Genomic DNA, 268,359 nt, shown 5'->3' with positions numbered 1-268,359 from the left:
GCTGGCCTCGGGGCGCAGCCCCTCTCCTCTTCGAGGAGTGAGTTATGAATGATTTGGCCGAACAGAAACATTCCTTTGAAGCCCACAATTGAGTTTGCTCGCCGAAGACGCCGCGCTGGTTTTTACTCCTGATGGATGAGCGGGCTCCTCCGTGCCCTCAGAGGGAGCGCGGTGGGCACAGATCAGCTCTGCGGGCACAGGGGAGGGTCCCCTCGCCCAGCACCCGTCTCTGCTGGTGTCCTGTAGTGGGTAACCAAAACCTGTGAGAGGCCCTGAGTGCCTCTGTTGTGGTGTTGGTGCCATCGGGGTCATGGGTTCAGTGTGGAGTTTGCCCTCGTGGACAGGAGCTCGCTGGTCCCCTCGTGGCCCAGCACCGGGGGCTGGTGGCAGCCCTGGTGAGGGGCCAGCAGTGCAGCCAGGCTCTCCTTAAAAACCAACTGTCTCGGCTCCTGCAAATCGTTTTTATTTTTATTTTTTTGTACTTTGATTTTCTCCTCACTTGCTCTTCTGCCCCGGGGCGTTTTGCGATCGTGGGATTGCAGGCGGCTCCGAGCATGAGAGAGGAGAAGGACCAGATCCTTTCCTCGCCGCTTTTACACTGCAGGACGGTGCCAAGGTCACGTCTTCTCCTCTCGGACCCCACTCCTGGCTCAGGAGGGCAAAAAAGGAGCGAGAAAAGAGGGACTGGACCTGAGCCATGCCTGTAGGGCGAGCCTGTGGGGCACAGCGTGGGATGTGGTCTGACCCTACAGCATCTCCTGAGCTCTTTTAGGTGCTCAGGCTCTCGCTGCCAGCTCCTCAGCAGGAATTTATTGCCTGGCCAGGGACGGAGCATCCCTTCTGCTCCCCAAATCTCAGCCAGCAGCGCCGCGACCCCCAGCACCGCCCCGGCCCCATTTCACCCCTGGGTGTGAGGAAAACAAAACGTGAAACCCGGTGTGATCCACACGAAGCTCCTGGTGCGTTCGGTGTGCCCACAGCGGGATTCACACCCAAATTCACCCCCTCTTTCCAGCACCAAACCCTCACGGCGCCTTGAGGGGACCCTTGAGGGCGGGTAAAGATCCCCCCCACACACAAACACCCCCCGGGGGAGCCAGCTCGGGACCGCCACCTCCCAACTTTCCTCAGGGGGCCCTGCGGCTCCCCCCCCCCCGTGAGGAACGGAGCCGTGTGGAGGCGATGCCGGCTGGGCGGGCGGGCTCGGGGCCGGGCCGGGCCGGGCTCGGCGTCTCCCCGGCTTCCGTGCCCCAAGATGGCCGCCGAGGTGGGAGCCGGGTGCCGGGGCCGCTTCGCTGTCCGCCGGCTGCAGGTTGGTGGCGGCGGCGGCCCCCGAGCGCCTCAGCCCCGGCGTGCGGCGGGGAGAAGGGGCGGGCGGCCTCCCCCAGCCCTCCCCCCGCTGCTCCGCCGTCCCCTCCCTCCGCCCGCCCTTCCCCATCGATAGGTATCAGGAATTGATCCCCCGCCGCCGCCGCCGCCTCCACCTCCACCGGCTCCGGCTCCTTCTCCGCCGGCTCCTCCGCTCTTTGTTTCGGTGCCGCCGGGAGCACGGAGGAGGAGGAGGAGAAGCAGAAGCAGAAGAAGCAGCAGCGGGTGGCATGGAGCCACCCGGCCCCCGCCCCAAGGTGACAGAGCCGGCACCGGGGTCGGGAAGGGAGAGAAATATGGGGAGGGGGTTTGGGGGGGGGCGGCGGCTCCGTGCCCCGCCCCGGCGGGCGGCAAGTTGGGAGGGCGGCGGCTGAACTTTGGGGACAGACAGACGGACAGACAGACAGACAGACAGACGGACACCCTCCCCCAAAAAATAAAATAAAATAAAATAAAATAAAACCCTTCCAGGCAGCCCCGCTGCCAAGTTTTGCCCCCCCCCCCCCCAAAAAAAAAACCTCGACCCCGGAGCCGCAGGTGCCGCCCGGTGGAAGCGACCGGGCAGGGAACGAAGGAGGAAGGGGGGGGGGGCTCGGAGATTTGAGGGGGGGGGCTCGGTTCGCGATCGTAGCACAGGGGAAAGAGGAGGAGGAGGAGGAGGAGGAGGAGGAGGAGGAAGAGAGGAGGTGGAGACGTGCCCGGGGCCGGCCGGAGCCCCCCCCCCCCTGCTCTCCTATTGTTATTGGGGGCTGGAGGAGGCAGCGTGAGGAATCGGGCTGCTCCCCGGGGGCTTTTTTTTATCCCCCCCACCCCCCTCAGTGTCCCGGTTTGTCGGGAGCGGTGTCGGGGCTCCGAGGTACGGGGCTGGGGTGCGATGTGATCGCCGGGCGAGGCGGCCCCGGGATGGATCCAGCTATCTGGGCGCCGCCGGAGAGCTCCTTTGTGGTTCCGTGCAGGTCACGGTTGCTGGTATCCAGCTGTAGGCTGCCGGAGGGCCGGGAAATTCACGGTAAGTCCCTTTGTTAACGGGAGGGAGGGACGGGGAAACCGGGGAGGGACGAGGGGTTGCTCCCCAACCGGCCGCTTGCCACGGGCACCTACCTGGGTGGCGAGGAGCCCCGGCAATTAACACAATAGCTGCTGCTTGAACAGAGGTTGCCGCCGAAAAGGGGGCGAAACCCAACCCCAAAGGTTGGTTTGCACGGGTGTTCAAAGGGGTTTTTGGCCCCGCAGGGTGGCCCGGAGTTTAAAAACGCGAGGGGGGGGAGTAAACAAACCTCAAGGCGGTTTAAAGGCTCCGGTGGCGTATCGGCAGTTGGGGCATTTTAATGCGTTTTGGTTTTTAAGCGGCTTTCCGGGCTGCGTCTGCGATAGCCGACCCGAAAAGTAATGCAGGTAGCACGGAGAGCCGGCTCGCCACCGCTGCTGGCTTATGGCATTGTGGTGGGAAAGGGGTTAGGGCTGCGAGCGCCCCGGCTACAAAAGCATCCCTCGGTGCATCACGCCGCTGAGTTTTTGGGTGCAGAACCTGGGATTCAAGGCAAATATCGGCAGCCACTTTGCCATGGGGTCAGCGGAGCGGGGCGGGTGGCAGGGGGCAACTTTGCGTGGCGGGGAGGTGGGCGCTGAGCGGGGACGGCAGCGGTGCTGGTGGGGGACCTGTGTCCAGGCAGCGGTGCTGCCACCTCCCCGGGCTCCCGGTGGGAAAGGTGACCTTGTGCCAGCTTGGCCTGATGCCCTCTATTTAAAAAGAAAAAAAAAAAAAAAAAAGAAGGGAAACAATCCATTTATTCTTCTTCTGAGAGCTTTTCTTTTTTTTTTTTTTTTTTTTTTCTCCTTTCTCCTTTTTTCTTTCTCTTTAATGCATGTGTCTGAGCGGCTCTGCTGGCCTAGGGCTTGCTGGGAATGGCAGAGTTTGAGCAGCCCTGATGAATGGTGGGCATATGTAAAACATGTAGATAATGTGCTCCTCGGTAGCACTTTGATCGAAACGGCATCGAGCCTTTTTACAGCAAATAGTCTCGGAAATGAGAAGAGATAAAATTCTATCAAAGATAATACCAGACATATTTCACTGGGTTATGAGATTGTTTTATTGTGTACATTACTAATGCAGTATTTTTTTACAGCTTTCTTGTGTGTAATAGTCATAACGGGCTCCATACCTTGATTTTTTTTTTCCCGTGCTTTAATTTGCTCTTGTTTTATTATGTTCGGTTTAGCGCCGTACGGATTACGCACGCCGCATTCCGGATGCTAATCTAACCCACTCCGTGGTAAAACAGCAAAAAAAAAAAAAAAAAAAAAAAAAGGGAAGAGTTGCGAGCTGCTGATTTGGGATAATAAATACAACGGCAAGTGAGGGGAGAGAGACCTATTATAGCCATCTTTTATAAATGTCTCCACATCTCATTATGCAGATTAGCTCTGGCTACATGGCTCCGGCGTTGGCTTCGTCAAAGGAAACGCTGCTCGCTTTATTCCCTGCAATGCACCCGCTCGCTGCGTGCCCGCGTGGAGGAGCAGACTTGGCGGGGACTTTGGGCAGAAAACTTCGGCGCTGCCCCTGCCGGATCGCGGCGCGCCGGCAGCCTCGCCGCGCGCGCGCTGCGGTGGCTGGCGTCTTCTCCAAGTTTAGGGGGAGGAAAGGGAAAAAAAAAAAAAAAAAAAAGAAGAAAAAAAAAAAGATGTGGATGTGATTAAAATATTATAACCTTATGATATTCTGAAGTGCATAAATTTTACATATCAGCTACAGAGGGAGTTTAGACATCCATTAAATGATATGACAGCTTGACTTATCTAAATGTGCTATCATTTAACAATGTGTCAAAATTCTTCTTTATATAGATGACAGCAGTAAATAAGCTATCAGTCCTCTTGGCTGAAGCTTAATTCCTGAAGCTTGGACTGATAAACTTGGCGGCGCTGCTTTGGGCTCCGAGCAGGGGAGCTTCACTTCCTCGCCCCCCCCCCCCCAGTCCTGCGTGGTTTTGGGGCTATAAAGGAGGGAGCTGTGGGATCTCCTGGGTTCCTCCAGCCTCTCCAGAGCCCTGCCAGCAGCCCCAGGCTCTCTGTGCTGCCGAAACGGTTTCTTTTTGTGCTCCTAGCCCGTCGGAGGCCCGAGTCAAAATTCACCTGGGGTATGGCACATGGGTGCTGGTGGATCTGACCCAGCAATGGGCACCAGTTCCTTGTGGCATGGAGGCAAATCCGTGCTCACCCCGCTTGGCAGAGGTGTCCTCTGCAGCAAGGAGAGCAAGGAGTGGGTGTTGAAGGGTGGGCAGGTGCCAGGGGGCACCGTGCCCAAAGGGCAAAGGGCAAGGAGAGCCCAAAATGAGCTCGGGGATGGTGCTGGGGGCTGGGGAAGCCCCCGCTGTGTCTCTTCCCCACCACGCTGTGGTTGTGGTGGGTCTGTAGGGTGCTGAGCTATGTTGTCAAGGGATGGGAAGCTCCTCGGTGGGATAAGGGACGATGCTTCCCACCCCTCGTGAGCGTCGGTGTTCCTTCCCACGCGGAGATCTCAGGGTGGGTGAGCAAATCCTGTGCCCGTGCGGGGCTGGCTCGGGGCGCTGCTGGGTGGTTGAGACGTTTGGGGCTTCCCGGTGGCTCCAGCTTCTCCCCGTGCGCCAGGCAGGTGGGACGTGGGCTGGAGAATGACGGTGTTTGGAGAATTAATGCAAATTTAGCAGCAGTGGAAATAACGAAGCCTGGTTCTCTGCAGGCGTCCGTCTTGTGCCTGGGTTCCCTGGTGCCCGATAGCCGTGCGCTCCCCTGGAAGCCCTCCTGGTGCTTTCCCATGGGGTTTCTCTGCTGTCTGCTGTCAGTGCTGCGCCCTACAGCCTGTCTTTTGGCAGGGACATTTCTTTCCTTCGCCCAGAAGCCCTGTTTCCTTGTAGCTCAAGGTGTGCAGTAACCAGCAGTGCCTGTCCCTGTGGTGTGGCACCGCGCAGGGACATCGCAGCCACCCGTGGGCAGCTGATGCTCCTGCCTGCTCCTCTGAAACCTTGCTGGCCTCACACTGCTCCCACCTGCTGCTGGCCCTTGGCCTTGCCACGAGCAGAAAGTTCAAGTTCCTGAGGTGTAACGTGTTGTGTTTTTTTTTTTTTTCTTTTCTTTTTTTTTTACCTTGTGGCTGAATAATTGAGACGCTGCCAGACGAGCAGAGAACTGCAGAAAATGAGAGTTTATCTTTAGCTCTGCGGCTCTCGCTTTAGAAACCGGTGACCCCGATTCCAGCCCGAAGAGTGACTTCTTCCCTAATTAATAAATCCATTAATTAATTGTGTGCGTGCCGCAGCCCATTAGAGATATGTGCGCTGGCCTCCTGATCCAGTTTAGTGGATTGTCTCTGTGGCCTTGGGGGGGGGGGGGGGGGAGAGATTGTGACCACGAGGCGAACGGGGGACAGGGATGAAAATATCATTTGTTCCCGTGGGATTGCAGAGAAGGGTCACAGCCTTACTGGTCTGGTGGCTGTGGGGCTAAACTGGGAGCACTGGGCACCGACTGGGGTGAGCGGCGCGGGGTGGCAGGGCTCCCCGAGCCTGGTGCGGCACAGCAGGGCGGTTGCGTGCAGGTGGAGCTGAATGCTAAAACGTTTGGCGATCCGAATTATTATTTATGACCAGATTAAGCAAACAGCACACTCCCAGCCTGCGAGTCCTTTAGGAGGTACTTGCTTAACTAGATAACCTCAGCGGAGCATGGAGAACTAGCTATTCATCTCCCTCCATATGTTGGCACAGTAGCGGCTCCCTCCAGTTAATTTTTCTTGCTGTCTGCAGAGACTCCACATAAAAATGCAGGCATAATTGCGTGCTCCGGTCCCAGAGCTGCTGTTTTCTCCGCTGAACGTCAGGTTACCGGTTGGCAAACGAAACGCCATCTCTGAATGCACAAGTCCTGGCTTGGCTCGGCGGTGAGATTGTGGCTCTGGGGCTGGCAGTGCCCCTCAATTTCTCCCTCTTTCCCTCCTGCTTTTGCCACCCAGGGGAAAGCAGAGGTTGTGGGATCCTGGGGGCAGCCCCATATCCGTGGGCATCAGAGTTATGTTGCTGTATGGCCAAGTCCCTGGTCCTGAATTTCAGGGAATTTCCCTGGGAATTGCAGCTCCAACCCGACAAAAGGAAAACTGCAGGGCCGTTATCCACAATGGGGACCTGAAGCACCCTGGGGCCGAGCCTTACTCGGATTTAAATTAATTTAGGGTTCAAACACGGCTTTCCTCAAGGTGCAGAGCAATCAGTGGTGCAGCACGGGTGCTGACGGCCGGGAAGGCTCCCTCTGGGATGGTAACAGGCACGTCGAGGGCATCCATTTCCCCAGAAAGGCTCCGGGAAGTTTCTCAGAACATTTTGTACCCTCCTGCTCCTATTATAGAAAGATGTAATTCCCCAACTTGGGAGATAATAAGCAGGTATTGACTTCTGCTGGGGTCATTATCAAGATTTATTCAGTCAATATGGCTTCTCCGGTCAATAAATCTTGAGGTTGATAAAGGAGGAATATATACTTGCAGACTTTATTAAAAAGTTTTCCCCTTCCGTAACACTTTCTGGTGCGTGTTGCGTTAGCATCCATGATGGAGAGTTCTCTCATTACCTGCTTTTGTGGCTCCTGCTTTCCTGCGGTTTTCGGCACGCCTTGCAGTGGCAGCAAAACCTGGGTGGGAAGAACAAACCCTGCCAGCATCAGCACCACGCTCCCTTGCTGCCTCACGCCTCCGTGCCTCAGTTTCCCCACTCGTGGGCATGGAGGATTCCTGCAAACCACGGTTTTGGGGTGAGAAGCCCCCAAGGGGTGTATGCAGCCAGGCAGGAGGCTGTGCAGGCGTGGTGGAAATGGGGAATTTCTCCTCAGCCGAGCTTCCCGGTCCCACGCACGCAGGCGCTGGCACGGATACACGTACCGAGGCCTCGTTCCAGAGTGGTTTCAGTGCTTTTTAATATGGCCTCGCTGTGTAATTATTTTTTTGACTAGTTTGGTGTAACATTTAATGATTTCCCCGAAGCTGCAACAGGACCCCGGAGCATTGATTTAGCTGCAGTTTAAGCGACTTGCTGCTAATGCGCGGCTGTTTTAATATTAATTGCTCGGTGCGTGCGTGCTAGCTAGTTCTTCTGCAACACGGATTTCTAAAAAAGTAAATAACCAATTTGAACCCCGTGTAAATATTACTCTAGTGGGAACTGCGCCGTGCGTCAGCCGCTCCGAGCATGCTACGGTTGCCTTTGGTAACGCTCCTGCAGTTTTACACTGAAGTCAGGACCTCGGGCTCCCTTTGTTTTCCTCCGTCAGGATAACATCGTAAAGTATTACCTGGTGCTGGCAGCGGGTCTCGTAATGTGCAGCATAAGCACGGCCGCTCGTCTCCGCGGGATCTGGGGAGCGACCCGGCTGCTGCGTTATTGCTGAGGGCGTTCGGTCTTTATTCGTCGCTGTGGTCTTTATTAATGGTCTTGATTAATAATCGTGCCCCTCTGGTCTGGGGTAGACGGTGTTCGGCCGCGGCTCCCGGAGCATTTTGCAAACATTGCTTCATCGCCGGAGCTGGGTAATGATTACCCTGCTCTTCCCCCATCTTCTCGGCGAGGGATGGAGGGACACGGGTTGGAGGAGCAGCGTTGCCAAAATCCCCCCGTGGGGCACGTTGGCTTCCCCCTCCATGCCTTTGGTGCCGGGGCTGGGAGGGATGCTCATGGGGACCACCTGCCCTGCACCCCTGCGAGCCTCCTGCCTTGTTGTCCCCAACACCTTGGGTTTGCCAAAACACCGCTTTTTGGCCCCAAAAGGAGTGATTGGTGTGGCTGTCCGGGGACATGGTTTTGCCCTTGCAGTTCCCCACCATGTGAGCACGGCGCGCGCCGTGGAGGCAGCGGAGCCGGGGCCGCCGCGCCGCTCCTTCAAATAAAAGCAGCTAATTAACATTATTCTTTAATTATTGCCTTTATCAACAAGGGGTCTGGTTTATACCAGCAGGGTAGTCGCTTTGCCTTCCACTACCCAAGTGAATGCTTCAGTTCCTGTTGCTTTTGAAATGAATTTGATGTCATCTGCCCATTGTCACTTAATGGGGACACTTGGGTAATGATTGCGCGCTCCAGCCCTGTTAGCAGCACTGCGAGCGTGTAATTTAGCCCCTTAGGCAGCAGTACTTTTGAAATCTCTGGATAGTTTTGAACTCTCTGTTCTTAATTAAATATGCAATTTTTCACGGTAACCAGGTTAATTCTTTTGTGTTGTGTTGTAATACTGTTAGGAATTTTTCATAGTTCTTATTAAACATTATTCAGGCATTGTGAATTCCATAATTAAAAAAAATGAAAAGAACAAAGCTTGATTCACTTCTTTCTTTTCCCTGGTTAATTTATCAAATGAATTTTGCAAATTTTTCTTTTCGTCCCCAGACAGTGTGCCAAGTGTTTTAAAGGGGAAGGATTTAATTGCTCTGTAGGGATTGGTTGGTTATGAAGGATTTCGCTGTTTGATTAGTAAACCCTACTGGGAATGGTTTAATGCTCCATGATCTTAAAAATTGTCTGATTGTTAGGCTCTCCAAGGATGTTTTCTCTTTTCGTTATGTACGGCAACAGCTTCGCACAAGTGTGATTATTAGGTAGCGAGGAGGGAGCCCAGGGGCCGATCCCGCCTGCCCTTCCAGCAGCGATCGCGGGCGAGCCTTCCTCCCTGGCGGTGATGATGATGGTGCAGAGGACCTGTAGTGGTTCACACGTTGCTGCAGTGCCCATGCTGGAGGCCCTTGGCCACATCCTGCCCTGGGCTTTTCCCCCTGGCCCTGTTTCTTGATGCTGTGTGGAATATTGGGGGTCTCATCGGGGACCCCCCAGCCACGTTTCAGTGGATGTATCCCATAGCCAGGGGCTGCAGAGCTGCAGAATCACATCCAGAGCATCCCTCGGAGAGATGCAAAGCTTGGTGATGTCAAGCCAGAAGGCTTTAACCAGGGAAGCTTTAAAAAAAAAACCACACAAACCAAACAAAACAGCATGAAAATGCTTGTGTTTTTGCTGGCAGCGCTGGGAGCCACTTGCTGCTGCTGCTGCTCCCTGGGTTGGTTTTAGAGCACTGCTGGACTTGGATGGGAAAAAAAAAGTCAATAACTGGTGTTTCTCCTGCCCTGTTGAGAGCCGTGGTGCACTCCTTCCGTGCATCTGAGCTTCTGGATGGAGCCGGTCCTTTCCCCGAGCTCTTTCACTGCACCAGGACTGAAGAAAGCCCTACGGTTCTGGCTCTGTTGCTGCAGGCAGAATTGCATCCCCCAGGTTTTAGGTGGGGAAAGAAGGGCTCAGCAGGCACTGTTGGAGCCCAGATCGGGGATGCACGGGACCCTGGTGCCCCTCGTTTACCCAGGGGGCTGCCGAGGGCTTTTCCGTGGGGCAGGAGGGGCTTTTCCCTGGGGGGCGATGCTCGCCGCGAGCTGGCAGCCAGACGGGATCGATAGCGGCAGCTCTGAGGGGGCTCCCCGGGGGTTGTTTTGGCTTTAAGGGGAGGTCAGAGAGTCGTTGAACTTATAAATATATTAGTATTTAAGGGAAGAGTCGCCGGCTTCCAGCTCGGTTTATGCGGCGCCGACTTCTTCCCATTCTGGTCGAAGCCTCCTACGCCGGGTGAATGACGCAGCCGCCTGGCACCGGGGTTGGGACCTCGACGGGATGGAGATGGAAAATAAAAAACGTGCAGCGGTGCCGAGGGCAGGGGCTTTGCCCTGGAAAGCATCCCGAGCTGGAGGCAGGTAGGCGGCGGTGCCCGGGGCAAGGCATGGCAATGGAGAAGCATCACCGCCCCGGAGAGCAACAACTCCAAGCAGGGGTGGGAAGCATTTGCTCTTCGTCTCTCGTTTCTTCAGATTTTGCTCCAAAGCAAAGACTTGTGCCAAGATCTGGCCGCGTGGCACGTCCATGGGACTTTTGGGCTCCCAGCCCTGTAGCACTGCTGCACAGGACCCTTCCAGTGAGTGCCGCGGCCACTCCCTCCGGTGCCGTGCCGACCCCGAAAGTCGTTTTATATGGGAAAAAAAAGGAAAAGAAAAAAAAAAAAAAGAAAAGAAGTAGACATTTGAAAGGCGAAGCCGAGCAGACGCCGGTAATGTATTCACAGGCATGACACAGAATGGCAGCGTGTCATGAACCGCGTCCCCAGGGACCCGTGGGGCTGTGATATTGGCTTTAACCCACAAAGGCTCCAGTCGGTGCGTAAATTCATCAGGCTTACGGGATTGCTCTTGGACTACTGAATAATTTACGGTTCCAGAGCCCAGCCAGGTTCAGGTCATTGGGGTTCATGGGTTAATAACAGGTTTGGTTTTTGTTGTCAGCAGCTGCCTTGATAACATATGAAAGAATCCTATTCTGTTGATTAGATTTTGAAATGGATCAATTTTTAATCAGCAGAACATCTGACTCACTCAATAAGGGTAGCATTGTGGAGACAGGGCGGAGGTGCTCTTTATTTACAGGACTGTTTGCTCGCACTCGCACGCAGCTCGGCGCGGGGCTGTCCCCCCCTCCACGTCCCCTCTCCCCAAAAGAAGTCACCTGCGTTGCCCACCGCACGGCTTTGGGCTGCCAGCCAACTCACAAATCTGTGGTGCTCCTCAGGAGAGGAGAGGGTGAGCCAAAGGCTTGGTTTAGCTCTGTTATTGATGGAAAAAACACTTCCCAACCAGTGAGCAGATTTTGCCTACCGTAGCAGGGTCCCCAAAGGGACCGTGCCTCTACTTGGGGATGTCCCCAAGGGCTCAGGGGTCTCTCCGCCAGCCGAGGAGCCCCAGCCTGAAGGTCTCCAGCCCACACCCTGGGTGCAAGAAGCCTTCAAAGGGAGTCACTCGGCCGATTTCATCACCACCCTTCATTCTACAAGAGACGAATTCCCACTCGAAGTTAAATTTGGGGTGGGGATGCTATTTTTGCCCTTTTTTTTTTTTGGAGTGCTCGAGGTGCAAAAGGCACCCCAAGCTCGGTGTGCTGCGTTGCATCGTAATGCTCGCGTGCGTTTCTTTTTGCACAGGCGTGCATAAATTACATTTCCCCTTAAGTAGAAGCTGCTGTGTCAAAATTTCGGCCCGAAGCAAGCATTAACAACTGGCATAATGGGCCTGCTGGAAAATTAAACTCCCACCTCCCTCCCTCGCGCATTTCCAGTAACAGGAAAGGTAAAAGTCTCATAAATACAACTTGGCAAAGCAGTGCCACTGGATTAAGGGTTACTTTGGGGCTGTTTGGTGGGCGCTGAGGGATCATTGGGAAGCCCCGTTGCTGGCAGGTATTGATATGGAGAAGTTGGTCGTAGAGGCAATTTGCGTGGCTTTGCCCTGGGTGCTCTGCAATTTTGCTTTTAATTTTACTTTTGAAGCTTGTCCCTCCTGGCCGTCTCCTTCACCTAAACAAACATTTCCCCTCTCCCCGTGGATCAGTTAAGGTCACAGCTCTGTGGGGATGGGAGTAAGGCTGCGGGACCGTGCTACAATCGCGGTGGCAGCGGCCAGGGTGGGCGACGGATCGGTTTCTGCTAAAAACATGAGCAACGTCAGAAGGTTAAACACGCAGCTTATATCATCCCCGGCAGGTTTATTTTCGGGAGAGCAACGGGTGTCACGAGTTCCCGACTTTCAAATTCAGTTTATTTTGGTGACGGAGGATGCGCTTCTCTGTCGAGTGCCCGCTGGTTGTTTTCTGGGGCGGGTTGAAAGGAAAACGTTTTCATAAAGAGTAGGGGGGCAGCTGACCTGGCTTTTATTTTTAATAACCGCTCAGAAAGCACGGACAGCGATGATCCGTCGTGGGTGCCCTTTGGCAGGTAGCGGGGACGTGCCTGGTTTTTAGGCCTGAGAAAGGCAGCGGCTCCTCTGGTGACTTATTAACTCTCCTAATTGCCTTTGTGTTTAGCAACGAAGTAAGTAAATGAAGCGCGGATCAGAGCCTGGGCTTTGCTGTCCTTGCTTGGGCAGGAATGACCCCAAAAACATGTGGCGGGTGCCGGGGTCCCCCCCGCGAGGGGAGCGGGTGGCAGCGGCGAGGTGGGAAGTGTCGCCGTGCTCCTTAATTTGCAATTTAAGGGAACGAAGGAAGGTTGCTGCTTCGCAGCGCCGGGTTAATTTGGGTCTGCGAAGCCGTGCTGGTGGCAGTCCCAAGGCTGGCAGGTACAACCTCTTGTATCAGGAGCAGGCTGCACTAATTTGAGCAGGAGTCACCGAGACCAGCATGTCATCTTGTCCTCCTTCCCCTGGGAGGTTTAAGCCATTCTTCCAGGTATGAGGCTCCTACAGCTTGGGGTATTCGGGTGTGTTAGGCACAGCCTCGGGGGACACGCGGGTCGCATTTTGGCAGAAGGCATCTTTTCCTTACCCATCCCTTCCCACCAGCACGCCTTACCTCCGCCTGGAAGGGTTTCTGCATTCGTCCCTTATTTTTGGCTAATAATTACAGAATAACAGAGCCCAGCATCCCTTCCAACACCGAGCAGATGGAGCGTCCTGAGCCTTAGCACGCTCCTGGCTCCGACAGTGCCAGCAGGTCCCGGGGCTGCCACAAGGCATGTGTGGCACGGCCGCAGCTGCGGCACCGCCACGGGATACGGGATGGGATGTGGGATATGGGATGTGGGATGTGGGATATGGGATGTGGGGTGCCACGGCCCCCTCCTCTGTCCTCTACAAGGACGAGCTGCTTGGAAAGGCGCCAGGGGTCCCCGTTGGGCTGCACGTCCTCCCCGCTCGGCTGCAAGCCAAGGAGCCGCCGCTTTTACTGTTACAGCCGGCGTGGGGTTTTTTGGTGACAAATACTCCGTAATGGATAATCCCAGCCTGCTACTTGAAAAAGCCATAAAAGAAAATAGCGAGAGCGCTGGCTGCCGAGCCTGCCCGAAGCTGGTTGTTGGCAAGCCAGCCGGTAATGCCGCCCGCTGCACGGCCGCAGAGCCCTTCACCCAAAAGTTTTGGGCTGCTGAAGCCTTTGCAGAGGCAAAAAGACCCGATCAATTGCCAGCAAAATCGCTGTCTTTCCCCATTTTGTCTCTGAATGGCCACGCTGTCTACAAATGGTGTTGTCTCCTTCCCGTCCCCACGCTGGTTTCTCATTGCAATGCCCTATTTTATTTTTATTTTTTTTCTAAGCAGCTACAATTGATAATTTAGCTTTGGATAAAGCAACCTCAGAGCTTTTATTTCTCAGAGGCCAAACATTGATGTTGTGTGAAATGGGAGCTTTGAGAAGTCTTTGTATGGAACTTAGCTTCCTGAAAAATTTATTTACTGTGACTGTGATCTGCAGGAGCAAATTGATGTTTATCTATAGTAGTTCTTGCCAGAAAAAAAAAAAAAAAAAAATGCATAACTGCACTTTCTTCGGAAGCCTTGAAAGGCCTTTTAAATAAGTGTCTAATAGTAGGCTCTCAATAGCAAACAGCCAGCTTGATAGACAGTATACAGTATATTATTAACTATAAGCAGGCTTAATCTTTTTCTCATGTTTTAGAGAATGCTTTATAACCTTGTGGCCAAAGAATTCATGATCGCCAGGTATTTGAAGCCAAGCAAAATTATACTGGCTGCTACCGCGGGGAGATCGATGCTGCTGGGAAGCGCGCGGGGCCGGGGGCTGCGCTCTGCTGCCTGCTCCTCACCTTCACTGCTGCACCTTCCCACGGGGTGTCCTGTCCCCAGCAGATGAGGGAAGGTGTCTCTGAGACCCCCCTGTGATATTTTGGGGTGCTCGGATATCCTCGGCTCGGTGTTGGCTCAATCCCAGCCGGGCTGGGCTTGCTGCTGGTGCTTGAGCGCGTCCCGGTGGCTCCGTCACCTCTGCTGCGTGGCTGTCACCCAGGGGAAGAAGGAAGGGTCCTTTTCAAAAACCTTGTGACTTTCTTGGCTGCACGGCTTGGGGTTAGGCAGCGTGCCGGAGATGGGGTTGTTTTCCTGCAGAATGGGGCTCAGGTGATTTTGGTTTTTATTCTCTGTCGTGATCGTCCCTTGGGTGAGAACGTGTCTGGGGAGCAGCTCTAAAATCCAGGCAACAAATCTATCTTAAAAAGAAGAGCCGAGTGAATGATGTGCATATTGCTGGTTCGAAACCAATCTCCTGAGCTCCAGAGCTCAAGGTGGGCAGGACCCAACGCGGCCCAGGATTTTTTCCCTTGAGCTATCCAAACCCTTGTGTTTCCATCCGCAGAGGTCCCCACGGATAATCCTCCAGCTTCCTCCTTTTCCATTTTCCTGGCAAAAGCACAAATGGTTTCCTTTGGTTTTCCTGTTTTGTTTCCTGTGAAATTTGGGGTTGAGCAGCAGCCGGAGTGGCGCAGGGTGCCGTCGAATCGGGCCCGCACCCGCTCTGGCCGCCTGCCCGAGCTTCCCATCGATATATTGACCGGCTGCAGCCGCCTCAGAGGGCAGGATTTGGCCCAGGTGGCAGCGAGATGGGTTATCTGTGCCAGTCCTCACCCGCTCGTGTCCCCCAGCCCAGGCAGAGCTCCCCCAGGTGAGGGGCGGCTGGAGCGGAGCTGCCCAGAGCACTCCCTCGCAGCCGTGTTTTTCTGCCTTTCCTCTATCGGATCCTGGGAGCGCTGGCCGGGAGTCAAGGGATCGATAGATGGTTAAGGTGATAAGTGGCTTTGCTAAAAACCAATTTTGCAGGGGGAGTTTGCAGGGAGGAGAGCGCAGAGGCTCTGCGGCCGCACCCCAGAGACTGGGGCAGAAGCTGTCCCTGTCCCTGTCCCCGTCCCCATCCCACACGCAGCTCTCCTGCCCCAGCCAGACCCCACTGTGCCACCTTCCCCCTCCTTGTCCAAGTCCCAAATGGTGGAGCCTGAGGAATATGGTTCATTTTGGGTGCCAGCCAGTGAATTTAGGAAAATGAGTGGTGAATGTGCCGGAGGCAATATGCAATTAATTGGCTAAACGAGCAGTGCTTGCTCAGTGGATAACTCCCAGCCAGGATTGGAGCTGGTGGCCCTGGTGGCATTAGGGTGCCTCCAGGCATCCCTGGTCCCATGTCACCATCCCATGTCCCATGTCACCATCCCATCTTTGACCCCCAGCAGCCACTACATGGGTTTGTCAGGAGCTGATGACATTGGAGATCTTCCTTTTTAACTAAATTTTGCAAATCTTTTTGCTCCGTGGGGATGCCAGTGCCACCTCTCCTGGAAGTGGTGGTGATGGCAGGGCTGGGTCCGTGCATCCTCTCCCCAGTGGCTCTGCTGGGAGCCCTGGCTGCTGCCCTGGGTTCATACAGGTGGGATGTCTCAGCGCTTCCAAAAAATGGCACGTTTTTATTTTTTTTATTAAACTTTCAGGATTTTTGTTTCAAATTCTCTTTTCTCAGCTTTTGCATTTGCTTTTGTGCCATTCCTCGTTACTACACTGCTTCATTGCACATAAGCAGCAATAACACCCCGCAGCCACCTTGCAAACTCCAGCCAGAACCACCTGATTATTTTATTTTTATTTTTTTTTAATCATAGGGGGAGGCCATTTGTGGATGCTGATTGATTGAAACATCTTATCTCCCGTAGTCAAAGTGTCTCCGGTTGGCGCTGTAATGAAATAGTTTGACGCTTTGACACAAGTGTCAAACACTTTTCCGACAGCACAAACAGCAGAGGCTTTGATCGAGGTGTCAAACCGTTTCCATTACCACAAGCAGCCACCCCTTTGATCTGGGGAAGGAGATAAGGGGTTTCAATCAGGACTAAGTAGCAGCTGCTCTTAACGATTTTAAAAATAAGAAAATATGCAATAATTGAATAGTTAAGCTATTATGTCATGTTAGAAAGTAGTCCTCGTGCCGTGGAGCGAAATAATGTAGGCGTAGTACTAATGGCAGGAGCGATAAACGGGAGTGAATGCTCCTAAACTAAAAAAATAATGATAAAAAAAGGAATCTTTTATTTTGGGAGGTGTTCAGAATCGGTTTTCCCAGTATTTCAAGCGAGAACATCTTCAGAAATGCCTTTTTCTGGAGGAAATGAATCCTGTTTTTCACAGCCGTGGCATTCTTGGTGAAAGAAGACGCGCGGCATGGGGGGGCCGTGGGAGGTGCCGGGGCTGCGTGGGGCCATTTCTTTCCCAATTTTGAGTAAAAATGGATCAAATTCCTCCCTGGTGTAGCTACATTGGCACTAGGCAGGCTGGCAGCAGGTGAATTTGGGCCGAGTGTGTCCAACTAAAAGCCACAGCACCTGTCTGAGCGCCAGGCTCGTAAGCAAACGCCGCATGAGCAGCTGAAGAGAATTTACGTGACACGCTGAAATTAGCAGGTTACTGCAAATAATTAGGTTTCTGCACCTCCTCCTCTTCCCCCTCCTCTGCATGGATGTTGTCTCTCTATGTTGATCTTGTCGCTTTGGAAATTTTGCTGTTAGTGGCTGGTTTAGAAACGTTTTCCCTGCAGACATCTGCCCCCAGGTGTCCCAGCAGAGGGGTGTGGGATGTGCCGTGGGGAGCGCCGTGTCCCCTGTCCCTGTCCCTGTCCCCTTGCTGGGCTCAGGGGATGTGTGGCCCCATCCTCCCTGTGCTGGGACAGGGACAGGGGCTTGATCTCCGCCAGGACACGTGGTGCCCGGTCGAGGAAAGCAAAATCCGACCAACTCAAAAGGCAGCGCGTGGGAGATGCTATCTGTCAACGGAGCGAGTCGCCGAATTTAATGCAAGGAGGCTCTGAGAGCAGCACGGGCTGCATCAGAGCACGGCGAGCCTGCGCTGGAGATTAAACCTCACATTTCATTTTTACACACTGCGCTTAATCCAATAATGATCCCGCGTTACAAACGGCAATAATATCTTTCAGCATAGTTAATCAGAACAGACTTAATGCTGTCACTATTTATTAACCTTTGTTGAAAAGCAAGAAGTTTCCGTACTAATCTGTGATTGTTGCTCTTGTCAGGCTCCATCAAGTGCAAACCAGCTTTGGCATTCGTTGTGGCGGGGGGGACTCAGCGCCGAGTGAAACGTGAAGCCCTCGTCCCTGGGATGGTGGGGACATGGGGGGAGGCTCCCAAAAACCACACTCAGGGGTCTCTTCCCACGTCCCATCATCATGTCAGCAGGGCCAAGGGCACGCACGGAGAGGTTTTGCCATCCCATGTTCTCCCGCCTGCCTCCCGTCGCAGAGTCCAGCCTGTGCTGGAAGCGGCTCGTAGGAGCACCTGGAATTAATGAGGCAGCTTGGTGCTGGGCAGAAATCGATGCTTCCTGCATTAATTGCGCTGTGTTCCAGCTTTGTCTTCTTATTCTGAGTTATGTAGTTACAGCCAGAGATGTCTCTCTTCGGCAGCAGCCCTCGGTCCTGGGGGTCCTGCTCTCTGTGCCTGCCCTGCCTCAGTTCCAGTGGCACGATGTGGCAGAGGGGAGTGCATTTTGACCGTGTTTCTGCCCAATTTGCAACCGGTTTTTGCTGCCCTCATGGTGGGCGGGGTGCCTGCCCCTAAAGGTCCTGGCAATGAGAGCGGGGAGGACCCACAGGAGCTGTGGCCTCGTGGTGAGCACAGGGGGACACGGCTCCAATGGCTGGGTGGGACATCGCCCTCTTGTCCCTTCTCCCTCTTGTCCCTTCTCCCTTGTAGAACAGGGAACCGAAAAGCTCAACACAAACAAACCCCAAAATGCCCACTTTCTTCCCAGTTCCATCATCCCATATCCCCAGGAACCTGCTCACAAAGCATCCATGGGACGTGGTTGGCAGCTCACATTTTGGGGGCGTCAAGCTCTGTCCCCTGGACTGGTGACGGACTCGCCGTGGTGGCTTTGGGTCGCAGAGGCAGGGACTTGGGGTCCTTTTGGAAGTTTTATTCCAACAATCCCCTCATGAGGTCCTGGGGGTAGCGCCACCAGGCACAGAGCTGCTGGTCCCAGCTGTGGTTTGTAGCTGGAGGCGGGTGCGAGGACGGGGCTCGGCCTCCGATGGAGGCTGATACCTCCTTGCACATGGGTTTGGGTTTGCATTTTTGACTTTTTAGCAGGATGATTTGGGATTTCTGTAACAGCATTCACGTGGATCGAGAGCACCCCTCCCAGCCCCTCAAGGCTGTGGTCCCACTCCTTCTTGCCTCTTATTTTTAGGCTGGGCTGGCACCAAGTGTGTTTTGCTCTTTGCTTGGTCACTTGGACAGGTGCAGCTATTTCGCAGGCAGACACAAGAATCCCGCTTTGCTAACATCATTGAAGCCTAAACATGGTATTTATATTTTTAGCAAATTGTTCTTTATGGTATTGATTTACATGTAATGTAGTCCTTGCATGAATAACTACCATAAATCTGGGAGCATTTATCATCCAAAGGAGCTGCAAACTCAGTCAAATTCTTTATTTGTTAGACACGATTATGGAGCTTGAACTGCAAGGTAGAGAATAAAATGGGAACCATATTTTCTGTAAACAGCTCGGAGTTTCTTGCAGCGAGCTGATTGATGCGTGGTAAGAGGTAAGGGTTAAGATAATTTGGCGAAATGAAAAAGTATGGAATAAATTACAATAAATGGAATCTTTGATCTGGACTGTCGATATCAGCGATGGCGCATGAGTGGGTATTTTCTTCCTAGCCAGAGAAATTAACTTTTGAACTTAATGGCTACAATCTTTTTCTCCTGACTTTCATCCTTTGTGCTGACGGGCAGCGGGGACAGGCGGTTATTTGTTACCCTATTGATAGCCAAGCGCAGGAGAGCCAGGCTTTGTGTGCCCGGGGCTTACAGAAACTACTTCCAGTCTTGTTCAGGTTTTGTGAAGCAGTGGTCATAATAAATAGAAGGAAAAAAAAAAAAAAAATCCCAACCCCTTGTCCCCGTTGTGCCTGGGCTATGTGGAGGTCTGGAGCATTTCTGCTTCTAAACTTGGCCATTTAGGAGACTGTGGACTATTCACTTGGGACTTTTAAAAAGGCTTTCACAATAACTCTTGAGAGCCTGATGCCTTTGGTCCTTAACTTTAATTTAAAATAAAGAAATCTGCCCCCGTCCCCCTCCCCCTGCCCCATTATTCAGCCTGAGGCTCTTTGCAACTCGCTTGCGGAGCGAAGATGCGCTAAGCTCCTGTAATTTCTTAGGAAGATATTTATTTCTTTTTTTTTAATAGAAGGAAAATCAAGTCAACGCTCGAGAGCGTACGCAGCAGTTTACCGCCATAGGAGGAATTAATCAGTCTATAAAGTTCAAAACGTACAAAGAGGGAAAAAAAAAAAACACCCCGACTGATCAAACACGAGGCTCTTCTCTGAGATGCAAAGATAAAAGCCTTTTCCTCCGCACGCTTCCCCGCTATTGGCAGCCAGTGGGGTCAAGATATTTTTTTTTTTGTTATGGAAAGCCAGAGATAATTAATGTTGTTGAAAGAGGACTCTGGGTTCGGCGTCTGGCAGGCGAGCCCCCGAGTCTGGGATCTGGCAAAGCCGCGGCGAGCGGAGGGAAAGTTCCCCGCAGAGGGAGCTGCCGATGTAACGGAGCAATAAATAACACGGGGAGATAAAAAAAAAAAAAAAACCTTTGGAAAGTGCCGTGGAGCTGCTGGTGCTCCAGGACGGGGCTCAGACCGTGGGGTCCCACCTGTGCCACGTCTCCATGGGGTCCCGCGGGACCAAAGTCCTCCAAATCCTGGCACCAGGAGGTACCCGAGGGGGCTCCACGGCCCCGTTTGCCTCATGCGTGATCTCTCCCGGCTCCTGCAGCTCGTTTGGATGTGTCCTGTTAGGGCGCTCGTGCTAAACCTGCCCTGATAATCGATAGATGTATGGTCACCCGAGCCGTTTATGCATCTCTTCTATCAAAGCCGTGACAACGAGAGATCAAGACGTGAGCGGGGCAGGCTCATACATCGAACGCTATTTAAAAAGCAGGATGAATTAATTACCGCCATTAATGACCGGGGATAGACTTCAGGAGGCTGCAGCCAACGTCTGGGAGCCTCGAGCGGGGAGAAAACCACATTGGGGAGCCTCCGCTGAGCCCAATTCCCGAGCATCCCACGGGCACGCCGCCGAGACGTGCCCTCCACGCGGGGCTGGGTTTGCCCCATCCGGCCGCTTCCTCAGCTCCCGCTAATTAGCATTATTTTTTAATTGCTTGGGGGCGTTGCTGTCCTTTCCCAGCCCCTGTCGGAGGATGCAGCGGAGCTCACGGCCCCGTGTCCGTGCCGGTTATTTGTTATGCAGCAGCACCAGAGCTGCTCTCAGACAGGGCTTGTCAGCTGTAAAAGACACTGGCAGATTTTATTAGTTGACAGAAGGGTTGTTTTTTTTTTTTTTTCCTCGTGAAAATATTAAAAAGTCATTTTAGTTTAGAAACCTAATTTTAATTTAGTTAGGTTTTAATTTAATTTAGGTTTTAAATTCATTTTGCAGCAGAACTCAATTTTTCAAGCGTAATTTGATGCCGTCAGTGGCCATAATATTTAATGCCCTACCTATAAATTGCGGGGATGGCTCTGAGATGATTTACAGGGCTCAGGCTGATGGGGCCACTGGATGAGGCCGTGTCCCAGCCCCTCACATTGCCCAACATGGGAGAGGACAGGAGGAAGGGGATTTATCGCGGCGGCTGCTGCCGTTACCGCCAGGAAACGGGAGAATTATCGAAGGGATTGAATTATCAGGAAGCAGCACTTGTAGTTACCTGGATCACCTGCAGCCAGAGGGGATTTGTGTGTTGTTGTTTTTTTTTTTCCCTCATTTTTCAAATCAGGAGAGGCCCCCGTGAAAGGCAGCGGAGTCGCACGAAACGCCATCCCGGTTGAACCCATCCGTCTAAGCGTTCCGTCTAATTACGGTACGAGGGAAGTCTTCAGAGCATGTATCGAGCATTATAAATGGGGATAAGATGATTCTGGTAATGGCTTAATGAAACAGGTGAGGTAGTTTGGTCTGTCTGCCCGCGTCCCTGGGCCGCAGCCAGATTGATTTGGCAGGGAGCAGCCCCCCGGGTGCTCGTGTTGTTACACATCGGAGCGCGTGTCCATTAGGAGCCTTTGATTTTCCTCCTGCTTTTGGCTTCCGAGTAGCAGCCACTGGCTCATTTCATTAGCTGCAGGGTACGCCGCACCCCTGGAAGTTCTTGCAAGGTGGAATTTGTTTATTTTTTTGGGAAAGAAATGGCCACTTGCAACCTCGAACCCACGGCAGGCTGAGCCAGGTGGGGAAGGGCTGCGGAGAGCGATGGGCAGCAGGAAGATGGTGGGGACCTCAGCATCCCATAATGGCTGAGATGTGCAGGGATCTCCTGGTCCCTCTGGTCCCACATGGCCCCATCAGGGCCATACAGAGCAGGGTGCCCAGCACCACGTCCTGGTGGCACTTGGAGATCTCCAGGGAGGAGAACCCGCAACCTCTGAGCAGCTGGTCCCGATGCATCCACTTCCACCTCTGTCCTTGGGGGTCTCCAAACCCCAGTGGGATGTGGTCCAAAATGATCCAGCTTGGTGGGTGGCTTGGGCTGGTCCCTCCCGAGCTGCATTTTTCCCTAAATCTGTGTTTCTGTGCTCAGTATGCCTGCAGTGGCTCCAAGCAGCCTGGTGGCATTTGGAGCCTGGCTCCAATGGAGCTGAGGTGCCCAGCGTCCCTCTCCCTCCAAACCATTTGATGCTTTTGGTCAATTTTAACCCAATTACCGCAGACGTATGCATTGCAGAGATTAACTTCTGCAAACTTCCACCAACATCGGCCTCGGGCTGCCAGAGCAAGAGATCTGAGACTCTCATCCTCTAGGGAGAGCGAGGGGCGCGAGCACAGGCGTGCTACGAGACACCGGCGAATCCACAGCTGCCACTGCTATCTCCAGGCTGCCTTTGGGCTCCCGCGGGGTCTGGATGCCAAGAAGGCCCTGCTCAGAGAGGGGCGGCCGTGGCGGCGCCGAGGGCGAGGTCCCTGCGCCCCGCCGGGGTGCCCGTCCCCGCCGGCGAGATGCCACCGCGTCCCCCGGGTTGTCACGGCTACTGACGCATGGGACCCCGGGGAGTGGGCTGGGAATTAATGGCAGCCCCGGATAAAGGATTCCTGTCTCGGCCGGGTTGATGGATTACATTGATGTGCCATTTGTCATACTGTAATTGTTCTGGCAAATGTAATACCCACTAGTATAAACATTGTGCTGCTTTGCTAATAAAACCGAAAATAGGAAGAGAAAGGATGATGCAGTGCTGTGTGCGCTCCAAGAGACGCCGCCCCCTCGCCGCGCTGCCACGGCGCTCTTCCTCCCCTTCTGCCCTCCTCCACCTCCTCCTCCTCCTCCTCCTCATCCCATTGGGATGCTGGTGGGTGGTGGGAAGGGTCAGGGCCCCCTCCTGCCACTCCCAGGTCCCCCCCAGGCTCTGGATGCTCGGGTCCTCGTCCCCAAATGCACAGCTTGGGGTGCCGGCGGCCGTGCCCATGCATGGGATGAGGCTGATGGAGCAGAGCCCCAAAATCCCGACCCATCTGGGTCTTCTCCCATTTAGATCATAAGGAAAACCCAAAACCGAGGAAGGAGGAGGAACAGGAACCCCCTCAACACCTCTGTGAGGCCCCCACAAGCCTGGGCTGCTTCAGAGGCGTCGCAGTTCCTACGATTGTATCTCCAAATGTTTTTAAAGTTTATGCTTGACCTGATTCATAGAAAAAAAAAAAAAGATAAACACCCTTTCTGTGTTTGCAGTCATATGTAATTTTTATCTCTTGACCTTTAAACGTAAGCAGCAGTAAAATGAAGAACTATGGCAGTCATTTAACACCCTGCCTGTACTAACTGGTTTCTGCCTGTGAGCCGTGGTTTTAAATTGGCTAATGCAGAATACTTGCAGAGCTAATAATAATTCAGATTACTCCTGTCAGCTATTCCGGTTTCATGGGTAATTTAGTAGTTGAATAAATTTTTAAAAAAATTCATTCGTTCCCATGCACTGTTATGAATCAGTAGATGGTTTACCATTGGCAGCAGTAACTGTAAGAAGATTTAAATTGCTACTGAAAAGGATTTGAGTGAAGGTAATGTTTTATAATGTTCTAAGCCATATGCACTACTTTCAGGCCTCATCAGTTTTACATTGATTCCTAGTGAAGTGTTTAATTGCATCATGAATGCAATATAATTCAGTTCTTTTTGCTAATATGGTATATATCTCAAAGTGATATACAGCACTGACAGTGAAGACTCGGGATTTTCTTAGGGTTTTCGAGCACGCGGGGTGCGTGCGGCTGGGAGCTCTGTGCTCTGGGAAACTTCCCGGCTCCGGCATGGGTTCGTGTGCTGGAGTTCACCAGGATGCGTGCGTGGGCACCAGCAGGGAGGTGCTGCACACACACACACGTGTTCGACGTGCCCGTCACACACCAGGGCTGCTGACCGGCTCATAACAACCCGTGTGGTGCCACAACTCCTTTATTCGTGCCGGGTTTTCTTGCAGGGTTTCCTTTCTTGCAATCTTTGTGACTTTATCAGCAAATCGAGGGCTGCCCTGCCCGAATTCCTAGGCGATGCAGGGATTTTGCCACGTGGAAAATCCAGCTTCAGGTGAATTTCAGCCCGTGGATGCTGGGGGTGCTTTTCCCTTCACCCGGCGGTGCGTCTGCAGCCCTTTTGGGGTGTGCAGCTGGGACGTTGTCTCTCAGGGGAGCTGCTGCAAGCCACCTCCTCAATAATTCAGCCTTTTTTGGTGCTCCACACCCAGCTCAGTTCGACGCAAATGGGAAAAGCTCCCTGGAACCCACAGGGACCTCTGGGGTGCTTGGTGCAATCCAGCTGGCGTCCCCATCCCACGGCACGGTGCCAGCTCGGAGCTGGGGCAAGGGGCTGAGTGGTTTGTGGGGTGTCTGGGGGCAGTGGCTGGGTGGTGAGGACAGGATCTGGCCCCACACTCGGAGCCTTCCCACCAGCAGCTCCTCCTTCACCCCATTGCTCCCCTCCGAAAGCCACCGGGGCAGGGCTGCGCTCCCGTCGCGGACCCTAACGCGATGCCAAAGTCACCGACGCGATTACGCTTACATATATCATGTTAGAGGAAATGAATACTAATTCAATACAAACTACTAATTCAGTAGAACAGAAAATTGCCGAGAGAATAGAAAATTGCTGAGCGCGCCGAACCTCGGCATCGCTCGAAGGAAACGCTTTGGCTGCACCTCCCGTTTCGGGAGCTATTTTCGGTGCTGCCGGTGGCACACTTGGCTGGGGCGGCGCAGGGCGCACCGGTGCCAGGATGGGAGCAGCTCCAGCCCTGGAGTCCCCTCAGAGCCCCCCACCAAGTTTCCCACCTTGGGGAAAATTCTCTTGCCCTCTGCTTTCAAGGCCAGGGCTCGCAGCAAGGGGTAGGAGACTCGAGGTGGGACCTGCGCCCTCGGATGCGGCGCACGGGGTTGGTTTTGGGAATATCGGTCATGTGCCGTGTTCAGGGCAAGCTATAACTGGGACTCGTGTGGTTTCTGCACTGAAATGCTAGGGGAGTCTTATTGTATTAGCAATTTCCCATCAGATCCTGTCATATTAGTATTGTATTGTATTAGTATTTGTTTCCACTAATGTGATGTGAAAGTTGCTAATATGATAAGACTCCTGCATTGTATTAGCGAAAACAAATATTAATATGATAGGATGGAAAATAGCTAATAAGAAAGTAAGTTGCTAATCCGACGTGATGGATCTCCGGCACGAGCTGCCTGCTGCTCTCCTGTACTTTTCCAGGAGTGCCCTGAGCCCGGCTCAGAGGGAGCATGGAAGAAGCTCGAATTCGTGGGGACGGGGTTGCTCCCACAGGGTTGAGGGCTTGGCTGCAGCCAATATTGGGGCAAACACAAATTTATGGGACTGAGAGGCCACGGTGCACCCATACTGGCTCCTGCCAGGTTTTTAAGAGCGTGTCCGACTATGATGCTACGTAACAAACCCTTTCCCAATTTATTTTTTTTCCAGCCACCTGAGCACAATATCAATTTCCGACATCAAGAGGCAGGGTAGGTGAGCCAGAGCTAAACACAAATAAACATTAAACAATTATTGGAATTTGGGTTCATTTGAAAAAAACAGCAGGGCTGAGGGAACGAGCCACCTATTAGCTGGGAAAAGCGATGGGGCTTTTTAACAACATGCTGTTTCTTGGCGGAGGCTGGGATTTGGGCTGCACGCGCGGTGGCAGCCCTGGATGTTATTGATTAAAGATGATGGAGCAGCAGCACAATTATATCCCAGTTTGTGCTCGCTGCGGTGGCACCGCCGGCCTCCCGTTTGTCTGTTTGGTTGCTTGGCTGCCCCGGGTTTCTCCTCCTCCAGTCTCGTCCCGGTCAGGATGTTCGGGATGGGGACAGGGACTTGGCTCGGTCTCGGTGCCAGCCTTCAGATTCTGGGGGTGGAGATGTTTTTAATTGCTTTTTTTTTGTACATAATGGTGATTCCAGAAGTGCCTCTCCCTGGCGGCAGATAACGGGAATATTTTGGGAGGACGCGAGCAGCCCGTGCCGTGTCTCCACACCAAGACCACAACATTTCCCCCAGCTGGGGCAGATCCAGCCCCACGGTTCCCCAGGCAAAAACACGGGGAATTGGGGCTTTTAGAACATTTCCAGAAAATTCTGAGCAGGGACCAGGGGGATGGTGCAGAGGTAGCGGGGCCGGGCTGTGCCACGCGGCGCCGCGCGCAGGAGCGAGCGGATGGCTCGCGGGGAGCGTGCATCTCGGAATCAGTCTATAATGCAATCAATTCTGTATATCCCTAGTGAAACAGCAACATTTATTTAACGTCTTTTATAGAGCAGCTGAGTTTTATCACAAATCACATTCCATTTCTATTCATCAGGGACCCCTTGAAGGCTAAAATGCACTTACTTTCCTCCGAGGAAGTTTACCAATTCTTCAATAAAGACCCATTTGCCTCCGTATGTAAAATTGACACATTTATTGAATATTAAACATTTGTTGGGTTCTCGTGCGCTTCTTTCGACTTTATCTGCTGCCCTTAAAAGTCGTTAGGGGAAGGATACATCAAAGTTGCAATAAAGGCTTGTTTATGGACGGGAAGGAGAGATGCTCCACGTCGCCGCAGGGGCTGGTTTATCCCATTTGTGTGGAAATCACCAAGATTTGGGCGTTTTGGATGTCAGTGGTAACGCTGGGTGCTCGGAGCAGCCTGTCTGTCCTTGGCAGACACTTGGCATCGTTTGTCTCTGATTGCTCTAAAGGACTTTTTGTGTATAAAAGCTGTTTCTGGTGGTGTGAAGGTCGGGGTTGTGCCGCGGTGCAAGGCAGACCGCTCTCCACCGGAGTCAGTCCAGCTAATTAGCAGGAGGTCCAATAAAACAAGTTTTTCTTTTATCACTGTTACTAAGTGCCGTTGTAAATCAATTAAAATGTATTCTAGTAATTCTATTTTTTTTTCCCTGCCCACTCCGGGCTCTTGTTTAAGGAAATACGGAGCCATTAGCAGGATCCCGTGTACATCTGTGCGCGTGCTGGAGGCAGGAGGGGATCGACCCGTTGCGCTCTGGCACGGAGCACACAGTGGTGATATGCAGGAGCACATCGCTCCCCGTGGTCCTCCACGAAGCCACCGAGTCTGCTGGGGGAGCTGGGGGAAGGCACGTGGGTTTGGAAGGGTCTCCTCCTCCTGGAAACACCGAGGTTGCTGGCGATGGGGATCCCAATAGCCATGGTTTTGTATTGCTGAGGATGGCGCTGCATCCATCCAGCACAGTCCTGGAGGTGTTTTGGGGTAATATTGACCCAATATTACCTGGCTGGGGTCGTTTTGGCTGTATTGGGACCCAGTGAGCGATGTTGTGTCGGAGCAGCCTCTCTCAGCCATTTTATGAGAAATGAGCTCGTTAAATCATTGCGCAGGGACGCCAGCAGCAGCCTCACCCCCAGCTTGTGCCAGGATGGGGCCAAACTCTTGCCTCTTGCTGTTTTGCTAATATGGGAAATTGCAAATGGAAATAAGGAGCATTAAGGTTGAGATCTGGGGTTGCTGGCTTGTTGTTAAGGACTTAATGGTGTCTCTTGCTCGCCTCGGGTGCAGGTCTGCAGGACAGGTCCGATCCCTGCAATATGGGGTCCCTACTTTGCCACGATCACAGCTCAGTCTCCAGGTGCTGGGTTATAATGCCGGGCTGGGAAATTATGCTTTCAAAGCTGAGCCACCCCAAATTGCCCCCAAAGGAGGAACAAACGGGTTTGCAGAGGGGCCAGGTACCCCCAGCCTCCCCTCCAGCCCCTCCGTGCAGAGGACGGGTAGGTGACGCCGGCCAATTTTAGGGGCCCCTGTCCACGTTAATTTATAAAACAAGCTGGCCTAATAAATGTCACCTAAATAGAGCTCCAGGAATCGTAGCTCATCTTGAGTGCACAATAAACATAATATACGGCTGCCTCTCCGAGCAGGCACCCGGCACCGCGGCCGCTTGGCCGGGCGGCTCGGCTCTGCGACGATTTTCCACCTGCCTTTATTTTTCCTTCTCCATCCTTGTGAGAAGCACTTGGAAAATGCTGGCGTGATGGGAAAATGTTGGTGTGATGGGCTTCTCCTTCTCTGCCTGTGGGATGTTGCAAATGAAAGGCTTCGGTGGCAGAGGGGGCACCGGGGTGGTGGGAGAGGATTTTGCCCCACGTTGGGTGGATGTGGGCAGGGGATGGGTTTTGGGGCAGCGGGTGGGCACCGTGCCCCGACGAGTGCCTGGCACTTTGGGGTGCCCCTGGTGGGAGTGATCCGAGGAGAAAACGTCAGAAAATGGCTCTTTGTAAAAAAAATAACCTTCCCGGTGCACCGGGAGGCTCTGCTTTATGGGTGAGGGAAAGTGCTTAAAATGCTTAGAGGGAATAAACAGCTTTTAATGAAGTTACATTGCCACATAATGGGTATCATAAAATTGCCTTCATAGTACAGGGTCCCAGGATGGCTTTTATTATTGACTGAGCTGGAATCCTGTCTGTAAAGCTCCAGCAGCTGCGGAGAGGCGAATGCAAAGTCTTCTTAAATTACCTGATTGAAATAACTGGCAAATATTCTGCTTTGCTGCTTTGCGGAAGGCAAAGCTGCCTTTGGGGTGGTCTGTCAGACCTGGTTTGCAGATCCCGAAGAACACAGGAGTTTCATTGCAGCAAAACAGATGTTCATCTTGTTTCTCTATCGGCTGTTTGATGAGAAATTTATTGCTCTTCTGCTGGGCTGGAGCTCCTCTGCTGCGGAGTCTATTAGCCAGCCCGGGAGCTGGCGGGAAGCCAGGCAAGCAGTGTTTTGATGAAACCCATGAAAGCCCCGGTTCGAAGGCGCCAGTAATAATGCATCGGCTAGACTCTTCTGATTGGGCAATTGATTGCTCTGATTTGATTTATTGATCAATACCCTCAAATTTGGCGTCTGAGAAGCTGAACTAATCTTTAACTGCTGCGAACATCTCTGCCTGGTGGAGAATTAGAGCTGATAAGGAATGTATGAAAGGAATCTGAGCTTATCTTAATCACACAGTGCCCCGGCGCTGCCTGTGCTGAGAGGGAGTAGATGTGTGCAGAACACAATCACCAGGCAGAACAGAGCAGATCTATAAATTGATGGAATTCAAAGCCTCCAGCATCGATTACCATTATAACAAACAGTGGCGCACTGAATGTCTGATTATTTTTAGACAAAGATTCTGTGCTCTCAGCAGCAATTTTGCTGATGCTGTCACTGTGTCAGATGTCTGTTGTTGATTGCAATTAGATGCAATACAAAAAAAAAAAAAAAAAATTTAAAACTATCTCTGCCTATAGTTTTATTTCCACTTATTAAATCTCCTCCTTTGTTTGCCTCCTCCTAATGTCTGCAGCTGGATGAAATATTGCATTACCAGAAGAGATCTCTTATATTCAGTTGGGTATAATCACTTTACAGATCATTGGATTATATCTGATATGCTTCAGATAATCCTGGGGAAATGTGGGACATTTACTCTGCCTTGTTTAAATGCGCCCTGCTTTAGGCTTTTGACTACAAATCTGCATAACATTGGGGTGTTGCAAACAGCTCCACAAACCTCCGAATGATCTAATTCTATTAAAACGCCGATCGATTCCCCATGACGTCGTTCATCCTCCCAGGCGGTGCCGGAGGTCCAGTGTGGCTCCCCGGTGCTTGTCACATTTTGGAGCTGTTTGTGGGGGGCTCCTGGGCCAGAAAGGTGAGGCTGCCCATGGGGCACCCCACTGATGACCCGTGGCCACATTTTGGGACCTATCGGTGCAGATGCAGCTTGTAAGGGACGTCTTTGCCTCGTGCTGAGTCCCCTGGCTTTGTCCTGCAGGGAGCTCAGCTGTCCCCTGGGCTCTGCGCCTGCAGGGAGGCGGCGCAGGATTTTGGGGGGGTTTCGTGGCTTTATCTCATCCCATCAGGGCTCAGGGGACCCCGGCACGGAGCCTGGCCGTGGCCCTGGCCTGACCCCGGAGAGCTGGAGGTCTCCTCTTGAACCTGACCCCACCTCGCGCAGCCACGTGCGGCTCCCGGGCTCGATGGAGAAATGCAGCGCGGCGGAGGAGTTATGCGCTGCTGGCAGCTGGTGTTTTCTTTCTTTGGGAAATCTAATATATTGATTAGCTTTCTTCAGAACAGCATCAATAAAGCGTGTAATGGCATGGCTGGTGCCTGCGGCGTCTCCTCCCCTGGTCCGAGTCCCCTTGGAGCCGGGAAGCCTCCGGCGGCGGACCTTGGCCACTGCTCGCGCGGCTCCGCGGCCCCTTCCTGGCAGCGAAGCTCTGCCCGGCAGGCATGCACTGTTGGGCACCCTACTCCTTGGCCTTCCTCCTCCTCCTCCTCCTCTTCCTTCTCCTACTGTGCTGCTGGGGGTGCTCAGCCAAAGCCCGACCCAGAGCTGTGGACTCTGGCTGCGCCATGGGGCATGGTCCCGCTGCGCTCCTGCCATCCCCGTCCCCGGACAGCCCGTGTCACCGAGCTGCTGTTACACATGGTGGTGGCACTGGTGGTGGCAGATGTCACCGGGGGCTTGTCCCCCTTGGGGTACAGCCTCTGAGAGCAGATTGTCCCCAGGGGTTAGACTTGGATCCCCAAGTCACAGGGGCTGCTGCTCCAGGCCCTCTGTCACCGCCAGTAAGACGGACGGAGATCCATTTTCCATTAGTGTCTAAGAGAGTTTAAAGGGGTTTTTATTGTTGTTTTTGTGGTTTGGTTTCTTCTTTTTTTTTTTTTAAGCTGATTGATTGTGATAATGAATGGATCCCAGAAATAGTCCGGAGCGGCGGCGTGGGGCCGGTGGCTGGATTTAAAGTCCTCGTTGGCGCTGAACCCTCCTAACTATTTCTGTCAGGCTGGAGCAGCTTTCATCTGTAAAATATGCAGGGGGGAAAGCAGGATCTTATTTAGCACCCTCCTAAGCACCGGGCTGACCTCAGATGCCAGTGTCTTTAGGAACGGATGTCTTGCACTTGTCAGGAGCCGCGTTATATACTGCTGGTTTATTTATTTCTCCTTGGTTCACTGGACAGCGAATCCTTCCCAGGAACACGGCCCGAGCCACCACGCCGCGCTTGTCAAGATGCATCACGCTCCAAGACAGCCCGGTCCCAGCCCGATCAATCTTGCGGCTGCTTCTGCTTCGCTTTCCAGCTCCCTCAGTTTGCTTTTCCGGGCTTTTTTTGGGACCTCGGGTCTGGCTATTGGGGTATTTGGGGTGTGCTGGGGGAGCCCTGTAAGGATGGAGGTGGCCAGGCTGCGCTGCGCCGCTGCGCTCCCTCGCTATTGACTCGCTTCGGAGAGAGGTTTTGGGGGAAAATTGACAGCTGATGACTATGGGAAGATGTTTTCAAAAGGAGAAACAATTTACAATAATTAGAAATTTATAAAATGTCTTTAAACATGGTGGTAATAGGGATAAGAAAACACTTGCTGCAATGTAATCAGTTATTAGCAGCTGATCATTTATCTGGATGGATAGTTGCTGCTGGTACACGAGACACGTAATAAAAGGACTCTTGATTAACTAATTTGAATATCTTTTGAGAACAAATTCCGAGTTCTCTTTTTTCTCCATTGTAACGGATCCGTACATCTGCGAGATAAACACTGAATGAATATGGAAATGAATATGCTGCTGGAAGTGGAGCCCTCGAACGCCGCCGGCACGGCCGCCCCTGTCCGGCTGCGGCTGGGACAGAGGTGACAGCGGGGGCGCACGGGGACGCTGCAGGGACAGGGCAGGATCGGGCTCCCCACCAGCCCCCATCGCCATACATCCCACCCTGACATCCTTCCCTGTCTGCCAGGAGGGGAACGGGGTGGCAAAATACCCATCTGGGGGAGCTGCCCACCAGCAGCCACCAGTATAACCCGTTGGATAGCCGCCCTGGGTAGATGTCTTTATTATTTTTTTAGCACGGCCTTTTCGTGTCTTCCTGGGAATGGAAATCTACCGCGCGTCCCCAATCTCTGCCCTTTCCGAGATCCCATTGCAGCTGCTCTGATAACGCGCTGAGAAGCCCGATCCCATTTCAGGCGGCCACATCTGGCGGCTGGGCTCGCCCATTTCTCCTTTTCCCCAGCCCATTTCTCCTTCGGGCTCCATCCCTGCCCCTGCCCTGGGGACGTGGCTCTGGCTCTGGCCCCGCCAGGTGCCTGGCACAGCTCGGTGATGCTCGGAGCTGCCGGCACTGCTCCTCCTCGCCCTGTGCGCACCGCAGCGAGGAGCCGAGCCCGCCTGGCTCGAGCTGCAGTTTACAGGTGATTAAACCCAGCTCGGTGAGGATTCAAGCATTAATATTGATGCGAAAGTTTTTAATAAAATATAGGTAGATGGAGAAAGAGCTATCGATTCCTATAGGCCTTGTATTTCTGCCTTTCTCCCGCTTTATTGTCACGGGGAAGGGGTGAGGTAGCGGTGAACGTGAGACGAGGACGCGGGGAGAGGAGGCTGCGGGCACGGGATGCGCTGGGGCCGTGCGGAGCCGCAATCAAGCCGGCGTGGCCGCCCCGCGATGCTGGCCCCAATTGAGCCATGCTCGATGCAGATAATTAAGGCATGATTGGCGGCCCCTCCCCAGGCAGCGGGGATGCACGGGGAGGCTTTTTCGGCTCGCTCGGCTCCCACCGGCGCTCCCCGGCCCCCCGCGGCCCCCGACCCGCTCATAAAAGCTGGCTCTGCAGCCCGAGCTCCTGCGCCGCACCGAAAGGCCGTTAAAAAGATGCTGACGGCCGTTTTTCACTCCCTGCTTCTCTGTATACACACAGGACCCGGTTTTTATCTGCTTTCTCTCCAATATTTTTTTATATAACAGTGAAATATTTATATTGTCCAATAAAAGGCGGTAAGCTCGCAATCTCTCACGGATTCATTTGAGACCGGGAGCTTCATTGTATGAATTTTACACCCAGCAGTGACCCCTGATAATTGACTCCATACATCTTTAGCATCACGGATTTACATAATACGTAGGGGATGATGGATGGCTCGGGTAACCCCGCCTGCCTGGCAGCACGGCTCCTCCTGCCCGCATCGCATCGCACCGCGGCGCGGCCGGGTGGGATTTTGGTGATGCTGAGCAGCTTCAGCCCCTGCAGTGCTTTGGCTCCGTGCCCACCTTGGTGGGAGCACAGTCATTGTCCTCCCGGGATTTTGGTGGGGGATATGAGGCTGGAGGAAGCTTCGGGTGAAGCTTGAGCTTGATCTCGGAGCAAGCGAGCCCCGTGTCGGCTGTGGGTCCCGGTGGCTCCGGTTCCATCCTGCACCGTGCTGGGTTTTGGAGCGGGTTGGTCCCTGCCCTGTGAGGGCAGCCAGGAGGCTCTGCACTGTCTGAGCCTGATGCACCATTCTTTAATGAGCTGATGCACGTGGGAGAGTTGGCACGAGGAATGGGATTTATGGAATAACATCCTGCAAGGAAGGTGCTCTGGCCCCATGGAGATGGGCTGGGAGGGGGGTCCCCCGGTAACATCCCCCCTCTCCCCATAGCTTCTTATCCAGAAGGATCCAAACCTTGATCTGTGTACCTGGTGGCTGTGATCTCAAGCAAAACCATCACCCTTCTTATCCCAGCCCACGCATCCCTGTCTGCCTCTTCCCACCTTAGCAAGCCCAGTTTGCCCCAAAACGCTCCCTTTTTGGGTGCGTCCAGGCAGGGCTGCTGAGGGCAGGTGAGCCCGCAGTGGGCGCATGGCCCACATCACCCCCTGCCACCCGATTTATCAAAAAGCAATTAATGGCACCCCCCCCCCAGCTCCCATTTTCTGCTTTCCGTCTCTTCCCGCAGACTGCAGGGCAGTAATTAGAGTCTGGCTAATGAGGTTCTCGTGGCAGGGCCGTATGCTCTCACCAGATCTGCCCGTCAGACAAAGGCCCCTCTGCTCCCCTGTGCTTCGTGGCAGTGATGTTTTACGGGTGCTCTCGACACGAGCCGGGGGACAGCGGGGTGTCGGGACGAGGTGGGGACCCGGTGGCCTGGCGGTGGCTGTCCCGTGTCACCCTCGGTGGTGGCACCGCGCGGCGCCGGAGCCGGGGCCGTGATTTACGGCGACGGCACCGAGGGTCAGTTGACTTCATATCAGCCCCGTCATTTTGTTTCGAATCCTGCCGAAATTAAAAAGCCGTATATAGCCTGAAAATCTTATTTATGAACACTTAAGTGTAAGTAAGTCACAGTTGGACTGCTTCCCTCCCCGCTGATGTATGTAAGCTGGCAGCAGAGTGGACTCCGAATCAAATCTGGCAATACAATATGCTGTACTTGACTATTTTGACACTAGGAGTGTGATGTTTTTTTACAGTTACTGATGAGCTTATGTCACTGCTCCTTTTGGAAAAGAAAGGAGGAGGGTGGGCTGGGGGAGAGGAGAATATTGATTAACCAGCTCCTGATTATCTCAGCCACCCTCTCGCCTTTGCTTTGCTTTGGTGTCGCATACATAGTTTCTTCAATTATTCATATAAACCCCCCTGTCAATACTGCCAACATGCCTCGGCTCCACGGCAGAGAGCGAGATCATTCCGGGGGAATTACAGTTGTGCAATCTTAAAAACAAACGCTCCTAAACCACCTTTTTTTTTTTTTTAAACCTCCCCATTTCTTTTTTTTTTTTTTTTTTTCCCCTCTTTTGTTTTTGTTTTGTTCCAGAAGGAGCTTAATTCTGTTGCTTCCGAGCTGGCAGCGCAGCGGGAGGAAAGTGAACAGTCTCATAAACATTTAATTGAACTCAGCCGGGAATTTAAGAAAAATGTACCTGAGGTACAGTATATTTGCCGTTATAGAATTAACTCGGCAGGACGGCGTATTTCCCTCTGTTGAAACTAGATTTGGAAAAGCGGCGACGTAAGTGACTAACAAGAAAGGAAGCTAATTAGGCACAAAGACGAATCGCAGCCCCCGACCTGGGGCTCTTCTCGTTTCTCCCTCGCACGGGCGCTACCGGGGGGCTGTGGGGGCCCCGGCGCAGGAGGATGCTCGGGGTCTCGAGGTGCTTATAAAAAGCAAGCGCTGAGCGCTCGGCGCCGAGATGCTGGCGCTGGGATCGCAGCCCAGATGGGGGGAGATGTGGTTTTTTGTTGCCTTTTTTTTTTTTTTTTTTTCCTAAAATATGGGAAAAAATAGAAGACAAGAAAAAAAAAAAAAGAGTAATTCCAAAATAGATCTCGGCGGAGGCTGTTTGCTGAGCTTGGGGGGGTGGATTTTCTGCTTTGGACGTGGGATGGAGGAAAAGCAAAAGCATTGAAGGGGGTGCTCGCTGGAGAGGCGGGCAGGGTCCTGCACATCGTGCCTGGGGTTTCTCCACCCGGTGTGACCCCGGTGCTGGGATGCTCAGCGCCCACCCTACTGCTCCATGCTGGGAGCTTCCCCGGCAGCTCCGGCTGATTTCGGGTGTGGTGCCCGACCCCAAGAAGGACAAGGAGGGCGAGGGAGGTTTGGCACATCGGGGTGCCTCTCCTCCTCCTGGTGCTGTGGTGCTGTCTCGTCGGGGGCCGCTCGCTGCCTTCCTCTAATGTGCTTAGATGGAAACCCCCGGGGAGATGTCGGTACTCCGAGCTTGCCAGCAGCGACACATTAGGATCTGTCATCTGCTGAGCATTACCTTATTTTAAATCTGTCTCTTTGGAGCTACGTAACTGCATAAGAAAATATTAAAGTAAACAATAACTGGATTTACACAAATGCGGCTGATTTCCATATTTTTCATCACTTCATTTTATTACTCAGTTTACTGATATGCTCATTTATTTATAGGGCAATCCAGTATTGATTCATTCCAATGCACTATGCATAAACACATAAAAGAGAGTGATAACAATAGGAATACATTTCCAGTCTTTTAAATACTGCATTTTTTCCGATAGTCTTCATTAGATCCGCTACGCGAAGATGAGCTATGTCCTTCGGGGCGCCTCAGCCCGTCCCTCACCCAAGTGCCTTCGGATTTATGGTGGCAGAGGTGAGACCAGGGTGTGATTCCCAGCCTGGTCCGGCTGCTTTCCACCCCCAGGTGTTTTTCTGGGTGGGTTTTGGGGGAATTGATCCTAAAAGGTGGATTGTGCTCCCTTCGGTTCCATGTTTCTTTGCCAGGTAGGGCAGGATGGGCACCAAATTCTCCTTCACCTCCCTGCCCATCTCTTTGGCACCAGCCTGTCCTCGCGGAGGGCAGGAAGGATTATTTCCTTTCCTAGCCCATGGGGATGGATGTTGTCCCTTTGTCACACGGTGTGTTTGGGCCGATAACCCCAGATGGAGCCAGAGGCACCAGGAGGCCGATGCTCACTCATCACACGTGGTCCTTGCGTTGGCATCTCCATGCAGATGGAGGCACGAGCCCACCCCAGGAGCTCACATCCTGTGGCCGCGGGGCCCCGGGGGATTTTTTCCCCCTCTTTTTTTTTTTTTTTTTCCCTCTTTTTATTTATTTTATTTATTTATTTATTTTCAAACTGCACTTCTCGGCGCGCTCCCCATGAATATTTACCAGGGAGAGCGGAGCGCTCCATCATCTGAGTCATGGGAAGGAGCCCATAAAAACGCGGTGATGAATGGCAAGAGTTCCCCCTCTATTCCTTCTTGTAAATGGGAAGAAAAAAATCATCTTGAAATATTAACCTGCGTTGCGTTGGATGGGCTTTTTCTGCTGTTTCTCCCTGCCATTTCCAAACTCAGCTCATATACATTTAGGCTCCTGCACCCTTCCTGTATGATTTCTTTCTCAAGGAAGGAGAAGTGGGGGCCAGGAGGGAGAGTGAAAGAAGGCATAAATTGTACCCGCGGAGAATAAAACAGGCTTTTGTTTTTCGTCCTGATTAGATAAAGGCCAGTTTATTTCTCTGGCGGAGAATCACAAAAAGCTGCCCGTGATGGCAGTTTAATGGCAACAGCTTGAAACGGACCAAGTTTGAATATCCTTGCGACGGAGAAAAGAGCAAAGCGAAAGCCCTGCTAATTACAAAAGTTGCTTTATGAAAGATAATTCAAAGCAATAATTTAGCAAACATAATCAAGTAGCGCAGATGGGGATTTTGATGAATAGTTTGCAACATGCAATTAGCAGCTCTTGCAGTTACATATCATTAACCCTCAGAGCACAAAAATTATTTTCTCATTATTAGATGAAAAGGTAAAATTAAGCTGACTAGACAGTAAAGGAACAAACTACAATTAATTACCTTCATTTATTACAGTCATTATTTTAAACTTTTTTTTTCTTTTTTTTCTTTTTTTAAATTCTGATAGATAGATGAAAACATCTAAATTAAAAGTTTTGTTCTGCTAAATTGGAGGTGAAACTTCGCGGTGCCCGCACCAGGGCACGCTGCTCTCCCGTGGGACGGACGCTGCGTCCCCAGCCCAAGGTGGTTTGGGGTGAGTGGCACCAAAATCCATCTGGCTGTGAGCAGAAACCCTTGGATCACCTCATTTCTGCCCCAATCTTGTGCATCCTGCCTTGCCTGAATGCCTGATGATGCTATTTTAAGTCCCCTGGCCCCTCTCTTCCACCAACATGAACCGTGCAAGGGTGGTTTTTTTTTACACAGGCAGTTCCTCACCCCCACCATGAGCCGCCCTGCATGTTTTGCATATTTTTACGAGAAAATATCTCTTGTAAATACGGGAATAAACCCATCCGGCCACGTATTTCTTGCCCGAACTGCTTGGTATCAGCCCGCTCTCCGGAGCCGCCTTCGGTTTGCTCTGCAGCCCCTTGCTTCGGCGCGTGCGTTGGGAGCAGATGGTTTACAGTCGCCAACTGTCAGTAAACGCGCTGAAAAAATAAATTTGGGAAAAAAAAAAAAAATCTAAACTTGGCAGTGAAAAAAAAAAAAAAAAAACATATATAAAATTATGTCAGTGAAAATGCAAAACATTTCTGAAATGTTTTCGCCTCTCGCTCCATTGGGAATAGAGGTTGGGACTCAGCTGGAGATGGCTCGGGGGCTCCGAGCGGCCAATTTGGCATCCCAAGGGTGGTGATGGAGGTGCAGAAGTTGAAGACCATGGGCAAAGTCTCTCCACGAGGTTCCCCAGCCCTGCCAAACATCCATGAGGATGGTGGCACCGTCCAGTGCACCCACGGCCAGCAACAGCAAAGGCTGGCATGGGAAAAGGGGGGAAAATAATTCCATCGAGATTAACGTCCGCTGAGTCCGCTCTCAGGAACTTTGCCAAAGCATCATTGAACTCGTCAGGAAGTGTTACAACAAAATTAAGAACCAACAGCAATTTTCTTTCATTCGGTATCCCATGCTTTATAAAGTAAATTATTAATGCATTTTTTTTCTCAGTTAAGCAGTTATTTGCAGCAGTCTCGGTATATTTCTCATTAGAAATAACATCATCTGAAGAACTTATATTGATTCCTTTTTTTTTTTTTTTTTAATCTGCGAATCATGAACGTGAACAACATATTTATATGACGTTCCCTATAACTAGAATTCTCGGGCTTTATTTTTATATTATTGATCTTTTTTGACGTGAATTGCTTTTCGGCCTTGCGAAAATGTTGTAAGCTTTCTTCCCTTGGAGAAATGGGCTGGAGCAGAGGGAATGATGGCTTGGGTGGGCACGCAAGGGGTGCGCGAGCGATGGGATCGAGGAGCCCGTCCAACGCCAGCTCCTTACCACCTCTGCCCATCCTCCCACTCTTCCCATTTTCCCTTGACTTCTTTACCAATCAGCAAAAAAAAAAAAAAAAAAAAAAAAAAAAAAAGAGAGAGAAGAAAATAGCTTGAATGTATTTTTTCATCAGTTTTCTTCAATGTTTGGGGTCTCTGCCGCTGCTTTCTCCCCCGACAGCTGTTCCTCCTCGCTTAGAAAGAGCTCATTTGTGTTTTACTGCCACGAGTATTTAGATGGAAATAACCAACTACTTATCCCGCACTTGATCTCGGGGATGCGAGAATGAAGGCGCGCCGGTGCGCTGCGAGCCCCGCGCACGTGGGGAGGAGGCGCGCGGCCGGGCTGGGGAGTTTCGCCGTCGTGTCAGTCAATTATAATAATATTTCTGCTTCCAAATGTTTAAAAAGTTGGCTTCGTAAGGTATAATCATGGCACAGAGGCCAGCCTGACAATAGTAATTAATTAGGCTATTACGCATTCTCCAGTGATAATTGCTTTGCTGGAAAGTCACCAGCCATGAAAAAGAGCCGGCGCGGGAACGTCATCCATCAAGCGCCGCCGCTCCCGCGCCGCGCCTCACCTTGAGCCCGCGTGCTGCGGAGGGAAACGGGGGGAAAAGAGAGAAATTAATGAGAATCGATGCGTAATGCGGAGGCAGAGCTCTCTCAGCGTTGTGCAGGCTGCGGGGCTGAGCATCGCTCTCCTCGTCTCTTTTTTTGGAGGGTGCCCTCCACTTCTGGCAGGGGTTGACCTCAACGTCTGTCCTGCGGGAGCAGAGATTTGGGGGCTTTTCTGCAATACCCAGCAGCTTGATTTGGGGGCCGATGCCCCCAAGGATGCTTTTTGAGGGATTTATTCAGCTCCACATGATGATCACAGACAGCCTCAGGACTATGGTTAGCTGTCCCTGAGTGGGACCCAGCACGTTGAGCATCTCTGGAGAGGTTCGATCGTGCTGCTAAAATCCCCACTGCAGCCTGGTATTTGGGGGAATTATCCCTATTTGTGAAAGGCGAAAGTTTTACCAATCGTAGCTGACATTTCCTGAAGTTTAGTAGGACACTGAAAGAGCAGAGCCGATGCCTGGCTCAGAATCCATCAGCCGTGGTGGGCTTGTTGCTAGCGAATAACCCCGGTTATCTGAGCTGGAAGGTGCCAGCCTCATCCCAAACCCAGCCCATGGGATGGGTGGCCCCAGAAGGTGGTGTGGGTTTTGTGCCCAAATGTGTAATTTTGGGGCTGATGAAATGAATGCTGAGGTTATTGAGTGGCTGCAGCGCAAATTCAAGATTTCCCTGGAAACTGTCCAAACGATTCGCTTTGATGAAAGCGTTTTCAAGTGGTTTGGGCAGGTTTGGGGTCCCAAAACGATGTTTTGATTGGATGTTTGCCTCCGTGTGGTAGTTTTATGGAGGAAACCAAACCTGAAATGAAACAAAACGCTCCAATTCAGGATGAGCAAAATCTCCAGGAGCAGCTGGGCCTTTTTGAACTCCTCATTCCTGCAGCTCCGACTGAGCTGCTCGGCCCTCCGCAGAGAAGCTGAGGCAGTGGCAGCATGTCAGAGATCCCCCTTCGCCAACGCTTTGTGTCTATAAAGTGACTTCAGGAATAAAATCCCAATGGGAACAGCCCAAACTGACCCATCTCAGCCTCCTGGCAGACCCCTCCATCCAGCGAGGTGAGCGCAATGCTCTCCCCTTGCCCTGCTCGACGTCTTCCCCCTGCTCTCCGCAGCTTTGTTGTTACGATTTCAAGGCACCCGAAGCCAAGTTTTGGAGTGGAATGCTGAAGCGAGCCCCCAAATTCCTCCTCTGCATCGAGCACGGTGATGGGAAAGTCAGTTTGTGTGTGAGATGCTAAAAAAAAAGCCGGCCTTATACAATTTTAACAACAGAAAAATGATCTTTGTGCTCCAGTGCTCCGCGAGCTTGGAAGGAGAAGGCAGCTCTGCTCAGGTGGCTGGTGAATTACAAATGAGCGGCTTGCTTTTGTTTTGAGTGACAAGCAATTTAAATGCAGCCTGGTGTGGCACGCTGCAAGCTCTGCGAGCAAGAAGGGTGCAAAAAAAGCTGCCCTCGGCCTTGGTTGTGGTCGGGAGCCGCGTTTGGGCTTTGGGGACTTTTGGGGCTGGGAGCATCTCTGCTGGGGTCACCTCCACTGCTGGCTCTTGAGGGCAGCGGGGACGTTGTGGCCGTGATCTCCTTGTCCCATAGGGGCTGTGCCCTGTCCTCTGCTGGATGGGCACAGAGTGGGGTGGGGTGCCACAGCAGTGGCACCGTGGCCTTGGGGGTGGCAGAGACAGGGGGACGTGGGCGAGGAGATGTCCTGGTCCTGGTCCTGATGTGTGGGGACATCACGAGCATCGCCCTGGCCCCGCTGTGCCAGGGATGGCTGTGGGCCGGATCCGTCCCAGCAAGCACAATAACAGGCAGAAATCTTATTTCTTATTTAAGCGCCGGCATTAAATTATAATTTTCATTTACTCAGAGCGCATCAATGATTTAAAGTGGCGTGACATTACAACGGCGCGAAGAGTTTGGCCACAGGCAGCGAGCGGCTGCGCGGTGCAGAGCGGGCGCAGGGCGGGCGTCCCCGGTCCTGCAGCGTGTGCGGCCGTGCAGGATGTGACCCGGGCTCTGTCCTTGTCCCTCTCGCTCACAAAACTTGCCTCTGAGCACGCAGCCTCTTGCCCAGCAGAGCCGTTCCCTCCTCCAGCCCCATCTCTCACCACCCTTTTCCATCTCCCCGCAGGTGATTGCACTTAGTAAGAGGAGCAAGGAGGCTGAGACGGCTTTCCTGAGTGTGTACAAGCAATTAATCGAAGCTCCAGGTAAGGAACGCGGTGGCGACCTGGCTGCGTAGCGAGTAGCGTGCGACCCACCGGCAGCCTCGTGCCCGGAGAGGAGCCAGCACCGAGGACCGGGACACGGCACCCGTCCCCGTCCCCGTCCCCGTCCCCGTCCCCGGGGCGGCTGGCAGCGCAGACGTCCGCTTTTGCATGTTGCTCTGGAAATCCCAGCCGAAGAGACAAGTGGAAACATCTTTTGCCATCGCTGTGTTTCAGCCCCTGAGCCAAATGCATCTTGACATTAGAAAAGGAATACATTTGCTCAGCCCTTGTAATAACACTGCGGCTATCCCCAGTTGTCTTTTCGACGGTAAGTTCACCGAAACCGCGGAGCTCCGGCTCGCGGCGCAGCTCCTGGCACTGTCCGCGCCGCGCCTCCGGCTTTCGGGGGCTGGAGCCCCCCCAACAGCCTCGGGAGGGGGAAACTGAGGTGCAGGGCTTGTCTTGGAAGAGCCTGTGCTAGGGCTAGCTGGTGCCAGGAGCCCTCCCTGCTGCTGCCATGGCCTCTGCTGGCTCCCCGTGGGCAGCCCCGGGGTCTCGGCTGCGGTGAGCACCGAGTGTCCCCGGCACGGGGACCCCCGCACCAGCCCCAGCTCCGAGGATGGAGAGCTTCAAACCGCCGAAGATGTGCAGAAGGGCTCCTGCAGGGCCACTAATTCATTTCCCAGACATTTAGGAATAACAAAATGTTTTAATGATTTCTTAGGGGAATTAGGGAGACATATTTTTGTCCTCATTAAATTTTATCCTGTGCTACGAGAACCAAATGTCAGCTCGCTTTCCAGAACCCAGTAATCTTCCCTCCCCGTGCCCACCTCGTGCCCACACACCCGTGCACACCCCGACACTTCCCCCTGTGGTCTCGGCACCTCCATCTCCCCTGCACCCCCGAGGCTTCCAGCTGCCCCCTGCTCCCTTCTGCCCTTCCTGCACCTCCTGGGCCCCGAGGTCCCCCTCCTGTCATTTTGTCCCCGTCCGTCACACGTCCGCGTGTCTCTCGACAGGCGAACTCTTTGTGGAACACTTTACAAGCACCACATAAGTCCTGATTCGACATTTTTTGCTTTGAATGGCTGCTGTCAACACAAATCTCTGGCAGAGACTGTAACGGAGCCTGATTGCTCAGCAAGTATTTTGATAAGTGAGCTGGCTGTGTGTCTGTAATTACGGGAGAAAACCGTAAATCTTTGGGATATTGTTCACACAGATGTGGCGTGAAGGGAAGGGGGGGGAAGCAGTAAAATGTGTTAAAAGCATAATTAATGTCATTGTTGTTGGGGATGATTTGATTTAAGCCTGACTTTGACTCGGGGAGGGTTTCGTAGGGCTCTGCTGGAGCAGGTCGGGACGCGGTGGCACGAGAGGTGCCACCTTGTGCCGGCACCAGCGGTGCACCAGTGGCACACCGCGGGTGGGGAGGCACCAGGGATGCACCTGGACACACCGGGGCTGCACCACGGTTGCACGTGGATGCCTTGAGCTCTTCCCAGTGTCGTGGCAGCTGCGCAGGGCAGATGCCACCCTTTGTCCCCCCGTACGAGACCTCTGCCAGACGAGCAGCCAGGGCGCAGGGATGAGATGCAGGTCCCTGGGGACGCAGGGGCTGCTGCACCGTGGGGTTGTGGATGTGTAGGGGAAGGTGTCGAGCACCTCAGATCCCTCCCAGCACACCCGCCCTGTCCTCTGGGTGTCTTCAGCTGCTGTGGCAGTGGGGTGCTGTAGAGGGACAGGGTTGGGACCCCCCAGCAGCCCCCAAAGGCCCCCTTGGCGCCAGGGCTGGGCACACAGGAGAGTCCCCTGCCCACCGCCCCGAATCCCTGCTGCAGCACTGCTGCAGGTGCCAAACAGCATCCAATAACGCCAGCTAGTGGCAAGACTTATTACATATACATCAATTTATGTTAATATATATATGGGGAGAGCGCGTAGGGTGGCACCGCAAGCCAGCCCGGGCAGGGGGCTCAGCTTGGTGGCAGGGATTTTGTTGGAGCTGGGTGCCGCAGGGCTTGGCGAGATGGCTGTGCCAATTGTCACCCGCTGTGCCACCCGTAACCTTGCTGTGCCACCCGGGTGCCACGTCAGAGCAGGGTGTCTGGTGGCACGAGCATGGCACGAGCTTGGCCTCCGCTGCGGGCAGCCCCGTGCCGATCCCAAAACCTCACGTGGGGCTGTGGGGGACGGCGAGGGCGAGGGCAGCGCTTTCCCAAGGGCTGGGCAGCGGCGCATCAGCACGATTTAATTAATCCAGGCGGGCATTTTGCATCACGGAGGCCAGAGCTGATGAGGAAAGCGGAGGTGGAGCGCCGCTTGCTCTGCTCCAAGCCCCGCTCCCAGCGCGGTCCCGGGGTGGCAGCTCCGAGCGGGGCGCTGGCGGAGCGTGTGGCTTGGTCGTGGCAGGGAAAACGCTGACCCCAGCAAAATTCCCCGGTGCTTTATTGCTCGCCTGAGCTGCTCCGGGATTATTTCTCATTACGGAGGCGAGAGGAGTTGTCGGCGTGGATCGCGTCGGGGCCTGCCCCAGCGTTTATCGGCCGCTCGGTGTGCTGGCGCGCGGCCTCCTGCGGGTGCCCCGGCTCCGGGGGGAGCCCGGGGGAGGGCCCCCAGCCCCGCTGCTGTGGGTGTAATTACCCAGATCGTTAGCTCGTGTACTTACAGACGTTATTAATGGCTGTGAGAGCATCCAGCCCGGTTCGGGGCCGTGCTGCTCAGCCTCACCTGCCGTCCTCCGCAGCTCGCAGCGATGGAGGGGCCGTTCCCCAGAGCTCACGGGCAGGTTTTCCCCGGTGCTTGCGGTTCCTCGGATGTCAAAGCAGTTGGATGGGCACCGAGCCACGGCTCCTGCTCCCAGAAAGCATCCCAGGAGGGAGGATGCTGGGGGTGCTGGTCCCACACCCCACGGCAGTGATGGGTCGGGGGTCTCCAAGCCCCATCTCTATGAGGAGCACCCGTGGCACTTGCTGTCCTGCTGCCTGCATCCATACTGGGTGCTAAAAGGGATGATTGCAGGCCCAATCCCATATCTTTGGGGCAGCCTCACCCCAAAAACATCTGGTGCAACCCCAGAGCAGCCCAAATCCCATGGCAGGGGGCCTGGCCCCTCCGTCCAGCACCGCTGCCGTCTCAGCCAGGCAATCACTTGGCAGAGCCACCGTCTGTCCCCGCTCACAGCAGAGGCAGCTACACGTTGGGTTTTTTTCCCTCCCTGTTATTAAGTTTTACCCTTGGACGCCTGCCACGCGTGTGCGCCGTGCAGTAGCACACCCAGCTCCGTCCCACTTCCCTGTTTATCTAACTTTGTGACCCTGGAGAATTCCAATCTATTTCCTTTCCTCTCTTTTTCATAAAAAAAATAAAATAAAAGCACCCCAAACCTATATTAACCTGGCTCTATAGGAGGCATTTTCTTGAACTTATTAAAAAATCCAGACTTGTAAATTAATTTGTTCATGTTGTACAATGGCAGTGCAGATGGACTCATTAGCATGCACACAACAAATAATTATAGATGAATTTTTAGCTGGCCTGCTTAATGGGCTTGCTGGGTTAATTATGTCAATGTATAATTACATCAGCCCTGGGAGACATAATGGCACACCCTGCTGAGCAGACACTAGCTAATGATGGTGTAATGCTGACAGAGGGAAGACATACGGCTCTGAAAGCACCTGCTTACCTCGGCACAAACTGCCATTGTCTGCACCCAAACTGGGGGGGACCGGGGCCACTGGGGCCGTGGGTGCCACCGTGTTTGGGGACGAGATGCTGGGATGCGACCCCGGTGGCGCTCGGTCCTTTGGGGGCTTTGGGGTGGTGATGCGGAGCATGGGGTGACACACGGTGGCACGTGGTGGCACGTGGTGGCACATGGGGTGGCACCTGGGGTGGCATGCGAGGGCTCTGTCCCTGTTTGTAAGCATTCTGCAGACGGCTGCTGCCCTTGGGATTTGGGGACGAAGAGAGTGACACCCGCGTCCCCATGGCCACGAGGATGGGATGGGGACGGTGGTGGCCGTCCCCCGGCCCTGACCACCAGCCCTGTCGCCCGCAGACCCCGCTCCTGTGCTGGAGGCTGCGCGGAGCCTGGAGGACCGCCTGCAGCAGCTCCAGCGCCTCGAGCCCGAAAATCCACCCCTGAAGGAGCTCGGCCGCCCCTGGAAGAAGCACCTGGAGCTCCTCGGCACCAAAGGTACCCCCAGCACCAGCTTCCTCTGCCCCCCGTGCCCACCCCACAGCAGTCTGAAACGTGTCCCCACCCCGCAGAGCAGAGAGAGGGGACGTCGCCGGGGTCTGGGCTCCAGGCGGCCGAGACCACGCTCCCTGGTGTTGATAGCAAAACCCTTTTGGCAGAAGCCTTGCTGCAGAGAAATGAGGCAGAAAAACAAAAGTACGTGAGTATTGGCGACGGGGCCCCCCAGATGGCATTTAGGGGTACCGGGGGTGTCCGGCTGTCCTCACCTCTGCCTTTTTCCCCCCACACCTCCTTCGCTGCCTGGGTTGAACGAGGGCACTCATGGTGTCCGTCTGTCTGTCCGTCCCCTCTTCCAGGCGGTTGTGGTGCATGATATGTGGTTGTGCTTGGGCAAACCGCGTAAACCCTGGCCGGTGGGCGAACCTCATTAAAAGCCCTTTTAATTTTGAGGCTCCCGGCTTTCCCGGCAGCGCGTTTAGCGGCGCTTCATTGCTATTCCTTCACACGCCGCGCCCGTAACAAACGAGGAATCTTTAAACCCTAAATTGCCGAGCTCTCCGAGTAAGTTCCTGGCAAGTGCAGGCTATAAATAATGCAGAATAACTTTTCCCTGATTGCTTCCCCCCTCAAATTAATGACGGGAGGGGGTGGGTTTCGGCACAGGAGCGTTTCCACCTTCCTCCTGCCTCGGCTCCTCGTCAGGGGACACTGAGCGGGGTCAGCACGGTGCCAGCCCCCACGGGGCTGCACTCCAATATGCAGTTTTCCACCCAAAATGAGTTTTTATCACTTGTGTCCTTAAAATGAAAGGGCAAGGTGGGCTGGGGCAGGCGCTGACACCCTTCTCTCCGCAGGGGGCTGCAGGAAGCCCAGCTCACCCTGGCTGCGCGCCTGGGGGAAGCAGAGGAGAAGATCAAGGTGCTCCACTCAGGTAGGGAGGACGGGCTGGGGGGACCCGGCCGGCCACGGCATCCTGAAGCCCCCAGCCCGCTTCTCACCCCCCCCATCTCCTCTCTTTTTGCCTGCTGCCAGCGCTGAAGGCGACGCAGACGGAGCTGCTGGAGCTGCGGTGTAAATACGACGAGGAGGCTGCCTCCAAGTGAGTCGCTGGGTGCTGAGGGGCACCAAGTGACCGCAGGAGCACCCCAAGGGGTGGTCACTCCCTGAACCTGCCACGTGTCCGAGCCCGTATCGTGCAAGGGCTTTGGCTGGCCACGGATTTGATGTCCTTCACCTCTGGGCTGGCATCCACGTGCCAGCTGATGCCTCTTGCTTCTCCCTGCAGGGCAGACGAAGTAGCCATGATCATGACGAACCTTGAGAAAGCCAACCAGGTGAGCCGGGAGCCCTCCTGAATTTCCAACAAGTGCAGAGCAAATGCCCCGTTTCCCTCCTGCTGCGCCCACCCATGCACCCCAAAAATCCCAGTGACCTTTATGCTGGTGCCAGAAAGTGGCACAACGGTGGCCAGGCTCCAGTTGGGCTCCCCAAAACTGGGGGGGTCCCAGCAAAGAGGGGCTCTGCTTCCCTCTGCACAGCGGCTCCCCCAAAGCGGGCTGGACCCTCTGCCCCATTCTGGGGGGAATTGAGCTGTGGTTGAGCACCCAGCCAGGGGATGGGATGTGTGGACGTGGGTGCTGGGACTCCGTTCTGCCCCAGAGGAGGGATGAGGCGTGGAGCACCCACCCTGACGTGCTTTCTGCTCTCTTGCAGCGTGCGGAGGCGGCGCAGCGGGAGGTGGAGAGCCTGAGGGAGCAGCTGGCGGCCGTCAACAGCTCCCTGCGCCTGGCCTGCTGCTCCCCGCAGGGTGCTGCCGGGGTGAGGAGCACCCATCGTGGCCATGAGCACCCATCGTGGCCATGAGCACCCATCGTGGCCGGGAACACCCATCGTGGCCATGAGCACCCATCGTGGCCGGGAGCACCCATTGTGGCCGGGAGCACCCATTGTAGCCAGGAGCACCCCATGTAGCCAGGAGCATCCCATGCAGTCCCGAGTACCCCATACAGTCCTGAGCACCCCGTTGCCCCCAGGAGCACCGTTTTGGGCTCAGGAGCACCCACCATGTGTTGAATCAGCCCAGGAGCAAAGCGGGAGGGATCCGGGCATTTTTCCACCACTGGGGCTGTGGGGTCGTAGCGTTGGGAACGCCTTACCCGTGGGACCTGCGTCACAGGGAGGGGAATTTGCACCCCCGTAGCGTTGAGCAGAACATGGGCAACCTTTAAGGGCAGAGGAAGGGTTCATCCCACCCCACACCAGCCACAGACCTATGTCCCCGCATCGGGTGGCCGGGAGCTGACGGTGTCCCCTCTCCCGGCAGGACAAAGTGAACTATTCCATGTGCTCAGGGTCGAGGCTGGAGGCAGCTCTGGCCGCCAAGGACCGGGAGATCCTGCGGCTCCTGAAGGACGTCCAGCACCTCCAGAGCTCGCTGCAGGAGCTGGAGGAATCCTCCGCCAACCAGATCGCCGAGCTGGAGGGGCAGCTGGCCGCCAAGAACGAAGCCATCGAGGTGCGTGCGCGGACCCTTGGGTGGTCTTGAGGGTGGGCGCCAGCCATGGCCAGCCTTGCACCCACCGTGTCTCCTCCGCAGAAGCTGGAGGAGAAGCTGCAGGCGCAGGCGGACTACGAGGAGATCAAGACGGAGCTGAGGTAGGGCTGCTCCCGCGGCCGGGCGGCGCGAGGCCACGTCCTCCGCCTCACCGCCCCTCGTTTTTCTCCCCCAGCATCCTGAAGGCCATGAAGGTGGCGTCCGCCAGCTGCAGCCTTCCCCAGGCAAGTGCCGCGGGGCGGTGGCGTGTGCCAGGAGGCCGTGGGGCACCCGCCGGCCCCACCGCAGCCCCGCCGCCCCGGCCCACCGCCGCTTTGCTCCTTGCAGAGCATGTCGAAGCCGGAGGAGGCCGCCCTGCTGCTGGGGAAGGAGGCTTTCTACCCGCCGCAGAAGTACCTGCTGGAGAAACCCGGCCTGATGGCCAGCGCTGGTAGGGTAACGGCGGCCACGCGATGCCTTGGGCGCCGTAAGTCGTGGGATCGTGGAGGTTGGTTAGGTTGGGAAACACCCTGAAGCTCACCGAGCCCAAGCACCAACCTAATACCACCACGTCCACCACTAGGCCACGTCCCCTCGTGCCACAGCCCCTCATCGTTTTGGTTTTCTGTGTTGGGGTCCAGAGGTAGACCGTGGGCAGCTGCTTGTTGTGTGTCCTTGTGGACCCAGACGTGGCACGGGCAGGCTGCCATGGCCAAGTTTATGATGTTCACCACAGCTTGCCCACCACGGCACCCCCAGGAATGAGGATGGTGGGACCAGATCCTGCCCCGGTGACCAGAAAGAGCCTGGGGATGGGATAATACGGGGGCCATCTGGGGGCCAGCCGGCGGGACTATAGTGCGTGTCTGTCTCTCTCGTTCATCTCTAGAGGAGGATCCCTCTGAAGACGAGTCGGGGAAGGACCCGCTGGGCATGGAGCAGCCGTTCCCGTCCCCCCAGCAGCTCCCGCAGGCCCCGACGGATGAGCCAGCCTCCCCTGCTCCCCTCCCATCCCTTCCCGGCCCCGGCCTGGCCCCCGAGGGCCCCCGGACGTTCCCGCTGTCCCCCTTCCCGGGGGGCGAGCGGCTCCCGGGGGACACGCTGCTCCCCCCCAAGCCCCCCCCGCTGCAGCCACCCCCCTACAAAAGCGAGGGTGCCGGGGGGGGGCTGCCCTTCCCCACCGCTTTCTTTGGGGCCAAAAGCAGCGCCGTGCCCCCCGTCCCCGTGCCGCCCGCCGCCAGCCCCCCCGTTGAGCCCGCCGAGGGCGGCGGGGGCAGCTCGGCCGACGAGGAGCAGCTGGATACGGCCGACATCGCCTTCCAGGTGAAGGAGCAGCTGCTGAAGCACAACATCGGGCAGCGGGTCTTCGGGCACTACGTGCTGGGGTTGTCGCAGGGCTCCGTCAGCGAGATCCTGGCCCGGCCCAAGCCCTGGCGCAAGCTGACGGTGAAGGGCAAGGAGCCGTTCATCAAGATGAAGCAGTTCCTCTCCGACGAGCAGAACGTGCTGGCCCTGAGGACTATCCAGGTGCGCCAGAGAGGTGAGTGGTGGGGTGGCCCCGCACACCGGGTCCTGCCCCGCTTGTCCCAGCAGCACCCAAGGGTGCCCCGTGCCACTGTGGGATCACCCTGCCCAGTTCCCTGGTGAGACAGGAGGTGACACTGCATGGAGTCACCCCCAAAATGCAGGGTTTGTCCCCAGGGGTCCCCAGGAGCTGCTCGCTATGGGATGGGGACCTTTTGGGATTGCCCCGGCAAGCGGCAGCAATGCACAACGACCCATTGTGGAAGGTGCACCCCCAGACGTGCTTCACTCCTTTATTCTGACAAGTGCCATTTAATTATTCATTAGGCTGTTTCATGGCCTATGAATCGATGTGTGGTGGAATATTTTGTTAAAATAATGAAGTTTTAGCGCTGTGGGACTGCGGTGAAATAATGGCAGTGGCTCCTCACCCCGTCTCAGAGATGCTCCGGGTGGTGGCAGTGGCATCGGGTCCCTCGGGTCCCCAGCTGGGAGGTGTGAGCTGGTGGCAGGGGCTGGCAACTAATCGGGACCAGTGTTTTTTTCTTAAAACCAACATCCCTAAAAAAAACTGAACACGAGTAGCAGTAAATACTTCCTGACATACGAGCGGAGCTTGTAAAACCAGCGCCGGTGACAAATCTGTTGTCATGCCTCTTTGATCAGGTAGCATCACGCCGCGGATCAGAACGCCAGAAACAGGCTCCGACGATGCCATCAAAAACATCCTGGAGCAGGCGAAGAAGGAGATCGAGTCGCAGAAGGGAGGTGGGTTCTGTCTGCTCGAGGAGATGTCAGGAGTGTTCAGGGCACAAAACAGCTGGGCATCCTGCCCCAGACAGGGCTGGGATCCTGGAGTAGGTGCCCTGGGCTTGTGGATGCTTCCTGGCTCCTCCCGTCAGCACACTGGGTGCTGGCAGGGCCAAAAATGAGCTTTCTGGGGCATTTGTCCCAGTGCTATCCATAGAGAAGATTTGGGAGAGGGTGTAAAGAAATCCTGGTAAATATTGTCATGAGTGTGAGCTGCGTGTGCCCCCGGTGCCCTGAACGCAGTGGTTTTGGAAAAGGGCTTTCCGAAACTTTGGGCCTAACCTTTCCCTCCCCCTTCCCCGAAACAGATGATTAAATGAGAAAGCACAATCCATATGGCATGAGGAATCATTAAAGCAGCTGTGCTCACAGTCAATTACAAGAAATGAAATACATTAAAACAGGTAGTCTGCTGAGAAAGCAGAATCCCGGAGAATTAAATTAGACAGGAATGGTGGAAAAACAGGCAGGGAAAACAAACATGTTTGTCTATTGCCATCGTTGGTAATGGGATTTATTTTGCAATTGTCAAAATGGAATCCCACTTAGATACAGGAGTGTCACAGCATTCGCTTCGCTGGATGCCGCCGTCCAGGTTTATAATCTGTGCTTGTAAAATCCCTTTTCTCATGTATTTTGGATTCTGGCAGCCTTTTGATACAGAGTCCTACAAGAAAGAGAAGCTGTTGCCTTTAGCATCAAATCCAGGTTTGGGTGGGGTGGGGGACGTGGCTGGTGGCTGTCCCCAGTGGTCCCACAGCCATCCTGTCCCCTCCAGCAAGGTGTCATCTTCCCACCCAGCCTGACAATTTCCATGCTTGCCGTGCTCTGCGAAAGCCGTTCTGTTATTAAGCAAAGGCAGAGGAAGGAAATGCAATTAACAGCCCATCCTGCAAGAGTTTTAATGGGATTAAAAAAGCAGCAAGGAAAGAAATCCCACGTAGGCACAGCGCAGTGACAGTGGCCTGGGTGTCGCTGATGCTCTGGCTCAGTTTTCTGAAGCTGCTTTTGCTCGTGCTCTTGTCCAGCCCTGTGACAGCGAGCGGCCAAGCGCTCAGCTGATGGTGCTCCACCAGCATCTGGTGATGTCCCCATCCCCAGAGCTGCTCCCAGGAGAAGGGGAGGGCTCCATAAACCCAATTAAAGCAGGGGAGACCGAGGCAGGAGGGTTCTGGACAGAGCACAGCCAAGACCTTTTGCATTACAGGGAGCAACCCTTAAAATTTCAAACCCCTCCCTCCACTGGACCCTAGCCCAGCACCTCCATCTCCCCCACTGAGCGCTGCGCCTTGGGGCCCCGCTCACTCCCTTTCCTTGCAGGTGAGCCCAAAAACCCTTCGGCGTCTCAAGCGGTGGCCAACGGGGCGGGCGGCAGCAGCTCGGAGGATGCCATCAAGAGCATCCTGGAGCAGGCACGGCGGGAGATGCAGGCGCAGCAGCAGGCGCTGCTGGAGATGGAGGCGGGGGGCAGCGGGCGCCCCGGGGGCACGCCGCCCGCCGAGCGCTCCACGCTGGCCGCCGTCAGCCAGAACATCGTCCCGGCGTACGTCAAGCAGGAGGAGGGGAGCGGGGCCAGCCCCGGCCCCCCGCCGACGCCCCTGGCCGTCCTCTCGCCCGCCGCCTTCGTGCAGAGCATCATCCGCAAGGTGAAGTCGGAGATCGGCGACGCCGGCTCCTATTTCGACCAGCACTGGGCGTCGGAGCGCAGCCTGCTCAGCCGGCCCTACACCTCCGTCTCGCCTTCGCTCTCCTCCTCTTCCTCGAGCTACTCCGGCATGGCCAACGGCCGGGGTTGGCCGCGGGGAGAGCCCGGTGAGAGTGGAGCCAACGAGGACGAGGTGCCGCCGGCCGAGGATGAGCCCCACCGGCTGACGGAGATGAAGACGGAGGGCACGGGCACGGAGCCAGCAGCTGGTGGAAGGCTGTCCTACTACCCCGCCTACGTGCCACGCAACCTGAAGCCCACCGTGCCGCCGCTGACGCCGGAGCAGTACGAGATGTACATGTACAGGGAGGTGGACACGCTGGAGCTGACCCGGCAGGTCAAGGAGAAGTTGGCCAAGAACGGCATCTGCCAGAGGATCTTCGGAGAGAAGGTAGCAGCCCGGGGAATGGGGTCTGGTGTCCTCTCTTTGGGGTGGGGGGTCTCCCCTTTAGTGCCCGGGGGTGGTTGATGTCCTCCTGCCAGGGTCCCCGCTGTGCCCCAGTGGGTCCCCTTGGTGGATGCTGAGTCCTCAGTGCCCAGCCCAACCCCAAACAGTCTCCTGGTGGCCAGGGTGCCCTGTCCCGTTCGGTGGGGACGATGGCAGCAGCCCCTCGGGTAACCCTGTGCCGTGCCCAGGTGCTGGGCCTGTCCCAGGGCAGCGTGAGCGACATGCTGTCGCGGCCCAAACCGTGGAGCAAGCTGACGCAGAAGGGCCGGGAGCCTTTCATCCGCATGCAGCTCTGGCTGACGGACCAGCTGGGACAAGGCATCAGCCAGCAGCCGACCCCCTCCCAGGGTAAGTGCCACCGCCGCCACGTCCCTTGCTCCTCAAACACCCCTCTGACGTTGGCATCCCAATGCAGCAGGGTTTTGTTGAACCCCCAACCCCATTGCTGGCAGCTGCCCCGTGCCACCCACAGCCCCCCAGCACCCACAGCCCTCATCCCACCAGCATCGGGGGGTGGTGTTCATCTGTCTCTCCAAAGCCGCCCCCCCCGACTCACCCAACTCATTCCATTCCAAACCCCCTTAATTAGTATGTTAGGCAAGGTAGGGCTGCTGCTCAGATCCTTCAAATGTTATTTTGTCAGAAACGGGTTTTGAAAGTCATCAAAAAAAAAAAAAAACACAAAAAAAAAAAACACACAACAAAAATCCTTGGCTTTGTGCCTGGAATAAAGCAGTAGCTGGGTTTTTATTTTAATGTTGTGTTTTCTCTCTTTAATTATTCCACCGCCGCTTCCTACTTGGCCGTCGATGCTGGCGAGGCTCTGCTGGCTTTCCCCCTTTCAGGATTAATAAAGAATAATAATAAATGAATAATAAAGATAACCTTTACATTCCCACTGCCGTCCTCTCCCTTGACCCATGCCAATGCCCACTCCATCATCAGGGTGGGACGTGGGTTTGGGTAGCGGGTCCCACCGGTGCCACTAACCCGTCCTCTCCCGGTGCCTCGCAGCCAGCCCCGCCGAGCCCCAGCCGTCCCCCTCGCCGCCCCCCAGCCCCACCGAGCACGAGAAGGGCTCGCAGGAGCCCCTCACCCTCGCCCTGGAGAGCAGCAAGGAGAACCAGCAGCCCGAGAGCAGGGCGGCGCCGGGCAAGGCGCACCCCAACAGCCAGGGCCCCGTGGGCATCCAGGAGATCGTCGCCATGTCCCCCGAGCTGGACACCTACTCCATCACCAAGAAGGTCAAGGAGGTGCTGACGGACAACAATTTAGGTGCGGGAGGCGCCGGGTGCAGCGCTGTCATCCCCTTTTCTGGCTGTTTTTCTGGCGAGGCCGGGGCGTTCGGGTGCTCGGCAGGGGTGGCGGGGTCCGTCCCGCGCTAACCGCCTCTGCTTCTCCTCCGCCAGGCCAGCGGCTGTTTGGGGAGAGCATCCTGGGCCTGACGCAGGGCTCGGTGTCCGATCTCCTCTCCAGGCCCAAGCCGTGGCACAAGCTGAGCCTGAAGGGGAGGGAGCCCTTCGTCCGCATGCAGCTCTGGCTCAACGACCCCCACAACGTCGAAAAGCTGCGCGACATGAAGAAGCTGGAGAAGAAAGGTGAGCGCGGGGGCCGGGCGGCGGCGGCGGAGAGGGGCGGCCGGGGGCGAGCGGCGTGCAGCTCCTTCTCCTCTCCTGCAGCCTACCTGAAGCGTCGCTACGGGTTGATGAGTGCTGGCTCAGACAGCGAGTCCCCCAGTGCCCGCTCCGAGTGTGCCAGCCCCGGCTTGCAGCCCCAAGACCTCAGCCTCCTGCAGATCAAGAAGCCGCGGGTGGTGCTGGCCCCCGAGGAGAAGGAAGCCTTGAAGAAAGCCTACCAGCTGGAGCCCTACCCGTCCCAGCAGACCATCGAGCTGCTCTCCTTCCAGCTCAACCTCAAGACCAACACCGTCATCAACTGGTTCCACAACTACAGGTAGGGTGCCGAGGGGACGTGCCCGGTGGGACGTGGTGGCACGGTGGCCGCTCCTCTTCCAGGAGAAGAGATGGGGGGACGCAGACCCACGTGGGGTCCCGTGGGTGCAGGATTGCAGCCAAAACGCTGCGGGCACCAGGCTTCGGTCTTGTAATGCCAATGGGTGCAGGGATCCTGAATTTTCCTCCCTCAATCCCACACCGAGCTGTCGGTGGCCTGGGGGAGGTTTTAGTGCTGCGTGGAGGGGAGCAGCACAGTCCGAGGGGCTGTGCCCCCTGCCGCTGTATAACACAGCATTAAAAGGCATGTAAGCATTCACACTGAGTCCACTCAGCCTGCGTGTGTTGGTAAATATCTATAGGAGCTGGCTGAATTTTCTCACACAAAGCCACTGCTCATTGCGAAGACTCAGAGGAAAGCTTGGAAAATCAGGCTTTTTGGAGAAATACTGACTAACGTGGTTTTTTAAGCCCGTGACTTTTCCCCTCGTGTTGTTCCAGGGAAGTCACTCCTGCTCTCGGTGAACAAAAAAGCCCTGGAATAGGTCTTCAAAAAATGATACGTATTAAAAAAAAAAAAAAAAGGTAGTGGAAAATGCGTGCAAAAGTATGTCAGCATGGAAGGCTGCGAGTTGGAAAGAGCCCAAAGTGTTGCAAAATAGTTTCCGCTTTCACGCGGCAGCACCGCGCTGTCACCAGAAGGGGTTGACGCAGGCAGGCGGGCGACGCCGTTTTGGCTTTCGAGCCTTTCACACATCGAGTGATTTGATTGACTCCCCCCCCAAAAAATGTTTTAAAGGATGACAAGTCGGGGTTGTTATGTGTGCGGTGATGTTGTTGTGTTTTTCGAAGCGAAGCGTTCCTGGCTGGAGATGCTTTTTCCAAAGGGGATGGATACTGATGCTCCGTGATCGTGTCCCCGCAGGTCACGGATGCGCCGGGAGATGCTGGTGGAGGGCACGCAGGACAACGACACGGACCCGGAGCAGAGCAGTGGGGCAGCCAGCCTGGGGCGCAGGGCCCCGCACAGCCCCGACTCGGACACCGAGGACCGAAAACCCCTTTTCGAGGGGAGCGAGCACCCCTGCGCCGGCGAGGTGAAGGTGAAGGAGGAGCAAGGGGAGGCAGGCGGCTGGGGCCACCGGCGGGACTCGCGCAGCCCGGCCAGGGCAGCAGAAGGGACTGGGCCCCCGCAGGAAGAGCGAGGAGGAGCCCCCCGCGCCGCCGCCCCCAGCGCCGGCAGCCTCCCGCGGCGGGGAGGCCGTGCCGGGGCCTCCGGGGGTCCCCCACCGCCACCACCGCACCCCGACCCCGGTGGCTCCCAGTCGTCCACCAATTCATCCCGCTGCAGCCTGGAGGTGTCCCCCAGCTCACCTTCGGCAGCCTCCTCGCCCGGCCTCGCCGGCTCGGCCTCACCAGGACCGTCCTCAGCCGGGCCGGTCTCACCGGCGTTGCCTCCGGCCCCCGGCCCCCGGCTCAGCACCAGCGTCCAGCGGCGCCACGAGAAGATGGCCAACCTCAACAACATCATCCACCGCCTGGAGCGGGCCGCCAACCGCGAGGAGGCCCTCGAGTGGGAGTTCTGAGCCGCCCCGCTGCCTTGGATATATGTATAAACACACACACACATATATATATTTTGTTAAATTCAGCGCGCACCGAGAGGCGGACCCAGTGACGGAGGGGAGCGGCCGGTGGAAGGGGGACGCCCGCTACGAAGCTGCCCCCCGCTTTTGTTTTAAATGTGAAAAACTGGGAACAATTTTAGAAAAGAAAAGAAAAAAAAATATTTATAGACCTCTTTTAGATATTTTAATAAAAGGATACTTTGGAATTTATTAACAGCTTAAGCTGCTTTGATATTAAAGATAGCTATAAAATCAAGATGATGTAGCAGTCGTGTCATTAAATGTACACTGAAGTCTTGTAGTTTGCCACTGGATGAGATTAAAAAAACAAACAAAAAAATAATAAAACACAGAAAAGACTTATTGAGCAAAGCCATCAAGAAGCACTATGAGACTGACCAAATTTAATAAACTTTTGCATAGCGGTTTTCCACATCTGTCTGTAAGACACTGCATCGCTTCGGCCCCATCCAGAGACTGTGTTATAGTCCATGAAGACTCTAAATTGAAAACCTTGACGCCATCGAGTATGTATTTAGTTCTGGTGGTATGTTTTTGAAACCTTTGTAACCCAGAATGTCACGTGCAGTTGTATATGTTGTAGAAATGTCTGCAATAGCCTTCTTGAACAAGATGTAGCATGGTACGAACGCGGGCCCTCGCGCTTCCTCGAGTCAGCAGCCGGTGCCAGCCCCGAGCGAGGACAGCACCTGCCAGCCACTCCAAAAAAAAAAAGGCGGGGGGAATGCAAAAATGACCCAGACAAAGCAAGCTGTCTCTAATTTTGGTGGAGAGAGATGGGAAGAGGTACCTGGGGGTGACGCCCAGGGCAGCTCTGGCTGGCTGGGGTGGCACCCGGGTGCCTGCGCTCTGCTGTCCTCCTTTTGGAAAAGGAAATCAAGAGGAGCCTCCGAGCCCCGCAGCTCCAGTGCTTGGGGACAAGCACTGAAAAAAGCCAGGACACCCCCTGCTCGGGGGCTGTCCCTGCACAACATCCAGCTTTGGGGGCTGAAGCACTTTTTTGGTTCGGAGGCTTAGGGCTGCGGGCAGGAGGAGCGTCCCCTCGCTGTGGCCGTGTCCCCAAGCGGTGGCTTTTTACAGCATGGCTGGGATGAGCCCTGGGGTTTCGAGCTGTGCTCCTGCCCTGCGCTTTGCTCGGGGCTGACATGGTCAAAGCACGACGGTGCCTTGGCTTCCCAGCACTGACCCCGTGCAAAGCTGTAGGAGCGGCACGGTGGCACCCGCCAGCCACGCGCCACCAGATCGCTTCCCTGGGGCGCCCCCACCCCGCCGTCCCCGCTAACGAAATGCCTTTAAGAGAGGAGGGGTGGGTTGCGTTGGGTTGTTCTGTACTGTTTCCTGTCTGTTCAGTCTCTCGATGCATTTTGCAAGCGCCAAAACCCCGGCGTGCCACGCTCCGACCCCTCAGCCGGCACCCATCAGAGACACCGGCAAAGCCCCGCGCGCCGTCGGGTGGGAGAGCTCGGTGCCAGGCCCCGAGGCTATGCATTGAATAGTTTTCCACTGTAGACATTTTTATCAGAATAGAAGGTATTTTTATACTCTGGTGGTCGTCAGGGAGCGATTTTAAAAGTAAAACCCACTTGGCTCTCCAAAGGCAAGGCTCTGCAGGCACCGCAGCCCTGCCCGCACCGGCGCGAGCTTGCCCGAGGTGGCTCCTGCTGCTGCCACCGCGCTGCCGACGGTCGAGGCGTACCCATGGCCTAATGTTCTCCGTAGTGTGCTAGTGTTAGCTTTAGTGGAACGGGATTTGATGAAGCACTTAGGGATAGCCTTTCGAACACGGAAATCCTGTTGTACTAAATGCTAGTGGGACATACCGATCACATTTTGTTGGGCTCCTGTACTGTACTTCAAAAGTTTCTATGAGATCGACGAACTTTGTTAAACATTTTGGAAGGAACAAGTTCTGTAAAGAGCCACTAAATACAGAAGTTGGATAAGACTCTGGCGTCGGGGTGTGTTTGTTCGTGGGACTGAGATGTGCGGTGTCGGCTCCCTCCGGGTCGCATCCCTGCTTTGGGTCTTGTGGCCATCCGCACCTCCCAGTGCTCTGGGAAAAAAAAAAAAGGGGGGTGTTAAATGGGGTCAGCCCAGCTCAGGGTGCAATCCTGCCCTGTGGCAGGATATTCCTGGCAGGGTTTTGCCCCGGCACAGCTCTGTTCCGGACCAAGGCTGCTTTAGTTTCCATCAGGAGCCGCCTGACCCTACAGAGCTCAGCACCGCCTGGCGATTTTGTAGCTTCCGCCACGAGGCGGGGGTGTTTGCGTTTGACGAATTAATAAATCCATATGTTGCGTATCCATTTAAGCTTGTTTGTCGGCTAACACGTCGGGAAGGATTTATTTTTAATGAATATCTGAATGGCTCGAGAAGCTCGGCCGGCTGCCATGGAAACTGCAGCCCTGCTCTGCAGCCGCCTGACAGGGCCACGGTCCCCAGCTGGATGCTGCGGGGGGGGGATCATCGCCCTGGATGCCCTCACAGCACCACTCTGAGCACCAAAACATGCAGCAGGATGGCAATGCCCAACCGGGAGCAGGACTAGGTGAGATCTTGAGCCTGGCTGGCTTTCTGCCTCCGTTTCCCCAAAAGGACCCCTCCCAGGATTGCTGCAAGACCCGACGTGAGCAAGGAGCTGGGGATGTGCTTGCGGCTGGGGCAGGGGCACGGGGTTGTGTTGGCCCCTTGCACGGCAGCAGGTCCTGGTCCCTGCGTGACACCGCCACCAGCACAGCGAGGGGACAGGCAGGGTGTCCCTTCCCTGGCACAGTCATCTGGCTGGGGACATCCCACCAAGGGGACCCCCAAACCGGGTGGCATCACACAGTGCTGCGCACAAACTGGGGCTCGGAGGGGTTTTAGCACCAGCAGCACGCTCTGAGGCAGCCGGTGCCTAATGAAGCCAGGAGCTAATGGAGATATTTGACTGGGAGGGTTCGGATTATTGGAAAAAAAATAAATTCTGCGGCTTGTTTGCAGACAATCTGTCTTCCATCTGATGACTCTTCTGCTTCTGCCCAAGCTGGCAGCGCTGCAGTGATTTGTGTGTGAAGATAGCAGCGGGGACGGCTGGCTGGTTCATCCCCATCCTCGCTGGCACACCTGCCAAGCCACAGCCACGTGGATTTATGATCTTCTGGCCTCTGCCATGCAAGTCCTGTCCCTCCAAAGGCAATCGCTGCTGCAGCTTGGATGGGCGAGGTGATGTGCTTGCTACCAGCAGCTTCTGGGGGCGTCCCGTCCCATCCCATCCCATCCCATCCCATCCCATCCCATCCCATCCCATCCCATCCCATCCCATCCCATCCCATCCCATCCCATCCCATCCCATCCCATCCCATCCCCATCCCTGCAGGCAAGGACATTGGCCTCATCCTCCTGGGGTGACAGCACCCTGCCTGGCCCCGTGGACACAGCAGGGACAGGAGGGGGGTGTTAAACCCGCTGGTTAATTCCCACCTGAGCCAAACGTGCAAATGAGAATCAGAGTTCGGAAGGAAATTCTGAAACTGTTTATTGTAGGAAAAACACGAGCCAGTTCTGGGAAGGCAGAGGGAGAGCGAGACGGAGCCACCCAGCCAAACCCCAGGTGCTGCCGGTGCTTCTTCCCCCCAGAAAACCTGGAGAGGAGGGGATTCAGCAGAGGCAGCACAGGAGGAGCTGGTGAAACGCCCGGCTGCAGGGTGTCACCCTGCCCCTGTGCCCGTGGTGTCGGTGCTGGTACAGACCACAGGGGGAACAGCAGAGAAACGTCTGCAGGAGACCCCCAAACCGCCAGCGGTGGCCGCGCTCAGCTTTGGCACATGAATCACTCGGCACCCTCCACCGCTGACACATACGTTCCTGTTCAGTGCCGTGATGCTTCCCCTTTGTCAGCCAGCCCACGGATGATGCCCTGCCCTGAAATATCCGTCCTGAAGCCCTGAGGGACGTGGCCGGGAGCACGGTGAAGCTGAGCAGCAGGACCCCGGCTCCTGCGGGGCTGCCGGCAGCGCACGAGTCCCCGGGTGGCACCGGCTGCCTGGTGGCCGCTGCGAGCTGTGGTGTCACTGGGGAAGGCCTGCGTGCGCCCGTGTTTTCGTTCTTCAAACCACATCCTGCCAGAGCTTAGGGATGCAAGGGAGCTCATCTGAGATCAGGGAAGGCGGCACAGCCCTCCCCAGCAGCGAAACACCCATCCGAACCCTCCCCAAAATCCTCACGGGCGCATAACCCCCTGCCGGAGCACCGGGAGCTCCCAGCAGACCCAGTTTCCAAATGAAATCCGCAGGGGCTGCGCACCCCAGGTGGCACCGAGGGCACAGGGCGGGCTGCCAGGGCCCGACCACGTCTCAGGGCTGGTGGTCGCGCTGCCTCTCCAGCCAGTCCTGCCGCAGCCGGGCCACCTCCCGGCCGTACCGCTCGTGGAGCCGGCAGAAATTGGAAGAGCTCTCGGCTGTGGCAGCCCCGGCGCTGCCCGGCTCGCCGCTGGACGCCCGCCTGCGCGGTGGCAACGGCGGTGGCCGCGGGTTGGTGTCATCATCGCTGCCGTCACAGCTGGTGGCATCGGGCAGCCGGTCGGTGCCTGGAGTGTTGTTCCACACCGCGCAGCCGTTCTCCTTCGGCGGCACGGCGGGCAGAGCTGGAAGCCTCTCCGGGGATTGCTCCATCCCCGAGGGCTGCGGCTTCCAGGCAGCGGGAGCGTGCCGGCAGCACGGGTGGCCGGCGGCCAGTCCCCAGCGCATCTCCTCCAGCTGCTTCTCCAGCTCCCGCACCACCAGGCGCATGTAGTCGAAGCTGGCCCGCGACAGCGACTTCACCCACGACTCCATGGCCGCCTGGCTCTCGGCCGCCAGCACGTAGGTGCGGGATTTGGTGCCGCCGAAGCGGATGGCGAAGGCGAACTCCTCGGCCGAGTCGCAGAGCTCCACCGTGCAGCCCTCCAGCACGATGACGCCCACCGGCTCGCGGCTCTCGCGCTCCTCGAAGTAGAAGAGCATGTTGCCCTTCAGCACGAACCAGCGCCGGTGGTAGGCCGTGTGCCGCTCGCCCCGCTTGTAGAGGAAGCCGGCGTTGTCGGCGGGGGAGTCGCAGGTGGCGTAAAACGCCAGGCTCCGCTCGTTCAGCTTCATGGCTCCGCGCCCTGCGGGGAGGAGAGAGCCCGGGATTGCGCGTTCATAATCCGACGGCTTGTTTTGTTCCTGGTGGCCTTGGCACCCAGGAAATGGAGCCGGGATAATAACACCGCGGCCACGTTAACCCCCCGCTGCGGCCGGCGGGTGCTGCCGGCTGGGGGCTCCCCGGGGAGGGGTTCCCCCTACCTGAGCGTTTTCCCATGGAGGAGCCCCGGGCAGGGCTGGCCCCGCTGTCCCACGTCCCCTGGTGCAGGTGACCTTATCGCCGTGTTTGCCTTGCGTCGTGGCGCTCCTCCCTGCCGCACACGGGGAGGGTTTATGGCCCGCGCCCCAGATCCGGCTCACCGGGGACCGTGTCACCCAGGGCAAGGCCCCCCCTCCTCACGTCCCCCTCGCCAGCCACTTCTTTCCACCCACCTGGACCACACGGGCACGGCTCTGCCTCTAGCTCCGGGCTCCGGCTGCCACCAGCATCAGCGACACAGGAGCACTGGGTGTGGGGCCGGCCGCTGGCACGGGGCTGGCACCTCGCTGTCCCCCCAGCCTGGACACCCTCGGTGGCACCTCGCTGTCCCCCAGGGCTCGGCACCCTTGGAGCACCCCCAGTGGAGCACCCGGTGGATCCAGGCGAGGATCAGTGCTCGTTTCCACCCGGCTCCACCGTGGGGTTTGGGGAGCGAGCGGGTGCCCCTTCCCCGGCTGCTGGGGGCACCCCTGGGGACCCCAAAAATCCCAGGCACCTTTGGGGACCGGCGGGGGCGCTCCCCTCCTCGGCGGCACCGGCACCGGGACGGCCCCGGCCGAGCCCCACCACGGCTTCCCCAGCCCCGGGCGCTCCGGTTCCCGCTCCGGTTCCCGCTCCGGTTCTCGCTCCGGTTCCCGCTCCGGTTCCTGCTCCGGTTCCCGCTCCGGTTCGGTTCGGCGCCGCCCCCGCCTCCAGCCCCGTCCCGGCTCCGCCCGCTCCGGTCCCCCCCGGCCACCTTTTGTCCTCGGCTCCCCGGGCTCCGGCGCGGCTCGGGCCGGCCCCGCAGGCGGAGCGCTGCCTCCCGGCTCCTCCTCCTCCTCCTCCTTCTTCTTCTCCTCTTTCTCCTCCTCCTCCTCCACCGCCCCTCGCCACGGCCCTGGCTGGGGACCCGGGTTGGCCCCAGCCCTCGGGGGGTCCTGGCGAGGGGCACAAATGCAGACCTGGGAGGCGCACACGCAGGGGTGGATGCATGGATGGGTGCATGGATGGATGTGTGCGTGGGTGCAGGGATGCATTGGTGCACGGATGGATGGATGGATGGATGTGTGTGTGCACGGATGCACGCATGGATGTGTGGGTGGGTGGATGCAGGGGTGCACAGATGCACGGACGGATGCACAGGTGGAAAACCAGCAGCTCAGTGCTGACAGCGCTGAGTTTTTGAGCCAGCTTTTTGGTGTGTGCGCCCAGGAGCGCCTGGCGGAGGACGAGGGGTGGCTGGGTGCTACAAGCTCAGCGGGGAGGGCTGGGGGAAAAGGCGGCAGGGGAGAGGCTGGTCCTGCGTGGGTGGGTGAGCTGCTTGGTGCAGTGCCAAGCTGCAAGCCCTGGCTGCTCTCCTGTGTCCTTGGGAGAGGACAAAGCGGCCGGAGAGGGGGCTGTGTCCATGTGGGGGGAGAGGAGGCGTTGAGGAAGAAGCTGAGCGGTCTGGCCAGCCGTCTGGGGGCAGGCGATGACCAGTGTGAGGAGCTGGAAAGCAGCGGGCGATGAGCCATGAGCTGGGCTGGTGCAGGCACTGGAGGCACCGGGCGTTGTGCAACCGCGTGGGCAGGGATTGCGACCCCCTCGCTGCTTCCTGACGGCGGAAGCCGCGCGGCACTCGAGCCACTGATGCGCTCGGCCAGGCGGCCAGGGCTTGCTCCATCCAGGCCAAGGGTGAGCGGGTCCAGCTGAGCCATCCACGTCCTGGGACAGCCACAAACTTTTGCTGGGAGAAGCTTTCCGTGCTCAAAGCACCACCAGCCCAAGAGCCACCTTGGCAGCGTTCCCATCCTCACCGTGCCCAATAAATACCAGCTTCACGGAGTCACTCTCCCTGTCTCTGCCCATTTCCTGCAGTTCCTTCATTCCCCTGTTCTGCAATCTGTATGGTTCAGCAAAAACGGTGCTGGCATTTCTTTTGAAGGACACCAACAAAGATATCCTGCTACAGGCAGCAACCGTTGCCTGCAGGTTGTGCTCCAGGCTTTGCAACCTCTGCTCGGGGCAGAGGTTTTCAGTTCACCAAGGGGTTCCTCCATCACTTGCAGACTTTCTCTTTCGGTCTGTAAAAAGGGATTTAAAGCAGCACTAAAACCATCCGGCCTTTATCTTCCCTCCTGAGCGGAGTGGCTCTGTTCAAGGCCGCTGGTGTGAAGCCTTGGCTCTCTGCAGCGCTTATCTCCCCGCCTGGCTGCGAGGTGCCCTTTCACACACCCAGATTAGGAGGGAGAAGGCCCGTGGGGAGAAGCAAGATCTTTTTTAAACCAGCCTGGGAAACTGAAAAAAAGCAGCCACGGCCCTTTGCCAGGACTCCAAAACCCTGAATGCTTCATGCAGCCCCGTTTAGCAGAGGTTGTTCCCCGCTGGGTGCCTGGCCCCTTCCTGGGGAGCCCCTTGGCGGCTGCTTTGGAGAATCACCCAAATTCTTCCAGAAGCTCCAGCAAAATTCCCCGTGAGTTTTGCTTCCCGTTGGGTCTCCCCTGGGATGGCCACGTGTCTCTGCACGGCCTCCAGCACTTCCCCTTCCGAGCAGCCCCGTGATGTTTTCCCTGGTGTCCCCGCAGCGGCCTCCCAGCCGGGGGAGCGGAGCCCGTGCCTCGGTTTCCCCAGGCAGGGCGCACGGGATAACTGAACATCCACCTTGACCCCGCTTGGCAGTTAGGAAAGCAGATAAGAAGAGGGGCTGAGAGGAGAAAAGAGGCTGCTGAGCACCCTTTTTTTTGGACACTGCCTTCGGACTCCTCTTCCCACTGCTCCCACGAGCGGTGACGGATGGGCGAGCTGGCACCGCAGCGCGGAGAGGTGCCCGAGACAGCCTCTGATTCACGGGCAGCTCTGGCTCTGCGGGGCCAAACGAGGAACCGTGGGGTGCTGGGGTGCTCCCAGCCACATCGGGGGCGAGCTGGGACCCCCCCAGGGGTAGAGCGGGGGCCCCGGTGCCGTGCAGTGCCGTGGCCGCCCGGGAGGTGGCAGCTGGAGCCCGGCCGTGCGGCGGGGCTGGGGAGGCGCTGGGGGCACGGCTCGAGGTGGCAGCACCGGCAGCGGTATCAGCATCACCTCCTTCCCCCATCACCACCAGCAGCAGCACCTCCTTCCCCGTCCCCAACCCCGCCATCATCACCGTCACCGCCACCTCCGTCACCATCGCCACCACCATCGCCCTCACCACCATCACTCTCACCACCCTCGCCACCACCCTCGCCACCCTTCCCACCACCCGCCCCGCCCTCCGAAGGAGGAGGCAAAAACCAGCCTCGAGTTTTTTTTTGGGGGGCTCAGCCAGCGCACCCAGCAGCCCCCCATTTCCAGCTGTCACCCCCAAAATCGCCTCCAGGCAGAGGGGGGGACCTCATCTCAGCCCGGAGGGGCAGAGGTCACCGTCACACCTCACCCTGGGAAATGCAGATGTGCCTTCTTAAAGCATTGGGCACATCCCAAAAACGAAGTGGGTGAGAGCGAGGGAGTTAAAGAGAAGTGGGGAGGATGTTTGGACGCTGGCAAAGGCTTCTGCAGGAGGGGAAAGCTGCAATAGTTAAAAGCTGAGCCCAGTGCTCAGCAGAAGGGAAGCGGCGGCGTGTGCCTGCACCAGGGCATCTGCGCAGCTCGGCACAGACAAACAGAAAAAGCAGAAGTCAGTGGGAGTGAATTAGTAGTCGGGGACTGCAAAAAAATCCGTACAGGAAGCAAAACAAAAGAGAAATCGTGAGCCGTAGGGGCTGAGAACACCGAGAGGGTGCTTTTGAAAGAGCTGGAGATCACCGAGAAAACTGCAAAGCTCCGGGCTGGGGCTGGAGGGGCAGGAGGAAGGAGGGCAGGAGCCGGGCTCCGCTGCCCGCTCGTCTGTGCTCAAAAACCCAGCCAGAAGGTGCAAGCATGCACGAGGCATCGGCAGGAGGACTTAAAAAGCAGCTTTTAAGGTAAGATCTCTGCACTTCGGCCACTCCTGGACACTTGCAAGTGGAGTTTTTCTGGACCCCGCAGCGGGCGATGCCAAAGGGGACCGTGGGGTTGCAGCCCTGCAGCAGAGCTCTGCCCCATCTGGGGGTCCGGGGGGCTGGAGGGGGTCACGTTGCCAGCACAGGGCACAGCACCCACATCCTGCTGTCCCACCCCAGCACAGGGTGGGTTTCCCATTGAGGCTTTTTGCCCAGACTGGGCATGAAAGGGGCGAGCGAGTGTTTTAAAGCACTTCGGGGGACGGCCCCGCTGTGCCGGCACACCAACGCCCGCTCCCCAGCAGCCCCACATGCCTCGGCCCGCTCCGTGAGGGCGGCGGTGGTGCTGAGCTCCCTGCAGTCCCCGCCTTCCCGACACCCACATATCAACCCAGTGGCATCTATAAATCCCCGGCTGCCACGTCCTTGGGTTTCCCCGGTTTGTCATGCTGGGCGAGCCCCTGGGCTGCTCTGTGGCGGCTCTGGTGCGCCCTGCGCGGGGGTCCGGGGGTCCGGGAGGGCTCATCCAGCCCCATGCTGCTGCCCCTTGCGCGTGGCACGGGAGGACGAGGCCCCGGAGGAGCCCTCAGGACAGGCGGTGACACGGGTGGGAGATGTCGGTGGGCCAGACGTGACGGTACAGACCACACGCCAGCCTTTTCCTGGAAAAAGGTGCGGTGAAAGTTGATCGTCCTCCCGTTTCCCATGCCACGGGGTGGGCAGCCGCAGGCCCACCGTGCTGACCCTCTTCACCTGGGGCAGGGTGGCAGCGGGACAGCACCAGGACAGCCCTGGGGTGGCCAGAGCTGGCCCCATGGGCACCCACCCCAGTCCTCACCCCTGCTCGGGGCTGGGCACCCCCTGCTCAGGACCAGAGGGACAGAGCCATTTGTCACCCGTGGTGGGGCACAGCGGCTGGCCTTGCTCCTTCCTTTTTGCTCCGAGACAATTTCCTTGGCTAAAAGAAGAGGAAAATTATGAAAACCAGGCTTTGAGACCGCAGCTCACCCACCGCCACCCCACAGAGACCCTCATATCCCGGCTGCGGAACCGAGCCCTATTTCCCCTCACCACCCCAAGCCCCCAAACACCCCCCGGAGACTCTAAAAACTCCCTCAACCCCCCAAAAAACCCCAACCCCAACCCGTGGCGGCCCCTTGGAAACCAGAAGAGCTCAGCCTGCTGTTTGTCCCGGCTGCTCCGCGGGCGCGCAGGCGATAAGATAAAAGCTCCGGAGCGGGGCGCACCCGCGGAACGACCGGTGCGGGGCGCCGGGGACCCGACTCCGGCTCCGGCTCCGGTTGCGGCACCCGCTCCTCTCCTCTCCGCTCCCGCTCCCGCTCCGCCCCCGCGCAGCCTCCGCCCTCGGCCGCTCCGTTTACATAACGCCCGGGGCCGGGGTCCGCGCCCCGCGCCGCCGCGGCTCCGCACGGCGGAAATGCGGAGCCGCCTGCCCCGGTTTCCTGCCTGAGCCGAGCCGTGCCGAGCCGTGCCGTGCGCCCCGTCCAGCCCCGCTCTGTCCCCGGTCCGTCCCGTCCAGCTCAGCCCCGTGGTCCCCGTTCCCCGGTGCGCCCCGGGCCCGGCGCTCCGCTGCGCTCCGCCATGGGCGAGCGGCCCCCGGACGCCTTCTCCTGCAGGTAACGGCGGGGCCGGGGTTGGGAAGCGGCGGCTGCAAAGCGAAAGTGGCGGCGGGGAGGGGAGGGAAAGGAAGGGAGAGGGAGGGGGGAGCCCCGCCGTGCCCCCGGGTGCGGAGCTTCTGCCCCCGCTTCGCCCCCGCGGGGACGTGATCGCTCCGCGCCCCTTCCCCCTTTGCCCCTTTCCCCCTGCTCCCCAACCTCTGGCACCCCCTGGACCCGCTTTCTCCTCCCCACCCCCATAACCTGGGGGCCCCTTCCTCCCAGCACGCCTTTACTCCCTGGGTCCCCCTTTTTTTGGGGTTCCATGCAGCACTTTGGGGTCCCCATCCCGGCCCCCTACCCTGCCCCATGGGTGCAGCACGCACCCACCCACCCCTGCACCTCCCCAGAGCCCTGCAGCACCCCTGGGTGGCCCCTTGGAGAGGGCGCAGGACCCTGTGGGTGTTGCAGGAGGGCTGTACCCTACCTGCCCCCCCCGCTGCCCCCTCGTCCTCTGCCCCCTTGGCCGCTGCGGGTGCCGAGCGGAGTTGCCAGCCCCGAGCCTGCCAAGCTGCTCTGGCTTTCTGCTCCCCGTGGACTTTGTTGGCTCGTGGGCACTGCCTGGCTTGGCAGGCACAAGGGGGGCCATGAGCACGAGGCCAATGCCCCGGCAGGCAGCATCCTGCCGGCCTCCCCGTGCCCTGCCGGCGTGCCGAGCGCCGCTCGCGCCAAGCGGGGTCACCCACGGAGAGCCCTGACCCGCTGGGAGCAACGTGGTCGCCACTTCCCCGGGCTGGGATTTACTGTCAAGGAAACCGGGGCGAGTTGTCGAGCTGCGATTTCGACATTTGTTGTTGCAAATTGCTTCAAGATGTGCTGGAACCCTGTGGGCTGGCGGCCCCGGGGGACTTTTCGGGTTGCTGCGCTTTAGGTAGTGAAAGCAGCTGGAGGAAGAGGTGGTCGGTGCGGGGACCTCACGCCGCCCGCGTGTCCCGTGTGCCGTCGGGCTGTGCTGGCAGGCTGCGGGCCGGGGTTTTAAAGGCCTGTGAAATTACTGGCAGCTTTCGCTTTGACTTGTTTGGGACTAGATCAGCGCCTCTGATTTCTTTTTTTTTAACTCGTTTGTGGTGCAAGGAGGACTTTGTCTTTGTGTGTCCCCCCCCCTACCTTGAGTACTGTCTTTTTTTTTTTTTTTTTTTTTTTATCTCCTTTTCTTTTATATCTTTATTGTGCCTGTAAAGATCCCTTTTGGTTTCGCTGGAGCCCACGGGGTGGTGGCTCTGCCTCCACCACATATTGCCCCGGAGAGGCTTGTGAGGCTTTCGAGGGGCTTCGCTGCCTCTGCCGGGGGGGCAAACCTCTCGCCTCCCCCCTCCTTGGCTGCTTGGGGGGGGGCCCGTGGGGGCTCTCCGCTGAGGCACTGGGGCACGGCGAAGCCGTTTGGACAAATCCCAGCAAGTGAGACGAAGCGAAAGTGCAAGAGCTGCGCGCCGGCAGGGTTTGTGGTGCTGCCAGCGCCGCTGCGGCTCGGCGAGGAGGAAGGGCCTGATCCAGCCCCGGCACCGCCGCGGCACGGAGGGGGAGAGCCTGCAGCTGCGTCTCCCACGCCTCCGTGGCAGCGATGCATTTAACACAGCGACACGAAGCACATCGGGAGGGCAGCCCGCAGGGAGCAGCCGCAGCAGGGCCGGGTGGGAGCCGCCGCGGAGCGCCAGGCACCGCGGTGATGGGCGCACGGGTCCTGCCCGGTGTTTTCCTGAGGGCCAAGCGAGCCTGGAGCTTGTGTTTGGCCCCAGCTGGGTGGTAGCTGGGACGTCTCCATCCCGGCTGTCCATGGGGGTGATCGGGGAAGCCAAATCACTGGATTTCCCCCAGCTTTAAAGTGCTACAACGTGGTGGGGCAGTGCTGTGCCGCCCGGGCAGGACCACGCGTTAAGGCACAGCAGCGGGGGCACTCAGGGACAGCGTGGAGCTGCTCGGGGCTGTGGTGTTGCACCATCAGCCTCTGCCAGACCCTTGGGAATCCCCAACACCACGGGGCAATGATCCCAGTAGGGTTCTCATCCCTTCCCGAGCTACGTTTCCAGCCCCAGGGGGGGAATTGTCCTCTGGGGCTGTGCTCGCTGCCACCCCTGGGTGTCCGTGGCAGCAGCGTGGGTTCGGTGCTGGGACAGGCAGGGCACAGCCATGGGTGCTGCTGGGCAGAGGGGTGCGAGTGCCAGGCCTGGAGCTCTTTCTGCTGTGGTTGAGCTGTTCCAAGAGTCCTCGGCCACGTTAGGGTGACCCTGTGTGTGGGAGTGCCCGTTTTTGGGGAGTGGCTGGGGGCCCTGAAGTCCTCGTCTCTTCCCGTGGAGTCACTTGGGTCGTGCTGCTGGGACTTTCCGTCCCACGCCGGGGTAACTGGGCAGCGTTTAACCACTGCTGAAGCAGGTGGGAGGGAGCGGAGGCTCGGCTGAACTCGAGTTGAAAGGCAGCAATAAAACTGCATGGGGTGGATGTGAGCGTGGAGCCAGGGCTGCTTCCCATGGCTGCGCCTGGCCAAAGGACACGGTGTGTCATGACCCAGCTCGGAGGAGGCCCTAGGGGGGGACGTAGGGGTGCTCTCCTCCCTTATCTCCTCCGTCCCCCTCTTCCCACACCAGGGGGCTGCATCCAGGGCCCATCCCCACCTCTCCCCCTGCCCCAGCCCCGCTTCGTCCCGGGCTGCAAAGCGTCAGCGTTTCGGTGCCGTCCCCAAACAGCTGCGCCCGGCTGTGCTCTTCGCCTGGGGTCGCATCCAGCTGCCACCCAGTAACGGGACGCAGGGGTGGGACGGAGCCCAAGCCTTGCTGGAGAGATGCCCCGTGCCTCCTGGCCCTTGCAAGCCCAGGACCCGCACCCCCCGAGCCCCCCAGCCGGATGCAGCGGCACAGAAAAGTGCCGTTCATTGTAAGCCGGCCTTTTTACAGCCGCCCCGCGAGCGGGCTGCGGGGCCGTGCCAAGAAAAGGCTGCTGCCTGGCTCAGAATAGCTCTTTTCATGGAGGACATCCTGGGAAGGAACAATGTCCCCGCTCGCGGCATTGTGGGAACCGGGCATTTCGGGGACTCGGGAAGCGAGGAGCTGCGGGGCCGGCCGGGGCGTTACCCAGCCCCTCCGGAAAATCGCCCCTAGGGTGAGTTTGGAATAGGCTCCGAAAGGGAGGCTGCCCGGGCTAAAAATGCAGAGCTTTTCCTCTGGTCTGGGGACGGTTGTTTCGGGGTGAGCCCTGCACAAATCAAATTTCCTATTGAGGCTGCTGGCTCGCGTTCCCCTGGCTCGGACGCCGGCGGCGAGGGGCTGCTTTCATTTTCGGATTGCTGCGCTGCCCGGCACGGGGCAAGGCGGTGTGGGCTTCGCTCCGGAAAAACACTTTTCCTGCAGGCACCCAATTTGCCAAAACGCTGCCTGCTGCCCCGTGGCTTGGGGCTGGTTCACGATGGGGCCGGATTCTGCAGCTCTGCTGGGCTTGCCTGCTTTTGGTGAGGCCTCAAAACTGCCCCGTGCTGCTGCGTGGTGCCGTGGAGTAACGTGCACGCACTGATCCTTTTGGTACCGTGAAGGAATGAGCAGCCTTGTGCCGGATCCGGCCCTCCCGCTGCCTCGGGGGCCGGGACCCACCGCGACACTCTTCGGGTTGGGCAATGGGGCTGGTGGTGGAAGCGTTTTAATTAAAATCTCCCGGGAGCGCCAGCGGCGGCGCAGCTGCAGGGCCGGATCCCGGCGCAGGCTCGGGCTTGTTGCTGCAGCCTGCATCAAAGCGCGCCCGCGGCCGGTCTGCCCCGTCCCGTCACGCCTCGCCCCGTCCCATCCCATCCCATCCTGTCCCCCTGTTCCTCGAGAGATGGTGCTGGGTGCTCCTGTCCCTGCGCCCCAAAGCCACCCGAAATGGCGCCGAGCCCTTCCAGCAGCTCTGGGTGGGCGCCTTGGGTCACCGCATGCCGATATTGTGCAGGTTTCCCCGTCCAGTGCAAAGGAAAGCAGGTAGCTGTCGCAGCTTTGGCTCGGTGGTGACCCGCAGGGCACGAGTGTCAAAATGCCACGATGCCAAAAAAAAAAAAAAAAAAAATCCTTGGAGCTGGGTCGAAGCGGAGCATCCATCCTTGTCTGTCCCCCCTGGGTGGGGATGCAGGCGGTGTCACGAGCAGGAGGAAGCCGCCGGGGCTGCTTTTCCCATCGTGGTCCTGGCTGGAAAACACCCGTCACTGCTGGAAACGGCCTCGGGCTTCTTGCCACCACGTGGCGCGGGCGAAGCCCGGCGTTCCCGGAGCAAACCTCTCCCCAAATCGGAGCGTGAAAACTTCAGAGAGGTTTCCACCTTCCCGTAGCAGCATCCCGGCCGCCTGCAGGCGCTGTCCCCCGGGGGCTCCCCGGATTCCCTCGGTGCCTGGGCGCCGCGGCCGGCCGAGTGGTGCCGGCGATCCCCGGGGTGCCGGAGGAAGCAGGAGCGCAGGCGGAGGGTGCTGAGTCACGGGCAGGCTGGCGGTGCTGATAGACGGCCCCGCGCGGGGGCCCCGCCGGGGGGCTCGCCTCGGCTCGGCCGCGGGCAGGCGCACGCCCGGCAGCGCCGCCGGCCCCGCGTGGCTCTTCTGAGAAGCCAGGGCTGGCCGGGGGCTGATAACATCTCCCCTCGCCTAGAAACTTCTGAGGACGTACTAGGAAGCCCGGCGGGTCGGCAGAGATAGAGGCTCGCGTTCCCAGCGCAGCGCGGCGTTATCGCCTCCCCGTCTGCAAACCAGATCCGCTGCGCTGCTGCTGTCCAAATCTCCCCGCTCGCTTCCTCCCGGCCCCTTGTGTTTTGTATTTTTTTATTTTATTTTATTTTAATTTAATTTTTTTCCTCCCACCCCGCCCCGAGAAATGCAATCACTTTTCCTCCCCTTCTAGCAGCTCGGGCGCTGCTGCGTGGCAGGGAGGCCGCCGAGCCCGTCCTGCCCCGTCCCGGCAGGATGCGGGCGGGCTGGAGGATGTTTCCTGCCTGAGCAGAATGCACGGCCCCGATAAATGCTGCGTGCCAGCACAAGGTACGGGGGTAAACAGCGCCAGGGAGCTCCACTGAAGGGCTCGCCGGGGCAGCTTCATGACTCTTGGTGGCCCGAAACGGTCCCCGAAGCGGGCAGAGCGGTGCCACCGGGTTGACACGCACAGTATGATTCTGCTGGAGCCCTGCAGCCCCCCCAAGCAGTGCCATGGCCACAGGGCAGGGCCTTGGGGTGCCTACAGCATCTGGATGTGGCCGTGGAAGGAAAAGCCAAACGTCCCAAGCCACGTGGAGGGGGCTGTGTGCGTTTCAGGGTTCCTTGGCAAGCCCAGGGAGCTGCGCGGCGTTTCCAGCTGGGATCCCGGCTGATCCTAAAGGACGTTTCCACTTGCTGAAAGGGGTTAAGCACGGAGTGAAGAGCAGCTGTGTCGCTCTGTGCGGGACCGTGGGACGTGGCAGGGACACGGGGGGGGCACAGCTCACCCCTGGCACCTGCGGACAGACAGACAGACAGACAGACCCCTTCACCCCATCCGAGCGTCCCCCCGGGGAGGCATTCGCTCACCCCCTGCCGTGCCGGCAGCGCGGCCACGTCTCCAGGTGAACGCCAGGCGAGGCAGCTCCCTCCCTGGATGTCAGCAGCCATTTATTTCCTTTCCTCCCCCCCCCCCCTCCTACTCCCCCTACCTCCCCCCCTCCGGCATTTTTTTTTATCAGCTCAGCTGAAATAGGTCCCTGGAGGGAAACCCATCAGCGCTGTTAAGCCTTGGCAGAACCAGAGCGGATACGGCCGGGCCGCGCGTCCCGCGGGGAGCTGCAGGCAGCTGCGTGGGCAGGAAGCCGCGCAGACGCCCCGTGCCGGCCGGGTTGGGGAAACTGAGGCACGGCCACGCTCAGCGAGCCGGCTTTGGCACCGGCAGGCTGGGAGCTGTCACGGCGTCTCGCTTGGGCAGCCGCGCCGGTCACCGGGGCCGTGCTGCACGCGGCGAACCCCGGGGGGGGGGATAAACGGGGAGCGGTGACCACAGGGGAGGTGTCGGGGCTGGATCCGTTTGGGGACCGCCCTGATGGCCCTGCTGTGTGCTCTGTCTTGCAGCGCGGCCGCCTCGCTGGAGCCACGGCAATGAATGGGCACGCTCTGCCAGCCGGCACGCCAGCGCATCCCCGGGGCTGGCATGAGTTCTGCGAGCTGCACGCCATCAGCACCGCCAAGGAGCTGGCGCGCCACTACCTGCGCTTCGCCACCGAGCACCCCCACCATGACCTGCTGGCCGCCGAGAACTTCTCGGTGCACTTCACCGACCTCTTCCAGCAGTACTTCTGCAACGAGGTGAAGGAGGGCTTCGCCATGAGCCAGCTCCGCATCCTGCCCGCCGGCCCGGCGCGGGATTACCGGGAGACGCAGCGGCGGCACACGGACGCCTCCCTGGGCACGGTGGCCACCAAAACCGAAGCGGAGCTGGCCGCTCGCCCCGAGCAGCCCGTCCGAGCTCCCGAGGCGGCCCCCACGGGGCTGCGCAAGTCGTGGAGCTCGGAGGAGCTGGCGGGGCCGGCGCGGAGACCCTTCTCCCTCAGCCAGCTGCGCCGGAGCTGGCGCAGCCTCTTCCGACGCCGCTCCTCGGATGCCCTCCCGGCGGAGGCCGACGGGGAGGCAGCGGAGGCTGCTCTGAAGCCGGGACTGAGCAAGCGCATCCTGCCCTGGGGGCTGTCGCGGGAGCAGCCCCCCGAGGTGCGCAAGGAGGGGTTGCTGAAGTACGGGCTGCTGGACGAGAGCTCGCTGGACAGCGGGACGCGCTGGCAGCGCTGCCGCCTGGTGCTGCGCAGAGCGGGGACGCCCGACAGCGAGGAGTACGTCCTGGAGCTCTTCGACCCACCCAAGGTAAGGCTCCCTCGCCTCGTCCCCACTCAGGTGTTGGCTGTATCATCCTGCCTGGGGCTTCCCTCAGGGTGTTCAGAGGGCAGAAGATCCCCACGACCCCATGGCAAGGGCAACGCGAGCACAAATTACCGCCAGCGGTCACAAAACCTTTTGGGTTTTTCTCCTCCGGGGCCCCAAACCTCACTTTTCCAGCTGGAAGCAGAGCTGGGGAAGGGGGCTGCTGTCCTCGCCTGCAACCACCACTTGTCCCCATCCTCATGGACCCGTTCTCACAAGGTGGATGTCACCAGGGCTGGAACCGGGTCTCACGAACCCCAAATTCACGCGGTGCCTGTCCCCGCGGTGCTGCGGCTTCAGCACCCAGAGCCTCTGGGGAAAATTGGGAAAGGAAAAGAAAGGGAGCACAAAATGGGCTCTGAGCCCTCCTCGGTTCCTGTGGGATCCGCAGGGAGCTCGGTTTTATTTTTGTAAGCATTTCCGCAGCCAGAGCCTGGGATCCTGGGGGAGCTGCGGGGTGCTGAGCGCAGCGGGAGTGCCGGCGGTGCCGGATCTGCGTGACAGCCGCGCGGCGGCCGGGGGGGACAGCCGTGGCTTTTAATCTTTAAAAAGCCAGTTCCTCCACATGGCGGGTCTTACGTAGACGGAACGGGCTGGGCTTTTTCGTCTGTGGTTTGTTGGTTTTTCCTTTTTTTTCTTTTTTTTTTTTTTTTGTGCTCACTTGACTTTGAGCAATTTGTGCTCTGGAGCAAGGAAGCCTGGCACGGAGGAGCCGGCGCCCGGCGGCTCCCCGCAGCGGGCTGAATCCCTGCCCTTTCTGCCCAACAGCCCCAAAACACCTGCAGGGAGAGCAGCAGAGTTGAAAAACCTACGAATGTCTAGGTCTGAAAGTAAAAAGCAGCCCAGCTGGGAGCTGAGGAGCAAAGGTCCCTGTGCCAGCCCCGTGCTGCCACCGCCGCTTTCGCTTTTCACAGCTCGGCGTCACGTGCGGAGCGGCAACCGCTGCTTTCGGTCCCACGGGGAGGCTGTGCAGGAGCTCGGCTGGGGCTGAGGCTGAGCCCCAACACCCTGCTCGGTGCTGGAGGCAGGGGCAGCGCCTCTCCCTGCCTCCACCAGCCTGGTTTTGCTCCATGGGGGTTCAGGATTGTGTGTTTGTCCCCTTGGCAGCGCATGTCCCCGGCTGTAAGGGAGGTGTGGCTGTGGGTAGCATCGCTCCGGGGCTCTGCGAGGCCAGGCAGCACCCATGGGTGCCACCCTGGCACGCCCAACACAGGTGTTGGTGTTGGAGCTATTTGGGGAGCTGCTGCCAGCTTTGCTCCTCCTCATCCATGGTGACCCCTGCCCAGAGGTGCCCTGGGGGCTTGGGCGGATGAAAAGGGGCAGAGCCTGAAGAGATGAATACGAGGGCACGGGGAGGGGACCTGCCGTGCCCCCTGCCCCTGGAGGATGTGGTGATGCACTCGAAATCCCACCCGGTGGTGCAGCAGCCTCTGGCCACCTTTAATCTCGAACACCGCTTCTTGTTCCGCTCCCGATGCCCCGCAGGAGGAGGAGAGCAATGGGAGAGGAGACGGGGAGCAGCAGGGACGACCCCAGCCCACAAGAGGCGTTCACAGCTGGGCATTTCATGCGCCCTGCAGCCCTGTTCCTGGCAGTTCCCAACCAGCTGGTGGCTGCCTGTCCCAGGGGGATAGGGCCAGGTCCCCCCCCATGTGTAGGTTTCCCGTCCCGTTGCGCCGCCCCCACGCCAGGGCCGCTCCTCGCCCGGGTTTCACAAATCTCAGCAGTAAATGGGGTTCCTGTGAAAATATCCTCAGGGCGGGTCCTTCCTTTCTAATGAACTGGCCGGGGGCCAGCTCCTCGCCTCCTCTGCGGCTGGAGGGCTGCAGGCAGCTTCCCACCCCCCCTCCCGGCCCCGTTATTGCGCAGGCTGGAGCCAAGCCGGGCGTTGGGCAGGGCGAGACCCCAAGGTGCGGGTTGGGGAACCCCTGGGGAGAGCTCAGCACCATCACCCCAAGGAGGCAAAGCCCTGGCCAGGACAAACAGAGGAGCTTTGTGATGTTTTTTTTCCTTGGAAATAACCAAAAGTCCCCCGGGGGAGGGCTGGGGGCAGCCCCCTCGTTTCCCAGCTCTCGCTGCCGCCTTGGGCTCCCTCCAGCCCTGCGGGGCTTTGCCGCTGCCCTGCACGGGGCCAGCCCCCTCCTTCCCTGCCCCTTTACCCTTTAAACAACACGACACACGTTGAAATTCAGCTCAGCCTCCCGGCTTGGCAGCATCCAGCCGAGTTCCCACCTATTTGATCATTTTCCAGGTCCACGGGGCGAGGAGGCGAGGGTGGCCCCGCGCGTGTGCCCCCCGTGCCCGCCAAGCCCTCGGCTTCGTTTTCAGCTCTCCCAAGAAGCCCGTGAGCCTAATCCCATAACGTGCCCGGCATCAAACGGAGCAGGGCACTTTGAAGGGCCTTAATCTCCTTTTACTGCTTGGGAGAACCCGAGAGTCCCCGGGAATGGGCCTGGCACGATGCCCCTGTGGGCTCTCTGATGTCTAATATGAAGGTTGTGCTCGCCTTCCGTGGAGGCACTGAGGGCTTTCTGCTTTACCCCGCCGTGCGTACTCGTAATTGTAGGGGTTTGGTAGCTCTGGAAAGCTCAAAGGAAGCGTTTCTGCCCTGGGCTGTCCCACTGCAGGGTCAGAGCTCGCTGGGTTTGGGGCTGCCCCGCTCATCTGCCGAGCCCCGCGCACATGTTTTACGGCCGAGCCCTAAACCCCATGAAAATTGGGATTTGCAACGGAAATGTCCCGAGCCGTTTATGTTGACCAGATGTTCCTACAGGAAGGGGAAGGGAAATGGGATTTTCATTTGCGCCGGTCTCTTTATGGCGTTTTAATGAAATCCATCACATCCCGTAAGTGATTGCGCTGCGAGATGAGCTGGGAAGATTTTCAGGCGCAGGCTGCGGTGCCTGTGTCACGGCTCTTACGTCCTCGCCGTGGCCGCGGGAGGAGCAGTATTTTTATCTCTGCTCAGTGCGAGACTGCTCTGACTTCCTTTTTTTTTTTTTTTTTTTTTCTTCTTTTTCTTTTTTTTTTTTTTTTTTTGCCTTTTCCCCTTCCTTTCACCTGAAACTCGTTTCTGAGAACTGCGATCCCCTGAGCCAGCAGGTCCCGGTCCGGGTGGCTCCCGTCTGACACTGGCAGGGTTGGGGCCGATGTGGCACGCGTGGGGACAGCCCGGTGACACCGTTCCCTGTTCCCAAAGCAGGGGCTGGAGAGGTTGTGGGAAGCCCTGGCACGGCCACGCCGGCTGCGCTCACAGCTCTGCCCCGGGAGGGGACTGGAGCAAACCCCTTCCTTCACCACGCAGCGCGTTTCCAGCCATGGCTTCGGAGCCAAAATGAGGTTACTTTTAGAAGTGACCGCCGGAGCGATGACAAATCGTGCTTTCAAAGCCAAGTTGGAAGTGCGGATGGCCCCGTCACCTCGCGCAGAGCCCCGGCCACCCGCCTGCCAGCCGCGTCCCCGAGCTCCTCCACGCGAGGTGTTTCCCTCCCCAGTGTGAGCTCCCACGGGGCTGCGCACGAAAGAAGCAAAACCTGAGCAGGGTGGTGGGGATGGAGGCACCTCGGTGGGGATGGAGGAGCCCCCGTGGGGCTGGAGATGCCCCCATGGGGATGGAGATGTCCCCGTGGGGATGGAGGTGCCCCCGTGGGGATGGAGGCACCTCGGTGCCCGTCACCACCCTGGCCCGGGGAAAAGCACCCCGCAGCCCAGCAGGATCCCATTTGGTGACCTCCCAGGATCTCGTGCCTCATTTTTCTCCCTCTTTGCAACAAAACCCTCGAATAACTCCGTGCTGGCAGGGCTGCTCCCTTCCCCTCCCAGCCGGGAGCCGTGCGTCCCCCCCCCTTGCAGACTTTCCCCGGGAGCAGGGCGGCAGCAGCAGCGCGTCCCCTCGCCGCTGTTCTTCGAAGGCGCTCGGGGCTGGGCGTAGCTTGGGCTTCTTGAGATTTCGGCGGCGAGCTTTTGAGCTTTTGAGCTTTTTCTTTTCTTTTTTTTTTTTTTTTCTCTCTCGTATTTCAGGGTGAGGGCATGCGGCCGTGGAAGGGGGGGGGGGGGGAGGTGGGTGGGTGGGAGGGGGGGAGGGTGATGAGACAAAAGGTTATTTGTCATTTATTAACCACAACTTTTTCCATCCTTGGTCATGCACGGAAAAAACACTTTTAGCAACGTAACCACAGCCCCGGCGTTAATTGCTGAAGAGCAGAGTTTCTTATTTTGGAAACCGTGTTGCTGGGATGGAGCCTGCTGGGGCTCGGCTGCTGTGTGCCGGGAAGGACGCAGGATGGGGAGCCCCAACCTGCCTCTTCCCCCGGCTCTGGGGCTGGTTGGCCTGGCTCGGAGAGGAGATGGGAGGATTTCCTTTCTTTTTAACCCAATTCCTCGAAATCGAGATGGGTTTTGCCCCACCGCTGTGGTCCTTCTGCTTGCGGCAGCGATCTGCTGCTCGGGGATGGGGACGGGGACGTCTGCCTTGTGGGATGCTCTAAAGCTGCTTGGGTAGGAAAGCGCCACGTGCAAGCCAAGAAATGAGCAAAAAATTGAGATAAAAACAGAATTACAAGGAAAAGGACTGGGAAAGCGCCCAAACCTCGCTGCTTTTCCCTCGTGTGCAAGCTCGGGGTCCCGGCAGGCGTGGGACCCGCTCAGCCCTGGCAGCAGCTGTGAGATGCCCGTCGGTGTTTTTTTTGGGTGGCTGTATCTCTCTTTTTTTTTTTTTTTTTTCCTTTTTCTTTCTTTCTGCCTTTTTTTTTTTTTTTTTTTTCTGATGGTCCAGGATGTGGTTGTGTCGAGGCTGAGTGCTGCTTCTTTCAAAGGTAAATATTTATGAGAGGCTGCGCAGGCGGCGCAGGGGCTGGAAGGAGCCCTCGGGGCGGCAGGGGGGGCCGCAGCCCGCTCCCACCCGGCAGCTCCGGCACGGCGAGGAGATGGCCAAAAACGCAGCAGCACCGGGCAGGGGGAACCAAAATACCCTCGGGGGATTTACGCTCTCCCAACCGGGGCTCGGGATGCTCTTGCAGTCCTCCAGGGCACTGCCAAGCCCAGCTCGTGCTGCCGAAGGGCAGCGGGAGCGGATGAGGAGCAGGCACAGCAGCACCTGGGGACGTGCCGTCGGCTCTTGCGCACCCACGGGGCCACCTCCTGCCCTACCCGCACCCCCTCGTGCCCAATTTTGTACCCCTGGGGCTCTCCTCACAGCCTGGATGGGGGAGAGGTGGGAGCAGCCCAGCCAAGCTGCCAGACCCACGGGATCACGACCGCTGGGCGCATCCCTGGGGTCCCCAGCGCAAGGATAAGGGGTGACAGCAGGACACGGGGACACGCAGCGACCCCCCCAACGGGACCCTGGCCCCCCGGCCCTGGCGGCAGCTCCAGGGGTGACTCAGCCCCGGCTGCGGCCGGCTCCCGCCCGCGTGCGGCCACCTTGTTTACTTTCCGAGCTCTTTATTTATTCCAGGAAATTATTAAAGCAGCCCACGCTGGAAGCGAGTTTGGCTTAAAATAAAAAAAAAATCGAGCGGCTGGCAAGCGCCGTCTGTTTCAAGATCCTGTTTATAGCCCCGCTTCTCCAAAACGCTGCTCTGGAGGAGGAGGGCAGGGCGCTTGATGTGGCCGGGCTGGCTCGGAGCACGGCCGCTCGGCCCCCCCAATTCTCATGGTCGGGGGGGTCCGAGCTCCTCCAGCTGCTGGTGAAGGGCCCTGAGCATCTTTGTGCGCCCCGCATCAGCCCTGCTTTGCGCCGTCCCCACCGGCCGAGCATCCCTGGTCCACCTCCAGGGCTGCGTCGTGCACGGAGGTGCTGCCGTGGCTCTGGTTTTGGCCATCCCAGGGCTTTGGATTCGGCCATCCCAGGATTTTGGGTTTGGCCGGAGCCGAGCATCCCACCCCGGGCTCTTCCCCGATCCCCCCAAACGGTGCCGAGGCTGAATGGGCGACATTCAGCGCCGGCGGCAGCGAAAGCGCGTGCGGTTTTCAGGGCTTTCAGGAGGGAATATTTACTCGTTCATGCCCTGCCTGTGAAGCAGGCCAGCCTCTGCCTTATTTATTGACGTCCTTATCAATGCACAAAGGGCACCAGTCAGCCCCGAGGACAGGGCGGGGGGATCCAGCCGGCCCCCCGCGTCCCTCCCGGTGGGGTTGGACGCAGCGCTGGGCGTTTTGGGGGGGGTGTCTCACCTCACCCCATTTTCTTCTGGCTGTGAAATCGCCGTGCCGTGGGGTGCCATGGGGCTGTGTTTGCCGGGAGCACCTCGCACCAACGCTGCTTGTGATGGGAACAGAAGGGGCTTTGTGCCCCTGAGGCAGCCGGCACAACGGGGCCCCTTGTAGCCGCCCGGCCCCGTCCCCTCGGGGACAGCCCCGTCCCCACCGTGCCACCGCGGGCTGTGGGGACGCACGGAGCTGGGGTTTCTCCCTGGGAAATTTGTTTTCCCTGCTGGTCTTGCCAGATTGAGGACGCTGGCCGGGGGTTGGAGTTGGAGCTGTGGGGTCAGAGAGGGGTCTTTTGGGTGATGCCCGAGGAAGGCGATAGGGCATGGGGGGTCCCGAGGTCACCCATCACAGCAGTGATCACCTTGCTCTGTTCAATAAAAGCAGGAAAGCTCTTAGGTCCCGTGTAAAACCCCCCAGGAAGATGCCCGGTGCTGATGTCAGTAGGTTTCAGAGTGAACAACCTCCATGTGCCCGTATGCCAGCCCGCGCGCCCAACCCCAGTGCCCCCTGCAAGCTCTGAGCCTGGCAGAGGGCATGGGGGGTGCAGGAGACACGGGGAGGGGGGAATGTGCAGGAAAATGGCCCAAAAACGGGGTGAGGGAAGCGATGCCCTGTGTGGGAAATCCCTCTGTAAGTGGGGGAGGAAATGGGGCAGGAGAGGAAGAGGCTGCAGGAGAAGAAGAATTAAAGGAAGAGAGGAGGGTCGGAGGATCAGGGCTCAGCAAACTCAGGGAGAAGTTGTGGTCAGCGGGGGGAAAGGCTGCCGGGAAATGGCAGGGATGGATGGAAAGGCTGTGACCAGCTGCTGGAGGACCAACGCTGGGATTAGCGGTGCTGCCGGTCCCCCAGGATGAGCGCTGGGATTAACCAGGGTGGAAAACCCCGAGGCCACGTGCCGGGATTATCGATGGTGAAAAATCCCCGGGCACAAGCGCCGGGATTAACCCTGGTGCAGACTGCCAAGGACAAGAGCTGGGATTATCTGCGAGGCGAAATCCCCCAGGGTGTGTGCTGGGATTAGCCGTGGTGCAAAGTCCCCAGGATGAGCTCTGGGATTAACCATGGTGCAAAATCCCCTGGGATGAGCTGTGGGATTAACCATGGTGCAAACCCACAAGGATTGAGCCCGACAGACCCCCCGAGCCCACCAGCACGTCCCCTGTTGCCCCCTCCCCAGCTGGCTCTCTGCCCCGTGTGGGGACAACGGGGACGTCCCCCCAGTTTGGGGCTGGGGCCGTGGCAGCGTGCCACTGTGCCCCTGGGAAATTTAAGAAAACTCCCTCGGGGCTGCGAGCGCAGGAAGTGGTTTTGGGGCTGGCATAACCCAGCGCCCGCGCTGCTGCAAATCTCAGTGGCCCGTCCGTCTGTCTGTCCGTCCGTCTGTCCGTCCATCAGCCCTACAGGGACCCCGGTGGGGCCAAGGTGGGGCTGAGGTTTGTGTCCCTGCGTCAGGGGACACGCTGAGCTCCAGGGTTTCCCAGAAGGGCCAAATCTCACCGGTGCCCACCTTGTGGCACAGCCCCCTGAGGTTTCGCTGCCTTCCCCGCTGTCATCGCCGTGCCGCCACCGTCATCCCCCTGCCACCACTGTCAGCCCCCTGCCACCACTGCCTGGCACGCTGGGCTCTGGGTTCTGGCCAAATCCCTCATGGGAAGCACAGCTGACGATAAGGGCAGTGCTGGCTGCAGCTCCCCCTGCCCACTTTTTGCAAAAAAAGCCCCGCAAGCCACAGCAGCACCGGGTGGTGATGGCCACGTTTTGGGGACCCCACAGAAATCAGCCGAGCGGAGGCTGCCGGGGCACGGGGTGGCCGACGTGTGCCAGCACCCCGCTGCCGGTCGATAGCGGGTGCTGCGATTTCACTCTCGTTCTTGGAAAGCTCGAGCTGCCTTCCTCTTTCCCCGGGGCAGCCAAAGCTCGCCCGCTGCTCGCTGCAGCCCCCGCGCCCCCGCGAGCGGCTTTCGGCTGGTGGGGACGGCCAGGTTGTTGCAGGCATGGGCGCACGGGTGGAGAAGAAAGTCAGAGGAGAAGGAGCTGCGGGGATTGGCGAGGCGGAAGCGCAGCAGCTCCGCTCGGCGCCTGCAACGCCGGGGCGCAGCTGTGACCTTGGCCTGACCTTCAGCCGGCGCTGCTGGCACCGCCGCCGCCCCGCGCCGGCACCGCTTTCTCCCGGCCAGGTGCCCGGTGGCCGCGGGTGCCGCCCGTGGGAACCCTCCCCGTGCACCCCCCTCCCACCCTGGGCTGGAGAAGGGTGGAAACTCGGGGCTGGTTTTCTAAGAAATCCTCCAAAAAGGTCCCCGGCGCGGGGACGTGGGGCGCAGCGCAGCCCAGGGGCTCCGTGGGACGCCGGGAGCAGGGTTGCGCCCTCGGCGCCTTCCCCTTCGCCACGTTCCCCGGCCCAGCTGGATTCACTCAGCGTTTTTTAAACACTAGAAAATAATCAGCAGCGAGAGCAAACAGCAAAAATAAAACCGGGCAGGGCTCGGCAGACCACAGGTGGAAGGAAGCCGCTCTCCAGCACTAATTTTAATCAGGCGCTGAGTGCTGGCGCGGCTCCCTGTCCCCAGCCTGCGGGACGGGTGTCCCCATTGCCACCCCCTGGTCCCCAGCAGCGTGGCTCCCTATGGCCAGACACTGCTGGCAGTGGGGCTGGGAGCAGCAGGAGCAGTGGGATTGCTGAGGGGCGTCCCCCAAAAATCCCTGCTGCAGGCAGCGCGGGTGCCATGCCCACCTGGCTGCCCGAGGGTGCGGTGACGATGTTTTGGGGGGGAAAAATCCCACTTGTGGTAATATTTGCTCCTCCTGGGAGCCAGCCCTTGCAGGGAGAGGGGCATTTGGGGAGCCAGACCGGATTCTGCCCTACAAACTGGAGGTGGCAGCCCAGGATGGGTGGTTTGGGGTGCGGGGACCAGGGGACACCGCAGTGGTGGCACAGCAGGGGCCGTGCGCTTCGCGGGCACTGTGTCCCTCTGTGATTTCAGGGGGTGCTTAGCCAGGCGCCGGGGTTCACCCCACATCCATGGGAAGCTTTGGGGTGAATTCACCCTCCGTCCTGTCCCATCCACTGCTGTCATCCTGTCCCGTGCCATCCCGAGCTCCCCGAGCACCCACGGGGATGCTGCGGCACCTCTCTGCCGAGAAGGAGCCCGTGGGCGCCAGGCGGGCACGCGGAGTGTTGAGTGTGCAGTTTTGCTTACCGAGAAAAGGATTTCTCGGTAGGGCCGCCATCGAGCAGGGCATCTTGCGGTCAGGTGCGCCGTTTCGGGGGGCGGGGGCACCGTGCCTGCGGTAGGCACTTCTCCGAAGCCAGACTGCCTTTCGGGCACCGTATCTCACTGCTGCATCATTTCCTTCTCCCTTGTGCGCGCTCCCCGGCTGCGCTCGGCCCGGGGAGGGATGGAGCCGAGCCCAGGGCTTCGCCGAACTCCCTTTTCCTGGAATTCCCCCTCTGCTGCTCCCAAGAAAGCAGGAGCAGCGCGGTGCTGGTGGTGCCGGCCGGGCCCTGCGTGCCGATAACGCCCACGCCACGCTGGCACCGCGCGGCGAGCTCGGGGACATGCTGTCCGTCACAGCCCTGGCACCCACAGCTTGGGGAAGGGGGCACGGTGGGCACTGCAAGCCCTCAGCACCCCCCGTCTGTGCGGGACACTGCTCAGGACCCTCCAGGGGACCCTCAGGACGCGGTGTGGCACTGCCCCAGCCCGCAGCAGCGACACTGATTGCGGGCGGGCGCGTGCAGCTGCGGCAGCCCGGGCTCCTCGCAGGGCGCTGCGCCGCGGCGGGCGACTTCTAAGAACTTTCTTTCGGCGGAGCTTGGCGCTGATAAGGGTTGGCCCTTCTCGCGCTGCGTTTCCGGCCCCAAAGTACACCGAGTCCTTGGTCGAGAGTGAGACTGAGAGAGGGAGGAAGTGGGGGGCAAAAAAAAAAAAAAAAAGCATTGCCAAACCCAGCCGCCGGCAAGATTTCCAGTGCCCGCAGGCGCCGCGCTCGCTGCAGCCCCGCTCGGGGGAATGGCCTTGTAAAAGTGCTGTGGTGGGAGCAGGGCGAGCTCAGAGCAAAGGCCCGGACCCTTCCCCTGTGCAGCAGCATCGTGCACGGCCCCGGCTGCCACCCGCAGCCCGGCGTCATGCTCAGGGATGGGTCCCGTGTCAGTGGCCATGTGTGGGGTCAGCCGGGATCAGCCCGGAGCTGGGAACCGGAGGGGACGGCGGTGCCTGGCACGGGAGAGCGAAGACTCAGCCCGTGGGATGCTGAAGCTGTCGCATGAATCACGGCCAACCAAAATTTTTGTAACGCGGAGCTGGCAGCGAGCCCAGCCCAGGGGAACCAGAGCGCTGAGCTGCGCACCCCGGGCTGGCTGCACCCACAAGGGGTGGCACGAGGGGGACTCGGTGCTGTTCCCAGTGCCAGCCCCGCACACGGGGTGCGGAGGGCTTCTCTCCGTCCCCACCACGGGGGTCCCCACTTATGGGGGTCCCCGGCTGTGGGGGTCCCCGGTGCCGCAGCACGGAGACGGTCAGCAGCTCGCTCCTGGCGGCGGAGGAACCGAAAGCTGCCGGGAGGGGTATTATTAGAGTTTATGGAAGTGCCTGCTCAGCGTTTTGTCATGTGCCTGTGTCAGAGCGAAACTGGCCGGGCGGCAGCAGGGAGCTCTCGGCACGCCACCCCGGGGGGTGCGGGGCTGCCCGGGGCATCGCGCCCTCCGGCCGGCCCCGCACCACAGCGGGGACCACCGAAGACCCCCCCGCACCCACCCTGCTCGATACCCAGGCCATGTTTTCCTCGCTGGTGCACACAATTTCTCCAGCACGTGCTGGGAAACTCCTTCTCCGTCCCTTCCTCTCCTTCAGGGCACCGCTGGGCTGGGTCCCTGCTCTGGGAGCTGCTCAGCCCCCCGTGGGTGCCCTGCTCCGGCACAGCTCGCCCCAGCCTCGAAGCAGCAGCCGTGCCGGGTATTTCCTTGCCAGGTGGGGTATTTCCTTGCCCGTAGGGTGTTTCCCTGCAGAGAGGGGTATTTCCTAGCTGCTGCCATGACTCAGGGGACTCCCAGCAGGCTGGATCCCATTCCCTGGAGCAGCATTGCAGGGCACGGGGGCACAGCTCAGCCGCTCTCCTCTCCGCAGGGCTCCAAGCCGAAGCTGCACACCGCCTGCTCCGCCGTCCAGGAGGTGCGGAGGTGCACGCGCCTCGAGATGCCCGACAACCTCCACACCTTCGTCCTCAAGGTACGGCCCCCATCGAGGGGCCCCGCAGCTGGCCCCGACGCCTTCCCCACCCCTTCGGGGCGCACGTGCTGCTGGAAGCTCCCGTGCCAAATTTCGGTTCCTCTTCCATGCCGGGGATGGCAGGGACGCAGCGCGCGGGGTGGGGATGCTCTGCTCTGTCCGGTCCCCAAGCGTGGGTTGTGGGGGGGGGGGGGGTAGGATAGGGCTGCAGATCCCTCCCTAATGTCCCCGTGTCCCTCTCTGGTGTCCCCCAGGTGACCAACGCCACCGATGTGCTGTTCGAGGCGGGGGACGAGCAGCAGCTCAGCTCCTGGACGGCCGAGATCCGGGAATGCGCGCACAGAGGGTAGGCACCCGGCGGGGGTCCCTGAGCCCTGCTGACCCCGGGGATGGGGACAGCTGCTCCGTGTCCCCGAGCACTGTGCCAACCACCCGCCCCCAGCGCTCAGCCTGGCTTCTCCCATCCCTGACAGGTCGGACGCGGGCGACCCCGAGCTCCTGGCGGGCCGGCACCCCGACCCTGCGGCCACCAGCCCCACCACCAGCACCGACTCCCCCAACCAAGGTGAGGCCCGGGGGATGCCTGGGGACACCAGGGAGGGGTCCTGTGCCTTGTCAGGGCTGGCTGAGGTTAATCTTAGCCCCAAATCACTTGGTGAGGACGCAGCCACAGGGGAAGGGATGAGGGTGACGGAGCGGGGCCGGGCAGGGGTCCCCAGTTCCCGGGGTGCTCACCCCGCACCGGCCTCCCTGTCCGGGCAGGGGCGACGCCGGGGGGGTCGGCGGAGGCGGCAGGGCCGAAGATGGAGCAGTTCCTGTCCTCCTGCCCCTGGTTCCACGGGCCCATCTCCCGCATGAAGGCGGCTCAGCTGGTGCAGCTGGGGGGGCTGGAGGGCCACGGCGTCTTCCTGGTGCGGCAGAGCGAGACGCGCCGCGGCGAGTACGTGCTCACCTTCAACTTCCAGGGCAGAGCAAAGGTACAGGTGGGAGAGGGGCTGGGATGGGGAGGGAAAAAAAAAAAAATCACACCGGAGACCCCTCGGGAGCTGCACACACGTGGGTGGGCGCGAATCCTGTCCCATCGCTGGCTGGTGTCCCCATCCCCACTCCTAGGGGGGAAAAAACCCATCAGCGGGCCGGGCACCGCGGGCTGGGGATGCAGCACAGGATGCTAAGGCCGTTTGTCCCCCTCCCCTCCACCCCAAACACCCCTGTGTCCCCCATCATCTCCTCCAGCAAGGGAGCCGGTGGCAGGGTAACGGGTCCGTGCTCCTCCCCGCAGCACCTGCGGCTGTCGCTGACGGAGCGGGGCCAGTGCCGCGTCCAGCACCTGCGCTTCTCCTCCATCGTGGAGATGCTGCACCACTTCCACCGCTTCCCCATCCCGCTGGAGTGCGGGGCCACCTGCGACGTCCGGCTCTCCAGCTACGTCGTCGTCCTGCCCCAGCCGCCAGGTAGGGGCACGACAGGGCCAAAGGTTGGGGCACGGGGACGGGGAGGTCCCCACGGGGTGCGGGGACTCGGGAGGGTCCCCGAGGTGATGGGCGCAGCTGGGATCTTTTGGGGGAAGCGGAAACATCCGTGCAGTGCCCCGAAAGGTGACTCCTGAGCTCCCGGCTTCCCTTTCTGAGAAAGGAGAAGCTGCCCCAAACCGACGGCCACGGGACGCATCCTGGCGCGGGCTGCGGGCCGATGGGGCAGGAGCATCCCCCGAGCAGCCACCACCTCTCCTTCTATCCGCAGCTCCCGGCTCTGGCACCGCCGTCCCCGTCCCGCTGCCCATCCCCGGCTGGAGCCCCGAATTCAGCCTGACCCCCGCCACCACCACCTCCACCACCACCTCCTCCTCCTCCTCCTCCTGCCCCCGCGGCCCCGCCGAGCCCCCTCCGGAGCAGATTTTCCACCTGGTGCCACCGCCGGCGGAGCTGGCGCAGAGCCTGCGGCACAGCGGGGTGACCGCGACCCCCGGCGCCCGGCCCCGCGAGTCGGACTACGAGGTGGAAGCCCCGGGCCGGGGCCACGTGCGTGCCATCGACAACCAGTACACGCCGCTCTGACGGGCCCCGGGGACGCACTTTTTTGGGTGGAGAAGAAGGCCTGGAGCCCCTCCGGGAGTCCCAGCGAGAATGTAACTATTTTCTTCCTTCTGGTTAGGGATTGGTATTTTTTTTTTTTTTAATTCCGCAAGGAAGGGAGTCGTTTTTCACTCCAGTACGGGTGTGCTCCCTCTCTTCGGCCTGTTAAAGGGCCTTTTTTTTTTTTTTTTTTTTTTTATTATTTTGGATATTATTAGAGCTTTCTCGTTACTGTTTACACACACCGCTCCTGCCTGCATTCCCAGCTGCGTGGCCGGCACGGGGGGCACTGCACAGCCGGGCTCCGTCCCCTCCTCCCCTCGGCACCGCGGCGCCCAGAGAAGGAACCGGGGGTCTCGCGTCGCACCCGCGTCGTTGGAGCAAACAACAACAAAAAAAAAAAAAAAAAAAAAGGAAAAAAGAGGATTATAAATTCTTTGACACGTTGCTGCTTCGGGCTGCACACAGGCGACGAAGAGCCACTTCCTCCCGCCCCAGGATGTGCTGCCGCTGCACAAAGCTGCCAGCAAGCCCCGAGCTGCCGGAGCCGAGCTTCGGGTCGTGCAAAGCCGCTGGAGGAGTTTGTTCTTAATTTTAGATAAGGCAAAAACTGGCTTTTCTCGCTCCTTTTTTTTTTTTTTTTTTTTTTTTAAGGAAAAAAAAAAAAAAAAAAAAAAAAAAAAAGAAAGAACCTAGCCCAGCTGCAGTCACTCCCTGCACCGGCCGGAGAACTACTTACCCCGTTAGCTTTGTTAATTAAGACGTGAACACTAACACCGCTCCACCATTAACAACGCAAACAGCCGAGGACTAACGCGGAGACTGACAGGGAAAAAAAAAAAAAAAAAAAAAAAGAAATCCCCCCCCTTCCAGTGAGGGAAGCCTTTCCAGCACAAATCCCAGGGGAATTTCCCCACTTTTTCTTCTTTACCTCGCCTCCCCCCCTGCTCTCTTCTTTCCCCCATGCCCCTGGGGATGCCGCTGTGGCCACCTATGCAACAGGCCCCTCGCGGGCAGGGGGGGTCCAGGCTGAGCCCCCCCAGTCCCGCAGCAGGGGCCACGCACCCCAAAGTGCCTTACAGGAGGAGGATGAGGCTGGTTTGGCGCTCCTACAGCTGCAGTGACAAATACAGCCGGCACTTTACCCTCGCTGCCTTCGTGCATTTTTTCCCCCCCCCCCCCGGGGGTGCTCGCTGCCCCGGTGCCATTTTTACCTGCTGGAGAGGAACCACTTCTTCGAATCCGCCGCTATTTTCAGAATAAGGAAGGGGCCGGAGCCGTTGCGACACTCGCGAGGGGATGTTGGCAGCGCTCAACTTCCAGATTTCTCAGCGCCCGGCACTCCCCGGGATTTCTAACGCAGAGCTGGCCTTGAGATCACGTTACAGGAAAGCCCTTTTTTTTTTTTTTTTTTCCTTTTTTTTTGGGTTTGTTTCGGTCCCCCCCTCGCACACTTGAAGTCGCCTGAGAGGTGGGAGCCTCCGGGAGCATTAATTTGGAAGGAAACATCAAGAGAGCCTGGTGGGCACGAGGCAGGGAGGTGTTGCACAAAGCCGGCCCCGACGCCGCGATTTGAGGCTGAGCCAGCGCCTGCGGTGCCAGAGCCGAGGGGCCGGAGTCTGCCCAAGGCCAGGAGCCCGAGGGCGAGGGAATTGCTTTATTTTGCTGCCAGAGGGCAGGTGGAGCTGGGTGGGAGCCCGAGCCTCGGCTCCAAAACATCCCACGGCCAAACGGCTCCAGGCATGAGGGAAATCGGTCTCTGTAGGCAAGCGATGTGCGCAGGGAAAGGGAGACTGGAAACGGCGACTTGAGAGCATGTTTGGGATTTCTTGCCTCCCCTCTCCTCCATCTCTGCCCTCTCCTGTCTTCATTTCGTGCGCTCTGGGCACACGAAGCCTCTCCTGCTCCTGCCCCGGGGATGGTGCTGAGCAGGAGCCGCGCTCCTGCACCATCGCAGCCAGTCCCGAAACTGGAGCGTTTCAGAGAAAAAATCACCCTGGATGGTGTCGCCTCCGGGGCTGCCAAACCCGGAGAGGCTGCAGGGGAAACAAAGCAGCCCCTGTGCTCCGCTAGGGCTCCTCACCCGTATCCGCAGCTCTTTTTTCCCTCCCCGAAGCCGCACAAAGGCTGCAGGCGTTTGCAGGGTCCCTCTGCACCAAAACAGGGCGCGGGGACGGGGCCAGGCAAGCCAGGGCTCTTGGTGGCTCATGTGGGGCAGGGGAAAGGGGGGAAGCTGAGCACAAGTTCTAGCCCCGTTGGTGCATCGCTCCCAGATTGCTTTAATTCGGGGGGGGGGGAGGCTCCTCAGCAAAGCTCTGCACGGCTACAAAATCCTACAGCATCACCAGGCAGCCGCGTTAAAGGCGGCTTTAAACCCAAAAGATGAGGTAGCGGCGCCCGAATCGCCCCAAAATCGGAGCATCTGGAACAGAGGGATGGGAAAGGGATTGCCGTGCCCGGCTCGGGCGCTGTCGGGCCGGGTTGGCACGCGGAGCCGCCTTGCTGGAGGGTGCAGGCGGTGCTGGAAGCTGCCAATTAAACAATCGCAAGGGCTCTGGCCGTAGTTTACACGGAAATGGCTGCGCTTGGATGAGTAACGCGCACCTCGGGCTCGTGACCACCCGGCAGCCCCTTTCCCTCTGCAAACAAAACTCCGGTGGACGTGACCTGCAGCAGGAGGTGGCTCCGAGGGTTTCATGAGGTTGCTGCTGCTGCTGACACCCCCCCCCCCCCCCCCCCCGGGGGCACTTCCACCTCCCCGCTCCTTTCACACGGGCTCGGAGAGGGTTTCTGTCCTTCTAGTAACTTGAGGAAAGAGCTCAGGGCTTGGCAGGCTCCCTTCCCTGCCCCCCGCAGGCTTTTGGCACGTTTATGAAAGTCCTGAGGCTTGGCAGCTGCAGCAAGCCCCAGAAATCAGGAGAGGGCCGAGGGCAGGGAGGTGTTTTGGCCACTCAGGACACCATTTGGCCACAGGGGCAGGGCAGTGCCTTCGCTGTGTGACCAGCACGGCAGCAACCAGGGCTAGCACCTAACCCAACTCGCTAAATCTTAGGTCCTCAGCTCCGTTTTAGGCTTTGGAAACCACTCGGTGCTTGCTGACAGCCATCCCACGGGAGCTGCTGCGCGTCCTTGTGCTGGACAGGCTGGGAAGCTCCCCGTGATTTCAGCAGGATTTTATCTCCTCCTTCCCCCCTTTCTTGCCGCACCGTGCCAGCCCCGGGGCCCAGCAATGCAGGGCAGGTTACCAACCACTGACACCTCTGTTGCCTCTCGGATTGTTTTTGCATCAAAACCAGTTTTTGGAAAGCTTCCAGAGGAGCTCCAGGGCCAGGGGGAGGCCGAAGCCACCCCCAGGAGCAGCCACCAGCAGCCCAGCCCGTGCCAAAGCGCCACCGAGCTGCCTTCTCCTTCATCTTCTCCGGACCGCACGACACTGCCATCGTACGACCCACGCAGTTTTACTCTAACAAGCGTATAAAAACCTTGAAATCCTGACTAACAGGTTTGAGTACAGTATTCCCAATTTTAATTTAAGCTCGTTCGATCTGGACAAACCACAAACCTTCACCAGCACCGACCCCGGGCGGGGGGAGCCGACCGTGCACTCTCCACCTCAGCCTTCAGCAGGATGATTTAAAGCCAACAGGGTTGTTGGGCGCAAAGTGCATTGATTTGAAAGTTCTTCTCACCTGCACAGAAGAGTTCTTCTTGTATAGTAGATTTTCTATATATTGTTTCTGTATGTACTGTACAAGTAACTTATTCTTGAATAATGCAAATTTACCGTAATATAAAAAAAAAAAAAAAATCTGCTCCTAATAAACTGTTTTTAGAACTCGTTTCTCACTTTTGGTATTTCGTCTGATTCCCTGTAGGATCCCGGGTACTATTTGAATAGCTACTAAAAGACAGAAACCTCCCTTAGAAACTCACTCAAGGAGTCTTGCTCCAAGTCACCGCCGCTGCTTGTGATGTTCTTGTGCCCCCTGCTGCCCACCTGCATTTTTTACTTGCATGGATTCTCTCCATTTTACTGCACCGTTCATTTTAAGGGAATAGGACAGAAACTACTCAGTGTTAATCTCCCCCCGGGTGTTTTGTGCCAAGCCGCGGTGCGATGCGTTACCTGCCGTCCACGTAGGCTCACGCACACACCAGTTTCCTTGACCTGCCTCTGAAACGCAGCGATGTTATAATCCATTTAATCAGCATCATCTGGTGGTGGTTAGCCATTTTAGGACGTGTGCGCCCTACAAGAGTCGGGAAGACCACAGCATTTCCCAAGCCGTGATGGTTACCCTGCCTGTTGCCGAAGGATGTGGTAGTCAGCTGCTTTCTCCTATCACTCTCCCCATCTTTTTTTACACCATTTTGTGAAGTGATGCTTACCCCGATTTCTTCCTTTGGCTCCCAGCAGCACCACTGGCTTACACAGCTTTATTTTAAACACCAAGGCCCAGCCAGGACACCTTCTATACGCCAACCACAACAGTGTAAAGTGTAAAGCCGTTAGGGAATGGGTCCGAATGCAAGAAATTCTTAAAAACCTGTATCAAAGTCTGCTCCTGAAGCCTTCATTTTATTAGTAACAGCCCTACGAGTCTACCACGACTGACTTGGTTTCATAGCGGGAGGTGTGAGGGGGGCACACACACAACACAGCAGCAGCACACGACAGAAACACATGGCGAAGCTTACCTGATGCTAAATAAAAACAGCTTTTGATCCAAAGGGGAACGAATGGAGAAAACATTAAAGAGAGAGACTGGTAAAACAAGACACAAACGATAAGTAGGTCAGTTTTTAAAACTTTTTTTATTTTTTAATTTTTTTTTAAGTTTTTATTTTATATTATCTACAAAGTAAAAGTTTTCTTAACTTAAAAGTTACATCACTGTCTCACGATAGTGATTATCTCATCAAACGTGATTTATAAATAATAATTCATCAGTTTGACGATTAGAATTTTTTTTTTTTACTGAACCTGTTTCAAGTTTAGTTAGAAGTAAAAGGGATCTCCAAGTCTTGATTTTTAGTGATAATAGCAGCAAGAATCACTCTTGTTACTTCTTTTGCTAGCTGATGAGTTCATAACTTTGAAGGGTCATTAAAAAATAAATAACTTCCAGTTTTCAGCAAGCAGAGTTGGGGCACTTGCAGGACTCAGATACAGTGCATGGAATTATGGAATAGCCCACAAGTTCCTAAATGCCTCTACTCAGTCCAAATCTCTCCCACTGCAAGATGAACTGTTAGCATTCCTAGTGGATGTTACAAGAAATCAATTTTTTTTTTTTTTTTAAACAAAATAAAATGAAATTCTAGTTTTCTGTGCTTCCAGTTGGCAGAAGCAGTAGAAGGAGGGTATTTGGCCTACAAAAGGTATCCAGCCTTTCAGTTATTCCAGATGAGCCTTACAACTGCTGTTGGTGGTGGGCTTGTACTGTAAAAAAAAAGTTCAAATGTAAATAATAAATTGGCAAGCCACACAACAGTTTGCTAGTAAAGTGGTCACAGGACAACTACTGAGCTGAACTTTTTTTTTTATTATTTTTTATTTTTATTTTTTTTTTAAGAACAAAACAATACTCTGCATATCAAGATGTCCTTTGGATATTTATTTTTTTTCCTACCTAAACCCTCAGAAAGCATCTTTGTTCTGCTCACACATTCCCCAAGAAACAAAATCAGGTATCTAGTTCACTAGAAAAGTTTAGAGGCTGTTTGAAAACAAATAATAACAAAGAAACCTAGGTAACGTTTTAAATTTAAAGTGGAAAGAAGTCACACAGCATCTACTTTTCCCCCAAAGTAAAGCTGCAGAATGTTACTCTGAATTAAAGAATAGACTTCAATTGTCATTTTACTTCGGTCATTAGAAGTCTAACAGCACTACCCCCGAGCAACATTGTCACTCCTATCCTCAAGGCAAATCGCTATAAATTTAATAAACCCCCAGATCGTTATGAACAGGCTACACAGACAGTCCATCCCCCAAGGCAAAACCACGGCAAAACCTGGAAGAATACAGTCCCACAGCGCCAGTGCCTGCATCGTTATCCATTTCTGTACTCAAGCTACAGAGAAACGAGGTCTTTGCTAAATTAGCTAAATCTCGCATGCTTACCTAGGCATTTGGGCTGGCAAAGTATAAATGCTAAATGCAGAAATAGCCTGCCTTCAGCAGCCTGCCACTCTAAAAGGACATCTTCAGCTTTTTTTTTTAATTTTTTAATTTTTTTTTTAGTTTGTTTGTTTGTTCTTTTCCCCAAATCTGGTTTGTAACAGTCCTCCTCACTACTGTGACCTGGCTCAGTTAAGGTGCAGGTCTCCCGGGCACACACTCCTCACCTGAAGGGTGCGTCATATAGGGGAAATGTGTTGTTGTCGAGACTGGAATGGGCTGTAGTGCACTTTGAGCGATGGCGGCTTGGGGACCACCAGGTGGCTGTGTCGTCATTAGCATCATTGGAGCATGGGCAGTTGGGTGAGAAGGAACCATTCCTGACTGTACATGAGCCTGAAACAAAGAGCTCTTTAGTATAATGGTCACAAGGAGGCATCACTCCTGGCCACATGACTATCAAGTTTTCTCCAGCTGTACCAGTAAATCCAGAGATTTACTCCATTTTAACTAGATTAGCTACAGGGATTAAGTCAGAGATCTTAACACAAAAATAACAGCTAAAAAAAAAAAAACGGCTCAAATCCTCACTGCTGGCTCTGAGTAACATTCTCAATTTTAGCAATTTGGACAGTGCACACTGGGAGAGACCAACAGCGTTAAACTGTGGGATATTTAAAAAAAAAAAACTCAGCAACAAATCTTCAAAAACATTATTGTTAGTAACCTAGATCAAAGCACTTCCTATGCAGAGAATGCACCGGGTACGGATCTGAACTTCACACGCACTAGAGGTCTGGCATCCCATCCTCAGCTTCTCATTACACAACTCCACATTCTTTCATGGCTCCCTGCCCTAGAAACCACTCTCCAGTGACCTGTGCCTGCACTATCTTTCATCTAAGCAGTCATTCTAAGATGAGTGATTTCATCCCTTTATACTGTTAGGTCAGCTTTGTTCTGTTTCCAGTTAAGCTCATCACAGTTAAGGTCCTTGTGTAATCTAAGCAATCATAGTTAAGTCTCAGCAGAAAAAAGGAGATTAATCTTCGTTATGGCTGATCACCTTCTGGCAAACAAGTTCAGTAACTTGTCAGTTGGCTTCTTTTGCTCAGAGTGGTTCGGAACTCTAGAGATTGTCAATTGTTTTAAAAATCTGGTAAGCACTAGTTTCGTAAAAGCACAACACGTGAAGGAACTCCTAGAGCTTTCGGTCAGTTTGTCTTGGAAAAAAAAAATGTATTTGCATCTAAGGTTTGCTTTGTCCTTCTACCATACCCCATGAACAGGGCACTACGGTGCAATCATCGCAGCCTCACAAGTTTCACAGGCCAGTAAAGACAAATAGCAGGTAGTGGCTAGAATTTTATTTCTTAAAGACAAAAGGGTTATTTGACTCATCACAGACATTTCTCAAACTCTTTATCAGACTTACACTCTATTAATAGCACTCGAGAAGCCTTTAAAGGCAGGAACTGCAATTCAAATCTCACTCTTGCTCTAAAAAAGGCTTAGAAGATAAGGCTGTGAAACAAAAATATCTTTCAGGATCAGCACCATTTTTACGTTGACAAACATGCTATTATAGCAGCCATAACTATAAAGCAGCTATTCATATAGCAGTTGTATTCACTACAGACACAAACTGGATAAAAATTTCTGCTGTGGCTCGAACGCTTTACAAATTGGAAGCTGACAGTACTTTGCAATGAATTTTCAAGTACTGTTTCTCAAGTGAGAGATCTCTAACAGCTCAATTCATCTGATAACCTAAAGGGAAATTCAACTGATCCCCTGTGTTAGCCGAACTGAAATTCCTACTACATATTTCACAATGGTGCTCGGCAGTTGGAAATGGCACTACTGAGAAGCTATTAAATCCAGTGATTAGTTTCCCCACCATGGAATAATTACACACATTTAAAACTTCTTACAGAACTGTAGTTATTCCTTCATTAGAAAATTTTGAGGGAACTACTTCATTTCAAAAAGTCAGTCTGGTACAAATATTGTGGATTATGGATTGTAGTTTTCATCCTAAAAAATTACAGCAGAAAAGACTGCGTAAGTCAAAAATTAAGGATAAAGCAGGCTTTGCCTGTGATTGCTAAAAATCCTGACTAAGCAGTCAGTTCTGACTAAAAGTTGCATCTGATTTCCTTTAGCAAGGTTTGCTGATGAAGTGCTTGGCACACAGAAGGAAGACAACGGCCGCATCTACAGCGCAGGCACGGGCCTGGCCACAGTGTGTACAGCACAGTTCCTCTACAGGTTTACCTTCAAGTTGACTTTGAAACAAGCCTGTTTCACGTTTCAAGGCACAGCACTGAACATGCCACTCGCCCACAAGCTTCCAAGACCCTTCTAAAGGGCTACGTGCGGTATTTCGAGGCATCTTGAGAAGCTCTACAACCTGGGCATTCGCACCAGTGCCATCATGCCAGAGCAGAGCAATAGCTCGTTTAAGCAGAGAATCTTGCTTCTGGCAGAAACCAGAGCCTGGGAGGATGTGGCAAGGTGCTACAATAGCAGTAGTCAAGTTTGGACATCCTCTTTATCCTCCCACAGTATAAAAGCAGAGAAATTAAAAGCCTACCGGAATTAAAAAGCTAAAAACTCAACATCAGTAAAAACAATTCTTAAAACAGCTACTAATTAGTTTGCTTAACTGGCCGTGCCAGGAACCAAAACAAAGGTTTTACCAGAATTCAGTAAGGGACTGCACACCTATCAGACTAACCTCCCTACCCACAGTTAGTCTTGCTATCCCAAACTACTGTTAGCCTGTATGAGAAGGCAGAAGCCAGATACCAAGTACTTATCTGAAGATGCAATTGTGCAGGCAAATTACTGATGAACTGTCCGCTCCTTGACAAAGCTCACTAAATCCATGAGATTTAGTAAACATCAGAAAATCTTTGTAACGCTGCTTTACGCGGAGCTCTTGATTAATCAGTCATGTGCTTCCCTTCCCAAAATCCTTTTTTTTTTTTTTTTTTTCAGTGAGTTGACCACAAGAGAGCAGTTAAGAGAAATGGGTTTCTGATCCTGAAGCAAAGACTGTAGTTAAGTTGCCCGACAATCATTGGGGTTCTCCTGCAATACATTTAGAGCCACACAGACACACACACACACGGTTTTCTCTTTCAGCAAGGATTGTCTTGCAATCATCTGAACTGAATCTCACCTATCTCCCATCGCAGTGCAGCCTTATTACTACCCAGTAATCCTTCGGAATATCCTTTACTGAATGTACTTGTATAAATTTGGCTACAACGCCGAGCCTACCACTGCCACCAAAAGCAGCAGTTCAGCTTTCTTCCACTCAGTTCTCGCCTCTGACCCTCCTGCGTGCCAGCTCTTCCTGTGATCATGCAGTGAACCCGAGTAGTGAACTGATTTGACTGAGAAGCAGCCTAAAATAGGGGTGGGGGTGGGGGGGCACGCTTCAGCTGAATCACGTCCCCAGTCTGGTTTGCTGCATGGCCAAACAGTCCTGTGAGCAGAATGGTGGGGCAGGACAAGAATGGGAGTCGGAACTGGGAAGAGAGCTCAACTTCTTTCAGTAGCAGTGCCAGCTTAAGATGTCTTCATTAAACTACAGTTGTAGATGCACTGGGTGTTGGAAGCTGAGGTCCAAATATCTTGTAAAATTCTAAAAGAAAGGCAATGTACAGACAGAAACCTAAAGTAACACAACAGGTAGGTTTGTGCTGAGAGGTGACAGAATGGAAATCACTTCAGCAGGCCCAACTGTCCTATCTTTGTGGCATTAAGACATTTAGTCTTGAAGGTTGTTAAACTGTGTTTACCTGGGGGACATGGGCCATGTGTGGCGGATTGGTATATGCAGGTTGAACATGGGAGGGATGAATGGTGAAGACTGTTTGTTGTGCTGTAGGAAAACTATTTTGTGGAGACTGCGTATTGGAGCCTGGCGTCATGGAAGGTGGGGTTGGAGCTAGACCTGCGTGGTAAATTGCCGACTGCTGTTGTGGGTTTGCCAGGTGGAGTGCCTGAGCAGCCTGGTGCTGATGATGCTGCAAAAAAAGATAGTACATCAGTGAGGTTTATGTTATGGCCTAGAAGTGAGACATTTATTATGGAAACTAGTCTAAGAAAGGCTTGAAAAACTCTTGATATTCAATCTTTTAACTACGGTCACATGAAAACTCACTGCAATTCCTCCAGGCTCATTTTCTCCTTGCACACTAGAGAGTCATGTGAGCAGGAGCCTGGAAAATGGATGTGTTGACCAGAACAGTGTCTGCCAGGTAAAAACAAGGAGACCCTGAAGCCTGGAAGCTGGAAATACTTCACAGCTGCACTTAGAGCAGCCCAAAGTCACTACCAGTAGGTAGCTATGGCAGGCAGCATTATCACAAGTACTGCTTTGTTTTCAGCTGCCTGCCTTTGAGGAAATACAAATCAAAACTTCTCAGTGTTATTCTGCTACTTCTAATTCTGAACCCACTTTACATTAAACTGTGACAAAATTGTAAGCGTTTCTTAATTGTAACATGAAAACAAGCTGTACCTCAACCCCCATGAAGAGGGAGAAACGGATGGTTACACTCAAATGTTGGCCTTTACTAAGGAAAAGGGACTGCCACAAGTTTTCTTCCTAGCTTATCTCACAAATTATGCTATGGGTCTACATTTGAGTCCTGGCCATTGCAAGCAGAGAGGAACGAGATGGTATCTCTCTGCTTCCTGCCTTCTAGAAAATATGGGAATCTGGACAATTCCTGCATGAGATTCATCACATGCAGGTGGTCTGGGCAGCTGCTCCCATCGTTTTTCCTCTCAAGAAATCAATAGATCGATGCAAAGTAACAGACTGATGAGATACCTTCCAGTAGGGTGTGTTAAGTACAATTTAAAGACATTCACTCCATTAAGCTGTTACCTGCACGGGGCTAGGAGCAGGGTGGCTTCCAGCATGTTGGCTTTGCTGCTGGCCAGTTGGTGTGGCAGAAGGCTGAGGATGCGGAGGATGCGGATGCAGGGTAGCATTAGGGTGGGCATACTGCTGAGCAAGTGAGCCAGTGGAAACTAGGATGAAAAAGAAGAATATTTAACAACAGGTACAAAATATACACCTCATCAAGTCACCATCTGCACTTGAAGATTGCACTATACCTCTATCACACTGCAAGAATATTCCCTCCCCCTTCTAAAAAAAAGTTATCTTGCAAATAGCTGAGTATCTTACCTTGTGTTCATGTAGTTTGATTTTGCAGGGAAGTCTATAAATAACCATAATTAGACAGTTCATCTTCCCTAGTTTGACAATGCAACAGATACTACATATAAGAAAGTGGTTTGTAGTTTGTTTTTGTTTGTTTGTTTTTTTTTCAGATAGGCCAGTTTGAAATACCAATTTTATAATTTCCATACAATTTAGTGTTTTTTTTTTTTTTTTTTCCTGGAATATACTTTAAAAAGCTGTTACAAGCCATTTTTATTTCCACCATCCAAAAAATTATTTGGCCTTATACCTGGCTAACCTCACCATGCTACTCTTCTGGAAATTGCTCACAGTACAGTCCATGTAAGGTACACGCATTGCATGTATACTAAAGAGCTACAGGGACACACAGAACATACATAACAGCTGAGAAAACGAGACTCCTGGAGGATCAAATTTTTGTGGAAGCCAGTATTTTGTACTAAAATAACGTATCTTTCCCCTCGAGGCCAATTACAGTACTTTTCTGGATCACCACCATTCTGTGAGCTTCTCAACACTGCCGTGAAATTCTTAATTCCTTGAAACAGTAGCGAATAAGGTATGAAATTCCATAAAAGGGAAAAAATATAAAACTCACACAAGTGAAAAACCATCTGTTGCTATAGCCGTACCAGTCTCCAACAACAAACCAGTATCAACAAGCCCCTGTCTGAGGAGTCCTGCCCAGTTTTGCTTCAAAACAGGCCACACTGAATTACACCACCCCACTTCTTTTTTAAAAAAAATAAATCTGAAGGAATCTAAAAAGGTATGAGAAGCCATAATAACAGCAAGACTTCCTGTAAACACAAAGCATGCAACTGGAAAGCAAGACCCTGAAAACAAATGAAAATGCACTGCCTATCCCCTCCATCACTTTTAGATCTTGTGCAACAAGTCTGCACGGACAGCGTGCACTGCTCCTCCCAGCACTGCAGCTCAGAACGAGGATAGCTTTGCTGACCATTGACAGACAAATAATCAAAGCAAACTATCAACCTGCTCCTGAGCCTGTTCCCTGCATGTGCTCCTTAGTTAGCTTGTACCTTTTTGTCTTTCTGAGCACAGTTAATCACTGCTCACTGCGGGGTTACAGCTTCTTTCATGGGGTTTGTAGTACGTGAGGATTTGAGGGCTGATGAAGCACCTTTCTGCAGCATACTTTTACGAGTGCTTTTGTTTGCAAGGTAGACTGTTTTGGTAGCATTTTCTTCCTTTAGTAAATAAACTCTAAAGGCAGGGCACAGGGAGTAACTTCATGTGCCAATCTTATGTTGCATCCACCCTGCCTGCATGTTCCTGAGTAGGGAGATGTGGTGCCTCACGTTTGCAGCTCGTTGCTGCAGCTTCTGAAGAGCTTCACTGTGCTGGGTTCTACCCTCATGAATACACAGGGACTGCCTGAACACATATAAAGGATGAAAGACAAAACGGGTGGAGAAAACGCACAAAAACGTAGCTGCATCTGAAAACACAAAGCTGTGGATCAAAAGCAAGTCTCAGCAACCACGCTGTGCCTTGGCACACCACCATCCTGTGCAAATACTTGCTTTCCTCCAGTTTGGCTTGCTATAAAGCTTACAAATACTACTGCTAAAATAATCAAACTCACTCGGAAGTATGCACCCAGTATCTTTTTTGCCTAGTTGAGATTTTTCTCCTGTGTACACGTCATTATGAAGGTTTCTCCTTTTTAAAATAACTGCTTACCACATTTATCTTAATCCCACCCAGCTGTCTTGAAAGCTCTACTAAATCATCGCTGAGCCAATAATGTACCAGCGATGTGCACGACAGCTTCAGGCCATTAATGCAGATGAATTTCATATACATTTGTAACCCTAAATTCTTGCACAGTCGTGTACTTATGCATGATTGTACTCATACATTATCAGCATTTCTGATTCAGGGAGGTTTTTGGAAACACCTCCACATTTTCAATGGGCACTAGCAGAACTCTGCATCTTCTGCCACAAAGATCTCTTTGTGACGCTTCCAAATGCGAGAAAAGTCATTGTTTTTCATATCACTACTAAAATTTATTTTGCAGCAGCATCTGCACCACGATCGTCTTTTATACAGCTTCCAAACATTGCTCCTCTTACTAAGACTACAAGAAAATGATCAACATAGACACCAATGGCTTTTACAGAATGCAGTTTACTGTTTCCTACAGTAAGAAAATTTCTTAACCTCATTATTATTCAACACTGAAGAAGGCCAGAAGTTATTATCTCTGTCCAAGTAATAGAAATAAATGCAGAGAGGGATTCACTTGTTTGCCAGAGGGCACGCTACCAGAAATCTGCCTTCCTCAGCTCTCGTTCCGCTGCCTCAGCCACAGAGTTGGCATGCCTGACTATAAATTGCCTTCAACCCCATTCAAGAGGTTTTCAAGTGTATGCGAAAATTAATTTCAAGTCATAAGATATTCGAGGCTTCCCACATCCTGCCACACTACTTGTTAAGAGCCCCAGAATGATGTGGTACTCCCTGAAACCATTACTGCAATTCATCCTTCATTTCTTTATAGCCCAGAGAATAATAAACCAAGTTACTCCGAAGCAGATACATTATACAATGAAACTTCACAAGGAAGAATTTCACGCTCAGGAAACAAGTCAAACCGAGGAATGGTACCCCAAAGAACAGGGGAGGGGGTGAAGTGCCATAGCAGCAGCTTCCATAACCTTCTAATGTCTTCTATCCGTAAGTTTTGCACACTGAAGTTCAGAATTCATTCCTCTATTTTCTCCTCCTCTGCCCCATTTTGTCTTTAGAAATGACTCCCCAATTAATATCCTCTCCAAATTCAGTTAAATTAAGTTCAGATGATGCTGCAAATTAAGTTTTAATAGTAATAATAAAAGTACATTTCCCAAAAAAAAGGTATTTGGACCCTTATCTACATCCTGGACAGATCCTGTATACAAATCAAGAGCGATTCAGGAAGAGCAGCAGCATGTCTGAAACAGGTGCCCAGATCTATCTTAGCTGAAAACCAGAGTTCGACTTTAGAAAAACAGAAGGATTTCCATGTTTAGCTGCTGCAATTAACAGTTCACAACAAATCAGTGCAATCTATGAGCGACTTAGTAAGCCTGTGAAAGAAGCCTTGCAAAACAGTCATGAGAAATTCACCTTCAAAGCCGTAACTAAAACATTTTTACTGCAACAATTTTCAAGATTTTTTCCATCAAAACAGCTCGCTATGTGTATCAAATACCGAATGACATGAAAGGAGGGGGGGGAAAATAATGAATAAAATCACAAATTATCCAACATCTCCCGCAGTGTCAGCACTGTGGAGATTTCCCAAATGGCCATCTTTTAACCAAGAAAGCACCGAGAAAGCTCTAGGAGAGGACAACTCAGTTCTGCGTAGCTCCTTGCTGCAGGGAAGCCCAGCTCATTCCAGCAGAATTACACTGCTTCGCACCCATTATGCTGGAAGTTCGTCTCCCCAAGAAATACTCCCTGAGCCAACCCGTTTTACTTCGTCTTTTTGATCAAGTCGTCTCCTGACATGAGATATTTAACTGAACTAACCTTGGGAGGGGACCCGGCGAAGGTAAAGTCATTCAGTAATGAAGTGAGCAAAAATATCAGATGCATTGAATTAATGAGTTCAGCTCTACAAAACATGCAGCCTATGTTTCTGAGAGGCAAACAAAAAAAGAAGTCAGCTATCAAACCCAGCAAAAGAGCTGAAATTAAGAGGTCAGAACAGCAGAAATCAAGCAGAGCTCCCAGCTGCGAGGGTATACACAGAAACCATATCGTGTAATTTCTTATTTCCCTGGTAGGAATCTCAATGCTGCCAATGGTGGTCATCGTTGGTCATCATCCAAAGATGCACTTGAAGAGCCTATTTCCAAGAACTGACCAGTGAACAAAATTCAAAACTATTGCCAGACCCAGTAAGATGGTGAGGATAACTACATTTAAAAGACCTGAATGGTAGGAAGCAAAGAAATAGCAATGTTTCTTTCATAATATAAAACATTTACAGAAGGCATTTTACACAGGTAGAGCGGACTTCACTCCAAAGATTATCCACTGAAGGAACGAGCTTCTTACAGTTATTTCAGTGCACCAAACCAAGATGCATGAAAACAGTACAGGTCAGCATCCCACAGCACTAGTTCACATAAAACCAGCTCTGTACCAGAAGCACACAGGAAGTCTTTTCCAGACGAGATTTTTGGAGAACAAATGGTATTTCTCACACCCCTCTTCCATCAGTTAGCTCAAAAAAAACTCAAACCCACAACCAGAAGAGTGCCTGGCACAGGCTGCAGGGACTTGCAGATGGCCCCAAGTCTCACTGCAGGACAGGAGCAAGCCTGAGATCGCTGTGCTCCTTTCCCCACGTCCTGGCTGACATCTACAGCTCATCCTGCAGCCCCCAGAGCCTGACTGCCCCCGCAGGCTCCCCAGAGGGCTCTGATGAACACCAGAGGCAGGATTTCTGATGCTGGGGAGGAAGCGCCCGGTGCCACACACCTGCAAGGGGCCCTCTGTCCGGTCACTCGTCGAAATAGTGACCAAGTACAGGGCTCTCTGCACGCCTCCAGTGACACCGCAGTAACTCCACGGGAAGCTTCCTTCACCCTCGCTGCAGCTCAGGTTAATTCCTCCCAGGGGCTCAGCACTTGAGCCACAGCTTTTTAAAGTGATGAGGCACAAGACACCGCTCCTTTTAGGAAGTTCATTAACTCACAAAGTCTTCAAATCCCATTTGGAACTCCCATGGGAGTTCAGCGAGGTTTTAAGCAAAAGTTGTCCGCACATAGCACTCATTTCTGGTTGCAGATGAAGAGACTGGGTAGTAATGATAAAGATTCCTCAGCACACAAAATAGTGTTTAAAAAGAAAATTGACATAAATCAGTTTCCTGTGGTACTTTAAATCCGTTCAGCTTCACCTCCCCCCTCTAGTGAAAGGAACTTTCCTGCATTTTCTACATGCTGGTTTGGTGCAAGGAAACTTGTTCCCTCAACACGTCCCATTCCTTTAACATCTGTTCTTTAGATAGTGCTTTTGCTGTACAATCAAAATTAGTACAAAAAACCCAACTCACTGGCAAAGTAGAAAGAAGGGCCTGTCTCCTTGCTGTATGGTATTTTGGGACATGCTGAATTTGGGAAATAGAAAGGTAAATTAGCCTCTTGCCGTGTGCATGCTTCCCGTCTTCTGGAAAGGTCAGCGTCTTTTTTTTTCTTTCCCTTTTTTTTTTTTTTAATATATCGTAGAATCATGCAGATATTTTTATTTACTTAGTTGATATTAGGGTTGGATATTTAGTTTTTACAACTGAGCGGAGATGAAACAATACAAGTCTCAGGTAAGCCTTCCTTCTAAACTCTGATACTGAGGTCTTCAGCTCTTAATTTAGTATTAACATGAAAATAAACTTTATGTCAATTCACCATCTATTACAATGCACTGTAACAAGAAGGTTAAAAAGTAATTACATTAAACAAAAAATCGCCCCCCTTGCTTTTTCAACTGTGTCACTGTCATTCTTAACAGTTCCAAGACACCTTTGGTGACTGGTTCACTCTTAGTCCCTGGAGAATCCTTTGAGGTTTATATTATATCCACCATTGTACTATCAGGGTAATAGAATTTACTCTACTGCTGAGACAGAAACCAGATAAAGTTAGAGACAATACCAGACCAGTAAAACATGTGCAGAAGGGGAAAAAGGAAGGGAGAACGGGGACAGGAATGAGAGCACAAAAAAACAGGAAACGCATCTGTATAAAACCAAGGCCTGGTTTTACACAAGTTTCTGTTTGGTTTGGTTTTTAAACACAGAAGTAAAGTTTTTCAGAGGGCTCCGGTTATCTAAAAACATAGGCAGTTCAGCAGCTACGTGGTAAAACTAGCAGGCATTAATTGTCACAGGGAAATCTCCACCCTCAGCTTGGATACCCAGGTTTTCTACCAACATCACGGGACACGTTTGTGTCTGTGCCACATAGAAACAAGCAGTGAAACTGCAAACCACGGCCAGCGAACTCGACCAGAGCGATACTCGCGTCATGGATCACGCAGGGCCAGCGCTTCCCAGAAAGATGTTACGTTCTGAGCCTACTTCAGCAGGGTGAGGGCAACAACCCGGTGTTAAGGCAGGTGTGTGTGGCAGCTAAAGGTGTGTGTAGCTGCAAAGCTTTCCTCGGTAAGGCCATCTAAAGGGCTCGCATCTCCAGAAGTTACAAGTCAAGGTGCAATAGGCATTGGGTGGAGGGAAGAGAGATGGTTGTCTGAACACCGTCCTTCCCCATCGTGTTCTGAGGGGGGGAAACCAGTGATTTAAACGCTCCTCTGCCGTGCGTTCAGGTGGGTCTGCTGGTGACCAGGCTGCTTAGCTACTCTGCTTCTCTGGAGCTCTCGTCAGCAGTTTGGGAAACAGAAGCAGGCACCGTAATGACTGGCAAAGAAATCCCAGAAGTGCAGAAATATCCCATTAAACAGCATTAGACAAAAAATATTTTTCTTTCGACTGGAAAAGTGCAGATCAACAAGCGTTAAGTCACTACACGTATTTGGAATTGAGGTATCTCCTCACGAGACAGAAGGGAAAACAAAACCCAAGCTGTTGGCAGTGAGGGCAGGTCGCTTAGCGGCTCAACGAGCATTTCTCTTCACTGCCAGGCAGTTACTGCTCGCCACAGACATTCACTTATCCCAAACCATTAAGGAAGATGGAGTTCCAGATCTCCTGAGAAAACGCTTCACACCTTCAGAATACCTCATAAGCAGTGCCCCCCAACCCCCGCGTCTCAGTGCGGTTGTCCTTGTAGACATCTTCTTTCTACCACACACACAGGAAAAAAATTGAGTGAATTTTGCAAGAATTATCTCAGAGGAAGCACCGGTACCTTGAAGGACAAAAGGACACTGTAACCCACTGAATCCTGATATGAACAGGGGGAGGGAAGTCAAAGAATAAAAATAAAAATAGATCAGATTGCTATTTTAAAGAGCCAAAGGGAAATCTGAGAACTTGCTTGAGCCAATGCTCCAGAAATCAAAAGCAGCAGCGGTTGTTATAGGAAGTTATTCTGGATTTTCAAACTGCTTTAACAAGAGGACCAGATTAGATTCAGAATCAGCATGTGTTGGTATATTTAGTTCAGAGATACCATGGATAAACTTAAGATTCCCAAAATACCGAACGTAAGTTGTGAACACTCCCTTGTATTACCATTCAGAACTACCTGTCACTCGGTCAGATGGGAACAAATCGAGCATGTTGCTCATCATTTACTACATAAGCAGCATTTATCTATCACCTTCGGCAAGTCTACATTTTTTTCCAAGCAGTCACATACTGATAAACAGAAGCTGAAGTTAATATCTTCTAGATGGTCACATTTTAAGGAGAAAATCAGCCTAGGCAAGGTCTTCAAGTATTCAGCACATGAAAGCCTTGCAAAAAACTGGGAATTGAGACAGCAATACTCTACATCAGAAGTCATTTCACGTGTAGCCAACTGTAAACTTTGTAGGTTAAGAGTGCATTTGAGCCAATTCATGGTCACTAGGCAATACACATATTCACACACGGCAAGAACATACTCTTAAAAAAAAAAAGTGTCTCGTATGGAGTTCATGATCCTACTGGGTTGAGTAGTTTCTATAACCAAGAATTTCAAGCACTTGATCATTTACTGGGAAGGTGGGAGAACATTTAGAAGAGCCACCAAGTAGCTGTTTGAAAGAACACAGAAGGACATGCAATTTCCGTAAATTAGGTGCTCTTGGAAAAGTAACCTTTAAATTACATGGAAGGAAATACGAAGGAGTTCTCAAATATTGACCCAGCTTAGTTGTGTGTACCAGTAGGTAGTCACCTACCTACAACAGATAAGCTACAAAACCAACACAAAATGAAAACTAACTGTTGAGTTAGAGTATCAGTGGGGAAAAAAAAAAATGCAGACATCTGATCAAAGCTAAACAAGGGAATGGGCTTACACTTCAATGCTGCAGAACCCAGTGCTTACAGAAGATAAGGATGGTGCACAATGGGAAATCGCTAGGAAGTAACAAGCAAACATTTTGAATGAAGTCTCACATATTCTCTCATGTCTAGTTTTATTTTAATCATGATTTGAGAGAAGGGTTTTCACCAATAAAGGTCTGAAAGCCTTTGATCATTCACTTAATCAGAATTCTATTTAATCTAATGAAAAAGCAAACAGAAGATCTGTTTACATGGACACCTCAAGCACAAGAGTTGAAAAGATCAAAGTAATACAATTAGCAAGGACCTGTGAGAGAAGGACTTAACCTCTAAGAGTAACTTCCATTTCAGCTTCATCACAAACGAGCTGAAGCGTTCTTTCTCCAAGCGTCAAAAAAGGCCTCTGTTATTTTTGTCTCTTAACTATGTAACCACACTACTGCAGAGACCTGACAGGATGTTTTCAGATGGGTAAGACACCGACTTGTTTAAATCAAAATTAATTTCACGCTAAACTTTAAAATTTCATTTTTAGCCTTGTTAAGTTTTCGTGACACACCATGGACTTCCATTAAGTAGCAGTGTAAAACTAAGCACCGGAAAACATACAAAGATGTCTAAAGGTACAGAAAATCTTTTATTAGAATCTAAGTCAATAATATACGTGACCCAATAAAAGTCTTCCTCAGATGCTGTAACAAGTATTGAAATGCCATGTTTTCAAGAGACCATCTGTCTTTTTGACATTTTATGACAGTTTCCAAGCCTTCTAGCAACCTTGATTCTACCTATTTCAATAGCATGTTTTGCAGTGAGGTTTTTCCTCCGAATTGGGCATTGCTTTATCACACATTTATAATGCTTTAGAAGTTCTTCACATTATAGTTTGTAACAAGGTAACCCACATTTTCAGCATTTCACTGTAAGTGAAATATGCTCGTCTGATAATGCTGGAGACTAATTTTCAAAGTCAAAGCAATACACGAGTTATTTCATAGACTTAATTCTTGACTTACCAAAAAAGAAAGGTAAGCAACACAAGTTTTATTTTGCTCAGACAGAAGTGTTCATACTGTTAATAATGCTAGTAGTATCATAAAGACAGCATTTCACTAGTTGTCAGAACTAAAGTCAAGTTTTGAAACTGAGGTCATAGCCTTGCAGTAAAACCAGTCCTACTTATAAACAAGAAACAATCAAGGGATGTTGTGTCAAGGGCATCAAGAGAACTTGAACAAACTTCTTTCAGCAGATATTCGTTAGCAGCTCCCAGCTTGAAATTTCATCTTGGTCACTGGCATCCTACTGAAATCAGCATACTTGAGTTTTCATTTTAACCAGGTGGCTCAGTTTTCAACGCTTTGCTCATCATCTTATGATATATAAACCACATCTACTGGTGTAATCTGAATGATACCCACATTTGAAGCTCGAGATTAAATATATCCCTGCACAACATAAGAACTTAAAAAGTTACATATAACACAAAACGTTTCCTACCATACATAGCATGCGTCTGTTCATGCGCACCATACTGTGTTGCAGAAGAAGATACTAAACCAGGCTGTGCATGTGTTGGTGGTGCCATCATTCTAGCGTTGCCCTGTATTACAGGGCTATAAACATGAGGATGCTGCATTCAACAGAAATAAGAAAAACAGACAGTTAATTGGAGGCCCATTACAAGAAACTAGTCTAATCTAAACAATAATTGCATATGCAAAAACAGCAATAGCTTGGCCTTATAAAACACAGAGGAAACTAAAGATTTCATACTACAATTACCCCAGTTGTTTCTAAAAACGAAAGGACATTTTCTGCAGTAGGCTAGAAGCTGACAAAAACCACCAGCATATCTAATTTCTGCCATTCTAATATCATAAGCTTATGTATGCAACTATATATTTATGCAATTACATATGTGTATTTAAAAGCTCTTGAAGTAAAAGTATAAATAGTTTGTTTTTAGAGAGCATAACTAGGAGATGCCCTGCCCGTGACCTAAAAGGAATTGCCCTAAAAGCTAAAAAGGTAGTAGCAATAACAAATTACAACTTCTAAACTGACTGGAGGATTCGTTACAGGCTTTGAAGCACATTACAATAGCAAACAAACACATGACTGGAGACAATATGGTATTTAGGACTGAGTCACTTAATTACTAGCCATATCACATCCACTAAACAGACTCTTACCTGAGACTGGTAGTGTGGCACATGCTGCACAAGAGGCTGGTTAGGAAACTGCTGGGGACTATACGCAACATATTGTGTTGAATAAGCAGGTGGCGTAGCTACAATTGGAGGGCCTGCAGCTGAGGCAGGATGCATCATGGTGCTCTGATGATGTTGGTCTTGCCGTTGCTGTGGCATATTTGGTACTACAAAGCAAAGAGCATCTCACGTTAGAAACACGGGATGAAGAATGTTAGTCTTCCTGAAAGGTTTTACATTACAACGTCAATGTGACCCAGTAGAACATCCTCGCCCCTAAACCTTTAACCACTTAGAGGTCCAGTATTAGAGCTCTGTCAAAACGGAGTTCATAGAAAAAAAAATTAAAAAGATTTTCATCGCTTTCATCACTGCCTTTTTGCCATGTATACGGCCACAAACTCAGGCCTGCTTTTTATGTAAAAGGAGGAAGGTGCAGGGAAAAAAAGACTGACAAAAATCAAGAACAGAAGAGAGAGGTTATACCAGGATACCTACATTACTCAAAGTTGATCCTGTCCCCTTCAAAAGGCTTAATTTATCCACTATCAGAACTACTCAGCAACTGCTCCATCAACTGGAAAGCTGAGTCTGTTAAAATTACTTGTGCTCATGGCTGAGGAGAATAGAATAAAGGTCTCCACGCAGCTGCAATATGAGGTATTTGCATCATTTAAGCTCTATGCTATCCCTGAGGATAGCCAAAAACTTTGAGGTTACAGTCAACACCGAAGAGGACAAATCAGCTTAGAGGGGGAAAAGGAATAGGAATAATTAGAGGGAGGAGAGGTTAAGAGAGCAGAGCACTGCGGTGTGGGACTACCTAAGCTATCCGGGTAAGAAGACTGCCTGAACCACAGCAGCAAGGCACTCAGAACAGAGGAATTCAGCCTACTAAGCAACATGGCACGATCGTTCAAGGTGAGCTCCAGCTTGCTGCAGTGAGACTGCAACTAATAACTACGCTAACTCAAGCACCTGTAAGCTCCGCTGCAGTGTGCCATGTTGGCAGACCCCTTAGGGAGAGGAAAAGAGGGAAACGTTGAAGATGTCAGGAAATTCACTCAATAATGATTATGTTTACACTGCAAATCAATAGAAAAAAGTAAATACGGGGCGCAACTTGAATAGGGTAAAGGCGCTGAACTTTAACACAAGCAGCTCCTTCAGGCTTATGCTGCACACAAAATGGATTTATGGAGGAAATAATGACATTCAGGAAAGGAATTCAGAACAGGAGAGCCTCACAGAGCAAGCAAGTAGACAGCAATATACTTCTGATTAAAATAATCAGTATTATCAAGCACAGGATTTCATGAGTCAGGCCACAGTAAAGTTAGTGCGTTTTAAAATGGAAATACATTACAAGTTTTTGTCTTCCCTACTTTCATAAAGGCTACTTGTTTATTTCTAAACAGCAGAACTGCTCTTTTAAACAATTTCCTCTTCCAGTGACCGGAGCTGCAGCACTGGAATCTATTATCATGAGAGACTGTGTAATATTGCAAGGAATTTAATTGCGTCGAATTAGAGCATTATCTGAAACATGACTATAAAACAAGACCATCATTTTTCTGCTCCTACACTGCACTGCAGAGATGAGAGTGCATCTCACCACACGTTTTCATCTCCACAGCCACAGGTGTCACTTGTTAAAAATGCAGTATTGTTAGTCCAGCTGTTCAGCTACTGTTGCAGAAGGAATACAAAAGAACAAACTGGAACCAGCAATAAGCTCTTTGCAGAAGAGTAACAGCACACTCTTTCTGAAGAAAGAGATTTTTCTTGTTGACAAAAATACCCCATTCAGGCACTATTCAGGGCTCTGCTGCACACCAGTACAAAGCAGTTCCCTTTTTAACATTTCCGTAACACTTACGAAGTATAGGAGAAATCAGCTTACCCAAGTGTTCCAAGTAACACACCTTTTCCAATTTGTCAAATCAAATTCCAAAACAAGCAATGCCACGCTACTCAAACTTGTGATTTGAGCTGCATTAGCTTATCTGGAAATACCCAAGTATTTCCACTTAGTTGCCTTTATTAAAAATAGTATTTAAAATATCAATCAACGTGGATTAGAAAACAATCATTTGTTATTTTATTCATGCTGCATGCAGACTAAGAACCAAACAGGCAGTATTATTCTCACCTTTACCTGCTCTATATGTCTTGGCTTGGTTCACTGGCATGGGCGTCATGGGAATAGGATACAAAGGCTGAAACAGAAGCAGGAGTTTAAGCTATGATATTCCTTTAAAAAGTATGTTCGTGCATGTGGCTGTTTGTTGGGGTGGGGGCCCTGCTCAGCTGTGCTATGTTTTACTCTGAGCCACTAAAATAATCATTAGCCTCTAATGATATTAGAAGCTACTTTTTCTCTAAACTTTATGGCCATAATTAGGTGACAAACATTACAGATGATCATGATAATCAGAACTCTCCGCTGTGCAAGTCTCCACTATGAAATGAGTCGCAACAGGACCTACCATATCCTAGCTTTCCAACTCTTTTCAGGGGCAACTCATACAAATGTAATGCTAGATGTTAAAATATTTACAAGTTCAGTTCTTCACCAATGGCATAGACACTACTAGAAAAAAAATCACTGTTGCTAAAACCAAGCCAGTAACAGTCTAGCGCATCTATTTTAATGTTAGGAAAGATGCACAATGGCAGCTTGTAGATGCTTGTTGGCTCTTTTAGCATTTTATCACAAGATTCAAGGCTCACAGAAGTTTCTTTAGGAGGAATTCTTGTGACCTTTTGCAAGCTGATCGCTAAATTACTTATTAAAACATTTTGGACATACTGGGTATTTTCTTAACACATGATGAGAGCAGTTAGAATGAGTTTTATCCTTCCCCCAACACCCCAAACCTTCCACCACACAGTTAGGATTGTTAGCCACAAATTTTTAATCACCAGCAACCATTTGGTCCATAAGGAAAGGAAGAAACACTCCAGACTTCAAATATGGCTTAGTGAACTTTGCCTAACCTGTGATATTTTCTTCTACCACTGTGATTAAGTCTGAATGTACAAACAACCAAGACCATATGGTTTGCAGCAACCAGTCAAGTAATGCTAGTATTGCTACTTCAAGCAAAGTATTAAATCAGACAGCTTTATAGCAGAGTTAGATTTGAAATCCTAGTAATCTCTGCAGCAACCGGAAATTAGTGGGACACAGCTGGAAGCTAAGGACAAAAAATGGTTGCTTAAAACTTAAAAGTAAGGCTATGCTTGGAGCACTGGGGAGGAATTCTGCACAGAGTCACAACAAATATGAGTAACAGCTGTTGGAATTTACAAGTGTTTGAGACTATTATACTATCAAGATTGAAAGACCACTGGGAAAAGCCGTTATTTACATAGCTAAAACTGAACAACAATGTAATTGTGCCCATATTTATGGCAGCGATACAAACACTACTGTACCACTGTCTTATCTTAGATCTCCTGTCTCCCCAGTTGGCTGACAAACATCTGAAAAGTGTAAACGAATTGCCATTACATGCTGCACCTTACCTGCACGCCTGGACTCACTGGAACTGGGTACATCATATTTGGTGCAAAACAAACAGGCTGAGTGTACACTGGAGTTGGCTGCTGATGACCCACCATGGAAGGGCTAGGTTGAGCTTGCGGACGAGGGGAGGTTGGTGTAGTAGAAGGCTTCGGCTACAAATAGAGTTCAGCAATGCATATGCAAGATTAGCTTGACCATACTCGAAGGAAAAGCCTTTGAGTGGATCTTTATAAGCAGTATCAAATAACTTACTTGAGCAAAAGATCGAGGGTTGAACTCTTTTGCATTAGGATTAAGTGTTGATTTTCTAACTTGCCTAAACATGAAGAACAAGAAAAGATGTTCAGCATTATTCTTTTACAAGCATACCTGCAGAATGACTAAACAACTAAAAAATTGAGATATGAAATGCCTCATTTCCATCTGCAAGTTAGATTTTTGAGAACTCAAATATACATAAAATACAAAAAGTCCTGTTTACTAACAGTATTCTTACTATACTCATCAATAAAGCTTTCCTGGTGTTGGTGCTTCAGCTTACAAGAGATGGGAAAACATTTACATAAGCATTCAGACACCAATTAGGCATCGAAAGGACCAGAGTTCTACATGCAGTTCTACCACTGACTCACAGGATGACTTTCTGCACAGGCACATCAATTTTCTCGTAGTTATACAGAGAAAAAAATAACTTACATTGACCATATCAACATTAAGACATTACATGTTCATAATAGCTTTTTTCTACACACAATTAAATGCTAATAACAGATTTGCTTATTCTAAAAGGCATAGTTACTCACTCAGAAGTGTCTTTCTTCTCCTCTTTATCCTCTTTATCTTGTTTATTTCCAGGCCCAGATGTCTGTACACCTTGTGAAGTTACCTCAGGCCCTCGCTTTTGCTCAGAATTATTACTTATTGATGGAGAAATACTTGGACTATTGGGTTTGCTACTGCCACCGTTAGAGTTAGTATTACTGCCAGTTTCTATGATAGATTCTTTAGGGGTTGAGTCTGTCTTTTCCTTAACTACATCTCTTGGTTTTTCACCTTCTCGTGTTTTATTTAGCAGCTGATCCACTGCATCTGAAGAGGAACTTGACTGTAACTGGAAAAAAAAAAACAAAAAACAAGGTGTATATTCATTAAATTGGTACGCAAAACTAGAAGACAATTTAATGCTATCACAGAGTAAGATACAGTCCCACAGGCCTTAACCACCTGGAAATGACCTTTTCAAACATACATTTCCATTTCTAGTAGGAAAAAAAAAAATCTACGAGCACTGACTATGTTTTAAGCCTACACTGTGCAAGAAGCTGAATTATTCAGAGACTCGACTGACCTACACTTTGATTAGGAAGTGACAGGAAAGCTTAAGACAACCCCTTAGACTCAACACCCCTCCATGTGATTTAAAAACAATTCTTGAAAAGCTGACCTGATTTAGTAAGCAATTATAACCTGGAAACGTGCAATGGATCAGCAGATATTGTCTTCAATTTTCCTCAGCAAACCCCTCCATTACACTTTGAAACCCTTCCATATGGAGCTCTCCCATACGGAGCATAAATGCATTAATTATTTGTACCTAACAACCACGCAGGTTTTGAGCAACATTTTCAGTATACAGTATTTAAGTCAAAATGTACATTTGTGCATTAGGCAATTGTATAAGCAAGACTTAGCACTGAATTTTAGCATGAATTCTCATGAACATTTTTGTAAATCGAGCACAAGTTTTAAGGACCCATTTTCCATTAACACATGCAATGTATTCAGTTCATTAAAGTAATCTGGGTGCACACAAGAACTACAATACATTAAGATAACATACACAGAAACTTACCCTAAAGTCATTCTTAAATTTCTTTAAATCATCAATCTGTTTTCTATGTTCTGAAACAATTGGAGAGACACCTGCCAAATATAAGACCACAATTGTCCAAGCATTTCTAATTCAGGTTTTTATATTCAACCCCCACATCTATAAATTTGCAAAAATATAGCGTTTGCATATCTAGAAGTGAAATACAGCTACACCACTTCATCTGTGAGTTGGTATAATTCCATGAACAACTCGTATGAGCACACAAAAATACTCTGTGAAAACATGGCATTGCATAACTGCCATATCTATAGCTCTAACGCATCACACCAAGACAAAAGCCCTGAGGTACAGGGACTGCAGAACTCACATGCATACAAAGAGGCACACAATAAAACCCTCGAAACATAACATGCCAGTGTTTCAATAATATCAATTAAAGGTGAAACACTAAGGTGTCATCCCGAGTTTAAATAAAAAAAAAAATAATAATAATAATTAAAAAAACACTTTGAGAAGAGGAAATAAATAAAATAAATAAATGCAAACGTCATCCACATAAGCATCTCTGTACTTCAGGTCAATGAAATGAGTCCATGAGTCCAACACTTAAAATTGCAGCTCTATCGCTTCAGAACTGCATGCTCAAATGTTTCTTACAAATTATCAAACAGATTGCCTCCAAGTCTTCCTTTAAATATTAACTAAGCTAGTCAATACAGCAGGTTTAGCACTTGGAATCCTATGTTACTCAAGTACTTACAGAAGCTTTTGATACAAACCTTTGCTTTCAGGTTTAGGAAAACTAGGAGAAGTCTCACTTGGTTTTATATTCTCCTTGTTTCCAGTTGCAGAATTTTGCCTCTGGTCCTGAAGCCTAGTATCTTTAGCTGGAAAAGAAATTGCCAAAGTTATTCTCTTATACACAACTCACACTGATTAAAAAGAGATGACAAGATAGAACAGAAGAGAGATTTAACCATGTTTAGCTTACATAAGAAAATGCCTGTTACACTTTTTCTGCTACCAAGTTAGGGCCTGGAGGCTTATCCTCCCCCCTTCCCCATCCTACTGTTATTAAGCCCAGTGAAAATGTCCCAATCAAACACATCCCTCACCACCGCACAGATCCTTAACTAGGCTGACAAGAAAATGTAAAACGAAAGCAAATTATTCTCCATAGTCCAAGGTCTTTGAGATTTGAGAGTTAGTCAAGACCTTCATGACTATGCTCTTGAATTTCTTTTTTCTCCTTTCACGAGGCTTAAAATATTCCTTGAAAGCAGTGGTCTATGTTTCTTTAAATGAAAAAACAGCCAAGAACTCAGTCTGAAAAAAGTCCTCAATTAGGTCAAACACCTATACATCCACACTTCTCAAAAAGCAGAAGAAATTAAGCATACAGACTTACTAAAAAGCCTCAATCTTATTTTAAAGCAATCATAACAGAATAGGAATTCACTACATAGTAAAATTAAATGTATCAAGTCAGAACTTTTCCCAGCATTTAGAAAGCAGCTTTGCTCCTGTACAGACATATTTATTTTCAGAGATCAGGCAAGGGTTGCATTTGCCAGCAAGTGAGGGTTACTCACCTTCGCTGGAAGGGGTAACTGCTCTGTTGGAAGCAGGGCTGGCAGGTGTAGGAGAGGCAGCTGGAACAGGCATGGCAACAGATTCAGTGGGAATAGTACCAGGTTGAGGAGAAGGCAGAGCTGGTCCTGTGGGAGTGCTGCTTTGCCTTGGAGACCTAGGCCTGTGTGTTTTAGGGGATAATCTTGGAACTAGAAACAAACAGGAAAAAACAGTTATGGGATAAGTTTCCTCATCCGCTCAGAAGTTTGCTTATTTTAAAAACGACTAGGAACATGCTTTAAAATACTCAGTGGAACATTATATAGTGACTGAAAACCTCTTTACCTTTCAGGTACATCACCTAACTCTTTACAGTACAGCATTTCAGATAAGTGGTGCTATTTTCCTGCAGACTGTCCCCTAACATACCTCTCTGACTTACAGTCCCACCATGAAACTGCAGCATGGTCCCTGGCCCCCCAGCATACAACAGCTCACATTAACACAGTTTCAGGCAGAACAGAAAAGGTGGTCATTATCTCCATATAAACAGATGTAAAACTTTTTTTTTTTAAAGGCTGAAAAAAAATCATCCATTTTACATCCTCCTCCTTTGGAGGTTTGTCAGCTGGAAAAAAAAAACAGCATATCCTACTGAAGGAAGATTATTTGATGTCCACTTCTGCCCCTGTGTTAAAGCAGCAAGGGAAGTTGTATGTTCTTTACAAGCTAAGCTGTACCTCCTGCTTCCTACTCACGCCGCTGTGGCTAGTTAGTTGTTTTACATCATACATCAACTTCAAGTGAGCAAGAAGAAAGAGAGGTAAGTTGTTTAACAGCCCTGTTTGCATGCCAGTGATAAATAAAGTGCAGGGCAGGGAGGGGAGATGAGTCAGAGAGAATGCCAGAACAGAAGAGTTTAAATCTTTTCTGCAAGGCAACAAGATCTATGGGGCTGTCTACGCACTGGAACACAATTCATACCTGTTTTCTGAAAATGCATTCCCACCACTCTTCTCTAAATCCTAACACCGCTAAAAAGTATCAGACTCCAAACTGTTGCCCACTTGTGCTCTGACTCAAGAAAGCACCCAGCAGCTGACAACTGACTAGAACATGGTCCCAATCACAAAAGCTCAAAACCAGGGCTGGTATCATGACTGAGCTTTAAATATACAGTCAAACGTTACAAAAATAACTTCAAAAAAGACAACGCTGACTACATCTAATACTACAGTACTTATGACAAACACAGAACAACCACTTAGAACCTTCATCATTTTTAAAGAAAGTACATCCAACTTCACTTATCATTTCATCTTTTTCTTGTGATGCCAACCTTCCTCTATACAAGCACCTCATTCATTTGTAAACCATAAAAATCCAGTTACATTGCCACTAATCAACTTCAGTGATGCAGTGGAAAATAACTTTGTCTCCTTCAGTGACTTTCCTGAAGATTATTTCTTTCAACAACTCATTCCTACATTCTTCCTTCCTTTCATGCACCAACTGACTTACCCTCTCTGCAACTCAGACCGTATTGCACTTTAAGGACTGACTCACCAGCTGTTTTACTAAGCTACCTGGTAACATCCTTCTCCCACTTCATCTAAGCGAGCTAAGTTAGCAGACCAGTGTATTCGGAGCCTGAATTGTCTAGGAACACAATATTCTGCTTAGCATTAACACTCTAAAGTATCCCTGGCAAGCCATCTGCAATAAGCCAAGCTTTACCTACCCCCACTGACAACTGATGACCACGTCCCACCTGAAGGGCTGCCTCGTGCCACTGCAGTAGTAGATGCTTCCCCTGGTGCATTATGAGATACAAATTCTAAGCCACTTGAAATTGTACCCCTACCAGTAGAGACTCTGTGACCTCGAGGGTGCCGTTGTGCCTTAGGAGACATCCGTGGAGGCCCTGAGAAAAAGAAAACAACCCCACACAGTAAGTACTTAACATCCATCACAAAGCATACCCAAACATGCTATCTGTTTTTAAAATTGGCTTTCATCTGGTAATTCTCAATAATGCAGTAATACAGGTCAAGCAAATTACAGACATTGACTAGAACCAGGGATCTGTGAGACTAAAAAGGCCACGCCATCGGTCCAGCCAGACTACCAGCATACTCTTCACCTTGCTACGTGAGCTCATGTTCATTGATATTTAGAAGCTTTATCAGAATTGAAACAGCGTGGATTTAAAGACGTTGAATCCAAATATCCAACACTGCTTACTGCAGGACAAGTCAAAAAGTTAGTGGCCCAGCTCCCTCTAGATAAGCACGCTTCTGGGCTATCAAACGTTTTCAAGAAAAAAAGGATTGCATCACATTTTTAGGTGGTCAGTGATACCAAATGATTATTTACAGGGTAGTCACCACTGACTGACCAATTCTCTTGGGGAATTTCAGCACAGCATTCTGCACAGAGGCTAAATTGCCTGCAGCAGGTCACAATTCATTAACAAGTCAGCAAAATTACAACTAAACAAGTTATTGTTATCCCAAGGTTCCAGTCATGCATGTTTAATATCAGAAGCTGAAGCTGTAAGTGAACAGTAATTCTGAACAGTTTGTACAGCTGCCACAGAATAGTTACGCTCAAATCCAGGCAGCAATACAGTTTCTACATCCTAACGAACATTTTCTTTACAACAAAATCAGACTCAAATGCTGATATCTCAAAAGGAAAAACTGTGTATGAGCATAGAACAACCTAGCTGATTGCAGTTCATTTTTAATGTAGGTCAGTAACAGACAGAAGTTCAGGTAGTGGCTTTCTGGTTTCACGTAAGGTTCAAAAATATCCAGTACCTCTTCCGGTTATATAAATCTTTAAATGTCAGCCTCTATTTTAACCATAAATCTAAAGCACACTTCAATCCGAATTGCATACAGGCAAGTATTTTAAAGAATACACACTGTCCAGCAATCCTCTTCTTGTGCTAGAAGTTAAACGTTGCAGCAAGCAGTTCACTGCATGCCTGACAAATCAATCACAAGTGCAAATGCAGTCATTTTTTAGCATGTGGATTCTTAGGATCTTAAATTTTAAAAATCTCACATTGATAAATTTAATTGACAGTAGAACACCGTACAGACATGTCTACTATTAGCCATGGGCCATCTCGACCATTTATCAGGCAAGCTGCAGAACAGCGTTACTGACTCGATCAGCAGGATGACCGGGCTCTCTCCTGGCTCCAGCAGAGCCTGCTACAGCAGAGAGCGTGCACATTTCCAGTGAGCTTAGGATAATCAGTTTACATTTTTCCAGGATTGCTAGACTGTGCTGTGCAGGCTAGTTTTTGAGTGCACTTAAAATAAAAATATGTTACTGAACCTTCAGAGTACATATTAATTTAGTTGAGATATTTCTGCATGCAACTGTCCAAGACTCATGAGTCAAACTTCCTCTGCATATTACTGACTACCAGGGAGCTAACTTATTGCTCTGCCTCAATGCAAATGGAGACTTAAAGGTTTCTACAGATTCACCTTCAAAGTAGCTTATCCTATCCCATTCCACAGTGCACTTCTTTAAATATAACTTTTTTTTTTTTTTGCCTTTTTGTTTAACAGAAGTTAATTGGAGAATTTTAGTTAGATTCGAGACTGCTTTTTTGTGAAACATCTGTATTAACTTTTTTTTTTTTTTTTTTGAGATTTTATATAAATTTATATTCCTAAAAATGCCCTCCAAAATTAATAGGTCCTGCGTGTTGCTGTTGGTTAAGTTAAGACACTGAGCAGCGTTTACAAAGCTGAGTTTATTTCATACCAATTTGGGAAATTTCACAGCTTTATTTTGTTTTTGTAAAGTTCTTCAAATAAAAAGGTTAATAGAAATAGTCTGATAAACTAAAGTTAAACACAAATTATAGGTTAAGTAATGAAGAGGAAAAACAATTTTGTAATTAAACTCACAAAGGAGTTAAACAAAGACAAACAAAAACATGAACAAATTGTGGTATTGTACCTTCTGAAGACATGCGTTTAGGCATAGTAGAGACAGGAGCTGGAGAACCATGAGCAGAGGGGTGAGACGGGGGCCTGGAGGGCCGCGAGGGGGGCCTGGAGGGCGGCCGTGTAGGGGTGGCTGCCCGAGGTGGAAGAGAGTTGGGACCTGACTGGTAGCGAGAAGGTGGGCGAGAGGAAGGAGATGGGCAAGGCGATGGCCAGGGAACACCTGACAGAACAAATGATATGAAGGAAAGTATAAAAACTAAAGAAAAATTATGGGGAAAAAGGTCAACAGAAAAAAAAAAGTAAAATATGACAAAATGATTTTTCATGTTTAACCCTTTGGGGATAGATTAGTTTATTTCTGCAACCAATAAAAAGTCTCTTTCAAGTTATTTCCTCTGCTTCAAGTCAAATTTAATATCTGAATGTCATAAACTCCCCAAAGGGTTAATTAGGATCTACAAATACTACTAAGGAATAGACAGTAAAGTTTGATCTGTTAGCCTGTCATATATATGTTCTACAGTACGCATCAGTCTTGACAAGGTCCTTAAACAGCTACCAGAGGTTCTCAAACAGTGGTTCACATATAGTATTGAACGCACAAACTACTACTTTCAAACCAAATGATGAGCAGTATCAATTCTAGGAACTGTATCTTTACAAAAAACAGCGGTGTTCAGTGTCTGAATCTTGACATTTATGCTTTTATCTGTTATCTGCAGTATTAATGTAGTATTCTAATCTAGGGTATAGGGTTCATTGTTTTCAAAATAAATTTAATTCACAAGCCATTTGGAGTATGCTAAGTATATGATGTTGATTCGGCAAAGTAATAGGATGGCACAAACCACAAATACTACAAACGAATTTCGATGTTTAGCATTGTTTGGGCAAGACTCAGTTTTATGTCCTTTATACAGCTGGCTGTACGTAAGAAGAAAGCTTCACTTACCTTTAAATATTTCTCAGACCTCCCCTCCAGATAGAGGCACTTGAGTATTTTTATTATTTTTTTATTTTAAATCACAGCAATCTCGTATAATAGTATTATTCACCTATACAAATAATGCCTCAAGGATGGGCTACTGCTAAAATCCTTCTCTCAAAGAATGGTATTTGGTTATGAACCTTCTGCTATACAGTGCGTAGCGATGCCTGTTTACATCACCCACGTGTACAGCAGAAAACACTCAAATAGCTATCTGAAGAGGAGACTCAATTACTTTTCCTGTAATAACTTCTCTTACTTTCCCATCAATGATTACTCCACCCACGTTGTGGTGAAGTCAGCAAGTTGCTTTATTCTTTTTGATAGGACGCTGAATTGATCCATGCTCCAGGAAGGAAGATTGACACTTCCTCCAGTACAGCTGCCACCTCCCTTTCACTAGATGTCAGTATTGCTATTCCTCGACAGAGCTCAGCAGTAGTAAAAAAAAATAAAAAAATACATAAAGCAATTTTTCATCTTTAAAACTGCAGACTGCACCATCATCCGAGACAAAGGTAGAAACCAAGTGACATTTCTGCTCTGCAAAGCTACGCACAGTGCAGTCAAATTAATGTTTTGTTGTCACTGAGTTAAACCCAAATGAAACTCACCACCTCTGTGTTAAATGATGCATGCTAGCCCAGCTTATAATAAACATCCTAAAACCACATCATATGCAGTTTCAACATAATTAAATAAATGACTGCATTTTATAAGGCACATTCATTTAGACTTCAGATACTTGCCTCCGTTAACCACTCTTTGATCTGCTCCAGAGTTAGGACTGAAATCTGAAGTATGGGATCCAGACCGTGAAATTGGTGGGCCTGATCCAGACTGGCCCATCCTTGGTGAGTTTTGTCTTCCACTTCCCCAAGACAAGACATCTCTGTTTCTCTGTCCAGGTGGGACATATTTATTTTCCCTGAAACAGAGCAAATTTGTATCAGCGTTGAGGAAGAACTAGAAGATAACGAAAAGTACCTGTTCAAGGGTTCTATTGATACTTCGTCTTTCTTAAATCAAGCTCGAGGAAATTTAATTTATAATCAGATGTTGACCTAATGATCACCTCATGAATTTACCCTTTGATACTTACCACACGTTCCACTTCCTATGAGCCCACAGACAGTGAATGATTTAGTACTAACGCCCAAAATTCTCCGTGACATGCTGAAACCACTGCCTTTTCCTGTAATTTGGTATGAATTCACCACAGTGAAATATCAGAATGGAGAAGTCTGTTTCATTACAGATAATACAGGGCCAAGCAGAGGTGTACAAGTCAGCATGAGTGCCAAAAACAGCACGCAATTGTTTACACAAGATTCCTAACCTAATCAGCCCTGCTGAAAAAGCACATTTTCAATGAGTAAATTGCTACTTCACCAAAATATGTACATCATTTAAATAAAAATACTATTCATAGTGTATGCCAGTACCTAGTGTTCACACTATGCCCTTCTCGTTCATTAGCATTTCTCTGAACAGCAGTATATTTTTCTTCTTCTGTTCTTTCATCATTTTCCAAGGCAACCCGAGCTTTGTATTGGGCACTTGATTCAATTTCCTCTGCTAATTGAGTTGCTCTGGCTTCTCGTTTTAAAAACTCTTCTGAATTATCTCTTTCTAATGGCACCCTAAAAGACAATGGAAAGGAAAAGAACCTCAGAAATGCATTCAAAAGTACAAAGAATCTACAAAATTACAATGTTAATTCTAACCAAGTGATGTTTAAATAAATAAATAAATAAAACACAAACTGCTTTTAAGCCAGGAGATTGCTGTGTTTTTTTAGTGTAAGCGTGACAAAATTCCTGGATTGGTCTGACATTACGTGCAAATTCTGTGTTATTTACCTACCCAGAGAGCTATGGTCAGGGTGCAGAGTTTTTCTATACGACTTGTGGATTCCTCAGTCCCTAAAGCTATGCAAAGGCTCCAACTTTTAACACGGTCGAGTACATTAGCAATAAAAAGCCCTAGTCTATTGTTTAGATAGGAAGTGAATGCAAGAGACCAAATTTGAATTTCTTTAGCCATTTACACATTCACAATAGACATAAGAGTCCCCAGTCCTACTGAAATTAAGAGTTACAAACTTAATCCTTTGATAATTACAGCCGCAGAATCTCGGCTCTTCCTGTTATGAATAACTGCAGAAGAGATGCAATACATCAGAGCATGGGACCAGAAACCCATGACTCATTTGCCGTGTCCTAGAACCTCAAAACCATTCATCCCATGTGTTATGCTATTAGGTAATACCATATTGCAAGACGCATATGTAGCTCTCTTGGGAAAACTATCAAGTAAGAACTCAATACATGAGCAATGAAATACTAAAATAACTAAGTACAGAAGGACATCATAGCTGGCAGTTCCTTCTGTCCATCTGTGGGTTTGCTTGTGGTTTTTTTGTGTGTGTTTTTTTGTTTGTTTGTGTTTTTTTTTTACCTGTTCTAATTTTTGTTCAAGCATCAGGTTTTACAAAACTATCATGCTCTTTGCCTTTGACTCAAATTTTGAGTTCCAGAAGTTGTTTCATCTGACCTTACTTTAGAATAAGCTATATAGGGAACACGGCTGAGGCTTTGACAATGTAATACTTGGTATTAGATAATCACTGCTGCGCATATTTTGAATAATACAAAAAAAGAACAAAGGAAGTAATTGGAGGTACAGACCAAGTATGAAAATATATGCAAGATTACTCAAGTGTTGGAGGCGGAACTAGGAAAACAAGTGGGTTTGCCAGTTCCAAGCCGGCACTCAGCTACTGTACCACAAGTTTTCCCCCCCAAACACATGCTTTTGGCCAGGTGGGACATCTACTGGCATTATCAGTGGTAACTGTAAGAGTATGAAATAAAATCCTTGCCCTTCAGCATGAAGCTTTGGCTGACAAACAAGAGATTCATGAACATAGTGCATACAAACCTGGACAAGAAAGGAGAAACCCAACACATGTTCTTTCCTTTAAAGTGACGTTTTTAAGACTGTTAAAAGGAGGGGACGTATGTGGTGGCATTATAGGTAACTTAAACATAAGAACAATTTCACCTTTTATAAAATGTGATTTTCTAAAATGCAATTAAAGATGAAGCAAAGGGGATAGGCAAGATGGCATTGTTTCAAACCCTGGTAATGAGAGAAGCCCATACAGCAGCTGATCAGCACGGAATTTCTCTCTAGTGATTTAAAGCCACCTTCACAGTTTTGATCTGTTTCCATCAATAACCATAAAATGGACGGAAGACTAAAGTTCGAAAGTATAAAGAGCACTTTAGCATACTTCACCACTCTAACAATAGCTTCCCTAGGATTCAGATATAAGCCAATTAAGACTTTATCATCATATTATAGATCTACTTTAACAAAATAGTAAAAATCGAATTGTTGAACAGGAGACTTGTAGACAAGTACTCCAATTCTACAGCGCATAAAAATCACTGCAATTCCTGGACATTCAAACCCAGTTTATTATTTTTGGGGGAAAAAAAAAGGGCAAACATTAAAAACGTTTCATGATGGTTGTTCAACATCTGCAACTGGTTTGTTTTGCAGTTGCAGTTAACACGACAGCTGCAGACTAAGGGCAGCGTGGATCCATTCCCCAAGTAACTGCAGCAGACTGTACACTTCTAGATTCAGGTTATTATATTGTAACTAAAACCACAGTTTATATGCTTCCTAAACAAGTTACCACAGCTCACAAGCCTCCTTAAAGTATCAAGTATTCAAGATTCCAGTATCTACATGATCAATTGTCACAATCAAATTAGGATTTAGTCAAATTGTCCTGCTGGGTTAAACACAAACTATGGGAATAGCAGCTACACAAAGACAGATCATAGTTTCACAGTTTTGGTATTTTCAACCCTATTTGTAAAAGTTTTTTTGTAAGAAATAAGCATAATTGCATGCCTAAATTCAGAAAATGTTGCAATGGGAATGAGCTGTGCCCATTTAAGGGAATATATACCGATTAATACATCTAACTATTCACAGAAATCTGGCAAGGTTTCTTAAGCACTATTCATTCATTACTTTTTCAGTTATTTGATTCCACAACCTTAGAAAGCATGTGAAATTATCTTGAGAATACAAGTTTTGTCAGACCAGGGAGAACATTAAATAAAAGTCTAATAACAAAATATTTTGAAACTTACGTATAAGAAGATAAACTGCTGTCATAAGTTGATATTACACCATAATTTTCTTCATTGTAACGAAACATGTCATTGGGATCCCATCCATTAGACTAAAAGAAAATGATGTTTGTTTTTCAAAATGACACTGGAAATACATTCCCTTCAAACTAAGGGCTGATGGCAGAAGTCAAACCTTTTGCCCATTTTCCTGGGCTCGCGTATTCACTGTCTGAATAACGAAGTTACTAAAGCCACAATTTATTTCAGGGATCTTTGTTCATCAGATGCACGTATGTTAGGCTAAAAAGTCAGGTTGCTTTTTTGCTTTTTTTTTTTTTTTCTTTCTTTTGTGGTTGGTTGGCTTCTAGTAATCTGTACTAGATCAGTGGCTAAGAAGTAATACACACATGAATGCCTTTCCAGAAAGCACAACCTGACAGTTCTGAACAGTAGAAGTGTCCCTCACTGTAGCAAGTGCTAAAACTATTCAAAAGCACTATTAATGCAATTAGCTGAGATACACACCACAGGCAGAAGACCCCTGTTGATCAGGGCAACTTCCCCCACTTCATGAAGTACGCTATTACGGCACTCAAGAATTTAACCTTCACAAATGCTAAATGTTTTGAACGTTTCATAAAAGCACTGACAGTATTCAGTATTCTAATAAATCTCAGCTGTACAGTACGTACAGTGGAATTGACAGGGTAACTGTTCTACCCAGACGAAGTTAATAACCTCACAGTAACATGACTGGATTCTCTTCTTTAACATACTGCAGTCTGAATACCTTACTAAAAAATGCACGGTTGAGTAAAAGCTGACTGCTATGATATATAAAGAAGCTTCATTTGAGAATATACTCCTCATTTAACAATTCATAATCTACTAAGATTGTATCTGTGCTTATTAAGTCACGGGTCAGACTTCCATCAATTTCTTTCATGTTAGCCCCGAGACAGTTAGCTAAGCACAATTTCACCATAACTTACAAATGCAACGACAGTCAGACAAGAATGCTCTGATTAAACATAAGTCACTTCAGTGCATTGCTGAATTTGGAGTCCTTAATAAAAGCTCCTTTTTCAGCCAGTCCTTGAGTCAAACATGTCCCTTACCACAGCAGCTGCCATTTGTCAATATTTGCCCAAAGTGGCATTTGAAATCCAGCTATTCTTATTCAAATTGTAAGAAAGTACTGTGGCAGCTGCTAGCAAAGACTGAACGTACCCCTGTGTAGGCCAGCATTTTTAGCCACAAGCTCATTATTAGATTAAAATTAAGGAATGTTGCAATGCATGTCCAGAGAACTAGCTTGCTTTCTAGAGGCTGTCATAACTGATAAAAAAGCAGTACTTACAACATCCGTCTCTAATGCCTCAAGCTCCTCAGTAGCGCTGCTTTCTCCTCCATCCCATGGTTCAAGATCCTTTTCTTTGTGCTCACCATTTACTTTAGCACTGATGGCTGAATCAGTAAAAGCATCTACAAGGGAGCGGGGAGGGATGGGGGTGAAATCGAGTTGGTTAAGCAGAGGAAGACACTGTATGCACTAGTATTTTGAGGAACGACCAAATACGACTGATTCACAAGCACATTAACATTGTTCACCTTCACTTGTAGTTGCTGTACTCGATGGACTACATTAGAGAGCTATCTACTTCATACTTAGAGTAACTAGGAAGTGCAGACAGACTTCAAATACATCTGTTTACAGGGTGCATTTTTTTGCAACTTCAAGTATGAGACAAAGCATCAAAGAACAGCAGGAATTACTTGCAATTATTTCAAAATCTTTTACACAAACTACATGTATGTTTTTTGCTAAAACAAGACTACCCAAGGATCCCCATTCCTACAGAAAACGCAAGACTTGTACAATATGCTTTTCAAAAAAGCCTCCACAACCACACAGTAACATATTATGCAAATAACAAAAAGCATGAATGCATCCAATCCCATTCTCCAAATAAGCAGAGTACAAGCTTCCCTTTGAATACCTGAGCTTCTTCTGTTTCCACAATTCCTCAACATACCAGCATGCATGCACACACTTTTACTCCCTTTGCAGTATATCTCAATTATCCATGAGCTTGCTACACCCATTCAATGTGACATAACAGAGAAGTAAGAATAAAAAGATCCTGAGCTTTTATTTTTTATTTGTTCGTGTTTCATTCAAACCAGACTAGGAAAATGGCTGAAGGAATGATACTAAAAAACTGAAGTACTCTTAAAAAAAAAAAAAAAATGTACAAAGCCATTCATCAAAGAAGCCAAGTTTGTGTATTTTATAAGCCACTAAATCGCAGAGCTGCCTGCAAATTCTTAAATTTCTTAAACAGAAATAATTTTTTTTAATTAAATTTTTAAAAATAAAATAAGCAAGCTTTTTAGAGTGCGTTTTGTCCTGAATTTCTCATTATCTTTCTCATCATCATCTCAACATCTACAGAAAAAACAAGGAGCAAACATTTCTGATCTTTAAAAAAGATGAGGTCAAACCACCAGACAGTGCTAGATATGAAAGAGCATGGCTTAAATTAACTTTTGGCAAGATCTGAAATCTCACTAAGAGAAATGAATTTTAAAGCCATCATGAAAAAATTCACAACATGCGATTTGTTGGTCATCAGTGTTACAGATTTTAAACAATCATTGATGATTTCTTTTTAGTTGACCGTCAACATGGCACATTATTCCTGTTTTCCCCAATTTCACAGTTAAAATATGCACATATATTGGCAGGATCTATCAAAACTGCGCTTAGTCTGTCTAGCAATGTACAGAGCTATCTCACGAAATGCTCGCTCAACTCATACATGGAGACCAAAGGAACTATGGATAAGCAATTAAGCATTGTTAATAAGCGTATATGAGACAAAACATTACAGAAGATGGATGAAAAGAAAGAAGTTTATTAGCTAAACATTCATGTCAAATACAAAAGAATCAGTAAAATAAGAAAAAGCCAAATGAAAGAAGGCCACCTAATGAGGCAAACCACTGTTAGGGCTCGTGTGAAATTGCAAAAACCTGCATCAATCACTGGGTGAGCCATCATTGAAGCTGCGCTACTACCTATGTGGTTGAAGGTTAACACTTGAAGTGAGATTATTTTAGCTTCTCACTAAGCCTGATGCCTTCAGCAGGCACGTTCGAGGATTATTTGTAAACTGTTCTGCAACAGAGCCATTATACCATTGTGCTAACTATTAGTGCTGATGCAATATTTCAATCGTTGCATTTTCAACTGCTCAGAATAGGTAAAAAAAATCAAGGGTGAGAACAGAAGTCATCGACTAACTGCAAGGTATTCTAAATGATTCCGTGAAGTTACGCATGCATGTTTTATAGTGCCATAAATGTGCGAGCAAAGATAGTAAGTTTCCATTATATATTATGGTAACAGAAGCATTATGAAAAGGCAAGATGCAGAGACAGAGTGACTGCCAAAAAAGTTACCTGTTTCTGAAGGAACTACAAACAGATATGGAGAGAGAAAAAATTGGAAGACATCAGATATAAATACAGGTGGATTTTTTTCACATTATATGGCTGAATTCAGGCAATGCTAAACTCTTTCAGGCCTTCTAGCAGACATATGCACACTGGTAATACATCTCCCACCTTGCAAAGATCATTTCCATAATAAAACTTCAGCAACATTCCCACTGCTCACAACCCCTTGTGTTTCCCTGCTGTGCTACACTACAAACCCTTCAAACAGCCTCCAGATCTCTAAGGTATACCAGTTGGAAAGAAAACCTTTCTCAGTTTCCCTTCATACAAACAGATGTTAAAATATGCTATAAAAACAGTGTATATGCTTAAATGTGAACCGAAACTACCTAACAAAGTGCTAAGTCCACAGTTAGGGAGTAACGAGAGCATGTTCAAAAGGAAAGCGAAAGTAAGGAGCTTCTATGTGAAACTGTTTACCTTAACAATCCCCTGTAGCTACCACAGCCCTGATCTAGACAGGCCAGTGCTGTTCCTGTGCCCAATCCCATTAATTTGGTGTTTCATGCTTGATCCCCTCAGATCAGGTATTTGACACCAAATGCAAGTTGGAGGTTGCTCAAGTTACTTAAGTAACGAAATTTACTTCACTGGGGGCACAGGGAAGTCTTCTCCGATGAGACTGGATAAACATGAGGTATGAGGATGGACGACAGCACCTGATGGAGGTCATCTGCTGTATTTTAGAAGGGTGTTTCCTTCGTTTCTTTTACATAACTTCAGACAAAAAACCTCCATATGCAATGACAACATTTAGGATACTCAAAATAAAACACTAGCTTAATAAGCTTCACATATTCAACCCACCAATTTTCCTATTTAAAAAGCCACATTAAAAAAACTCAGCAGAGCGCTGTCAAAAATTACGATACAGATGAAGTGGGGGGACAAGTCAGAACAGAAACTCCCCTATCTAGTGAAGGTTACAGGTCTGAGTAAGACCTGTAGAGCCCATGCTAAGTTTCCCAGCAGAATGCAGCATGTCACTGGGCACAGGAAGCTTCTCTGCTCTTCTTTCTTTTTCATTTTAAGTCACAAGTGAGACTGCGACATCAGCTTAAGCTCTACAACCCAAAAACGTCTAGAGTTAGGAAAAATTCAAGCTACAAAGGCAGATTTCTAGTCACACAACACAGTCTAATGAGCACCCAGACAAAGTGTAAGTGTAGCAGAAAGGTACCTCAAGGCACAGGTCGCTGTTTTCCTGGAACAAACAGCCAGCCAGACACACAGGAACACCAAGATTATAAACATGGCAAGTCAGACAAGACATTAACAAAGCTGATGAGCAACAAAATTGAGAACACGCAAAAATTCTTCCTATCAGTGCTTCCAAAACAAAAACACCGCTTTTAAGATTGTTAAGAAAGTAAAGACTGAAACAAACTGCTGCTACAGGCACCAACTGGCAGAGCACTAGCAGACAAGACACCGACTGCACAGGCTCGCCCTCCCTCTTCCTTATCAGGTGCCTCTTATCTCTGAACTGCTGAAGGAGCAATCCACGTGACACCTTGAGATGGCCAAATTTTTACTCAATTCCTTTTATACACGGTAAAACTCAAATCAAAGGTCAAGTGAAAAGTGGTCGTACAAAAAGCTTGAGCTTTAACGCTCAGCTAGCCCCCACTGCCTCTGTACCTGCTTAACATGAAGCCTCCTGAGCAAAGGAGCTTGATATATTGAGACCTCACTTCTTGTTTCAAAGCCTGCTAACTGGAAAAAAAAAATCCCAAAGACAATTTTACGCAAGAGAAATTACATTAAGCAAAAGCGAATTAAATATACACATTCTAAGAAAAACTCAGCTTGGGCACATTCTTCAAGTATGTGCTATTAAATGACTTCAAGAAAGGACTGCCAGAATAGAGCAATTAAGAGTCCAGGTTTGATTAATTTCAGCCTTTAAAAAGCTTGTTTTCTCAAACATGTTTTGCGCTACTAATGGTGAAGAGCACAAACACGCATTTAAGCGCAGCTCTGCAGTTCAGAAGCTATTAAGCCAGGCTGCATTAGGTGCCAGAGGTGTTCACGGCACACAGCAAACTTTGATCGAGTTTAGTATGGCTCAAAGTAAACTGAGGTTTCAGCCTAAATGTTACAAAACAGCCAAGAGTTTACTGTTGAAACTACTCGCTACTGATTTAAAACATAGAAACCAGTTACCACCAGCTCTGCAGACCAACATTTCCTTCCTTTGTTCCCAATATGCCTACTGCTATTCCCCTTGCAAGGCTTTCTCTGGAAGGATGCCACTTTCAGTGCTAATTCAAGGAAAAACTTAAATAGGCAATTCTCTCTTGCCTTTTTTCATTGGATTTGTAATATTTTTCTCAGAGTGCAGCAACCGTGCCAAAAACCAATAAAAACATTGGAGAAGCCTATTACTTCAACAGTAGTTATGATCTTGAATTGTCTCGTCTTTAAAGAGAAGCCAAGAAGACAACTCAAGCCTTAGTCAAATTTGAATCATATGGAAACTAGCACAGCGGCCTGATTGGTGCTTAGGACTCCAGAAAATGAAAGCTCATTCTGCAGAACCTTGGGGAAACATACCCTCTGCTTCCAATCATGCAGCCCTTGTCATCGGGCAACTACTAAATCCGAGCGCTTCACCTTCCCTTCAGAAGGCAAAGCAGAGATGTTAGGTGTTAATATCCTGCCAAGGCTGTCAGCTGGCACATCGGGGTAGATTTTCAGCTGATGATTCCCACTGGCACATGCAGAACCTGCCTGTCTCTCCTTCCAGGCAGACAGAATAGTCTGAGGGGGGAAGATGGACATTATGCACTTTCACCTGAGCTTCCCGATGCACGCTTCCTTCATCAGCCTGCTGTTACTGCAGAAAGCCCTAACAGCACAGTGAGGGTCCCTCAGATGACCTCTCTTGAAGCCTAGCAGAAAGCTACTTGAGCACAAAGGTCTCGACAAGACAGACAGTTGCAAATTAAGGGCCTAGGTAGTAGGGACAGTTTTTGTATTATTTATTTTTAAGCATAAGCTGTCAGAAAGTTCCTATCCACGCAGACCTGCTATTTTTTTCTCCCAACCCTTCCAATTACTACAGCACCCTTTCTCCACTGATCCATCTGAAGGTGCAATGTCACGCTTGGCATAAGCAAATCTAAGACTGCTGCTTCCAAGCAGAGCAGTTTCACCCACCTCAAGCTTATACGGCCATTACCTTCCCTGCCCTCACTCTCCTGATGTAGCTGCAGGATGAATTATCAGCTCGCTGCTCCAAAGCTGCACAAGTAAGATAGCAATGAAAGGTGCTTGGCAGACCATTGCAGATGGTTCTTTCGGAGATAACTGTATTTTCCACTCCTTCTGAAAGGCGAATCCATCCCATTTGCTTTCTCCCTACCCACTGCTCTCTACCGCTACTCTTCCAGTCTTTGACAAAAAGGCAGAGACAGATGAACATCTCTGCTATTCAGGTCTGAGGGTAACTCAGAAGACCCAAGAGTCAGGAGCACCACTTGTCTGCACTCCTCCAGCTCAGCAGAGAAGCAAATGCCAGCATAAAAATTCATAGAACTCAAGATATGATACTCAACCAGAGGAACAGGATACACTAAAATTTACAAAACCAGTATTTTTTTTTTGCAGCAAGTAAGTTTACTTCAAGGCCTCCTCAACAGTCTACCATGTGGCTAAGTGTAAGGGGGGAAGAAACAACACAAATACCCACACCCCCAACAAACCCTACCCCAGTAAGCCTTTCCTATGGCAACCGAGTGCCTGTGGAGTGCCCCTTTGCTTGACTACATTTTTTAAGAAGTGAGAGCAAGCTACATTTTCACCAAATATGTCCAAACTGTACACTAACTTGTCTGGGAAAGAGCCAAGACATCAATGGCTAAGAAATGTTAAAATATTTATTCCCAGATCTATGGAAGCTAACAGCCTTTGTTCTATACAAAGTGCAACACTGTCAAATGGATCTGGGCACCAGGCAGTAACCATTCCCAACACGAATGCAGCAGGGAACGCCATCTCCTCACCTAGAAGCTCAGATCCAGTCTTTAATGCAGATCACACCAGCTTATCTGACTCTGTGCCATGAAGGTTTGGGTTTCTTTATAAGAAAAGGCCCACCATTCCTGCATGCATGTTTGTATACTTCCATTCTTCTGAATCCTTGCTTACTTAACTTCCCAAGAAGCAGAAAGCCCTTCTTTGCTCTAATTTGCAGGTGTGATCAGAGATTGACTTATACTTCCAAGTGTGGTTCCAAGATAATACGGTTTTGAGGCAAAATGGAAAGCAGATTAATTTACCCACTACGAGTTATCAAGTTTTGCAGCCTTCTAGTTTATCTTGCTCTGTCTCTACAGTTTTATGTCAGCTCTCCTCTCCGACTACTTAAGAGATTTAGATGCAAAGGCATTCCACCTAATAATGCAAACTGAGTGACTGTTCAACCCAAAGCAATTGTTTTCTTCTAGAAAACCTCCATTGAGTAATTATTCCTAGAAGAGAAGCGTATTTTTCGTTCTGTTTACTAAAAAATCTATAAAAATTGGGTAATAGAGAGCCCAGTTTGCATTTACATTAAAGTGATTCTATGGTCATAGCAGATCCATTATAAAACGGCTCTGGTGTAATTCAAATTCAAAGTCCCATCCGGAACCTGGAACTTATCTGCATTTAAATGGCACCGTTGCTCTGATATTATGCATCTTCTTCTAGGTAAAGCAAATTCCTTGAAACAAGAGTCTTAACCTTCAGCCATAAGTCAGGCAAGAACATACGCATGTACGAACACAAGGTGAAAGGAGTGAAAATCTCTCTTTAGATGTCCACAAATTCCTATACCTAATTACTGCTACATGGGAATAAAGCACGGGTGTTATGATAAACACTTAGCTCCCAGTGACAACTGTTGATCAACCTGAAAACATACAAATGTGCACTTTCACTCCGTGACATATCAAGATAAGAAAAACATTTAAAAAAAAAAACAAACTTTGGTATAGACAATGTTAAGAACCTTAAGAAAAAGTATACCTCTTCTGGCATAATTGGTATCCATATCCTTAAAATGCACCATAACAAAATCTGAAGACTTGAATAAGATACTCTCTAGTATGTCTTCACGTTTTGGCCCCAAACTGGATTCTGCTGTTTTCCGATGAGCAGCATCGAGCACTAAATCACACTATGAGAGATATATAAAGAATATCCTAAATTTAATGCACAATAAGCTACCAGGTAACTTCACAGAAGTGGAAAAAGCAGACATTTACAACAGTTTGCAGAAATGAATCTGCTTGTGTAAACTTAGACATCAACGGTCAAAATAATTGATAATAAGTATTCCCATTTAATGAAGCGTTGATTATTCAGTCTTCAAAAAGAAAAGAGGGAGAGTCAAAACTGTAAAAATTACCTTAGGACTGTAAGTTTTAAAAACTCCTTCATATATACCACCATTTTTCACCTGTACTTCACATTTGGATCCCTAGAATGCAAGAAAGATGAAAATGTAGTTTTCTACCAGCCTGACAAATGTCATTTGAACAATTTTCTCAAAAACGTATCTTTACATAAGGTGTAAAAATACAGCTTAGAGTTTATTCAAATCTACTTATTCAACATTTGCCTGTTTACTAATACACCTCTTTGGTTCTGCAGATGCAAACAGCTAGGTATGTACCACAATTTGTTCAGAAGGGATTTAAATCCCTTTAAATTCCTTTAAATCACAGAAGCGGTTTTGGTACACACAAGAGTCTTCATTGGTTACTCATGCAAACAAGTTTTTGTGCAAAACCAAATCTGTGCATGAGTACAAGTAAGGATGAAGTCTTATCCCAGATTCTAGCTGCTGTGGGACAGTCTGTGTTACCCAATTCTGGCACGTCGGGATTTCCCTTATATAAATTCATTACTTATTCATAATCTCTCTGAAGACAGAAAATTAAGAATATGACCAGTAAACGCAAGAAATTTGCCATACCTGTTCAAATACAATTTGTAGCTTTCCAAGCCAAATATACACCAAAGTTATTACTGTGATTGTTTAAATTCCAACCTTGGAACATGGTGCATACTGCTGTATTCACCTCATAATATTACAATTAGTGTAATATTAACAATTCTATGTCACTATAGACACTGTTTACCCTACTTCCCAATGAAGACTTACAACAACTGACGTAAGTATGTGAACCATTCTCATGTTTGCATAGATGCCATCGAACGAAATCTGAAAGATAAAAATGATGTTGTCATGAACATACGAGAAATACTCATAACAATTCGAGGAGCCAATGCTACAAAAACAAGGGCAGCTTTCAGCCATACGCACCAGCTCCTAGAAACACACTGGTCCAAGACCTTACTTGGCCAACACGCGTTGAACTGAAGTCACACCAGATTAGCAGAGGACTCTTACACCTTTCTCTGATCAATTAAACATCTCAACACCCACCCTCCCAAACAAGAGGAACTTTATAGGGTCCCTAATGTCACTCAGTGTCAATCCCCTTACTGGCTGGGTGAAGCTCCCACACGGAGAAGCACAACTGGAGAGCCCGGCCATCATCCCTCTTTGGTTTGAGAGCTAGCAACAGGATAAGGTGCCCCAACTGATGGGGAAGTAAAGAGGTGCTCTGGGGCCTGCTGAGCTACATCTCTCCAGCTAACGGACCTGATGGCATTCGTTAACAGAAGCTAAGGTCATCAGATCACAAAGTGCCAAAGAGCTACAAAGCCTCTCATAAAACCAGCCCAAAGGAACTCTCGGCAGTTTCAGAATCCGAGCTCTGAGCCCAGGGAGCTGACCACGCATCCCCGGGCTGCCAAGCGAGGCACTTGCACATGTACAGGTGAAGTGGTAGGGATGACTGTGTTTTGCCAACATCTTATATCTCTCCCCATCAACCTCATGCTTGTCAAGCAAGAGATGCTGAAACGTGCAGGCATCCCACCATATTTTGAGCTTTTTAAACCAGCAACACATCCAGTATGCGTTTAAGGACATTCCTATGCTCAACACTCGGTGTTGTTCAAAGTGCAGTTCAAAGATCCATTTTTTTATATCGAGATCCAGATCTTTAGCTTTGATAAAATTATGCTTTACAAGTCAAGCCACATGTATGCTTCAACAGTATTGAGCCTTGGAAACGACTAAAGCTACACACTCAGGTAATAATGGGTTAGCTACAATAACACTGGGTTTGCTATTTCATAGGAAAGCTAAACAAAATTGCTGCTTTTATTTAACTAAATATGTTGCCTTGCTATCTTTAGTCATCTGTTTAAAGGAGAAGCCAATGTTAGATAGTTCTCAGATAAAGCAATGCTCTTCAATTTGGTCCTAAGTTAAATTGTATCCACATATTTACAACTATAATCGCAAGAAAATAGAGAAGAGATTTATATTAACATAGTTCAAATGTTTAAGTGTTCCTTCCCTCCTCGCCCTCTCAGGAGATTTAGATGAATGCAAGATGTTACATCTTTAAAAAAGCATAGCTCAGGCTAAAATATTCATCAAGGTATCCAAAATTTGAGAGAATGTTCCACTATCTGCGATTTTCACATTGTTACTCCAGTTCCTGGTAGAGGAGCTGTTTCGTTGTATCTACAAGAGGTACAACGAGGGGGGAAAAATACTCACCGTAGGCTGAGGCGGTCCTTTGCCACTGCTGCGACCTCTGAAATTAAACACACACATCAGATACAATTAGAAAAAAAAAAAGAATTGTTGAAATTCATCAATTTTGTAGCAAAGGAGAATTCAAAACCCTGACTTCGTAGTGTTGAGAATGGGAGCAAAGGAAAACGGCGCTTCCCCAGAGCCAAACGTGGCAGTTACAGGGCCTACAGCATTTCTCCTTCAAATACTGACCTACAAGCAACACCGCCAGTTACTAGGTAAGAGGGTTACCTACAAAAAATTAAAGGAGAAAACAAAGAAAATGCTAACACCGTCTCATTACAAAACTCCACAAATATTCTCTCTCAAGCACAATCCCGTAGCTGAAATGAATTCCAAAGCTTGCTGGCAGGCTAAAGCAAAACCACCTCATTTGCACTTTTGGGCTCCATCCCCATCCTTTGGGATTACAACCTCATCATCGCTGCCTCCCTGACCGAGGGCCACCGACCAACCAGCCCGACCCCAAAACCTGCCAGCCACTGCGAGACCCCAGCAGCTAGCCCACCAGTCCCCCAGCCCTAAAAACCAGCCGCTCCTTCCAGTTCAACTCAATGGATGTGCGACATCCTCAACGCTTTGAGATGCTTTTAATCAACCCGTAAGCTCTTGACACCTTGCAAAGAGTGACGGAACAGCCTGCGAGCTCCAACATGGCCAAGACCACCCCAAGAGGGGCCCTGCAGCCAGCAGGTCCCCAAATACAGCTTCAACGTCACCGCTGTGCCTTCTTCCAAAGCGCCTTCCCTGTACCAGCAAGTTCCAGTTTGAAATGTTTCTCTTAGGGCTTTAGATTTGTATCACGATGACGACTCAGAGCGCACGCTGTTACGCAAGTAAGGCAAAACAAAGTCTTGGGTTTTAGTTCAAAAAATCAATTTCTGAACCAGACCTATCTTACGGATGCGCATCCATTTAATTAGAGGCCCAAAGAATCATGTTCATGTTTCAAAACATCCAAACAACACCGAAACCTAAATCCAACTGAATGCCAAACACCTTCAGCTGCTCTGGAAAACACTGGGCTGTGCTTGAACACCACCTTGCTCTCCAAACAGCACGCCCTCATACACGGGACTCGTGAGTTGGTCAAGAAACCAAAGGGTTCTCCAAGATCAGGAAAATTTGGCAGAAAACAGCAGGTCCATCAGAGAATCGTGAAAGTCCTTAACAAGGAAGAAGAAATGGAAGCCCACCAAGCTACCGGCTGACCAGCGTAAGAAAACAACCTCCTGCAACAGAAACAGCACCACGCATGCTGATGACATTTGCTGATTGGTAATAAAGGCAGACTTCAGGTGTCAAGCTGACATTTGCAGAATACTCGCGGAGCACTAAGCTGACCAAAAAATCCCAATGCAAACAGCCTTTATTTAACTACCCGAACTTCCTAGGAGGTAGCGTCACAGCTTCGGGTTTGCCCTGGTGAGGAGCAGCTCCTGCCCTTGATCACGCCTGCTGGTTGAAGATGAAACATTTGATGTTGAGATGAAGCATCCTCTTCTTGGAAAGTCATCCCACCAGACGTGAAATGACCCCGACAAAAAAGGCACAAGCCAGGTCTCATTTTTCCTTTTATTCACAACCAAAAGCTTCACCAAAGCCACCTGTCAAGGAACATGGAGAAGTGAACGGTGTCCCTGGGTCCTCCTGTTGGCCTCAAGGAGTGGAGAAGACCTCCCTTCTGACATCAGCCGTAGAAGTGGCCAAAACGAGAGCTTGGTGCCTTCAAAATGGAAAGCACTCCCCCAGCAAGCATGCTTAGAACTGAAATAACCGCCTTGCTAGGCTGGTCAGCAGGTTCACAGTGCTGTTTCAGTGCTCAGCCTGAAGCATCCTGGATTTTCCATCTCCTACCACACTTCCACACTTCTGTCTCTCACAGATCCGTGAGCTGGAGCAATGTGATTGCATTCATCCACGCTGGCAAGAGGCTGCAGGTTCCACATCAGAGCAAGAGTTGAGGCAGTTGCACAAATCGCACGCACTGCTCGGATCTGACTGATCTCTTCGCAGACCTGACCTCGTTTTCTAGCTACAACTGTTGAATGGAAACCCCTAAAGATGTTCACCAAGACTTTAAACAATCCTGCCAACCTTACAACTCAATCATACCGGCACATGCCTTCTGCTAGAAGCAAGACTTGGACTTGCAGGTCACCTTCCAATGGTGAAGGCTCAACTCAAACTACCTTTTGATGCGTCTTTGACACGCCAAATGAAGAATAAGCCAGGGCCTTCACCAACACAGAAACCAGACGGTCTTTGCCAGAAGCAGCTCACCACAATTTAAAACAGGAGAGGAAAAATGGGGGTGGGAGAAATTAGAAGGGTCAGTAGCAATTTTGCACTGCTACCTACAACCACATCTCGATTATAATGAGCAGGGTGAATTAAAAATGCATTTTGTATGGCAGAAATGTGGTCGAGTGGAAGCCTTGGAGAAGGCACAGCAAGCTGGCAAATCAAACTGGGGAACCCAGTCCAGTGCTTCAGGGTAGGAAAGTCACCCAGGCAGCAAAGTGCTGCACCAGACAAAGTAACTTGACCAAGCAATTAATCTTGGTAGCCAGCTCACTGCAGGCTGGTACTTGTACCTTGCGTGTGAAAGTCTACGCGAGGCCTTCATCTCAAAGGCTGCACAATAAAGGTTTTTTTTCCCCCGGAAGCAACTTGTGATTTTTTTTTTCTGTTTTTATGAACCCTCACTGCCCTGCTCCTCAACAGCCCTCGCTCGCCTCCCATCCTATGTTTACATGCTGAGCCGAGCGTTTGTATAAGCAAAACAAGGTCACGCATTTCTGTTTTCCAGTTAAGTGAAAAGCAGCGCAAGTCCTTCCAGGATGCGAAGCTTTCTTCCCAACAGCATCTTCGCTCTGAGACGACGGAGAGAAGAAACAGAGGCACCCACACTGCAATTAATGTCTGCAGCAGCAGTGCAACTACAAAGACCGTGGAGTTTAACGGAGGGAACAGGAGTTTCTGGAGCACTCCCTGCCACTACTACAGCTCTGAGAACCATTTAAGGACACTCCACGGAACTTTCATTACGAGTGCGGAGAGCTGATAAAGCCTTCCTCTAAGGAAGAGCTCACAGGTACAAAGTTCAGACCTCGCTTAAGCGCAGAAATTGCCTATAGAGGAGTCAAACGAGCCAAAGCTGTCAAATTAAGGTCAGACGAGCAGTACCGCAGCGTTGTTTTCGGTATTTTTTCCCAATTCTGACGTTATTAAATGTCTGCTCTTGTCTTCGTGCAAGACAACTTCTGTAGTGCCTGAGCAGATAAGCACGCCTGAATCAAGTGCACACTTGTGCCTGTTGATGGACTTGGTCACTGAGGAACCTCCTTCAGACACCTCGCAACGAATCCGTCGGTAAATTAAAACTTACTCAGAAGCGGGTTCGGAATATCGCTGTGAAACGAATTAACTGCTGGAAGGGAAGAGCCCCGCAGGTTAGCCGTTTATTTTGCTCAGCAGTTCAGCACAGCTGCATTAAAACCGACACACACAAAGACAGCAGAATGAACTAGAAAACCTCTGACTGCCATGTGGGAACGAGCCTCCAGAACAGTCCCTCGCGTTATTTCCGAGCGCCTCAGTAGTCAATATCCGCAATTATTTCTACCCTAACAGAACCGACACCTCCCTTCTGCCCTTTCTTCAGTTGGGCTAAGAAAGGAGGGCAAGAAAAAGGAAAGTAAGAGTAGGCAAGGAGCGCCAAGCCTCAAAACCAAGCTACGCAACGTTGGATAATTTCATTTTTCACTTTTTAATGGTTAAACCAACGTATAAAAGACAGAAGCTTATAATATTGATAAAGGGCGCCCGGGTTCAGTTGGGCAAGAAAGTTCCCAAACCCAAAAGAAAAGGGCCTTTTGCCACAATTGTAGCCAGGCACCTCACCCTCCGAACCCAGAGCTGGGGGGGCTCTGCCTTCAGACAAAACGCCAAAGGGAAAAAAGGCTGCAGAGTTTGAAGGTGGGCTGAGGCAGGTGCAACCCCTAGCCATAGGGCTGTCAGCCTCCTCGTGGCTGTGTTAGGGACAAACTCAACTAAACCTCAAAATGTAGGCACCAGGAAAGGTTCTGACTGGTGCTCGGGGCAGGTTTGTAGGTGAGGCCCTACATTTTCTTTATTTAAAGTTTAACATCTATTGGCATCCCCCCTCTGGCCCAATTTCCCACCTGCCACATTCCACGTGCAGCTACTACTAAAGACAAGCAGAACTGCACCTCCTGCCTGTTTTATTAAAGATATATATAGATTAATTCTTCTTGTTTAATTTTTAAACACCTGGAAAGAAACCTCATTTTGTGATTTTTCTTCCCCCAGTGTAAAAGGGGAAGGAGTAACAATGAAAGAGCAAACTTTGGAATTTCCCACTCTTTCCCACAACATCTTACCTTTTAAAATATGAAACACGTAAATCCACCGCTCCAAGACCACAGAAACACACACAGGGAGCAAGGCTGACCCTCCCTCAGCCCAACCCAGTATTACAGTACTGAAACCAGCATAAAATTTAGCCCAGGACAGTTAACTATCAAACTTTTTACCCAAATTTAAGCCTTTACAATCAACCTGGCCCTGAAAAGCAACATTATTTTTTTTTTTTTAATCCTGAGATTCAACCAAAAAAAAAAAAAAAAGGATACCTGTGCTGCAGAGAACTGAGCTGCAATACTGCTAAGAAGAAAGCCTGGCAAGAACTGGAGATGTTTAAGTTTCTGTTAAACGCAACACTTTGAGTTGGAAGCAAGATGCAGGCCAGCTAAAAAGCAATTTGATTTTTCAAAGAGGAAAGCCGCTCAGCTTTTCATTTACAGGAAAAATATTGCAGCATGAACCACCCTAAAGTTTGTAGTCCAAAAAGAGGCAAGGCTTTTACTTAGGGTAGCGACAGGAAAAGCTCTCTGAAGGTGTCCTGTGGGGCTCCATCAGCACAGGGACTGGGATTTTACTGACTTGCCTTTCAGAGCCAACTTCAAGAATCTATTTTTAATTTTATTTTTTTATAAAAAAAAGGTATAAACACCGCTGTGGGCGCACGTTGGTCGTTTAACAGTCCCACTACAACTCCCTAAGAAGTTCTGAGATGGAATCTATCCAACAAAAGTGGCAAGGCAGCAAGGCTGGGAGGAGAAAGCCCCTGGCTTTAATTTTACAGCTTGACAAAGGAACCGAAGCTCACACCTTTCATCTACCGAGACAAGCGCTCACAATCCGGAATTTTGCAAAATAAAAATGTTTTTTAAAAAAAAAAGCTGTGGGTTTTGTTGTCCTTCACGTTAACCTCTATAGTGCCACTGTCTGTTGGCAGGGGTAACTGTTCAGCGAGGCACAGTAAACATCATGGGCAACCCAGACAGCCATATGTAAAAAAAAAAAAAAACAAAACAAAAAAAAAACAGGGAATTATTTCAACCCCTCGTTGGGGCACCCGCTGATACTATTTCAGTTCATTTCGTTCCTTTTCCACCCTACCAAAGCTTTTTCCCCCCCTTTCCAGTTCCCCAGAGCGGTAACAAAGTACAACTCCATTTTCAGGGATGTGCAACAATGGAGCCGCCGTCAACTCTTTTTTTTTTTTTTTTTTTTTTTTATTGCCAACGCACCAAAGTGAGGAGATGGGGGGGGGGGGGGGGTAAAAAATACTAAAATAAAAATTAAAAAAAAAGCCAGGTTGAAGGGAACTACCCCGGGTAAGCGTGGTGACCTTCAGCCCACCACCATCCTCCTCCTCCTCCTCCGATTGTTCGCTGGCACCCCCGGAGCTCGGGGTGGAGGGGGGGGAAAAAACCAGGCGAGAGGCCGGGCCTGGTCCCCTCGGGCAGCTCAAGGGGGGGGGGGTGGAGAAGGGGGGCCCGGGGAAGGGGTGGCCGGAGGGGGAGGACCGGGAAGGGAAGGGAGGGACCCGGCCCTTTTGCTGCCCCCCCCCCCCCCCCTTCCCCCTTCCTCCTCCTCCTCCTCCTCCAGGGCCCGGCCTTGCTACGAGCGCCCATCGCCGCAGGCCGCCGGGCGCTGCGTTTTGTTGCGATCGGGCCGGGAAAATAAATAAATAATTGCATAAATCGATACAAAATTTTTAAAAAAATATATATTTAAAAAAAATAAAAATAAAAATTCGGTATTTTCGTTTTAAAACGCGATCGGGGCGGGGGGGGGGGGATTAAGGCGCAGCGGGAGGATGCCGGGGGGGGGATCCCAATCCCTGCTCCCTGCCCCCCTCCCCCCTCATTTTTTCTCCCATTTTCTCCCGTTTTTTTTTTTTTTTTTCCCCCGCCCCCCCCACCCCACGTGCGGCCCCAACGCCCCCCCCCCCCCCTCATTTTTTTTTATTTTATTTTTTTTTCTCCTCTCTCCAGGCGGCTCCCGGCGGCCTCGGGGCTGAGGAGAAGAAGGGGAAAAGGGGACGAAAGAGAAAAAGGGGGGAGGGAAGGGAAGGGAAGGGAAGGGAAGGGAAGGGAAGGGAAGGGAAGGGAAGGGAAGGGAAGGGAAGGGAAGAAGGGGGGGGTGGGGGGGGGGGAGCCCCGAGCCCCTCGCCGCAAAATGGAGGCGGCCCCGGCGCGTCCCCGGCTTCCTCCGTGAAGGGCACCGGGGCCGCGGCCTCGCCCCGGCGGCGGCACTGCGGAACCGTCAGGGCTCCCCCCACCCCTCCTCCTCCTCCTCCTCCTCCTCCTTCTTCTTCCTCCCCTTTCCTCCTCCTCCTCCTCCAGCCGTGAGCGGGGCCTTGCGGCCGCCCCGCCCGCCGCCATGCCGGCTCCCCCGCCCCGCCGGGCGGAGCCCCCCAGCGCCGCGGCCCCGCTTTTTTTTTTTTTTTTTTCCCCCCCTCCCTTTTTTTTTTTTTTTCCCCTTTTTTTTTTTTTTCCCCCCTTCCTCCTTTTTTTTTTTTTTTTTTTTTTTTTTTTTTTTTTCTCCTCTTCTCCTCTCCCCGGCGCCGCGCACCCACCTGCCCATGTTCTGCCTCCCGCCGCCCGCAGCTGACGGGAGACCGGGGCCTCCTCCTCCTCCTCCTCCTCCTCCTCCACCACCTCCTCCTCCTCCGCTGCCACCACCGGGGGGTTTGCGGTTGTTGCCGGCGGCCTGCGCCGCCGCCGCCGCTTGCTTGAGGGACATGGCGAGGGGCTGAAGGGAGAGGGCGAGAGCTGAGGAGAGAGGCCGGGGGAAGGGAGGGAGGGAGGGAGGGAGGAGGAGAAGGGAGGAGGGAGAGAAGGGAAAGGGAAAAGGGGGAGGGGGGAGCCGCGCTGCGCTGACGGGAGCCGGGGAAGGGGAGGGGGGGAGCCGGGGCTGGGGTCGGGGCCGGGGCTGGGCTCGGCGGGGCTCGGCCGGGAGCTCCCCAACGGCGCGGAGGGAGCGGAGCGGAGCGGAGCGCGGCGCGGAGGGATCCGGCCGCTGAGGGGAGAGAAGGGAGGGAGGGGGGGGGGGGGAAAGGCCGGGACTACACCGCGATGGTGGTTGTGAGGGGGGGGGGGGGGGGGGAAAGGGGGGGTTAATGGCGGTACCGGGATCGGTTGAGCCGCAACGGGGTCGATCTCCCGGGATCGCCGAGGAGATGGGGAAAAAGGGAGAAAGGGAGGGAGGCGGGGAGGGAGGTGGATGGGAAGGGGGGGAGGCGGCGGACTCTTTACGGGAAGTCGGAGGGAGACGCGGCGGTGCTGCGGCGGCGAAGGGTGAAGGGGCGGAGGCGGGGGAGCGGCGGGACGGGGACACGTGAGGCGGCGCGGGACGGCGCCGGGATGAGGGCCCCTCACGGCCCCCAACCGGCCCCCCACAGCCCCTCACGGCCCCAACCGCCCCCAACCACCGCCTTCTTCTCATACCCAAGCCCCTCAGGAGCATGAGGAGGCCGAAAGCTGCGAGCCCTGTGGTGCGGCTCAACCCCACCGGCCAACCCCTCACAGTTGCACAATCCTTGGGGGTCCCCCCCCCCCCCCCCCAGAAAAAAAAATACAAAAAAATGCCGCAGTCTGAGGAAATAAAGTGATTTCTTGCCCTCACCGAGCAGCACCAGGGCTCCGGGTGTTGTCACGGATCCCCCCCGGCCAACGCTACGGCATCAAAATAAAACCGCCCCTGTCCCGATAAAAGCCCGTGGACGCGCGGGATTAGTAGGAGCAGATGCAAGTCGCAAGCCCAAAGAGCTAAATTGATTTATAGCCATGGTTACTCAAAATGCTCAGAGTCTAATCTATTCATAGAAATGCTCCAGAAATCCCACAGGATTCAAATGTAATAAGCAGGAGCGGTGCTGTTCGGCAGGCATTATTTATACACCTTGCTCGTAAAGCAACAGTTTTCCCATGCGGTTGAAAGTTGTGGGTGGCAACACGCGGTGGTAAAAAGATAACAATATTTAACAGCTTTCTTAAATTAGCATTTTTCCCTATACTTTTGACTGTTAAACTCCTGGTTTTGTTTCACCTTGCAGGCCCAAATAACCCCGTGGTTAACGCGTTGTTCGCTAGGAGCCGGGTGCGAGCTGAGGTGGGCTCAGCACAAAGAATTGCTCCGCTGAAAATGCCCAAAAAAGAGCCAGCAGTTCCAGGGAAGTTATATTTTACCATCACTTCAGTGAACTTGCTGAAGGTTTTGCTCCTTCAGGGCCACAGAACTGGGAGAGGAGGATATCGAGGATTTCTGCAGCCCGGCAAGCTCTACTAACGGGAAGTAGCTAACATTACCTAAAGGAAAAGCTAAGACACAACTTTTAAAAATTACACGTATATAAATAAAATAATAAAATCCGCTAGCACGCAAAAGCCTGCATTTCACCAAACTCCTAATTTCTCCTGTGCCTTTTGGTTTATCCTGAAGGACCTCAGACTGAGGGAGGGCCTCAAAGCGCTACCGCAACAGGAGAAACGCAGCGGGGGGAGAACCTGAGGGCTCCAAAATACGCCTTGAAATGAATTCAAGTAAGCTACAGGTAGAAAGAGGGCTCCCTACTCAACAGTGATTTCGTCAGTTTGCTTCTCATGATAAAAGACATTGCCCAAAAAGCCAAGGAAGTCTGGTAAGAGACAAAGTCTAGCACATCCAGGACACTTAACAGGGCTCTTGTTTTTGTTTTTTGTTTTTAATGTAAAGGAAGTTATTTCAATGCTTTTTCAGCTAGGGACATTTACGTGCACGGCAATTAGTCACTCTTTGTGGAGTAAAGGTTAAGAACTATTACAGAGCCTCCACTGTGCTGAAGTGGCAGCCATGCTGTGGAGTCCTGCTGGCAAAGACGAAGCCCTTGATATTCAAGGATGTCAGGAACACAAAAAAAAGCAAGTTCCACAGGCAGGGATGGTTTCTAAGACGTGATATGAGCACATTAACTTATATTTTGGGGCAACATTATGTACTTTGAAAGTGGTTGTGTGAATAAGGCTCTCGTGTTCGTATCTGCAGTAATGACTCAAGCGCAGTTGCTGTTTGACTTGTTTTCTCCTTCAATGTATTCTTTGTTTTGTTAAGCTCTGTTTGGCTTTCATTGTGCCTCCCGTTTTTGTTTGTCGAGCATCTTCATGCAAACACTTCAAAGCGAACGCAGCAGTGACCGAGCCGAAGTGGCCGGGGCAGTGACATCCACCAGCAGACCTGCAGTTTGGGCACCGGACCTGGCTGCAGCCCGACGGAGCCAGCAGGTGCTGCTTCAGCCTCTCCTTGTGAGCGTGCTTCCACGGCGAGCCCAATGCACCCATGCAACGGGATCGTGCTCCCGTTACAGCACACAGCTCCCTTGACCCACTTCTACCTGCGTACGGCTTTTCTTTTCCAAGCAGCAATTCCCAATATTCCCTTTTTATTACTTTATGATTTGGCTCTATTGACACGCACACAGCTTTTTTTTAAATTTTATTTCCTCTGCATGCAGTGGTCTGGCTGCAGAAAAACCCCAGATTCAATGTCCAAGAAACAGAAGCCACCAGCTCCAGGGGAGAATCCCGTCCTATTTCACCCATTCTGTCCACGTCCCAGGTTAGAGCTGTTTTTTTTTTTTTTTTTTTTTACAAACTACTACTTCCATTCAGTTCTGCGTCTGCATGTGCGAGCTGTATTTGCACATGAAGATTAATGAGCCTGATAGCATCGTTACTTACCCGGAAGTGCTGCATGATGCAACGTTTCCTTGATACAACCTGCTCTGAGGTATCGTGCGCTTCCTCGGGCCAGCCGGGGTGATCCTCAGCAGCCCTCGACGTGATGAAACACGCACGCCCGTGGAGGGACAGCCGACACGAGCCCTCAGCATTTATTTTAAGCAGAATCAGCTGTGAGAGCAGCTCGCAGACCTGAGTATTTCTACACGTGTGTTTTCTTCTCCCCGAAGACTTCTCTTATTTATCCATTACCACTAATCCCTCTCTTGGAGGCTGAAGCTTTGTGAACGACGCTATGGGCACGGGGAATCTCCAAAGAGACGCTCAGAAAGACGTTAGGAAAACAAATCAGGCGCTATAACAAACGTGAGAAGCACTTCCCGGAGAGAGAGCATATCAGCTCGTCACCAAAGCTGCAATCAGTTTTAACTGATGAACGCACCACTGGCCAAACCTGAAAGAGGCACGTGCGCATCACTGAGCAAAGCCCCAGCTCCAAGGCGAGACAACCTCAGCCTGCTTCAGCTCTTCCTCCCCATCCCGGTCACCGTGCGGTGTCTTTTCATTGCCCGCGGCCCCTCCGAGTCACTGCTCGGCTCCAGCTCCCACCACGTTCATGTTTCCGAGCCCCACGTGCAGCTTCATACCGCTGCCTTCCCAATTCCTTCCAGGAACATCCTCCTCCAGCTCCCTTGGGGCTGCGGGTGGCAGACGCGCTGCGGGGCCGCGCACGCCAGCGGCGTCCCTGCTGCCAACAGGAGCTGAGGGAAAACGTCCACAAGGCTTAGGAGAGAGGGGCACGAGTGCCAGAGCTCCTTTTACCTATAACCACCAGCTCAATGAACCTCACTCTCTATTTCCATCAGCTGCAGTCCCTAAGCAAGGGCTTTCGCCTCCTCAGGAGGCAGGAGCTAGTCGGAGGCCCCCCATTTCCACTGCGGGTTCAGGATGGGGCTGCAAACGGGGAGCCCCCGGCTCTGCCCCAGCGCCAGGAGGTCTTGGCCCTAGCCCCGTGCTTTATTCGGTTATCGTTTTATTTATTTGATTTAGCTTTTTCACAAAGGGGAGGGGAGGACCCAGCCTAACTCCGGCTAAGCAGCAGCAGACAAAGCGATCGTTATGCCAAGATTTAGCTCTTAAATCCCTCAAGATCTGGTGCTCGTGGAGCATAAACAACCTTCGCCTCGCAGCCTCGTCGAGCTGTGCCTCCACATTTCCCGAGCGCTGCTGCGCAGACCCTTCAGTACCCGTCCTCTCCCTATCCCTTTGCTGAGACAGGCATGCCAACAAGAAAGCCAGTTGCCATGGCATTTTTTCCCCCTACAGACAGATGTCCATTAAAAACCAAGTCAGCCTCAGGTTTGCTTCACAGAGCCGCTTTCCGTTGTTATTACCAGCGTGTGAGGAATTTCCTCCGTGCCCCCTCACCTCAGATGTTTCGGTGCACTTTGCTTTTAATCCCCAGTGATTAGAAGGAAACCACTCCAGAGCAGGCACAGGTACGTTTGAAGGACAAACCTCGGCTTAGGATCTTGGTTGTCATTTTTTGGCACACAAGCGGGTTTGGAAAGGGCTGGATTCGCTACCTCTGGCGTTCCCCCTCCTGACCTCCAGAACTCCCTGCTAAAACCATCAGAAATATCCAAGCTGTGCAACTTTTCCCCTCGCACCTGAGGCTCAGATCGGTGATTTTGGCTCGGGATGAACCCTGGGACCATCGGCAGCAGCTCCACCGGTGGAGAAAAACCTCCCACCCCTCCGTGCAGCAACCCCCGGGGCCCAGCCTCCGCCGGCAGCGCCGAGCGCTTCCAGCGAGCGTGCGCGTGTCGAGGAGGGGTGTCTTCTTGGTTCCGAGGCCACATTTTTGTTTAAGGTTGGAAAAAAGCTTAATGGATTCCATACTCCCCCTCAGCCCAGCCTGCCTGCGGTCGCGGCCAAGGGCTCAGCAGCGGTGGCCCCAGGGGAGAGCAGGGGGCGTCCTGCCGAGCCCCAGCACCGCCCCAGAAGCATCTCAGCAGGGCCAAGCCGCAGAGGGAACCTCCAGGTGGTTTTTTCTTGGGGTGGCGAAGCCCTGAGCGCACGGGAACCTGAGGCCGAAGCTTGGCCGTGTGCAGGAATGCAGGGAAATCAGTTTTCCCCGCTGAAGCGCCGAGACAACGTGGACGACGGCAGCGGGACTGCTGAGGAAATCCTCGTGCTGACGGCCGGGGAGGGTCTCCCTTTCTCGTTGCAACCCGGCGTGCTTCCCAAGGCGTTCTCCGTTTCATTTGGGGCACTCGGGAGCCGTCGACCTTTCTGCGTGGGAGCTGACATTTTGGAGGCAGGACTGCAGCTCGGAGCCCTGCATCCGGGCTGGCTCGCACCACATTTTCCACAAGAGCCTGGGCTTTCTAAGGCGGCCAGACGGCACAATTTCAGCCACGGCCCCGCAGGAACCGCGAATACGCGCGGCTCCGGGCGAGAGCCGGGGCTGAGAACATACCCAGATGCGGGGTCCCGGGGGAGAATTCCCTTCCAGCCCCACGGAGTCACTTCCCAAGATGAAGCGCTTGGATTTCTCCTCTCGGTTACAGCTAGCGCAGCTGCGAACACGATCAGGAATACCTAATCCTCTTAAACCGCTTCTGCAGCACGACCGAGCGCTGCGGAGGAAAGCGCCTGCGGTGCCACCCGGCTGCCACAAACCTCGGCAGCCCCACAGCGGCTCCGTCCCCCTGCGGACCCCTGGGGACCCCGAGCTGGGTCTCCCTTGCCGTGAAGCCGCAGGGGCAGGATGGTGAGGGGGAGGCCGGGAGCTCCTGGGCTTTCCGCTTCTCCCTTGTGAAGCTGGAGAAAAATGGGAAGTATTTGGCAAGGAGAATTGGCTGGGGAAGGCTCCCTCTGCTCCTGGCGCGCTCCCTGTGCTTGTGGAGCGAAGCAGGCAGGATGGGAGCAGCCAGGTCCTCACCATCGGGGTCCCCGTCTCCTGCTCAGCCCCCACGGGTGGTTTTCCAGCTGGGGCTCCAGGCAGGCCGTGGATGCGTGCCAACAGCACTGGGATTCCTCCCAGCGTTAATTCTGCTTGGACCGAGCTTAGCGGTGGAGCAGAGGAATTGTTCCCAAAGACCTGAGCACGTTTTACACCCCAAGCAGATCCACTGTGGTTTTAGGTATAGAGCTCGGAGGCGAGCGCCGTGAGTTTTCTTGGAACCTCAGCCACTCCTGCGGGGGTCTCCCCTGTCCCCAGAGAGAGGGGGAGCACCGAGGTGGGTTTGTTTCGTGTGCCCCTGTGCTCACAGGGCATTTCTTCACCTAACGGAGAGACCCAGCAATAGATGCCAAGAATGATCACATAAAGCCACCTGTAAGCAGAGGGGAGAAGGAAGAGAGAGGCAGAGAGGTGCAGACAGCTGGCAGGAACATCACCAGCATCACACCCCAAAAACCAAGCCACGTCCCACACTGACATTGCCCCCCAGGAGCATGGGGACGCTGAAAACAGGAAAGGAAAGCAGCCGAGTTGTAAACTACCTCCAGGAAAGCACTCCCCAAGCGCATAAAGGAGCTGACTGCTCGCCCTGGGGCAGCCAGGTGGCTTTTGCAGATTTTTGCACCCTCTCCACCTGCTCTAGGGGCAGCTCAGCCAGGTGCCACCTTCGGCACCAGCACCCGCGGGGATCTCAGGCTGGGAGCAAGGCGCAGAGAGCAGGAGCCAGCAGACGGCTCCTCCTCGCCTCTCTCCCCCTGCCCTGGAGCCCACAAACCCCGTTAACATCCACGACCACAAAACCATCGCGTGGCTACACCTGCACAAAGGCCCACATCCCCACCTCCTGGCGTGCTGGCACCAGGGAGCCCCAAAACCTTTACCTGCTGCCCAAACCCTGCCCCTGAGCCAGCTCCAGCGAGGCTGCAGAGCCCCCCAGGAGCTTTATAGGAGCTGCCGGCCCCAAAATAGGCTCAAGTGGGACCGATTTCCTGGCGGGGAAGGAAACATTGGTTTCTCTTGATGTTTCTAACATATTTAGGAGGAGCGCGACCCTCCCCTCCCGCTCGCTGCTCGAAGGTGGCAGGAAAGCACGTGAGCGTCTCGAGGTTTTGTTGTCTCACGCAATTAACCAATTACTTCCAGGTCAAGAGGGGGCAAAGTGATAAACGCTGCCTGCTGCCCTAAAAGCGTTTGCTCAGGGGTGGTGCAGGAGTAGGAAGGGTTTGGCACAGGGCTGTGACTCGGACCTTAAAGAAAGCAAACGTCCAGAAGCGCCTCCTGCTCCACGGGGAGCTGTGGCAGCGTGGACCCGGACCCTGGGTGCTGCCGGAGGGGTCACCGAGCAGGAAAGGCTGGGAGCAGCAGATAATTTTACTAAAAAAGCTGGGATCTGCACGGATTGCTGCGTCCCAAAAGGGCCCAGGCTCACGAGTTTCCCCAGAGTTTTGTAGCTCAGGTTTTCCTGATTCTCATAACCCGTGCAGGGCTTAACCTGGAGGAGACACAAATGGCCTCAAGCGCCGCAGACAGGAGCGGGGGCCCCTTTGGAGAGCGCCGTGGGCTGGGTGGGTTTGCCCTCAGCCCCTGTTATCCGAGCCCGCTGCCCGCTCGCTTGAGAAGAGGGGGGGAAAAAAGCGTAGGAGAGATCCCAGCGCCACTTCCTCGGCGCTCCGACGAGAACGGACACGCCGGGCGGCGCGGATCAAGGCAGGAATTTTCCACGGGGCCTTGGGGAATTCGGCTCTGATGGAAAGATAAACGCGGCGCGGAGCGATGCCGCTACCCTGGCCCCTCTATGGGGCACGGGGAGCACGGTGTCTGTCAGGCTTGGATGGACAGACGGACACCCACGGGGTTCCTCTGTGTCTGTCCTGCCAGTGTGGGGCTTTTCCAGGGCACGAACCACAGGGGTGGCACCTCACCTGGGTCCTCAGCTCCTAAACCAGCAGAGCTGGCGTCACTGAGGGCATTAATTGGCTTTATGGGACACGTTCCCAAGGGGCAAACGGGCCCACTGAAATATTATCGAGTCCCTGGCCCCGCAGTCCGAAGGGATGACGAGGATCCGCGTCAACTCGCCGCCCCGTTTAAGCGCCTCTCCCCGGGAGCTGGGCCGAATCCTGGCGGCGTCCTCAAAGCCAGGGGGACGCTGCCAAGCTGGGTGCAACTTCTGGCTCCCGCTCCTCTCCATCTGGGTTTCTCCCTGGCCGTTTTAGATCCCGCAGCATTTCCTACAGTCCCCGGTGACCTGCAGCAGATGGGTGCTCTCACCCCAGGGATACAAGGGTGATGCTGGACGCTCTGGAGCTGCCTTGGCCATTTTTGCTGCCCTGTCCGCAGCACAGAGCTCCTCCATTTGCTGCTCCTGCTGGAACATCTCCCCCCTCTTCCACCCTGTGTAGTGCCAAGGCACCCCAGGTGTTTCAGCACCGCTCCAGGCACCCAGCACGGCACCAGGGGAAGCAGCACGACCCCTTCGCCGTTCAGCAGGGGGAGTTTTCCTTCATGGTTTTAGAACCCTCTATATAAAATCTATTTTAAGGCTCCTAATCACAGCAGGAGCTTGGCTGCCCTTGGCTGTCCAGTGCTCGGAGGAAGCTTTGTGCTGCTGCAACCTTTAGCTGTGGATATCCTGAGTCACCGGCCACAAATCTGACCAGATGTTGGAGCGGACCGCAGGCGGGAGAGGTCCGAGCCCCGCTGCTTTTTCCAGGCACTTGGGTGTCCAGAGGAGGGGCGAGGAAGCCCTGGAGCAGCCTCTGCCTTTCACCACGGACCCCGTGTGGCCTCAGCCCACAGCAGCGCTGCCTCTACCCCGCGGCACGGTCCCACAGGGGGCAATAAGCCTGGGGGAACCCCACTCATCTGCAGCAGTAAGCAGCCAGATGGACAGCCCAGGTTGCCTTGCCACCCAGCACGATTTTAAGAGGTGAAGGGGACTCCTCGAGGACAGGGTAAATTGATTTAACACAAATCAGGACTTTAAAATGAACTGGCCACACGTTTTGCCCTTTTCCCTGCCACCTCCTCCCTCCCCGGCCAGTTAGCACACACAGACACGCTGCACGCCCTTTTAATTTTCAGTCACGTTTTTTGAAAATGAAGTCCAAGATACAGTACAGCATCTTAGTGTTCTACACAAAGCAAGCTTCCAGCGAAAGGTTGGAGGATCCTCAGGTGGTGTAAAAATATATCTTAAATAAAATAGCTTCTATAGGAGAGCAAGCTGTGTTGTACATCGCTAGGTCCTTAGAATAATTTACAGAAGGCAGAGGCTGTACAATCCACACGCTAGAAAAGAGTTTGTGTACGTTCATGCTACAAAGTTAGAAAAGGTGGAAGTTCCAGGTGATCGGGGCAGATCTTTGAACCAAAGCAGTGGATGCAACGAGTGCACGAACAAACGCGAGGAAGTTTAACACCTCCAGTCAGTAATGTCAGGAAGCAGATCATGCAGACTCACCTTCTGAGAGTCGTTCTACGTATTGTAACTTGTTCCTTTTGCTTAGCCAAAAAGAACAACGATCAGTAAAGGACTCGCTGTCTTACTTACTAGCTCCAAACTGGAACAAAGAAGTCAGATCTCCATTTTCAGTGTTACAGACTAAAGATCGAGGCTGTTCCTGCACTTCCAACCAGGGAAGAGGATCGTGCTGTGGTCTGAAGAGACAACTGCACGACTCCCCAAACATTTTTAAAAAAGAATTAGCATTTAAACACTCAGGCTGCTGAGCACAACACAGCAAACAGAACAGTCGCCCCTCTGATCGTGATAAAACTGAGCCTAACCAGAGCATCGAGTCTGGTACATACTTTTAGTGGAAAGAGGAAGAAAAAAAAAAAAAGGATTTGTCCTCAGATTTCCCTTGGGGGGTTGGCATACTTTTTGGGCAAGTAACAGAAAAGTTTTGCCAGCCAGGATTTTGGACAGAGCCACGTTCCAGAGCAGCAGAGGCAGCGCGAGGCTCCCAGTAACTGGATACAACAGCTGCATCTAGTGGTGAGGGTCTGGTCGCAGGGCAGCGCGCTCAGCTCCACGGGGCAAACCCGAGCACAGCAGCCCCAGGGGTGGGCTGGGGGCTGGCAGCAGTGCGAGGGCTGAGTGCAGGCATGTTGGAATGGGGCTGCAAAAACGCTGCGTTGGTTATTTTCCTCACCTCCTTCTGAGGATAGCGTTGGAGCTCATGCCAACACGCTCCGAGTGTGGCTAAGAAAGGGAAAGCGTACGCACCCCGCTCCGGGAGGATCGGGACACTCTGGCAGCTCCTGGCCCACACCATGGGCCCATTTTCACAAAGACAGCTCTGATTAATTCGTAGAAATGCCTGTAAAATAACCACGTTAAACAATTTCCAAAATAAAAAGCCCTTGATACCTTCTGCACCAAAGGCAGCGACCGCCGGCCTGTCAAAGGCCACCCCTAAAATGAAGAAACGGATCGTAGCAGAGTCCTTAAAGTGTTTAATATCCTACATTACAAGCCGTGAGGACTCGTTCAGTTTCTTACACCGCTGAGATGGTTTCGTTTCCACACCTCGCTCCTTTTTATTTCCAAACTACAGCTCTACTCCTGCGCCAACTGTTCTGCAGTGTCTGGTCTGCACAGACTACAAGGAGATGCATATAATCTAATTTACATCGTTTCTTAAATAAAAAATCATTTATTAATCGAGAATACTTTTAAATCCAGGAGTGGGGAGAAGAACTCGAGAAGCCTTACACGCTGGGCCTTAGCCTACCCCACAGCACCCCTGAGGGCACGCGGTGTCGAACTCTCCACACCCACCCCAGAACAGAATACTCTCCAAGAAGAAAGTCAAACGCACGACAGGAGGGGGCTCTGAAAAGGTAGGAAGGCAAAACGGTCATTAAGATCTGCCTAAAAACAGCTAAATAGTGCAGTGAAATGCTTTTAAATACCACAGACACCTCCAGTGACTGGCAGCCAGTTTTATGAGAAGCTCTGAAGACGATTTCTAGCGGAGCTTTACTGAACTGGGCGTTCCCAGCCGGAATTCCCAAGAGGAGGGCCTGGCCTACCACCAGCAGGGCCAGATTCAGTTTGGGAGCAGCGTGTTCTGATCTTCATTTGCCCCTCTTGCCGCGGCCTCTCCTGGAAGAAGGTTTGCCTGAGCCCCCCGTGGAGGAGCTGGCTGAAGATGCCACCGCAATGTTGATCTGTCCTTCCTGAATCTCCTGCCGGGTCTCAGCTGGGAGGTGATTGATTTTCTGTTGTGTCTCTAAGTAGAACATGACATCTCGCAACTGCTCCTGGATCTCCGAGATCTGCAGGTCCTTCTGCTCGCACGTTTCCTTCAGCACTCTCTCCTCTTCCTTGAGCTTGTTCTGGAGCATGGCTTGATTCGCTCGCAAGCACTTATTCAGTTCTTGTTCCTCCTTCAGCTCGTTGGAAAGTTTAGCCACTTTGTTATTCAGCTGAGAACACCTTGCAAATAGAAGCACAGGTCAGGAAGAGCAGTGTATTGCACTAAATTAACCATCACTGCATCCTTTTTATTTCCAGTCCTTAGGGAAACCGTCTCCCCAACTGTCCCCAGCCCCACCAAGACCACCCAGAACTTGGTTTTGGCCTTTTGACCAGGGAAGGCAACACAAAAGGACTGAACCCCACAGGTTTTTTTCTACTCAGTTTAAAGCTTGCTAACACCCGCTTGCCTGCACGCCGCTACCTGCACAGAAACCAGGATGCTGTGGGAGCAGAACCACACCTTTGACCCTCAAACTGCATAACCCAGGGCGGTCTTTTCCCTTGCAAGTTGGGCAATTCCACCTCGTACCAAAGAGCAACCAGTGCAGGCAACAGACAGGATGTGGGGGGAGCACGGGACTGTAACCTTGAACGTGCATCTGCAATTTCAAGAACGGGTGCCAGAAAGGGCACAGGAATTACATGTGGTCCTGACAGCTACGGGCAGTCAGGGACTGGAGATACTGGTTCCCACCAAACTGTAAGTTCAAGACCCTGAAAATGGCCCTTTGCTCGAAAGTGAGATGCTCCCACACAAATATCAGTACCTTCCTGCTCTTAACAACTCAGCTTTTCCCAAAAAAGTTTGCTGGCTTCACACAGACCCTGCTTTCCACTCCTCAAGGTGAGGTGCACAAGCTACCACTCACTAGTTTGAGTCCCTGCTCCCTCCAGGGCTGCAGAGAGGCAGCAATGCCAGGAGCCTGGTGGGCTGGGAAGAACAGACCACGCAGCCCCACCTAGGGAGCTGGAACACGCTGATCTGCACCCTCTCCATGCCTGACATCTTTTATCTAAGCACTTCCTAAGATCTACACTTTTCTCTGTGCCGGGTGAGATGCCTCTGTCGGGCTGCCTTCTTCTCCTCTTTGGAGGTATCTGCCGACTGCAAAACAGACTGGTGTCTGCTTCTGAGCAGGCAGAGGAAGGATTACTGGAAGCTAAATATGCAGACCATGTAAAAAGAGCCACGGGCCCAAAAGCTGCATTCCACTCAGGCACTTTCAAGTTGGGAACACCTACAGAAATGAGAGCTTTTTATAAATGAGCGGGGTTCTCAGTAAACCGGTTTAAATAGCTCAAAGTTGCCCAAGAATAGCAAGATTCTTTTTTTTTTTTTTTTTCCTCTTTTTGGATGTCAGCGTGCAGAGCTTTAATGGCTGCATGGAACTAAACCTGGCAGCGGTACCCACTTCCTTTCGACAGACTGCTTTTCTTTGAGCAAGTCATTCAGCCTCTGTTCCAGACTGTCACACTTCTCAATGGTCTCTTTAAATTTGGTCTTCATGTTGTTAATCTGTAAAAACAAACACACAGGCATTTCAAACAGATCAAAGTCCTGTGCACTTTCATTATGACATTCATTTTTCTGGTGCGGTTTCTAGACTTTGACCAATTACTATACCCAGGTAAGCAAAAGATTTGAGGCAAGAAAAGGCTTAATTTTGATTAAGACCCTCTGCGTTACACTTCGCAGAGCCCGACAAGGAACCACGTTGCCGTGGAAGTTGCTCCTACAGAACAGCAACTCTGGCTGCAGAGCTGTGCCAGGGAACCCCATTCAACAACGGCAACAAAACCCACCACCTATATCAGCTCCTTAACTTCTTAGTGCCTGCAGTTCAGCATTTCTATAGATACAAAAAGCATCCGAGAGAATGGCTAGCAGTAAACTTAAATTTCCATCCGAGAGCTTTACAATGCGGAGCTTTTGCTCATTTTAAACTAAACGTCAAATAAATATGGTCAAAGTCTGAAAACAAACGTGCTACTCCACTCAGCACTGACTCAGCAGCGCGCTGTCATAAGACAGTGACCTACTGACATGAATATCCTGCTCATGTCAAAGGCAAATGGAAACACACGTACGTTGGATTCTTCTCCTCTACTTCAAAACTAGAGACCACTGCTGCCGAAAAAAAACATGCTCCCATTGTCTAGGCACTTCACAGAACACATCTAAACTTTTAAAGATATGATTTAGAAGAGATCTATAGACAGAAATACTTGTTTCCCCATTTTAAGGATGCTTGCATGTGCTGGAGAGAGGAATTTAAAGGAAAAATGCTTTCCTGGAGGAGCAATCTGGATAAATGTCAGTGTCAGCACACATGCTGTCTTCGCTGGTGCCAGAGTCAGTACAGAGCAGGTTTTAAGCCTTCCGGCCTTAATCACTGAATGTTTATGCAGCTGATGGTTAATTTGGGGAAGTAGCGTGAGCACTGATACTGGAATACACTGCAGAGTGGCACTGATCCAGGCACGACTTACCCGGCATGAGTGCCATGAATAAAATCGTAAGGATCTTTAAACACAAAGCCACATTTAAGGTGTATATTGTAGTTGTTTCACTTCGCAGTTGCTTTGTGGATCACGTTTCCTGGTCACATACAACAATTTTTGCTACACTTTTTCTTTTTCTAGGGATGTCCGTGAGATTTCTGGGTCTGTTCTTTAGACCAAAGTAGCTGACCACTATTTCAATGGTCCTAATTTCTGCATTTAGGATGCTGCATGTACTGCACGTGGTTAATTAGAAGTCATGCAGAAAGTTCAAATGAGGACTCAGCCCTAAATCCCGACTCACTTTAAACCTAGCTGAAAGGATCTACGTGGAGTGAAAAGCATTAAAATATTCTCTCCGGATTTTTGCTCCTGACATTTTGAAGCAGCCCTGCCTACAGAATGCTTTATGGGAGGAGACTCTGAACTTCTCCCACTGGGTGATGAGGAAAGGTAGGGGATCACAAAGAAAGGGCAAATCAATATGCATTTGGAGCAGAAAGACAGCCGAGCAAATTAAAGTCATACTGTCTATGCTACGCTAACCTTCCCCAGAGAAAAACGTCAGCGTGAGACTGATGGCATCAGCGAGCAGGGATCCTGCAGCAGCGCAGACTTGCTTCCACCACTGCTGCAGTTTCCCGAGCAGCACATTTAAATCAACCTTAAATCTAGGTGGCAATCTACCTACTTCTGCATCACTGAGCAGCAAATTGCTAGATGTGAGCGCCGAGATAAGGGATCCATCTCGGAGCCAATTTTCTCAGCTGGTAGTGAAACAGGCTACGCGAGGTCACGTCACGCGACGCGCAGCCTGTGAGAGGCACCGAGCAGCTCCGCTTCCCATCCGCCTTCCCAGAACCTTTTGATCCTGCAGAGCTCCAAACATCCCCAGAGCAGGGCTCACCTCTTCAGCCGTGTCCTTTTCTATCCGGACGATCTTGTTTTCCCAATAGATTCGCTGTGATTCCAGCTGGCTCGTTAGCAAATAGGAGTACTACAAACACAGAAGCGTGCGCAGAGCGGTCAGCTTTTCCTAAGGGTGGCCACCCCGATGAAGAAGCCCAAAAGGCTCCGATGTAAAAATCGATTTAATCGAGTGAAATTGAGCACAGAGGGCAGTCTGAATGTACGTGTAAACCGCAGATCCAGCAGATGCACGTTTCACCAATTTGATTTCAGAATTCAATCACTTGATTCCAGAAAATCATGTGAAGTCCTTAGAGCACAACAGCAAGGACCAGGTGAAAGTGCCACCAAGCTGTACCCACTATCACACCAAACACTTTTTAAAGAGAGAGATTTTTTTTTCACCATAGGAGCAACAGGGCTCCAAATCTTACACTCCACAGGAAAATGAAGCATCAATCATCTCTGTCATGAGTCTGAGATCCCAAAGGCCAAGTTCCCCATTTCTAGCCCAAAACCTAAGGGGGAAGGGTAAATGCACACATCTAGCTTCACTGTAAGAGCATCTCTGGCAAAGCATCCCCAGCTGTGTATAGCTATTCACATTTACTGTTCTCCAACAAGCACAGCCCATTCCAATGTTATTTTGGCATGGGAACAAGGATATGTGCCTTACATCCCCTCTTCTCCCCTCTGGTTCTGCAAATGAGTTATGAGAAGGTTGGAAAACGTGAGCGTTTCTTACCATCAGGCTAAGAAGCAGAGCATTAGGCATTCACTGTGGAATTAAACATGTGCAAAAAGCCTTGAATACTCTCAGTAGTATCAGGGAGCCAAAACACACTGCCAAATTCATTCTCTCTGCAAACATTTAGATCGCATAAGCCAGACAGAGAGGTCTTTGACATACTTTAAGCACTGACCTCCTGGTAATAAGGGTTAAAAAATAGCTGGGTTTGCATCTAAACGTTACACAGAAAATTCAGGGGAAAAACAAACAAGCAAACAAACATTTATTTGAGCAATAAGCTTACAAAGGCCGGTCTCTACAGGCTTCTCCTCTACAGATAACCTTGTGTCTAATGCGACTGAAATCCTGCTGCAGTATATCTGCTCACTGAAGCAGTAATTTGAGTTTCCCTTTAAAATAGATCACTGGCAAGGGAAAACTTGCATGAACCTTTGTTTTACCCTTCTAGTTAGTGTGGGAGAAGCCGGCCAGCAGGCACAAAAAATCATTGTCTGTTGAAGGGACGGGAGCAGAACAGGGCTGGTATCAGACAGGGCTGTCAGCTTTCTTTGATAGCCACAGTAGGCATGCAGCTATGGATTCCTACTCACTCGGTGTACAAATCAAACTAATCAAATTGACGGTTCTATACCCATTCTGGGCCACCCTGGGTTGTTACACCACGTCACAGTTCCACTAGGAAGGGTCTGGTGAGCGAGTCCGGGCATTCGGACCCATTTCTCTTTGCAATGACCTCAGTGTTTGTAGCAGCATGAGCAGCTAATCTCCAATCTAGTGGTGAACACAGGACGAGACTGCAGCCAGCTTACTCTCAGCTGCATTGGCTCTGCAGAGCCAAAAGGAGTTTTTTTTTTTTTTTTTTTAAACAAATAAAAGTAAAAATATCCTGTTCCTGTCTGAAGATGATTGCCTACATGCAGGGAGCAGGTCTGCTGCATAAGCTGATGTCATTTTCTTGTATTCGTATCTGATTTGAAACATTTCCACACAGCAGCACAAAGCAGAGCCCAACGAGCCACAATATTTACCTCTAATTGTAAGGCATCAATTTTCTCCTCCTGACACATATCTCCCTCGCACTCATACTGAACTATCTTCCCATCAGTTTTACTTGCAACCAGCCGGTGGACGTAGTTATCTGAAGAGAGAAAATTCAACCAAAGGGAGTTTTTGCTTAAGAACACCCAGGTTGACACCAGTGGAAATACTTTATGCAGCACAATTAACCACGCAGACTGCTGCAACAGCACATTAGCACGGCAGCAAGCCAACACCAGATGTATTTGTTATTTAGCAGGCTTTGCATAGACACCTTGCAGGGTATTTATTACCACAGCCCATTCTCATACCTCAGGGCAAATTGATGGAAAGGGAGTAACAAACACATTCCAGGGAGGCTACAGGACCGCTCCAGTTCGTTATGGAATCGTGTTCTCCCTCTCCCATCTGCTACAGACCCACGAAAACTGCTCTTAGAGAGGAGATGGATGTTCCCAGAAGAGGAAGGATTAGTACGGATGCAAACCCCTTAAGCTCCAAGCAAACTATCACTAGTGTTCTTCCTAACACTTCTGGTGTCCCAGAAGCTGTTTTTACAACCAAGGTCATCCTGCAAGGGGGGAAGACAGGGCGCTCACCTCCAGCGTAGTCCCAGACTCTGTGGTTGGTCAGCTGCATGGCGTAGGTGTGCTGGGTCTCCTCGAAGTGTTTGTAAGCGTGTCGGCTCACGTAGCGGCCGCAGCCGATGTGCCCACATATCAAACAGATCCAGAGGTTCTGCCGAGAGAACGGGAAAGCTCTGTCCTCACAACGCCATCAAACAGCGGCACCGGCGCCTTGAGAAAGCACCAGCTGACACCAACAGCCTGCTGACGCTGCGTACAGCCAGGCAATTCCTTAAAATGTGAACAGTTTGCTTTTTCCCCCCTCTCCAGGAAACCTCGTTCAGGTGGAAGAGTAAGGAGAAGGAGCCTGCAGATGCCAGGCACCTTGACAGACTACCACAGGCACGGATGGAAGAACGGCCTTGATTAACCAAGGTGGCAGCTTGACAGAACCACAAAAACAAGCTCTGAGGAGCACAGACTAGAAGGGAGCACCGAGTTCAGCGTTAGTTTGGCCCCCTGCTATCACACACATCTTATCACAGGCACCGATCAGTTTACGCATTAACACTCTCTAAGAAATGGAAACATTTGTCAGAGCAGGAAACCTGGGAGATAGCATCCCTTCCCAGTACCGATTCCAGCTCAAAAGGAAAGCAGATGCACCACTGACTAGTAAAATGAACCCAAAAGGAGCCACAGAATCAACCTCAAAAGCAACTAGAGCAGCTGTGCAGTCAGATCTAGTCTAGATCTCACTCACCATCCACCCACCTACTTACTTCTTGAACTCCACACTCAAAACACTTGTTCTCTTCCACTGGCTCGGGCGTTTGGCAGTATCTGCAGACAGGACACCTAGAGGGCAACAAGCAGCACGATTAGACACACGGTGCTCCAACTGAGTATTAAGGTAATTAAAAGCAGAGCCAAAGAGCTCCGAGTGAATGCCTCATGCTGTGGGACACTCCCTATGCACACGCATCTTTCAGCTCCCATTTAGCCCTCGCAAACTTGCCTCCATTCCACAAAAGGCTTTTAAGCCAATAAGCGACAGAGGAACAAATCAGTTTTTCCATTTTGGTCTCAAGTCGGTGCTGTAGCGATGTGAGCGATACGCACAGAGCAACCTTCAGGTCCCAGAAGGGCTCTTCCATACCCTTCTCATACGGCGAAGGCAGTTTGATCTTATAATAAAGACTTCTCTTCTCGTTGGCACTTTATTTCTTGGACATTCTCCATTATTGCAGAGGTTTCCGTGCAGCAGCTACACGCTGCTGTGGAAGGATGCTGTAACTACAGAGCGCTGAGGAGAGCTGCTTAACAGCGAGGTGCCTGCACTTTGCAACATCGCTCAGTGCTGAGACATCCCTAAGGACACAGTGGGGGGCTGCTGCCTCGATTTCAGCCCAACCAAAGGGATTCAGGCTCAGCCCTTCTGGAAGAACATCTAACTCTACCCTAGAAGAATCCACAGCAGGCATCCTGCTATCGTTTCTTCTAAAACATCACCGCTGTGCTGCCAGAAAGACAGAACCAGGATCAGAAAGAACGTTTGCCCAGGCCTTAACCACTACAAGCTCAGCTGGGGAGCTGGGTAACTCAGGCTCGGGATCCTGCTGCCAGGACTGGTTACATGTCCTTCATTAGCTGCTGGATAAGCTACAGAAATAGTCAAGGGAGGAGAGCACGGGATTGCAGCAGGCTTTCTATACAAATTCAGGCACTTACAGCCTCTGAGGTGCCTAAACAAAGAGGATGGGGATTCTCCTAGATCAGGAGCAGAAGTTCTGCTTAAATTGTACATGAGATATCTGAGTGCTATTCTGGATCTCGATCCTACACTGGCTAAGCTCTACTGCTTCAAATTTAAACTGGTTTTGATTTATGGGGCAAAGCAGCCAATCAGCCTTAATAGCTACAAATCTGATTAATGCCACCGAAGTTCATTTACTTCGCCTCAGAAATTATTTCCTTGGCCTACGTTTTTCCTCGTACTGTCACAGAATCAGGCAGTCAGCGGTACCAGGATGAGAGAAGAAATCACAGTGAGGAGGAGCAGCCTTCTGCTGCAGTACCTGTGACAGCCTGACGTGCAGTAAAGCAGCAGTGGCCAGAAGAATGCAAGATGTGCACGACTGATAACGCCTGGGTGCCAATCAGGGGCTCAGCCATGCTGAAATCCCACCTCTGGTGATGGGAAGGACAGCAGGAGCAAAACCAGGAACGGGGTAGCAGCAAAAAGAGGAGGTGTTCTAAGGACAGACACAGCTCCAAGCCCAGCACTGCCCTGTGCTGGGAGTGTGGCCCTGAGCCTCCTGTTTCAGTGATCTTGTCGTTATTCTTTCCTCCCTGCCTCCATTTGTCTGGCTTTCCAGCCCTGTCCCAGCCCAGCTTTCCTTCACCCTCTGAGCATCCAGAAGTGAGAGAGCCGAGGCTGCTGCCCTGCACGTTCCCAAAAGTTCCCAAAAGGATTTCAGGCTCCAGCAAGCAGCGCTCGTCTGTGTGTGCTGCAGCCTCAGCTACGCCAAGGAAACCAACACCCAAACAGACACAGGAGGCTGCACGAAACAGGGCTGTGTGCGTGCAGTGCTGTTTGTCCCCCTATTTTTATCCTACAACATTTTAAAAACAATCTGCATCACTTTACAGCTGCCTCGTTGCCTCAGCAGTGAGGCTCACAGGAAACATCGCTCAATTACTTTTGGCTGGGAGATTTCTCCCTGGGAGTCCCTTAATGGGAAGGAAAAGAGCATCAGAACTCGCAGCGATTCCAGCCCCCACACTTTGATGAGAGGAACCGGTCTTGTCAGCACGGAGCCACCACAATCGGAGCAGGGTTTTAGATGTGGAAATAAAAAAAAAGAAAAAAAAAGCCTCTTACGTGGTGTCCTCCCACCGCTGCAGACACTGGCTGTGAAAGCTGTGGTTACACAGCGTGGTGAGGATCCCGTTCACGGACTCGTCCATCCTCTCCAGGCACACCGTGCATTTTGGCAGCTCGGTCAGATCCATCACAGGCAGGCTGGCCCCCTTCGAAAGAACAAGGGGAGACAAATTGCTCAGCACCCTCCCGTCACCGTAAGCGAAGCACCCACACAGGAAGAGTCAAACGTCTCTCACTACTGCTGGCACTGGGGTACAAAACCAGAACCAAGTGATCCTCTGAGTCTCTAAAGCAGTTAGAAATTTACCAGAAAAGAAGGCAATTCAGCTCTCCACAGAGCACAGCCTCACAGCAGCGCAGGATCAGTGCGGCTGCTGCTGTCCCACCACGTTTTCTGGATCCACCAGACCACTGCACCTGGCAGGGTTAGGTCAGAGACGCTGCAGAAGCGAGGCACGGAGCCTACAGAGCCACCAAACAACCTCTCCCAAGTAGGAACAGCACTGGAATGTGAAACGAGCTCTGGATTGAAGCAGTGAAGCGCTTCTCGCGGCGTTCTGTCCAGCATAAATAATTCCGTTAAGCCTCCAAAGTTCAGGGGAAAAGAAAGGAAAACAAAATAACTTACATCTTCGGACTTGAAGACCTCTGCACGCTCCACGTACACCAGCTGGCACACGTCCTCCTCGATGGAGTTGAACTGCCGGCCGTTGCACGCCATGTAGAAGCTGTCTGCATCAGCCTGGGCACAAAAGGGAAGGCGTTAAAAAGAGAAGGTTTGCAGCTGAGACAGCCAAGGGAGAGGAGAAATCTGCTGCATCCTCTGCTCTCCCCTCCACCAGGTCTCAGGGAATCAGTTCAGCCCGGGGCTGGGCTCAGCGCTGCCAGCCGAGGACGCGACGCGGAGCTGTGAAGGCAGCTCCAGCATCTGAGCACTCAGCAGGAATAACGGATTTCCCTTCAGCATGTTTCGCTCCCTGTCAGCGGTTTCAGTGCATTTGCAAAGCAAATTTGGTCTCTTTGTAAGAATTTCAGAGGGCCACGCTGCAGGACACCCATACTCGGGTCAGGGAAAGGAAGAGGCTGAGTGAGGGCAGGGATCCATTCACTTGTAGCAGCTCAGGCAGGCTCTGAGCCACCTGCAAAGAGGCAGAACCAAACCCAACCCCACCAAATGTCACCCATTTTCAGGGGGTAACCTCCCCAAACCCTTTGCCTCGCAGATAATCACAAACGGTGAGAGCTGAACGCCACATTCCCTTGCTCTTTGTCACGTGAGGCAGATAACTAAAAGCCCAGGAGATTTGTTTTTGCTACCTGCAGGCAGCCGTTAGGGGTCACTGGGGAACAGGGCTGAGGGAATTCTTCTTAGCAGGGATTTCAGGGTGATTTGTTTATGGTTTTGAGGCTGTTCAGTGCTAGGTATTTGAAATTGGATAGAGAGACACACAAAATGCATCTTCACAGTGACTGCACGTAGCACAGCTTGCACACAAATACTGCATCCCCGAGGCCCTCAGTTTTGGGGTCAGACCACCCTTTTCCTGCTGCACAGCTCCTCAGCAGACCAAGTTTTTCCTAGAACAGAAACAAAACCCCACTGGCTGGGGTCTTTCTGCTCAGCACAGCACAATGCACCACCCTGAATGTGCTCTGATGGCAGAGAACAGGGCGTTTAGGTAATGCCTAACAGCTTTTAAATCCCCTGCTGACAAGAAATAGGCTGGACAGACCGTGCAGACACTTCCCTGTGGGTCAGGGAGTGGGAAGAACCTCAGCCAGCAACCCCAGGGAGGTGCTGGGCTTTAGGACAGAGCTGTTTCACCGAGGATAAAGCACGAGGTTGGCTAGGAGCTGGCCAGTGAAGCCACCCAGCAGCTGTAGAGCCCTCCTGAGGCACAGGGGCCTCCAGCTCTTACCTGGGAGCTGAACTTGATCAGCACCATGTACTGGTTGGGAGTGGAGTCCCGGATGATTTTCATGTGCTCGATGACGTCGTAGAAGGAAGCCACGAACTTCATCAGGTCGTGGCTGGTCATGGTGGCGGGGACCGTGAGGATGCAGAGCATGGCGCTGCGCCGGACGTCCTCCTTCAGGGAGGTCATCTTGCTGCGAAGGGAACGGTTACACGGCCTCACGTCACTCCAGGGGGGGCAAAGGCACAGCTTTTACCACCCCTCCCACAGCAGGGGCTGCTAGGATAGTTCTGTTGTCACCCTGAACGCTCTTTTGCACGTTTGTAAAAAGTTACAAAGAAGCAAGGGGCTGTTGGGAGTCCTAAATAGCCACACGGAACTCTCACTTCTTAGCAAAGGATTAAAACAGCAGCTCCAATAAATAATGGCTGTTTCAGGAATAACCTGTCAGCTGTTTTTGAGAAGAACAGTTGAAGCTGACAAGCCACAGATACTCAGAACTACTCATAGAACAAACAAGCAATGTTCATTACCACTTTAAACACCCATTCTGCACCTCCTGACAGCGCTCAGGAAGATCTGAAATGGAATTTCTTGTGCAATTGCCAGGAAAGGGAGTGGAATTATAAGCCCTGAAACACAGGACGAAGCCTCCTGCTTCAGGGAGCTCCTCAGGCCTGCCGCCAAAACCCTGCAGACCACAATTCAACTGCAGGATCCCTTGAGAAACTGCCTTTTTCCCCCCTTTTTTAGGAACCCCATTTTTTACAGCCAGCCCTGAGCCAACCCCGAGCTCCAGCACCACCCCAGGCCCGTGGGTTTGGGTCACCCTTCCTGCCTGCCACAGCCCGGGGCGACCGACCCGCCCTTCCTGCTGGCCTCACGGCTCAGGAGCGTGGCTCCCAGGGAGCTGCCATGAGTCAGGCATCCTTACTTTGTTTTGTACAGGTGCATGATGCCGTGAACGATTTCAACTGATGGATTCCCGCTGAAGAAGGAGATCTGGTCAGGGAGCTGCTTGGAAGGCGAGTCCGGAGCAGCCTCGCGCTCTTTGCTCTGCTCCTCGGGGTTGGTTTTGTCCTCAGCAGATGCAGCCTCCGAAGATTTCCTTCCTTCCACGGCACCTTTTGGTTCATCTTTTACAAACCAGAAGCTTTCAGATTACTAACCACACACCAGAAATGCTCACTGCTCTCTGAGCACAGCCTGCGGGAACGCAACCAGACTGAGAAGTCAAACTGTGAGGAGCCAAACTGTGCCCCTGGAAGGTGGCGGAACGAGACCCAGCTCAGCTTTTTGGTTCTGGGGAAAACTTGGGAGCTGCCAAAAGTCCAGTGAGAGTCCGTAGCAGGACCCTGGCGTGCGAGTTCTGACCTGTGCCGGGTTAAACCCTGACAGGCAGGGTCTGCTCAGTGCCAGGTTAAATCCTGCCAGCTGCCATTACCAACACAGAGCAACCTGGACGGGTTTGCCAAGCACAAGCAAGGCGAGCACCGTGGTGTCAGCTCCTCCTGCACTGCTCTGGGGGCATCAGGGACATCGCCACGACCCGGACACTGCCATGACCAGGCACTCCTGCCCTTAAACCCCCCCAGAACCCAACCAACCCCCTGGAACCCCCCCCCTCTAAATACCAGACCCCACCGGGGAGCACCCCACGGGCAGCACCAGCCTCCTGCCAGCACCGGGCACCCCCCCCTACCCCCCTCCCCTTACCTGCCCGCGGCCGGATGGTCTCGATGATGACATCGGTGAGCTCCCTGCGGCCCAGGTGCTGGTGCAGGATGGCCGCCCGCTCTCCGGGGCCCTTCCCTTGCAGGCAGGCCGGGGCCGCGCCGCTGCTGTCCGCCGCCATGTCGGGAGCTGTGAGGGGGGGGGGGGGGGAGAGGAGGCGTCAAGGCCTAGCTCCCGGTACAGGCCCTACCAGGAGCAGGCCGCACTCACCGGCCGCGCTGTAGGCGAAGCCGGCGGGCAGCGGCGAGTGCTCGCCCAGCTCGAGGCGGATCACCACCAGCGACACGCTCATGGGTGGGCCCGGCACGGCCCCGCCCGGCCCCGCCGCCGCCTCCTCTTCTTCCTCCGCCTCCGCCGCCGCCACCGGGAGCTCTGAGGCGCCGCTTCCGCCTCGCGCACCTCTCCCCTCTGACCCCGCCGGGTCACGCCGGCGTGATGACGTCACGAGTGGGCGGGGCTGGGTAGTGAGAGGGGGGCTCGCCGCGAGGGGGTTGGCGTGGTTCTCGCGAGGTTTGGCGGTGAGTTCTCGCGAGAGGTGGCGCGGGGGTGAAGCCAGAGCCGGGGACTGGCAATGCCCGGCCTATGGGGGGGGTGAGGGGCGGCGGTTGTCGCCCCCCGGTTCTCGGCCCTGGGTCTCTGCGAGCACCGGGGAGGTGGGGATTTGGGGAGGATTTGGGGAGGATTTGGGGATTATTTGGGGATTGGGGGGGGGGTGTTGGCTGCTTGCTGTGAGAGGCTGGGGCTGTTAATCCTGCCCGCCCCGCAGCCACAGGCCACAGGGCTGGGCCTCGTCGCCCAAAGTGCTTTAAAATGGCTCCAAAACAGCCACAAAACACCACAAAGTGTCCCCAAAATGGCCCCAACGTACCCCCAAAACAACATGAAGTGTCTCAAAATGGCCTCAAAGCTCCCGAACGCCACAAAGTGCCCCAAAATGGCCCCCAAAACACCACAGAGTGTCTCGAAATGGCCCCAAAGCCCCTAAATGCTACAAAATGCCTCAAAACGGCCCACAATGCCCCCCAAACCACCACAAGGTGCCCCAAAACGGCCCAAAATGCCCCCAAAACACCACAAGGTGCTCCAAAATGGCCCTAAACGCCTCTAAAAAGCTCCCAAACACCATGAAATACCTCAAAATGGCCTAAAATGGCCCTAAAATGGCCCCCAAACACCACAAAACAGCCCAATGGGTCCCCAAACACCTCAAAATGCCCCTAAAATGCCCCCAAATGCCTCAAAATGCCCCTAAAACACCCCAAACCACCACAAAATGGACCAAACTGCTTCCAAACGCCTCAAAATTCCCCTAAAATGCCCCGAAGCCCCACCAAACGCCCCCAAACATCTCAAAATGCCCCTAAAACGCCCCCAAACACCACAAAACGGCCCCAAAATGTCCCAAAGCACCCCCGAAACGCCCCAAAACACCTCCAAACACCCCCAAACGCCTCAGTTCTTTCCCCTCCCACCTGCCCCTTAGCGCCCCGCAGCTCAGCCCCCGTCCCCCCTCATATCCCCGTTGTGTGTCAGGCGCTGTCTCGGCCGTCGCTGTGACCCCTTTGGTGTTTCCACAGGGCCAGGACATGTTCCTGAGGCGTGCTGCCCGCGTCCCCTGCCCACGTTGGGCCGTGGCCCCACCACACGCTGCCTCAGCCCGGTGGATGCGATGTGGCCGGAGCCCTTACAGAGCCGTGGTCTTGGACGCGAGCGGGGTGCTCCTCCCGGCCCCGCACAGGACGGCCGCGGGTGCGTGCTCTCATTTCTCATCCAGTCTTCTCGTTCCCCTGCGTGTAGGTAAAATCCGCTTCACATGGTGCTGGCGGTCAGCTCTGCAGCGGGTGAGATGTTGGAGAAGCTGCAGAGGCTGCGGTGGTCACCGCTCGCTGTGCAGCGTTCCCGATTGCGCCATCAGAAGCGCTAGAACTGGCAGCAGCTGGCAACCGTGTTGACATCTCCAGGCCAGGGCCAGGCCACTTCTGGTGATAAATTGGCCCTGTAATGGCACTGGTTGATAGCACCTAACGTTGGCACTGCCCTGCAGGACACAAAGAGCTGTGTTTTCACCCCAAGGGTACCACACCAAAAATAAAGACGGGGTGCTTTGGCTGGGGAAATGCTAAACCTCTTATCTCTGTGTCTAGGTAAATTATCTCAGCCCATCACATCAGTTCTCATTAGTCTTATCTGTCAGGTTTCAGGGTTGCAGAGGGATTTGAAGCGAGTTTCCCAGTTCTGATGATGCCATATGTGATCTTCCCTGGCTTTCTTTTCTTTACATAGACTGGGAGGCCCAGAATTGTATTCCAGCTGGCACCATCCAACAAGCTGTAACCTCTGGAGGGGAAAATAGTCCCTCTCTCAAGTACTCAAGAGGAGAGCTGACGACTGTGGAGTTCTTGCAGGAGCTGGGACAGCAGTGCTTTGAGATTGTAAGCCAGCTACCCCTTCCTCTCTTTGTGCTTCCTGACTGCAGGGAAATGGGGTTCTGCAACGTGGGAACCTGGTGGTTCAGTAAGGAAAGGGGAGCTTTTAAAATAAATCCTTCAAGGAAGGGTTTGGATTCACCACCTGGGAAGCATTGCTGTCTGATCAGGGCAGGCTTCTCACTGCCGTTATCGTTCTGCTACCCAGGCAGGATGGTGAGCAGAACTTGCCTTCACTTCCACCAGCCTCCTCCTCCATATTTCATAGCTTTCTGATCTGAAGACACCTCTGGGATCATTTAAGATGAGAAATCAGAGAATCAAAGACCAGCTGAAAGGCTTCTGCTGCTAGTTCATGCATGAATGTGCTTGACAGATGGAGACAGTGGTCTCTGAGTAGGGTTCTTAAGATCAGTAGAAGCCTGATGAGGGCTCTTTGAAACATCTGAGTCTGAAATGCAGATTCCTTTCCCTCCTGTTGAACGGTAATCCAGTATTTATCTCTAACCTGCCTTGATTCCATGACAGGATCAGTCTTAGCCTATTCCTCTTTGCCAAACTCAGCTCTTTAGCTCTGCTGCTTCTGTAGCATTAGTAATCTGAGAACCAGATTTGGTCTAAGCAATTTATCTGGGAGATTCACTGTCTACCTTCTGCTGCCAGAGGAAGCGGGGCAGCAAGATAAGATGATCGGGCAATCTACCTACCCAACCGCTCTCATTTCCCTTCCTGCTCAAAAACCATTTATGGCTAATTATCATTCTTGGGGGTTCCTCTGGTTTCCTAGGCAAACGTCTGTGTTCCAGTGGACTCTTTTCTCTCCAACTTAATCAGACGTGAGATGATAAAACAGCTCCCCACAATGGCAGAAGCCGTACAGTGTATCCGTGCGGAAGGCCTTAAGACAGCTCTTCTGAGCAACAGCTTCCGTCTGTCAAACGGGGAGAGCTTTCTGCCCCTAGACCAGCAGCACTTCGATGTGGTAAGCCTGGGTGGATTACAAGATGCATTGCTGAAGCTAGGTCTGTAGAGAGCAGCAACTGAAATACTTTACGTGCAGGTAGCAAGGGAAAGGCTTCCAGCAGCACCAATTAGCAGAGGTTCAATTAGCAGTCAGTGAAGACGTGTCCTGGCACAGCTTGCTCTAGTGCCTGGGCCCTGAGGAGGGTCTGAGTGAGGGGCAGATGGTGGTGCACCTGAAAATTCATTGCTTAATGCCCACAAAACCCCACGTATATATGTAAGAATATTTTGTGTGTATGTAAGAGTATTTTCTGGATCCAAATTTGGGCAGCTGATGATGGTCAATAACCTTCCCACCGTGAAGATCGCTGCGGTGTGGTTGGTAGCTGTCCTCCTGTCCTCCACAGACGTTGTGGTCACAGCAGGCGCGTGTACAACCCGTTGTTTGTCACCACAGGTAGTCGAAGCTCATCAGGAAGGGAAGTGCAAGCCAGATCCTCGTGTCTACAAGCTGTGCCTGGAGCGCTTGGACGTTCAGCCTCAGGAATCCATCTTCCTCGACAGCAGCAGCCAGAGCCTCCAAGCAGCAGCCCAGCTTGGCATCAAAACAGTGAAGGTACAAAGCAGTGGAACCAGGTTGAGCTGTGGGCACGGTTTCTAAGCCCAGCAGCTGTGTTTGACTGGAGTGGCCCAGGATTTCCAAATGGAAAAGTGGCAGACTCATGTTGCCAAGCCTTTTGTTTCAGCCTGTCCTTATTCTTCCAGGATGATTTATTAAATAATACATTTCTGGAAACTGAGGCTTCAAGAATCTGTCACCTGGGCAATGGTTAACGCTCAGGCTTTGGAGATAGAGAGCACAGGGGGTTTTACTTGGGTGAGGGGACCACTGGGACAAGGGAAATGGGACTGGTGGGAAGAGCTACCTGGGATGGCACATGGGGAATTCCAGCTTGTATCCCAGCCCAAGCTCACAGTGCCAATGTCACTGTGAAAGGTACACTGTGGGAACAGAGAGCAAGGTGGGAGGCTCAGCGAGTGCTGGTAAAGGCACTTGGTGCTGGCTGAGGCTGACCGCTGAATTCCTGCGTGTCTCAGTGAATCAGAGCCATGGGCTCACAGGTAAATGCATCACAAGCATGCAGAGCTCCTTCTTTCCTAGGCAATTTTATCTTCTAACTCCCTCCCTCCTGCTTGCAGGTCGATGATCTAGAAGCAGCACTCAAAGAGCTGGAAACCCATCTGGGCTTTCCTTTACAAGGCTTTGTGCCATATACTTGTTCAGTGAGACCAAGCACGGAGATTTCAATAGATCGTCTGCAAAAGTACCTTGAAAATATCTTCAGCGACCAGGCAACAGGTAGTGCAGCACTTCTTCCTCTTCAGCCTGAACGCTCACATTTCCTGGAGCCTTTGGCTCTTTCTGTCCCATGGCAGATGGATTGAAAATAATATTAAGGAAAGGCTCCTGAACTCCAAGCAGGCATTGCAGCCACTCAGGTTTCAGTCATCCGTCACTGCTGGCCTGGGAAACAACATTTTAGGACTTCATTATTTGGGAGGTGTTGAGGACAAGTTGCCAAAGAGATGCCAGGAATATTCCTGACCTGAGTCCATCTGTGAGCTGCTGCTGTGGTCCCCAGGGGTCTGTGGCTGAGGAGCAAAGTGTAGGTTCCTGATTGCTGCAAATGAGTTTCCAGAGCCAAGCATGGGAAGGGAAAGTAAAACCTGGAGAAGTGGCGAGAAATAATCCCAGATATTGCTTCTGTCTGCTGCCCCTCTGCTCTGATCTCTCCAGGTCCTCTGGTGTTACGGCAGTTTGGCCGTGGCCGGGCTGCCCGGACCTTTTACGTCAGGTTTGGAGGTCGCTCGCTGGTGCTGAAGAAAGAGCTCCCCGACGGCCAGCTTCCCCCAGGCCCTGCTGTCAGCAGAGAATACAGGTGAGAAGGCAGCTCTGCTCCTCCTGCCAGCTGACTGGCACAGACTGCAGTCCCAAACCAGCTTGCTGTGCCAGAGATCTCTGCCTCGGCAGCAGAGCAGCAGCACTCTTGGAGGTCTGTGGCAATATTCCTGTGATTTCCAGAGTGTATTGGATTGGTCTTGAGCCACTGAGCCAAAGATTTTGGCGTGCTTCTCTCCCCCACCTCGAGTCACCTTACTTTAGTGTATGTAACACTGAGCACAGGACATTTTTTAATATTGTGCATCTGCCTAACAACAGTGCCGTTGGAGTATTGATTCCCTAATGCCTTTCTGTGCTGAATCAGCTCTCTGACTTGCCCTGGCAGGGTTCTGAAGGCACTCTCTGAGGCTGGTGTTCCTGTTCCCACTGTACTTGCTCTCTGTGAGGACAGCAGGTAATCTTGTCCTTCAGCTTTCCCTCCCCACTTGACAGCTTCAGCCGGATTCCTCCAAGAAGAGGGGAGCTTTCCCGTGGCTGTGCTGGTGTTTGCCGTGCTCAGCTCTGTGGTAGCATCACTGCCTGCTGCTAACCAGCTGCTGGGATCTGACCTGGTTGCTTCTGTGTCTCCCAGCCCCAACTTCTAAATTGCACTGATCTAATCAGTGTTTGCCCATTCTTGGCTTGTTTTAGGCGCATCCTTATTTTAGCAATTAATCAAAATGCTCTCTTCCTCTGAAAAGCAGCCGTAAAAATGCTGTAGTGCTTCCCACTGACTCGGTGTGCTCGGGTAAGGAGGTGATTTTTCTAACTGCCAGCTTCTGGGGGCTGGAGGGGCTGCACTGATCGTGCCACAGCCACGTGCCACCAGGCAGCACGAGTTAGGCTTGAGCCCAGGCCAGAGTTGGGCACAGGGAGCAGTGCTCTTGAGGCTGCTCCTCCCCTCAGAGTGCAGGTAAGGCCTGGGGGCTTCTTCCTGGTGCAGGTGAGACCTGCAGGTGGTAGGTAGCGGGATTAACCTCGGACACACCAGTTCCACTTTGCTTCCCCAGCACCCTTGGGGCACCTTTCTACCTGATGGAGCACTGCGCCGGCCACATCTACAGCGACGCCTCCCTGCCAGCGCTGCTGCCCAGCCAGCGGGGGGCTGCCTACGCTGCCATGAGCCGAGTCCTCGCCAAAATCCACAGCGTAGACCTCGGAGCAGCCCGGCTGCAGGACGACGGGGAGCGTGGTGAGAGAAGGCTTTGTGTCCCTGTCACTGTTTTCTCTTCCTGGGTAGCAGCATTTCAAGGGACAGGCTCAAGTACAGGACTTGGACCAGACCTGGGGAAAGCAAAGGTGTGCAGAAGAGTGTCTGAATCCCCAGGCCTCTTGGGGGGTGTGTGGAAAGCTGCTTTAAATTCTCCAGGTCTGTGTTTCCTGTTCATAGCCCCCAGAGCTTCCTGCCACCAGCAAGAGCTGCAAAAGCTGTAGGAGTGACTTGTTTGCTGCCATCTCTGAGCACACAAAACTCTGCTCAGCTCCTCCAGGCTGCCTGCAGGGCTACCTCAGCTTCTCAGAGTTGGTGGAGAAGTTAAATTTTGGCCAGGATTTGATTATTTCTACCAGAATATCAAATCCAGTGCCCAGTTATGAATGTATGGGACCCCTGGGAATCACAATTAAACTCCTGTAGCTTCTCTCAGAGTGCTAGACTGAGACCTTCTTAGCTGTTGGACTGTTTCAGCACGTTTCTTTTATATATCTCTTCTGAAAGCTCCTTGTACTCGTTCTTTTCCCTGAGAGCTTTCGTTTCCTCGTTACAGGTAATTACATTCAGCAGCAAGTTGATTCCTGGACAAAGCAGTATCGAGCTGTGGAAACTCATGTCATTCCAGCCATGGAGAGGCTCATCAAGTGGCTGCCTCTGCATTTTCCTGACTCTCAGGAGGTGACAGTTGTGCACGGTGACTTCAGGTACTGCTCGGCTGATGGCATTTCTGTGGAACACCTCCTAGGTGGCAGAGGGGGAGCAAAAGTGCTCCCGTATTTTCCCCCTGCTGATCCTCTCCCAGGAGAACTGGGGACAGAAACTGACAGCACAAACGCTGCTCGAATGCTGGGGAATCACAAACTGTGCCTGCAATCTTCAGAACTCAGTGCTGGTGCAGGTAGCAATGCTGTTTGGTGTTTGTAGACTTTGTGAGGCTGCTGAGGTGTCACAGGAGGTACAGCAAAACCTGCCTGCTGCCAGTCTTAGACATCAAGTCATCCAGGAGCGGTGTGGCTGGGGTCAGAGGTGCTCTCTGCACCCTGGCAGGATTACTGATGACTGATTTTGTCCTCAGTGGGCTGCTGCCCTCTCCTGGGGGTCAAATTGTTGAAGGCTGTCCTACACACAAACTGCAGGACACGACAGGGGAGGGCCTCAAGATACCACGTGCCCTTAAAGTGCCCAGAAGATCTCCCTGGACGGGGACTTGCCAGCTTTGCTTTTTGGCCAGCCTGTCCTGGAACATGTTCATGATCCAAGGCCCCACATAGCTGGGTTTCGTTCTTCAAAGTGCAGTTCAGTTCACCATTAACCAGGGAGCTCACTGTTGAGTAATCTCTGTCCTCCCTGACCTGTGCTTGCAGAAATTGTATTTCATTGCATAACCTCTCAGAGGACTCAGCAATTTTTGCACAGAGCGAAGAGCACTGGAAGGTACACACTGCTGCTGAGCCCTGGGATTTTTTTTTCTCCCTCTTGAGACTTCTCTGATCTCTTTTTCCCTCTGATGCAGGGTGGACAACCTGGTCTTTCACCCAGACAGGCCAGAAGTCCTTGCTGTCCTTGGCTGGAAGCTTTCAACTCTAGGAGATCCCATCTCCGATTTGGCGAATAACTGTATGGCCTTCTTCCTGCCACCTCACTTTAACACACCGAGAGGTACAGAGAGGGGCAAAGGCACATTTGACACACACACACAGAGGAACCAGAATTCTGAAACAGATTAGCTCCTGCCCTTAGAGAGCTCAGCTGCCAGTTGGCTCATTGCAGTTCAGAAGCGCTGTGGATCTTGTACCATATTCCCTGCTCTGCCCTTTCTCCGAAGACCCCTACATTCCTCCAGGGCAGAGCATTTTTCTGCACATGCAGATCCCTGTGCCACGATCACCCTGTCCCTAGTTTGTCTCCTCCCTGCTGCCCGTGTGCTGAGGAAATGCCCCTGGTGTGAGCCCTGCTGCTCACTCCACAAATCCTGCTTGGTGCTGGCCCCATGTCCCTGCACACAGACTGTTTTTAGCAAGCAGAACCGTGTTCAAAACTCAGTCTGGATTCTTCTCCCTCTCACTGCAGCCCCTGCAGGGCTCTGCCACAAGGCTCCTGGTTCCCCTAGGAAGCGGCGAGCTGCCCGCTGCCTGCTGACTCGTTTTGCCCCTTGTGTCTTCCAGGCTCGGCGCGGTGGGATCGGGGGCACCTGGGGGTCCCCACTGCAGAGGAGTACTGCCAGATGTACTGCAGCCACAGGGGAGTGGAGCTGCCCGTGAACTTTCATTTCTACATGGCCTTTGCCTTCTTCCGACTGGCCGCAGTGCTGCAGGGACGCTATAAAAGTTCTCTGGCAGGTGAGGAGCCCAACCACACGGCCCAGTTCTGCACAGGTCTCTGAAATTTCGGGCAGTAAAGCAAAGCCTGGTGTCCCTGGGAGGTTGCTGGGTCAGCAGGAGAGCAAGGCAGCCTTGTGCTTTGAGGATAGCACGTTTGGTGGTCCAGTCGTGTCCCGCAAACGTTAAAAAGGTCCAAAGGGGAGCATACAGAGGGTGCTTCCCCTGCTGCAGCTTTTTTTGGTGGATGCAAGGTCTGTGTTTGCTTTTTGTGCTGATCAGAGGTTGTTGGGTGCTCGCTTCTTTCTTGCGAGGACTGAGCAGAGGCCGGAGCTCAGGGACGTGTCCTACAGGTGGAGCTCTCAGACTTCTGAAGGAAGCCCCAGCCTTAGAGCAGTTGGGAAGCAGGGAGGTGGTGGGGGCTCTCGGTGCTGTTTATCTGCATACCTCAGGTCTGCCCTGGGGAGTTTTTATCAGAGAAAAAGATGCTATTTTCAAATTCCTTGGAGAAGAATCTCCCTGAGTCCTTCTGTGCTGTCCTGGACGAGGACACATGGCTCTGTTTGGGATGTGGCCGTGTCACACGGGTGTCTTATTCTTCTCCTGTCCCCAGGGAGGCCAGCCCCAGGTGAAAGCCGCCCGGAGCATGCAGAGTTCGTGGCAGACCTGGCCTGGGACTTTGCCATCAAAGAAGGATTCCGTGTGTTCGAGAGCCTCCCTGCTGCAAAGCCTTCTGCACGGCGCTACAGCACCTGGGCCAGGCAGGGGCCGTTCCTCAGCAGGAGCTGTGGCACCTGGCTGTGTCCTGGGGCTGCCTCCGTGCTCCAAATCCCCCCCATCACTTCCCTCAGCGGCTTCTTGGGGATAGCCCAGGGTCTTTACTGCAAGCTGGAAAGGATCTTGGAAGGCCAGTGGAGTTTTGCTGATTTCCCAGCTCAGGTGGACTCTGCGACCTCTTCTAGACCTGAAGGTGAGGCATCTTCCTTCATACAGCAGCTTTGCTCCCTTACACCAGGGTCGTGGCATGCCTCTAAGAGCCTTTGCATTCCTAATCACATCAGACACTTGGCGCTCAGAGTCCTGTGGCTTGGAGAAATTGCTTGGCACGGAGTTCATATCCTAGGAAACAGCAGTTCCAGAAGCTGGCACTCCCTTCCCAGATGAGCAGGTTCTTGCCAGGCCAGCTGCAATAAATGGGGCTGCTCCCCCAAAAGCACTGCCACCAACGCTGATGGAGCCCCAGAAATTGGGACTTCTCAGTCCTGTGCTGCCAGTCCAGTGCTTGTTCACTCCCTTCTCATGGCAGGGCTGTCTCTGGAAGGGAAAGGCCGAGTTAACACCGAGTTAATGCTCTTTGTAACAGTTCCTCCCGGTGCACTGGCTGGGGATGACCCTTGGGTAGGGCAGGGAGCTGCTGGCATGCTCCACATTTCCTCGTTTTTGTTCTCTTAGCCTGCTCTCCCGGCAGGGGCTGTCCCTGCAGGCTCCCTGTCAGCAAACAACTTATCCCTGCAGGCTCCCTGTCAGCAAACAACTTATCCCTGCTCGGAGATAAGCGTGTGATCAGACAGAGCAGGCTCTGGGATGCTGCTTGGACTTTGGCCCTGAGCTCTCCCGAATGTAGCGGGTGCTGCTGCAGCCCTGAGTCCTCAGAATAGAGGAACCTTGGTTCTTTCTGGTGTGGAGGTGAGGAGGCAGAAAGCAGCTACCAAAAAACGTGCAAAAGCCCAGCTGCCCGGGCTCTGCAAACTGATTTCTCTGTGCTGCCACTTCCCAGTGCTGCTGGTGGACGCAGGGTGGCTCAGTGTGCCTGTGGCTCTGGGCTGGCTCGTGTTCCAAACAGATTTGCTGGGAGTGGTGTCGTAAGTAATCATTCCCGGAGCGTGTCATGAAAGCAAACATCGCTCTCCTCGAGTTGCTGCCCAGATTGGGCTCTTAGCATACTCCGGTGACATTATCGAATGCGAGTGGGTTACTTAACTGCCTTGTAACTGCCAAAAAAACACAATCCGCCTGCTGCTGAGCCTTTCAGAAACGTTTCCTTGTGCTCACGCAGCAAAAACCAGCGTGTCAGGGTGCTTAGCAGCTAATCCCCGAGAAGACGGAGGAGAGGAAGCAGGCTGCAGGTGGTTTGGGAGTGCTGAGAGGAGCACATCTCCTCGCCCTTCCTCCAGACACTCATCTGCACACCTGGGGGAGAGTTCCCAGGTCTTCAAGCCCCAGGGCTGCTGCTCTGTCCCTCCTCAAGCCCTGGGCTTGTGGTGGAGCCCCCCTCGTCCCTCTCATCTCTGCCTTCTCCCTGTCCATCCCACTGCTTTTTCCCTTGGCATCACCCTTACCCTGTCAGCTGTGGAAGGACATTTTAAAGGCTGGGGGAGGAGGCCAGGGGTGGGGTGCTGCTGCCTGCAGAGGAAAGATAACAGCAGTGGGGCCTTAAACAGCTGAGCAGGCCTGGCCAAGGGCTGTCAGAGCACTCCCAGGCTGGGCAAGGGCCAAGGGAAAGGGCCAGCTGGCACTGCGGGGCAGGGTTTGTCCCTGCAAGATGAAATTTGTCCCTGCAAGATGAAATCAGCCTGGGCTGATCCTGCCGTGCCCTGCACGGGAACGCTCAGGTCCCAGAGGCTGCCCATGCTCCCCGTTCCCCAGGGAGAGCTTCTGGAGGGGAGCACAGCAAAGCTCAGCCTCTCTCTGAGCAAACATGAGTGTGCCTGGCTGAAACAGCCGGCCTGTGGCTGCACTGTCACGGCTGGGGAAGAGCCAGGGGGGGACGGAGAAGGGTTTAATGTGTCTCGTCCCCTTCCAGCAGGCAGAGTGCCAGAGCCAGAGCCGTGTCTCCGATGCTGACTGGGCAGGCCGGGGATCAGGCTAGCCAGGTGAGCAGGCACGTACACCTCTCAGCTGATCCTCCTGTGGCCCAGATAAAGCAGCAGGGGGACACCCGCCTTTTGGGGCCGCCTTTTGGGGCCGGGAGGAGCACACCAGGAATGTCACACAGGCATTGCAGCCTGGGGCCAAAGAGCCTAAGGGGTGGTTTGTCCTGTTTGCTCTGGGATCCCCAACGAGGATAGGGCGTTTGGAAGGAGCTGGGGCATTTGCTGCTGTGCTTCCCTGCTCCTGCAGCTCCTTCCTTGCCCTGCATGGGCATGGATTTCACTCTCACACAGGTCTCTGGAGCAGAACATCGCAGCCCAGGCCCGAGCCCCACGTCCAGCTGAAGGTCCCACATCTGGCTGAAGGTCCCGTGTGCCCTGCAGGACAGCACGCTCCAAAACAGAGCTGAGACAGCGCTGGGGAGCCTTGGATGTGAGACCAAACCAGCCCCTCTGGCGTGGGAGGGGTCGTGTTATCTGCAGCCTGGGAGCTTTTGAATTTCAGAGGCATTTCTGTTATCTGGCTCAGTGCCTTTATTGCCATGGGCTCAATAGCTGTGGGGCAAATTCCATCCCTGGGTCATGAGGCTGCAGGCACGGAGCCTTGCAGTGGGGAGAGCAGGGCCAGGGGTGCGAGTGCTGGGTTTGGGAATGAAGATGGAGCAATGGAGCAGAGCCTCTCTCCTTCAGCACATCTCCAGCAGCCCGTGGGTGCTGGGGCTCCAGTGGTGGGGAACTCCTGGAGGACTCTGGCTTCTGGGGAGGCCCTGGAACTGGGAGGAACGGGGAGGACTCGATGGCTCCAGGGCTGTGGTGGATCTCTGGGTTTTCCTGGGGATCAGGGGTGACGTAGACCAGTGGGGGCTTTCAGTGCTCCACATGGACCAGCAGCAGGGAGGACTGGGGGCTTGTGATTGTGGTAATTCCTGGGCTCTTTTCATGTTCTCTGGTATTAATTCAATATTCAAGTGCTGGACATAATTCTTGGAATTCACCAGATTAAAAAGTTCAACTCTTCGGTATCCTCTGCCCGTTTTGCTCTGGTTGGAAACTCTGCTGGGGATGGTGAGATGGTGGCGTCTGCCACTTCTGAGCTGCCCGCTAGCCTGGCAGCGTCCTTGCACTGACGCGTGGGTGGCGATTCCTGCTGCTGGCTCCTCCAGCACGGGCGTGCTCTCACAGCCCAATTCTACAAAACCACCTTATTTCAGCGTCCCTGCTGCCAGGGGAACAAGGGGAGCAGCAGGAGAGCACCAAGACCATGCGGCTGCAGGGGAGCCTTTGCAACCTGAGCTGCGCCTGCTGGAGCCGCAGGATGAAACCCGACCTCCCCCAGGCGCTGGGCTGTGAAGGGAGACTCGGGGAGCCTGCAGCTGCCTTTACGCCTCCCGCCGCCTCATCCTGCAGCGAGCGGGGTCCCAGCCCGAGCCTCGGAGGCTGCGGCTCCCCGGGGACGTCCCCTCGGTGCGAAACCCACGAACGGGGCTGGGTTGGAGCCGCCGGGACCCGGTGAGGGGGGAGCGCCCGGAGCGGCCACAACCTCGGGGCGGCCGCGCCGCGTGCCACGCGCTGCACGTGCGGGGGGGCGGGGCGAGGCGAGAGGGCGTGTTATGATTGGCGGGGGCGTGGTGATGAATGGAGGGGGCGTGGTGATGAATGAAAGGGGGCGCGGTTATGAATGAAAGGGGGCGTGGTGATGAACGGGAGGGGGGCGTGGCCACGCAAAGGGGGCGTGGCGCGTGGCGTACGCGGTGCTGGCGGTGGCGGCGATGCTGCGGCTGTTGCTGCGCTCCTCCCGGCTCTGCCGGGGCCCGGCCCGCCCGGGGGCTCCGCTCTCGGCCGCCGCCGCCGCCTCGCCCATCCCCGCGCCCAACCCGCGCCCCGAGATCGCCTACAACAAGGTAGGGCCGGCCCGGGGGGGCGGGCAGGCTGGGGGGAAGGTGGGGGGCTGTCACGACACGGCTGGGGGTGTTCCGATATAAGGGGGTGTCTCGTATGGATGGGGGGGTGTCCCGACATAGGGGGGTGTCCTGACACGGTTGGGGGTGCCCCGACATAGGTGGGTGTCCCTATATGGCTGGGCCGGCGTCCCGACACAGATGGGTGGGTGTCCCGATATAGGTGGGTGTCCCGATATGGGTGGTTGTCCCGATGTAGGTGGGTGTCGCGACACGGGCTGGGCGCTCCTTCCCCGTGGCCGTGGCTCGGAGCTGGGCGAGAACAGGCCCGCCCCAGGCCGACCCCGCTGCCCCGGACCCGGCCGTGCCCGAGCAAAGTCCCCGCAGCTCCCCGGGCTGCCCGGCACCGGCTGCTGGGGGCGATGCAGCCCCGGTACCGTGGGTGAAACGGGCGCGGTGCCGCTGCCCGAGGCTCCCCAGGGCTTTGGAAGGACCCGGTGAGAGGGGAACTGCCGCGGTGTGGATCCTTTTTGTTGGCTGGCAGCTGCTTTTCCGTCTGGGCCAGAACATCGCCTCCAGATCCGTGTGGTTTTGGAGCCCCCGCAAGCTGAGCCCCTTGAATTAAGCAGCCTGCTGAGAAGCCAGCAAACAAATAAAAGCTCCCAGCGATTCCCCTCGGTTTGCCTCCGAGGCGTGACCCTGCTTTGCTGCCTTCCTTCCAGATTTTCATAAATAACGAGTGGCACGATGCAGTCAGTAAGAAAACCTTCCCAACTATCAACCCGGCCACAGGAGAAGTTATCTGCCAGGTTGCCGAGGGCGATAAGGTAAATATTCCCTCTGAGATCTGTTTGTTTGGATCGCGGAGCGGCTGACCTGCACCGATGCCACGTGCAGGGCTGCTGCTGTCCTTCCCCAGCACGGCTCTCACAAAACCCTCCGGCTTTGCCTCTTCCCAGTGGCAAGCTGGGACTGGAAAGGGTGGGGAGGAGCAGACAGAGTGGAGTGGAGCCTGGGCTGTGGAGGAGCAGCCGTGGGTGGAAGCTGCTGGGCCAGGCAGGGGTGAACGCTGAGCCCCTTGCTGTGGTGGGAGCGTGACCCAGAGTCACGGCAGGAGAGGAGGCAGAAGGGCAGTGGTGCCTGAACGGCCTCCCCGTGCTGCACGCGTGGAGTGGGAGACTGTCCCCAGCCCGGGGGAGTTAAGAAATGAAAGAGAAAGGGCTGGGAGCAGCCGTATAATTGCCCTGTGCTCTATGCAAGGCCCTCCTGGGAGTCTGTGGCAGAGCAAGGTTTTGTTTCCCAGCAATTTGGGGCTCATCCTCCAGGCTGGAAACTCGTCTGTATTCCCCAGGGGAGGGGTGAGTGAGGGAACCCTTTGTTGTTTGCTCGCCCATGGCACAGCGGCTTGTCTTGGCGAGACCATTACAGCAAGCCAGAACAGAAGAACAACTAAAACCAAATTAATGTCCCGACTGGACAAAATGAGGGGTTAGAGACATTTGATCAAGGAAAAAAGTGCTTTAGACTGTGCTGGTGAAGTCAAACCCTGAAAGAGCGTCAAAGCAGACTTCTAGAGCTCTTTCCTTGCCTTGTTCTACGATGAAAATATTAACCCAGCAGAGGATATTGCAGGAATAACGTCAATATTTGCACTCCACATAGCTGAAATAAGAGGCACGGGTGGTGTTTCCTCCTGGAGCCCAGGGAGGACATCAGCTGTGCTGGGAGAGGGAGGTGGGAGCTGGTTGCTCCTTCCTCACCCGCCTTTCCTGGGCTCCTCTACAGGCCGATGTGGACAAGGCTGTTAAGGCAGCCAGGGCAGCTTTCCAGCTGGGCTCGCCCTGGAGGAGGATGGATGCTTCTCACCGCGGGAAGCTGCTGAATCGCCTGGCTGACTTGATTGAGAGGGACCGGGCTTACCTGGCGGTGCGTATCGCGCTCCGTGGGCCCTCAGGCGGGGCAGAGATGGGTGGTGGGCACCCATCGGTGCGGCGAGGACGTCAGCCACAGCTGCAGGGGACAGGGAGGTGGTCTTGGGAGGTAGTCTTGGGTCTCGAGAATCAAATCGAAATCTAGACGTGTGATTTTTTTCCCATCCCCTGCTTCAGGCAATCTCAATGTCTTTTGTAGGCGCTGGAAACTCTGGATAATGGCAAACCCTACTCCATCTCCTACCTGGTGGATCTGGACATGGTGGTCAAATGTCTCAGGTAGGCGCAGAGGCTGTGCTGACAGTGTGGTCGCTTCGTGCCCCACGCTCCTGCTCGGCTGCCTGTGGAAGCTGAGCCTCTGATGCCTCTGATTCAGGCTGGTTCCGACCCCTTGCTATTATCTGGCCATTTCAATCTGTTTCCATCTCTTTCTTACCTTTTTTTTTTTGGTTAAGTACAAACAGAAGGAATTTTCTTCCTGAGATTTTTTCCAAAGGGCTCTTGTTCTGCGTCTGTTGCTCTCTGACCACATGCAGAACTTACACAAATGGAGTAAGCTTTGGTTGGGTGCAGGACTGACACACCAGATGCCATACAAATCGCTGGCAAACATGCGAGATGAAAGTTTGCACTTACTGTCCACTCTTAAAATCACCTTCCTGGGAAATACCTGCATTAGGGTGTGCTGTATGAAGTGACAGAAGAAGGGAGGAAAGCAAACAGCTGGAGGGAATCTTTCTTGTTTTCTGTTTTTCAATTCAGTGAGCAAAACTTTCTTGTTGCCAGGTACTTTGCAGGCTGGGCTGATAAATTCCACGGCAAAACCATCCCTTTAGACGGAGACTTCTTCTGCTACACGAGACATGAGCCCGTGGGAGTCTGCGGACAGATAATCCCGGTCAGTAAAATGTATCAATAGGTCCTGAAAAATGTCAGGAACTGAGTGTTACAACGAGGAGGTATCTTAAAATGCAAGGCTGTTTGAAGCGCTGCTTCCTTCCAATGCTAAAAATAACGTGATCCTCGCTCCAGCTGGGAGGGCTGCTACTTTGCTCTGGCAGCACAGACCTACTTGTTGATTTCATGGGGTATGGGTAAGATTTATTTTGCATCAGCTGCAAAAATAAATAAATAAAAATTAGCCCCTTCATTAGCTCAGAGCCACAGTTAAGTTTAAACTTCTGTTTTTAATGCTAGGTGGTAGTCTGTGTGATGAGGAAATAGAGAACTAGCATGCAAAGCTCAGTTTTATGTAACTGATCTTGTTTCTGTAACTGGCAGCAAGCAGGGCAATGAGGTTTGGCAACAGCAAGGCCCCGTGGATGCAACGATCCATGGAGGGTGATACCTGCTTGTAGGAGCAGCCACGTTCTGGTTGTTGCACGCTGTGTTTGCACAGGTTTTGTGTCTGCATTGCACAAGAGCTGAATGGAAATGCCTCACCGGTCTGCGAGCGCTGCCCTGGCATTTCTTTCAAAACATGAAAAAAAAATATTAATGGCTAAATGGAGGGTAAAGATTAATTCCAAAAAAGCTGTGGTTTCGCAGTGGTACTGAGAGGCTTCACACGTCAGTACAGTTTTCCTGGGCAAGCAGAAGACAGTGCTTGAAAAGGAGCCAAAAACCGCAGCTAGGGAAGGCTCAGAGGCTGCTTCCGTAGGTGCTGCACCTACAGATTTGAATAAAGCTCGGTAATTGGAACCTGCAAGCTCAGCAAATTTCTTCTTTTCCAGTGGAACTTCCCGCTGTTGATGCAGGCGTGGAAACTGGGGCCTGCCCTGGCTACCGGGAACGTGATCGTGATGAAAGTGGCGGAGCAAACCCCCCTGAGTGCCCTCTACGTAGCAAACCTGATCAAGGAGGTGAGGGAAGGGCTGGGTTTCCATCAGCCGACTCGCCAGCACTGCTGGAGTTTGGGGTAATGCGACAGGAACAGAAGAGGGCTGTCTGGTCTGGAGAAATGCCAGATTGCCTTGGATATCTTAGGGTTTGGGTATCTTAGAGTTTGGGTCAGTAAAAAAAAAAACCCACAGCATTCAAACACCTTCATCTTCATAAATGCACATGCAGAGAACATCCTCATTGATTTAGGGAAGGACTCTGAGGTTCAGCTGAATAAACTTCAGGGTGATTAGAAAGCTCAAATATGTGCTAAAATAAAAGCTGAAATAATACAGAGCTCCCAGCCATGTTTAGGGTGCAGGGTGGGGCGAGGAATTGTCCTGCTTCTTGGAAATTAAGCGTTAAACCTGAAGACCTGGGAAAAGAAATGAGCTAGGAAAGGCTCTGTTCTTTGTGGGAGGCATATCAGAGCGTTACTGACAGCTGAATGTGGGTGAAATCCTTGATTTACGGAAGGAATAACGTTGCCCTCTCCTGCTGTGAACCTGCAGGCCGGATTCCCCCCAGGCGTGGTGAACATCATCCCCGGCTACGGGCCCACTGCGGGGGCTGCCATCTCTTCCCACATGGACGTAGATAAAGTGGCCTTCACGGGCTCCACAGAGGTAAGGGGGGACCTTTACCTTTAAGCCCCTGGGACATAAAGGTCAACATAAAGATCATCTCATTCCTGTATGGCTTCTTTTGTACGAATACCGGAGGCGTGTTGCCTTCTACAACTTCCTTCAAGAAATACAGCTGCCTTTACAGCATGGCGTTGAATTTTCCTTTGCCTAAGACTCTTTTCAGGTGCTTTCTTTAGAGTATTTCCTATTGTCTTCCTTGATCTGCTTTGTGCTAGAGGTGAAACTCTAGGAGGACTTCACGCAAAGCCCTGACCATGAAGGGATTACTGCTAAACTGCTGACTGGGACCTAAAACCAGCCGCTCTGCCGGGTGTTATGCGGGCTGGGGGCAGTCCCTAACGCCTCTTCTCCTGCTGCAGGTTGGGCACCTGATCCAGAAGGCTGCAGCAGAAAGTAACCTGAAGCGGGTGACGCTGGAGCTCGGAGGGAAGAGTCCAAACATCATCATGTCTGATGCCGACAGTAAGCACCCGCTGGCGGAGCGTTTGGTCTGTGTGTGTCACGCTGGCTTTCTGCAAGCAGAGCTGGAGGGAGAAAGAAACCTCTCCTGTATCGTGTGTCCCCAGCTCTGACACCACCTGGCTGGTTTCTCTCCGTGAAGTCTCTGTGCCTCCTGCTGCAGCTGCCGTGTTTGTGTAGCAGGACTTCTTCACTCCCACTTCTTTCCCAGGAGTGGGGAGAAGCTCAGTTATCAGCAGATGAGAATTGTTTCTGTATCATCCTTCAGCTTTCTCGGTTCTGTTTTTCTTCTCTTAGTGCTTACCTCCCCCTTTTTTATTGTTATGCAGTTCTGGTTCTCTCATCTCTTGCATATAAGTTCATTTTTGATCTGGATGAACCAAATGCCTTAGTAAGGAAGGAAATTCTACCAGATCCAAACTAACTCATCTTTAATATCTGTTAATTTCAAATAAGAACTAGAGTCTGCCTCAGATCAGAATTTTTTTGTCCGTTATGGGATACTCTAATGGGTCTTTATGCTGATTAAAACTGTATCTAACTACCAAAGCATAGAAAATACCATCAGAAAGGACCTTGTGTCACTGATGCTCCAGTAGCTGGCGTGATAATAGTTCAAAAAAAAGTCACTTACTGACTTGGGCTGGTTTTGTTTCTCTTCTCCCCCATCTTAGTGGACTGGGCTGTGGATCAAGCCCACTTTGCCCTCTTCTTCAACCAAGGGCAGTGCTGCTGTGCCGGATCTCGAACATATGTCCAGGAAGATATATATCAAGAGTTTGTGGAGAGGAGCGTTGAGAAGGCCAAGTCCAGGGTGGTTGGAAACCCGTTTGACTTTAAAACGGAGCAGGGGCCTCAGGTGAGAGCAGGAGATGTCTGGAACTGTTATCTCATTAAATTATCCTGATTTTGAGTCACTGGGCATCAGTAGGTCAGGGCGAGAGGTATCGTCTAGTCTCCCAGTTCATCTCCTTTGAACTGTGCCCATTACCGCCAGGAGGGAGAAGCTAATTAATGTTCTGATTATTCCAAAACCTCCCCTTGAAACTGGCACTTAAAAATCCTCATCTCCCTTTGAAGCTGGCTTGGCAGCCTAGTGAAATGGAGAACTGCAAGAGCCCAGCTGCGTGCCGGAGGGGCTGCAGTTGAACCCTTTTTTTTTTACCCCCAGCAAACACTGAGCTGATCTGTCTGTCCCGATGGCTCTTAGGTGGACGAAGAGCAGTATAAGAAGATCCTTGGCTACATCAGTGCCGGGCAGCGGGAAGGAGCCAAGCTGCTGTGTGGTGGCAGCCCTGCTGCAGACAGAGGCTACTTCATCCAGCCAACTGTCTTCGGAGGGGTGCAGGACAACATGACGATCGCCAGGGAAGAGGTGAGACCTGCGGCACCTTCCTGCCCTCAGCTTCACACTTCTTTGTCCCTTTGCACCCGCTGGTGGAGAAAAAAACAGGTCTGAAAGCACGGGACGTTCAGGAAATGAGAATAGAAAGAGAAACTTGGTGCTTTTTAGGAAGTTAGCGCAGCAAAATTCCCTCCAAATTACACGCTGGGTGCTTCATGATATAGGAGGTGACACACTGATACTTTGAATGTAGTGTCCTGTGCAACTTCCAACATACACACACAGCTCCAGCATCAACCACAGCCTCTCCTGGGACCACTTCACACTTTTTCACTTGCTCTGTTTGGGTCTTGCAGATATTTGGGCCTGTCATGCAGATTCTGAAGTTCAAAACAATTGAGGAAGTAATTGAGAGAGCAAACGACTCCAAGTATGGTCTGGCAGCAGCAGTCTTTACAAAGGACCTTGACAAAGCTAACTATGTGTCTCAGGCCCTGCGAGCTGGGACAGTTTGGTGAGCCTTGATGCTTTTTTTCCCTCCCTAAAGTGCTGGCAGCTTTCTTGTGGGCTGTGATTTCTTGTTACACTTGCTCTCTGATAGCCTGTCTGTGCTTTGGATCAAATTGGATCAAATTTGGATACAAGTACCTCACCGAATGTAACATCAGACCTTCAACTGCAGTGCTACTTTGGGTGAAATTTAGGAATATTAAGCTTCCACGCTCTCATTGTGAATTAGTGAATGGGACGGGGGAGCAGAACTGAAGCACTGCAGTTGGCAATGACAGCAGCTCCCGCAAGGCTCTGGGCTTGTGTGGTGCAAGACACAAATGAATTTCATGGTGTTCTGCTTCCTGGCTGTTAAAATGAGGTTCCGGTATTGATTAATTCTGATGATTGAGATAGCTAACAAGTGGGGAAATCATGTCTAGAAATTCATCTGTCCCTCTGCTGTAAACAGCTGGGATGTCCATTTGCTGTGGAAAAAGCTCTTCAGTTACCCAGTTCTGAAACTGCAGCTGCTTAACTTGTGCTTTCCTTTTCAGGGTGAACTGCTATGATGTGTTTGGTGCACAAGCCCCATTTGGTGGCTACAAAGCATCTGGGAACGGGCGAGAGCTGGGAGAATATGGTCTGGAGGCATATGTAGAGGTGAAAAATGTGAGTATCCCTCTATGTGAGTACTTCCCAGCCCTCTGCTGTAGCTCCAAATTGTCTCTGTGCCTGCTGGTGTGGGCCTGGGAGTCACAGTTCTTTCTAATGCTTGAACCAAACTTGGAGCTGCACTTTTGAAGTAACACAAACAAAACTCCGTGTAACCATTTAAAACAGAAAGCTAGTCTTGTTTTGTACAGCTTTAGAAAGCAAGGGTACGTGATCTGACTGACAGATTACCAATTGCCTGCACCACTTGGCACAGTTTAGCTGTCTCTCACTGTCAGGAGTGGAAGCCTGCTGGCTCTGCCAGCTTATTTTGTGGAGACCAGAGAGAGAGAACCTGTGCTGGGGGTGTGTCAGTGGGGTGGAAGCTTTTGTGTGTATAAACTTGCAGATGAAAACTGGGCGCTTAGTGCTCAGGAGGGGGAATTTGGGCAGTGACCCCCAGCCCTTAATGCTGCTCTCAAGCAGCACTGCTGGTGTTGGGCAATCCACAGGCTGAGTAACTTCCTGAAAGGCGAGGCAGAAGGGCAGGCACTCGGTCTGCTCGCAGCGTAGTGTCTGAAGGGTGATGGAGCTCGTGGGCTGAGGTGGTTTGCCTGCAGCTCGTGATCCAGCACGAGGTCTGGAATGGGTCAGGGCCTCTGGCATGTGCCTGGCAGGGAGCTCGCATGGCTCCTGGCGAGCAGGGGAACCTCTGGAGAGGTGCAGGGACCACCTCTGAGCTTCCCCTGCCTCTTAGGACAGCTCTCCTGACCCCGTCAGTGACCACCACCAGGGACAGGCTGGCCCCTGTCTCTGCCTCCCCTCAGTGGGGTGCTGCAGGAAGGTGACCCGTGACTTTGTTTTCTCCAGGTAACCATCAAAATCCCCCAGAAAAACTCCTAAAGGACAACATCCTCCCCCACGTGTGGAGGACACCTATGCAGCTTTGTGAGGAATAAAGCAAAGGAAGCCTCTGTCACACGCCAAGCTTAGGTGGCAGCCGTGTAACTCTGCATTAAGAAATTACATGTAATGCTTCGGAAGGTGCCCGGAGGAGCTCTGCCTTCAGCCTACTGCAGCCATGTGGTAATGGGGCCGTGCTCCTGTTGCAGCTGATGAATGTTTTGGGTTGATTCCCCCAGAAAATCATTTATTTGCTTGTTTGCGGTAGCTTTGTAAGCGCTTCACGGCGCCCCCCCCCGTGCTGCGTGAGGGGTGCTCCCTTTTTGTACCTGCGCACAATAAAGAGTTTTGTCACTAAAGCTGCCCCTGCCTTCTGCTGGAGCACGGGGGGGTGTCAGCAAGCTGAGGCAGGACTCGGATATAGGGAGAAATGTGCGATTTATTGGATTTATTCGCTTTTATTTGTGCTTTTCACTCCCGGGGCGGGGCCCAGCCCCGCCTCCCCTCACGGCTTCGCCTCAGAGCCGCAGGCGGTGCCATCGCAACTCTCGCGAGACTTCGCCTCTGAGCGGGAGGTTGAGGGGGCGTGGCCTCAACCAATTGGGCGGGGCCTCGATACACATTAGCCCCGCCCCCTCTCTTCATCAGCCCGTCTCCTCGCGTGACGTCATCAGTCGGAGCCTGGCTCCGGTCAGGCCCCCGGGGCCCTCCTCACCCCCTCGGCGCTTCCAGAGGCGCCCTCCCCGACCGCCTTCCCCTCCCCTTCCCGCTTCTCCATCACCCCAAAAAATCCCCAAACGGCCCTGAGCGGCGAGCGGAGCCCTCCCCCCGTCCCCTTTCGCCGCGTTTGACGGCGGGGAGAGCCTCACCGAGGCGCCGCGCCGCCAGGCGGGGCTGCCCGGCCGAGGTGCCGGCGATGCCTGGCTCCCGGGCGGCGGCTCCGGGGCTGAGCGGCGGCGCTGGGCCCGCCCGCGGCCTCCCTGAGGCGCTGCCGGCCCCCGGCCCTCCCGGCCGGGGATGAGGCGCTGCGGAGCTCGGCCGGGGCTGCCCGTGGCCTAGCGAGGCCCTCCGGTAGCCGGTGGTGCCCGGTCCCCGGTGCCCGTCCCCTGCTGGGCCCCGCGGGAGGATGTCGGGGGAGCACGACATGGACAGGACGATCAAGGTACGGGGGAGGGGGGTGCGGGGTCCCTGTGTATCGGTTTTGGGGTTAGGGGGAGGTCCCCGTGGGGCTCCGGTGCCTTCCCCCGGGGTCCCGGCCCTGCCCCCGGGGGAGCCCTGAGGTAAAATAAAGCGAGGAGCGAGGCGCTGGGGGCTCCGCGGGGGCTCCTGGCTTTGTGTGAGGTGTTTGCTGGCACGCAGGGTCCAGGAGCTTCGATAAACGCAAATAAAGTCGATAATAAGATGGATTTCGGAAAGATATACGCAAAAACTTTCCATATGCTGTTATCTGTCACCTTTCCCTGCTCCCTGCCTTTATCTTCACGGAAATAACCAGCCCCAAACCCAGTGCTGGGTGCCCTGAGCTTAACAAGAAGGAGTTGAGCTGTTGAAAAGAGCTCAGCCCTTTTTGCTCCCATTATTTTTTTTTTGTAATTGAGTGTATTTCCAATTAGTTTACTCCTTTTGCCCGCTGGAAATGAACGTGAGGGGTGATCTTAGCATGCGGCCCGAGGTGTACAGCTCCTTTCCACCTGTGCCCTAAAGGAGATGGTGAGGCGTTTAGGCTTGCCAGAAGAAATAAATATTGACGTTTTTAGAAAGCAGTTTTTAATCCATACATTTGAAATATTTCACGCAGTTTGAATGTTGTGAAGCCATGCTGATAGAGTCCTGATGCGGGATTTGGAGCTCTTGCCCCTGAGGGAGGAGGAGATGTAAGCGAGTCCCTGCACCGATGAGCAGCACAGTTCTCAAACGCTGCATTTCACATCGTTAGCAATGCTGAGCAGCGTTTTTTCATTACCAGATCATTCCTTTTTGCTGCCAAATTCTAAAGCTACTTCTGAGTGAAGGTTGGAATCCTGATAAATATGCAGGGGAAAAAAAAAAAAGTTGGCTTTTTATTTAAAACAACGCTGCGTGCCCAGAACGTGAAAGAGGAAATAAATTATCCTGTATTAAAAATTAACGGATCTGTGGGAATTGAACTTGTCCCTCAGGAGCTGAGAACTGCCCAGCCGTATTCTCACGTCACTTGGCTTGTAGAGCACACACTTCCCAATTCCTGATCAAATTCCTTGTTCTGCCTCGCTGAAATGGATAAAACGGGGTCTGTGCTGTCGCAGAAGGGGCACGAGGCAGTAGAAAAAGTTTTGTCCAGGTTGGGTTTGTGTGTGGGGACAGATCTCTTCTTAATCCAACCTGTGCAGCTGAAAAGTAGATATGGTTTGGGACAGGCAGTTTCAAAGCTCTTCTTGGGTTTTGGAACAGGAGCAGCAGAATTCAGAGCTCTGCTATAAAAACCTAACTGGTTGTGCTCCAGAGCACTTCAGCGTTTGGTTCACCCATTCAGGAGGCTGGCTGGCTTCAAAAATTAAAAGAGCCTGAGCTTGAAAACATATTATGTTGAGAAAATACTTCACACGTCAGAAGAGCCCTTTCTCAGCTCAGGATGCTTTTCTGAAATTGAGTTTTTGTTCAAACCGTGGTGCCTTCAGTTCTGTGTCTGAATAGTGGGAAAGTTAAATTGGCTTTTCCCTTACGTTCCTCTCACAAGTTGGTGAAATTTGTGGTAATTAAATTGATAAGAGAAAGTTTTTGTGGTTCTACTTGGAAACAGCAAACTGTGTATAATCTGTTCTTCCTTTTCTTCCCCTTTCTTTTAAAACCCTTCCCAAAGTCTTCCGTTAGAAGCTAACCTTAACTTTTTTCTTTCCACCTCTCCCGCTGGTCACTTACAATTTATGCAGTGCCCGCTCCAGACTGCATCAAAAATGAATTTTCCCATTCCTCTCTGCCTTTACCCTCTGAAATCCCTTCAGATATTGCCTTAAACACCAGCTTCTCTCCAAAGGGCTGCAGGTTGTGAAGGAAAGCTGAGGGAAGGGGGACGCTGACCTGCAGGATGTTGCTTTGCGGGTGGGCAACTTCGTTTTTTTCCCTGTGCGTCTGGTGCCAGCTCTTGTTTCCACCTCCTCCTGGTGGGATTTACCAGGCAGCTTTCTGGAAGCCGATTCTCAACGCCCGTAGCAGCGCTGATGGAAGCCCAGAAGTGGAGTTTTGTGGCGTGTGTTACAGTTTGTGCCGCCGCCGTCACGGCCCGCGCGGGGACGTGTTGGAGCGTGGCAGTGCCCGGGCTGTGTCGTAACAAAGCCAAAAGGATTTGGACAAAAGGATTACAAACAGGAGCTGGGTTCATTATCAGACAAGCCAAAACTAGTCACGCGGCGTTTAATATGCAGGAGGGTGATGCCAAAGGTTTGCTAACCTGAAGAAAGCAGAAAAGTGACTTTATTTCACTGTCTGACCCAAAAGTACATAAAAATGATGAAATTGGGCATTGGCATTAACTTGCAACTGCTCGCTTATAGGCAGAAAGCTGGTTTTTCCCTTCCCAACTCTTGAAGTGCCCTTTGTGTTAAGGCCACAAGATGCCACTTGCTGCTCTCAGTGATCCTGCTTCAAAGTGCTGGGCTGAGCAGTGCCCGCAGCACGGAGCCCGTTGTGTGCCGAGATAACGCTGCGTTATTTTGTGAGCATTTGCACTTGTGCCTAATTCCCCGTGGGGAAGCAAAACTCTGGAGCAGGCTCTTTCTGCGCTCTGCTCTCTTGCAAATCAGGTCTGCTGAGCTGTGTTTTTGGATGGGACATACATAAAAAAAAATTATGTATTTTTTTTCATTCTCTTCCCCCTCCCCCTGCTCCTTCTCGCACAGGAAACGTCCATTTTGGAGGAGTACAACATAAACTGGACGCAGAAGCTGGGAGCTGGGATCAGCGGTCCCGTTAGGTAAGGCGCCGCCGTGGGGCTCTGTGCTCTCAGCAGGGTGCTGTGATGGTGCTGAAGGCTCCTTCCGAGCAGATAAATATCTGTGTACTCCACGTGGGTCGTGCTGGGTGTGCGAGCAAGGCGTTGGCTTTTACTGGGTATGGCTGAGGAACAAATTTATCTTGCTCCTGAAGCAAGGCACCAACGGGAATTGGCTGCGAGAGGACAGCAGCAGCAAACGCTGCTCCAACACCTTTGTCCTCCTGATGCCCCTGCCAGGGTGGTGCAAAGGTCGGCCCCGGTGTCGTCACTCGGGGCAGCAGCTATTTTTACCAGCTGGTTTTTCAGATCATCTCACGAGGCTCAAGCAGATAATGCCACCAGCTCCACGCCCAGCACCGGGCCTGCCTGCCCCGGGCTTCTAACCACGGCAGGAGCCGGGTGCTCCCTGTAAAACAAAACAAATTCCCTTTTTGATGAGCTCGCTGCCTTTTGGGAGCAGAAATTTGTGCACAAGCTCCGGGAAACAAACGCCTGGGCGCTCGGCAGGGCGATTGTCTGCTGCCACCATTCGTCTTCCTGTCGAGACAGTTGGTTTCTCCTCATCCATTTTGTGCTGCACTGCCTCTGATCCCGATGAAAATGCCCCTTTGTTCTCGGTGCCGCTCGCTGCCCGTTAACGTGTGGGCCCTCCCCACTGAAGCAGCTCAATTGTTGGCGTTAAATGGGGGAAAGAGGGGAAAAAACACGTGTGGCTCTGTTGGTGGCCCCGCCAAAACGAGGGTTTCCATTCAGAAACGCTTAATTTATCGCAGGCTGCATCCTCTGCTGGGGATGCTCAGGCTGCCAGTGTGGGGTTTGTTTTTTTTTTTTAATCACAAGTTACTCCTCATGTTGAGGGGACAGAGTGCCTTCAGCTCGCCCGCTGTTGCTCATTGCTCTGAGTTCTCTTTTTGTGCTGAGCTTTGTGTCAGGCATAACGTGCCTGATTGCATGGAGGGTTGAAAGCTGAAGCTTTCAGGCTGGGACATGGTAGCAGGTGCCCTGTACGCTGCAGGCTGTGGGTATCCCTGTTAAATCCCGTGCACAGAGCCAGCTCGTAACTACAAATCAATTGCGTGAAGTGTCTCGTTAACACCCCTGCTGACTGAATGATTTTATTGCTGTGATACCAGAGTCTGCGTGAAAAAATCCTCTCAGGAGCGCTTTGCACTGAAAATCCTTCTCGATCGTCCAAAAGCTAGAAACGAGGTACGGTTCCTGTTTGTGCTGCCTGCCTTCTGACACGCCACACAGGCTCTCCCCTCGGGGAAACGGCTGCAGTGGCTCAAAAACCTGCATTGTGTGGATCCCGCTGCGCAGGATTCCTCCCCTTTGGTCCTCCAGGCTCGCTGTGCTCGATCCCTGGAGCACGAGGTGGTGGGTGAAACACAGGGGGGGGATTTCTGGCCCTGAATTTGCCCCAGGTGTGTTCTGTTTGCACAAAAGGCCCACACAGAGTCACGTTTCAAAGCTAGCGTCCTCCACGTCCCGTGCAACGTAACACGAACAGTTTAGAAGAAATTCTGTTTCCATACATCTCTCTCGGATGCCATTACTGTAAGAATTGCCAAGAATGCCTCAAGTTGCACTCTAAATTGGGCGGGTTTGGCTGCGTGTGAGAAAATAACTAAGCTCCCCGCTACTCTTTGTGACTTTCTGAGGCTGACGTGCCAAGGTGTCAGCTGTCGGTCCATTCAGAATGACAGGCTTCAGTTCAAGTTTTCATAAAAGTGGGAAAAAAATGGTAACTATCCTCAAAGCTTAAACAATTTCCACTTCCTGATAGGGAGCAAATTCTCATTTAAAATTCCCATGGGAAAAAAGTTGGTATACAAAGAACATCAGACCTGGCTGTCCGGGTAGCTCTAAATGGGGTGGAATTCCTCAGGTCCCTGCTTCAGTGAGTCTGAACAGATGAGGCTCCATGTGTCATGAGTGCTGAACTACTCCACTTGGCCATAAAAGCAGCTGGATTATGGAATTTCAGGTTTTATTCTTGATTTTCCAGATGTTTGTTAGTTTAAATCATGTTTTTATTGCAACTTTAAGGCTAGTTCTACCTTGAAATGTCCTTCCTAGTCTGAGCAGTGTAATGGCTGCTGGTCACCTATATAAATCCTTTAGGTGTTGCTTATTTTTTGGATAATAGAAGGGCAGTTTTAAACTGTGTGCGAGTGGTGCTGAGCCCCAAATGAGCTCCTGAGTGCTGGGCAGAGGGGGGCAGAGCTGGCCGGGCGCGTGTCGCTGCGTACAGTAACGTTTCTTCCCTTCTCTTCAAGGTACGTCTGCACATGATGTGTGCAACACATCCCAATATTGTTCAAATTATTGAAGTTTATGCTAACAGTGTGCAGTTCCCACATGAATCCAGCCCAAGGTAAGATTGCATAGGGTGATCCACTCCCACAGCTTGCTTTCCATGTTTAGGCCAAGGTATAGTGGAGTTTGCTTTTTTTTTTTTTTTCCCTCCTTTTTCCCCTAATCACAGTGTAACCAAAATGAACGTTTATGGAGGGTTCCAGACATGATATTTGACTTCAGGCTACAAAACACTTATTACCCACCACCACCCTTCCCCCTCAATGCCCAAACCTTTGCATATTGAAATGAATTTGCATCCTTCAGTACTGGTTTTGAATGCATCCTCATTTCTGAGGTCTTCCATTGATTCAGTCTGTGATACCTGCATTGTCTGAGAGGATAAAATAGCTTCCAGCTTCTGTCCTGCTTCAATACTACTTCAGTAGCATGAATTGAATTGTCTGTAACCTTTCAGGGTCCTTCTGCTTTCAAAGCACTGTCAAAGCAGGATTGGAGAGGCAACTTTTGTCACTGCCTAGAATCCTCAGGGAGATCCTTTTATATGATGGTGATGACTGTGAGACAGTGGAAAACAGTGCCAGTCTTCCTTTAAAAACAAAACAAAGAAAGAATCGTTTCTAAAAATACCAGGTCCTGTCCTGTAAACCTAATACATTATCCTGCTTGAAACAAACATAGCAGAACATGAGCCAGATGTTATTTTTCAAAAGTTAATATGGCTTGGGTTAAAAAAAAAGTCTAAATATTGGTTGTTAGTTGAGGCAGGGGGGGATATCTGGGAGAAATAAAGACCTGGGACTTGTCTTAGTCTGATGATTTTGCTGTGTGGTGAGAACTAGAGGTTAGTTTCTTGAGGATCACCACACTTCCTATTCCTTGACCTTCACAATGATGGCAGTAGAGCTGCAAATTGAAGTCAGGAGGTGCAGGAGAGTATCCAGACTCGAAAGCACTGAGGACTACTCTCGACCTCCTGCTTCTCAGTTGCCACGAGCGCCGTTAGCACCTAGGCAGCGAGGGAGGCGAGCTGGTGCCTCTGCGAGGATGGGTGCAGGCCGTGCTCTCAGCCAGCCCGGGTTTGGAAGCTTTTTGGCGTGTTTAATGCAAGACTCTGCCTGCCCTAGTATTGTTTGAGGGCAGATGACACACCGATGTGTCTAGCTGGCTTCCAGGCCCAGACTGGCTCACTGGGGGAAGGCCTGAGAGGAGTCTGAATGCATCCACGTAGATGTCCTCGGTGTCTGCGCCAGCTGGAGGTGGGAGCCCAGCTCGGAGAGCAAACTGCAGGCTCCTGGCTGACCATCAGTGAGTCACGTTGTGCTGGGAGCCAGAAAGTCCTGCAGCTTGCGTGGTGAAAGTCAAAATTATTGCCCCAAAACGGCTAGAGCGACTGTCGAAGCAGCAAGTCTATGTGTCTCTTTTGGCCTGCATTAGTAGATAAGAAGTGTGCATTATTAGCTTAGCAATTATGTTCTTTTTTTTTTTGATTATTTTTAATGTAACAACATGAAATGCTTTTAAACAGGGCTCGGCTCCTAATTGTAATGGAGATGATGGAAGGGGGAGAGCTATTTCACAGAATCAGCCAGCACCGGCACTTTACTGAGAAGCAAGCAAGCCAAGTAACAAAGCAGGCAAGTCACAATCCGTGTATAAGCAAATCCATGAATGATAATGGCTAAAGTATTTAACAATTTCCTGGGGCGGGGGGAGTGGGGAAAAAGGAAGCTAAAATAATCCTCCGTTCTGATCCAATGATCATTGCCTGCTTTGTTATAACCTGACAATGCCAAAGTTTTGATAGAAGCAAAGAATCCGAAGGTGTGGGCTAGCTCTGCTGGGTTGGGACCCTGATGTCTCTGCTGTTCTTAGCATTACTTTTTCTAACGTGGTCTACAGGACGAAGAGAACTCTTTTCCCTCACGATTTTCCTGCTGTTTGGCTCACTGTTGTTCTCAAAGCGTTGCCTCCGATCCTCCCCAGGCTCTCAGCAGATATCGTGTGGCTCCTGAGCTCTGGTTTGGGAATGGCTCTTGGCCTCGCCAAAGTCTGAGCGTTTTGCTTGCCCCTCGGGTGGGGCAGTGCAGGCAGGAACACTCGTGTGCCCTGGGCTGGTGGTTTGGAACCTGGGTGCTGTGTTTGGTTTTGTGGGTTGGTTTTTGCCTGTCACATCAGGTCCCAGGAGGATCCTGTAACTATAGCTCATGTTTTCTGTGCTATTTGTTCTGTTTTCCTTCTTCCCTCTCCGTTTCTTTAGGCGGCTCGTTTCTGAACGCTGTGTTTTTAGAGGCTCCACGATATTTACTGGGTGTCCACAGGCTGTTTGTGGCTTAGCAGTGTGTTGGCTGTGAGTAGCTTACGCTGCTAGAGCAGGCAGAAAGGGCTCTGGGGGCTCAGTGCGGTGGTTCAGTGTCAGTTTATCTCAGTTCCAGGTGGGCTTGTTCCCTCTCCCAGCTTTTGGGTGACTTGTGGTGGCCAGCCAGGGAGCCTGGGTTAGTGGGAAGGCTGCAGGAGAGGCGGTGTGGGTGCGTGCTGGGATGTCCTTTCCAGGGAGCCACGGCAGGGGAGCAGCTTGTGCCTGCAAGGAACCACGAGGCATAAAGACGTTGCTCTCAGAATGGCTGAGCCCTTTCTTCTGCACAGAAATTGGCACCACAGCATGAACAGAGGGCCTGAGTTGCCTTCGTCTGCTTCTTGCAGAGGTGGTAGTGACGTTCCTAAATAGAGATTTACAAACTGTAGGTGAGACATTGCAGATACAAGGCCGTGAATAGCCTGTTCCCTCACCGGTGGGAATGAATAAAATGAAGGAAAGAGAACCTGAAAGGAGATCTCACAGCATTTGATGTAAATTGACAGGATTGTGTATGAACATAGCCCTGTCCTGATCTCCTGCCTCCCTCTGAGCTGGGGAGATGTCTGGTACAGAGCCAAAATAGAGGGGCCCAGCATTTCATCTCAATTTTCTGTCTTGTGCTTTGAGTTTTCTAATGAAATGCTAATTGTGCTGTTACCTCTTCGGCTTCATCCAGCAAAGAAATTAGGAGGAATTACAGAATTCTTGACAGCTTATTGTCATGTCTTTTGAGGGATTTGATTTTGGCAGTGCAAGGCAGTTTCTAGGATTAACCTGTTGGAAAAATCGTTTAGAGCTATGTGAAAAGATGAGATCTGAATTGAATGCTGATTTTGTGTGCACTTAGGTATTGATGTGCCAAGTAACTCCTTGCATTACTGTTTATATAAATTTATTTTGGTAGCGACATTAAAGCCTTATTCTTTTACCTGGTGATTGTTTGTGACTGTCTTAACTACAGATCTTAGCTCCTTGTACCCAGTAATAGTTAAAACCTTGTGAAGCTACCTCATTTTATCTGAGAATGTGCTCGTGTTTGTTCCTGAGCTGCATTTCTGCTGAATTTCTGCATCCTGAGCTGAAGTTCTTCCATCAGAAATTTGCAGTGTTGCGAGGGCTCAGCACCTTGCCCAGGGTGCTGTGTGTGGGTACGATGCCCCAGCAGGAATACCTCCAAATAAGAGTCATGGGGCTTTGCCTTTCTTTTCCTTCAGTAATGCTATTTAGGTATTTATGCTGTGTTTTTCTTTAAATGGGTTACACTTTCAGATGTACAATCTGTAGAGCTTTCACGACCAGGTTACAGACTTCTAAACCATGGCAGTGTAAGCAGTTGTCCTTGAAAGAACCAAGGAATGCATTTCTGTGTCATACTGCATGAAAGGAATAAACTGCAGGCACTACCTTCCAGAATTAAAGGACAACGTTGGCTGAGTGTTGGCTCTTAAGTCAGTAACAAATGCAATAAAATATTTGTAGAAATATTGAAGCAAGAACTCAATCAGAGTGTTGTCTTTGGAGGGCTTGCAGGCACATTTAGTGGCCCTGTGGGCCTGACACAGCTTATAAGGGGACACTTGTGATCCATTGCACTTCTGGGGGTTGTAGTAAAGCCTGAGTTGGTCAAACTAAAGAGGCTGGGAAGCTGAATATAACTTTGCTTTTATTTTCTGCTTGCTTTGAGTGAAATGTGAACTGTGTAGCTCGGTTGGTTTCATTTCCCAGTCCTCACACTTTCCTGCACGATTGCTCTGTGTGGCTGGGGTTGTCTTCTCTGAGAATCCCACCCAAGTGGAATTAAAAAGGTTGGGGCCTAAACAATGTCCTTTTTCAAACTAAAATAACTCTCCTGAAGCAGGAGTTCTGTAATTGTAGTTGATTTATTGTGCCCTTTTTCAGATAGCTTTGGCTTTGCAGCATTGCCACTCACTAAACATTGCACATAGAGACCTCAAGCCTGAGAATCTCCTCTTCAAGGATAACTCTTTGGTAAGATTAAGGCTTAATACTCTTTTTGTACTGCTGAATTCTCTAAAATGGCTCAATGTTGATTTTCAGAACAGCTTAAAAATGTAAACTGTCAGTAATGCATTGTTTTGGTGACAAAAAGGAATGATTTCTTTGGCTTCGTGCTTTTCCGTACTCTGATCTGCCTGAAGGACAGATCTGAGAACAGTGCCTCTGGTGTTCAGCATGGGCCAGGTTCTCCACCTCAGCACAGAATCCTGCTGGGATGAGGGGAAAATTCTCTGCCCACTTCTCCCCTGGTGTCATCAGGGTGTTTTATACGTGCAGCGTAGGTGCTTTGACTGAAGCATGCAACCATGCTGCCTGTTTCTTTCCTCTCTTGCTCGTAACCACCCTGCATACACAGCAACCTCCCTACAATGCATTTAGTGCTCTCCAAAGCTGAGAGGGGGCTGCTTTGACCCAGAGCTCCCAGGAAGACAAAAATGATTGCAAAGATCAGTTTAACATATTTTAGCTGCTTTGTGGCATGATAAGGGTATAAATATAAAAGAGGAATACATGTGGCAAAGGGAAGATGAGTAGGAAGCGATAAGGATGTAATAGAAAAGCTGACTTTATGCTGAAACCTCTCCTCCTTGTTTTAGGACGCACCTGTTAAATTGTGTGACTTTGGATTTGCCAAAGTAGACCAAGGTGACTTGATGACACCACAGTTCACTCCATATTACGTAGCACCTCAGGTAATGAACGATTACAGTTCTAGGTTATAGGGGAATGATGATCTTTATTGCCCGTGTCTTCAAAACCGTATAATTTATAAAGCCTTTGCTGTCTTGTTGAAGGCTTCTGGGTGCAGGAATCTTCAGTAGATGTGTAGGAGCCACCTTTCGAGGTTGAGTGCTACAGTGATGAGATCATGAGGCACATTTCAGACTGAGTTCTTAGTGTTGGCTTACTGCTGATGCCTCTTGACTCTCCCAGTCCTGACTCGTACCAGTGAGATTGCTCCGGTATTTTGAAAACTGGCCTTTTTGTGTTAAAGGAATTGGTTTGGAAAAGTCCCTGCTTCGCAGTCCTTCTCCTAGCTGAGGCTCATACAAGGTTATGAGCTTCAAAATGACCGTGCTGAGACAATAAGGTTCTGTAAAGGCAACTGCTTAGAAGGGGGGCAGCATCAGAGGGTTATCCTTTGATTGTCCCCCTTGTCATTATGCATTAGGACATAATTTATAGTTACAGACAGGCTGGTTTTTGTAGTGCTGCTTTACCCACTTTTTCTTTTTGTGCTTTGTGTTGGAATCCTGAAGGAATTATAAGAAAACTGCAGATAAATACTTAATTATGGTACTGAGCATGTCGGCAGCCTTAATGACTAGGAAGAGCAGCTGCACAGATCAGACCGTGCAGCCACAGCTGAGTGCCCTGAACGCTTCCTCAGCTGGAGCTTTGTGGTGAAGGGCATGTGCTCTACAGATAGGGCTTTTAAAAAGAAGTCAGCTACCAAACGCACATAAAGTTTTTCCTAAGTATATTTAAACTGTAAATTTTTGTAGAAACTCACAGTTTTGATCAGGGAGGGACAAATTTGACTTGATTTGTTCATGGGGGAGGCACAAAGGGACATCTCTGGAGCTAGGCTTACCCTCCAAACACTTTAAACTCCAGTTCCAAAGCATGGAGGTGTTAGAACTTCTTGGACAAAACAGGTGTGAGCAATTGCTTCAATTCAGGCACAACTGGGGGCTTCATCTAAAGGAGCAAAATATTTTAGGTGGAATTTTCCCCCATGTAGTAAGTTTCAGTCTTTCTTAGAACAGTTTGAGTTTGGTAGAATCTTCAGCAGCCAGAATAAATCCTCCAGTGGGAAATTTATGAGACATCTGCCGTAGACGTTGCTGTTTGTGGTATCTGTAAATGAGGTGTGTTTTGCAATTTTTTTCCTCTCATTGCAACAGGTATTGGAGGCACAAAGACGACACCAGAAAGAAAAATCTGGTATTATCCCCACCTCACCGACACCTTACACTTACAACAAGGTAAGCTGTGGAACAGCCTACATGTCAAGGTCTTTAAAGCATATTGTTTTGGCTTTTTTTTTCCTCCACAGGTGTGTCTGCTGTAAATGTAGTTTATAGACACAGTTTATCACCTGAGACAATCAACTTTGTCATCAAATTTCACAGTTATGACCAGGAGCAATAAAGTTTGGATCTCTATGACACAGATGCATTAAGGATACATTAATATCCTCTGTGTAAACCGATCACAGAACCTGTCCAGCCCCTCAGCTCCCCAAATCTGCCCTTGGGCAGCTTTCCACCGTCACCTGAACCTGGAGTTCAGGACTCTTTTCGCACTTGGCTGCATGTTCCTGCCCCTCCTTGCACTGGCATAAGCCAGCAGGATTCCCCTGGAGGACTGATAGGGCTGGAACCCAAGCCAGTAGAGGAGGAAAGATCAGCTGCACAAATGCTGGCGTTGGCAGGAAAGAAATCCTGCGGCTGCATGAGCAGGGTCAGAGCAAGGCCTTCCAGCCCCAGCCTGCATCGTGCCAAAACCAAGTGGTGACAGAGCTGAAGGATGGGGCCCGATCGAAGCTTGAGTTGAAGTCCAGGCTGCTACAGCTCTCTTCAGTCACGTTGGTGTTGCATGAACACAGAGATCCAGATGGGGATAGATCTGGCTTTCAACTTCTTTTCTGAGGTGCTTTTTGGCTGGATCCACTCCTGGCTGGGCTCGTTCTGTACCTCACCCACAGTAACTGGTGTGGGGCAGGGAGGGGAGCGTGGAGGGCAGTTGGGAGCACGGCGTCAGCAGCTGTGAAATCCTGTGAAGCTCCAGGCCTTCTGGAGCTTCTTCAGCTCTGTTTTTTGCTGCAGATCTCTCTGAACAAGTATTTCTGGCAGCTCGGTTGTTTGATGCTGTTTGGTTATTTTAGTCTCACATTCTTAAAAAAGTGACTGTCTAGTATCCTGATTCATGTTCTGACAGTCAGAGACAAGGGTTCAGATACCCCGAGAGATGCAGTGAGCGTGCAGCTGGCTTGTGCCTGTTTCCATGCAATTCACTGCTGCATAGCAGAGAGTTACAGGAGTGTGCTCTGTAAACAAGAGAGCTTGGGTGCTGGAACAAGTTTGGTTTGGCAGCATCTTGTGCTTATATATCTGCCAGAAACATATTTTAAAATACACTTTTAAAGCAAACTACCAGGTAGAAATAGTGAACTGGTACGTTTCACTTAAAGGAAAGGATAAAACATAAAGCAGCTAATGGGGAGAAAAATACTTAGTAAATGTTATTTCTGATGTGATTTAGACTTTATGAGAGAGGAGGAGCAAATCTGTAAAGGTGTTTGGATGGGTCTTTAGGAGGAGGCTGAGCTGCACTTCTGCTTTTGTAGGGAATTGTGTAAAGCTTTTAACATAGGTTAAAAGTTTTTTAACCACTGCTTGCTGCGAATTGTGCCCCAAAGTGATCGTTTCCTTGCTTTCAGAGCTGTGACTTGTGGTCCCTGGGGGTCATTATTTACGTGATGCTGTGTGGGTACCCTCCGTTCTACTCCAAACACCACAGTCGGACAATTCCCAAGGACATGCGGAAAAAGATCATGACAGGGAGTTTTGAATTTCCAGAGGAAGAGTGGAGCCAGATCTCAGAGATGGCGAAAGACATCGTGCGAAAGTGAGTCGGTTGAGGAGAATGTGGTATTGCTCTTTGCTTGTATTCAGAAATTGGAAAATCACATGAAAGTGCATTGTCACAAAGGGATTACTTTTCCAAAGGCGGGATAAATTGTCTGCAGGACATACAGCTGAAAAAGTTTCTGTGTTCAACGCAAAAGAAGTTTGGTAAATTTTTTTCCCCTCTCTTCTTTTCTCCCTAACTATTGTGTGCAAATTTTGATGTTTCCTGTGTCTGAAGTTGCTAGAGCACTGTGTATGTAGTCTGTGGAGGGAGTGGGTATTCTGCCTTGCCTCAGAAGAATATGGACAGCAGGCTGGCACGTCTGCAAGCGCTCCCTAGGTGGGCATCTCCTGTGGTAGTGTCTAAACTCCCATTAAAATCAAGGCCTAACAGAAACTGGACAACTAAGTACAGTAGATCTGTCCCTTAGAACTGTGCACACACTACACAGCCTAAAAGGAGTCGAGAGGGAAGAATGAGAAGGGAGGTTAAGATCTGTCACAAGGTGTCAGACTATGAGACGAGGTTTTCCACTGATATTCTATTCTAAAAGCTTCTGGGAGCTGTTTATCATGCAATACATGTCTCTCAACTGCAAATATTTCACACGTTGTGATCCAGGGATCCTGTTTGAAAGCAATGTCCTGACCTCACTTCTTTTTTTTTTTTTAAAAGCAAGAGGGACTTACTGCCTTTGTTTACATCACCAGAGGAACTGGGAGGATAAGAGCAATATAAATAGAAAAAAAAATCAATCTGTTAAACAATTTGAAACTGTTGCTGTCTTTTCTGATGTAATGTAAAGCCTCCAAGGACTTAGCACAGTTTGGGAAGGGTGCTGAGACCTGTTTATAGCAGTGCAGGAGAGTCCACAATCTTTCAACGCATAAACTGCAGGTTATGCTGCAGTGAAAATTCAGTTTAAACCAAGGTCAACAGTCAAAAGATGTAATTATGTTTTAAAATGGCCATGAAACTCAGCTCATAGAATGTTGTCACTTGTATTCAGCTAACTCAATTCTCTGAATGATGCTGTCAGGGCTCCCTTTCCTGCCTGTCTTCTCCATCCAGAGCCTGGATTCGAGTTTGTAGTGCAGGAAAATGTTGAGAATTTTGGAGGATTCTCCATGTTATTTATGTATGCAGCTATTCGAGTGGAGTCTTGCTTTTGGAGGTCACATTTTGCATTCAAGTGACCACTTCCTTTCAGGCGTGTCTGGTTGATTTCTGACCTCAAGCACTTGAGGATAGATTAGGACTTTGAAAACCGATGGAGAAGGAACACATCTATCTTGGGTCTTGGATTAATTCTCAACCGACGACCTGTTTGGCAGCGTGGCCTTGCCAGTGAAATTTATGAGCTAGCCTGTGGTCCTGCTGACATTTTGTAAAAGTTATTTCCACTTTCTTGGTGCATTAAACAATTCTGCTCTGCAGCCAGGAAGCTGATTTAGAGCATTGTCAGAGAAAGCACGACAAAGTCATCAAGTCATTCTGTTTCTGGAACAACTTCTCAGTGCTCTGTGCAAAATGTTGCTTATTTTTACTAAACAGTTACGATTATCATGAGAACGTGAGGTTAACCAGAAAAGCTCTTTCCAGGGTCTCGTTCCAGACAAATTTAACTCAGTGGGCTTTTCAGAGGTTTCAGAATAATGTCGCTTTTTATTTCGAGTTGCTGTAGCTTGTCAAAGCATCTGTTACTTGAGGCTTTTACAGAGGAAAAAAGCCAAGGGGTTGGTGGAAGCAGCTAACTCAGAGAACAGGTTTCCAGCTTTGAAACTTCGCCCAGCCCAGAGTCCTTGGTTTGCATATAGACATGCAGATGAGCTCTAGATGTGCATTTCCAGAGCGTGTTGTTTCCAGTCTATCTGGAAGGTAATTTCCCACGTGGGAGGATGTTAATACAGAGTTCAGCTGAACACAGTGTTTCCAAAATGGTCTGCAGTGCCTGTCTTTACGCTGAGTTGCTGAATACAACCGAGTGAGCTGTGAGAGCCTTCCAGGATCAGCTGCAGCGAGGGGCAGTCAGGCTGACAAAGTCAGACTGCCTCGGGGCCAGCTTCGTGTTTTAGTTATTAGGAGTGGTTTCTTTTTTGGTCTCTCTAATGTTTAGAGATTGCTAAGTGCTCTGATCCCAGACGGAGCAGCCCATTGTAAATCAATCACGACTGCTTTATGGACTGATTGATTCCTCTCCCAGGCTACTGAAGGTCAAACCTGAGGAACGGCTGACCATTGAAGGTGTGCTGGACCATCCCTGGCTCAACTCCACCGAGGCACTTGATAACATCCTACCCTCTGCCCAGCTGATGATGGACAAGGTCTAAACAATGTTTTGTTTTATCAGGAATGTTGCACGGAGGAGCTGGCTAGCTCCCGGGTGGTTTGAGTGTTTTCTTTCACATAGTGCTCTGCAGACAAAGAGCTTCCCTTCTGCTTTAATGAGAGCCAGAGATATTTTTAAGAAAATGGAAACAGTTTGGTTTGAGGTTCAGGCTAGGAGGAGAAGCTCCAGGACTGTCAGTGCTAACAAGTAGAGAACAGAGTACGGCAGTAAAAATGACTGAGGACTCTTCTGTAGGTCTTTGCTGGTTTTTCCCCATGTTTTATATCTGACTGCAGCTACGACCTCGTTAATTAGAAGCAAATGAATACCCCTCACTTTTTTTTTCTTTTTTTTTAATGCTGCACAAATAGGGGTACAGTCAGCTCTCATAAGCATATGAACATGAGATGTAGGGATGATTCTTCATCCTGATCAGCCCCTGTGAGGCTGGAGTATATTTTCCTAAAGACAATGATGGCAGTTCTAAACACGTCTTGTGTAATGCAAGCCTAATTTTTGTTACATATCTCTGGAATGGATAGGACAAGTGAATAGGATTTTGATGCCTTTTTTCTTTCTGTCCATGGCTAACATTGTCCATATGTTGTCCTTTAATTCCCAAAGGAGCTAATTAAAACATCAAGCACAACTCTTCTCGTTCCAGGCGATGGTTGCAGGGATACAACAGGCTCATGCAGAACAACTTGCGAACATGAGAATCCAAGACCTCAAAGTCAGTCTCAAACCCCTTCACTCCGTCAACAACCCCATCCTGCGCAAAAGGAAATTGCTGGGGTAACTCTCTAAAGCTTTTTCTGAAAGATCAAGATGTAGGCAGCTGCGATGCCTGGAGAGTGACTTAGAGCGTGTTACAGGTTCATTCAATTGTAACCACGCTCCTAAATTTCTGATTTGGTTTACATACTCTTCATGCTGAAGTGGATTGTTGGATTCAAGTGATACTAGAATAATACAGTGCCTCTTTCAAGATCTGCCAGTGCAGGCAGGAAGGAGGTGGAGTAGTGTTATTATATTATACAGGCACTCGAACGGATCCGTTATGAGAAGATGAGGCACATGTTGAGTAGGGAAAGGCAAACTGGGAGAAAGAATTAAAGAATTCCAAGACTTTTTTCAGATCCTGATGTTTATATACAAAAAAAAAAAAAAAGTCAAGTAATCTCGCTTTGGGTTACCTACCTGAAAAATAGAATAATGTATTTTAGGATTACCCTTCAATTAATTTGAATTAACACTTATTTTTCTTCATATTTGAAGTGGTCTCATAATGCAGCACATTGTCATAATTAATGCTGAATCTGTCTCCCTCTCACAGCTCTCCAGACAGTGAAAGAGAGAGCTGTACTGGTACAGTTATGCAATGTGTAGCAGACTCGAGTTGCATTCCAATTGTAATTGTTTCCTCCTTGTTCTTCTGCAGCACGAAGCCGAAGGATGGTGTTTACATCCATGACCCGGAGAATGGAAGTAACGATTCCAATGTGGCTCTGGAAAAGCTCAGAGATGTGATTGCGCAGTGCATTCTACCGCAGGCTGGTAAAGGTTGCCACTTTTAAGAAAGTTACATTCCTAAATATGCAAGGCACTGACTTTGTGCTGTGCCTCACGGTCAGTCTGGATTAGCAGTGAAGAAGGACAGACGAGCTGTCTTCTTCAAAAAGAAGACAAAGCTCCTGTCCTAGTCTGTCTTGTTTCTGTGGACACTAGTTTTAGTGCATGTATAATAGTTAATGCCAACAGTAACATGTGGAGCTGTTGAAATAACTTTGAGACAGGAGTGTCTGTTTTCAAGCCAATTTCTTAGTTTGCATGAAGCGAGGGGGAATAACTGTACGTGTTGTTGTTTACTGAAGCTCTGAGTGTTGCTGAGAGGCGGAATGACAAACCTCCCGTTCATCTTTGTTCTCCTAAACAGGAGAGAATGAAGATGAGAAGCTGAATGAAGTGATGCAGGAGGCGTGGAAATATAATCGGGAGTGTAAGTTGCTGCGAGACACTCTTCAGAGCTTCAGCTGGAATGGTGAGGAACTCCTCTTTCCTGCAGGGTGGTGCTAGCACAGGGTGAAGGAGAGAGAGCAGGGACCATATTGTATGGAAATAAAAACAAACTTGAGTTTGTGCCACACTGATTGAGGTTCCCACGCTGTTTCAGCCCTTCTCCAACATGGATATTTTAGAAATGAGTTTTAAAGTTCTGCTTTAAAATTCCTCTTTGAGGTTCAGGGTAGAGTTTTCAAAGGCACCAAGTCATTTGGGAACTTAATAGCACAGATGGATCATCACTTTAGAAACTGCTTTAGCTGATCCGAGCTGGTTTCCTTCCAGCTGTTTATTATCCTCTTTCTGGAGGCTGCTGCCCTTATCTATGTCAGCACAACATCTCTTCTATTCAATTTAGAGAGGAAATGGAATTAAACTAGGCCAGCTGCTTTTGGGAGTGTTTGATGGCTCCGTGACAAACCAGGGCAGTGGCACCAGCCAGGTTCACAAGGCTTGGCCAAGTCTCTTCCTTATTTTTTGTTTTTAATTTAAGTTTTTAAGTTCCCTCTCTTTTTTTTTTTTTTTTTTTTTTTTTTTTTTTTTTTTTTTTTAATGGAATTAGAGATCTTAACTGATTTGGTGGCCTTGCAAAAGTTGTCCTAAATGTCTCTGTACTTAGTATTCAGCTAGCGTATGATGCCAGCCATAATTACTTTCCTCCTCCTTCCCAGCACCTGCTGACTACCTCTTTTTTTCCTTTCAGGCAGAGGATTCACAGATAAAGTGGATCGACTAAAACTGGCAGAAATAGTAAAACAAGTTATTGAAGAGCAGACAAACTCCCATGACTCTCAATAGCTGGAGCTTCTTAATCTTATTTTTTTTACCATTTAAGATTTATTCTTTAACTGTAAAAAGTATTTTTATGTAAATTAATAAATCATAATTATTTCATGAAATTTCCATACTGCTTGAAAATGCTGTATAGTTGTAGATACAAAAAATCATTGGTACTGTAATATTTTTTTAAAACTCAGTTCCTTGAGGTATATATGATCACTTACGTACTGTTAATCATGAGTCCCCCCAGATGGGGCAAATTATATTGTTAAAGACCATTCTTTTTCTTAATAACCAGTTGCAGAAGCTGCCTTCCATCTGCTATACATACAGCCAGCTGCAGTGACTATATATGTGAACAAGACAGCCACAGTTTCTCAACACCCTGCTCAGTAAGTACTTGAAGCAAGTGCTGTGAAATACAAACTTCATAGCTATCCTTTGCACCGAAATTCTGAGTCTTTATGTAGAGGCAACAAAATAGCCTTCTGTTTCGCTAGATGACCCAAGAGCCGTGCTTGGCCTTGCCAAGGGCACCTGAGTCCAAACGCTTGCTGCATTTTTCAGTTCTGATCAGTAGCCCTCTTTCTTTCTTCTGTAACCCATCTTCCCTGGACCTACTTTAAGGCTTAATGGCCACTCAGCATAAAGCTCCTCTTTTTATCATACCGTTCAACAGCAGAATCAAAGAATGTTCTAGTTCCTTATGTACGAGGTATTTTTCTTTTCATGACGGGATCTTCTGTAGACAACAGTAAGTGCGGGGTCTATTTATTTTGTCCCCAGATCAGACGTTCTGTTTCCACCTTATTTTTTCCACTCTAGAAGATCCAACTTTTGTTTTCAAACTTGTCCTCTCGTTTGAAAGAGATCATCCTGGCAAGGGTCATAGTGCTGCTGTGTGAGTCCACCAGTGATCCTTCTCTTGTGTCACCCTCTGGAGTCCAAGCTCCCCGTCTCTTTGATGCCTTCGAGCTCCTCCTGGCGGAGCAACAGATGCAGGGCTGCTCCTTGACACATGTCCTTATGCTGCCTGGACCATGAGGCTGCCCAGGGCAGATTCTTACACTAGTCTGGAACATTGGCTCCAAAAGCTGCTTTTTTATTTTAATGAAACAAACAAATGAAAAGAATCTGTACATATTTCTAGTTTTCTACCTTCTGACACTTTTCTTTCTTTTGAGACTGGTCGAAGGCTTTTTATAGAGATATTTTGGTACTAAACCTGTGCAGACACTGAATGAGTTTGGTCTGCAGACTGAAGTGCCAATTCAGGGCTATTAGTAACGACTCTTGAACATTATTGTTATATTTCATAGCTCGTTAATTTTGGGTTTACATTTACAAACCTGAGCCATGAATCTCCCAATCTACTCTTACGGCAGTCCAGCCTTGTTCTTTTTTGTCTTTTTTCTATAACAGACTTCCTTGTAACCTTTAGCTTGGATGGCAAACCAGTGTCTGACTCTTTCTATGAAATTTTTTAAGCAGTAACTTAGTTTTTCTACATGAAGGAGATGCTTCATTTCCCATTCTTCGTCAGCACCTTGTCAGCTTTCTTTTAATCCTGTTGAGAGTTTTCCAGTGCTTGATTTATTCCACAGTAAGAACCACAGTCCCTATTTAACCGTCACTTTCTCTGATGGAAATGGGGAGTTTTTGCATAAGCCAGAATTGTACTTCTGACACTACATGGAATATTTGTGTACTGACATGCATTGATGACAACTGTAGAGAATTAGCAGGTGACAAGAGTATTTGTTGTTTCTTGGTAGTATCAGCAAGTTTGCAGGCCCTATGTGCATTTCTCTCCTTGCCCTAAATTCCAGGTCGTGTCAACATCCACGCAATCTTGAAATGTATAGATCATTTCCTTTTAAACTTGAAATCTGTGTGGTGTTTTTTTGTTTTTTCCACTGGGAAATCTCAGTGTGTGGGAACTTTTAAGTATGGAAAATAGAGAAATAAGCAAGGAATTCTCCTGTGTTTGAACGGGAGTGCAGGAAACTCCCTACAAAAGCACTTTTGCAGCTCTACCCTCTGAGGAGGAAGATACTCTGGCAGTTTCTGGAGAGCCAGAACTTCTGAGCAGAAAAATGGATCAGGTTGTAGCTACTCTCATTGTTAACACAGTGGGTTCAGCAGGCTACTGCCACGCCGCAGTCTGCTGAGATCCAAGCAGCTTGTGAGCACCGCAGAGCGTAACACACTGGGACTTCTGTTTTCTCTGGCAGGTTGCTCTGGTGTTAAAGATGACAGTAGCAAGGCTTGTACGCTGAGGTGTAATGGTCTTTAGGACATGGCTTCAGCCTACTTCTGCAGTACCATGAGAGGTTTGTGCAGTGGGGAGCACCTTGGAGGGAGAGCAGCTGCTGCTCGCTGCCATCCAAGGCGGCTTAGAAATAAGCAGAGAAAACAGGATCTGATTGCTTCAGAGAGTGCCTCCTCTCCTGATGCTCTCCTCACGTACACAACAGAGTCATTTCAAGCAGTTACTGATAGTGAGGTGGGTACACTTGTGATTGACTGTGAAGTGTGTTGGTGTCTGGAGGGAAGTCACATTTCTAAGGGCTTTTGTGATGAGGAACTGCGTTTTATGGGTTTACTGTTGATTTTAGTGTCTGTGAGAAGTAAGAATGGCCTGATCTGAAATGGAGGTAGGGAAGGACAGATTTAAGAAAATGCAATTTGAAAATTCTAGGTCAAATGGTTTTATTTCTATAAGAAAGTTGATTATTTTACTCCTGAAAACAAGTTGTTTTAGATTTCAAAATTAAGTAGACTTGAATTGATCTAATTGGCTTATTTTAAAGTTATATTTTACTTTCTTCTTCCTGGGTTTCTTATTTTTTGGTTGACATAAATGCAAGATACCTTGTCTTGATTATGTAACATTTGAGTTGGTAATAAATCTACTGATCCTTTACAGCAGACTGTGAATATTGTACATATCTTGAGATGGAAGAGTTGTGTGGGAACAAAGAAGACGTTCTTTGTAAAAACACTAAAAGGATGTGGGAAAGCTATGTAGTTTTTTTTTTTTTTCTTAGAGTTTTATTTAAGACAAGAATCTCAGAAATCATTTGACCTTTTCAAAATTTTATGTATATCTGACTGCTCCTGTGACTTGATTATTTTAAGGTATATATGTTGAAAGGTTAGGAGAATTGACTAGGAGAAAGAGTTTTTGATTGGAAATAGCAACATGTCAAAGTTTTGCTGTCATTACTTCAGGTTTTTCTTTAGGAAATCTGAATCTGTCATCATCTGCCACGTTTAACTTCTGTGTATTAAAATGTTTGCATTTCTCCTTTCCAGTGTTACCTGTACCATGTTAGTTTATTTCGGATCAGTATTATATTGTAAATATTACGCATCAATGTATATAAATGATTTTACTAAACTTAAAAGTTACTGGCTTCTTTTTTTTGGTCCCCAAGTCTCTTTAGCACAGAAGGGGAGAGGATGGTGGTGCCCAGAGCCCCGGAGCTGTGCTGCTGTGCTCCCTGCTGCCTCAGCACTGTGAGAAACCACTGCTGGTAGGCGTTTGCTTCTGTAACACAACTCTTTGAGGTGAATGAGCAGCCGACAAGATAGGCTGGGTAAAGCCCTAGGAATTTGTGTGCTCTTCCTGCTGACAGAGCCTGAAAAGCGCCTCTAAATGCCATTAGATGGCAGCAGGACATCCCCACTGCTGCAGGTTAACTCCTGAAGATCAATTTTTTATTTTTTTTTTGTAGCTACAGCTTCCAGGGAAGGGACGGATGAATTGTTCTGTGCAGCTCAAGTAGCACTTAGTGTTTATGACATTCCCCCTGTTGAGTCTAACAACTCCTTCATTCTGCCAAGAGCGTTCCTGGTGTCTGTAGGAGAGGAGGACGACTGGCAGGGCACTGTGGAAGGACTGGCAGCCGGTGAGAAACTGGTAGGTGAGAAGTAGGTTGGCCTTTGTTCAGGCTGGTGGGAAGGGGAGTGAGAGAACAATTTCCAAGCATCCCAAGTGTATTTAAGGCGGCCAAATGCTCTATAAGTGTAGAAGAAAAGACTCTTCTGTACTCACAGAAGAAGGATGCCTGGCCCAATGTATGCCTCTCCCTTTCCAGCAAGGAAACTTCCCTGAACAGTTAAAACATTTGGTGACAGGCACTCAGCTGAGTGATGTGCCCTGCGAGGAAATCTGTCAACAGCTACTGCAGGCTCTCACCCTGTGCCGAACCCATTAGCAACCAAATCCTCATTGTTTTCCTGGTAATCTGCTGCTGCTTTCCACTTAGGAAGGCTTAATCCCCTTTTAAACAAATTGCTGTAGCAGCACTGGCTCGTCGTGCTCTCAGCAAACAGGGTCAGCCCAAGCAGGGCACAGCAGGCTCTTAGTGGTGGGATGGGATGGTATTTAACGGGATGCTGCTCCTGCTGGTGCCTGGAGCTCCTGTCCTCCCCGTGGAATGTTTGTGTTCAAAGTGGAGCTGGGGAAACGGCCTCTCTTCGGGCCCTTCCGTTCCAGCTGGATGCCAGCCCCAGGAGCAGCTCTGCTTCGCCTCCTGCCCCGTGCCGGTGACCGTGGCTCCAGCCGTGGGTCATGCCAAGGTGTTTCCTGATGGGGAATGGGATTCTCCTCACTCTGGGCTGCTTCTTGCTCCTGGGGCTCCTGCTGCCCTGTGCAGACTGCAGCCCCCAGCCCACCTGGGGCAGCGCAGCCTACGAGATAGTCATTCCAAGGAAACTTGGCCCCAAGGCAGGGAAAGCCAGCCGGGACAGCATGTCCTACGTCATCAGCATTCAGAGGGTAAATTACACCATTCACCTCAGGCAGAAGACAGACTTTATAATAAAAAACCTCCCTATATTCACTCGTGACTCTCAAGGGAAAATCATGATCGAACAGCCCCGTGTGCTAGCAGATTGCTATTACCGCGGCTACGTGGAAGGCATCCCAGACTCCATGGTGACTCTGACTACCTGCTCTGGGCTCAGAGGACTGCTGCAGATTGGAAACTTGAGCTACAGCATCGAGCCCCTGGCAGCTTCCTCTGCATCTGAGCATCTTCTGTTGCAGAGGGAGGTGGCGGTTCCTGGAACGGTGATCTACAAAACGCCCCAGAGAGGCAGGCAATTTCCAGGGCGTGGTACAGCAAAAGGGCAGTTAAAGGACCGGGGGCACATGCGGTATCTGGAACTCCTCGTCGTGGTGGACAAGGAAGGGTTTGACGCTTTCGGTGGACGCATAACTAATGTGACGTTGGAAGTTATTGAAATAATCAATCTCGTGGACGGGCTGTTTTCTTCTTTCCGCCTTCGCGTGTTATTAGCTGTGCTAGAGATTTGGACAGAGAAGAACCCTATCAGTATTACCAAAAACATTTCTGAGGTCCTTCACAATTTTAATCTTTGGCAGATCCAGCAAAGCCCTACGCATGTTGCGCATGATGTGGGGTGTCTCTTTGCCTCGTTGGACTTTGGTCACAGCACGAGAGCATTGTACAGGAGCGGCAAATCGAACTTCGCCAGTGCCTGTGATAGAAAACGTGCTTCTGCTGTTGTTTCGTTTGCCAAGCGGACTTACATAGACACTGCTGTCTACGTCGCCCACGAGTTAGGGTACGTCCTCGGCATTGATCATGATGACAAGTACTGCAGGTGTGGAAACGCCTCTAAATGCATCATGAACACACAGAGCACAGTGAGCTATGAATTCAGCAACTGCAGCACAAGGTACTATTTTGACTTTATAGCGTCAGGGCGAGGACACTGTCTGAATAACATCCCAGAATCAGTAACGATGTTTGTACCGCAGCGCTGTGGGAACGGCATCCTGGAGCTCGGGGAGGAGTGTGACTGTGGCTCAGAAGCACAGTGTGAATTGGACCCTTGCTGTGATAACAGCTGCCGAAAGAAAGAAGGAGCCATTTGCACTTCTGGGCTCTGCTGCAAGAATTGCAAGCCTCTCCCAGAAGGAGAAGTGTGCAGGGAGAGCACCAACCCCTGTGACCTGCCTGAATATTGCAATGGGATATCTGAGCATTGCCCAGCAGATGTGGCCAAGCAAGATGGGACGGTGTGCGCTGAGGACGGCTACTGTTACGCAGGCAAATGCAAATCACGCATGTTACAGTGTAGGAACATCTTTGGTGAGAAAGCAGAGCCTGCTCCACTAAAGTGTTACAGGGAGCTGAACATGAAAGGGGATCGGTTTGGCAATTGCCAGGGAGATGGGCTAGAGACCAACTTTCAGAAATGTAAGCCCGAAAATGTCCTGTGTGGGAGGGTGCAGTGTATCAATGTTTGGCATCTACCTTGGCTGGAAGAGCACTCAACCATCATTCAAACCCCAGTGGACGATACCTTGTGCTGGGGCACAGACTACCACTTGGGCATGGAAACCTTGGATACTGGAGCCATTGAGGATGGCACGCAGTGCGGGGCAAAGAAGATCTGCATTAACCAGACGTGCATCCTCAGGGAGAAGCACTTGGCACCCAGCTGCTCTGCCCAGAGCACGTGCAGAGGAAGAGGCGTTTGCAACAACAAAGGCAACTGCCACTGCAACAGTGGCTGGGCACCTCCCAACTGCCAGTTTGTTGGCTTTGGGGGAAGCATCGACAGTGGGCCTACGCCAGTCACTAAAAAGGGGCTTCTGAATTTCATCATCAGGATGACCGTGCTAACCGTTACCAGTGTGGTGCTCGCAGCTCTTGTCATGGACCGTGTGAGAAAGCTCAGAGCACCCCGAGCGTTAAGCAGGGTGGTCAGATGCTTTCAGGCTAGAGAACGGGCTCCTGAAGGGATGTGAAGGACTAGGTGGAAGAGGACAGGGCTAAACCAGCTGAGAGGCAAAACTGCCCTGCATAGGACCTCATGTGGCAACAGTGGAAAGCAGGACTTGGCTTCAGCCTCGCAGCTTCGGTGGACTTAATTTTAAATTGATCTAGATTCAAGTGTAGAGTTAGAATAGCTGTAGAATAGCAAAAAGAAATTGTTTTCATACACCTCAGTAGGAAAAAAAAAAAAAGACTGAAATGACAGAGGGGCTCAGGTTAGTTTGAAATGCTGCTGTTAGTTTGCACTGGCGGACACAGCCACGACTGAGACAGGCATCAGCTGCTGTGGAGGGACGGGTGCTGCACTGTGAGGAGTGCTGGTGTGGTTAAATCTCAAAAACTGCGCTTTGCAGGCGATCTTTGGGCAGGGATTCCCCTTTTGGGAGGAGGTGGAGGGGGTATCGAGGACACCCAGCTCCTCAAATCTCACGGAGCAGCGAGGGAAGAGCGGCTCAGCTCCCCGGCTGCCTCAGCCCTCAGAGCGCCCCAGAGAGCGAAGCGCAGCAGGGCCGCCTGGCCTTCATCCCTGTCACCTCACGGCCTTTCTGGAACCTTCTTGAGCAGTGCTGAGGGGATCAGCTGCAGGGCACTGGCTCTGCCACGGCCACCAACGGAGCACCTGAAGGGAGATAAGCTCGAGATGGCCGTGCGAGGGTTGGAGGAGCCCTCACGGAAGTGTCTGGCCTCCATTTTGAAGGCTGTGGTGGTGAGGTGGCTCCAGGCAGGTCATGGCGGCCAGGCCAAAGCCCTGCTCCTCAGGCTGGGCGTTTGGGCAGTGCTGGCGGCTCCTCTCCTCCCCGGGGCAGGCAGCCATCGGCTGCCACCCGGCTACGCTGTCCATGAGATAATCCGGCCAAAAAAGCTGTCCCCCGTGGTAGGCCGGGCAGCGTTGGGAGAGGTGTCCTATGTCATCAGGGTGGAGGGTGAGAACCGCGTCGTCCACCTCACGCAGACGAGGGGGCTCGTGGTGAAAAACCTGCCGGTCATCACCTACAGCCCCCGAGGGAGGAGGGTGGTGGAGCAGCCCCACGTCCCCGAGGAGTGCTACTACCTGGGCTACGTGGAGGGCAGCCCCGGCTCCCTCGTGGCGCTGAGCACCTGCTCGGGTCTGAGGGGACGGCTGAAAATCGGGAACCTGAGCTACGGCATCGAGCCCGTGCCGGGGTCCCTGACCTTCCAGCACCTTCTCTATCGACGAAAGTTGACCCAGGACAAGCCTTCGACGTGTGGATTGACTGATGAAGTGATCCAAAAGCAACCAGGCTTGATGGGTTTTAAAATACCCTCAGCAAAGCAAGACTTGTCTCAGAGACTGATGCACACCAGGTATGTCGAGATCTTTATTGTGGTGGACCACCAGCTGTTTTCTTACCAAGGGAGCAACGAAACCTCTGTGATGGCTCTGGTTACAGATACAATCAATTTATCAGAAACGTACTATTATCCTCTGAAGATTCGTATCTGCCTGATTGGGCTGGAGATGTGGACACATGGCAACATAATCAAGAACAGCCTGGATATACAAGAAGTTCTTACAAATTTTAATAGCTGGGTAAATACAGACCTTTCCAGCAGGATGAAGTATGACATTGCACATTTATTTACTTACACAGACTTCGGATTCATCGTTGGGCTGGCCTACGTAGGTAGCATCTGCTACCCTGGTTATCAGTCAGGTATTGTGTCTCACATACGAAGAGATTTCATAACCTTTTCAATTATTTTCACTCACGAGCTGGGCCACAATCTGGGGATGGAGCATGACAAAAAAGAGTGCGTGTGTGGAAAAGCCACCAAGTGCTACATGACGGGAGAGTCGCTCAACGGCGCCTCGGCTTTCAGCAACTGCAGCCTTCAGAGCTTTGTAGACCTGCTCAGCAGAGGGGACGGCGAATGCTTAAACAACATCCCCGAGCCCAACAGATTTTTCTATTTTAAGCATTGTGGCAACAAGGTGATAGATGAGGGAGAGCAGTGTGACTGTGGGGGGCCGCAGCACTGCCAAGGCAACCCCTGCTGCTACCAAGACTGCAGGCTGAAGCCGGGGGCTGTCTGCTCCGTTGGGCAGTGCTGTCAGAAATGCCGCTTCCGTGCTGCGGGATACAAGTGCAGGCCAGAGGTGGATGAGTGTGACTTACCCGAGTACTGCAACGGGACTTCGGAGTGGTGCCCAGAGGATCTGTACATCCATGACGGGACGCAATGCAGCGACGATGGCTACTGCTACCGTGGGAAATGTGCAACCTATGACAAGCAGTGCAGAAAAGTTTTCGGGAACGAAGCTCGGGGTGCTCCAGAAAGTTGCTTCAAAGAGCAGAACACGAAAGGGGATCGATTTGGCAACTGTGGTGGTGATGGGACTGAAGTTGCTTTTGTGGCATGTGAACCCCAAAATGCTCTGTGCGGAAGGCTGCAGTGTGTGAACGTGAGGAGGATACCCTTCCTGGAGGGGTCTGAAACCATCATTCAGATGCCAGGGTCTGAGGGGTGGTGCTGGGGCACAGCCTACCGTGCTGGCGTAGATATACCTGATATAGGAGGAGGACTCGATGGCACCAAATGTGGTCAGGGTAAGATCTGCATTAACAAGACGTGCACAGATGCTGTGGTCAGAACAAAGTGCGATGCAAATGTTTTGTGCCAGGGGAAAGGGGTTTGCAACAACCTTGAGCACTGCCACTGCAAAGCTGGCTGGGCCCCCCCTTACTGCCAGTTCCACGGCCTGGGAGGGAGCGTGGACAGTGGCCCCCCGCCACACTTAAGAATCTCCACGGCAGAGGCTGTCCAAAATAAAGCTTTTGGGACTGCACTAGGGATCGCTGTTCCCGTTGCCATCGTTCTGATCGCTCTCCTCATTGCTGCAATCAGATACATCAACGTAATCGCCGCGTTCTTCACTACACGTTCATGCACAGAGGCATCAGAGACTCCTGAAGATGAGGAGCAGAACACAGAAGAAGATGATGACGATGTTTAAAAGCATGAAAGCAGTGGGAGAGCCATCAGCTGAGCTTTGGAAAGGACTGCAGGCCCCATGGGTACCTCTGAAACCAGACCGCTATTCCCAAGAGATTTGTACAAAGTATTTTACACAGTGTAACTATGTAAACTGTATAAAAGTTACTTACACAAAACTTGAGTATTTCCTCTTCTTGTCCTACCAACTACGTAAATAAATTTGGGTTGGACCCGAAAAGTGAAGCTATGAGAATTTAAAGAGCATAAAAGTTATAGGGTTGTTTTCCTCCCAATGTAGCTAAAAACCTGTTTTATTTTCTATAGAATGGTGGGGCATTAGTAGGTAATTCACTTGAGCATCTAGACCAGCACAGATTCATGCAAAGTCCTGTTCTGGTTCACGAGAGATGCTCCACTGGGTTGAAGAAGCTTATTTTTCAGAGTATTGCAGCTGAGCAGAAGTTGGCCTGAAGACCAAAAGGGAGATGTGGGGAAAGTCATGGAAGTGAGTGCTGTTTCTTTTCTGCTACAGCTTTCCATTCCATGCAGTTGGCTATCAGCAGGGTACGTGTTCTTATTTTTATGTTGAATCAAAAGTCAGAGATTTAAAAATATTCACCTTTGCTTTAATGATAACTTGTAATGGCAAATACCTGACAAACAGTTAAAAAAAATTAAAACATCCTTTGAGCATCTGCCCTCAAAGGAGCTGCACTAGGTCTCTGAGCTGTTGTACATAATTCAATGCATTTCTAGAGATATTTCCGTAAGGAGAAAGTCTGTAGTACTAAAGAAGATTTACCATGTTTAAAGAATCCCTTTAAAGTCCATACAAGTCTGTAAAATAAATAACTACCTTCACTGAAAGTGCTTCTCTGACAGATCTGCTCAGGCTCTTCCAGCACAGCAGTTACCTGTGCTGCTGACAACAGTGCACACCGAGACACCCGCTACCAGCTCTAGCTGGCACTGCTGAATGAGATGAGGCCCTGCTGGCACGCTGCCTGTTCTCCTTTCGCTGCAGGGACGCATCAGAGCAGGTTGGACGTGGACACCTCTGCGTCTGGAGGGCTGGCGGGGAGCGTGCTGTCGTAGAACTTCTTCTGGGAGCGCAGGAGAGGAGTCTGAGTGTCAACGTCGCGGCAGGCGTTGCGTTTGAGAGAGAGGAAGACGTGCTGTGTCCAGCCATACACGATGCAGTTCAGAAGGCCCTGGGAAGCTGCTGTCAGCGCCTGGGAGAGACAGCAGCAGAGATCAGGGCTGGCTCGTCAGCCAGCGCCGCACAGCACTCGGAAGCTCCCTCCCAGGCTGCCAAACCTGGCACATTTTGTCAGGCCTCCCACTTCCAGCACGATTTTATCTATCTGCATCCCCACACGATACAGGAATCTCACGGTTATTTTAATAAGCTTTGCGAAATGCTGCCTCAGGCACATCAGGCAGCTGGACAAGTGCTGGGAAGGAATTACATTTAGAGACTTTCACAGAAACTGAAAAACCTAACTGAATTCTGAGGACCCCTTCCAGTCCTGTTTGCTATGATCTCCATGATGCTGTGATTTTGGTTACTGAGACCTTTTTAAGCCTGTGAAAAAAAGAGCAACTAACAAAGATCTTTGCCAACCAGAAGTATAAATCTGACTTAAGCTCATAGAGCAGTCATAGTTGTAGCTAGAAAAAAGGGTTTTAGGCAGAGATTAAAAACAGGCAGGCACTAAGAGATGATAGTTCAAGTAGAGAAAGCAAAACAAAGGAGGTTGCAGATGAAGACTTTACCTGTAGAATGAGGAGAGCCATGTAGATTTTGCTGCTTGTTGAAACCACCAGCTTCAGAATTCCGAGGAGGACAGCTGCAAAAAGGGAGTGTCAAAAGGGTCTTGCTTTAACCCCACCTCTTTTGAGTTTCCTTGCCAGGCTCTATGCCTTACGAGGATATGGTGACAGTAACTCAGTGCTCTGCTAACCTGGGGCCCAACAGCAGAAGAATGCGATGGGGTAGAAAACCACGCGTTGTTCCACCACCTTAATCATGGCCCACTGCTGGTCTCCCAGGAATCCTGTGGAGTTTACAAACCTCTTGTACAAACCTCGGGCTCGAACGAGTACAACCTAAAAAGAATAAGCATAATTGAATAACTGCTTGAATTTTGGACATGTGCTCTGATCTGGCTTGTTTAGCTAGGACAGAGTTATCCCGTGTTTTTTAGCTAAATCCTCATTTCAATCTATGAAATCTTTTCACACTGTGCGACAGGGTATGCCCTGGGGCAGAGCAGTTGCTTTGCACATGATCTTTTCTGAACTGAGGACACTTAATTCATTTGCTCTCTTGCACAGGAGCTCACCTGTGCACTAGGTGATCCCTGCTGCCATTCTCTGAGCCTCCTCTACCTGCCAAATCCTTTTTGAGGTGGGCTGACAGAACACGGGGCTGCAGATGGATTTATACGGTGGCACAATTAAATTATCCCTTCCAAAAGGAAAAAGCACCACTCAGTTCATCCCCTGGTGCTGTCTGGCCGCTGGCACCATCCAAGCAAACCTGGGAGACCGATGAGCATGCACACAAAGTCACCTCTCACTCGTGTAAAGACGAAAAGGGGCAAAACTTCTCATCTTTCACACCGCTAGCGTGCAAGGACCACGTTTCTTACCAGAATGGCTACGAAGCTGATCAGAAAGGAAACGAGGAAGACCCCCACACCATAGAAATGCATCACACGGCAAACGGAGCCGTTCAGCGTCAGTGGCTCGCTGGTGGGCACAGCTGCCTCTGTGTGCATCAGGAGACATCTGCGGGGGGAAAGGAAACGGACGGAGCTCTTGCCGTGCCTCAGAAGTGGTGAGGCTCTTTCAGAGAGAGGCGTGAAGCTTACCCGTGCTTCTGACTGAAGTTCTGGTAGCAATTGCTGTTGTTGCCCAGGCAAAACACAGGCACCATGAGAAGAAAGGGGACCAGGCTGGGAGGAGAGAGGACGACAGCACAGTTACTGCATTGCAATTCTCCTGCCCCCAGCCAAACACTCCTTCTTCTGTCTCCTGTCACCACAGAGGACTTGGAAATTGTTTTTATTGTGCTGCTCTGGAGGAGTATTTTACCAGCTTGGCTAAGTTCCACACTTCATTCATACAGGCAATGAGTAAAGAGAGCACTTTCTGAAAAGGAACCTATACGTAGTTCATCCAGCTATAACTAACTTGGCTGGAGAAAGGCCCTTACATCCCAAGACTCTTGCTCAGAGCTTAGGTCACTGCTGCCATTGAGGACAAACACAGGTTTTAGTAAAATTTGCTCCAAAACAAGCCGGAAGCAGGGATCAGGATGCTGCAGTTTACCAAACCCACAGCATTTTGCCAGAAACGAATCTTACCTGGACAAGATCGTTGCTGCTCGGCCAATGCAGCTCACGTAATCTACAACCTGCAAAGTCCAAAGAGCTTAATTAAATGGTCGTTTCTGTAAAGCCACTGGCTCCCAGGAACCAGCTCCCAGGGAGTGCTTCAGCAGCTCTGGATCCTCCAGATGCTGGTTAATCCCCAGACCGAGTACAAATGCTGCTTCCCACTTTGCTCTGAATTAACACCACCAGGCTCAGTGCGTGCTGATGTGCCAGAGGAACATCCGACACCTCCACCAGCTCACTGACGTGTTCTCCTTCAAAGCCAGGACTGAGAACACTTTAAACCAGCCAAGCAGCAGACACTTGGTGAGCTCCCTGGTGTAACTTACTCCTTCTTTGTACTGCTCATTCATTCAACCCAACCCTGTTCCTCAAAAATTTCATGTTCTGATGAAGAAATGCAGGCAGCTTGGAGTGTCCCGGCCTCAGGTCATGAGGAAATGTACTCTGGCAGCTGGCATCCACGCACCAGCTGTGAGAATTAAACACAGGCACAGCTGTGGTGTTGGGAAACTTGTTGTAGGTGCTGCGTTTTGAATGGGAGCCCAGGAAGGAAACCAATCCTACAAGCGGATCCAAACCCTACAGACAAGAGCCCTTGAAACAGAGCGATCTGCACAGACAGGTGGAGTGTCTGAGACGTGGTTTGCTGCCCACAGCAAAGGTCTGGGGAAGAGAAAAGCTGTTTAAAGATGTGTTCAGTGGGAAGAGCTGCATAAGGAGCCTGCTCTCTTGCAGTGCCACGGCGGGAGGACCTGCAGTTAGAGCAGTGCTGGTGCCTCACTGTTTAGCCAGGTGTGAGAACCAAACGACTGCAGGCAGAGATGCAGATCACATGGCAAGTGAAGTGTTTGTTTAGCCTGCAACTCAACAAGTATTTTTTGAGCACCACGTCCTTGTTCCTTGGTTCCCAGCGATCGCACTGGCTCCCAGATGGGTTTTCATAAAGGTCAGCGACCACGAAGGCAGGACCGCCCGTTGTTCAGGGAGCCAACCCCTCCTTTTATCACTAGCTCCCTCCCGTCACACCTCCCATCTCAAGCTCTTACAAAACACTGCTGATGCTCTCAAAGCCTGTACGACACCTGGGGAGGCCAGAAATTACCAGTTCTCAGTTCCGGACTGCCCAGGCTGCCCTTGCTTTCCTGTCCCCTGGAGTCATTGCTCAGCCAGGAGGCAGTGACAGCAACAAAGCAGCTACTTGACTGGTGCAAACTGCTCTTCCCTGGGAGAACTTCACCGATCCTGAGCTTTCTCTGCTCTGAGACGTGCACTGCTCTTTGCTTTTGCCTGTTTTGGCCTTGCAAGCCCAATCCTTCACTGAGATCCTACAGCACCCTGAGCTGTAACTCGTGCCACAGCAAGATACGCAAATTCATCCAGAGGACCTTCAAAGCCCCTGTGGCAGGGTCTGCTGCCTTGTATGAGCCTCCAGAACCCCACCAGAACCCCCCAGGTAGGTCTCGGTCCCCAGCAGCTGCTGTATATCGGTCCTACTCACCGTGGGGGGCATCCTGTTAAGGCTCTGGTTGTATTTCACCTTCAGGTCCCTGTACAGATGCCAGGTGTAGTTGACAGTGTACAGAAAAGAGGCCACGTAGAACACCTGAGGAACACAAAGAGCCAGGATTTCGGACAAGAGCTCCTGCAGCAGCTTTGGTTCACGGCTGATGAGCCACGGGCCAAAGGTAGGGTATTAAACAGCGTGGGGGACTGCCCCCACAGCCCTCCTGAGCCCCTGTGCTCGTCTGCTGGGCTGCAGAAGGACACAACCTGGGAAGAGCCAGGCTGAGGAGGGGTCTCGCCTTGTCCTGCACAAAGGGGGCTTCAATTTGGCCCCAAATCAGGGCCGGAGGACTCTTACAAATACAAATCTTTGTGACTCAGCTCATTTTTTGGCCCAACTTCTGACAACGCAAAAAAGGTTTAAAGGCACTTGCAGCTTCTCTGTGCTGCATCCGCTGGAAAACACAACACAGACACAGCAATTAAATTTTTTTCTCCTCATGCGGCGAGCTCACTGCCCGGTGAATTCACGGAAATGGGAAACAATAGCATACATGGAGAGGAAAGCGGGGGCAGAGACTACAACAATTGCACCGGGAGCCAGATTTAGCGTGCTAAGAATCCTGTTCCCTCCATGGAAAAAAAAAAAAAAAAAAAGAGGAAAGAAGAGCTACAAAACACTGCTTCCCACAATGAGTTTCCCAGCCCTTGATTGCAGCTTGAGGTAAAACCAAATACCAAATATCTCCTGTAAAAAGAACAAATCTTCCTTGCACTTCTTCTGGATCCCCAGCCACGGTTGCTTGAGGCAGCCGAGTCCAAACAGAGCTGCCTGCCCTTACTATATATACGCGTGTGCTGGGCTTGTTACAGGAAACACATGCTTCAGTGGCAAAGGCAAAGAGGAAGGGCTGGACAAGTGAATTTTTTTCTGTGGATTTGCCACCCTCTGCCAAAGAAGCACAGGTTTGTCAGCCCAGTATCACCAAAGTCCAGGAATAAGTCACTAAATAAACCCGGGCTCCTTCACCGAGGGTGCAAACGCTCTTGGCTGGCCCTCAAGAGGCTGGGTCCGAGGGGCTGCTACACTGCAGCACGAACGTTACAGTGACTTCCCAGCTCATTAGAGGAGGTTTAATGAGGGTTTGTTGCCCTTCTTCAATTACTTCCAGAGCAGGTCATCGAAGCAGCCCGCAAAGATAATTCTCTTGCACTGCAAACCGCCTCGGAGAGCTCACAAAGCGCCAACGCTGCCTTCTTTGGGAGAGGGAACCCAAAACTTGTGGAGCTGCCTGAAGGCAGGAGGAGCAGGGAGTTCTGCTCCACTCAGCCCCACCTCGGGGGCTGCGGGTGGTCCCGCAGCGCTCACCCGGAGGAGCTCAAGGGAGAGCCGAGAGCCCCCTCATTACAACACTTCTGTGGCTCCCCATTGTGCTCAGCGGCCTGAGCAGAGCTTGCCAGGACATTATTAGGCCACTGGAACTGAACTGGAAGAATGTGGGGGAACTGTGCAATTAGAACCACGATCTCTGTTCTGGGCTTCAGCACTGCGGTGCAAAGGCAAAGCAGGGAGAAGGAAAGAGCAAAGGCAAGGGGTGGCAGAAGGGAGCACTGTTTACATCTAATAGTGTGATTTCAACCACGAGCCTGGGGCTGAAACAGGAAAAGTCCATGAAACAAAGCCACCTCCTGCTTTAGGACATGGTACGGATGCTAGGGGAGTTCCCCTGGCAGCAGCTTCAGCCCCTGGTGATGATGTGATGGTCAACAGCTTGCAGAAGCCAGAACTCTGCCCTGATCCTACGGCGATCCCCTGAGACCACCAAACCACACGGAGTGCGCTGTGGGTCTGCAGACACCGCTGCTGAGCCTGTCCCACCCCTGCCTTTTTACAGCTTTTAGGTGTGCAAAGCAGCCAGGTGGATTTACGAGACACCCAGGAACGCAACCCTTGCAAGACTTCTCCTCCACGCAGAGGACAGGGCCGGGAGCCGTTTGTTCCTTTCCTTCGGTCACAGATCACTTACATTCTGCAGAAGGCGCCGGTCAAACCTGTTGCTGGCTCCTACTTACGCACGAGATGTCCCCACCGCGCACACGGGGCACTGCTGGGGTTGAGCAAGGAGGTGTCCTGCGCCCCGTCACGTGCGCCGCGCGGGCGCTGTTGCTATGGCAAGTGCTCCGTTTGTTTTAATTTCTCCCAGAGCAAACAGCAGCCAGAGCTCCTGCCAGACACAAGCCGGCTCGGCTGTCCCCGTGGCTGAGCCCAGGATGGGGCAGGCACCCCGCACAGCACCCCAAAAGCAAGAGCAGGAAGGAGCCAGAAGTGCACGAGCTCACAGCGTGCTCTCCGTGTCCACACTGAGAATTGATGCTGTGTTGTCTGTACCCAAGCTGCTTCTCCTCCAGCACTGCAGTCTGTCTTCTCCAGGCCTTAAGAAGCTCACCCCAGCACCCAACTTCAAGAGCTGTCCCCCAGGCAAAGCTGCGAGGGAAACATCTCTACAACCCCTCTGCAACCCCCTCGGTCCTGCCGGCTCCTTCTGCCTTCGGGCTCTGAAAAGCCTCCCCTGAACTGTTCTCGTTTTCCCCTGTAGCATCATCTAAAAGACATCTTTGATACCATTCTGCTTCGTTCCCAGATAACCAAACCACGCTGCGGTGAACATATTGCGCTGTTTCTCCAGCAGCACAGCTTGGCAAAGCAGAGAGAAGCCAGGAGTGGAGCAGCTGCTCTCTAAGCTCTGCTCTCCATCACAATACAACTTCACCCAGACACAGCTGTGAAATAACACCAGGCTGCAGGCTCCCGTCCCCACACACACGGTGTGAGCACCTCCACAGCCCCTTGCTCTTCCCAGCCACGTTTTTGTGGGCGCTTCAGAAGGAAACTCTCAAGCCCAGAGGTCGCCGCTCACAAACCACCGCCCTGGCCCCGGCTGAGCTGTGCCCCGCAGCTTTTCAAGAGCAGTGATTTGCAGGGCCTAACGTCCAAGTGGGAAGTTGGTGAGACACGAGCAAACCGTCAGGAAAAGAGCATTTCCTTCATTCCACTCCAATTAGTCTCAGAAATCATCCCGGAGCGCTGGAAAGCAGCCGAAATCGCCGGGGCATGGGGCTGAGGTTGAACAGAGAGCAGCCCCCAAGCATCCTCAGGACTTGAGAGAGCACAGGGCTGGGTCAGCGAGCTCAGGAAGGGCACGGCTCTGAGAAATGTGTTAAATCTGAGCCCAAATGAATGGCAGAACGCATCTGCTCCTGCCCTGGGTGGAGGAAGCATGAAGAGGAATAGGAAAGCTGCAGCATGGGAGGCACAGAGATAATCTTTGGCGCGGGACCAACAGGAAATAGATAAAGCCCCATCTACTCGCTTTGCAGAAGTAACCCGAACGCTGCAACCACAAAATCCCATGCTCTCTTTGCCTTCCTTATTGCCTCTCGCAAAGCGGCTGTACCTAAAACCAAGCACCGTTATCTCTGGCCTACAAACGAGGCGAAGAGATCTGATAAGTCAAGTTTGCACAGGGAGCCTCTGCCAAAGCCGGTCTAGGAACAGTTCCCCACGGCCACGCTCTGATCACCGGCGAGGCTAATTACAGTAACGGGCTCAAAATGATGAATCGTGATGCCAAGGCTACTCACTTGTCCCGTGGCTTGCAGGTTGTAGCAGATGAGATCGTGTTTGGAGGTCGGTGTGCTGTAGAGCAGCGCCCCGGTGAGCCAGCACATGCCCAGGAGCAGGTCGGAGAGGCTCAGGTAGAAAAGAGGGCGAACCTGGGGAAAGTGAAATCGGTCAGCAGGTCTGGGCGGTGCTCACAACAGCCCCGCGACCACCGCCAGCAGCAGCTTGTTCCCCTTGCCTTTGTATCTGCTTCTATGCCATCACCCTGCCCTAATCAGCAGCAATGTCCCCAGATCCAAGAGCAGCATCAAATTTACAAACCTTACAAACCAGTAGATCACACCGTGATCTGCAGCTTGGCAGAATGAGGCAGGTGTGCAGGGAGAAGCAATGCTGTTTAGGAAATCAACTGATAGAGAAATCAAACTTCTGGGAAACACAAACCCTTCTTAGGTCTGAAATAACCTGAAACGGGCATTTTTCTCCTGTGTTTCATGGCATTTCAGCTGGTGACTAAGGCTGAACCTATTTTATATGCCAGGTTAATGCAGCAAGGATGCTTTTCAGGAGCCTCGATTTTGAGATTTTTTTCCAGGAACTGAGCCTTTGGGTGAAATTTGCCCCAGTATTGTCCTTTAAGTCAACGCCTGCCACCCATTGTGTCGTATTATACTTGTCTTGTCCCTGAGAGTAAACAGAAAGAGCTTGGGAAGACTGAGTAGCATCAAAGCACATCTGATTGAACCCGAGCTGTCCCGAATGGCAGTTTTTGCTGAGATCCACCTGGTGTCTTTCAGACCCCACAGCAGGCCCTCTGCCTCCTGCAGGGTTTCTCCTCAAACAGCCTTGCCTCTCCAGCTTTGAGGTTGTCCCACCTCGCCCAGCAGATCGAGCCTGGACATCGTTGTGCTTATCAACGTCTCTCTGAGCAGCGATAAATCCAGGCTTCTCCTCGCTGGTGCAGAGCTGAAGCACCAGCAGGCAGGGGCACGCCAGGCTGGGGACACTTCCAGGTTGTGAGCACGGCAAAGCAGCTCTCAAATAAGCAAAGCAGCAACTTTTGCCCCCAAAACACGAGACCTCTTTCTCCAGCACCACGTGTCCTCGGAGGGAAGCGCCACTGCAGGCTGAGGAGCCCTTTTGGCACGGCCCTAAATGAAGTAGGTGGCCCAGTCGTAAGAGAAAGGCAGCACGGTTCTTACTTGCAGAAGGGAAAAGAAGAAACAAACGGTATTTATAAAATAGAGGAAGGGACTGTAAAGACGTAATCATTCAGAGGAGCTGCCAGGCTGGAGCTGCCAGGCTGGAGCACAGATGTTGATCTTGCTAAGCCTGGTCATCGCCCGCGGACATCTGCCTGCAGAGAACCTGTTGACATGACAGAGGAAATTCCGTGTTCATCGCTTGCCATCATGAATGATTCAGCTCATGCTGAACTTTTATTGACTCTGTAGAGGCCGAAAGCAAGTTTCAAGAATGCAATATTTGATTTCCTCAGCTGGGGGTAGGAGGGGGAAGTGTTTATAATATTTTTCTCCTCCCAGCCTCTAGAGCTGTTTATTTCTTACTCTGGAGTCTCATGACACAGGGAATAAACTATTTGTGGCGAGCTTTGATATGGATTTCTTCCAACCCCTTTGTTTACAAACTTGCCCACAGGACCAGAAATGTGGGGACAAGAGAATGGGGAAGTTACTGAAGATTTTGCTGCTTTTGAAACGCCAGCAATGGATCCGGCTGGCAGCAGCACAGCCTGGAAGCCCGACGCCAACGGGTCACTCTGGCTGGGATCCATCCTTCCGAGCCGGATTTGCAATAATCTGAGCAGAAACATCTGGAGTCCCTCAAGCAGGAACGCTCCATCTGCGGCTGGGAGCCATGGGCAACCCGAAAACAGCGAGAGTGCAGCTCCCGGGCCGCAGCCCCATCATATGACTGATAGCACAAGGGCTCCCGAGCGATGTGGGCTGGTAGCCATGGAAGGCAACGGGCTGAGGCTGCTGAGTCACAGCAGGACCCCTGCCAGGCCCAGCTCCATGCCACAGCAGAGGGGAGGACCCCAGGAGAGAACCACGGCTGGTGCTGTGCAGGGGATACGTGGATCTTGAGAGGGTTCTTGATCACTTTTGATAAGCGCCTTGTGCAGCACGAGCTCAGGAAGGCGTCCATCCCAGCAGCAAGGTGAAGTCCCAGCTTTCCTTCCTCCCTGGGAATGCACCGAGATCTCCGCAGCTTGTTCTGGATGTGTTTTTTCCATGAAGCTCTGGCTACCCGGGAGCAAGACTGCCCTGCACGCTGCAAGCAGTGCAAATTTGCCCTGAAAACCTGGACGCAGGTTCTCCAACCCACCCTGCTTCATCCAGCGATGTCTGCATGCACGACTTCCTTCTCTGAGGATAATTTACTGCATTCCCTGGTCTGTGGGCTGCAGATTGAACCCACGATGTATGATGAACATCGAAGGCAAGGGAAGTACAAAGACAGCTTTGTTACGACTTCGCTGCCAGCTTCACCGTCCTCCTGCTCTTAGCAGTAACCTGTTATCTGCGTGGTCCACACACCGGGCTGCCAGATATCTGCAAATCCCAAAGAACTGCAGCTTCACACAGCTCCGTGCGCCGCCTCCAATAATCCTGGACAGACAGACGGGCTGTGCATGGACAGCAAAAGCCCTGCAAGCTTGGGCTGGAGGTCCGTGATTACCAGCATGCCTGATGCATCCCAGATGTGCTGGATTCCCTGCACGGATGATCTGCACGTGTGAAGCGTTTGGGATGTGCCAGGCACTGCTGCATGAACAACGTGCATGGCCAAGGAGGATTTTTAGGGCCTCCCTGGCGAGCTCAGCACAACAAACTGCTCTGCTTTTGCCTGAACCTCGCAGCACCTCTGCTAACACCCCTTTTAGCTGCCTGTTTAAAGCCTCAGCCATACCCCAGGACCTTTGCACGCATTGGGGAATCCCCACACAGCTCTCCAGCCCCAAAACCAAACCCACGGGACGCCGGCAGGAGCTGCAAGGACGGCGCTGAGGGACCTGCTCCTCCCCGAGCACGTACAGCCCAAGGTCAGCCCCACACGTGTGGCAGCACGGCCACAGGCTCTTGGCCAGCCCTTGGCCTCCTCCTGGCTCTAATAAACAAGGTTTAATTAACCCCAGCGCCCACGGCCCATGCAGCCCAGCTCAGTCCTTACCTCGGGGGACCTCACCGCGTTCTGGAAGACAGCGTAGGCAATGATTGAGCTGGAACCTGTAACACTGACAAAACAAAGCCTGCGTTGGCACGGGGGGCTCGCTGGGACGAGCAGTTTTTTGTTTTTTTTTTCGTTTTTTTTCCCAAAAAAGACATCATGCCACCACCACCTCCGTCCAGCCGGTACCTGAGCATGGCCATGGTGAACTGGATCCACTGCAGAGCCGAGTACACCTGGGGGACACGGAGGGACACGGGGCGCTGTCAGGGACCTCCTGCGGCCCCCCCACGGCCCCACGGAGCCCACGGGGAGCCCACGGGGAGCCCACGGGGGGCCGGGACCGAGCCCACGGGAGCCGGCAGGGAGGGGACAGAGGGGACAGAGCTCGCTCACCTCCTGCCAGCCTCCGTCCAGCCGGGACGATGTCGCCGGGAGGGCCATGGGCACCCACGGGGCACCCACCGGGGACCCACCGGGCACCCACCGCAGCCGCCGCCTCGCCGCTCCCGGGGCTCCGCGCACCGCCCGCGCCCCGCCCCGGGGCCACACCGAGCCCGGCCCGCCCCGGGGCCAGCCCCCAGAGCTCGGGGCCGGCTGAAGGGGAGTGAGCCGGGGGCGGTGGCGGCGGAGCCCCCGCGGGAGCTTCGGCTTCGGTCCCCGGTAACGCCGCGGGGCTCCCGGGGAGACAAGCGGTGTTGGCGGAGTCACCCCTCCAGCAGCCGACCCGAGGCGACCCTGCTTAGCTTCGCCACGCCGCCGCGCCGCGCAGCGCCACCGGCGGGCGCCGGAGGGCGGGAACGGCTGAGGGGCCGGGGGCGGCCGCCGCGGTCTCCTCAGGAGCCTCCCCCCCGCTCAGCCTCTGCCTTCTCCCTGACCTCCAAAACCAGCAGCGGTTTCTTTAGAAAGCAGTTCAAGCGTCAGCTATTAATTGGAACCTGTTTATTTTTATTATTATTATTATTATTACAGCATTTTTAATACACTTCACCTTGCAGCAATGTCTGCTCCTTGAGATTCAAAAGGCAGCAAAGCTCCCTCAGAAATGAGTTTTGCCGAGCTTGGAAGCGGAGCCTTGAGGCAGAAGGCGCAGCAGGTGTTCCTCTCAGCCTGGGGCCCTGATCAGCAGTCGCCTGAGCTCCACACAGCAAGGACAGCACCCACAGCACCTGCTTGCCTGATCCCTGGGCCAGGTACCTCCATTAAAGCAGGTGGAGCTTTTAAGGAATTAATACTTTTGCTTCCCGTCACAAGACCTCGTTTTCAAACACTTAAAACTCTGCCAAACGCTGTTGAAGCTTTAGTTTGAGTGCCATTCACTTCTGAAGACCAGGTTGGAGAAGGTATTTCATTCACGTTGACTACTGTTTGCAACTTTTCAATGTATTTGTCTCCCTTTCTTCTGAATTGGGGAGATGAAGACTGGTCAGGAAGAAGAGGCAAAAAGCACAGGCAGATGTCCTTTTCATGGGGAAGCTCACCTGAATTTACCTCATCAGCCTCTGAAAAAGCACGTTTTTGCGCTGGCGAGTCTCCTTGTAATAGCACCTCGAGGTGATCTGCCCTTGCACTGTGCTCACTCAGCCCAAATATCGTGACAGGGCTCGGGAGGACGCTTGCTGACAGGAGACGCAGGGTGAGTTTGGAGGGCAGAGAACCTGGCTTCACCTCGCCTGGGGGCTGCCCAAGGCAACCAGAGACAGGAGCCGCTGGAGGAGAAGGCAGAAAGAAGAAACTGCGGGTCTCTCAGTCAACAGCAGGTAAGAAAAGCAAGACTGGGATAAGAAGCCCTACTGGGAAGGCAAAAGGTAGGATGAGGGGGAAAGGGAATAAAACCCAAGGGTACTAAAACCAGGGGAAGGCAGGGACAGGGGCGTCAAGTCTGTACCTTTTAAAGCATGTAAGATAGAACGTGGGACTGAATTTTGTTATTTGTTTGCCAGGGAACACCTGTAAAAACCACCAGGAATGTGCCTCAGGCCAATCTAGTATTTTTTTTTGGTCTACTTTAACACTATTGTTTAATAATATTACACAATACTGGGAGCTTGCTTTAAGGTGATTTTCCCAACATTTAGAATACTGTATTTTTAAGGAATGGCTCGATTTTATAGCTGACAATATCAGAAGGAAATCTGCTGCTCTCTTGAAGACAGCGGGAAGTTTTCTTGCATAAGGAGAACTGGTTAGGACTCTCGACAGTGTTTCACAGCTTGTACAAAGTTATCCAACATATTAGAGCTCATCTTTTTCGTTATTCTTCTTCAGGAAAGAAGCAAGGATATTGAGGCTTTTCTGGAGCTCCTCCTTTTTTCCATCACTCATTTTGTTCTTCTCAATCAGTTTCGTGATTCGGACGACTTCATTAGCAGCAAACTCTTCTCCCTGCTCCAGTATCTTGCTCATAATTTTCAAGTATTGCTCAGCTGACTTCTTCTCAGTTTCTTTTGCTTTTTCTAAGCTTTGTTGCCCCTTTTTCAGGAGGGACTGCCGCTCTGACTTTTCGGTGGTACTCACAAACTTGCTGGCCAGCATGTCATACTCCTTCAGGCAGCCTGGCATCCCCAGATAGATACCACTACTCTTCAGCCAGCGCTGAATAGCCCCGGCTTTGATTTGGCCAGTGTAAGGTAAAGGATTGTCAAAGTCACCATCCCGAAACAAGTAAAAAATAGGGAACTTTTCCTTATCCATCTTGTACTTTTCGCCCAGGTCAGTGTTCAGTTTATCACCGTAATCTGTCAAGAGAAAACAAAACACAGAAAAACAGTATATTAAGCTAATGAAATAAAATATTTTAGGATCCTCTCATATTACAAACTGACAAATATTTGTCTCCAGAGTTTCAACAATTCCTAATAACCTCTTTGCCAGGAAATGCCATACACTGAAACAAAAACACTCCAGAAAATCATTTGGGCAAGGCAAGCCATCGTTAGGTTTTCCCAAGAAAAATATGAGATTCTAATGATGCTTTTCTTTGACTGTTAGCACAAAAGCTCTAGGAACAAACCCAGTTATCATTATGGGAAATTGTGTGGGTTTTTTTTTTCCTCCTTGTTTTGTTCTATGCTTTGATATTACAGTTAGATGGATTCTTTTTTCCTGGTCTATGTGCAGAGAGCACACCCTTGTGTTTTAGTTCTGACAGCATTCCAAGCAACGGGATGTTTTTACTTCTCACATAAATTCCATTTATTCTTGAGGACAAAAAACCATAACTCAAGGGATGTCAACCATGCTGCCTGGGTAAATCAACGTGTGCTTAGCAATGTCAGTGTGGTTCAACTTTCCAGTTAGGCAATTTCTGTGGGCTTAAATCCTTAATTCTACCTGCAAAGCAAGAACAAGTAAGGTGGCAGTGAGCCATTCCTCATTGCTTTCCCACTGAAGTCAACAACAAAACGCCAGCTTATGCCAGCCACAGTGCAACAACCGCTTCCTGAGCCTTATCAGCAGCAAATAGAGGGTTTGCTACAATTAATTAATCATATCGCTTTGATTTGTTTGACCAGGCTGATGGCTAAAACCCAGTTCTTGTGGGGTCTGTTCCCTGAAAACGGATGAAAAGGTTTATTTCAGGAACAAAAAAAAAAAAAAAAGGAAGGAAGAAAAGTGCTGTGAAGGAGGAGGGTGGCACCCACTGGAGCTGTGGGCTGCCTTGCTTCATTAACCAGCCGACAGCAGAGCGCAGCACTCCCACGCTCGCTGCAGGAGGTGACGGCGGAGCTCTGCTACCAGCCAGGGCAGGGCCACTCCATGTTTCGATCTGACAGCGCCGTGTCAATCTCGTCTCCCACTACCAGAATTACCTCAGAGCCTATTTTGAGCAGAAACTGCAGCGGGTTTGACTTTCTCGCCACCAACCTGTAGTGTACGAATCTGTTCAGAGCTCCTCACCTGATATCCCCACTTCAGCCACCAGAAGATCTTCACTGGAGCCTGAGCTCTCTGCCAGCTTTTTGAACTCATCTTGTTTCTCACCGTAAGGATATTGTGTATCAAATTTCACCAGGACAAACTTATGCTTCGGAATTACCTAAAATAATAAGAAAAAAAAAAAAAAGACAGAACTTAAAATTTCAGGTTTGAGCAATCTACAAGCCACCTAAGGTTGTTTTAGCTCTTTCATATTTTCCTGCACAACGAGTAGGTGCAGAGGGAGATGGAAATTTTTTAATTATAGCCTTTGAAAAGTGACTCACTGCATCGTGAGCGAAAACTGCATGTACGTATCCCTATAGCAGATGATAACGACGGTACACGATCGGTTCAGGGGGATTTGATAACGACTTTAATTATACATGATTTGCTTATTGTAAACCTGATCAGCACCTTGGAAGCAAGTCAGTGAAAAGACTTGCAGGGGGATGTTAGGAGGTTGGAGGACAAATCTAAGGCTGTTCTGAAGCGTCCCAGCACGAGAGCCGCAGCTCAGAGCAGAGGTATGGGCAGCAGCGGAAACGCTGCTCTGGTTCAGTACACAGCGTTGGTGTTTAATCGATTCCTCTCCACTTCTGCCTTTGCTTTTGAATTTAGCTCTGCTAAATGAGCTCGGGCGTGAATCTGCCACCTGCTTTGGGCTCTGTTCTCCCCCCAGGAGAAGACCTTGCAACATCTTTTTTTTCTAGTGAGCGCAACCGGCTCGCAGCGCAGGTCCCCGCCTACACAGCGCCCTGCGAGTGCTGCTCAAGCAGGGACGCAGCAGCTGCTTGCACCACTTCACGAGCCTCCAGCTCAGGGCCTGTTGATCTCACAGCTTATTTACTGTCCTTGTATGAAGCGAACGCAGCGTGTTACAGCTCTGACATTTCTGCTGGTCTCTTCAAGCTCCTCTTGCAGCACGCTGCCAATTACTTCAACTTCTCCTCCTAAGGAGCTAAGGGCTGTAGAACGCAGTAGCCTTAAAACACCAAAAAGGGTTTGTCACAGCAGAAAAATCAGGAGGGGGCTGGCGTGTGGCAAGAGCTATTTGCTCATGTCAGGGCAGTTTGTTCAGGGCAGCTGCTTTTTTAACCAGCTCAGCTGATCCTTGTCTCTCCTGCCCGTGTTGCTAAAGTGCCCGCACTGATCCTGCAATTCGATGGCTCCCTTTCGACAGGTTCCTCTCTGCCTCCCTACCACCCAGCTGTGCCATCCTTCCCAGCACTGGTCACTGCTGAATTAAAAACCCTTCCAGGCTTTTGGAAGACGCTTTCAAAGCGATTTTTTTGGGGAAAAAAAAATAAAGAATAAGGACAAAACCCCCAACCAAGCATGCAACCCTGACAGCAGCCATCTGCTCCGTCTGACCCTTCTGCTCCATCCACACAAACCCCAGGGACATGGCTCAGAGCGGGGACCACCTGAGGATCGCTTCGCCGTGCACGGGGGGCGCAGGGCAGGGACCGGGAGGCGGCGGCGCCGCTCTGCCCGCAAGGAGCAGAACCCCGCCGGGCCCCGAGCCCCGCACGGAGCCGCCGGCCGCGCTGAGGCCCCCGCGGCCCCGGCTCCACTTGGAGCGCGCCTATTGGCTGCCCACCTCCCCTGCCGCTCTCCCATTGGCTGCTCACCGCCACTGCCGCTCTCCCATTGGTTGATCCCGGATCCTCAGCCATCCCGCGAGCCCCGCGCCGCGCCGGCTCTACCCCGGCTGCCCCCTCTCCGCGCCCCCCGGTCCCCCACACCCCAACCCCGGCTCCTTCCCCCGGGCCCCCTACGGCAGCCCCGCGGTGCTCAGGGCAGGAGCGCGGCTCTCCCTGCACGGCCGCGCCCCCCGCATCCCCCCCGAGCTCCCCTCCTGCGGGCCCAGCAGCCCCCCGGCGGTACCTTGTAGAAGGTGAGCGAGTCGAGGGGCACGGAGCCCTTGGTGTGCAGGGCGCGGCTGCCGGGCAGCGCCAGGCCCAGCAGGCAGCCGAGGAGCAGGGAGCCGGCGGCGGCCGCCGCAGCCATGGCGGAGAGCGGAGGGAGTGGGGCGACGGTCACGTGGCCGTGCGGAGCGCCCGCCGCCGCCGCCGCCACCGGGGCCCGGCCCCCCCCCCCCGCCCCGGGCTGCGGGTGGCCGGAGGGGAGCAGGGACACGGGGGGAGGGGGTGGTTCAGGTGCATGCAGGCGGCTCTGAGCATCCCCGGGGGTCACAGCGCTTTGAGGGGAGCTCTAGGGCTTTCCTGTGCCCTCACCGAGAGGCAGGACATAAAGCAGAAAAAGCCTGAGCAGCAGCGACAGAGGAGCATGGCAAAGAGGAACCATGAAGACAAAGAGCCATCACCCCCCCTCCCTCGAGCAGGCAGCACTTCGAACCCCGACCACATGCAGAAAGCTGCGTTTTTCTCCCCCTGCTTTCTCTTTCTTCAGCCTAGGTAACTTGATTTTCCCCTTGCCCAGCACCAGAACATCTGGCTTCACCAAGAAGCTGACCGTGGAAAAGAGCATAGACAAGCACTATGGTTACATCCCGAGCATCCAGATGGAAAAATGAAAGAGGTAGCAAGACTGATTCGTAACGAAACTGACTTTTATATAAATTATAAACCCATCCAGTTTAAAGCAGATCGTTTGCAGTTGTGTCACTGAAGTCCGTAGAAGGCTGAGGCATACGTATCTTCTACAGTCATAAATTACAATGAATAATCAAGGAAGAGAAAGTTCAGATAAGGCTGCAGATACAACAAAAAAAAATCCCATTTGAGATTACTAACAGTTAAAATAACACCATGATTATCAATGATTGCAAAATATAAATGCAACTCTCGAACAGTTAAAATTGGTAAAAAGTACAAAAATGAGGGGGAACACAAACAGGCATTGTACATTTTCTTCCGTATGTAGACAAAGCAGGGTAAGAGATTTCTGACCTTCATCTACATTAGATACCAACTTAAAGCAAAGAGGTGAGGAAATCTGTAAAAGGATCGTGGCTCATGATCCCAGTAGTATAAAAGCAGTATTTTTTTCAGTCTGTAAACAGTAGTCTTGGTAGCTTTTTCTAAGTATGTTTTTCAATTCATCATCAAAACCAAACCAAAACAAACAAAAAACAAACCCCAAGAGTGGAAAAGGGTGAACAGCAGCAATGGTTGATAGCTTGAACTCCTTACCAAGTCCCAGGGGGACACATTCTGGAAGGGAAATGCTCTTTTGTAAGAAATATATAATATATTTAACTGTACACAATTTATAAGGAGAGAGAAATTCTCCCTCTCCCTCAAGCAAGCCCCCAAATAATCGGTACACAGTCATTTTTGCACCCCCACTGACTCCTCCCAGAGAGGAGTTACAGCTTGTGACGAGATGGCGTCTGGTTTATAAAACACTGAGTGACCCAAGTTGTATTTGACAAGTTTATCATTCACCTGTGGCCAGACCTGGAAACGGAACAGCAGGCAACGCACACAGTCAGCATTCCCCCATGCTGGTTGTGGATGGGCTGAGGGAGCAGCCACCAGAGCTGAGCCCTGCTGTCATCTCTTCTCAGGCTTCACTTCAGACAATGCACATCCCCTCCCTCACCTCCCCCCAGCAATTTCAGTTCTGCTTTTAAGGGAACTGATGCAGAAAACTTTTTTTTTTTTTTGAACAAGTTCTGCTTTCTGGCCCACAGGGTTTTAAAAGCTTGGTTTTATTAACCCTGCCTCACTTTTGTCGCTGTTCTTATTGATACAACTGATCGAGTTCAGCCTGTCGCAGCAGCAGTGCAAGGAAACTCCAGCAGAAGTCAGCCCCTGGACAAGGATGCTGTGTCAACTCTGCATTCAGTGCTGGTGTTTGCATGAAGCCCTACCTACGTTTGCACTGCCACAGGGAGGGGATAGGACAGGAACATCAGCAGTGGCAATTTGTCTCCTTTAACGAAAATGGGCAGTGCAGATTTCTGGCTCAGTGCTTCTCTGTGAATTGCATAATCTCAGCACGTACCCTACACATTTCAAAGCATCAGTGTCAGTCATCAGTCTTGCTTTAATTTAAGGAACACACCCTTCTTTCAAAAATGGTATTTCTATACAACGTATAAGACAGTTCAGTTTGTTCAGGAAAAGGATTACTCTAAAACAGACTTTAACACGTTTTGGTATTCCTCCAGCCCAGAGCACTTACCAGACATCGCAGTTAAACCATTAGGACATCCCTTACAATTTAGACAACCTGCAGACAGCCTTCTTTCCCTTTCAGGATGGGGCAAAAGCAAAACTAAATCCAGCAAGAGCAGCAATGTGAATTTTTTTTTTTTTTTTACACAGGGGATTTATTTTAAAAAAATACTCTCATCAACATTCTAGCATTTCTAACAAAACATATTCGGAAGAGATGACAAAAGTAGGATTGTCAGCTCTCTTAGAACTTTAAATATAGGCTTCAGTTACTAGCTGCTTTAGATCAGAAGATGAGGAATCTGTTGAAGTCCGACCTGTCCCTCGGATTGTAGGTGCAACGTGTACTTTTTTGCCTACCAGTTTTAGGCTGCATTGCTCCTTTAGAATGAAAAAAAAAAAAAACAAACAGCAGAAATGCAGATTCAGAAGGAGCAGATGATGCAATTGCACTTTCTAAGAGAACGCCTAACGAGCTAGTACTCGAATAATCAAAGATCAACTGCAAAAAGCAAGCATACAGTTATAAAAAGTATTCTCAGCCTCATACCACAGCGGAAGCAAAAGTTACCTCTGCCAACTTAAAACCAAAGCCAACAGGATTTAATTTCTATGAAAATATTTAAGTCTTAAAGTTTTGGTAATCTAAATACACTTCTTTAGAAGTCATGATGATTGCTGCTTTACATTAAATTGACATGAAATTAGAACGCAGTGTCAGACTTCACTGCAGCTATTATATACATGGTCTCTGGTTTTGTCTTTTTTTTTTTTTTTTCCTGAAACACTAATTCCCATCTCTTTCAAGAACTTAACGGCCAAGTTTGCTCCTCATCAGCTCTGCAGTTTTTCTGAACACAAAACCACCCCTTTCCTCCAGCAGCTGGCTCCACACTCAGCCCTTAGCACAACGAGGCACAGCTTGCTCCCACCCTACAACGGAAGGCTGGGCAATGCGGGAAGGCTGCGTGCAGGGTGGGTTCCCCCAAAGCAGCCTCACACCCCCCTGCTGGACCCCCGAATTCGGTAGGACCAGGTGGCTTGTGGACAAAATAGGCAGCTCCAAAACTGGCTCGTTTCATCGGGTGGCTGAATGCGGGCATCTACGATTTCTGCATTTCTAAGGCAAGGACCATACAAAAATTATAAACACTGTATGGTGATGAAAATACAACTCCTTTGAGATATATACTTTACACTGGATTTCTATTGCTGCTTCTAAAGACCATCTCCAGTTGTTTCTAGAGATCAAAAGGGAAGAAAGTTAAATTTTCTCCTGTTGCAATATACTTATGAACATGTATAAAAAGTGGTCAAACCCCGAGAAGGGTCCCTGCTTCTTGTTTATATACAATAATTTAAGTCAGCTGAATACATCTGTAATACCTAGAAAAACTGTTTTATGATTTTAAGTCCTTCATGCATTATGAGGAAGTTCTGGATTAAAGTGATGGTATATCGGATGTTGCTTCTGTCTGGGACTCTGGTGTCACTCCCCTGTGGAGTCTGTCAAAGATTTCTCAAATCTTTAGTTTTTTAATAGTGTCAAGTCTCTTTTTCAGCAGCTCTCCAATTTCCTGAACTGAGTGATGGTAACTGCTCTGGACCTTTCCTTGCACAGTCTTTGTAAACTTTTTTTCTTCCTGCAAAATGCAAAAGAGAAACCATTCACTCAATAGCAATTGTTTGAATTCTATGATCAAACATCCCATACCATCTCAGCAAACACCAAGAAGAATTTCATTAGGATCACAGTAAGTTTACCAAGGGAATATCATCAGGAAAGAGTAAGCAGCACCTGGTCAGCACCAGTAATTCCTACACATACCGGGATTCCCCAGACAGCTCTGGTAACGTTATCATTTCGTCAACAGCTCTGCAAACTCTCTCATGTGAAATTTATGGCTGAAATTGAGGGTGCATGTAGCACTTTGAGTCAAAATTTATTAAAGTAGAGAATTCCTTATATGGAGAGCTGAACTCAGACAGCAAATGAATGCTGACCACCTAACGATCTTACACCAAATTCCAGAAGCATGGTGAGTCGCATTGGATTCACTATCACCCATTCAGCAGCACTGGTGTACCCTGTCCTTCCCAAAGGAATTCAATTCCCTTCCACATGCAGTTTTCTATTACCCCGAACTAAGGGGCTTTTGAGAGGATCACCATCATGAGACATTGTCTGCATCGAAGGGCAGCAGCCAAAACCACTGTCCTGTCAAGAGGTGACTTGCTACCAGGATGTCTTTTGCAGACCCTTTTATAGATGTTAATCGGGAAAGCCCGAGTGCCTTCTAATGCAGGAAAAGTCTCACATCAGCAGTAAGTTTTGGCAGGCACATCGCCAGTAACGCTCCATTCCTGAATCACAGCAGAATTTTCACTAACACTTGAACCCAAGTACTTTTTGAAAGCACTTTTCAGTTCTAAACACACCAGGCTGCAAACACAGTCCTGGCTCTGAGAAGAGCTACACATATTGCCTGGACCTGGGTTTACTGCAACATCAAAAACCAAATGGAACAGGAACCATGAACAGGAATAGAAACCATGAATAAACACAGGAAAAGTCAGACTCCCACAGGTGCTTCTGCTCAACTCTATGTGAATCTCATCTGTGGATTTTGTGAGTCTGCCTTGTGCAGCAATTTGATGCCTTGCATGAGGGAGGGAATATGGAGGAATTTGCTGACTCAAGGAGCCAGAATAATCACAAAGATCTCAACAATTACCTGAAAACAACTTAGCCCTCTAAAGCTGAAACTTTTGATATTAAGATCATGTACTTTTAATTTTTATTCACATTTACAAGTACAGTCTAAGGAATTCCCTTGCTTTATCAGCTCTCTTTTTATTTAAGTACATATATTTTATATTTTTATATATACTTACGATCCTTCTACATCAGTCTGTAACAAGACAAGGGAAATCATCTTAAGAAGTCAATCTTCCTCACTGGGCCTATGTTTCACATGTTTAAATTTGGCATGAGGCTTGGCACGCACACTGCCTATTTCTCCTGCTTTTGGTTTTCCCTACACAGCCAAGAGTGGGGAAAAAAAGTTGCCACTCATTTTTCCATAAAGGTCAACTAAATGTTACCAGGGAAGTGACTAATCTGCAGTATGAGAATCTCAAAAGTTTTCCCAGAATAAGTATTTTGCATCCCTTATGGCATACTAAGAGACAGATGAACAGAATAAGTCACATCACAGACAAAAAATAATGTTAAAATCTTATGATTTTCTTTGCTATCATATAAAATGAAACTAATTAAAAATCCCTGTGTTTAAATCCCATTTGTTAAGATTATTCTGCATAGGGAGCAAGAATTGATCAGCTGAGGAACAGTCACTTAGCCAGATGACAAACTATAAAAAACTAATTTACCACTCCAAAACTCAATGTGGTTCCTCATACCTGGTTAACACTGATTAAGTCAATCCTAACAGGTTTCTGTCTGTCACACAAGTATACAGAGCACTCAAAGAGCAAGGCAAGTTCTTACCTGTAGAAGCAGAGTGTCCTTGAGGGACAACTCTTCAAGTTTTAGTGCAGTCAGAATTATTTCAAGCCCTTTGATGTGATCTATTACATTGGAAGTTAACGTCTGTAGTTCGGTAACATAGTCCAGGAAGTGTGTAAAAACAGGTGGCTATAAAAACAAACACATACTTTTAATTTATAAATACATGTTAATGCCTCTTCGAATGACTATTCTGTATTACAACTCACTTCATAACACCTATCATTGCTAAACACCTCCTCCCCCACAGCATTGCTAAACTTAAACCTACCTACCCAGGGAAACACTATCAGTTAACTACCTTACTGTAGCACATTCAGGCAAGGAAGGCCTGTGATAATTTAAGACTTATTTCTCATTAAAAAGCTCTCATGATAGCAAGTGCGCCACATCTCTGACATGTGATTTTAAACAGAAAAGGAATTAAAAAAATCAGTAAACTGAACTCTAATCTACATCAGACTCTACAAGAGAAAAAGTTTATGCAAAACTGTTGTCTATCCTGATTTTTCTTTCAGTGTAAAGAACTGGATTGAGGGATGGGAGTAGAAGAGAAAAAGGTATATTGTCTACCATAGCTACACTGCTTTCTTTTTTTTTCTTCTTCTTTTTTTGCAGGTTGGATTTAAAAGGTCGGAGGACACTGTCACAGTAACTTGATACCCACAGGGTGATGGAGATCGTCTGGAAAAAGAGGTACAAGTGTGTTACAAGTTGCATTTACTTTACAAAGTGGCTCCTAAACTTATTTTACTGTACCTAGTGAAAAGACTCAGAGTAGTTAGAATATGCAAAAGCTCCACTTTCATAACTGACTGAGATCGAAGAATTTTCAGTGTGTTTTAGTCCCAACATTCCCACTCTAAAGTACTCCAAAATTTCCATTTTCCAACAAAGAAAATAATACCTCAACAAAGAAGACTAAGTTTTCTAACAGGTTTGGCTGAGTTTTCAAGGTGCCATCTCTGACTTCAATCAAGTCACCTTTACATTTATTGAACAAGTCTGAAAAGAAAAAAAAGAGAAGCCTTATTTAGGACATGCAGATCAACTTAAATGCTCATTTTCTGTGCACCACACATCTCAGTGTCATCATCAGACCTCTGATAGCTTTGCATCCTAAGTTGTTTGGGATAAATTTGGCCAAAGCCTCTCAAGAAGGTCTAGCTGTAAAGTTTCCTCTAAACTGTATTTCATTACAAATGGTATCTCCACACCACGCTTGGACCAAATATCAGGGAGACAACTGTTGCCAAGACTAAGCTGTAAGGTAATGAAATGACAGAGCATAAAGACATCTGTGGCATGCAACCACTTCATGATCAAACAAGCCGAAGGGATGCTCAGCCTTGCTTTCAAGCACATTTCAAAAGGGTCTGCAGATGCATTAATGCATTTTTATGTATTTGCAGCACACTCAGGACCTTTTAACATGAAGCAGTAACTACCGCTACTTATTCTTGGGTTACTACTTACCTGTTAGTCGTTCTATTAAAGACTTGAAACTATTCCCTAGCCTCTCCTGGATTTCTGCTGAATCTTCTGAAAAGAAAATAAAAACAAGTGAATAAAAGTAGTTCTAAACTACAAGTTCTGCATTTTCTGCTTTCAGAAAACCAAGAGGCATTTAAATGTAATTTAGTGTTAGCAATGAAAAGCCAATGCAACTGCTTTCAAAGACTATCTTGTATTATATCAACATACACAGCACAAAAACGAAGAGTCCGATAAAACACTAAATTAAAGTGTCATCTCCAAGACAAGCATCATTCAAAAATTAACACACAAGTAACAGTTTGGGTCCACATGATCCAATGCCTAGCAGTTTTCAGACTAAGTGGAGACATATCACACCCTCCCACCACACATCGTGACAATCTGGTTACACCCCTGCCCCTCAAACACTTACCTAAGCCATTGGTATCTAGTTCATAAATATCACTAACAAGATAAAACAAGCTAGTCTGGCATTGACAGCTGCCATTACTGAAGAAGCCAGCCATTCGGGTAGGAGGAGGGCCAAGGACAGGATACTAGGCAAGAAGCAAAGAAAAAGATAAAGGTGTTGCAGCTTTTCCTTATCCAGAACACAGTGTTTGCCTCTGGCACATCTCTCAGTCAGATTCATACACTACAAACTCAGGGTCAGTTAAGTGCATTCTGCAGCCTGCTGGACGTTACCAGATGCATTCAGTTTCTCTGCTTGCATTCACGTTCATTTAATATTTGAGGATAGCTTTTTCCTTAATGGGTACCTGAATTTTTTGTTCTAGAAACTTCTTCCCTGAATCCACTGCCGCTTCCAGCTGCTGAAGCAGAGATCGAATCGTATCAATCTTGGATGAGACGCCGTTCTCTGCAGTCTTTTCAGAGTTCTTTGGTTGAATAGTGTGACTAAGAGTTGGGAGTCCGCTTACTAGCCTTAAAGTTAAAGACCGGATTCGCAACCACACGGTTTCTTCTTCCAGTGAGAGTTTCCTATGTTCTTCAGAAATGTCCCTAGAGAAAGGCACCAAACGTTTTCAGGAAAATGCAAAGTTTGCACTCGGGTACAAAAGCCTATCCCAAAATTATTGAATAACGCATTAAGAGGAAGAAGTGGTCAGAAATTCAGAAAATTGTATTAATATGTAAAAAGGCAGCACTGCTGGAAGCGATGAATGAATGTTAAGTTTGCAGTTAGCCAGCCCAGAGAACATTTAAGGATGGGTTTTGGCCTGAAAAGATCTCCTTCACCATATGCTATAGAAAAAGGTGCAAGACTGCAGCTGAGAATATTTCTACTCACCTGTCTTTTGGATCCCAGTTAAACAGGACTGTCAGGTCTCTGTTGTCACGCAAATCTTTCCACGGAATGTCATCCTCTTCTGGACTCAGACTCATGGACTTTATACTTTCTTCTAAACTGGTTGATCTGTACGGAAAGGGCAAGTAACATGTAATCACACATCTGACCAGTGGAAACGAAAATAACAGCTAACTAACAGACCACATTCTCTCAACTCTTCAGATGTCAGCAACGTTACACACAGTACAAAGATGTTGAAGGAGACAGCAACGAAGAGAGCAGCTTTCACTTTCTGCCAAACGGCCACAAGTGCAACTTACTAAGGTATCATTTAGCCACTGTTTACTTATGCGTAAGTCTTCATTTTTTCCCTGTGCAACGTATTACACACTCACTGCTGCTGTACTTACATATTTGCTTCAAGTAAGAGGTCTAACAACATCCGTTCTGTGCGAACTTGCGCAAAGTGAAGGGAAGAATTCAGCCGGTTTCTAAATGCAATGAATTCCGGGATCTTCTCAAACGCGCCGTACTTGTAGGCTTGAATGATATATTCTGAGGTCTACAAGAAAACACACACCAGCTCTGTATTAGTTACTTCTATAAATTCAAGACAAGAGTTTAACAAAGGTCACTGCCAAGAAATTGCATTCCTGTGGCTTTCATTAACCCAGAGGTACAGAATCAGGCAGATACTCAGACCCTGGGAGAAGCCTGTAGCTTTGCTGCTTTAATTTAATAATGCTCAGCCACTCCACTAGGTAGTGTTATTTGGTAACCAGACCAACACTGAACAAGATCACGTTCCTGTTGCCACAAACTGAAAGATACTTATAGATGGAGAGAGATGATTTTAGAAGGTTCTTTTATTTATTTATTTTAAAGAAAGATTCATTTTTCAAATCATTATTTCATTTTAAGAAATACTTTCAGACAAAATAAATACATCCCAGGTTTCCTGGAATTGACTTGGATGTGCATCACATATTACCACAACACAGATTAAAAAAATTACTCACACATTTTTTTGTTTCTTTTTTTATTAGATTTTTAATACAGGATCACAAAATAACATCACAAAGCACATACATATTACAATACAGGCTAAGCACCAAAGGAAACTATCAGGGTCCATAAGACAGATTGCTTCCCTTCTGATGAAATGCAGCTATACAAGGCACGCAACTAATATTTCCCCTAAGTCCAAGCAATCTCCAGGAGGAGATTTATGTGATGAAGGAGCCCCAAACAAGCACCATATTTCAACAAGAATTCCTAACTGCATAGACGGAGTGAACAATTTATGCTCCCAGTCAAGACAGATGGCTGTCTTTTTAAATCAGAATCACTCCACGAGTGAGAAATTCTGGCAAATCAAATATTTTCTTCTGAATATGACTATGGAATGCACTGAAGATGAGAGGCACCAAAAAGACCCCTGGGCAATGGAAATCTGCACTGTATGAGCAGACTCAACCTGCTGGGAAGGCTCACAGACTGCAAGCTAGCACTCACAAATAAAAGCCACTTTTTTTTTTTCCTCCCTCCAAAATACAAAATGTCCTCTAGGTAGCTCTGTCTTTCTCCTAAGCAATTTGGTTATTTGTACTGTATGAAAAAAATATGCCAAATATTCAGCAACATACCCTCTGATATACAGCCTTGCAGAGTTCATTGTCAGGCTACGGGATTGCGCTATGGTAGCTAATTCAACTGCATCGACGTGGTTTTTATATCCCCATAGGACACGTTGGTGCTCTGTTTGCCTGCAGTATCTGGAGAAATTAAAGACGGACGGACACAAGAAAATTAGAGAGATTACTTGTGATTCTGCATATTTAAAGGAGGACTATCTTGAGAAGGATGAAATTGCCTTTTTAGCATTGGCCAAATATAGCAATACCGTCTTCTCTCTCCTCCCTGTCCTTGGCATCCTCTCCCAGAGCAGAAATATTATGTCAGGATTGCACAGCAGCTTAGATGGCTGCTACTTATGGGACCCACTCTTAAACTGGATTCACTTCAGACCGTTAAGTTCACCAAGTCAGAAGGAAAATCTACTTATCCAAAGCAATCCCTTTCAATCAGTAGCTTTATTTTCTATACCAGATTTGCTCACACCCCATACTTCCTGCCCTAAGCAGAGCCCATGCACAGAACACACGGGACATGTTCTCTGTGTTGTAGCAGACATTCCAGCTAGCATCAACATCACCCTAAAGGGGCAGGCAGCAGCTGAAATCAGGTAGGAAGGTAACCTTGAAAGGACAGTCCTCCGTTAACACTGCAGTTAGATACTGTTATGGGACTTGAATGGGAAGCTGATTATCAGGACCCTCAGCATGAAGTGGCAACCCCAGCAGAACCACTGGAGCATGGACACTGGTGCCATATTCTGACCTCATGTTACTGGAGGTATCTTATGGTACAGACCCTGTTTTTTCCCCTCTCTTCTTGACACGCCACGATCTCAGATGGGCAGTGCCCCACACTGAAAATTCTCCTCCTTCAATTTGTACCTCAGGGTTATTTTATGGACCCTTGCTATTTGCAAACTAACATGGCTTTTGATGAGTTTCCCACTAAAAAGAGGATTCTGAATTCTGGAATCATCCAGAACACGAGAGATTTGGCTCCTCAAGAACAACAATGGCTCACAGCCCTCCAGTTGCAATACTGTCTCCAAGAAGAGACATGACATGAGTGGATTCCAGAGACGCATCCTTGTCTTGTAGCATGAAGCATTATATGACACTTATTGCATCATTTTCCCTGCTCTTGCAATTTCAGCCTTTTAAGGTGTGGTAGTGAGGCAGGTCGAACAACTCAGGCACCTCTTTTTCAGCATTTCTCAGTTGTTTGTTGAGTAGCATTTTCCTGGCAACAGCACTTGGCACGTGGCTCAGTGGCTCTTTCAGTGGATGAGTGCTGAGCTACTGTAGACAGTCAGCTTGTGCTCTTCTAGCATCTTTATTATTCATGCCAAAAAGAATAACCTTCTTCTGCTTCACTCAGTGTTTTCCCTGGAGAGATGATTTCTTGCTGCTTTACAACACAGCGCTCCCAAGCAGACAAATCACATCTGGTAGTTTTTTCAGTTCACTTTTTTCACCTGGCACACTGCAGTGAAACATTTTATTTGGACAGTTGGTTCCAGGTACGCTTTTCATTAAAAAGTCACTCGGTGGATGTTAAACGAGACTGAACAAGTCACTCCTCATTTAAAAAAAAAAAGCCACAACTACCAAGAACAGACATTCAGGACAAAGCTGGCTGGATCCAGAGCTTCACTCCAGCACAACACATCCCACCCAGGAACCCACAGGATCTTAGCAAGTAGAATCAGTGCTTAAACAATCAGCAAGTGAGGGAAGCAGATGAGAGCAAGCTCCAACCTCATGATCCATGTGCATCTCTGTGCATCCCCCTCCCTACAGGGAAATTTGTGTCAGACACAGGTCACAGTAACTCAGCAACTACCTTTCTGGAACAGGTAAATGGCAACTGGTAACTTGTACCTAGGAATAACCCGGGCTGCAGCAGCACAAGGATACTGTTTGAGGGATTACTGTCTAAGCATCCTTACTATTCAGTACAGGCAGCTCTTGGATGTTATCTACTACTGGGATGGTGCAAAATCAAGTTGTATGACCACTGGCTAAGCTGCCTGCCAAGGCTCTAAGTAAAGAGTTGCAATTGGATCCCACCTTTGTTTCTTACAACGTAAAGTGAGTATTTTCTTCACCTACCTCTCATAGGAGATCAAACTGTGTAACATAAATACAGGGACATATTCCCACTACTCAGAATGGGACTGCCTTGCACGGTTTAGGGAGGTGGACTAGCACTATGCATGTAGTTCCCTACCACTGTTCTGGACTACAGCTGGTTCTATTTGCCCAGTGCATTTCCATCGAGATTTCAAAAATGAGTCATTTCGTTGTTCCCCTACCCAGCCCATTTTTCATGATTCTATGGGAATGCTGAAACAGAATTGATTTTTCCCGTGAATGTAGCTCACGGTGTTCTTCTCAAGTAAGACTAATGACAAGCACAGCTACTAAGCAGCAAGCTACGAGTATGACAGATGTCTGGCTCACGGCACGCATCTTAGGAAGCACCTGATCTCCTGGAGAAAAATTCAGCTACTCTCCTCCCTTGTCTCCTCCATTCCAGTACCAAGGTTCTCATTTAAGACCACTTTCTTTTAATCCACACCACTTTCTGGGGGCAAACTGAACAAAGCAGGTAGCTCCCATTAATACAAGACCAGGCTTTTGATTCTATCACTTGAAAATAATGCAGTTAGACTTGTGGGTTCAAAAGTCAGTTCTTCCCCTCTGAAGTTCTCCCACCTTGTTCCTTGCACTTTCACTACCACTGATGACAATGTGTTTTCCCCACACTGTGTGCCCACGACAGTCATCCCTAAGACACGCTGCTTCCATGAGCGTGATACAAAGGACTCTGATGCATGCCATCGACATCCTGACCCACCATCCCCAGGGCTGCTGCACGACTTTCCAAAGTCCTGCTGTCATATAACTTTCAGTACTTAGTTACCACATTTCACTTACTTTCTTAAATCACAGTCCATTCATTTAGAAGTAATCATACCTTTTTTTTTTTTTTTTTGAGAAGTATTCAAATTGGTTTGTATAAATAGAAAGCTAAAGAAAAACTCCATCAAACAGTAAATTACAAATTGTTGTATAAACACAAAGTTGCACAAACTATTCCTGTGTTACTACCCACTACAGTTCCGTAAGCCCTCACACAGGACTGCTGTTAAGGCATTCTCAACATAGCTGCTCTGTTACAAGGATGCAGAAGTTTCATTCAACTTACATCTTTCTGGTTGGAGTGGAAAAACCTGAGTGCAAAATTGCAGGATTGGGATGCAGCAGCGTAATGGCCCAGCGACTCTGCATAGCGTGTCAGAAGATAGCTGCAACACAACACAAGGCAAGTCAAACATCAGCACACATGCTGGGGAATCCTTAATTTCAAATCCAGCTCTGAACAGGGACCTGCAGCCTACTTCAGCTTTACTGAAGACTCTGGAGACTTAACAGGGGAGCATTCACAACATTCGTGTTAGGATTTAAACTTTTAACAGTAAAGAAAGGAATTTATTTTTTTCCTAACACAAACAAAAAAAAAAGGCTTCCTCCACCCAGCTTAAGTGAGCACGAACTTTACTTATTTAGATAGCCACAAGGCAAGGACATTTGGTGTGTTTGCTTTAACTAGCACTCCCAAACTTTGCAATGACATAAGCAGGAACACCTAGCTACAACTGACATCAAGATACACACATTTCACAAGTTTCAAATTTAGTTAATATTCTCAAGATCCAGAACTGATCAAAATCACCCAGGAAAGATACTCCACTGGTGTGCAGAGCACACCATAGCAGATGTGTCTCACAGAATTCAAGAATGCTTTTACAGAACACTGTGACAGTCTGACAATCTGCTAACTTCCAGTAGCAAAGACAACAGAAGATATCTCAGGACTGGTTACTGGAGACAACCACCAATTATTCTCAGTATATACTACCCACCCGATGGTGTCGTGCTGTATGTGTTTTGCATCAAGGCTGGAGTAGAGCTCCGCAACAGGTTCAAATGCACCAAGCCTGCAGTAGATTCGAATTAGCAGCAATTTAAACTGAGCATTAGAAGGACTATGAGATAACCCTTCTTCTAAGAAAGTGAGGCACTGCCACACAGCTGTTTCTTCACCTGGGGACAAAGATAAAAACACATGCAGGTATGATCAGGGAGGAACACTTCACACTTACAGCACAATTCACCTTGGCATCAAAGCCTCCCTCCTTATTTTACACTTCTCTCAACATTTAAATGTGGGGATGACATCTATCAGTCACGTTGCTGCCCTTAAAACATAGCACCCACCCCAGCATCATAGCTTTCTCTGAAGGAAAGGTGGAGAAGTAACTCTGCACAGGGAATATCCAGCTCAAATCTGCAGAGCACAACCCTCACACGCTGGGGACAGACTCTGGAATTGGGAGACTAATGGGCAGAGCTGATGTGGCAGATAGGAATACCGAAGACAGAGCAGCACATCTCAGCAAACGTCTAGAAGCCAGGGATCCAGAAGACAAAGTATGTCAGGGAGGGAAAGAAATACTCTCAAAACATCTCTGGAATCAGAAGGGAGTTGTCAGCATAACTTGTGCAAAGGGACAGAAAAAAAACAGTATCTATGTGGGAAACTTGGAACAAACTCCTGGGGACAGTGCTGAGCTGCAGCAGTCAGCAGCAAAACTCTGCCAGGACCTACACAAATGAATCAAAAAATTCCTTTAGACGTCAGTGATATTAAGCTCAAATGCCAGCTGAACAAAGAAGCTCCTGAAATACCTCACAGTGAAAAAAAATACAGAAAGCTACGGCACAAACAAGGCACGTCAGGTACACACTGGCCACAGGGACCCAATCTCCCTACCCCAACCATCCCAGGAAGCATTAAGCAATTTTACAAACATACCTTCCTCTAGCCACAGATCAAGCAGCAGGTGAACTGCAAGCAGACAGTAATAATCTGAAAACTGCAACTCAGTTTTCAAACACGTTTTCCCTAAAAAGAAAAACAAAGTTGCCCTGAGTTGCATAGTTAAAATATTTGTCACTACAGCGCTGTCAGCTGTTTCTCACCTTGCCAGCATTATCAAGTGACACAGCCATCTGGCAGATGATTAACCACTGCTTTATTTCTAAAGGAAACTCTGGATTTTATAACTGAAACAACTGTGCATGTGCTATATCTCTTCATACATTTTTTTTTTCTAATTCATTCTGCTTGAAATGCAAAAGCAGCATGTTTTTCTGTCTCAGATTATAGCTCTTTTTTTCTTGGATTCAAACTCCAGATAGAAGCACTGAAAGAAAGCAGCTCTTTAAACAAATTCTATTATTTTTCTGGTAATGACGAAATTTCTGCTCATGACTTAGAAAAAATTTTCTGGCCACCTCGTACTTTGACACTTGATGAAATGATAAAACACTTCTACAGTTGCAAGATTTAAAAATAAGTATTAACGCCTATATTTTTGTCCTACATACACCAGCGATACAGCCTGGCTTTGCTTAAAGGCACGAGCAATTTTGCAAGCATAGAAGTGTGCCACCTGAGCTGCACAGGAATGCCTCATTTATTTTAAGACGATTGAAAAGAACAAAAACTAAAAGGAAATAGATTAATTCAGATACACCCAAGGATGTAGCCACAAAGGAGAGAGCACAGTGTTATCTAGCTGCTCAACGGCTGCTATACACCAGCGATGCAGGCCAGAGCTTGTGTAGTTCTGTTCCCCTGGAAAAACTGAATTTTTACTCACAAAGAGTTGCAAGCAAACCGCAACCACTACTTGCAAGATTTTTCCTCACCGAACTCCAATCCATGGCGGTATCTTAACATCAACTCTCGGACCGCAGTCAGCTTTTCCTTCTTATCCATGGCGTGGTAGATGCCGAGCAACCTGGTGAGCTGCACCACACACAAGTGCTGCTGGAGGGCTTTGATATCAGCTGGCAGCGCAACTTCGCTCTCTGCTGCCGCTGACAGGGGGATTACTTCCAGCAACTGACTGATGAACTGGAAGAGAAACACCGTTGTTAAATTCTGCAGGGCCTCCGGGACTGCATGAACAGAGACATCATTTCCTCCCTCAAACCAAGAAAAGAAATGAGGTGGAAGTGTCAGAATAAACCTTGACATCACACTGACATTAGTGGATTGCTGGGGGGCTGCGGGGAGAAGGTGACGAGCACAAGTTATCATTTTGCTTAACAGCCTAGTGAGTTTAATCAAGCAGAGGGGAAAAAATATGTCAGGAAAGTTTCCAAAACATTGACACACAGGGATTTCAAGCACTTGTTAACACTCACACTAATAACCTATGCAATTAAAATAATTAGTTACCAAAAGGCCTTACAGCACGCTTAAAGGAAATGGTGGTTTTGTACTAGCTGTTATATTTTCTCTCAACTCTGAAGCAATGCAGCGCGCCCAGTGAGGTCATCATCTTTGATTAATGACTTTTTAAAATTAAGTTGTAAGAAAAGCAGCCGCTTGTTTACAATTTTTTTTAATGGGTGACAGCAGACTTCTCACAACGAGAAGTGAACATTTATTTTTTTTCCTTGCTTTAAAATTCAGTAGTGTTTACAGACTTAAAAATGAGTTAAAGCCAATTAATTCAGCTTTACTACTTTTGGTCTTGAAACACAAGAACTGCAAACACGTGCTCTGGGCAAAACAAAAATAAAACAAAACATTCATGACATCTAGGTAAAAGGAACAGATGACCAAGCACAAAAATACTAGTTTTCCCATAGATTTTGATGAAGATTTTGTTGAAAATATTTTCAGTTTGAAATTTTACTGAGGTGCAAATCACTACACTGCATACTTCAGTTTATGCCTCTAGAAATTCAAGATTGATATTACAACAATTATTTTTGAAGTATCTGCATATTGGCCCAGCAGGATCACCACAATCTCAGCTACTGAACTGTAACTTTATTAAGAACTCTTAAAAAAGCAAGCAACACTTGTTCAAAGCTTCCAGACTCACAGGTTACCTTGCAATGGTACCCCCACTTCCAGAACTGTGAGTTAAGTACACTGCTGACCACATCTGTTGCCAGTGGGGCAAGAACACACCTTCTGACTCAAAACATCAGCAGTAATGACTACCTGCCAAGGCCACCTTTCTCTCCTTACTAATAAGGCTGTAGGACAAGCTTGTATTACCAGTCAAAAAATATTTTAATAAGCTATGAAAACCAACAACACTCTCTGCACTTTGTTTACAAACATTTTATCAACAGCTGTCTAGCCTTAGCCAGCACTGCATTTTATACAACGGCTTAGGGAAACAATGGGATGAGTGACGGGATTCCCAGCTGCTGAAGTCATTCAACGAGCTGCTCCTGACTCTGCACAAACGGGCCTTTCAATTAAAGGGAGCTTGTTTCAGAAAGATTCTGGAAAAGTTACAGTAGGTCCCTTGGTCTCCCCGTGATCAGCATCAGCATGCAGATTGTTCAGCGCTGCAGTAGAGCCAAGCAAGACACCCCAGTAGCACCCTACCTGCATCAATAAGAAATTGGATCTTTCCAATTCAATATACAACTTTAACAGGAAAAGCATGGCATTAGTGGGAAGGGAAAGGCGAAGGATGCTTTGTGTAACAGCAAGCAGCAAATACATCTCTATTCACTATTCCAAACACTCAACTTCAGCTTTTTCTCTCTTAGTATAACCCAGAGGTGTCTTAAGAGAAAGGTACAAGGTGCAAACAAGCGCTGCAGTTCCTGCCACCATCTTACCCTTCACTTACTTTTGTGTATTGGCTGGATGGGAGGAGATCCACAAATACTTTGAGATCAGTAAAACAGCAGGGTTTGTCCCCAAATTTTTTGAAGTATTGGAACATGAGTTCTTCTGGATCACCTAGGAAAAAGGCCAGTTCATCCTTTTAATATGCTCCATTAAAAGCTGAACCTATGAAATCACTGTGAGAAATCTTTAACTCATTTTTTCTTTGAGATCACAAACTGAGTTACAGAACAAATAGCTGCACTACTGTAGATTTTAATCAGAAGCTCAATGTCTTTGATAACCAAGGAGAAAGAGACACACAAAATCCTAAGAGCTTCATTCGAGCTACTTTGGCAGATAAGAGCTCAGCATGACGGGCATGCATACAGAGTCTCTGCTTATCTAGTTAGTTATTTTTGGATGGAAATACAAAAGGAACCAGTAAGCACAGGTATTGCTGTAATCATATCCTCTCCTTCACTGACTCCCTAACTGTAATTTTTAAATGCAAGTTGTTAAGAAAACAAATCCTGGTGTTATTGGGGAAAAAAAAAAAAAAAAAAGAACACCCAGAGATTATTACAGCTAAACAGAAGGACTTTCTACAAAAGCAGTGCATCAGGAATGCACTTTTCATCAAAATGTAATGGATCATATGCTCTTAAAGTCCAGTAAGTCCTTTTAAATGTTTCCCTGATTGCTTTTACAAGTCTGGAGTAGCCTGAACTATCTTCCTTTCCTCAAGCTTCATCTTCTAATGATTTCAAAATCCTTTACATACTGAAACCAGCACAGAGATTTTAATACCACAATGCTGAATTAAATTCACACTGAATACAAAGAGCTTGTTTTGAGTTCTCCCTCAACAATTCATTTATCATCCAGTTAGTGGCTCTTACCTAGTTTATATTCATCATTACAACCTCTGCAACGCAAACGTCTAATCAGCTCCAGTTTAGCTAAATATGGTCCCCGAAGTGGCCGAGCACTCTTAGATTCTTCTGTTATCCTCTCTTCTATGAATTTCACAGCTTGCTCTATAGAATAGTGTACCTCTCCTTCCAAAGACCTGTGCAATTACAGAAACAGAAGACTCCTTGATTTTTTCCCCCATTCCTAGGACACTGAAAACACGCGCTCAGCATATTCCCAGAACACTCTTAAGGAAACCTGGCATGATGGCTTCTCTAATTCAATCACCATGAAAAATACAAACTGGAAGAGCTCTACTGTGTACAAACCACTTTACTAAACGATTTCCAACAGACTATTGCCAGCCTCCAAAATAAAACAGGGAGAAGACAACATTTGGGGCCTGATGCCAGGAAGTCACCCACCCAAAGACAGGGACAATACTATACATGAAGGCAAGAAGTTCTCTGCATCACAAAGGAGAAAGAAATCCAATGCAGAACTGTTAACTTACTGTTCTTCTTCCAGCGGAGGTGTCCAGGATTCATCTATGAGTTGGAACACTGAATCAAAGTAAGTTATATAGAACTGCCAATCATCTGAGCTGAAACAAAAAGCAGGCACAGAACAAGAAGTTTAGGGAATTGCCAAAACAGTAATTCACTTCTAAAACTGCATTCCTTGCAAAAACTGAATTTAAGGAATATCATATTAACATTACAAAACACACAAGTGTACTAAGAATCATTTCTCCTTTAAAAGGTCTCACATCTGAGAGATGCTCTCTTCTGATGCATCTGTTCAAAGCATTGCATGTGTTTCCCAGGATAAAGTCTGGCCAAGTGAGAGAAATGAAGTTCCAGAAAATTAGACATAAATGCAGTTGTTCTCCTCTCCCACCATAAAAAAAAAAAGAGCTGGACAGCCAGCACAGCCTTCAGAAGTAAGGGAAACACAAGTTTATTGCATGAACGTGTAGCTGAACTCAGCCTTCAAAATCAAAGAGAAGCAACTATGCTACTGACAGACTCTCCCTGTGACCTTCACCATTGTCCTTTAGTGTTCACTTTTGTTGCCTTCCTCCTCAGGCTTTGGAGTGCAAATGTTTAGAAATGCTTTGAGAACCTGATATTCTTCTGCTTTAACAACCACTTATAAGAACCACTACACAATGCAATTCACGACCAGCCAGGATTTTTCCTTCAGCTCTCAGTAGGACTGCAGAATCATCATCTCACTTTTTCAGCAGCAGCCTTCTCGACAGCGCGTTGCACTCTGGCCACCTACACAGCTTCTTGTACATTGCCATACACTTGTTCTCACGGCTTTGCAGCTCACTTGTTAACTTCTCTAAATTAAAAACAGAAGGGCAAATTTGATTAATCAATGCATTTCCTTCTCTGCTTTCTGAATAAAGCATCTTCTGACAGCCAAGGATGCAAAGCAGTAATGCAACAGAAAAAAGGCCCTCAGAGAAAGGCCAGATCTCCTACAGAAATCTTCACATCCCAATTCCTTAAAACTGCAAAAGCATTTTAATCACCAGAAAGAAGAGTCCATAGAAATGTAGGATAAAATTTGTCACTGAATATAACGCTTAAGTACCATGAACAGTTCGGTAAAAGCAAACTGCACAAGATCACTTCCAGAATTTGCTTCAACGTTTGAAACTGATGCTAAGAGTCAGGCTTGCTTACAGCTCTTTTTGTAGCCAGTGGACAAACCCAAAGCAAAAGAGAACTGCTGTTCCACCACACAACTGTGATTATTAATTGACAGAAAGTGTTACCTCCTAGTTTTCCTCTCACAACATCTAAGGCTTCCTGATATTTCTCCAAACGTTCCAGAATCATGTAGTAAAGTTCGACCTTAAAAGAAAGCAATGAAATTTGCTAGTGAAACAAATACAGGTATGCCAAGAAATAAAGTGACTCTTGTTACTGTCATTAGGAGATAGCAAGGACTGCAAAGCTATCTTTAGCATCCCAGAGGGTGGAGCACTGAGGAATTTAGGTCTTTTTTCCATTCTCAGTCCTAAAGTTTCTCTTGGGGCCTCCCAGGGAGCAAAAACAAGTACTTCATCTGTCAAATCAAATGCCAAATAAATTCCTTGGCCACACTCTCACGCATCTCTCCCAGATCTCTGCTCTGTTTTCCTTCTGTCCTACTACATTCACATTACTTCCAGAACACTGATTATTATCTCAGAAAATCGTTAAAATAATCAGCTTCCTTTAACGCTGCATTCCTTGTCTCAATAACATTCAAGTCAAGCTGAAAATATCTGCACGTCTTACTTCAGCCTCAGCTTCGATCTTATCTTCTTTCACCATTTTTTCCACCATTCTTTCAGCTAGTGGCAAAAACATTGTCTTGGAGAGGTTTTCATCCTGTGCTGAAATAGACTAAAGGGGGGAAGAATTACTGGAACAGTTCAACTGCCCCACTAGAAGAGGAAAAAAAGTAAATCAGATGCTTTAACCCCATATCCCCAACCCACACGTTCAGAACTACCATCTATAACGTGCAAGGAGCAACCCTGCTCTCTCTGCCTTAAATAAGCATCCTGGAAACACTCTTGATTACGTTGTATAGAGACCCTAGACATGCAAAACCCCCAGCAAATAACATGTAGCAAGAACATGCTTGTATTCTTCATGCTATGGTATTTTAGAGAATGTAACTAACGCCTCTCTGCTTATTTTGTTTGCTTGGCCAACCCTTTGTCAGCAGATTCAGTAGCAGCTGAACAACCTAAAAGCAGCACAGCTGAGCTGCTGTTACTGCACGCTTTCTGCAGTCTGAAAGACCTGCTAAGTCCAGAACTCCTAGAACCTCTACAGCCTACTAACAGAACAGTCTGTCTAACGGGGTACAGATGCTATTCGTTACCTTTCTAACTTGAGAGACAGTAGGGTACTAGTCCAGATAAGAGAAGAAATCAAATTGTATAAGCGTGGTAAAGCAGACCAGTCAAGCTGCATTAAAAACCACTGCATTTGTTTTCGACCATTTCAGTAACGTGGTTTCAGGAGGGTTTCATCCTCCCAGCATCATACAGAATTGGTTCAAACAGACATTTTACTTCAAATATCTGTTTTCACTCAAAACATTTCTAGGTTTGCACTATACTTGCAGTGAAAGTCAAACTCATTTGCAACACTGTACACACCTGCATGATCAAGCTCATCACGGACCAAAAGTAGTAAGGATTTTTGGGTACAATCTTATAAAGTGCCATTCCAGCCTGAAAAATAGAAGACGGAATAATTAATCCTAAACCACATCTGTTTATGAACTCATGGCAGACAACACAAGTTAAACAACAATGATGGCAAGAAATAACTCAGAATTAGCAGCTACAGCAGAGGATTTTTAGTAACCCATAAGCCCTTCTTATACCTAGCTTACTTCTAAAGAAGTAGAAAGAAGGTGAAACCATTTCAAAGATCAAATACTTTGTGTTAGCCTGACAAGGAACAGCAGTGAGCATGTGCATGTCTGACTGCCTGAACAGATGAAGCTTTAATTAGAAATGGTAACTGCAGCAGGAAGCTGAAGACTTATTCTTTAAGAGCAAGGGAGGTGTTTCCAGTGTGGATTTTCACTAGCATGCTCGGTTAGTGCTAAAAGGCCTTCCTTGGGTAAGCAACTGCCCTTCACTCATTTCAGACACACTGAGATACCGGAGAGACGAGGGCACCTGTACACGCAGAGCATCTCCTACACAAAGGTCAAGCTGAAAGCCTGGCTGCATCAAAGCAGAACTGAAGTATTCAAGATTTTCTAGCCTAGCACAGAAACAGTGCAGTGTTTCTCTCACAGATTTCCAACGCCTGTATAGAAGGACAGACAACACTTTTTCCCTAGCAAAATTAATTATAAGGAACCATACATAATAGACTACTACTCCTTCCATAGGACTTCTCTGCTCATTTTCTGACTGTATTCTCAGTTTGCACTTCCCATTATTTTCAGCTGAAATACCCCAGGACACAGGCAACCAAAGGTTATTTTCACTCTCCAATCAGTTAGCATCCCTCTGCTACATCCCTTACTACAGCTAAAGCAAGCCTCTGGTGCTATTCAGTCTTATACAGCCTAATGCTGATATATCTGTGAGCTCAGGTTTCTAGGAGATTCTGAACCTTAAAATATAAAGAAAGTAGAGTGATGTTCCACTTGAAGCTGATAAAGCCTTTAGAACAATATATGGACAGGAATACCTAGAATTAGTTTTTAATCAGAAAAAAATCATGGTATAATTTGCTCAGATTTTTGGAAACACTCCTCACACACACACAAAACACATTAGTATTAGGTTTGCTATGACCAGCATATATGAAGTTCTTATTTGAGGTACTATAACTCAGGCTGATCAGTAAAGGAGCATTTAAAGCCTACACATACTAACAAGATGAAACAAGCAACAAATTGAGAGCGAAACGAACTTCATACAGGCATTTATCGCAGCACCTCTGAACACTTCTGGTTATGAATAAGTGGACTATCAGATATAACATAGCTCCACTTGAAGAGGAGCTAGAATATGGCTTAAATTAACCTTGACTTTTTGGATATTCAGCTACACAATATATATCAAGCAGGAAGAACCTTGGCAAATTCCACATATATCAATAACTTTGTCCCTGTCTATAGTTTGATCTCAAGCAGCACTCTTAGAAAGGAGAACACTACAGCTCAATATATCCTTTTAGGTATTTAAACCACTCTTGTACAAAAATTCAAGTCACCTTAACACAGTGGGAGCAACAGGGAGTTTAGGAGTCATTTACTTGGCTCTGTGCTTTTTTATACAGAAGAGTGAGTGCACATGCTCTGAAAAGAATCTTCCATTTATAGGCATTCTCCAGGCACCTAATTTGGAAGGGCTGAAAACAAAGCTAACCAGTACGGCAATGTTCTGCCAGCTGAGGCAGTGTACTTAAAGAAAGCACGTTTAAGTTTCTCTTCACTGAGTTATGACCTATACAAGTCTACTTTTGTGTTAGATTCTGGAGGCAAAAGCATGGGCAAGATAGCTTTCTGTAAACACAGCAGCAAATTAAAGAAGAAATCAAGTTTGAAAACATGGATCAGGCTATCCCGCTGTATCATCTTGTACCTACTCCCTAACTCCTTCATAATACACCGCCTCATAGGTAACTACCATACTGTGCAACCTGAATTGACAAAAACCTCCCATCCCCAAATCACCAGGATATCCTATCAGTTCAGATATGCATGCAGAAGGCACAATCATCACGCCTCTTGAGAGGAAAAGGAAGCATTTGCCTTCACAGAACCTTTCCCCTAAGATAACGGCTTTCTCAGCCCTTCCGTACGAACCAGCAGACTAAATCCTACACTAGCTCAGCCTTAGCTTTCTGGACAATTACATGTGACTTGAAAAGGCCTTACCAGTACGATAAAGAGTTCAAGTGACACCTCAGAACAACCAGAACACAAGTCGTTGATCGTACCTGTTGCATCTTCTTGTATTCTCCAACCCTGGCATAGGCCATGAAGAGATGAGAGTGATACTCTTCGCTGTTGGGGACCTTCTTCACAGCTGCCTCGTAAAGCTTAGTTACCAGCTCCGCTAAACCAAAACCACAGGCTTGAGTTGAGACACATTCAGGATTAAATTTAAAGCATGGCTACCTAAAATTAGCATCAGTGATACTCTGAAGGGTAATCTAATTATGCTCATCGACCACAGAAATTGCGCTCTCCGCCAGAAGACCCCATGCACTACAAACAGGGGAAGTGTTCAAAAAAAATAAACTAACAGCAACAACTGATCAGAAATACTTCTAAGTCTTGCCTTAAGCAAGTTTATCTATTTTGGACCATTAAAACTAAATCAAGACTTCCAGTCCTGGCGGAATGATGCCTCCACGTGAATTATGTATCAAAACACAAAGCATTTTCAGAGCCTAATATCCAATTATTTACTCTTCTCGCAGGTTTGTCCATGTTAGTCATATCCTGTTCCTTCTCAATTGCCTGCTTTAGTACCCTTAACAAGTGAAATACTTCACACCATACTTCTTAACAACAGGCCTATCATGACACAATACTTATGATACCATGATATGTTAAAACTTTAAGAAAAAAACAGAAGGATGAAAACCAATCACATCTCAGTGTAGTATTAAACACCAAAATATAGTTTGTATTTCAGTTTTCACATATTTTATGTATGTACATCAATGATATCTAATTTCAATTTTCTTCCACTTCTGGTCGTATAAGTAGTTAACAACCACTTTTTCCTTTCTGAGTTATAAACCTCGAAGTTAAAGACCTGAGCTTAATGTTTAAGCGAGCTGCTTACAATCCCAGGAAGGCTTTTGACATTCTCTAGGGTTTGTTTATTTTGTAGTCACAACACACAGAAGTTTCGTAGTGTTTAGGAAGTAACACTTTTAACTACATATATGTATGTGTGTACATCACAGAAAGAAAGAGATCAGAGGGGCATAAGCAGTTGCTATGCATCAAAAAATGGTTGCAGATTGATACAACACATCTATTTCTACAACAGTTGTTTCACCCCATTGTTATTTGCTCCAGTGATTCAACAGTAAACATTGCTACCACCACCAAGACCCACAAGAAGCTGCCAGAAACAACAACTGTTTAGAGATGCAGATAAGCACCATGTGAGCTCTGGCTTCTTTCAGAAGAGGGCATGCAGTTTCACTCAGTCATTCACAATTTAGTATTTTAAGATAACATCCTGCTGTGAGGATCCACATTCAAAAAGGTAACAGTCAAATGAGAGGCCAGGATTTCCCTTCTGTTACACAGCTTCTCAGGGCCCGAACCCCTCAACTACAGCCTCTTAAAAATACACCCATACTTCAACTCTGGACTCTGTACATTTCTCAAAAAAACAAACAAACAAAAAAAAGGGTCCCACATACTTTAGAAGAATGTAAATAACTATGATTTCTAAGAGAGGCAAAGGAAAAAGCTTACGTCTATGCATCTCCCGGTAAAGAATAGTTAGTGCTTGCAAGGAATTGTCATCTGTGGGCTCAAGTGCTGCTACTTCTTGTGCCAGAGCATACGCTTCATCCTGCTTGCCAGTTCTCTGCAAGCCAATTGCCTTTAGAACCTATTGATACAACACAGAGACAGCTGTTAGGAACACAGTTGGCAGCTACCAGTGAAAGTCCTCTCATTCCTTGTGAGGAGAGGGTTTTTGCCCAAGCACCTAATTATTTCTACAGAACTCAAGTTTTTATGGAGCTTCCAATCCATATGGCGGCAGAGGAAAATTTCCAAATGCAAGCTGCACCAAACAGTGTGGCTTTGCGTTTCTTAACATGCATGCAGGCCACTAAGGCATCTGCTGCAGCTCAGATTTTCCTACCTGCAGGCTGAAAACTGACCAATTTTCATTTTTTTTTCTTTTAATAACTGGCCAGAGAGAAGTGACAGAAATGAGATTCAGGTCAATGACGCTCACTTCAGCTTGGGAAGTTTTCAAAATGTAGAAGTGGTATGAACTGCAGAGGAAAATCCACAGGGAAAAGAGAACCGTAGAAAGACACTCAAATGTTCAGGAAAGTGAGGAACAAAACTCCTTTCCCTTCCACAGGGGCACAAGGAGGGCAAAGAGACAGAAGAGCGGATGCCTCAGAAACCTCCTGGTTCAGTTTCAGTAAGGAACACTCCTTCCAAGTGAAAGCTTTGCTCCAAACTACTACAAAGTATCTCAACCTAATGTCTAAAGGAGGCATTTTAAGGCACAGCTCATCTGCCCTGGTTGCTTGCAGTGGCTCTGGCAGGGCTCTAGACAATCAGCACAGGTGTAGCCACATAGACCAGTCAGAGGCACCTCCCTAGGAGGATCTATATGATTTTTCAAACACAAAATTGTGAGAATTCTGTGTTCGGAGGGTTCAGAACCCGCTGTGATCTCTAGAAGCTCGCAGGCACTGGTGGAAAAGCCCAGTGAAACGCTCCAGGTCTCAAACCACACTCAGCAAACGAGCTCAGCGACCAACCACCCTGCTGCTTACCTTTGCGCAGTGAAGATCCTTGTGTTTTTTGAGCAGTTTATCTGCTTGCTGGATTGCCATTTTATTATTGCCATTATCAAGATAATCTGCGTAAGAAGAACATGCACAGAATTACAACAGGCCGCCAGACCATTTGGGAAGCCTACCTCTACCTTCATTGCAGAGTTCCGTGCTGTTAGGCTGGTAGTGCAAAACCCATTTTCCTTGCACAATTACTACTAAGCCAAACATTCAGGAAACATGTCACTTTGTAGCCCGAGTATTCATCTCTAGTCATTCACACAAACAAGCTTTTGTAATTACTCCCCGTAGCTCATTACACCAACAAAAGAGCTGTACAATAGAACGAGTCCTGCTGCAATAGCTCTTCACTATGCTCTTTGCTCCAGTAAAAGTAGAAATTAATTTGGTGTGCCTTTGGGAGACTCTGAATGACTTTTAACACACAGCAGGTTAGGAATCATAAACTCCCAATCCATCAAAGTGCTGCGAGAAGACCTACTTGTCCACACGGTCTGTATTTCAAGCAGAACGAGCCCGTCCCCTAACAGAGCATCACCAAGCTTTAACCAGAGAAGTTTCAAAGCCAAAAAAGTGGAGTGAGGACATCCCACTACCCGTAGCACTTCAGCTGTAGAAGAGCTCTGCCTCAAGACCACTTCTCTCAGCTTTGTATTATGAATTTCAGCTCCATCTACAGCATGTTACCATGTTTCAGACAATGACAAACCAGCAATTTTAGATTAGAGCAGGGGCCCTCCGTGCTTCCCCTCCTTCCAAAATTCAAACCTACTAACCTGAACCTTCAGAAAAGCTGGGCTGCACCTGACATGCCAACAGGGACAGGTCTGCTCACGCTGTTCTGGCCTCTCCCCTGCCAGGTTATGAGCAGAGATAATGCTGGACCATTGAAATTACATTACACACCTTTTTTCTTTGAGACTGTGGCTCTCATGAAAAGAGCTCTAAGAGGTGATCTTTAGTAAAATGAGGTGATCTTTACTGCAAAACGTGCATCTGCACCAGTGAGATTTACATCTCCAGCAGCTTTCACATTTGCTTCCATAGCCAAGTGGTACAAATTTGGAGTAGGGCTAATTGGACTCCTGAGACCATACAGACAAAACCTCAAATGAGGCAACCTGCCCACACTAACCAAAACGAAATGTTGCTGTATAAAATATACAGATGGCTTGAAACCCTAATATTCTGCCTTCACACAGGTTAGTTGGCCATTTTACCTTACTGCAGCCTGTACATCACCTTTTAACATTAAAACTTAAGCACAAACTTCTTGGTGAAGAAGAGGTTTTAAAAACTCTGCAACAGAGCATCCTGGTGATCCCTCCATACACAGGCAGAGATGTCCTGATTTAAGGATCTGTGTTGCATGGCTCACTTACAGATTACCCACCGGTCTTGGAGTTATCTAACAACGAGCTGCACTGATAAGATCTCTGCTTTAGGTCTTCTGAAGTAAGTCAAATAAACCACAAACCTCTCTAAGCTGCAGCAGAATAAAAAGACGGTGTTTTGCTAACAACAATTAAGTTTGTTGGAAGCCAAAGGAGCTGGCAACTTCCAAAGAAATTCAAAGGGAAGGAAAATATTTAAGTCCACGTTGGTTGCGGGTCTGTAGGTGGATACGTTCAATGGTTGCAAACGCAACCCATGAACCTCCAGGTGAAGGCAGACAAATTAAGATGAAAGATAAACAGATCTGTCAAGGAACCCCAAGCAATCAAGGCACAAGGCGCAAACTTAAAAGTGCTTTTTCAAGTAAAGAAACAGACTTTTAACCTCATGCTGTATATCTCCATTTTATGACTTTTGTGAAATCAGGTAACGCTTTCCAGACCTGGGAGAAAGCACTTCTAAAGCTCTCTCAGTAAAAGCCACGCTCTGTGAAGTCAGTACAGCGAAATACATCTCAACATCATCTGCTTTAATCTGTTACATTTACCACATTTTTGTTTTAAGAACATTTCAGACATTGCCCTATTTATTCACGTGCAACTATTTGTGTAATCACGGCACATACAAGAAAATTAAGGGAAGGAGTTAAGTAAACTGCACAAATACAATCATAAATGGAGAAAAAAAATTGTTAAATACACTGCACAACCGCAATCACAATTATGCAGCAAACTTTAAAATAACAATACAAGTGCAATCACACAGCCTTCCTTGATTTCAGTGGGACCCAAGAGAGATGCAAATCTATAAACTGAAAGGTCCTGACCCTGAGGGCAGTGCTGGGCTGCAAAGGGCCGTTCCCAAGGCGCGCTCACCCCACATTCAGGGCTGCTCTCCGCGCGTTCACAGGGAGAGTTTTTTTCTCTGTATTTTTGAAGGAACGCCACCGTAGCCTGGGGAATTGTTTTTCTTTTCTTCCCCTGCATTTGCATAGACAGAAACTTGCCCACAATTTCTTGAGCAAGCCCAGGAGCAGGCGGCAACCCCGGGAACATCCAGGGACAGCTCAGCGCAGGGGGTGCCCAACAATACCATCTCCTTGCAGCCACCTCACCCTTACATTTAAACCAATTTCTGTAGCAACACAAACAGCCGCTACACCCCAACACACCACCCTAACGAGCCTGCCCGGCTGCGCTTTAATAATTACTAATAATTAACTAATTCCCAGCTGCTAAAACAGCCCGAAACACCAACACGGCGCTCGGGCCGCGTTCTCCTCCTGCTCCCCTACAGCAGGCGGCGAAACGACCGAAGGGGCAGCGCTCCCTTAAAAATCAGAGATACCCAAAAAGCGACGAAATCCCAAAAAGCGGAAACCCCAAACCCCCCCCAAGCCCCGCGGGGCCCGTACCGTAGATGGGCCGCAGGCGCCGGTCGTTGGGGTCCTGCACATGGCCCCGCGCCGCCATGATGAGAGCGCAGAACCGCACTGCGCAGCCGCGCCGGGGGCGGGGGGAAGGGGCCGGGCCGGGCCCTGAGGGCTCCCCTCACGCAGCGCCGCCACACGGGGAGGGGGGTCCCGAGCTTCTGGGGGTGCCCCGAGCTTCTGGGGGTGTCTTGTGCTTCTCTTCCTTTCCATCCCCTTCCATTTTGTTCACTTCTTTCCAGTCAGCAGCCCTAGGTCCGTGTAGGGGGCTCCGTCGGAGCGCCCTGGTGTGCCCCCCTGTAGCCGCCCGTGCCCCGCTGCCTATGGGTTTGGCCCCGCTTTGGGGTTTTTTTTCGGTCGCGAAATTGCCGCCTTGTGTGGTTTTGGGGGCTCTCGGGTGTGGAGGTGGGGATGACGAGCCCGCCTGGTAAGGTGTGTGAAAATTCAGCTCAACTGCACCGAACTGAGAGCCTCTATAGGAGCGGGGGGTCAGGCTTAGAGTTTGTTTAGTTCACTTTATTTAGTTCATTTTATTTACTTCATTTTATTTAGTTCGTTTTATTTAGTTCATTTTATTTAGTTCATGTGCCCTGACTGGTCCAGCTGCACTCAGCAGTGCTTGCTGTGCGCTCCCTGCACACCTCACGGCTTCACGCTGCTCCCTGCCAGGCCAAACGCTGCTGGATAAGCTGAGAACAAGCAGCACGTGTGGCCTTTGTGAGCTGTGCTCGGCCACGCTGTGCACAGACCGTAGCACGCGTCTTGGCAAGAAGTCAGCAATTCATAAGATAGCAGGCATACTTTGCCTTTAGTAGGAACCTATGGGAATAATTTAATGCTGTATTGCAGGATGTGTCTAACTAGAGCTTGAAGAGGAGTGATAGATACTGACTGGACCTCAGAAACCTGTAAAACATTGTGTAAGTTGAGTTATAATTTGGCTTTATAACTTAAACTCTCCGTGGTATTTCCATCTGATTGACTGTATTAGTCATTACTCATCTTCTATCTGCCTGCATCTTGAATGTGGTAAAGACAAAGCACGTGTTCTTTCACTTAGGGAGAAAGGAGTGTAAAGATGGATGTCATCCTCTAGGTAATCTTTTTTTCCCTTACCTATTACAAGTTTGACTGACAGCTGAGAACAAATACTGAATTAGATAAACTCTCTGTGCTCATTAGGTAGTATTTGTGGATGCAAAAAAAAAAAAAGATGGTTAGCTCTCTGTGAGCACCCATTTCTTGATGGACACAGTGACAGTGTATACAAGTGGAACTATTGTCAGGAGTTGTTGTTCTGTTCAATTTAATGTTCAATCCTTAGTTTCTTGGGAAACTCATTTTGTAATTTTTACTTGATATAATTATCATTTCTCTGAAAAATTATATAGTGACTATTTGCTTCTTTTTCGTTCTTTTGTAGAAACTGTGCCTGTAGATTGCAAAACTCGCTTTTGCAGAGACCTTTTCCAGCACAGATCACCAACTCCCTTTCTTCCTGCTGTTACTCACAGAAACTCAGCTCCATTCTTTTCTGAGCTCAGGCTTGTGTTTGCTTTAGGTTTTAGAAGAGGCAAAGTGAGGCATTACTCAGGGAGCAATGCCTGATCCTGGCTGGGTTATTAACGTGATTAACTTGCATCTGCTTGTCAGTGCTGAAATCTGTGCCATCCGCAGCTGCGTGCTGCACCCTGCCAGCATGTCCCATGTCCCTGAACAAAGAGCCTGAGGGGCTGCGCTCTCCTGATGGCCCCTGCCAGGTTCTCGGAAGAGCCTGGCACAGACGTGGTTTACCTGCAAGACAGTGCCAAAACTGATGCTTTTTGTTTTTCTTCAAGTTTTAAGGTTTTAAGAACACTGGCACATCTCGAGACCATAGTAAAGGCGTTAGACTTTTTCCTTTGTAAATATGGGAGGTAATTTTTTTGAAACCAGAAACTCAGTTTCACAGAGGAGTCCAACTTTACCACCAAGGGGAACATGATGTGGGAGATTAGGATGCTCTGAGTGTTACCAACATTCTTTCATGGTAAATTTTTATGGAATTAATGGAGAAATTCACCATTTAATGAATAGACTAGTAATAGGAAGTCAAACATTCACAGCCAAGCCATAGGAATGACACTGTGAGAAATTCATCCACTCTGGGGAATTTTGGTGGAGTCCCTGATGTGGAGTTGCTTAGTTCAATGCATTTTTCAGAAAACTGATGTTTTACTTGGGGAAGGAAAAACAATACACAGAAATCTTCACAAGCCAGTTCCTTTATTTCAAGGGCTTATAATGCCTCAGTGACCTTTTGTTCTCAAGATAGTGCCTCTTCAGATGAGGGCTGCAAGCAGGAGCAAGGAAGTTTGTCAGTGGTTGCAGTTGTTTCGAGAAGTTGGATTCCTTTTAGATGATTACACAATTAGCAGCACTTGCTAGCAAGCATTTTTAAGTTAAAGCTGGGTTTGACCAGAGGTTGTTTCACTTCCCTATTGAAGACAAGTCTTGCAGGGGATTAACTTGTGCTGGCGGGGTGGCTCCCATGGTGCTTTCCCCCAGGCACCCATCCACAAGATCCTTTCCTGGCCTCCCAAAACCTTGTGCCCGCAAAGTTCAGCGGCGTGCGTACCCTGCAGACATCGCACCTTGTGTGCTGTGTGGGAGAGGGATTTTCCTCGAGAACTTCATGTGGAAAAAAACCCTTCTAGATGCCTTCTAACAAAATGCGGAACTTCAACGCCCAGATGTGTGAGGTGTTCGCGTGGTCTGCTCATCTCTTCCTTGTGCCTTGAGACAGAGGCATTGGTTTGCTTCAGGATGTGCTTTGAAAACACTCTCTTGATACATCTTAAATGCAGTTAGCTTCTCTCCTGAGGTATAGATTCTCTCCCAAGCCCAGTACAGGAGGGAATAGAATCAAAAACTGAGAAAATACATTGTTATGGTTTATTGGCACCTAAAAAGGCATCAAAGTGAAAAATCGGGGCTTCAAAGTAATGAAGGTTATGAATTTTATAGCGTAGCCTTTTTCAAAATTGTCACTGCACCCTTTTAAGTGCTGTGCTGTATTCTGCTCTGTAGCCTGTTACATGGTCATGCTTGGTTA

General features: G+C 50.4%; 13 protein-coding genes and 1 long non-coding RNA gene across 23 annotated transcripts; 8 read left to right on the top strand and 6 right to left on the bottom strand.

Moving 5' to 3' along the window:
* The first annotated feature begins 1,447 nt into the window (after positions 1-1,447).
* On the top strand, positions 1,448-56,057 carry CUX2 (cut like homeobox 2). Its single transcript, XM_032199236.1, has 20 exons — positions 1,448-1,625; positions 41,152-41,230; positions 45,297-45,434; positions 45,509-45,632; positions 46,292-46,368; positions 46,470-46,536; positions 46,723-46,771; positions 47,151-47,255; positions 47,761-47,952; positions 48,034-48,092; positions 48,167-48,215; positions 48,319-48,421; positions 48,860-49,510; positions 50,161-50,262; positions 51,625-52,400; positions 52,646-52,805; positions 53,472-53,732; positions 53,867-54,055; positions 54,137-54,410; positions 55,335-56,057. The coding sequence occupies exons 1-20, from the start codon at positions 1,599-1,601 to the stop codon at positions 55,993-55,995; spliced, it is 4,143 nt and encodes a 1,380-aa protein (XP_032055127.1). The 5' UTR covers positions 1,448-1,598; the 3' UTR covers positions 55,996-56,057.
* Positions 56,058-60,392: 4,335 nt separating this feature from the next.
* On the bottom strand, positions 60,393-62,163 carry PHETA1 (PH domain containing endocytic trafficking adaptor 1). Its single transcript, XM_032199365.1, has 2 exons — positions 62,156-62,163; positions 60,393-61,183 (listed from the first exon to the last, which is right to left on the bottom strand). The coding sequence occupies exon 2, from the start codon at positions 61,170-61,172 to the stop codon at positions 60,393-60,395; it is 780 nt and encodes a 259-aa protein (XP_032055256.1). The 5' UTR covers positions 61,173-61,183; positions 62,156-62,163.
* A 3,108-nt stretch (positions 62,164-65,271) lies between these two features.
* On the top strand, positions 65,272-87,472 carry SH2B3 (SH2B adaptor protein 3). Its single transcript, XM_032199062.1, is given in 11 exon segments — positions 65,272-65,315; positions 66,563-66,755; positions 66,758-66,825; positions 66,931-66,970; positions 73,044-73,826; positions 85,217-85,318; positions 85,573-85,664; positions 85,792-85,883; positions 86,081-86,295; positions 86,601-86,772; positions 87,062-87,472. Coding segments are annotated over 11 exon segments (2,115 nt in total). The 3' UTR covers positions 87,376-87,472.
* Positions 87,473-92,216: 4,744 nt separating this feature from the next.
* Positions 92,217-143,213, bottom strand: ATXN2 (ataxin 2). 8 transcript variants are annotated; one of them, XM_032198923.1, is made up of 25 exons: positions 143,145-143,194; positions 136,154-136,190; positions 134,678-134,737; positions 133,919-133,990; positions 133,537-133,687; positions 126,362-126,486; positions 125,020-125,111; positions 122,290-122,487; positions 121,594-121,772; positions 119,867-120,076; positions 117,621-117,803; positions 115,900-116,088; positions 115,087-115,194; positions 114,326-114,396; positions 113,277-113,584; positions 112,726-112,789; positions 112,473-112,625; positions 111,094-111,160; positions 108,924-109,108; positions 108,229-108,361; positions 103,834-103,887; positions 98,427-98,572; positions 97,330-97,557; positions 93,745-93,913; positions 92,217-92,836 (listed from the first exon to the last, which is right to left on the bottom strand). In XM_032198923.1, exons 1-25 carry the CDS (start codon positions 143,150-143,152, stop codon positions 92,808-92,810), a joined length of 3,219 nt encoding a protein of 1,072 aa, XP_032054814.1. In that variant the 5' UTR covers positions 143,153-143,194; the 3' UTR covers positions 92,217-92,807. The 8 variants fall into 8 exon arrangements, with proteins under 8 accessions (XP_032054814.1, XP_032054815.1, XP_032054817.1 ...); XM_032198924.1 differs by having other exon boundaries at positions 111,100-111,160; XM_032198926.1 differs by having other exon boundaries at positions 117,651-117,803.
* Positions 143,214-153,692: 10,479 nt separating this feature from the next.
* BRAP (BRCA1 associated protein) lies at positions 153,693-167,136 on the bottom strand. Its single transcript, XM_032199196.1, has 12 exons — positions 167,034-167,136; positions 166,806-166,952; positions 166,024-166,225; positions 165,093-165,282; positions 163,802-163,915; positions 163,171-163,319; positions 161,069-161,144; positions 160,320-160,458; positions 159,711-159,820; positions 157,930-158,019; positions 155,933-156,036; positions 153,693-154,697 (listed from the first exon to the last, which is right to left on the bottom strand). Exons 1-12 carry the CDS (start codon positions 167,113-167,115, stop codon positions 154,337-154,339), a joined length of 1,764 nt encoding a protein of 587 aa, XP_032055087.1. The 5' UTR covers positions 167,116-167,136; the 3' UTR covers positions 153,693-154,336.
* A 1,351-nt stretch (positions 167,137-168,487) lies between these two features.
* ACAD10 (acyl-CoA dehydrogenase family member 10) lies at positions 168,488-177,551 on the top strand. Its single transcript, XM_032199061.1, has 13 exons — positions 168,488-168,572; positions 169,107-169,255; positions 170,037-170,231; positions 170,670-170,828; positions 171,413-171,572; positions 172,011-172,152; positions 172,501-172,569; positions 173,165-173,346; positions 173,921-174,071; positions 174,881-175,026; positions 175,533-175,706; positions 176,299-176,655; positions 177,463-177,551. The coding sequence occupies exons 1-13, from the start codon at positions 168,488-168,490 to the stop codon at positions 177,549-177,551; spliced, it is 2,058 nt and encodes a 685-aa protein (XP_032054952.1).
* Positions 177,552-178,492: 941 nt separating this feature from the next.
* On the top strand, positions 178,493-179,577 carry LOC116496231. Its single transcript, XR_004253996.1, has 2 exons — positions 178,493-178,558; positions 178,850-179,577. It is a non-coding gene; the product is annotated as an uncharacterized LOC116496231 (long non-coding RNA).
* Positions 179,578-180,280: 703 nt separating this feature from the next.
* ALDH2 (aldehyde dehydrogenase 2 family member) lies at positions 180,281-189,121 on the top strand. Its single transcript, XM_032199205.1, has 13 exons — positions 180,281-180,456; positions 181,176-181,280; positions 182,239-182,379; positions 182,584-182,663; positions 183,171-183,282; positions 184,118-184,246; positions 184,778-184,891; positions 185,272-185,374; positions 186,046-186,230; positions 186,582-186,746; positions 187,073-187,230; positions 187,763-187,877; positions 188,730-189,121. The coding sequence occupies exons 1-13, from the start codon at positions 180,325-180,327 to the stop codon at positions 188,760-188,762; spliced, it is 1,572 nt and encodes a 523-aa protein (XP_032055096.1). The 5' UTR covers positions 180,281-180,324; the 3' UTR covers positions 188,763-189,121.
* Positions 189,122-189,786: 665 nt separating this feature from the next.
* Positions 189,787-211,604, top strand: MAPKAPK5 (MAPK activated protein kinase 5). Of its 2 annotated transcripts, none has more exons than XM_032199023.1 (14): positions 189,787-189,924; positions 192,638-192,711; positions 193,866-193,941; positions 195,012-195,109; positions 196,580-196,688; positions 199,310-199,399; positions 200,026-200,121; positions 201,337-201,417; positions 202,875-203,062; positions 205,269-205,389; positions 206,059-206,189; positions 206,836-206,957; positions 207,331-207,435; positions 208,159-211,604. In XM_032199023.1, exons 1-14 carry the CDS (start codon positions 189,889-189,891, stop codon positions 208,251-208,253), a joined length of 1,422 nt encoding a protein of 473 aa, XP_032054914.1. In that variant the 5' UTR covers positions 189,787-189,888; the 3' UTR covers positions 208,254-211,604. The 2 variants fall into 2 exon arrangements, with proteins under 2 accessions (XP_032054914.1, XP_032054915.1); XM_032199024.1 differs by having other exon boundaries at positions 189,789-189,924; positions 206,836-206,951.
* Positions 210,535-215,025, top strand: LOC116496149 (disintegrin and metalloproteinase domain-containing protein 20-like). Its single transcript, XM_032199058.1, has 3 exons — positions 210,535-210,568; positions 211,976-212,160; positions 212,806-215,025. The coding sequence occupies exons 1-3, from the start codon at positions 210,535-210,537 to the stop codon at positions 215,023-215,025; spliced, it is 2,439 nt and encodes an 812-aa protein (XP_032054949.1).
* Positions 215,026-215,693: 668 nt separating this feature from the next.
* Positions 215,694-218,030, top strand: LOC116496148 (disintegrin and metalloproteinase domain-containing protein 20-like). The gene has a single exon (XM_032199057.1). The coding sequence runs from the start codon at positions 215,694-215,696 to the stop codon at positions 218,028-218,030; it is 2,337 nt and encodes a 778-aa protein (XP_032054948.1).
* A 603-nt stretch (positions 218,031-218,633) lies between these two features.
* Positions 218,634-230,187, bottom strand: TMEM116 (transmembrane protein 116). Its single transcript, XM_032199107.1, has 11 exons — positions 230,129-230,187; positions 229,922-229,968; positions 229,736-229,799; positions 226,561-226,692; positions 222,914-223,018; positions 221,383-221,432; positions 220,888-220,971; positions 220,666-220,804; positions 219,976-220,120; positions 219,788-219,861; positions 218,634-219,243 (listed from the first exon to the last, which is right to left on the bottom strand). The coding sequence occupies exons 1-11, from the start codon at positions 230,174-230,176 to the stop codon at positions 219,043-219,045; spliced, it is 1,089 nt and encodes a 362-aa protein (XP_032054998.1). The 5' UTR covers positions 230,177-230,187; the 3' UTR covers positions 218,634-219,042.
* A 1,536-nt stretch (positions 230,188-231,723) lies between these two features.
* On the bottom strand, positions 231,724-235,680 carry ERP29 (endoplasmic reticulum protein 29). The gene is made up of 3 exons (XM_032199144.1): positions 235,541-235,680; positions 233,633-233,771; positions 231,724-232,470 (listed from the first exon to the last, which is right to left on the bottom strand). Exons 1-3 carry the CDS (start codon positions 235,661-235,663, stop codon positions 231,968-231,970), a joined length of 765 nt encoding a protein of 254 aa, XP_032055035.1. The 5' UTR covers positions 235,664-235,680; the 3' UTR covers positions 231,724-231,967.
* A 2,263-nt stretch (positions 235,681-237,943) lies between these two features.
* On the bottom strand, positions 237,944-265,313 carry NAA25 (N-alpha-acetyltransferase 25, NatB auxiliary subunit). Of its 2 annotated transcripts, none has more exons than XM_032198811.1 (24): positions 265,251-265,313; positions 262,421-262,506; positions 261,372-261,510; positions 259,868-259,986; positions 257,557-257,631; positions 256,682-256,789; positions 256,174-256,252; positions 255,623-255,734; positions 254,899-254,988; positions 254,372-254,541; positions 253,492-253,604; positions 251,534-251,741; positions 250,635-250,724; positions 249,682-249,862; positions 248,964-249,063; positions 244,526-244,677; positions 244,116-244,241; positions 243,583-243,826; positions 243,237-243,360; positions 242,804-242,869; positions 242,235-242,332; positions 241,901-242,011; positions 241,310-241,456; positions 237,944-239,441 (listed from the first exon to the last, which is right to left on the bottom strand). In XM_032198811.1, exons 1-24 carry the CDS (start codon positions 265,306-265,308, stop codon positions 239,319-239,321), a joined length of 2,919 nt encoding a protein of 972 aa, XP_032054702.1. In that variant the 5' UTR covers positions 265,309-265,313; the 3' UTR covers positions 237,944-239,318. The 2 variants fall into 2 exon arrangements, with proteins under 2 accessions (XP_032054702.1, XP_032054703.1); XM_032198812.1 differs by having other exon boundaries at positions 242,804-242,866.
* Between the last annotated feature and the right edge of the window lie 3,046 nt (positions 265,314-268,359).

This window comes from Aythya fuligula, chromosome 17 (assembly GCF_009819795.1).
Source record: "Aythya fuligula isolate bAytFul2 chromosome 17, bAytFul2.pri, whole genome shotgun sequence".
Classification (NCBI taxonomy): domain Eukaryota; kingdom Metazoa; phylum Chordata; class Aves; order Anseriformes; family Anatidae; genus Aythya; species Aythya fuligula.
Note: the sequence above shows the minus strand (reverse complement) of the source record. Positions and strands in the feature narration are given on the sequence as shown.

Bases quoted from the DNA above. Each gene is read 5' to 3' on its own strand.
- CUX2 (XM_032199236.1), top strand. From the start codon at position 1,599: ATGGAGCCACCCGGCCCCCGCCCCAAG. The intron at 45,435-45,508 runs GTACCCCCAGCA...CCCACCCCGCAG, and splicing joins GGAGCTCCTCGGCACCAAAG to AGCAGAGAGAGGGGACGTCG. The intron at 50,263-51,624 runs GTGGGTTCTGTC...CTTTCCTTGCAG, and splicing joins GATCGAGTCGCAGAAGGGAG to GTGAGCCCAAAAACCCTTCG.
- PHETA1 (XM_032199365.1), bottom strand. From the start codon at position 61,172: ATGAAGCTGAACGAGCGGAGCCTGGCGTTTTACGCCACCTGCGACTCC.
- ATXN2 (XM_032198922.1), bottom strand. The intron at 97,558-98,426 runs GTAACAGCTTAA...CTTTTTTTGCAG, and splicing joins CTGCTCCTAGCCCCGTGCAG to CATCATCAGCACCAGGCTGC. The intron at 93,914-97,329 runs GTAAACACAGTT...TCTTTGTTTCAG, and splicing joins ACATGGCCCATGTCCCCCAG to GCTCATGTACAGTCAGGAAT.
- BRAP (XM_032199196.1), bottom strand. From the start codon at position 167,115: ATGAGCGTGTCGCTGGTGGTGATCCGCCTCGAGCTGGGCGAGCACTCG. The intron at 166,226-166,805 runs GTAAGGGGAGGG...GGTTTGTAAAAG, and splicing joins GACCATCCGGCCGCGGGCAG to ATGAACCAAAAGGTGCCGTG. The intron at 161,145-163,170 runs GTAAGAGGCTTT...GTTGCCCTCTAG, and splicing joins CAGCGGTGGGAGGACACCAC to GTGTCCTGTCTGCAGATACT.
- ACAD10 (XM_032199061.1), top strand. From the start codon at position 168,488: ATGCGATGTGGCCGGAGCCCTTACAGAGCCGTGGTCTTGGACGCGAGC. The intron at 174,072-174,880 runs GTACTGCTCGGC...CCTCTGATGCAG, and splicing joins GTTGTGCACGGTGACTTCAG to GGTGGACAACCTGGTCTTTC. The intron at 175,027-175,532 runs GTACAGAGAGGG...TGTGTCTTCCAG, and splicing joins TCACTTTAACACACCGAGAG to GCTCGGCGCGGTGGGATCGG.
- ALDH2 (XM_032199205.1), top strand. From the start codon at position 180,325: ATGCTGCGGCTGTTGCTGCGCTCCTCCCGGCTCTGCCGGGGCCCGGCC. The intron at 182,664-183,170 runs GTAGGCGCAGAG...TCTTGTTGCCAG, and splicing joins ATGGTGGTCAAATGTCTCAG to GTACTTTGCAGGCTGGGCTG. The intron at 184,892-185,271 runs GTAAGGGGGGAC...CTCCTGCTGCAG, and splicing joins CCTTCACGGGCTCCACAGAG to GTTGGGCACCTGATCCAGAA.
- MAPKAPK5 (XM_032199023.1), top strand. From the start codon at position 189,889: ATGTCGGGGGAGCACGACATGGACAGGACGATCAAG. The intron at 189,925-192,637 runs GTACGGGGGAGG...CTTCTCGCACAG, and splicing joins ACATGGACAGGACGATCAAG to GAAACGTCCATTTTGGAGGA. The intron at 192,712-193,865 runs GTAAGGCGCCGC...CTGTGATACCAG, and splicing joins GGGATCAGCGGTCCCGTTAG to AGTCTGCGTGAAAAAATCCT.
- LOC116496149 (XM_032199058.1), top strand. From the start codon at position 210,535: ATGGCTTCAGCCTACTTCTGCAGTACCATGAGAG. The intron at 210,569-211,975 runs GTTTGTGCAGTG...TTTTTTTTGTAG, and splicing joins CTTCTGCAGTACCATGAGAG to CTACAGCTTCCAGGGAAGGG. The intron at 212,161-212,805 runs GTAGGTGAGAAG...CCGTGGCTCCAG, and splicing joins TGGCAGCCGGTGAGAAACTG to CCGTGGGTCATGCCAAGGTG.
- LOC116496148 (XM_032199057.1), top strand. From the start codon at position 215,694: ATGGCCGTGCGAGGGTTGGAGGAGCCCTCACGGAAGTGTCTGGCCTCC.
- TMEM116 (XM_032199107.1), bottom strand. From the start codon at position 230,176: ATGGCCCTCCCGGCGACATCGTCCCGGCTGGACGGAGGCTGGCAGGAG. The intron at 223,019-226,560 runs GTGAGTAGCCTT...TGTGTTCCTCAG, and splicing joins ACCTGCAAGCCACGGGACAA to GTGTTCTACGTGGCCTCTTT. The intron at 220,972-221,382 runs GTAAGATTCGTT...CTCTCCTCCCAG, and splicing joins GCAGCAACGATCTTGTCCAG to CCTGGTCCCCTTTCTTCTCA.
- ERP29 (XM_032199144.1), bottom strand. From the start codon at position 235,663: ATGGCTGCGGCGGCCGCCGCCGGCTCCCTGCTCCTCGGCTGCCTGCTG. The intron at 233,772-235,540 runs GTACCGCCGGGG...TTATTATTTTAG, and splicing joins ACTCGCTCACCTTCTACAAG to GTAATTCCGAAGCATAAGTT. The intron at 232,471-233,632 runs GTGAGGAGCTCT...TTCTCTTGACAG, and splicing joins GGCTGAAGTGGGGATATCAG to ATTACGGTGATAAACTGAAC.
- NAA25 (XM_032198811.1), bottom strand. From the start codon at position 265,308: ATGGCGGCGCGGGGCCATGTGCAGGACCCCAACGACCGGCGCCTGCGG. The intron at 244,678-248,963 runs GTAAGTTGAATG...GTTTTCTTGTAG, and splicing joins TCCACTCCAACCAGAAAGAT to ACCTCAGAATATATCATTCA. The intron at 244,242-244,525 runs GTAAGTACAGCA...CTTTCCGTACAG, and splicing joins CTCTTACTTGAAGCAAATAT to ATCAACCAGTTTAGAAGAAA.